This window comes from Danio rerio, chromosome 2 (genome assembly GCF_052040795.2).
Source record: "Danio rerio strain M-AB ecotype USA chromosome 2, GRCz13ab, whole genome shotgun sequence".
In the NCBI taxonomy this organism is placed as follows: Eukaryota; Metazoa; Chordata; class Actinopteri; order Cypriniformes; family Danionidae; genus Danio; species Danio rerio.
The window spans coordinates 17,206,716-17,490,850 of record NC_141022.1 but is presented as its reverse complement, the minus strand read 5'-3'; the positions used below and the strand labels follow the sequence as shown (position 1 = coordinate 17,490,850).

At 45.4% G+C, this 284,135-nt stretch overlaps 4 protein-coding genes, 9 long non-coding RNA genes, 15 other non-coding genes and 7 pseudogenes across 36 annotated transcripts; 7 read left to right on the top strand and 28 right to left on the bottom strand.

The window, feature by feature from the left end:
* Window positions 1–60,951: 60,951 nt before the first annotated feature.
* Window positions 60,952–73,538, top strand: LOC147846301 (uncharacterized). 6 transcript variants are annotated; one of them, XR_015478343.1, is made up of 3 exons: window positions 60,952–61,457; window positions 70,999–73,073; window positions 73,140–73,538. It is a non-coding gene; the product is annotated as an uncharacterized LOC147846301 (long non-coding RNA). The 6 variants fall into 6 exon arrangements; XR_015478339.1 differs by having other exon boundaries at window positions 60,967–61,167; window positions 70,708–72,338; XR_015478340.1 differs by having other exon boundaries at window positions 60,967–61,167; window positions 70,708–73,073.
* A 5,508-nt stretch (window positions 73,539–79,046) lies between these two features.
* LOC147846299 (uncharacterized) lies at window positions 79,047–107,151 on the bottom strand. 3 transcript variants are annotated; one of them, XM_087240592.1, is made up of 3 exons: window positions 105,791–107,151; window positions 105,579–105,730; window positions 82,259–83,928 (listed from the first exon to the last, which is right to left on the bottom strand). In XM_087240592.1, exon 3 carries the CDS (start codon window positions 83,717–83,719, stop codon window positions 82,427–82,429), a length of 1,293 nt encoding a protein of 430 aa, XP_087096718.1. In that variant the 5' UTR covers window positions 83,720–83,928; window positions 105,579–105,730; window positions 105,791–107,151; the 3' UTR covers window positions 82,259–82,426. The 3 variants fall into 3 exon arrangements, with proteins under 3 accessions (XP_087096717.1, XP_087096718.1, XP_087096719.1); XM_087240591.1 differs by lacking the exons at window positions 105,579–105,730; window positions 105,791–107,151 and adding an exon at window positions 79,047–80,500 and having other exon boundaries at window positions 82,431–84,558; XM_087240593.1 differs by lacking the exons at window positions 105,579–105,730; window positions 105,791–107,151 and having other exon boundaries at window positions 82,259–83,681; window positions 83,731–84,281.
* On the bottom strand, window positions 99,942–100,117 carry LOC147846300 (U2 spliceosomal RNA; annotated as a pseudogene).
* An 8,739-nt stretch (window positions 107,152–115,890) lies between the features above and the next one.
* LOC137488405 (U2 spliceosomal RNA) lies at window positions 115,891–116,041 on the bottom strand (annotated as a pseudogene).
* Window positions 116,042–135,083: 19,042 nt separating this feature from the next.
* On the bottom strand, window positions 135,084–147,831 carry LOC147846298 (uncharacterized). The gene is made up of 2 exons (XR_015478353.1): window positions 147,205–147,831; window positions 135,084–136,495 (listed from the first exon to the last, which is right to left on the bottom strand). It is a non-coding gene; the product is annotated as an uncharacterized LOC147846298 (long non-coding RNA).
* On the bottom strand, window positions 138,139–196,732 carry LOC147846296 (uncharacterized). 2 transcript variants are annotated; one of them, XM_087240595.1, is made up of 3 exons: window positions 152,536–153,101; window positions 150,596–152,412; window positions 138,139–140,827 (listed from the first exon to the last, which is right to left on the bottom strand). In XM_087240595.1, exon 3 carries the CDS (start codon window positions 140,617–140,619, stop codon window positions 139,309–139,311), a length of 1,311 nt encoding a protein of 436 aa, XP_087096721.1. In that variant the 5' UTR covers window positions 140,620–140,827; window positions 150,596–152,412; window positions 152,536–153,101; the 3' UTR covers window positions 138,139–139,308. The 2 variants fall into 2 exon arrangements, with proteins under 2 accessions (XP_087096721.1, XP_087096720.1); XM_087240594.1 differs by lacking the exons at window positions 150,596–152,412; window positions 152,536–153,101 and adding an exon at window positions 196,549–196,732 and having other exon boundaries at window positions 138,139–140,696.
* LOC137488406 (U2 spliceosomal RNA) lies at window positions 145,663–145,818 on the bottom strand (annotated as a pseudogene).
* LOC141379443 (U2 spliceosomal RNA) lies at window positions 174,965–175,141 on the bottom strand (annotated as a pseudogene).
* On the bottom strand, window positions 188,128–196,732 carry LOC147846297 (uncharacterized). Its single transcript, XM_087240596.1, has 2 exons — window positions 196,682–196,732; window positions 188,128–190,878 (listed from the first exon to the last, which is right to left on the bottom strand). Exon 2 carries the CDS (start codon window positions 190,668–190,670, stop codon window positions 189,378–189,380), a length of 1,293 nt encoding a protein of 430 aa, XP_087096722.1. The 5' UTR covers window positions 190,671–190,878; window positions 196,682–196,732; the 3' UTR covers window positions 188,128–189,377.
* Window positions 196,638–196,732, bottom strand: LOC141379449 (U2 spliceosomal RNA; annotated as a pseudogene).
* Window positions 196,733–200,434: 3,702 nt separating this feature from the next.
* LOC147846295 (U2 spliceosomal RNA) lies at window positions 200,435–200,611 on the bottom strand (annotated as a pseudogene).
* A 3,032-nt stretch (window positions 200,612–203,643) lies between these two features.
* LOC137488402 (U2 spliceosomal RNA) lies at window positions 203,644–206,423 on the bottom strand. The gene is made up of 2 exons (XM_087240604.1): window positions 206,373–206,423; window positions 203,644–206,269 (listed from the first exon to the last, which is right to left on the bottom strand). Exon 2 carries the CDS (start codon window positions 206,164–206,166, stop codon window positions 204,856–204,858), a length of 1,311 nt encoding a protein of 436 aa, XP_087096730.1. The 5' UTR covers window positions 206,167–206,269; window positions 206,373–206,423; the 3' UTR covers window positions 203,644–204,855.
* LOC147846294 (U2 spliceosomal RNA) lies at window positions 206,235–206,423 on the bottom strand. The gene has a single exon (XR_015479301.1). It is a non-coding gene; the product is annotated as a U2 spliceosomal RNA (small nuclear RNA).
* A 6,491-nt stretch (window positions 206,424–212,914) lies between these two features.
* On the bottom strand, window positions 212,915–213,105 carry LOC141379395 (U2 spliceosomal RNA). Its single transcript, XR_015479293.1, has one exon. It is a non-coding gene; the product is annotated as a U2 spliceosomal RNA (small nuclear RNA).
* Window positions 213,106–213,541: 436 nt separating this feature from the next.
* On the top strand, window positions 213,542–217,351 carry LOC147846293 (uncharacterized). Its single transcript, XR_015478361.1, has 2 exons — window positions 213,542–217,190; window positions 217,255–217,351. It is a non-coding gene; the product is annotated as an uncharacterized LOC147846293 (long non-coding RNA).
* Window positions 217,352–217,504: 153 nt separating this feature from the next.
* Window positions 217,505–217,695, bottom strand: LOC147846292 (U2 spliceosomal RNA). Its single transcript, XR_015479292.1, has one exon. It is a non-coding gene; the product is annotated as a U2 spliceosomal RNA (small nuclear RNA).
* Window positions 217,696–218,131: 436 nt separating this feature from the next.
* Window positions 218,132–221,941, top strand: LOC147846291 (uncharacterized). The gene is made up of 2 exons (XR_015478365.1): window positions 218,132–221,780; window positions 221,845–221,941. It is a non-coding gene; the product is annotated as an uncharacterized LOC147846291 (long non-coding RNA).
* Window positions 221,942–222,094: 153 nt separating this feature from the next.
* Window positions 222,095–222,285, bottom strand: LOC147846290 (U2 spliceosomal RNA). The gene has a single exon (XR_015479291.1). It is a non-coding gene; the product is annotated as a U2 spliceosomal RNA (small nuclear RNA).
* A 436-nt stretch (window positions 222,286–222,721) lies between these two features.
* Window positions 222,722–226,531, top strand: LOC147846289 (uncharacterized). The gene is made up of 2 exons (XR_015478360.1): window positions 222,722–226,370; window positions 226,435–226,531. It is a non-coding gene; the product is annotated as an uncharacterized LOC147846289 (long non-coding RNA).
* A 153-nt stretch (window positions 226,532–226,684) lies between these two features.
* LOC147846288 (U2 spliceosomal RNA) lies at window positions 226,685–226,875 on the bottom strand. The gene has a single exon (XR_015479290.1). It is a non-coding gene; the product is annotated as a U2 spliceosomal RNA (small nuclear RNA).
* A 436-nt stretch (window positions 226,876–227,311) lies between these two features.
* LOC147846287 (uncharacterized) lies at window positions 227,312–231,121 on the top strand. Its single transcript, XR_015478364.1, has 2 exons — window positions 227,312–230,960; window positions 231,025–231,121. It is a non-coding gene; the product is annotated as an uncharacterized LOC147846287 (long non-coding RNA).
* A 153-nt stretch (window positions 231,122–231,274) lies between these two features.
* LOC147846286 (U2 spliceosomal RNA) lies at window positions 231,275–231,465 on the bottom strand. Its single transcript, XR_015479289.1, has one exon. It is a non-coding gene; the product is annotated as a U2 spliceosomal RNA (small nuclear RNA).
* Window positions 231,466–231,901: 436 nt separating this feature from the next.
* Window positions 231,902–235,711, top strand: LOC147846285 (uncharacterized). The gene is made up of 2 exons (XR_015478355.1): window positions 231,902–235,550; window positions 235,615–235,711. It is a non-coding gene; the product is annotated as an uncharacterized LOC147846285 (long non-coding RNA).
* A 153-nt stretch (window positions 235,712–235,864) lies between these two features.
* Window positions 235,865–236,055, bottom strand: LOC141379431 (U2 spliceosomal RNA; annotated as a pseudogene).
* Window positions 236,056–239,821: 3,766 nt separating this feature from the next.
* Window positions 239,822–240,012, bottom strand: LOC147846284 (U2 spliceosomal RNA). The gene has a single exon (XR_015479288.1). It is a non-coding gene; the product is annotated as a U2 spliceosomal RNA (small nuclear RNA).
* A 3,766-nt stretch (window positions 240,013–243,778) lies between these two features.
* Window positions 243,779–243,969, bottom strand: LOC147846283 (U2 spliceosomal RNA). Its single transcript, XR_015479287.1, has one exon. It is a non-coding gene; the product is annotated as a U2 spliceosomal RNA (small nuclear RNA).
* Window positions 243,970–244,405: 436 nt separating this feature from the next.
* LOC147846282 (uncharacterized) lies at window positions 244,406–248,215 on the top strand. Its single transcript, XR_015478356.1, has 2 exons — window positions 244,406–248,054; window positions 248,119–248,215. It is a non-coding gene; the product is annotated as an uncharacterized LOC147846282 (long non-coding RNA).
* Window positions 248,216–248,368: 153 nt separating this feature from the next.
* On the bottom strand, window positions 248,369–248,559 carry LOC141379385 (U2 spliceosomal RNA). The gene has a single exon (XR_015479286.1). It is a non-coding gene; the product is annotated as a U2 spliceosomal RNA (small nuclear RNA).
* A 3,462-nt stretch (window positions 248,560–252,021) lies between these two features.
* On the bottom strand, window positions 252,022–262,902 carry LOC147846280 (U2 spliceosomal RNA). The gene is made up of 3 exons (XR_015478352.2): window positions 262,852–262,902; window positions 256,640–257,054; window positions 252,022–256,577 (listed from the first exon to the last, which is right to left on the bottom strand). It is a non-coding gene; the product is annotated as a U2 spliceosomal RNA (small nuclear RNA).
* On the bottom strand, window positions 252,326–252,516 carry LOC141379292 (U2 spliceosomal RNA). Its single transcript, XR_015479285.1, has one exon. It is a non-coding gene; the product is annotated as a U2 spliceosomal RNA (small nuclear RNA).
* Window positions 256,916–257,100, bottom strand: LOC147846281 (U2 spliceosomal RNA). Its single transcript, XR_015479296.1, has one exon. It is a non-coding gene; the product is annotated as a U2 spliceosomal RNA (small nuclear RNA).
* On the bottom strand, window positions 262,714–262,902 carry LOC137488404 (U2 spliceosomal RNA). Its single transcript, XR_015479307.1, has one exon. It is a non-coding gene; the product is annotated as a U2 spliceosomal RNA (small nuclear RNA).
* A 3,125-nt stretch (window positions 262,903–266,027) lies between these two features.
* Window positions 266,028–283,889, bottom strand: LOC147846278 (uncharacterized). The gene is made up of 2 exons (XR_015478347.1): window positions 283,839–283,889; window positions 266,028–266,398 (listed from the first exon to the last, which is right to left on the bottom strand). It is a non-coding gene; the product is annotated as an uncharacterized LOC147846278 (long non-coding RNA).
* Window positions 266,260–266,446, bottom strand: LOC141379423 (U2 spliceosomal RNA). Its single transcript, XR_015479295.1, has one exon. It is a non-coding gene; the product is annotated as a U2 spliceosomal RNA (small nuclear RNA).
* LOC147846279 (U2 spliceosomal RNA) lies at window positions 283,704–283,889 on the bottom strand. Its single transcript, XR_015479305.1, has one exon. It is a non-coding gene; the product is annotated as a U2 spliceosomal RNA (small nuclear RNA).
* Window positions 283,890–284,135: the final 246 nt, after the last annotated feature.

Sequence of the window (284,135 nt, the reverse complement as noted above, 5' to 3'; positions counted from 1 at the left end):
CAACGCTATATCAGCAATTCAAAGTGGCAAAAGTCCTGGGCCAAATGGTCTGCCAGCTGAATTTTTAAAGACTTTTTCTGGACAACTAGCTCCTCTTTTACTAAATATGTACAACAAATCATTTGATCTAACCTGTCTTCCTCAAACTTTGCGAGAAGCATCAATTTCTTTATTTTGAAAAAGGACAAAGACCCTCAGTTGTGCAGTTCATTTCGACCAATATCACTTTTAAATGCTGCTGTAAAAATCTTAGGAAAATTTTTTGCTCTACGATTAGAAACTCTTCTACCCAAAATAATTTCTTCTGACCAAACTGGCTTTGTTAAAACAGATTTTTATTCTTTAATGTCAGACGATTATTTAATATCATTTATCAAGTCTTGATTTTGCTTGATGCAGAGAAGGCTTTTGATAGAGTGGAGTGGGATTATTTAATTTATGCTCTTAAGAGTTTTGGCTTTGGAGCAAATTTTATATTACAACAGTATGATTCTTTATGCTAGTTGATCTACAAAGGGGCTCCCATGTTTTCTTGTTAGAAACACATGTGGGGCGCCACTCATAACTATCTCCCAAAGCATTTGTACAAAAAGCAAGTTTAGTACATGTAAAAGGCAAAGGTTTCAAGGATATAGTCACAGCGGAGGAGAACACTTCTTGGCAGACAACACATGACTCATTGGTTGTCTGTTGTGCAGTCCAGTTGGCATACTGCCAGAATAAGTTGTGTACTTCAGTGTGGGTCTGTGTCAGTCCCAGTAGGGTTATCAGTAGAAGTATTCTGCAAAACAAAACAAATAATATCATATCATAGACATTTACTTCAATGGTTTCACTCTGGTGCCATGGATCCACTGTGGAAAAAGATCAGTTAATACAGCAGTGCGTGTAACAGCAAAGAACCTCAGCTGGCCCTTCGTATTTGGGGTCAGTTAAATCTTTTTGGGGTTTTATATCTTTTATTAGCACCTTGTCCCCTATCTGGAAAGGGTGTGCAGCTTTAAGTGGAATTTCAGGGTGTTTCTTTGTTATCCTTTCCCAATACTGATTGAGTTTTCTGAATTAGGGCCGCTGAGAATTCCGACATGTGGTTAGAAAGCTCAATACCCACTCCCATAATCCCCCCTTGCCATGGGATAGGGAAAGGTCTCCCTTGAACACCTCATATGGTGATAAAAAATCTAAATTTGCTTGTGGTGTCATTCTCAAATCTGCTAGTACTTTTTGGTAAAAAATTTTACACAATCTTTATGACCATGTGGTCTTAAGGCCTTCTTTAACTTTCCTTTCAAGGTTCTGTTAGTTCGCTCCACAAATCCAGATGATTGTGGATGATAGGGTTTGTGGAAACGGCAATTTATATTTAATTCAGTTGCCAATTGTTGTCTTACCTTTGATGTAAAAGGTGTTCCTTTATCTGAATCGATGCTTTGTGGGATCCCATATCTAGGTATAATTTCAGAGATCAATTTCTGTGTTACCACTTGTGCATTTTCCCTTGAGCAGAGCAAAGCTTCTACCCATTTTGAAAATCTATCCACGCAAACCAGTAGATACTTAAACGGTCCCCTCTTGGGCATATGCGTGAAATCTACTTGCCATTCAGAAAAAGATGTGATTGGTCTTGGTAAATGTTGGTGCTGTGCCACAGGCTTTGATACATTATATTCAGCGCATATAAGGCATTTGTCAAGTATGTTATTAATGGGGGTTTCTAGTTTTGGGACACAAAACAAAGATCACATCGTTTCATGTACCCCTCTTCGTCCACGATGAGTGACACCATGAAATTTGTGGACGAGAAATGACAGTGCCACGTGTGGGAGACATAGGCGACCAGTGTTGTCGTGCCATAGACCCATCTTTTCATCAAACGTGGAAGAAAAGGCATCCCAGAAGGACTTATCCTTGTCAGTGGCTGATGCATGTAACATAGCCAAATCAATGTCAGGGAGCATCCCCGAAGCCGAGGTTGTAGACAACAAGGAAACATGCATAGAGTCCTCAGGCAAGAGCTGTTGTGCTGCTAATTTAGCATGTCGGTCAGCCAGAGCGTTTCTTTTGGCTTCATCAGTGTGTTCCTTCGAATGGCCTTGAGTTTTAACAATGGCCAGTTGCCAAATCAGTTATGAAATAAACAGTGGTTGTGGCTGCCTTTCAGGAAGATCAAATTCTCCAAGATGTATCCAGACGTTGGAAAAACGCTGAAGGAAGCTTACAGCTGGTCACGTGTGACAAGTCTCTGTGAGCACGAGTGTCCACAAGGTAAGCAGTAAGCTGTCGCTTCAGGATATCTATAGCACCCTTTTCATCCCGCCAGTAAAAGTACGGTACATCTTTTGTGTATTCTTGTTCCTCATAATCCTCTTCTTTAATTTTTACTCTACGCATAATTTGCTGGGGTTGTAGTTTAACCTCATCATTTTCAGAGTACAAGCAAGGAACAGCCTCAATGGGGGCCTTCTCATCATATTGAGACCCCATTTTGTTAGTTAATATGAATTTATAATCAGCTCCCGTAAGCTGTGCATTTCTAGAGACACGTATCATAGTTTCTACAAATTCTACTGGCCTGCTCATATCAGGAAGCAGTGAAATGACATCCTTGAGCAGTGTTGCGGAGGGAGGGGTTACTTCGGCATGTCCCCCTTTCTTTGAGACCCATAGAAAAGCCTGATTAACCTCTTGTTCTGGTTTCTCTGTGCGAAACATGTCTAATTCTTGTACAGGATACAGAGGTATCCTCTGCTGTGCCTTTCCTTACTCCTCATAAGGAGGGGGGGGGGAGAAGGTAGGAACAGTAACTAACTGAGGGAACAGTAACAACAGGGGCTGGAGGCACTTTGGGTGTCTCCTTTCTTTTTACCTCAATCTCTGATGCTGAGCCTTTAAGGGGCTTCTGATAAAATTTCTTTACCTCTTTTGGTAGGTCAATATTTTGTTTATCATTCCACACACTCATCATCCTCATCCAGATTTCATAACCCTTTCTCATATAATCATAATCCCATTCGGGATCTCCTTCACTTTCATAAATTAATTTGTGAGCCCGTTTTAGCACATGGGTGTCGAATGACCTGTCTCCATAAAGTTAACCTCCACTCCACAGCTGCCCTGTCCTGACCTATTCATGCATCTCAAAGGACCGAGCTGTCCCGGGAGAAGCTTGCTAATATACAGAATTGGACTCAAGGCCTTCTGGGCGTTCAAAGCATTTGCAGACCTGGACAGATTTGTCCAGCCCATCACCTCCTTGTGCTGCTAAAGGGATTAATTCTCCCTATGAGCTATCAACCAAGGCTGAACCTGGACGGGGGCGTCCCGCGAGTCACTTTTAACACACAAGGCAGGGATAGTTTGTCCCAATTGGAACGTAGCCTAGGCAGAACCTGGACGAGGGCATCCCACGTGACACTTTTAACACACAAGTTAGGGATAATCTGTCCCAATCGGAACGTAGCCAAGGCAGAACCTGGACGCAGCAGGCATACAGCTTTTTTTTTATAAGACAGGGCTCATTTTTGTCCCTACTGAATCTACTTTTACCACACAGATAATAAATAAAAGGAATAATGAAGACACTGAACACCATTTGACCGTTAAGTTGTACAATATTTATTCAGGACGATTCAGAGTCTTCTGTTTGTTCGAGTGGGCGAGCGCCCTGGCTTTTCCCCCTGGCAGGGCGCCATGGCAGCGTCCTCCTGCTGGTTCCCTCCTGGAAAAGAGACACATAAAGGGCAGTTAGCCAATGCCACACGTTCTGCTGTCCACGCCAAAGAGAATCTGATTTTTACCAGGGGAGAGACGGGAGTCTCTGTCCTTTTGCGCCCTTTCCGCGGGGGGCTTTCAGTGCCCGCTGCCTCCCCATCCTCCTCCTCCACCAGGGCCCTTTCAAACAGTCTGCGGCGCTCGCGTGCTTGGAGAGGTCCGAGGTGAAGTGCGTAGAACTTATCTGAGGTTGAAGTGTCATGGCACATGAATTGCGCCACCTTGCGGCGATCCTCTGAAGAGTGTGCATTCTTTGCCTGCGTCGGAGACAGAAGCTTGATTAGGATCGAAGCCGCCACTGGTAGTTACAGGGGCGTCACAATGCCTACTCACATGGGTCGCGATCGCAGTCCGTACGTCAGTAAAGGTGGGTTTGCCTGGAAGGCCCATACTGACCCAAGCAGACTGAAAGCACTTGTTCAGGGTCCAACAAGGACTGGCTCTGGAAGTGAAAAAGAAATAGGTAGCCTGGCTCCCTCCGGGGAGACCAGCCCGCAGCGCCAAAAACCTGCGGAACCAGCTGTATTCCTCCCTGTTCAGGGACAGCTGCGCTGCCCCAAAGGCTCTGTTTGTCTTGTGCGTGGTAATCTGCCGTCAGAGAACAAGCAGTGAGTGAGAGAGCATGCTACTGGTGACCCCCACCTTACTTGCGCCATACTCACGTTAATGACATAAGCAGACTCGTCGGGGCTTCTGGAGGCCTCTTCAACCTCCTGGATTGTGAGATTCTGGAAGACTCCACAGCGGTGCCCAGAGATGGAGGTTAGGTAGCCAGTCAGAAAGCCATAGGAGCGCCACTGTTGCCTAGTGCTTGGGTTGGACTCGAGGCTATCTGGTGAAGGACATTAGACAAATTAGACCACCGACGGTTCCATTTCCTCTCTGGGTCACCAACAGCTCTTGGCTGCTGGTGACCTGTTCTCTGGGGCGCCAGCAGCTCAACCAAGAGCTGCTAGTGGCCCGGAGAGGAAATATTCGTTTCTTCTTCAGGGGCACCAGCAGTTCTTGGTTCACCCAGCCACGTCTGTCTGCCCTTCTTCCCCCGCGAATGGGACTCATTCGGGGGGAAGGGGGGCAGACAGACGTGGCTGGATGAACCAAGAACTGCTGGTGACCCAGAGAGGAAATTAAACCTAGGCCACCAGCAGCCGTTGGTTCATCCAGCCACGTCTGTCTGCCCCCCTTCCCCCCGAATGAGTCCCATTCGCGGGGGAGAGGGGCAGACAGACGTGGCTGGATGAACCAAGAACTGCTGGTGACCCTGAAGAAGAAACGAACATTTCCTCTCCGGGCCACCAGCAGCTGTTGGTTCATCCAGCCACGTCTGTCTGCCCCCCTTCCCCCCGAATGAGTCCCATTCGCGGGGGAGAGGGGCAGACAGACGTGGCTGGATGAACCAAGAACTGCTGGTGACCCTGAAGAAGAAACGAACATTTCCTCTCCGGGCCACCAGCAGCTGTTGGTTCATCCAGCCACGTCTGTCTGCCCCCCTTCCCCCCGAATGAGTCCCATTCGCGGGGGAGAGGGGCAGACAGACGTGGCTGGATGAACCAAGAGCTGCTGGTGACCCAGAGAGGAAATTAAACCTAGGCCACCAGCAGCCGTTGGTTCACCCAGCCACGTCTGTCTGCCCCCCTTCCCCCCCGAATGAGTCCCATTCGCGGGGGAGAGGGGCAGACAGACGTGGCTGGATGAACCAAGAACTGCTGGTGACCCTGAAGAAGAAACGAACATTTCCTCTCCGGGCCACCAGCAGCTGTTGGTTCATCCAGCCACGTCTGTCTGCCCCCCTTCCCCCCGAATGAGTCCCATTCGCGGGGGAGAGGGGCAGACAGACGTGGCTGGATGAACCAAGAGCTGCTGGTGACCCAGAGAGGAAATTAAACCTAGGCCACCAGCAGCCGTTGGTTCACCCAGCTACGTCTGTCTGCCCCCCTTCCCCCCCGAATGAGTCCCATTCGCGGGGGAGAGGGGCAGACAGACGTGGCTGGATGAACCAAGAGCTGCTGGTGACCCAGAGAGGAAATTAAACCTAGGCCACCAGCAGCCGTTGGTTCACCCAGCCACGTCTGTCTGCCCCCCTTCCCCCCCGAATGAGTCCCATTCGCGGGGGAGAGGGGCAGACAGACGTGGGTGAACCAAGGGCTGTTGGTGCCCCGGAAGAACGAACAGGGGGAATCGCTGGAACGGCGGAAGGGCTTGCTTACCTAGCAGGGCGGGAATTTTCCCGAGCACAACCAAGAGTCAATTTCCCCGAAGACACACACCCATCACAGCGACAGTGACGTGCCTGAAATATACTCAACTCAGCGCGAGGACGTGGTCCGGGAACGGGTAGGCAGTGGGTTCCAAAGCCTCCGGAGGCTCGGGGGGCGTCGGACCTCCGGCCGTCCCTCGCCCGGGAGCCGGTGGTGCAGGAGGCGACCTGGTTCTCCTCGCCCTCTTCCTCCTCCTTCTCCCCCCTTCTCCCTTCCTTAGCTCCCGGTAGAGGCGTGTGATTTGGAGCAGGGTGGAACGCATCTTGGTAACCTGTTTCCCCAGGTCCGTGAGCTGAGCCTGTATGCGCTCGGTGGCGCGCCTGCAGCCGCGGTCGGCGCATGGGCGGCCGGCCTCTGGGCCCTCCGAGTCCCGCTCCCCCTCGGAGGACAAGGCTAGCTGGGAGACGACGGGGATTGCAGGCTGGGTGGACCGGAGCCACTGCAACTCCCGAGCTACTTTCCGGCGTTTCGCCCGCCCCATAGCCTCTTTCCGGCCCGAGGTCGAGAGCTCCGCGTGCTGCCTCAAGTGCCGATCTAGGCGGGCTGGCGTCCTGCGACAGCCCGGGACGGGACACGGCGTCTTCCGTGTGTCCACGCGGCCGGCGGCCAGCGCGAGCATCAGCAGCTTCTCGTCCGAGTTGGTGATCTTGTGAACGGCTGTCAGGTGAGGTGCAAGCCGGCTGTAGAATTTGAGGCATAGGGCACATTCAGCCATGACCGTGCTAGAGCCAACGCAGAGGGGGAAAGGGGCCCACACACCACGTGCGGCGGTTGATAAGCGGGCGGAGGCGGCGTCCACTTCTGCGTCATGACGTTGGTGGACCCTTGTTTCTTAAAGGGGAAGGACACCCCCCCGCACCAGGGGGTGTAAGCCGATGCCCTACGGGGATCCTACGGTTCAAGCCTTCTTTTGTTACGGCTCTCAAGTAAGGGGGAGAGGGGTGTCCACCTCACTCCCTCCCCCCCTTTTCAAAGGAACCAGAGGGGGGGTGTCCCGTTAAACAATGCACCCCCCGGCCCTTCATCGTTGCCCCGGGCAGCGGATCAACACCTCTCTCTCTCTCTCTCTCTTGTTACGACTCGAGTTGGGGAAGGGGTGTCCCACCTCACTCCCTCCCCCCTTTTATTGCTGTTCTGGCCTGCGGGAGCTTTTCTACAGGCTTTCTCGTTCACTTTTTCCACCCCAAGAAGGGGGGTTGTTTGAGCCCCATCGAACATGCGCTGTTTTGGGAGGAGGGCGGCAGCTCCACACGCGTCAGCCGCGGGAGCTTTTGTTTGGCTTTTACGACCTGCCACACAACCAACATCGATACGCGCACCAACCATCGAAAGGGGGGGTCCAGACAGCCCGTAACCCCTGCACCACTGACCCTGGCACGTTTCACCTCGCCGGAGTCCACTAGCTTCCCCCCCAACCAACCACCCTCACTCACCCCGGTAGCAGGGTAGGCGGGGTGGGGGTCAGCCGGGAGCCAGCAAGGATAAACCCAGGGGGTGGGCGGCGTTGCGGGCGGACGGAAGGGATGCAGACGCACACACTCGGGCGGGGGTAGAATGGAAGCCTACCCCAGCTCGTTCCCTACGCTGCCCCTGGGGGCTCGATTCACCACGCCGGGTGACTCGACCGAACCCACCGAACATCCCCCAGCCCTCCCTGATAGAGCGCCCAGGACGGGGAGGATCTGCCACACCCATAGAGGCTGACCCCATTGGTGCTTTGGGGGGCCTGGGTGGGGGCCTAGCCCCTGGGGCGCCACACTAGCTCCTATCGATCAGTCACCGTGGGTCTGGCGACTGGACTGTCAGAGACTAAGTCCGTAAATTGTCGCCTTCCCCGAAACCCTGATGGCAGGTCAGAGATTGTGGGTGTCGGGCAAAAACCTCCAGGCGCGGGACGTCCCGACAAGTAGGCCGGGAAGGGTGGTCTCCCGTCGGGCATGGTTTGGTGGGCTCAAGCCTGGGTCTAACCAACGCCCCGGTGAGCGCCAGGCATAACGTTTTCCTGTTGGACCTTAGCGCTAGATGCGTAAAGATGTGCCGCTGGTGAACCATTGATGGAGCCGCTGGTGAACCATTGATGGAGCCTCTGGCATCCAGCGCTGGGGGCCCTGTGCCCGGCGCGCAATGCCCCAGGTACACACACTCTCTGGGGATGGCAAGCCCAGCCCAGCTCCCCTCCCTGGCCCGGAGATTCTGGCATCCAGCGCTGGGGGCCGTGTGCCCGGCGCGCAATGCCCCAGGTACACACACTCTCCGGGGATGGCAAGCCCAGCCCAGCTCCCCTCCCTGGCCCGGAGACTCTGGCATCCAGCGCTGGGGGCCCTGTGCCCGGCGCGCAATGCCCCAGGTACACACACTCTCCGGGGATGGCAAGCCCAGCCCAGCTCCCCTCCCTGGCCCGGAGACTCTGGCATCCAGCGCTGGGGGCCCTGTGCCCGGCGCGCAATGCCCCAGGTACACACACTCTCCGGGGATGGCAAGCCCAGCCCAGCTCCCCTCCCTGGCCCGGAGACTCTGGCATCCAGCACTGGGGGCCCTGTGCCCGGTGCGCAATGCCCCAGGTACACACACTCTCCGGGGGCAAGCGCTGGTTCCAAAGGACCCTCCAGATTTGCACCTAATCACCAGCAGTGCCCGGGCACCCCACTATTAAGCCCAGGAACACTAACTCCTCTAAACCGCACGAGCAAGACAGACGTGCTGCTGGTGACCCAACTGGCCAAGACGTATCGCTGGTGGCCTAATCGGTCTTTAGGTTTGTGAATGGGGCACCACCGGCCTTTGACTCGTGGATGGGGCACCAGCGGCACGTAGTTCTAGCCTCCGTAACCGATGGAATCTCATGTTTGCTGCGGGGAGACGAGCGCTGGGAGGCCGGTTAGCAGCTCAGCCATGGACCCCTGGCTCCCATGGTGTTCAGCCCACTGGCCTTGCCCGGGTTCGATCGCTTGTCTTGGGGCAACGGGCCCCTTCTTTAGACCCCCCTGGTTCGTTCAACCGCTAAATCAGAAATTGCACTAAGTCCTCTTTTTCTGTCCGTTGTCAAAACCTCGACGGCAGGTCAGCGAATCCCAGGGTGGCGCTACCACCTCCAGGCGCGGGTCATGCCGGGGAGAGTGGTCTCTATCCGGGCATGGCTTTGTGGGCTCTCCCCTGGTCTAACCAACGCCCCCGGTGAGCGCACTAATGTTTCAGCTGATGCGTAAATTGGTACCGCTGGTGCACCAATGGCCTCCAGGGCTCCATGTCCCACGCTCTTTGCCCAATACACCCTCACTTATCCCGGGCAAGCACTGATCGCCAAAAACCCCCCCCCCTGGCTCTCTGACCCCCCTCGCTTACCATTGGTGACCCAAATAGGCCTTCGCGCGCGCTGGCCTGCGGGGGGATGAGCGCTGGGAGGCGGGTTGGCAGCTCAGCCATGGACCCCTGGCTCCCCGGGGCGCGCACGCGCTGGCCTGCGGGGGGATGAGCGCTGGGAGGCGGGTTGGCAGCTCAGCCATGGACCCCTGGCTCCCCGGGGCGCGCACGCGCTGGCCTGCGGGGGGATGAGCGCTGGGAGGCAGGTTAGCAGCTCAGCCATGGACCCCTGGCTCCCCGGGGCGCGCTCGCGCTGGCCTGCGGGGGGACGAGCGCTGGGAGGCGGGTTAGCAGCTCAGCCATGGACCCCTGGCTCCCCGGGGCGCGCTCGCGCTGGCCTGCGGGGGGACGAGCGCTGGGAGGCGGGTTAGCAGCTCAGCTGCATCCCCCTGTCTCCCCGGGGCGCGCACGCGCTGGCCTGCGGGGGGATGAGCGCTGGGAGGCGGGTTAGCAGCTCAGCCATGGACCCCTGGCTCCCCGGGGCGCGCTCACGCTGGCCTGCGGGGGGACGAGCGCTGGGAGGCGGGTTAGCAGCTCAGCCATGGACCCCTGGCTCCCCGTGGCGCGCTCGCGCTGGCCTGCGGGGGGACGAGCGCTGAGAGGCTGGTTAGCAGCTCAGCTGCATCCCCCTGTCTCCCCGGGGCGCGCACGCGCTGGCCTGCGGGGGGATGAGCGCTGGGAGGCGGGTTAGCAGCTCAGCCATGGACCCCTGGCTCCCCGGGGCGCGCTCGCGCTGGCCTGCGGGGGGACGAGCGCTGGAAGGCGGGTTAGCAGCTCAGCCACTGACCCCTGACTCCTATAGTGTTTAGCCCACCGGCCTTGCTTGGTTGCTTGGTTCGATCGCTTGTCTTGGGGCAACGGGCCCCTTCTTTAGACCCCCCTGGTTCGTTCAACCGCTAAATCAGAAATTGCACTAAGTGCTCTTTTTCTGTCCATTGTCAAAACCTCGACGGCAGGTCAGCGAATCCCAGGGTGGCGCTACCACCTCCAGGCACGGGTCATGCAGGGGAGAGTGGTCTCTATCCGGGCATGGCTTGGTGGGCTCTCCCCTGGTCTAACCAAGGCCCCCGGTGAGCGCATCCATTGCGTTTTCCAGCGGTCGTTCCAAAGACCACCCCTGCTAGAGACCCACCATCTTCCAATTGAGTGTTTGCGTTTCCCAGCGGTCGTTCCAAAGACCCCCCCCCCCCCACCCAACCCCCCACCCCCCCCCCCCCCCCCCCGCTAGAGTGCCACCATCCCCCAAATGAGTGTTAGTTGTTTCAAACAGCAAAAAAATGAAATTAATTTTTTTTTACTTTCTTAAGTTATGTTAATGCTGTTATCTTATCACATCTTATGTAGCTTTTGCATTAGAAACTATTTTTAATTGTAAGTTTACTTTGTTTTCAATACTACTTTGTTATTGACCCTTTACTTTTTGTTAACTTAGGGTTGGGTAAGTAGAGAGGGGGTGCCATTTTTCTTTTTGTAATTGTTTTCTCCCGTTTATGCTAGTAAAGAGTAAGGTTAGTAAGGAGTTTTTTGTTTGTTGTTTGGCTTGAACTCCCTCTTGAAGCTTTTTAGGAACAGTCCCTAATTATTGAAAAAAAACCTTTTTGTTAATCTTTATTCAAGTTGTATTTTTCTTTTGTTTAGTCCTTTTGGGAGGTTGTTCATGGGACCTCATTGCTGACACCCGCACACACAAACTCAAACTCCACTAACATTGTTGCAGACTTGTGTTCCCCTAGATGGAATTAAGGAAACAGGTCTTTGTCCTTAGATCCATTTTTCCCTTCCCAAGATGTGCCAGTGCCAAAATTTAAGATTGGGAGATTAATTGCCAATTTTCTAAGGCTGTTTTACTCCTTTTTTGTAAAAGTGTTACAATCCTTGTTCTAAAATTTAATAGAAGGTTTCCGATATTTTTTTTTTGTTTGTTTTTTAAATGCTTAAATGATTGAAGTTTCATGTACTAAATTTTTTCATAAAATTCTAAAGGAAGTCCATTCATGCCTATGGACTTACCGCTTTTAAAACTTTATAAAACATTCCGTTAATTCCAGTATATTACAATCTTCATTTCAAATTGTAGAATTTAAATATATATATTTTTTATTTTGTTAAATTAATATGTGCATTTCCCTATGTTCCAATTTCTTTTCCTTACTCCTTAAAATAACCCCTTTATTTATTTTTCTAAAACTAAATTTTATTCTTGATTGTAATGTCTAGTCCTGGCCCATCCCATGGATGGCTAGGTGGTATTCCATCTGGGCATCTCCCACTGGCAGCCACCGTTGGTATAGGGGGCTGGTTGCAGCCCACAGGTCCCTTGTGTCTGTTATGGAGAGCTGGGTGGGCCACGCTCCTCCAGGCATGTTTGGCCCCACCAAGTGTGAGGCCCGAGACTCGACTCACTGGCTCTCAATCCTGCACGAGAGAGAACTTTTTTTGTGGTTGGTAAAAACATTTCTTTTTCAAAAAAATTACTTTAAATATTTCTTTCAAGAGTTCACACTTAGCTCATGATTTATACATAGCTTGTTTGGCATGCTGTCCCGGGAGAGAGCCCTGAGCTCAAGGGATCCTCGAGCCCAGGGCTCCCCCCCTTTTGCAGGGTGAGTGGAGATTGAGCTCAGGTCTATCTCAAACTCCCCCGCTGCTGAGGCCAAGGCGAACTTCCTGAGAGTAAGACAATATAAAAAAGGTTTAGGCTTGTTTTATCTATAATATAGAGCACATTTGGATGGTGGGAGGAAACCGGGGAACCCGGGGGAAACCCACGCGGACACGGGGAGAACATGCAAACTCCACACAGAAATACCAGATGGCTCAGCGAGGACCCAACACCATTGGTATTCTTGCTGTGAGGCAACAGTGCTAGTCACTGGGCCACCGTGCCGCCCATTCAGGATAAAGGAGGAAGAAGGGGAGGAGGGGGGTTTCTTCCAGACGAAGATAGTTGTAGAAAGGAAATGAGGATATATATAGTGATTTGGGATCCTTCGATTGGAGGATCATAATTAGTTAATGTGGACCAGCTGGGTAAATCATGAGCACATGCTCCTCTCGAAATTAGTTTAAAACAAAACTTCACTTCAAGAGTTCACACTTAGCTCATGATTTATACATAGCTTGTTTGGCATGCTGTCCCGGGAGAGAGCCCTGAGCTCAAGGGATCCTCGAGCCCAGGGCTCCCCCCCTTTTGCAGGGCGAGTGGAGATTGAGCTCAGGTCTATCTCAAACTCCCCAAAAAGCCAATGATAAGCGCTCAGGACAGCAGCCGCGTGTTTACACAGGAACTCCCCAAAGTGCAAAGAAAAAGTGCTATATCCGGCTGCTGGATATATATGTGAAGAACTGATAAAAAGTGGGGGAAAAGCTTTCTAGGGAGTGTGTGAAGGGCAGGGTGGGTTTGGTGGCTAAGAAATAAAGTTAGGAAGTCTAAGGGAGTCTGAGTGGCTTAGAGGGTGGGTGGAGACTTGTGTGTTAATTGGGGCTTAAATGGGCCCTCTACGGGAGTCAGTGCTTAAGAGAAGGTTTGTGAGGAGATGTAATAAAGAAGGTTGTGGAGCTGGCTGTTTAAGAGGAGGGAAGAGATTTGGTAGCGGAAGCATAAAAAGCTGTTGGGGGTAAACAAAGGAGAGAAGCTGGAGGAAACAATGCTATATAAATTACTGTATGGAATATACAACTGCTATGCAGCAGAAGCACTCAATGCTGGCATGTTGCTAGAAACTGGCAGGGAGAAAGAGAGGGGAAGGAAGCTGGTATTAACACAGATTTAATATATTAACAATAAAATAAAAACATGAAACATTAGGGAAATACTATGCATAATAAAATGCAGTAAGCAGCAGAAGCACTTAGCGCTGGCAGAAGAAAAGAGCTGTAATTAACAAAAATATGCTATACAATTACTATGCATAATGTGCAAAATAATCAATAAGAAAGATACTAATGCAGCGGGAGCCCACAACGCTGGTAAGGGGAGAGAAAAAGGGGGGTGCTGTTGAAGTAACAAGGTTACTATGCAAAATACAGAACATGAAATGCTAATGAACTACTATGCAGAATAAACATGTTAATGCCGATACTGGTGAATAACTATAAAGAATAAATAAACTGATGCAGCGGAAGCACTCGACACTGGCAGGGGAAACTGGAAGGTGAAGGCGATAGGTGAGGCTCTTGCGAGAGCCAAAACTCCTATTGACTCCGGCGGGAGTCAGAGCTTGGGGTGATGTTAATGTGGAGGAAGGAGGTTGGATGAGAGTCAAACACAATGAGTTAAGGGCTGGTAGAAAACAGTAAGGCACTCAATTCTGGCAAGTGGAAAGGGGAGAGCTGCTGGGAGTAACGTGATTATTATCCAGAAATACACAATAAAATACATGAAATACAAATGGACTACTATGCAGAAAGAACACAATGTAGACATTTTATCAATAACTATATGGAAAACAAATAAACTGGTGCAGCGGAAGCACTCCACACTGGAATGGTAAAAGAAATGGGCAAGGTGGCTGAAGTAACAGATATACTATACAATTTTTATGCAAATGATACAATACAAGATATAACAGTAAACCATTATGCAGAATAAATTAATTGGAGCTGCAAAGGTGCTTGATGCTGCAGGGCAGGAAAAAGGGGGGAGAGCAGCTGTAAGAAACACAAATATCCAACAATTATTATACAGAATATACAAATTATGCAATAAGATACTAAAGCAGAGGGAGCATACAACGCTGACAGGGGGGAAAGAAAAAGGGGAGAGCTGTTGGAGGTAACGAGATTACTATGCAAAATACAGAATATGATAACATGTAATGCTAATGAACTACTATACAGATTAAACAAAATGTAGATACTGATGAATGACAATACAGAATAAATAAAATGATGCAGCATAAGCACTCATTTCTGGCAGTGGAAACAGGAAGGTGAGGGTGATAGGGGAGGCTCTTGCGAGAGCCGAAGCTCGTGTTGACCCCTGTGGGGGTCTGAGCTTAGGGTGATGCTAAGATGGAGCAAAGAGGTTAGTTGAGAGTCAAGGCAAGGAGTTAAGAGTTAAGAGGAAACAGCAGAAGCGCTTATCGCTGGCAGGGGATACAGAAAGGAGAGGTTGATAGGTGAGGTTCTTACGAGAGCCACAGCTTGCGTTGACCCCTGCTGGAGTCTGAGCTTAGGGTGATGCAGATAGAGCAAGGAGGTTATGGGAGGGCCAAAGGCAAGGAGTGAAGAGCAAGGAGGAAACAGCGGAAGTACTCAACGCTGGCAGGGATAACAGAAAAGAGAGGGTGAAAGGGAAGGCTCTTGGGAGAGCCGAAACTTGTGTTGACCCCTACAGGAGTCTGAGCTTGAAGCAGATTGAGCAAGGTGGTAACAAGAGAGCCAAAGGCGAGGGGTAAAGAGCTAGGAGGGAACAGTGGAAGCATTCAACACTGGCAGGAGGAACAGAAAGGAGAGGGTGAAAGGTGAGGCTCTTGCGAGAGCCGAAACTCGTGTTGACCCTTGCGAGAGTCTGAGCTTGGGTGATGCAGATGGAGCAAGGAGGTTACTAGAGAGCCAAAGGCAAGAGGTAAAGAGCTAGGAGGGAACAGCGGAATTACTCGACGCTGGCAGGGGGAACAGAAAGGAGAGGGTAATAGGGTAGGCTCTTGTCAGAGCCAAAGCTCATGTTGACCCCTGCGAAATCTGAGCTTAGGGTGATGCTGATGTAGCAAGGAGATTACATGAGTCAAAGGCAGGGAGTAAAGAACTAGGAGGAAACAGCAGAGGAACTCAATGCTGGCAGGGGGAACAGAAAGGAGAGGGTGATAGGGTAGGCTCTTGTCAGAGCCAAAGCTCATGTTGTCCCCTGCGAAATCTGGGTTTAGGGTAATGCTGATGTAGCAAGGAGATTACATGAGAGTCAAAGGCAGGGAGTAAAGAACTAGGAGGAAACAGCAGAGAAACTCAATGCTGGCAGGGGGAACAGAAAGAGGGTCATGTTAAGCTCTGCGAGAGCTGAGGCTCATATTTACTCCAGCGGGAGTCTGAGCCGTGAGGGGGTTTGCTAGGGATGGACAGATAGATGGCTTTGGCTTGAGAATAAAGGGGTGGCAAAGATTGGGCTGAGAGGTTTGAAAGAAACAACTTGGGTTCATTGAGATGAAAAGACTGAGGCGAATGTAGGATTTGAAAGGCTTCAGAGAACCAATGACCGAGGGTCTGGATCTGGTGCTGGGAAAGCCTTTTAATAATGCCAATTCTGAATGAATGGCTGGAGATTGGTTCGGGAGGAAATCCTGAGAGGTGGACAACTTTGAGGTGTTTCTGGAACCAGAGATGTGATACTGGACGATTAGCGTCATCAGTAAAAAGGGGGGCTAGGGGGTTTGTTTCTTAATCCTCGAGTGTAGGTATACTAGAGAGTTTGGACTGGGTGGGTGAGGGCAGGAATGTTGAAGATGTAAATAAAATGTTCTTGTCAATAGATCTATCTTACTTTGCAGGACGAGGAAACCCTTTCTTTCCTCATCACACAAAATTAGATCTGCTATGGTGGGTTGGAGTGAGGGTTGAGTTTGAATGTTTTATGCTATGATGTGTGACTGAAGGGTCTGAAGGCTACTACTTTAATGGTAAGTGATATGGAGTTTGGTGGAGGTTATAATGGGGGTGGCTTAAGGTAACGTCATTTGTGGAAAGGGATGGACAGGCGTTGAGTTGGGGTCCACTTCTGTAGCCAGTGACCAAAGTTTCTGGAAAGAAAATGAGAGAGAGTCAGTGATTTGGTTTAGCAACTTGGCACATATTATGCAGACATGATAAATTGACTAATGTCAAATAAGACATCTTAAAAGTAGCATTAAAGCTTAGAGAGTAGGAACGCCTTTGTCTATGCATTATATTGTTTCTTCCTCAACACAATGAATGAGAATCCTAGAGGTGGACCATTCGTCTCCCCATAGTATGGCGGCAGCGACTATTGGGTACAGTTTGAAGAAAGCTGATGAACAATGGTTTCTAGAGTGGAAATAGACTGAGGGGGTCATGTGGTGGCAACCAGTGGCCTCTGAGTACCCTTGGAACCCAACTGATGGGGTAGCACCAGTAAATAGACAAATATCTAATGGGGGTGCGAACAATCTCTGCAGAAGGAACAGCCGTTCCATAGCTTAAGGAAGCAATCCATAAGCGGAGTTCATTGTGGGTGGGTTTTGAGAGAGAAATTGTTCCTTTTAAATCGTGACTTGTGGTAGGGAGCTGGAGTAGGCAAGTTTGAGGTAAATTTGCACTGTGAATTTTAGGTGGCCGAGGATAGATAACAGTATGTGTTTAACTCAAGTCTCTTTCTTATAATACAAGAGAAAGAGAAATTATTCAGCCAATTTTCTCTTTAGGAAGAGAAGCTCGGAATTTGAGCAAATCGAAGTTGATGCCTAGAAATTCGATAAATGTATTGGGTCCAGCCTTCTGCGAGCAGAATACCTGGATTGGCGAAAACCTTTTGGTGATCTCTAGGTGTTTGGCTGGAGGCAATGTGGGGGGGTGATTAGAATATCATCTAAAGTTGGATAAGGTGGGGGATTCTGCGATTGTTAGAAAGAAGCCAGTGATGGAGAATTTGCTAGTTGCACTGCTTATGGGACAAATGCATGAAACCTTGAGTGGTGGGGCAGAGAATGGTCAAACATAAAGTGGTTGTCGATCTCTTTTTAAATAAGATGATCCACAATTTCTGGTTCAATCAGCAAAAGCTGACTGAATATTAGGATAGGAAGGGAGAGCTGAGGTGCCCGGGTGGAATCCATAGGTTAGACCTGAAATGAGAAAATCAGAAAAAATTAGTGGAGAGAACGCAGTTCTCTAGCGAGGTGAGGAATCGACAGACAGATAGTGTTTTGGTAGACGTTCATTCCCCCCCAGGATAGTGGAGGGCCAAGGATATTGAGCATGGCTTGGCTGGTGATCTTAAAAATACCTCTTTAAAGAGGAGTAGGTGAAGTGATAAGTTTAAATTCCTGTGACATATTACGATCGGACTTCTATGATCGATGTGATGCTTATTGTCATTAGGTGGGTAATTTTATTTTAGAAGTTAAATAGCTATTGGAAGTGGCAGGGTTTGTTTACTTATATGTATGTTTATTTATTTATTTATGTTAGTTATTTGTTTAATTTATTTATTTATTTAATTTCTAAAATGATGTTGTCATTTAATTTGCACTTGAACATACTTATTAAACTGTGTCAATTAAATGTTTACTATGGGCTTTACTTTAATCTGATTGATTAAATAACATTACATTTGGAATCTTAACATGAATGAATTCAGAAGCATAATTGGCCCAATTCATTCACAAAGTCTTTGCAACCAAGTCTGTTCATAACTATCGTAAGAGAGGGCGGGACCATCTCATGTTCTGACAGCTCTTGGATGGTGACACTTCTCTTTTCAGCTATTGGCTCAATGAAGTGTCAATCAAAAGGTCGGCAGCCATTTTGTTAGACTATAATACAAGTGTTTTTGTCTGAAAGATACTACTGTACTGAAAGCACTCCAGCAACAAGTTTGGATGACAGCAGTGTATCCATGTATGTTTATCAACATGTAAACATGTTGTGGACTAAAGTTTTTTGGATTGGATTGCTTTGATCCTTGCAGTGAAATCAGCCAGGCTGTTAAAATGTTATGGACCTGTGAACAGACAGCAAGCTTGAAAGGTGGGTTTATTTGGTGTGTTATAATCTCTGCTTGTTTACAGATTATAGGAGGACTTTAAGTCCATAGTGTTTGTGTCTTTAAAATGGTTTAAATTATTTTTTATTTATGAAAGTCTTGCTTTTCTAAAGACATAAGAAATGTTTAATCTTGTTGGAGAGTAGTTTCTCCTTAAAGAGAGAAGTTTCCCCTTAAAGCATACTACGTTACCACAGGTGGACCGCTAAGAGCGGTGAGAGTTTGGCTTCATTGCAGTGGCTGAAGTCTCAGGGAGAGCAGGGCTCTGGTTGCAGTTTTAGATATTGTTGGTTATTTCCATATTGATGGGCTAAAAAGTGCAATGCTGCTAAAGCTTTTTAGAAGTAGGAAGCTTTCTTCCAGACGAAGATAGTTGTAGAAAGGAAATGAGGATATATATAGTGATTTGGGATCCTTCGATTGGAGGATCATAATTAGTTAATGTGGACCAGCTGGGTAAATCATGAGCACATGCTCCTCTCGAAATTAGTTTAAAACTAAACTTCACTTATAAAATTGTATTCTCTATGGAGGTTAAAAGCTACTGGAGTTTACAAATCTGAAATTGTGATTTTTAAAAACCATAGGTATGACCCCATCCAGAATCTAGTCATGGATGCAGTTTTATTCTCTCTGGATGGGGTCATTGCATATTTAAAATGGAGGGCGGTAAAGCAGCTGGCTAAAAACAAGGAGTCCGGGAGGCCTTTTCCACTATTTTAGGTTATTTTTTTGACTACCTTCCTCTTTGTTCTTTCCTACTTAGACCCCCACAGAAAATAAAACACTGCCCTCTCCTACTCCTGCAGGAAACTCCGTGGTGGACTAAAAACATAACAAACAAGTGACATTAGTCATTACAGGTAAAATCACAGTTTTAAAATGTTTAATTTTCCCTTCTAATGTTAGTAGTCTCAGACCCCAAAACCTCAACCTTTGCCTATTTTCCCTATCATATCCTTCTAATTTCCCTGATCTCCATCCTCTCTGTCGAATTTAACGCCTTAAATTTTAAAATTATCATCTCGTCTAAAAAATCAAGTCTTGTCTCCCTCTGTCAATGTCACCCCATGGCCTCTTTTTAGTTTATGGCCTGAGGCCCGACCGTACCAGTCGGTCAAATCCATTGCTCTTCGGGCTGTTTAAAGATTAGCTGATAAATGAGTGACATCGTCCATGTATAAAATACATGTTGCTGTCTATCCCCCTTTCCCAGGAATGTTAAAACCTTTAATCCATTTATCCCTTCTCAAGATCAGTGCCAGTGGTTAGATACAAGCCACATACAAAAGGGGAGATAAAGGACATCCCTGACGGACACCGCTGAGTATATTTTCAGCTTTGGAAAATTGCCCATTTACTAAGGACTTACTGATCAATGAATCAGATAACAAGCCGTCAAATGCTTTTTCAGAGTCTAAATTTAGGACTATGAGCCAAAAATCTCTCGCATAACAGATGGTGTCTCCGATCAGCACCAAGCTGTCCATGCAGGGTAGAGGTCTGCATTCCTGTGGATGTACCAGATTTCTACGGCGCGGGTATAAATTTCTGAATAAATCACGGGAGCGGTCGGTAACGGGTTTAATTTGGGACGGGAGCGGGCTGTCTAGCAATATCGCTCCGGACTCCCGAGTGAGCACGCGTATGTATGTGTGTAAATGAAATAGTGCGATGCTGTGTTTAGCTTGTTTGTTGCAGTGTGTGTGTGTGTGTGTGTGTGTGTGTGTGTGTGTGTATGTAAGTATGTATGTATGTATGCGCACGCGCGAATGAGAGATGTGTGTTTGTGCGCGCACGAATGAGAGAGAGAGAGAGCTTTGCCTGTGTTTGTGCTTGGTGCTTATGAGTGTGTGTTAGAGGGCGCGCGCACAAATGAAAGAGAGAAAGCTTTGTCTGTGTGTGTGTGCTTGGTGCTGTGCGTGTGTGTGTTTATACAGACAGCTTGTTATAGGCTGTCTGGTCTGTATAACTGGGTGATTTTCGGTTTTGTTCTCCCCCGCTCTTTAGCGGGATCGGGCAAGGCGGATAGAAAACGGGGCGGGTCGGGCAGCAGGACATCAAGTGCTTAATATAAGTGGGAGCGGTTGGGTTCGGGCTAAAACCTGGCGGGTGCGGGCGGGAGCGGGATTCAAAATTTAGTCCCGCACAGATCTCTAATGCAGGGCACACCACATGCTTGATTCGGGTGCATTACGTCTTTTAAAACAGTTGACATACGTGATACTAAAATTTTACTAAAGTTTACAATCAAAATGTAAAAGTTTGATGGGTCTCCAGTTTTTTAAATCAGATTTGTCACCTTTTTTGTGTATCTTTTTTTTGTGCAGGTTCTTTAAAACTCATGTCGTTCATGTTTATTGTTAAAACCACACACATCAAGAACATTAAAATTCTGTTCTAAAAAAGACAAATGTGCTAAAAGTGCCCGCCTGTCCCTCACAACTGTGCTGCCCTTCACCAAGATATTTGGATTTTTTTATTAAAATAACAACACCATCATATTTTTTAAAATCGGACCCACTCCAAATGGACAGACCTGGGGCCTCATGTATCAACGCTGCGTACGCACAAAAACTTTGCGTATGTGATAACCTGATTGTATACATTTATAATATGCAAGCTATATTACATATATTCAGATTTTTATAAAACGTTTATTGTTATTTTTACAATATTGTTAAAATTTCTATTTGTTTATTAGCAATTTAAATGAGGAGAAATAAGTGTTATATGCGTTTTTCTAAAAAGAGTTATTTTTTGTCACCGCACCTGCGTCATGACGTCGCTGCGCGCTCCAGTGGCAGGCGCGCCCGTGATGCTCTTCATACATGCTGAGTGAACAGTAAATGAAGACATCACGAGAGCGCTTGTGTTCAGTGTTTTATTTCTTTATTCTTTATAACTTCATTTCAGGTACTTGCACACATACAAATGCACAAAGAACACTTTCGTTGAGAAAATAAACCGTTTAAAATGATAAAAAGTTATGTTAAGTAGTTAATTAATGAATGTATGCTATCAATTTGCATGTTAGAGCACATGTTTAGCATATAGCCTTGTGGTTAGCGCGTTAGCCCGCTATCAGATAATAGATCGGCAAATACCAATGTTAATTGAGTGTATTATTTAAAATACTTAGTGATTATTAAAGTACATGTACATTTATCTGTATAGATTTTCCCTCTTTGCTAGTAATGTGGACTGCAAGTGATGCACTTGGTTTATATTCATTTAATGTAATGTGGAGCATATTAAATGCAATGTTATAAGTAGTATATATATATATATATATATATATATATATATATATATATATATATATATATATATATATATATATTAATGTGTTATTTAGTATTCTTTGTCGCATCTTTAATTCATATGTTTATTTTCACCTGAGTAATGTGTTTAGGAAGAGTGCACAGGAGTATGTGTTAATATAAATGTGTTTTATTAATAGTGTGAATATGTTTAAGTATTATACTACTAAACTTTACAGATATAGTGTTAAGGCCAAGTGTGTGTAGTTCAAAGTGAGAATGTTAAATAAGTGATTCACTGAGTGATTAGTGTGATCATATTTCAGTGATCAAAAGGGTCAAGTTGTAGTTTTCTGGTTAATAATAATAATTGTGTGTTTCATTACATTTACTATAGGAAACCATTAGGTTATTCATGATGTAATGTATTTTGTATTGAGTAATCACTGATATATACATGCTGAGTGAACAGTAAATGAAGACATCACGAGAGCGCTTGTGTTCAGTGTTTTATTTCTTTATTCTTTATAACTTCATTTCAGAAGTACTACACGTACGCCAGGTTTCACGCTCAGAATCGCTCACGTTTGGATTTACTAACAATGAACTGAACGTGGGAATGTGCGCAGCTTCACGGCAGCTTTCTGGCGTACAAACATTTTTTGTGCGTGTCTGTTTTATTTCCATTGGCGACTCCTAGAGGCAGTTGTGTTAAATTCCTCTCTACAAAGTGTCTGAGCCTAGCAATGGCAGCTGTATGAGACGGGTTCATCTAGCAGGTATATAAGGTTTCCATACCATACAGTTGACCAGCTAAACATTAAAGCACAATTTGCAGCGGTCGCCTGTTTTCCCAATGTAATCTGATTGATCTACTGCACGCACATTGCTATAAAGACACTTTCTGAAGATGAATTTTCATGCGTGAATCAGAAACATTTCCATTCAATAAATGTGCAAATAAAATATCATGCACAAACTTATTGATGATTCCTACTTGTCTTTCTCGTGATAAATAGTAGGCAAAATCTGATATGTAGCGGGGGAAAAAAGAAGAAAGAGTTCATCAGACGCTGGATTAGAGTCGAGTTCATGCTCGAACGTGTCAAAACATGATCACATGCGTCTTACGAGCCGCGCCACTGAGACTGTAAAGGGTATTGCAACATTTTACAGATATAAACCACACTATTTCTTTTTTTTAATGCACTCAGTGCAATGTTCAGACCAACTGTGTTAACCGCATCAGCTAAACTCTCCCACTCTATTTTTTTCTTTTGTTGTTAATTCCGGAGAACAAACTTGCAAATAACACAGTTTTCCTCTAATCTACCTCCGAAAGCAGCACCTCCAATTCACGTTCTGTTCAAAGTTTCTCTTTTTGCTTGCTTTTTGCCTTTGCTTTTTCGTTGGGTTTTGCCATTAGCATAGTCATTAGCATATTCATACGGGGGAGGAGGCAGGGAGGGGTTTTGTGCTCGTGCATGTTGCGCTCAGTTTCACGTTCATTCGGATGTACAAAAGAATATGCGTGAGATTCGGCGTACGCAGTGTTTCATACATCTGAAATTTTTTTCTATGTTTTCAATGTTTTAGTAAGATTTCCACGCAAGTCTTCGTACATGAGGCCCCTGGTGTCCAAATCTTCTCCCATTTCCTATAACTGGTTAAAAAATGCAAAGAGCACTCTTGTAATAAAAAAACACATCTGAGTTTTTGTTAAAAGGATAAAATATAACATGAGCTTTTTAAAAGAGGACACTAAAAACACATTAAAATCACATTTTATCTTTCAGCACTTGCTTAATCTTATCCCCATGTGAACTGGGGTTAGGGTGGCAAGTGCTCAACACCTCATATGTGAAAGAGAAAAGCCCTCTTGTGGTTCTTTTGGTGCTGAGGATCTTAGCTTGAACTTCAGAAAAGATACTTTTATTTGGAGATTCTGAGAGCCACACTTGTTCCTTACAGTTTGTTGTGTTGTATTGAGTCATTGAATAACATGGGGGCGCTAGTAGATACTTTGGGTACTATAAAAGGGTAGAAGAAGATTGTGTAGGGAGAACCATGGCTGTTTCTCAATATGCGTTCTTCAGCGGTCTTGCGTCCTCGTGTTCTCGTGAAACGTTATCATCAGCTGCCTAAGTTCAGTTCCAATACTCAAGACCGCAAGTACGGAGGACGCGTGAAACTTCCCGGATGTGTTCTTGATATCGAGGACGCACCGATGCAGACTTGAGCACCGAACTTGCTCTGGAAGTCCCAGAAGTCATTGCTACTAAAGTTGGGAAGCGCTGCATTTTATCTAGATTTATTATTAAAGTTCATAGATATGAATTATTTACCTCAGGAGTTTCCCTAAATGAAATGGTGGAAGTAAACATTACCATGGACATCTCAATAAAGGAATAAACACATTAAGGGGGTTTGTTTGCTGAAATTCGTATTAAAAATCGGTTTTATTGATATTGTGCAACATATATTTATAAGGTTTTTTGCAAAGTATATATTTTGAAAAGGGGAAAAACAGTAAATCATTGTATGAATGTTGTAATGTTTAAATAATTTACCATTTAAAACACGTGACCGTCATGTGACCATCAGGAAGAACGCAGCATCTCAATTCTCAAAGGAGGAGGAAGCTAATAAATATTCTTGATCTCTAAATCTTCTTGACTCCTCATGCTTAAGCAAACATTACAAAATTGGCAACAAGGATGCTACATCTGTTGCAGTTGCTTCATTTTTTACACTGTTCCTGTCATGTCCTGGTGTGCCTTCAATACCTTTTGATGTTTGGCTGAAGATGTTCAAGAATTACTTACTGGTTGTGAATGCATCTGGAGATGAATCTGCTTGTTAAATGTGATGTCACGCGAAGCAGCTTCCGGGTCCAAGCGCTCTATTCAACTCAATGGGGAGACTCATGAAATGGTAATAATATACGTTTTCAAACAACTAAAGGCTTTCGAAAATTATGATCACAATATATGTCCATGCCTAATATCCATTGGCTAAAAAGGGATTATTTTATATATTTTATATATTGTTATATTTTTGGTATTTTTTTTTTATGCAGCAAGCCCAGAGATTGTTGTGTACACTATGATTCTATATAAAATTAACTTTAATGTGTGATAGGAAAAAAATCATGTGATCATAAACGAACGATTTCTCCACTCAAATGAGTGGTGGCTTGGACCTGGAAACAGTATTACATGCGTCACAAACACGTCACCACTTAACAAGCGGATGGCCTGCTGAAAGGAGGGAGCTTTATTCCTGCACTATCTGGGGACAGAAGGTCAGAGATTATTTTACAGCTATTGAGGCTGTAGAAGTTAAAATGTAATTGCAGAATAGCATGCTTTTCGAAAACAAACTCAAAAATCTGGTGAAACAGTTTTACAGTATGTAACTTTGCTCCGAGATTCAGCAACTACATGTGAGTTTGGATCCAATCTTGATGAAATTCTACGTGATCAATTAGTGGAAAATGTGGCCAGCAATCAAATTAGAGAGAAACTATTGATGGAGACTGAATTGACTCAGTAAAGCCATCACAATTGCTACTCAAATTGAAGAGGCTGGTGAACAAGTTAAAACCGTTTCAGACTAAAGTTTAGTGCCAGTTCAAGGGAAGTCTATAGCTGTTGCTTAGTATAAAACTAAATTCTCTGCCTCCCTCCCTTTTAGGTCTTAAAAACCATCTACAACTTCTAAAACTGCTAAGATGTCTTCATCAGTCCATGCATGTATCGCTGTGGATTCACAAAACATCTTGCAAGTTATCCTAGATGCCCAGCTATTGCAAAAAAAGTCCCATAGTTGTCAAAACATGGGACATTTTTCAAGAGTGTACTGCTCTCAACAAACACGTTCTGTTCATGAATTTGAGTTTGAAGTTTAGATTTTGTACATGCAAAAATGTGCTAACTGATAAAAAAAGGATTAATGCTACAGTTACGACTTATGCTTCAGTGCCTGTGGAGTTAATAGTGGATTCTGGGTCTGCTGTTTCCATCCTGCCAAAGTCTGTGTATGAGACACATTTTAAAAGACTCTTTGCTGCCTCCCTCTGTTAAATTGGTGACGTATTCCCGTTATCTAATACCAGTGCTTGGTTGTTTACCTGTTACTGTCCCCAAGATTGATGTTAACTGCAAAACATCAATTTTTATAGTTAAATTTGGCACTGCTCTTCTTGGAATGGATTTAATTAATGGCCTGCACCTTTATTTTGGAGGTACTTCTGTTTTGACAGAATCTGCTCAGTTTTCAGCACAAGTGATGGACCTTTCTGCTGTAGTGACTGTTTTTGATTTGACTGACCGACTGAACCAGTTGGTCAAATCCATGGCTCTTTGGGCCATTGACAAGTCTGTAGTTAAACATGTAATGTCATCCATGTATAAAAGACATGTTGCTTTTTCCTCCTGTCCGCAGCACTTTAAAACCTGAAGTCCCTTCTTATTTTCCCTTCTCAAGATCTGTGCCAGTGGCTCTATGCAAACCACATACAGGAGCGGAGATAAAGGACACCCTTAACGGACGACGCTGTGGATATTGACAGCTTTTGATAAATACCTATTTACAATGATTTAACTACTTCTTGTGTCTAGTAGTCCCACCAAGACTATAAATTTCCCTGGAAAACCCTTTTTTTCAGAACCTAGAAAAGAAACTAGTGCGAGATTCAGTCGAATGCTTTTTCAAAATGTACATTTTAGACTACTAGCCAAGTATTTCTGTTTCTTGCATAACAGATGGCGTCTCTCATCAGTATCGGGCTGTCTGTGATCTTTCTCCTGGCCACAGCGCAAGCTTGATCTGGGTGGATTACGTCTTCTAAACCATTGACATCCGTTTTGCTAAATTTTTACTAAAAAGTTTACAGTCACAGTTTAAAAGTATTATTAGACGGCAATTATTGAGGTCTGTTTTGTCGCCATTTTAAAAAAGTAAAACTGTCCCTACTCTAAGACTTTCTGAAAGTTTAATAAAATTTTGAAGTTCATTAAAAAAACAGTTAATAATTCTTGTGCTAAAATATCCCAAAATGTAAAACTCTGAGGAAAGCCCCTTTGATCCAGGGGATATCCCTCGTTTAAAATCTTAAAGAGCCTTAATTTCTAAAACGGTAAAATCTTGAGATAAAACAGCACAATTCTTATCAACTCTTGTCTAAAAATTCTAAAACTTCCCTTAAAATATCATTGTCAATTATTTTTTCTTCATATAGGTTTGAATAAAAGGTCCCTACTTCTCTCATTATACCCTTTGTGGTTTTTACTGCCATTGGCTGAACTGCTTTCTGTATTCTCCTGTTATTTCTTTATCCTCTAACAGAGAGCAGTTCAGCTTTTACAGTTACCTCAGCTTTTACAGTTACCTCACCCCCGTATTCGGTTAACATGCCCTCACTTCCAAGGACACTTGTCCTAATACCCGAGAAAATAAATCCCCTGTACCCAGGGAAGTTCCATCTCTTCCCTAAGTCTACGATACTCTCCCTTATGGTCTAAAATTAAAGCATTCTCCTAAACCCCTGAGGCTTCCTGATGACAAAAGCAGCAGCTCTGCGGTAGTGTTCTGGCCTGTCTGTAGACCATGGTCATGTACCTCTCCAATCACGTATAACCCTCAAGGGAAAAGCTAACCAGAATTGTGCAAATCAGAACTGTGTGTTTTTTTTCCCACCCGTGTCGCCAACTGTGCTTGCCAAGAATAAAAAAATAGCCTCCATTTTTCAGTGACATACAAAGTACACCTCTCCCACCAATACAAGCCAGGTAGTTCAAGCTGGGAAGAAGATACACCTTCACTACCACATATTTCCCCACAGGGACAGCCCCCTAGAACTCCATCTAGCAATCTTCCCTCTTCAGCCTAGCCTCCCAGTTCTCTTTTGCACATTTTACACTAAAAAAACCTTTAGCATTTTACTAAAAACGTTAACTCGAGCACCTGATTCCCCCACTGCCTTAAAGTCGTGCTCCGAAGATAAAAACACTGTTGTGTCATCCGTGTAAGCTGCAACTTTAGGCACAACTTTAGCATATATTCCTGGTAACTTTTGCACACCTCCTGGCAAATGAATGCCACCAAGTAAGGGGTTCCCTCTCAACATGCATAGCAGGGGTTTCAAAGACAACACATAAAGAAGTGGTGACAGCAGGCACCCCTGCAGAACACCTCTCTGCTTCATTTTCTGGGATAAATGGCCATTTACCCCTATACTGCTATACATCCTCCAATAAAGCAGACTCACCCATTCCCTGAACATTGGGGCCCAAAACCCATGCGTCTCATCACTGCCTGTAAGAAGGTGTGACTGACTCTATCGAATGCCTTTTCCTGGTCCAGGCTCAGGATGGCCAAAAGGAGGTTTTTCTGTTCTGCCCGAATGATAGCATCCCTCACCAGTGCTAAATTCATTACCACTGCTTTGCCTGGGATACCGCAGGTTTGATCAGGCTGGACAACCTTACCTATAACACTCCTGAGTCTCATCATCAAAACTCTTGCATAACAGATGGCATCTCTACACAATACCAGGCTGTCCGTGATCTTTCTCCCGGGCACAGCGCAAGCTTGATCCGGGTGAAGTACGACCTCTAAAACCATTGACATGCATGTCGCAAAAATTTTTGTAAAAAACTTTGTCAAAATTTAAAACTTAGTCAAAAATTTTAAAAAGATGTGATTGGTCTGCAATTTTTTAGGTCAGTCTTGTCGTTTTTATGTAAAAGTGAAACTATCCCTGTTCTAAAACTATCTGACAGTCTATTAGAAGTTTCCAATTCTTTAAAAACAGTTAAAAGCTCATGTCCTAAAATGTCCCAAAAGGTGACAAAATTCTAGGGGAAGTCCATCCATTACTGGGGACTTCCCATTTTTAAAACTTTTAAGAGCTTTAAAAATGTCTAGAATTGTAAAATCTTGGGCTAAAAAAAAGTTTTTACTGTTAACTTTTTTTTCTAAAAAATTTAAAACTTCTAATTAAATATGGTCATCTGTTTTTCTTTGTACAATTATTCATAAACATTTTCGATGCCATTTTACAATTTCTTTAGTTGTGTGCACTTCCCTACCGTTTATTTTTAAACTGTTTATTGTTCGTCCCCGTGTAATCTATTTAAAAAAATAAAATAAAATAAAAAAATAAATAAATAAATATATATATATATTTTGTGCACTTTTCCCCTTCCTCAACATTTTTTTCTTTACTTCTTAAAATAAACCTTTACTTTGAATTTCATTTTTTCTTTTATTTTGTCGTTAAAATCAAGACCTTTGTTAAAAAAATTAAAATAACGTTGTAATCTTTTTTGCAACCCCATCATATGTCATCATAGCCAAATCAATAAATTTTTAAAACCTTACCTTAAAAGACCTCATGAAACCGCTCAGCCGATGTACCTCCCAAAGGTTGTTTGATGACCGCTACAAAAGGAACCACCAAAAAAACCTTCAAGAGGCGATCGCAGTCTCAGCCGCGTGGCAAGCCCAAGTGTAAAACTGATAAGAATAGATTTTTTTTTCTTTCGAAAAAAATTTTTATTTACAGCTTTCTTTCGTTAAATTTTCATCATAAAAAAACACATCTTAAACTTTTACAGTTCACATATTTTTCCCTAAATATGAAACTTAAGGAGTAAATAAATAAATAAGGAAAATAGAGGATGAATTAAAAGGGTAAGTGCTTTGTGTGAGCTTAAAATACAATGCTTCTTCTTTTGTCATAGTGTTTGTATAAAAGGCATGTTTTTAAAACCAAAAAACATACAATGAAGTAAAATCAAGGCTGTTCAAAACATAACAATATCCCCATCCTCCACAAAAGGGTTGTACATGTGCACTGTCAGTGGTATATATTCCTGAGCAAACAAAGGCTGTAGCTGCAGGCCTTGCAAGAGTATGTGGTCACATTTCTCCCATGCATCAAAAATGCAGCACATTTGGTTAAGTTAAAAAAGGACAAGTCCATAAAACCAACCGCTGTGAAATCTTGCAGGCAAAATACCTTTTCTGTTGATATCTTAAAGAGACCTTTCAGCAAGTCCATGACCACAAACTCCCGTCGAAAGTTTCCTTTTACTGCTTGACTGGCATCCGCTTTCAGTTGAACTCTCACAGAATTCCTTAACCGCACCAAAGTGGCCGGCAACGAAGATCGCTGTCCCTCCATCACAGCCAACTTGCAACCATAGGGTCCAGCAGCAATGACACGTCACGCGAAGCAAACTGATAAGATCAGATTTTTTCTTTCGAAAAAATTTATTGACAACGATTCCATCATTTATAAACATCACACATATTTTAAGAACTTCTTTACATTATTTAACACTTTTCACTTCTTACTGAAACAATTATAAAACCACACAATAATCACAATACATTTCTTAAAAGCCAAAATAAAACAGCATGATACTAAAGAACCGCAATTTCACTCGTAAAAACAACAAAACATGTATATATTGATGCATGAATAAATAAATAATAAATGAATTTAAAAATTAAGAAAAATAAAATTAGTACATGCGTGCGTAAATATATACATAAATGCAGAGTAAAATTTGGTTGTTGTTGCTGTCTTTGTGTTATGTTTTGTTTTGTGATTTCTGTTGCAAAGTCCATGTTTGTGTAAAAGTTCATTAGAGTAGGTTTATGGGGTCAGTGTTTGTGTTAAAAGTCCATGTGTGTTTGTGATGAAAATTCCTTATTAAAACGAGAGCAAATGATGAAATAAAATGTCCACTAAAAGCACTAAAAGGCCAAAGTCCAAGGCTAAAAGAAATAGAAGCAAACCAATAAAAACCAGTTCTGAAACTAAAAACTGGCTCTTGTGCAGGATCGAGAGTGAGTCATAACAAGATAGTCCATTCAATCCAGCTCTCCAAAACAGCCACAGTCTTTATGTTTCTGGGGCATAGCGTAGATCCCCCTTCTCCGGCCCGCTGTTCCCGTAGAAATTTAAAATTTCTTTAGTTGTGTGCACTTCCCTCCCTTTTAATTTTAGGCCGTACTCACACTAGGTACAGTTGCCTCGAACCGGGCCAGAGCACGCTTGTCCCCCCTCCCGTCACCCCCGACGGCCCGCGCTCACACCATATCGGGCCTCGGCACGCTTACGTCATCGCTGCTACTCTGTTCAGTGAGAAGCGCTCTCTATGGCAAGCCTTTTTAGCATTTAAATATTTGTTCTGACTCCATAAATATATTTAGAGATATCTCTAATTATATTTTGACTAGTCATAATTATAATTCCACTACTCAGAATGACAATTAGAGATATCTGCAATTACAATTGTACTAGTACGAAATCAGACTGGAGATATCTGCAAATATATTATGACTAGTCATATTCCTCCTTTGAAAAATATTTGCAGATATCTCTAATTGAGTTTTGATTAGTCACAATTGTAATTAGAGATATCTCCAAATGAATTTTGACTAGTAACAACTGTAATTAGAGATATCTCTAACTGAGTTTTGACTAGTCATAATACATTTGGAGATGTCTTTAGTTCGTCATATTTAGAGATATTTACAAATTTATTTGAAGATATCTCTAATTAATTTACTAATAGTCAAATTACAGTTGTAGATATCTTGAATTGGATTTTTGACAAGTCAAAATTCATTTGGAGATATCTCTAATTACAATTGTGACTAGTCAAAACTTATTTAGAGATATCTGCAAATATTTTTCAATGGAAGTCAATGGAGGAATATGACTAGTCAGTCATAATATATTTGCAGATACCTCCAATCTGACTAGTCGAATTATAATTATGACAAGTCAAAATATGATTAGAGATATCTCTAAATATATTTATGGATAGTCAGTGAAACATGGTTTAAATGCTAAAACGGCTTGCCATACGCTCTCACCCAGCAGCACAGAGGAGATTTCTCTAGTTATATCCTTTCAACCGTTTGTTATGCATTGATATGCAGTCAAATATTTCGCCAAACAGTCCTCAGGGATGCGGTGACACGCAGTCAGATATTTTACCTGACAGATCCACCACTTTTGGCGCTCATAAACAATCAAAGCTCTCGTGCTGCAGGAATGAGGAGGTCTGCTGAAGGCGCGCAGCTGACGTGCAGTGAGGAGTTTGCGTCTTTAATAAACGACGGCAGTTTGCGTTCACTGAACAGTAAGAATGATTAATAAATCCAAATAAAACAGCCCCTTAAAAGTCACGTATCACTTTCAGTTTCGGGCTTTGGCGCGTTTTGCACTCACATACAAGCGTACCGCGCCAAAGCCCAAGTGATCCGCGCTCAGGCACACCTCTTCCAACCGGGCCAGGGCCGGCCAAGTGAACCGTGCTTGAGCCCGATTCAGCGCACTCACACTTCTCAAACGATCCGGGAAACGGGCCTGGGCACGGTACAGTTGGCATAGTGTGAGTAAGCCCTTAAACTGTTTATTGTTTGTCCCCGTGTGAATTTTTTTTTTTTTTTAATATCTTGTGCACTTTTCCCCTTCCTCAATATTTTTTTCTTTACTTCTTAAAATAAAACCTTTACTTTGAAATTCACTTAAAACTGACATTTCATTTTTTACCTCTTTTATTTCATCATTAAAATCAAGACCTTTGTTTAAAAGATTAAAATAACGTTGTAATCTTTTTTGCAACCCCATCATATGTCTTTTTTCCTTATTTTTCTTTTTCTTCCCTATATGTCTAAAAAAACCGTCTCGTCCAGTCTTTCACCTTTTTCCACCATTGTGCTTGTGAATTGTAAAAGTCCTGAAGGGTCTGCCATTGGCTGAACTGCTCTCTGTAATCTCTAACTACCTCCTCGTCTTTTAGCAGAGAGCAGTTCAGCTTCCACAGCCCTCCCCCTACCGTCACACATGTGGGGAGTGAAAGGGTGCCAAGACAGCATTGTGTGGTCAGTAAAAAAGAGAGGGGTTAGTCTAGCATCGATTGGCGGGCAGTCTCGTGTATAAATATAGTCGATTCGAGAGGCTCCGGTACCATCACCACAGAACCAAGTGAAGCCCTCCTCTCTTTGATGCATTGTTTTAAAACAGTCGTCTAATTTAAAATCTCTAATCATACCCTGCAATAAAAAGGATGTTTCATCCAATTTAAAACTCTCCTTTCTTCTTCTATCTTTGTTTGTTAAAATACAAATAAAATCTCCTGTTAAAATCAGGGGTGTCCTACCTAATATGTGGGGTTGCAAGTCAACTAAAAGCTTGTCTTTCATTCTTATTATTAAAACCATATACGTAAATAACCTTAAAAACCTTATCTAAAAAAGTCAGATTAGCTAAAAGTGCCCGTCTGTCTCTTAAAACCGTGTTGCCCTCCACCAAGATGTTGGGGTTATTGATTAAAATAGCGACCCCATCATTTTTATTAAAATTGGATCCACTCTAAATGGAGGGTCCAAAGCTCTTCCCATCTCCTATAGTTTTTTTTAAAAAAGGGCAGAGAACACTCTTGCAATAAAAACATGTCTGACTTAAAAGTTTTTAAAAAGGATAGGATGCTCTGTGCTCTTGTGTTGGACCTCACACTTCTAACATTATGGTTGAGATTGTGAGGGCCAAGAGCAGTATATGGGTAAAAGACATGAGCTGTTATTAAAAGAGACAATTAAAAGAGGTAAAACTCACCTGTGACGGTCGTCATTAGAATTTTCTTTATTATTATATGCGTGACGTCTGATTGGGTTACTGCCGTCAGCTGATGCAATGTTATTAAGAGCGCCTCGGATGGGTTTCTCGCTCTCTCATTCATTCCTTGTCACGCAGTCAGCATGCAGGTGATTCCTAGTCATGGAGGGGTCATGCTGACTGTGTTTGTAGAGAGCGCGCTGCGTACTTGTCTGCTTCGAGTCAGTTTTTTTCTGTTACTCAATATGTGTTTCCATGCTGTTTGGTCTTACTCTGAGAGAGTGGCAGCGTTCCTTGAAGTTAGGCGCGGTATCGAAAGTGCAAGTATGTTTTGATGCGGATGTTGAAGCGGCAATATTTATGAATGAAAGAGTTTATTTTGGCGGAGGTTTTGTTTATGATGCATGGTGAACGTATCATGCGTTCGGGTTTGTTTGTAGATTGAGGCACGTGTTTATTTTTATTTTGGCGCTCAAGTTGCCTATTTGTTTTGGGTTTTTTTCCTGTTTGTTTGAATGTTTGATCACTGCTGTGATCGGGATTTGTTTGTTGCAGTTTTCTGGGCCCGGTAGCATCAACGGATGATCGGGTAAGCAAATGTTTTCTATGTTTGATTATATTGTTATGCTAATTTGCAAATGTAAGTGTATGTCCAAAAGATTAATTGAGATGGTAGAGTAACCATTTGAAAGTTTGAAATTTGAAAATAATCAAATAAATAATAAAGAGGTAATTAATAAGCATTGTGCCTGGGCCTGGAAATTTAAGTTTGTTTGGTTTATGGATTTACTTAATGTGTTGAAATTAAAGCTTTGTTCTTTTTGTGTTCTAATTTATTAATATATTGATTTGTTGATTGAATATTTGATTTGGTTTACTTTATTAAACCATGCATCTTTTGAAGCTTATTTTTTTCATTTAATTGAATTATTTAAGAAACAGTAGTGGGTTTTTTTCAACCCCTGGCACCCAACCCACTTTATTAGCCAAATAACGCTACAGTTATGACACCCAACGTGGGGCCCTGAGATATGCTAAATATTTAGTGGTTTTTGTAATCTTTGCTTAATAATGGAAGCTGACAATATTCTAATTAATTTTCCTGATGCAGTAGAAGGTAGTTGTGAGGGCCCATCTCATAACAGTCCTATTACTCAACAGAATGACTGATTATTATTAGATGAGGATACTGGGATGGAACAGTCCTCTATTGGGGCTCAGATCCTCTCTTCTGAAAGTCGGACAGATGATTTAGCAGTTTTTTCCAAGGCAATTGATTCTCTTAAAAGTGTATTTGTAGATACAGTAGACTGGCAGAAAAAATCACTCCAGGACAGTACTGAACTTTGTATTCATGAGTTTCCTAAGAAAACATTAACTGTGGTTGAAAAGGCACATTCTGAATTTTTAGACATTCTTTCTGACCGTATAAAAGAGTTTACTAAACATACAATTGAAGCTATACAGTGAAACTCGCAACAGACACGCAATGAATTTAAGGCAATGTTTGATGAGGCTAACTTTTGAATGTTTTCTTCTTTTAAGAGAGCTTTGGAAGAATCTAGGGTTGGAGAAAAGACATTACAGGAAGAAGTATGCAGCTTGAAGAAGGAACTACTTGCCATGCAAACTTCGCTTGACTCTTTTATGCAGCAGAGGATCTCACTTGACACCAAAGTAGATGAGAAGGTTCCTGTTTCTGGTTCTCGGGTATGTTCAAATACATCTTCTTATGTAGACTCTAGTGAGTCCATTAGTCAACCTGCTCTTTCAAATTTAGCTTGTGGGTGTATTCTGCCTATTAAAATGGTATTTCCTACATTTGGAGGATTGTAAAGCAATCCCAGATGCCATCCTCATCTAGCACCTTAACTGGCTGTCCACGAACAGTGCAAAATCTTCCCAGCCATACACAAATGTCTTCCCCAGTCACGGTTTCATTAAACATTCTGTCAATCACAGTTTTTTCCACAGTAAACATGGAGAACTGGTCTTTCACAGAATCTAACCTTTGCCAAAAAACACTCAAGAGGGAGGCAGCTTTTAAAGCTAACATCAAAACCCTTGTTAAGGGGCAGAGTCACTATACAATTCAATTCATCTGGTCTAAAATTTAGAGTTTTTTGGATTAGCTTCCTGGAGAAGTCCAAGCGGGACAACTCCAGGACCTTTCTATTCACAGTTTTAAAGGTAAAACGCACGCTGTCGTGCCTCCGCATGCCGGCACGAGCAGCCGACATGGTGTAAGCACCGACAGCTCTTTAAAAAACACAATAAAAACAGCCAAATCAATAAATATTTAAAACCGTACCTTTAAAGACCTTACGAAACTGCTCAGCCGATGTACCTCCTAAAGTTTGTGTGGTGACGGCTACAAAAGCAACCACCAAAAAAACCACCAAGAGATGATCACTGTCTCAGCCGCGTGACAAGAGCAATTGTAACACTGATAAGAATAGATTGTTTTTTTTTTCTTTCGAAAAAATTTATTGACAGCGTTTAACATCCTTTTTTCAACATAACAATAATGTAAAACCTCTCAATGAGTTCACTTAAATTCAGTTCAGTACATAAAAAAATAAATAAATAAAAAGATAGACGTGTACTTCGTGTGAACATAAAATTTCATGTTTTTTTCTTTTCATTTGATTGTATAAAAGACATGTTTTAAAATTGCATACAGATGATGAAATAAAATCAATAAAAAAAGCACTGGACTTAAAATAATAAAATGAAATATAAAACATGCATTAAAACATTTCACCACCTTTTAAAAGACAAAATACATGGCAAAAACACCTTCTCTCTCCTTTAAAATCAGGGTCTGTTGAGGAATAAGTGTATGTGGTGCAAAAGTCTTTTGTGTGTGCATGTGTTGTTAAAGTCCCGCCGTATATGTTGGTAAAAGCGATAAAATCAGTGCAATAAAAGATGTGTGGAAAAAAGGGATAAAAAACGATTGAAAAATAAAATCTTTACTTTGTCCAGGATCGAGGGTGAGTCATAATAATAAAGTCCATTCACACTGGCTCTCCAGGACAGTCACAGTCCCTGTGTTTTAGGGGCATAGCGGAGAACCCCCCCTTGGCCTGCTGGCCCGCTGTTCCCGTACCCAGAGTGGTGAGGGTGCATCTATGGGCGGCCAGGTATGGTATTTAAAATGACGGGCGGTGAAACAACTTGCTTAAGACAGGTGGGGGTCTGGGAGGCCTTTTCTGCCATTTTCTGGTCTTTTTTTTTTTTTTGACGACGTCCCTCCTGATTCATTCTCATTTGGACCCCCACAGGAAGTAAAAGACCACCCTCTCCAACTCCATTAAAAATCCCCTTGGTGGGCTAAAAATAGAACACACAAGTAACATTAGAGGTAAAATCACAGCTTTAAAAATTTTCCCCTCTAGTGTCAATTGTCTTAGCCCCCAAAAACCCAACCTCTGCCTAACTTTCCCTATTATGTCTTTAAAGGGTCACGAAACACCAAAACACATTTTTTGAGCTGTTGACAGTCGTATATGTGTCCTACACTGCTAAAAACACCATTAGGACACCTGTATTTCACTAAAAAGTGTAAATTGGTTGTTTTTGCGTTATTACAAGCAAATTCGTACTTCCGGTTTGAAACGAATTTTTGAAGCTGCGTCACAGTCATAATAGCGTTGTATTCCAGCGTGCAGACTGGACGTCTGTGCCAGAGCGAGTCTTATTACGTCTTACAGTGTGATGCATTAATGCAAAAGTAAGGCTTGGTTCAAACCAATCAACGCTCTATTATGCAACTTCATTAATATTCATTAGTGTCACAGTGTTTTCATGACAGAGACGCCACGTTGTGTTGGAAAAACAAGCGTGAAGTGTTGCTTTTATAGTTTGCTGCAGTTAAGTTTTGTTTTCATTTTCTCTCTGTGAGAGCGCAGCTGGCGTCACGTGTGGATTAACAGTGTACGCGACGCTCGACAACAATAATTTATGTGTCTAAGGAGGATTATTGTTTACCTGAGAACTGTTCTCATCTCCAAACGCTGAGATCTGGATTCGATTGTAGTCTATTCTTCATAAAGACGCGGCTCTAGTTACTGGTGATTGTCCTGTCTCTACAGATTTGGTAAGTTAGCGACCAGTACTCTGTTTATTCAGTTTGCTCGTATCGAACTAAGTTAACTATTGCACAGAGTCACCGAGTGTAAACACGTTAGCATCACAACCAAATTTTAACCTCGTGTACGGTTTTTACCGCATTTAGTGACTGGAATAACACACGCAGCTTTCTGACGCTACCTGCTGTGTGCATCTAAGTTTCCGGGAAATGCGGAGGTTTTTTTTCTCTCATTCGCCATGCGGTATCAAACATTGCATGAAAAATACACGCTTAGAGCAGTTCCTCGAATCAAATATCTCGTTTGTCGCGAGGGGCATGAATGAATTCCCTGAATGAAAGAGCCAAACTGCAGTTAAAGTCCAACATTTAATAATTTGGCAAATAATTCGACTACAGATGTCCATGTAAGTTAAACACCATCACTTTCTCCTGTCTGTGTATTTTGACTCTGAAACTCGCGCGTGCCCAAATAGACACTCCCACACCATCCCACTTTAGTTCCTCCGACACTCCCCCCTAAACAGAGCTGGACACGCCCACTTTTCTGACTTTTTCCAAAGCAGAGGTGTGAAAACACCCTGCTGAAACGAGGGGGTTTCATGGCCCTTTAAAATTTTCCCAATCTCCTCCCTCTTTTTCAAATTTGACTCCTAAAACTTTAAAATGGTCGTCCCCTCTAAAAACCATGTCAAACCCCTCAGTTTGGATGGTGTCCCAAGGCCCGAAGAGCTGGGCCTCGGACTTGTTTCTGTTTAGCTTTGCGCCTGAGGCCCGACCGAACCAGTCGGTCAAATCCATGGCTCTTCGGGCCATTGACAAGTCTGTCGTTAACAGTGTTGCTTCATCCATATATAAAAGACATCTTACCTCTAACACACCCGTCCCCGGCACTTTAAAACCCGAAATCCATTTGTCCCTTCTCAAGATCTGTGCAAGTGGCTCTATGCAAGCCACGTACAGGAGCGGAGATAAAGGACACCCTTGACTGATAATGCTGTGGATTTTGACAGCTTTTGATAAATACCCATTTATGATTTTTACTACTCGTGTCTTTGTATAGTAGTCCCACCCAGGCTATAAATTTCCCAGGAAACCCCATTTTCTCCAGAACCTTAAAAAGGAACTGGTGTGAGATAAGGTTAAATGCTTTTTCAAAATCTAAATTTAGGACTAATAGCCGAATATTTCTGTCTCTCGCATAACAGAAGGCATCTCTAATCAATACCAGGCTGTTCGTGATCTTTCTCTCGGGCACAGCACAAGCTTGATCCGGGTGGATTACGTCTTCTAAAACCATTGACATGCGAGTCGCTAAAATTGTTTATTGTTGTTTATTTTGTTTACCTTTTTGTTTAAAATAACTTCTAGTTCTACCCTTAACCATTTCCCACCAAAGTGCTTGTGAATTAAAACAAACTTTTAGAGTTTGCCATTGACTGAACTGCTCTCTGTACTCCTTCACTATATTTTCGTCTTGTAGCAGAGAGCAGTTCAGTTTCCAAATTCCCCTCCCCATTGTCACGTTGGTGTTAGGTGCAAAAGTGCAAGTGAGCATGACGTGGTCTATGAAGTGTAGAGGTGTTAATGTAGCATCCGTCGTTGGACAGTCCCGTGGGAACATAAAATCTATATGAGAGGCTTTGGTGCCATCACCACTTACCCAGGTGTAGCCTGCCTCAGTCGGATGCTACCGTTTAAAACAGTCTATTTAAAATCATTAATTACATTTTTCAATAAAACTGACGTTTTGTCCACTCTAAAATCATCACCAGTCCCTTTTCTGTCATTTGAGGTTAAAACGCAATTAAAATCCCCTGCTAAAATGAGTGGGTTTGTGCCTAGCAGGTGGGGCTGTAATTCTTCTAAAAGCTCATGTCTGTCATTTTTTTTTTTTCTGTAAAACCATACCATGCTAAAATGAGTGGGTCTGTGCCTAGCAGGTGGGGCTGTAATTCTTCTAAAAGCTCATGTCTGTCATTTTTTTCTGTTAAACCATACACAATTAAAACAATAAAATCTTTGTCTAAAAACGTCAATTTTATTAAAAATGCACGTCCATCCCTTATCACCCTGCTGTCCTTCACCGTGATGTTATTGTTGTTACTAAAATGGCCACCCCATCATTTTTATTTTGATTTGACCCACTCCAAAATGAGTGCTCCGGGGTCCACAATTTTTTTCATTTTTCAATTGTTTTAAAAGGGCAAGCCGCATTCCTGTAAAAAGATATCGGATTTAGCAGTTTTTAGATAGGATAAAATAGTGTGCTCTAAATGGGACCTCACACTTCTCACATTGAGGGACAAGATTGTAAGGGCCATAAGCAGTGTAATTAAAAGATACATGAGCATTTAAAAGCAAATTCTTCAAAAGGATTCAAATCAATTAAAACCACCCATTGTAAGGTTTTCTCTTGTAGCACTTGCTTTACCTTATCCCCATGGAGACTGGGGTCAGGGTGTTAAGTGCTCAACACCTCCGGAGCCACAGAGGCAGACTCTTGTGGCTCTTTTGGTGATGATGATCTCAGCTTGAAATGTAGAAAAGAGACTTCATTGGGAGATTCTAAGTGCCGCACACACTCCAGATCTTCCCCTGAGGAACTATCTGTGCAACCCTCAGTTTTTTTTCTCCTCTGTTTCAAACAGAGGAGATCTCACAGTTCTTTTATGCACTTGAGCACAAGGAAGTGAACACTCGTTTTCACTCCTACTGGGGGAGACACTAACCTCGGAGACGGTAGCCATCGATGAGAGTCTGTCTCCCCCTCCTTTTCCTTATCCTTTCCATTTTCACTTTCCATTTCAGTGTCCTTACCATTATCTTTTGTAATTTTATCCTCCTGTTCAACAGGTAAAACTGACTATGCCCCTGTTGCTGCCCCACCTGGTTGGTTTAGAGCCCGAGGCTGGCTAGGAGATGTCAGCTCGCGCCAAAACCTTAGGCTCCGTCCCTTCTCTTTGCTCTGAATGCAGCATGGATGGTGGGGCGGCCATTTTCTGACTTTTTAACTTGTTAGCAAATCTTTTTTTGGCAATCCGTAGAGATGGGTTGTTTCACCGCAGAGGTTGCACCGCCTCCCACTGGTACACTCGTCAAAAGTGTGCCCAATTGCTTTACACTTCCCACACACAATTACTTGGCAAGATTCAGCTAAATACCCCATTCCTCCACACTTTCTAAAGAGCTTTGTCATACCCTGGTAGTGAATGTAGCCTCGGTTTTCTCCCAACACAATCATTGAGGGTATCTGACGAAGGCCCTGGAATCTGCTTGGAGAGTTCCCATCAAACAATGGGATGATCAAAGCGCAATTCCAAATGCCATCTTTGTCCAACACCTTGACCAGTTGGCTTCGAACCGTGCAAAATCTACTCAGCCATGTTGCTATATCTTCACTCAATGTTTCATTAAACATCCTGACCACCACTGTTTTAAGTGAGTTGTCAAAGTTTTTCCACAGAAAAAATAGAGAACTGGGTCTTATGACTTTCAAACTTTTGCCAAAAATCTTGGAGCAGGGAAGCAGATCAAAAACTAAGATCAAACCGTTTGTTCAGGGGTAGAGTCATTAAACCGTTCAGGTCGGTTGGCTTAAAATTTAGGGTTTTCTGGATCAGCTTCCTGGAGAAGTCCAGACAGGACATCCCCAGGAGCTTACCATCCACCTCTTTGAAATTAAAACGCACGCTGTGGTGCCTCCGCACGCCGGCATGAGCAGCCGACATGGTGGAGGCACCTACAGCTTAAAACACACTAAAACAACAGTAAATAGCCAATAAATACTAAAAGCCTTACCTTAAAATGTGCAAGTCGTGTACCTCTCAAGGTTCGGTAGCCCACAATACAAAGTCGATTGTGAGCCAGTAAACCCCCATGAGGCGATCGCTGTCACTGCCCGCGTGGCACGATCAAGTATAAAACTGATAAGAACAGACTCTTTCTAAAGTTTGACAACGTTTTACATCCTTTTTCCACATCACAATAATATAAAACATATCTTGATTTTTTTCCCGAGTTCACTTGGATTCAGTTCAGTGCTTAAGAAGGAATAAAAAAAGAATAAATACATAAATAGATACATAGAAAAGTACTTTGGGTGAACATAAAATTTCAAGTGTTTTTCTTTTCCTTTGTATAAAAGACATGTTTTAAAAAGGCAAACAGATGATAGAATAAAATCACAGTTGTTCAATAAAACTTAAACGGGTCTAAAAGGAATCAGTCTAGTCACCATTTTAACTACACACTGGACTTAAAATAACCTGAAACATACACGCATTAAAAAACAATTTAATACACTTTAAAAGACATTAAGCACATAACAAACACATTTTAAAAACAGGCTTTGTGGAGGAAATAAGACTATGTTGTGCGAAAGTCTTTTATGTGTGCGTGTGTTATGTAAAAAAAGTCCCGGCGTAGATGTTGATAAAAATGAAAAAACCAGTCCAATAAAAGCTGCTTTAAAAAGGGATAAACTATAAAAAAAATCCAAAACAATAAAATCATTTTTTTGTCCAGGATCGAGGGTAAGTCATAACAATAAAGTCCATTTACACCAGCTCCCCGCCGGCAGGTACTGATGATACAGGGGGCCGGTCCTGGCCCATACGTCCCGCGCACTGGGTTCTTAAGGTCCACTGGTAAAACTTTCAGGGTTCTCAAATAGGACCCCATCCAGAAGCGAGTAATGGCAGCCGTCTTGTTTTCTCTGGATGGGGTCAACGCGTAGCTAAAATGCAGGGCGGTGAAGCGGCTGCCTAAAAACAGGTGGGGATCCGGGAGGCCTTTTCCACCATGTTCTGGCTTTTTCTTTAATTCTGTTCTTCTTAGGCGCTCCCACTTGGATCCCCACAGGAAATAAAACACCGCCCTTTCCAACTTCCTGATAAAACGTCTTGGTGGACTAAAAACAGAAGAAACAAGTAAAATGAGTGGTAAAATTGCGGATTTAAAAATCTAAAGCTGCGTCCCAAATCGCATACTTATGGACTATGCTACGCCGTTTTGTAGTATAAATAGTGTAAGTAGTGTGTTCACACTGAAAACTCTTAAAATAATAAGTGCACTTTAATTACCCGGATGATGCACTCATTCAGCCGCTAAAATGATGTGTGTATTGATGGACACTTCACGTACTAAACGACCGCAGGTTTGCTTGCGTAGCGGAAGGGGCGGAGCTATCGGACGCACATGTTGGATAACTTTATTTATTTTGGATGGAGAAAGCAAAATTCTCCTACGAGAGTGATTATATCGCCTCCCGATGGTGAATGCGGCAATACTCACGATAGGTATTATTTGATCATTCGGTCGTTTATTTCACTAATTTGGCAACTGTCAAACGTCATCAGGGAAACGGTTTGAATTTCCGTTTAGTAAAAAAAACATTAGTGTGCCATTTGGGACAACACTACATGTACTATCCTGTTGAGTGTGTAAGTGCATAAGTACATAGTGCATGAGTGCATAGTGTATAGTGTGCCATTTGGGACGCAGCATAAATTTTACCCTCCATTGTTAATTTCCGTAAATCCCAGAATCCCAACTTTTGGTTTACCTTAGTTAATGTCATTCCAATTTTGCCCTCCCCCACCCTCTGTCAAATTTTACCCCTAAAATTTTAAAATCATTTTCCTTAAAAGTCAGCTCTAGTCCCTCGGTGACGACGTTACCCCGCGGCCCGAAGAGCTGGGCCTCGGACTTTTCGGTTTAATGTAGCGCCCGAGGACCGACCGTAAAAATCGGTCAAATTCATAGCTCTTCGGGGTGAGGTCTGTCGTTAAAAGGGTAACGTCGTCCATATATAAAACAAAAGACGCTGTTAAACCCCCTCGGAATCTTAACCTGTAATCCATTTATCCCTTCTCGAGAGCTGTGCCATTGGTTCAATACAGACCACATACAGGAGTGGAGATAACGGACACCCTTGTCGGACGCCACTGCAGATATTTACTGCTTTTGTTAAATGCCCATTTACAATAATTTTGCTGACAAGGTCATTGTACAGCAGTCCCACCCATGCTAAAAATCTTCCCTAGAACCCCATTTTTTTCAGTACTTGTAACAAGTACTGGTGCGAGACTCTGTCAAATGCTTTTTCAAAATCTAAATTTACCACGGCTAGACGAATGTTTGTCTCTCACGTAACAGATGGCGTCTCGGATCAGCAATAGGCTGTCCGTGATCTTCCTCCCGGGCACAGCACAGGCTTGATCCGGGTGGATTACATCTTCTAAAACGGTCGACATCCGTGTCGCTAAAATCTTTGTAAAAAATTTATAATCTGTGTTTAAAAGAGTAATTGGTCGCCAATTTTTAAAATTTGTCTTATCTTTTTTAAAAAAGCAGAGAAACTATTCCCAATCTAAAATCCGCAGGTAGTTTGTTAATTTTCGAATTCATTAAAAACGGTCAGTAAAACCCCAGCTAAAATGTCCCAGAAACATTGATAAAACTCCAGGGAAAGACTGTCCATTCCAGGAGACTTCCCCTTCTTAAAACTTTTAAGAGCTTTATCTAAATCTTGTTTTTTTTTTTTTTTTTTTAAATCTTGGGTTAAAACTGTATGTTTTTCCTTTTTGTATTTTTTTAAGTAAAACCTCATTTAGAGTAAAACCTCATTTTTCAGAGCGTCCTCGTGTACTATTTTTTTTTTTTGTTCGAATAAATTCCTGTAAAACTTTTCGACTTCTTTTAAAACCCCCTCTGTGGAATTTAAAATAGTCCCCTCATAGTTTTTAATCTTTGATATCCCCCCTCCCTTTGTGATTTATTTTCTTAAAATATCTCGTACACTTATCATCTTCAATTTTTTGCTCTTTTGCTCTTAAAATCACTCCCCTGCTATTGTCTTCTGCTAAAACCAACATCTCTTTTTTAACTTCTTTAATTTCGTTGTTAAAATTAAAGCCCATGTTTAAAAGATTAAAATATCTCTGTAGGCGTTTTTGCTGCCCCATCATGCGTCTCTTTTCCCTATTCTTTTTTTTCCCCTACCTATCCTTTTAATAAAACGTTTTGTGCGTCCTTTCACCATTTCCCACCACTGAGCTTGTGTATCATAAAAGTCTTGGAGGGTCTGCCATTGGCTGAACTGCTCTCTGTATTCCCTCACCACTTTCTCATCTTTTACAGAGAGCAGTTCAGCTTCCACAGCCCTCCACCTACCGTCACACCCAGGGGCAGTGAAAGCGTGCAAGATAGCATTAAGTGATCGGAAAAAAAGAGGGGGGTTAATTTTGCATCGGCTGGCGGGTAGTCACGTGTGAACATGTAATCGATTCGAGAGGCTCTGGTACCATCACCACTGAACCAGGTGAAGCCCTCCTCTCTCTGATGCATAGCTTTAAAACGGTCCACTAATTTAAAATCTCTAACTAAACCCTGCAATTAAAACCGATGTCTTGTCTACTTTAAAATCATCTGCCCTTCTTCTGTCTTTTTGTGTTAAAACAGTTAAAATCACCTGCTAAAATGAAGGGCACCCTACCTAGCATGTGGGGCTGTATGTCTTCTAAAAGCTCAAATCTTTTGTTTTTGTCTGTAAAACCATAATTTAGCACATTAAAATTCCTATCTAAAACAGTCAAATTAGCTAAAATAGCCCGCCCATCTCTCACCACCGTGCTCCCCTTCACCAAGATGTTTGGATTATTGATTAAAATGGCAACCCCGTCATTTTTATTAATTTGAGCCACTCCATATGGAGGGTCTGGGGGTCCATAAATCCTCCCACTTTTTATAGTTTTTTAAAAAGGGTAAAGCTCATTTTTGTAATAAAAATATGTCTGTTTTAAACGTTTTTAAAAGGGAAAATATGCTCTGTGCTCTTACTAGGGACTTCACACTTCTCACATTTATAGTGGAGAAGGTGATATCCATGAGCACTATATTTTAAAGACATGAGGTGAGGGGAGGGGAAGCTGTCGGCCCTTGGCCGCTCCGCCTTCTCCTTGGCCGGGCCCTGAAGCTGGCTGGAAACTTTCGTTTCCCACCAAAACTTCAGGGACCGCCTCCTCCCTTTGTTTGTCGGCCACCACGTTTTGTTGGGCGGCCATTTTGTTACCTTTCAGTTTGTTTCCAAAACTTTTAGGACAATCTCTGAAAAGATGATTATTGTCTCCGCAGATTATTGTCTCCGGATGTTGATAACAGCGATTAAAACCAGTCCGATAAAAGCTTCAAAAAATAAAATCATTTCTTTGTCCAGGATCGAGGGTGAGTCATAGCAATAAAGTCCATTCACACCAGCTCTCCAGGACGGTCACAGTCCCCGCGTTTTAGGGGCATAGCGGAGCTCCCCCACCTCTGGCCTGCTGTTCCCGTAGCCAGAGTGGTGAGTGTGCATCTACGGGAGGCCAGGTACGGTGGCGGCCGGGACCTCCCCCGTGTGACCCCGGCTCCTCAGTCCTCTTGTCTAGGTCCGGTACCCCTGAAGTGTATTTATCACCATTTCCTTCATCCGGTGGAGGGGTACCGTGACCTGCTTCCCCACCAGCAGGTTTCTTGTGACCCAGATGGCATCCTTAATGGCGGTCAGGGTGAGCCAGAGCGACGTCAAATCCTGTTTTGTCATGTCTTTCATGCCCTGGCCCACCCCATGGATGACAAGGTGGTAGTCCATCTGGGCCCCCCCGCCGACAGGTACTGGTTGTACAGGGGGCCGGTCGTGGCCCACAGGTCCCGTGCAGCGCCGCACTCCCAAAGCAGATGTCGCATGGTCTCGGGGCATAAGCACCCAGGCCATGGGCAGACGGAGTTTTTGGCCATGCCTCTGGAGTGCATAACCGCCATGACCGGGAGGATCTCATGTGCCACCATCCACGACAGATCCTTGTGTCCGTTCCGGAGAGCCGGGTGGGTCACGTTCCTCCAAACTTGTCTGACCTCACATGATGTGAGGCCCGGGACCCGACTCACCGTCTCTCGATCCTGCACAAGAGAAATGAGAGCCTTGTGGTTAGTTAAAATGGTGACATCGTTAGTCTCTAAAACATACTTCTTTAAAAATTTCTTTATAAAATCATATTCTTTAGGGAGGTTAAAAGCAACTGGAGTTTTCAAATCTGGAGTTAAAACCTTTAAAAAACGTAGGTATGACCCCATCCAGAATCTCGCCATTGCTGCTGTTATGTTTTCTCTGGATGGGGTCGTAGCGTATCTAAAATGGAGGGTGGTGAAGCAGCTGGCTAAAAACAGGTGGGGGTCTGGAAGGCCTTTTCCGCCATTTTCCGGTCTTTTTTTGACTACCTCCCTCCTGATTCGTTCCCATTTGGACCCCCACAGGAAGCAAAAGACCGCCCTCTCCAACTCCAGTAAAAATCCCCTTGGTGGGCTAAAAACAGAACACACAAGTAACATTAGAGGTAAGATCACAGCTTTAAAAATTTAAATTTTCCCCTCTAGTGTCAATTGTCGTAGCCCCCAAAAACCCAACCTCTGCCTGACTTTCCCTATTATATCTTTAAAATTTTCCCGACCTCCTCCCTCTTTATCAAATTTGACACCTAAAACTTTAAAATGATTGTCCCCTCTAAAAACCATGTCAAACCCCTCTGTTTGGATGTTGTCCCACGGCCCGAAGAGCTGGGCCTTGGACTTGTTTCTGTTGACAAGTCTGTAGTTAACAATGTTACATCATCCATATATAAAAGACATCTTGCCTCTAACCCACCCGTCCCCGGTACTTTAAAACCCGCAATCCATTCGTCCCTTCTCAAGATTTGTGCCGGTGGCTCTATGCAAGCCACATACAGGAGCGGAGAAAAGGGACACACTTGACGGACGCCGCTGTGGATTTTGACTGCTTTTGATAAATACCCATTCATGATCATTTTACTACTCAGGTCTTTGTATAGTAGTCCCACCCAGGCTATAAATTTCCTAGGAAACCCCATTTTTTTCCAGGACCTTGAAGAGGAATTGGTGCGAGATTCGGTCGAATGCTTTTTCAAAATCTAAATTTAGGACTACTAGCCGAGTATTTCTGTCTCTCGCGTAACAGATGGCCTCTCTGATCAGTATCAGACTGTCTGTGATCTTTCTCCCGGGCACAGCGCAAGCTTGATCCGTGTGGATTATGTCTTCTAAAACCATCAACATGCGTGTTGCTAAAATTTTACTAAAGTTTACAGTCAACGTTTAAAAGTGTTATTGGTCGCCAATTCTTGAGGTCGGTTCTGTCACCTTTTTTAAAAAGTAAAACTGTCCCTAATCTAAAACTATCTGGAAGTTTGTTACAATTTTGGAGTTAATTAAAAACCGTAAACAAATCTTGCGCTAGAATATGCCAAAAATTTGTGTAAAACTCTGAGGGAAGCCCGTCTGATCCAGGCGACTTCTCTCGTTTAAAATCTTTAAGAGCTTTAAAAATTTCTAAAACATTAAAATCTTGAGATAAAACAGCACAATTTTCATCAACTCTTTTGTCTAAAAACTCAAACTTACATTAAAATATCGTTGTCAATTGTTTTCTCATTTTATAAGTTAGAATAAAAGGACTCCCTCCTGAAATAAAAATACCCTCTGTGGTTTTTATTTCTTCCTCTTGATTTTTTTAAAACTGTCATTGCCCAACCCCCCCCCCCCCCCTCCCTTTAGAGATTATTTTCTTAAAGTAGCGTGTACATTTTTCCCCTTCCTCAATTTCTTTTTCTCTGCTTCTTAAAATGGCGCCTTTAGCTTGGTTTGTTGTTAAAATTAACATATCATTTTCACTTCTTTAATTTCCTCGTTAAAATCAAACCCCTCGTTTAAAAGGTTAAATATCTTTGTAGTCTTTTTTTGCAGCCCCTTCATGCATCTTTTTTCTTAGTTTTTCTTGTCCCTCCCTGCTTTTTTTAAACTGTGTAGTCCGTATCTTAACCATCTCCCACCATCGTGCTCGTGTTTCGTAGAAGTCCTGGAGGGTCTGCCATTGGCTGAACTGCTCCCTGTATTCTTCTGCTATTTCTTTATCTTCTAACAGAGAGCAGTTCAGCTTCCACAGCCCTCCGCCTACCGTCACACTAGGGGGCAGTGAAAGGGTGCACGACAGCATAAGGTGGTCTGAAAAGAAAAGGGGGGTTAATCTTGCATCGGTTGGTGGGCAGTTGCATGAAAACACATAGTCAATGCGAGAGGCTCTGGTACCATCACCACTAAACCAGGTGAAGCCCTTCTCTCTCTGATGCGTGGTTCTAAAACAGTACACTAATTTAAAATCCCTGACTAGTGCCTGCATTAAAACCAATATTTTATGTAATTTAAAATCCTCCCTTCTTCTCCTGTCTTTATGGGTTAAAACACAGTTAAAATCCCCTGCTAAGATAAAAGGAACCCTCCCCAGCATGTGGGGCTGCAAATCTTCAAAAAGCTCATATCTCTCGTTTTTATCATTAAAACCGTACACATTAAGAACATTATTATCCCTATCTAAAAAGCTCAGGTTGACTAAAATTGCCTGTCCGTCTCTTATCACTGTGCTCCCCTTCACCAAGATGTGTGGGTTGTTTATTATAACAGCTACCCCGTCGTTTTTATTAAAATTGGAGCCACTCCATATGGAGGGTCCTTGGGTCCACAGTTTTTCCCATTTGGTGTATTTTTTTTTTTTTTTTTTTAAAAAAGGGTAATGCACATTCTTGGAGTAAAAAGACGTCGGATTTAAAAGGGATAATATGCTCTGTGCTCTTACAATGGATTCCACGCTTCTCACATTAATGGTTGAAAAGGTGATATCCATGAGCACATGGTTTAAAAGAACATGAGCTTATTAAATAACAACGTTAAAACTACAAAGACGTCAGTTTAAAACTGTTAATTTTACTAAAATCATGTCTTTTCTTGTAACACACTCCCCTCCTTGCCAGGAATTATCCCTGATTTGTTGGGGCGTGTTTCTATCGCCTCTAAATCCACAGAGATATTCTCTTGTGTTTCTTTTGGCGACGATGATATTACTGTTACGGTCTGTGTCTTTTCTTTGTGTTCTTCTTTTTTTTTTATTAACCCTCCTTTGTTTTTCTTGGTTTTTGATACGAGTGTGCATGCGCACTCGTTCCAGCTCTCCGTTGGTGGACGCACCTGTTTCCCATGTCGGGATTAATTGGAGAGGGGATAAAGATGCCAACAAGGAGGCGAAAGGGAGACACAGCTTTAGTGGACCAGCCAGCATTTGATTTTGTGATTGTTTTCTTGTCTTTCTTTTTTTGTTTCTTTCTGGGGATTTATTATTTCATTCATTTGTTGTGGGGTAAGCATTTGTTATCGTTATTATTGGGTTTTCTGGTAAAATAAATTTATTTCAAAACGATTATGTTTAAGTTTCTCTTTTTATGTTGCTTTCTCTCTGTTTAAAACGAGCTATTATTTTTGAGAGAGGTTGTAACAAAGTGGGGGCTCGTCCCGATAATTGTATTTGGGGGATGAAACAAAAATGCTCCGGATAGTTAGAGTAACCCAGCTGGCCGTGCTTAGCGCCGGTTTTTCCAACGGGTTACTGTTTGTTGTTTTTTGTTTATTGTTTTAGTTTGTTATTTTTGGAGGCACTCCGGGGAGGAGATTTATATCTCTTAACTGGTAACCCTCTGAAGATTAGAAAGGTTGTAGTTAGTGTTGTGGATAGGAAGTTAGGGCCGGAGCGTGCTTGTTTCATTTCTCTTAATTTTGATATCAAATATGGCAACGTTTGATTTAAACAAATTTATAAGAGAACCTAGCGCAGAGAAATTGAATAATTGTTGAAAAGATGATTTATTCGTTATTGCTCAGCATTATGAGATTGGCGTTGTTAGAACTTGGTTAAAGAAGGATTTAACAATTAGTTTGCTGGCTGGTCTTGTTAAGAAAGGTATTTTAGCTGATGTTGAAATCCCTGAGCAGGTGCAATCATCAGTGATTGCTGTGGAAGCTGAAAGTCTCGCTACCCCTGAAAAGTTGGATGAGGTGAGGATATCACAGTCAATGCCAAAATTTGAACCTTTTTCTCTGTCCAGTGACTTTTCCCCGACGGCGCAAATAGAAGCCAGTTTAAAGGTGCGGTTAACCCGAATACAACTGGAGGCTCAGGATAAAGCTCAAGCGCGGAGAGATGAGTTGGAGCATCAATTAGAGAAATTTCGTATTGAAGCAGATACTAGGATTCGACTACAACAGTTGGAATTAGAGACCAGACAAGATGAGACTGCTGTAAATAAGTCGAGGGTAGACAATGCGAATAATTAATCTATCGCACCCGATCCTGCTGCTAGCCCAGTTGAAACGTCTGTAGTGACTGGCTCTTCGTCGGCAATTTTGTTTAATGTAGCTAAAAATATTGCGTTAGTACCACCTTTCAGAGAGAAGGAGGTTGAAGCATATTTTCAGGCTTTTGAGCGCATAGCGATGGCTTTAAAATGGCCAGTTGATGCCTGGTCTTTGATGCTACAGTGTAAACTGACGGGTAAGGCGCAGGAGGTGTGCGCTTCGCTGTCATTAGATGAGAGCGTTCAGTATGAAGCTGTTAAAAATGCTATTCTCCGTGCGTACGAGTTTGTGCCCGAGCATTACAGACAACGTTTTAGGGTAAGTAAAAAAATCTGCTTCTCAAACCTATGTTGAATTCGCTCGAGAGAATGGCGTTTTGTTTGATAGATGGGTTAAGGCAGGTAAAGTTACTGATTATAATTCCTTGCATGAGTTAATGCTAGTTGAGGAGTTCAAAAATTGTGTTTCAGAACGTACTGCTGCTTATCTATACGAACAAAAAGTGTCTACTGTACAACAAGCGGCCACTTTGGCAGATGAGTACGTGTTGATGCATAAAACAAGTTTTGTAAAAACCTCCGTTACCCGTCTCCGGTCTTTTGAAAGAAAGTGAAGAACACGGTCAGTCTGATTTTAAAGAAAAGTCCTTGGGGATAAATACTAGAAAAACCTGTAGTTATTGCCATAAAGATGGGCATTTTCTTTCTGAGTGTTATAATCTACAAAGAAAACAAAAACGACATAATACGGTGGGTCCGTCTCGGGGAGTGGTGCTGTTAAAAAACGTTTCCTCTCCAGTGTCACGTGAGTCGGACAATGATGCTGATGAATGTTTTAAACCTTTCGTATTTGATGGGATGGTGTCATTGACTGGTAAGGCTGAGGATCAGCGTTTAGTGAAAATTTTGCGAGATACAGGGGGATCGCAGTCTTTTATTCTAGCAGACGCATTACCTTTCTGCTCTGAGTTGGCTTGTGAAACAAGTGCTGTTGTTCAGGGTATTGAGATGGGTTTTGTACCCGTTTCTCTTCAAAGAGTTTGGTTAAATTCTGATTTAACATCAGGATGTTTTGATGTTGCAGTCCGTTCTTCGTTTCCTATTAAGGGCGTTAAGTTTATTATGGGAAATGACATTGCCGGTTGTACTGTTATGCCAGTACCGCATGTTGTTCAGTCACCACAGGTAATGTATCCTGATTCGCTTGCACAGAAATATCCTGATGTATTTGCAGTTAGTGCAGTGACCAGCCGAGCGCAGGTAAAAGCTGCGGGTCAGCAGGATGCGATTGAGCTGAATGATACTGTGTTAAGTGAAACCCTTAAAATGGGGAAGTTTCCTAGTGAAAAAATTAATGCAGAAAATACCAAATTTGCCCTCGAGTCCGTTGTAGCCCCTGAGATTGCAGTGTTTTTACCAGTGACGCACGAGGCACTTATTGAGCACCGATAGTACACTTGAAAAGTGTCGAGTTGGTGCAAGAAGTTCTATGCCTGTTTCAGGTAAGCATCAACATTATCTAGAGCATGGCGTTTTAATGCGTAAGTGGAATGCACGCTCGTTAACTGAGGCAGATGCCAATTGGGGCACGGTGAATTAAATTGTTGTTCCTTCTAAATTCCGTCCGCATGTTCTGACTGTGGCACACGATCATCTTTGGTCGGGGCATCTTGGTGTAACTAAAACGTATGACCGTATTCTTCAGCATTTTTTCTGGCCCGGTTTAAAAACTGCCGTTTCCAAATATTGCAAAACTTGTCATACTTGACTTGATTAGGCTTACCGGCTACCTGACGTGTCTCCAGCTCCTCTTTATCCTATTCCAGCGATAGGTGAACCGTTCGAAAGGGTTATCGTAGACTGTGTTGGACCACTTCCGCGTACAAAAACGGGGAATCAGTATCTTTTGACTTTAATGTGTTCAGCCACACGTTTCCCGGAGGCAATCCCGTTGCGTAAAATCACAGCAAATACAGTTACGAAAGCATTGTTAATTCTTTACTACATTTGGACTTCCGAAAATAATTCAGACTGACCAGGGTTGTAATTTTCTTTCTAAGGTTTTCCGAAAAACCTTACAAGCCTTGGGTATTTCGCATGTCACATCTAGTGCGTATCACCCAGAGTCTCAGGGGGCACTTGAAGGTTAGCATCAAACGCTGAAATCCATGTTACGAAAATGAAATTGAAACCGAGAATGATTGGGATGATGGTGTTCCATTTGTGCTCTTTGCACTTCGTGATGCGAAACAGGAATCTTTGGGGTTTAGACCCGTAGATCTGGTCTATTGCCATAGTGTACGGGGCCCTTTGAAGGTTTTAAAAGATCAGTTTCTTGTAGAAGATTGCGCACAAAAAACCAACGTGCTTGACTTTGTCATGAAGTGTCGTCAGCGGTTTCTTGAAGCTTGCGCTACGGCCAAAGAGGCACTTAGTCGCTCACAAGAGAAAATGAAGCGGCAGTATGATAAGAGGACAGTGCAGCGGACTTAGGCTGGGTGAAAAGGTTTTGGCATTATTGCCTGTACCAGGTTCCTCCTTAGCAGCGCGTTTTTTGGGGTTCTATGTAGTGAAAAGTAAGCTAAGCGAAACTAACTACATTATTTACACGCCAGAGCGTCGGAGGAAAACACGACTTTGTCATGTGAATATGCTAAAAACCTATTCTAAGAGATCTGATATACCTGTAGAAAAGGTTTCTGAGAAGGAAAAGCCGATTCCTGTTTTGTGTGCGTCTAACCTGCAGGAAAATGATGATGGGTTGGAGGTTTGTAGCGAGCTGTTTTAATGGAAGGTGTTTGAGAAACTCAGAATGTCTCAGTTCTTTGCAGGAGCAGTTGTCTTATCTTGACGCTAAACAAAAAAAAATGGTATCGAATTAATTAATAATTATTCGATTCTATTTAATGATATCTCTCCATCATGTTATAGACGTGGGCTCTGCGGTTCCCATCAAGCAACACTCTTATCGTTGTTCCGAAGCCTGACGGCTCGGTAAGATTTTGTACAGATTTTCGGAGGGTGAATGCGGTTACTGTGCTTGATTCTTTTCCTTTGCCGCACGTCGAGGATTGTATTGACAATCTTGGATCCGCCAAGTTCATTACCAAGTTAGATCTTTTGAAGGGTTATTGGCAAATTTCATTAAGTCCTCGTGCGTCTGATATTGCTGCTTTTGTTACACCAGATCATTTTGCCCAATACACACGTATGGCTTTCGGCCTGCGAAACGCGCCGGCGACGTTTCAGCGATTAATGATGCAGGTCCTGAAGGATGTTGAATGCTGTAATGTGTATTTGGATGATGTTGTGATTTAGTCCTCCACTTGGATTGAGCATATGGCGACATTGAACACTGTTTTTAGTCGTTTTCGTTTAGCTTCTCTCACGCTTAATCTTAAGAAATGTGAATTTGCAAAAGCTACAGTCACTTACCTAGGTAAGCGGGTTAGTCAGGGAGAAGTTCGGCCTGTAGATGCAAAAGTGTCCGCTATACTTGAATATCCAGTTCGCACAACGCGGAGGGAGCTTTGGCGATTTTTGGGCATGACTGGATATTATCGGTGCTTTTGTAGGAATTTTTCGTCGATTGTATCACCCTTGACTGCTTTATGTAGTCCGAAAGTTCCTTTTAAGTGGACTGAGGAATGTCAACATGCCTTTCTTTGTGCTAAGTCTATTCTTTGCAGTGCTCCAGTACTGTCGACACCAGATCTTACGAAGCCGTTTGCACTTAAAGTGGATGCGAGCGCGACAGGTGCAGGAGCTGTCCTTTTGCAGCGTGGTGCTGACAAACTTCTTTTTGGTATCCTTTGTCTCAATAAAAAAAAAAAGGGATATTGGTAAAGGTTGCTTGTTTAATGATTTTTTTTAAATGTATTTGATATAATTCTATTATTATTATAATTGTTTATTTTTCTTTTTGGTAGGGAAGTTTTACGGTCTGTGTCTTTTCTTTGTGTTCTTTTTTTTATTAACCCTCCTTTGTTTTTCTTGGTTTTTGATACGAGTGCGCATGCGTTCCAGCTCTCCGTTGGTGGACGCACCTGTTTCCCATGTCGGGATTAATTAGAGAGGGGATAAAGATGCCAACGAGGAGGCGAAAGGGAGACAATGCTTTAGTGGACCAGCCAGCATTGTATTTTGTGATTTTTTTCTTGTCTTTCTTTTTTTGTTTCTTTCTGAGGATTTATTATTTCATTCATTTGTTGTGGGGTAAGCATTTGTTATCGTTATTATTGGGTTTTCTGGTAAAATAAATTTATTTAAAAAATTATTATTATGTTTACTAAGTTTCTCTTTTTATGTTGCTTTCTCTGTTTAAAACGAGCTATTATTTTTGAGAGAGGTTGTAACAATTACCTTTACGTGCAAGAAAGACAACTCATTTGGGGATTCGAGAGGCCACACACGACTCGAAATAGTTACAGGAAAAACTATCCGAATCGTGATACTCTCACTTTCTTCTCTGTATCAAACAGAGGAGATCCCGCGGGTCTTTTCTGCACCTGAGCACTTGGGAGTGAAACATTGATTTCACTCCCCTCTGAAGCCTCCACTATCTCCGAGATGGTGAGGAGAGAGGAAACTGTGTCTTCCTCCTCTTTCCTCTCTAAACTCGCTTCTGATTCGACAGCTTCCCCTCTCCTCACCTCAACCGATTGTGACTCCGCCCCCTTGGCCGCCCCGCCTCCTCCTTCTTGGTCGGGCCCCGAAGCAGACGGAAAACTTTCGTTTCCCGCCAAAACTTCAGGGACCGCCTCCTCCCTTTGTTCGTCGGCCACCATGTTTTGCTTCCCATTGTTTGATGGGGATCCGCCAATTCCAAATGCCATCCTCATCAAGCACCTTAACTGGCTGTCCACGAACAGTGCAAAATCTGCCCAGCCAGACACAAATGTCTTGCCCTGTCTCCGTTTCATTGAACATTCGGACAATCACAGTTTTAAGTGTATTGTCCGAAGGTTTTTCCACGGTGAACATGGAGAACTGGTCTTCAACCGACTCCAAATTTTGCCAAAAAACAGTTAACAGGGAAGCAGCCTTAAAACTCGCATCAAATCCCTTATTCAGGGGCAGAGTCACAATGCAGTTCAGGTCTTCTGGTTTAAAATTTAGAGCTTTTTGGATAAGCTTCCTGGAGAAGTCCAATCTGGACATCTCCAGAAGCTTTCCAGTGACATGTTTGAAATTAAAACGCACGCTGTGGTGCCTCCATATGCCGGCACGAGCAGCCGACATGGTGGAGGCACTGACAGCTCTCTAAAAACACCAATAAATTTAAAATCAGCAGAATAAATATTAAGAGACCTTACCTTAAAAGACTTTGAATGAACAAAGCCGTTGTACCTCTCACTGGTCGTGGTGAGCACTACAGAAAGCGCCCACCAGGGTGAACCTCCAAGAGGCGATCGCAGTCTCAGCCGCGTGGCAAGCCCAAGTATAACACTGATAAGAACTGATTTTTTTTCTTTCGGAAAAATTTTTTATTGTCTGTTTTACATTACAAAACAACTTAAAACCAAAAAGCTAATCGAACATATGAAATATATGTAACAAGTATACATTTTTGTTTGTTTTTTTTGTTTTGTTTTCCCATAAGTTGTCTGTAAAAACAACATAAATAAATAAATAAATCAATAAATTACATTGCGTGTGATAAAACAGAGTAAATGAAGAAATAAAATCAGTGATGTACAGTCAACGATAAAAAGCAAATCAGGGATTATAATTTTTACAGCACAGAACAATACAATACATGAGGCCTTAAAATAAATACACAAATAGATAGATAAATAAAATAAAAAATACTCTTTTTGAGCTTGATTTTCTTTTTGAAGGGTTGTTTGCATGCTTGTATTTGTGTTTAGAGTCCGTGTGTTTGTGTTGTTTCAAGGTCCATGTGTGTATTGATATAAAAAGTCCATTTTGCAAAACCAATAGCGCATGCTGAGATGAAATCAATATGTCCTTAAAGGGTATTAAAAGTTCAATCCATAGTTTATAAGGGGTAAAAAACAAAGAGAATAAGACGAAAATAAAATCCCCCGAGCAAAGAGATACCATCTCTTGTTCAGGATCGAGAGTGAGTCTTAGCAAGAGTGTCCATTCACTCCAGCTCTCCAAAACAGCCTCAGTCTCTATGTTTCCGGAGCAAAGCGGAGAAAAAATAAAATCATTTCTTTGTCCAGGATCGAGGGTGAGTCATAGCAATAATGTCCATTCACACCAGCTCTCCAGGACGGTCACAGTCCCCGCGTTTTAGGGGCATAGCAAAGCTCCCCCGCCTCTGGTCTGCTGGCCCGCTGTTCCCGTAGCCAGATTGGTGAGGGTGCATCTGCGGGCGGCCAGGTACGGTGGCGGCCGGGACCCTCCTCGTATGACCCCGGCCACCTCGTCCTAAAGTTGGCGCCCGGTACCCCTCTAGCGTGGATGATACAATGTGCTTTGCCCTGTGGAGGGGCACCGTGACGCCCTTTGCTACTAGCAGGTTCCTGGTGACCCAGATGGCATCCTTGATGGCGTTTAGGGTGAGCCAGAGTGCGGTAAAATCCTCTTTCTCCATGTCCGTCGCACCCCGGCCCACCCCATGGATGGCTAGGTGGTAACTCATCTGGGCCCCTCCCGCTGGCAGATTCCGCTGGTATAGGGGGCCGGTTGCTGCCCACAGGTCCCGCGCAGCGCCGCACTCCCAGAGCAGATGCCGCATGGTCTCCGGGCTTGAGCATCCGGGCCGTGGGCAGATGGAGGTCTTGGCCATGCCTCTGGAGTGCATTACCGCCCTGACCGGGAGGATCTCGTGTGCCACCATCCACGCTAGGTCCTTATGTCTGTTCTGGAGAGCTGGGTGGGCCGCATTCCTCCAAGCCTGTTGGGCCTCACCGAGTGTGAGGCCCGGAACCCGACTCACTTGCTCTCGATCATGCACAAGAGAGACCAAATATTTGTGATTAGTTAAAACAGTGGCATCTTCCTGCTCTAAAAAATGTTTCTTTAAAAATTTCTTGATAAAAGCATATTCTTTTGGCAGGTTAAAAGCTACTTGGCACTTCAGATCTGCGGGTATGATCTTTAAATGGCGGAGGTAAGACCCCATGGGGTCACCGCATATCTGAAGTGCAGGGTGGTCAAACGACTTGCTAAAAACAGGTGGAGGTCGGGGAGGCCTTTTCCACCATTTTTCTTCCTTTTCTTAAAGACCTCCCTCTTCACTCTGTCCCATTTGGACCCCCACAGAAAGTAAAAGACCGCCCTCTCCAGATTTAAAAGGAAGAATCTAGGAAGACTAAAAACAGAACATGTCAGTAAAAGCAAGGGTAAAACAACAGCTTTAAAAATTAAAACTTTTCCCTCTAAAGTCTGTTGTCTTAACCCCCAAAAACCTAGTCTACTCTTAGCTTTCCCTAACAAGTCAGTCCAGTTCCCCCCTCCTCCACCCTCTTCATCAAATTTAATCCCTAAAATTTTAAGATCACTCTTTTTAAAAACCAAGTCTAGACCGCCTGTGTCCACCTTCCCCCACGGCCCGAAGAGCTGGGCCTCGGGCACCAGACTAAATCGAAATAAGTCCGAGGCCCAGCTCTTCGGGCCGTGGGGGAAGGTGGCCACAGGTGGTCTAGACTTGGTTTTTAAAAAGAGTGATCTTAAAATTTTACCATACCATTACAATCGACCTTCCTATTCTGTCAAGTCCATAGCTCTTCGGGCCGATGAGAGGTTGCTTATTAAAAGTGTGATGTCATCCATGTATAGGACACAGGTGGCCGTCAACCCCCCTGTGCCAGGCACGTTAAAACCATTGATCCATTTGTCCCTTCTCAAGATCTGTGCCAGTGGCTCAATGCAAGCCACATACAAGAGCGGGGGATAAAGGACACCCTTGACGGACGCCGCTGTGAATATTGACAGCTTTGGTTAGATGCCCATTAACCATAATTTTGCTAATCAGGCCTTTATATAGCAGTCTCACCCACTCTATGAACCTCCCTGGAAAGCCCATTTTCTCCAGAACCTTAAAAAGGAACTGGTGCGAGATTCGGTTTCGGTCGAATGCTTTTTTAAAATCTAAATATAGGACTATTAGCCGATTATCTCTGTCTCTCGCATAACAGATGGCATCTCTAATCAATACCAGGCTGTCCGTGATCTTTCTCCCGGGCACAGCACAAGCTTGATCCGGGTGGATTACGTCCTCTAAAACCATTGACATGCGAGTTGCTAATTTTCGTAAAAAGCTTAGTCAAAATTTAAAAGCGTGATTGGTCTCCAATTTTTTAAGTCAGTCTTGTCATCTTTTTTATGTAAAAGTGAAACTATCCCTGTTCTAAAACTATCTGGCAGTCGGTTAGAAGTCTCAAATTCTTTAAAAACAGTTAAAAGCTCTTGTCCTAAAATGTCCCAAAAGGTGACACAAAATTCTAGGGCAAGTCCATCCATTCCTGGGGACTTCCCATTTTAACTTTTAAGAGCTTTAAAAACTTCTAGAATTGTAAAATCTTGAGCTAAAAAAACTGTTTTCACTACTTTTTTTTTCTAAAAAATTTAAAACTTCTAATTGAATATCTTCATCTGTTTGTTTTTCTTTATACAAATCTTCATAAAAATTTTCGACGCCATTTAAAATTTCTTTAGTTGTGTGCGCTTCCCTCCCATTTAATTTTAAACTGTTTATTGTTTGTCCCCGTGTGATTTTTTTTTTTTTTTTTTTTTTTTTTTTTAAATATCTTGTGCACTTTTCCCCTTCCTCAATATTTTTTTCTTTAGATCTTAAAATAAAACCTTTACTTTGAATTTCACTTAAAACTGACATTTCATTTTTTACCTCTTTTATTTCATCATGAAAATCAAGACGTTCGTTTAAAAGATTAAAATAACGTTATCTTTTTTGCAACCCCATCATGTCTTTTTTTTTTTCTTTTCCTTCCCTATAAGTCTAAAAAACTGTCTCATCCAGTCTTTCATCTTTTCCCACCATTGTGCTCGTGAATCGTAAAAGTCCTGGAGGGTCTGCCATTGGTTGAACTGCTCTCTAGTCTCTAACTACCTCCTCGTATTTTAACAGAGAGCAGTTCAGCTTCCACAGCCCTCCCCCTACCGTCACACCTGTGGGGAGTGAAAGGGTGCAAGACAGCATTGTGTGGTCAGTAAAAAAGAGGGGGGTTAGTCTAGCATCGGTTGGCGGGCAGTCTCGTGTAAAAATATAGTCGATCCGCCTTTACATGGCCTTGGCCTCCACAACGCCTACAGTAGATGGGTTGCCCGGGATAGTGCAAAAACCCTCTGTTAGAGCCAATGTAGAAGGAGCCAGGTGGGTGAATTACGTTTCCTGGTGTTTCAGGATCCGCTTTTAGCTTTACCAAAAATCTTCGCTTCCCGGTCCATATGCCGAAGCGGTCTTTTAAACGCTCTCCACCTCTAACTGTCTCACAATACCTTGCCAGGAACGTGAGTACATCGCCATCCTCCACAAATGGGTTGTACAAATGAATTGTAAGTGGCAAAAAATCCTGAACAAAAGCAGTATGCAAATGTAATCCAACTAAAATTGGGTGCTGTTTCTTCTTTTCCCACATTTCGTGGAATTTTACACAGTCCCCTAATTGAAAAAAGGTCAAATCCATGAAACCACTCGTTGAAAAATCTTGCTAACAAAAAATCAGAGATGGAGACAAACCAAAAATTCCTCTCAGCACCTCAGAGACTACGAAATCTCTCCTGAACCATCTCTTCAACTTCATATCGGCATCTTCTTTAACTTGAAGTCTAACAGAATTCCGAAGCCGCACCAACATGGTCGGCAAGCGTTTGTCCTCGCTGGAGGTATCCATTGCCTTCTCTTTCTCCAAGTCTCAGCCGAGGCCGAGAAACTGATAAGAACAGGGTTTTTTTTCTTTAGAAAAAATTTTATGGACAGCTTTCACGTAGAATTTCCATCCCAAAAACACATCTTAATCTTTTGTAGTTCACATATTTTCCCTTAAATATAAAACTTAGAGTAAATAATAAATGAAGTAAAATATAGAATAAATTAAAGGGTAAGTGCTTTGTGTGAACTTAAAATTCAATAGTGTTTGTAAAAAAGACATGTTTTTAAAATCAAAAACATACAATGGAGTAAAATCAAGGCTGTTCAATAAAAGGCTAAAAAATAAAAACATAAACAATAAAACTGGCCTAAAACTTGTTGGCTAGTCACCATTTTAACTAAACACCGGACTTAAAAGAGCTAGAACAGAAAACACACGTTAAAACATTTTAGCACACTTTTAAAAGACAATAAAACACAGACAATAAACATAAATTTTTCCTTTAAAAACTTGTTTTTTTGGAAGAAATAAAAGTGTATGTTGTGCAAAAAGTCTTTTGTGTGTGCGTGTGTTATGTCAAAAAAGTCCAGAAGTATCGTTGATAAAGCATTAAAACAGTTCCAGTAAAAACGATGTAAACAAGTAGACGCAAATCAAAAGAAATAAAATTGTTTCTTTGTCCAGGATCGAGGGTGAGTCATACCAAAAAAAGTCCATTCACACCAACTCTCCAGGACGGTCACAGCCCCTGTGTTTCAGGGGCATAGCTGAGATCCCCCTCCTCTGGCCTGCTGGCCCGCTGTTCCCGTAGCCAGAGTGGTGAGGGTGCATCTACGGGCGACCAGGTACGGTGGCGGCCGGGACGTCCTCCGTGTGACCCCGGCCCCCTTTTCCTCTTGTCAAGGTCCGGTACCCCTGTAGCGTGGTTGTTACCATTGTTTTTGTCCCTTGGAGGTGTACCGTGACCTGCTTCCCCACCAGCAGGTTTCTTGTGACCCAGATGGCATCCTTAATGGCGGTCAGGGTGAGCCAGAGCGATGTAAAATCCTGTTTCATCATGTCTTTTACGCCCTGGCCCACCCCATGGATGGCAAAGTGGTAGTCCATCTGGGCCCTCCCCGCCGGCAGGTACTGATGATACAGGGGACCGGTCTTGGCCCACAGGTCCCGCGCAGCGCCGCACTCCCAGATCAGGTGCCGCACAGTCTCTGGGCATGCACACCCAGGCCGTGGGCAGATGGGGTTCCTGGCCATGCCTCTGGAGTGCATAACCGCCCTGACCGGGAGGATCTCATGTGCCACCATCCACAACAGGTCCTTGTGTCCGTTCTGGAGAGCTGGGTGGGCCACGTTTCTCCAAACTTGTTGGGCCTCGCATAATGTGAGGCCCGGGACCCGATTCACCGTCTCTGATCCTGCACAAGAGAAATGAGAGCCTTGTGGTTAGTTAAAATGGTGACATCGTTAGTCTCTAAAACATACTTCTTTAAAAATTTCTTTACAAAATCATATTCTTTGGGGAGGTTAAAAGCAACTGGAGTTTTCAAATCTGAAGTTAAAACCTTTAAAAACCGTAGGTATGACCCCATCCAGAATCTTGCCATTGCTGCTGTTTTGTTTTCTCTGGATGGGGTCGTAGTGTATCTAAAATGGAGGGTGGTGAAGCGGCTGGCTAAAAACAGGTAGGGGTCCGGGAGGCCTTTTCCGCCATTCTCTGTTTTTTTCTTTACGACCTCCCTTCTCAATCTTTCCCATTTGGACCCCCATATGAAGTAAAACACCGCCCTCTCCAACTCCAGCAGGAAGTGCCTTGGTTGGCTGAAAACAGAACAAACAAGAATTATTAAGGGTAAAATCACTGCTTTATAAATTAAAATTTTACCCTCTATGGTCAACTGTCTTAAAACCCAAAAGCCCAAATGCTGTCTAACTTTCCCTAAAATATCATTCCAGTTTTCCCGACCTCCTCCCTCTTTATCAAATTTCACACCTAAAACTTTAAAATGATCATCCCTTCTAAAAACCATGTCAAGCCCCTCTGTTTGGATGTTGTCCCACGGCCCCAAGAGCTGGGCCTCAGACTTATTTCTGTTTAAATTTGCGCCAGAGGCCCGACCGAACCAGTCGGTCAAATCCATGGTTCTTCGGGCCGTTGACAGGTCTGAAGTTAAAAGTGTGACATCATCCATATATAAAAGACATGTTACATCTAACCCACCCGTTCCCGGTACTTTAAAACCCGAAATCCATTTGTCCCTTCTCAAGATCTGTGCCAGTGGCTCTATGCAAGCCACATACAGGAGCGGAGATAAAGGACACCCTTGACGGACGCCACTGTGGATATTGACAGCTTTTGATAAATGCCCATTAACGATAATTTTACTATTTAAGTCCTTGTATAGTAGTCCCACCCAGGCTATAAATTTCCCTGGAAAACCCATTTTTTCCAGAACCTTAAAAAGGAACTGGTGTGAGATTCGGTCAAATGCTTTTTCAAAATCTAGATTTAGGACTACTAGTCGAATATTTCTGTCTCTCGCATAACAGATGGCATCTCTGATCAATAGCAGGCTGTCTGTGATCTTTCTCCCGGGCACAGCGCAAGCTTGATCCGGGTGGATTACGTCTTCTAAAACCATCGACATATGCGTTGCTAAAATTTTACTAAAAAGTTTACAATCACAGTTTAAAAGTGTAATCGGACGCCAATTCCTAAGGTCGGTTCTGTCACCTTTTTTAAAAAGTAAAACTGTCCCTATTCTAAAACTATCTGGAAGTTTGTTAATTTTGAAGTTCGTTAAAAACAGTTAATAAATCTTGTGCTAAAATATCCCACAATGTGGTGTAAAATCAGAGGGAAGCCCGTCTGATCCAGGGGACTTCCCACGTTTAAAATCTTTAAGAGCTTTAAAAATTTCTAAAACCGTAAAATCGTAAGATAAAACAGCACAATTCTTATCAACTCTTTCTTCTAAAAATTCTAAAACTTCCATTAAAATCTCATTGTCAATTGTTTTCTCGTTGTATAACTTTGAATAAGAGGACTCTACTTCTTTTATGATACCCTCTGTGGTTTTTATTTCTTCCCCTTGATTTTTTTTAAAAATTGTTATTGCCCCCCCTTTTGAAATTATTTTCTTAAAGTAGCGTGTACATTTTCCCCCTTCCTCTTTCTTTATTTCTTAAAATGTTGCCTTTAGCTTGTTTTGTTGTTAAAATTAAAATTTATTTTTTTACTTTTGATTTCCTCGTTAAAATCAAATCTCTCGTTTAAAAGGTTAAAATATCTTTGTAGTCTTTTTTGCAGCCCCTTCATGCATCTTTTTTCTTTGTTTTTTTTGTCCTTCCCTACTTTTTTAAAAAACTGTGTAGTCCGTGTCTTAACCATCTCCCACCATTGTGCTCGTGTTTCGTAAAAGTCCTGGAGGGTCTGCCATTGGCTGAACTGCTCTCTGTATTCTTCTGCTATTTCTTTCTCTTCTAACAGAGAGCAGTTCAGCTTCCACAGCCCTCTGCCTACCGTCACACCAGGGGGCAGTGAAAGGGTGCACGACAGCATAAGGTGGTCTGAAAAGAAAAGGGGGGTTAATCTTGCATCGGTTGGTGGGCAGTTGCATGAAAACACATAGTCAATGCGAGAGGCTCTGGTACCATCACCACTAAACCAGGTGAAGCCCTCCTCTCTCTGATGCGTGGTTCTAAAACAGTCCACTAATTTAAAATCCCTGACTAGTGCCTGCATTAAAACCGATATTTTATCTAATTTAAAATCCTCCCTTCTTCTCCTGTCTTTATGGGTTAAAACACAGTTAAAATCCCCTGCTAAGAAAAAAGGAACCCTCCCCAGCATGTGGGGCTGCAAATCTTCAAAAAGCTCATATCTCTCGTTTTTATCATTAAAAGCGTACACATTAAGAACATTAAAATCCCTATCTAAAAAGCTCAGGTTGACTAAAATTGCCCGTCCGTCTCTTATCACTGTGCTCCCCTTCACCAAGATGTGTGGGTTGTTTATTATAACAGCTACCCCGTCGTTTTTATTAAAATTGGAGCCACTCCATATGGAGGGTCCTTGGGTCCACAGTTTTTCCCATTTGGTGTATTTTTTTTTTTAAAAGGGTAATGCACATTCTTGGAGTAAAAAGACGTCGGATTTAAAAGTTTTTAAAAGGGATAATATGCTCTGTGCTCTTACAATGGATTCCACGCTTCTCACATTAATGGTTGAAAAGGTGATATCCATGAGCACATGGTTTAAAAGAACATGAGCTTATTAAATAACAACGTTAAAACTACAAAGACTTCAGTTTAAAACTGTTAATTTTACTAAAATCATGTATTTTCTTGTAACACACTCCCCTCCTTGCCAGGAATTATCCCTGATTTGTTGGGGCGTGTTTCTATCGCCTCTAAATCCACAGAGATATTCTCTTGTGTTTCTTTTGGCAACGATGATATTACTGTTACGGTCTGTGTCTTTTCTTTGTGTTCTTCTTTTTTTTTTTTTTTTATTAACCCTCCTTTGTTTTTCTTGGTTTTTGATATGAGTGTGCATGCGCACTTGTTCCAGCTCTCCGTTGGTGGACGCACCTGTTTCCCATGTCGGGATTAATTGGAGAGGGGATAAAGATGCCAACAAGGAGGCGAAAGGGAGACACAGCTTTAGTGGACCAGCCAGCATTTGATTTTGTGATTGTTTTCTTGTCTTTCTTTTTTTGTTTCTTTCTGGGGATTTATTATTTCATTCATTTGTTGTGGGGTAAGCATTTGTTATCGTTGTTATTATTGGGTTTTCTGGTAAAATAAATTTATTTCAAAACGATTATTATGTTTAAGTTTCTCTTTTTATGTTGCTTTCTCTCTGTTTAAAACGAGCTATTATTTTTGAGAGAGGTTGTAACAAAGTGGGGGCTCGTCCCGATAATTGTATTTGGGGGATGAAACAAAAATGCTCCGGATAGTTAGAGTAACCCAGCTGGCCGTGCTTAGCGCCGGTTTTTCCAACGGGTTACTGTTTGTTGTTTTTTGTTTATTGTTTTAGTTTGTTATTTTTGGAGGCACTCCGGGGAGGAGATTTATATCTCTTAACTGGTAACCCTCTGAAGATTAGAAAGGTTGTAGTTAGTGTTGTGGATAGGAAGTTAGGGCCGGAGCGTGCTTGTTTCATTTCTCTTAATTTTGATATCAAATATGGCAATGTTTGATTTAAACAAATTTATAAGAGAACCTAGCGCAGAGAAATTGAATAATTGTTGAAAAGATGATTTATTCATTATTGCTCAGCATTATGAGATTGGCGTTGTTAGAACTTGGTTAAAGAAGGATTTAACAATTAGTTTGCTGGCTGGTCTTGTTAAGAAAGGTATTTTAGCTGATGTTAAAATCCCTGAGCAGGTGGAATCATCAGTGATTGCTGTGGAAGCTGAAAGTCTCGCTACCCCTGAAAAGTTGGATGAGGTGAGGATATCACAGTCAATGCCAAAATTTGAACCTTTTTCTCTGTCCAGTGACTTTTCCCCGACGGCGCAAATAGAAGCCAGTTTAAAGGTGCGGTTAGCCCGAATACAACTGGAGGCTCAGGATAAAGCTCAAGCGCGGAGAGATGAGTTGGAGCATCAATTAGAGAAATTTCATATTGAAGCAGATACTAGGATTCTACTACAACAGTTGGAATTAGAGACAAGACAAGGTGAGACTGCTGTAAATAAGTCGAGGGTAGACAATGCGAATAATTCATCTATCGCACTCGATCCTGCTGCTAGCCCAGTTGAAACGAGATATTCTCTTATGTCTCTTTTGGCGATGATGATATTAGCTTAATGTGCAGGAAAGACACCTCATTTGGGCATTCGAGAGGCCACACACGACTCGAAATAGTTACAGGAGCACTATCCTAATCATGTGAGACTCTCACTTTCTTCTCTGTATCAAACAGAGGAGATCCCGCGGGTCTTCTTCTGCACCTGAGCACTGAAGCCTCCACTATCTCCGAGACGGTGAGGAGAGAGGAAGCTGTGTCTTCCTCCTCCTTCCTCTCTAAACTCACTTCTGATTCGACAGCTTCCCCTCACCTCATCCGATTGTGACTCCGCCCCCTTGGCCGCCACGCCTCCTCCTTCTTGGTGGGGCCCCGAAGCCGACGGCAAACTTTCGTTTCCCGCCAAAACTTCGGGGACCGCCTCCTCCCTTTGTTCAGTGGCCACCACGTTTTGCGGGGCGGCCATTTTGTTGCTTTTCACTCTGTTGGCAAAACTCTTAGGACAATCTCTGAAAAGATGATTAGTGTCTCCACACAGATTGCACCGTCTGCCATTGGTACACTGCTCAAAGCTGTGCCCAATTTCTCTACACTTCCCACAAACTGGCTCTTGGCATGCTTCAGCGAGATGCCCATTTTTCCCACACTTCCTGCACAGTTTGGGCATCCCCTGATAATGGATGTAGCCCCTGTTCTCCGCAAGCACAATCATAGAAGGCAGATGTCTCAGGCCCTGGAAGCCCTCGGCGTCTTCCCACTGTTTAATGGGAACATGCCAAGAGCAGTTCCAGATGCCGTCCTCATCTAAAATCTTGACTGGCTGGCCACGAACAGTGCAATATCCACCCAGCCACATGCAGATATCGTCACCAGTTACTGTTTCATTGAACATTCGGACAATTACTATTTTAAGAGTGTTGTCCGAAAGCTTTTCTACAGTAAACATGGAAAACTGGGCTTTAAACGAGTCAAATCTTTGCCAAAAAGCATTAAGCAGAGAAGCAGACTTAAAGCTCACGTCAAAACCCTTGTTCAGGGGCAGAGTCACAATGCAGTTTAACTCGTCTGGTTTAAAATTTAGTGTCTTTTGGATAAGCTTCCTGGAGAAGTCCAATCTGGATAGCCAGAGTGGTGAGGGTGCATCTACGGGCAGCCAAGTACGGTGGTGGCCGGGACCTTCCACGTGTGACCCCGGCCCCCAAATCCGATTGACGGGTGGGCAAGAGCGAGGTGAAATCCTTCGGCGTTACTCCCCTCGAGCTCCAGCCCACCCCAAGGATGGCGAGCTTGTAAGTCAACTGGACCCCACCTGCTGGCAGGCACGGGTAAGTCAGGGGGCCGGTCGCGGCCCACAGGTCCCGCGCAGCGCCGCACTCCCAGAGCAGATGTCTTGTTGTTTCCGGGGCATCACACCCCGGCATTGGGCACTTTGGATTGTTGGCCATGCCTCTGGAGTGCATAACCGCCCTGACCGGGAGGATCTCATGAGCCACCATCCAGACCAAATCTTTATGCCTGTTCTGGAGAGCTGGGTGGGCTGCGTTCCTCCAAACCTCTTTGGCCTCTTCTTTGGTGAGGCCAGGAATTTGGCTCACTGGCTCCCGATCCTGGACAAAGGAGACGATAGACCTATGATTAGTTAAAATTGTGACATCTAGTTTTTCTAGTTTAAACTTCTTTAAAAACATTTTAATAAAACTGTATTGTTTGGGGACATTGGGCATGTGAGATCCACAGGTAAATTCTTTAAAAATCTCAAGTAAGAACCCATCCAAAATCTGACCATTGCCGCTGTTTTGTTTTCTTTGGCTGTATTCACTGCATAAGACATATGTAAGGCTGTAAATCTACTAGTTAAAAACAAGTGGGGATCCGGGAGTCCTTTCCCTCCATTCGTCTTTCTTCTCTTCACCACCTCCCGTTTTAGGCGCTCCTACTTGGACCCCCAGAGGAAATAAAAGACAGCCCTTTCCACTGCTTGAATAAAATCCTTTGGTGGCCTAAAAGCAGAAGATAAAAGAATGAACAACGGTAAAATTACAGCTTTATAAATTAAAATTTTGCCCTCGAATGTTAACTTCCTCAGTCCCCAATAGCCAAGCTTCTGCTTTACTTTGTTTTATTTCGGTCCAATTATTTTTCCACTTCCTTGTTTATCAAATTTTACCCCTAAAATTTTTATGTCTTCCTGTTTAAAAGTCACCTCCACCCCCTCCTTTTTAAAATCACCCCACGGTCCAAACAATTGGGCTTCGGATTTGTCTCTATTTAAGCGGGCTCCTGAGGCTTGTCTATATTTGTCAGTCAAGTCGAGTGCTCTTTTTATTGATGGTCGGTCAGTTATTAAAAGTGTCACGTCATCCATATATAAAACGCATTTTAAAACCAGTCCCTTTGTGCCTGGTAATTGTAGGCCATTGATCCATTTGTCCCTTCTCAAGAGCTGTGCCAGTGGTTCAATACAAACCACATACAGGAGAGGAGATAACGGGCAACCCTGGCGAACGCCACTGCGAATATTTATCGCTTTTGTCAAATGCCCATTTATCAATATTTTGCTGGTTATGTCTTTATACAGCATTCCCACCCATGTTAAGAACCTCCCTGGTAGCCCAATTTTTTCCAAAACCTGCTCATTGTAAAAAGGAGGGTATGAACTTTAAAATGAGCCAATTTTATATATATATATATATATATATATATATTTTAAAAGGCTACTTTAAAATTACAAAGCACCCTGTGACGCTTGCTCTTCTCCTGTCCCCTTGGTAAAGAGGTCGAGAGAGCAATCGTCCGTCGCTTCCCCTGCCACAGAGACTAACTCTTGTGGCTTGTTCAGCGACGATGATCTTAGCTGTATTTGCAAAAAGGACACTTCATTTGGGGAATCTGGGGGCCACACTCGGTCTAAATCTTCCGCATTGGAACTATTTAGCCGGTTGGATACCCTAATTTTTTTTCTCCTCTGTTAAACACATTGGAGATCCCGCAGGCCTTTTTGGCATTGGTGCTAAAGGGGGTGATACCTGCATCTCCTTTCCCTTTGAGTTTTCACTCCCCTCTGACTCCACCTCCTCTCTATCCTCTGCTGCCGATACTGTGACTAGAGAGGAGGCCGTTGAGGAGTCATATTGTGGCTCATCCCTTTCCTTCATATCCTTTTCCTTGTCCTTCACTGCTGCTGACTCCGCCCCTATGGACGCCCTGCTCTCTTCCTCTTGGCCAGACCCTGAGGCCATTTTTGACCCTGAGGCCATTTTGTTAGCCTTTAGCTTGTTGGCAAACGACTTTGGGCAATCTCTGTAGAGGTGGTTTGAATCTCCACAGAGGTTGCACCTTCTGCCATTTAGGCATTCTTCAAAACTGTGCCCAATTTCTCTACACTTCCCACAGAAAACTTCCTGACATGCTTCAGCTAAGTGCCCAAAAAGGTTACATTTTTGGCACAGTTTCGGCATTCCCTGATAGTGTATGTATCCTCTGTTTTCACCCAGCACAATCATTGTAGGCAGATGTTTCAGGCCTCGGAAACCACTTGGATCTGCCCATTGTTGAATGGGCACTCTCCAAGTGCAGTTCCAAATGCCATCTTCATCTACAACCTTGACCGGCTGTCCCCTCAAAGAGCAATATCTAGCCAACCAAATAGATATATCCTCTCCACTCACTGTTTTATTGAACATCCGGACAATCACTACTTTGAGTGAATTATCAGTCAGTTTTTCCACAAAGAGCGAGAAATTGGCTTTAACTTGTTCATACCGATTCCAGAAAGTACTTAACAGGAAAGCTGTTTTGAAACATCAAAACCACGGTTTTGGGGCAAAGTCAGCAAGCAGTTAATGTCATTTACCGTAAAGCCCAGAGCCTGTTGGATGAGTTTCCTTAAAGTCCAAACGGGACATTTTCATTAGATTCCCATCTTCCTGTGTTTTAAAATTAAAACGCACGCTGTGGTGCCTCCTCATGCCAGCACGAGCAGCCGACATGATAGAGGCACCAACAGCCCGCTAAAACAGACTATACAATTAAAACCAGCAGAATAAATTAGTAATAAAAACCTTACCTTAAAAAAAACTTCACAAGAGAGTGCCGTCGATGTACCTCCTCGGGGTTGTGGCCAGCACTACAAAAGTGCTATCCAAAGATAACCTCCAGGAGGCGATCGCCGTCCGGCCGTGTGACAAGATCAAATATAACACGGATAAGAACAGATTTTTTTTTTTTTTTTTTTTTTTGTACACATTTTCCCTTAAATATAAAACTTACGGAGTAAATAAATAAATGAAGTAAAATACAGAATAAATTAAAAGGGTAAGTGCTTTGTGTGAACTTAAAATACATCAGTGTTTGTATAAAAGACATGTTTTTAAAATCCAAAACATACAATGGAGTAAAATCAAGGCTGTTCAATAAAAATAAAGGCTAAAAAATAAAAACATAAACAATAAAACTGGCCTAAAACTTGTTGGCTAGTCAACATTTTAACTAAACACCGAACTTAATGGAGCTAAAACAGAAAACACACGTTAAAACATTTTAGCATACTTTAAAAGACAATAAAACACAGACAATAAACATAAAATTTTCCTTTAAAAACTTGGTTTTTTGGAAGAAATAAGTGTATGTTGTGCAAAAAGTCTTTTGTGTGTGCGTGTGTTATGTCAAAAAAGTCCAGAAGTAGCGTTGATAAAGCATTAAAACAGTTCCAGTAAAAACGATGTATACGAGTAGACGCAAATCAAAAGAAATAAAATAATTTCTTTGTTCAGGATCGACCCAGATGGCATCCTTAATGGCGGTCAGGGTGAGCCAGAGCGATGTAAAATCCTGTTTCGTCATGTCTTTCACGCCCTGGCCCACCCCATGGATGGCAAGGTGGTAGTCCATCTGGGCCCTCCCCGCCGGCAGGTACTGATGATACACAGGACCGGTCCTGGCCCACAGGTAACGCGCAGCGCCGCACTCCCAGAGCAGGTGCTGCACGGTCTCTGGGCATGCACACCCAGGCCGTGGGCAGATGAGGTTCCTGGCCATGCCTCTGGAGTGCATAACCGCCCTGACCGGGAGGATCTCATGTGCCACCATCCACAACAGGTCCTTGTGTCGGTTCTGGAGAGCTGGGTGGGCCACGTTTCTCCAAACTTGTTGGGCCTTACATAATGTGAGGCCCGGGACTCGACTCACCGTCTCTCTATCCTACACAAGAGAAATGAGAGCCTTGTGGTTAGTTAAAATGGTGACATCGTTTGTCTCTAAAACATACTTCTTTAAAAATTTCTTTATAAAATCATATTCTTTTGGTAAATTAAAAGATACCGTTAAAACTTTCAGGCTTCTCAAATAGGACCCCATCCAGAATCGAGTCATGGCTGCCGTCTTGTTTTCCCTGGATGGGGTCAATGCATAGCTAAAATGCAGGGCGGTGAAGCGGCTGCCTAAAAACAGGTGGGGATCTGGGAGGCCTTTTCCACCATGTTCTGGCTTTTTCTTCAGTTCAGTCCTTTTTAGGCGCTCCCACTTGGATCCCCACAGGAAATAAAACACCGCCCTTTCCAGCTTCGTGATAAAACTTCTCGGTGGAATAAAAACAGAAGAAACAAATAAAATGAGGGGTAAAACCACAGATTTAAAAATCAAAATTTTGCCCTCCATGGTCAGCTTTCTCAAACCCCAGTATCCCAACTTTTTATTTACTTCATTTAAAATGTCATCCCAATTATGACCTCCTCCACCCTCTTTATCGAACTTCACCCCTAAAATCTTTAAAAAGTTGTCATTAAAAATAAGGTCCAGTCCCATCGTCTGTACGTCCACCCATGGCCCAAAGAGTTGGGCCATACCATACCATACCAGTCTGTTAAATCTAAAACTCTTTGTAGGATTAAGTCAGTGGCTAAAATTGTTATATCGTCCAGGTATAAGACGCACTTAGCGATCAGTCCCCCTGTCCCCGGTACCTTAAAACCATTGACCCATTTGTCCCTTCTCAAGATCTGTGCTAAAGGATCTGTGCTAAAGCCACGTAAAGGAGGGGGGATAACGGACACCCCTGATGGACGCCGCTGAAAATTTTAACTTCCTTTGATAGATGCCAATTTACTAGGATTTTGCTTGTCAACCCATTGTATAGCAATCCCACCTAGGCTATGAATTTCCCCGGGAAACCCATATTTTTCAGTACCTCTAGGAGGTACTGGTGCGAGACTCGATCAAAGGCTTTTTCAAAATCTAAATTTAGGACTGCTAACCGAATGTTTCTGTCTCTCGCATAATAGATGGCATCTCTGATCAGTATGAGGCTGCCCGTGATCTTCCTTCCAGGTACAGCACAGGCTTGATCCAGGTGGATCACGTCCTCAAACTGTGGTCATTTGTGAAGCTAAAATCTTGCTAAAAATCTTATAGTCAAAATTTAAAAGTGTAATAGGTCTCCAGTTCTGCTATTTATGTCTATCTCCTTTTTTATACAAAAGTGTTACAATCCCCATTTTAAAACTATCAGGAAGTCTATTTGTGTTCTCAAATTCATTAAAAACAGTCATTAAATCTTGCATTAAAATGTCCCCAAAGGTTAAATAAAATTCGAATGGGAGCCCGTCAAAGCCGGGGGCATTTACCTCGTTTAAAACCTTTGAGGGCTTTTTGAACATCTAAAATGCTAAAATTGAGTTAAAAGTGCATGGTTGCTGTTTTTAACTTTGTTGTCTAAAAAGGATAAAACTTCTTTTTGGACTTCCTGATTTACTTCTTTTCGTTAAAAAGTTGTGTATAAAAAAGTTCTATTGTTTCTAAAATGTCTTGTGTGGTACTTGCCTCACTCCCTTCTGTTTTTAGAGTGTTTATTGCCCTCCCACTTGTCATGATTTTCTTGAAGTACCTTGTGCATTTTTCCCCTTCTTCAATTTCTTTTTCTTTGCTTCTTACTATTACACCTTTACTTTGTATTTTTGACAATTCTAGCATTTCTTTTTTTAACTTCATTTACTTCTTGTTTAAAATCAAATCCATTGTTTAAAAGGTTAAAATATCTTTGTAAACGTTTTTGCAGCCCCAACATGCGTTTTTTCCTTTTGTTTTTTTTCAGTTTTCCTATTTTTTTAAAATATGTTCTTGTCCTCCCTTTAACCATTTCCTACCACTGTGCTCGTGTATCATAAAAGTCCTGGAGGGTCTGCCATTGGCTGAACTGCTCCCTATATCCTTTAACCACTTCCTCCTCTTCCAAAAGGGAGCAGTTCAGCTTCCACAGCCCTCTGCCTATCGTCACACCAGGGGGAAGTGAAAGAGTGCAGGATAGTATTGTGTGATCAGAAAAAAAGGTGGGGGTCAATGTAGCATCCACGGGCGGGAAATCTCTTGTAAAAATATAATCTATTCGAGAGGCACTGGTGCTGTCACTACTGAACCAAGTGAAGCCTTCCTCTCTTGGATGCACTTGTCTAAAACAGTCAACTAATTTAAAATCTTTAACTAAATGATAACTGATAAGAACAGATTTTTTTTTTCGAAAAAAATTTTATTGACAGCGTTTAACATTTTCACGTAAAATTTCCATCCCAAAAAAAAAAAAAAACACATCTTCATCTGTTGTACTTCACATATTTCCCTTAAAAAATAAAACTTACAGAGTAAGTAAAAAAATGAAATAAAATACAGGATAAATTAAAAGGGTGAACTTAAAATTCAAGTGTTTTTATAAAAGACATGTTTTTTTTTTTAAATCAAAAACATACAATAGGGTAAAATCCAGGCTGTTCAATAAAAATAAACATAAACGCTAAAAAGATAAAACATACGCAATAAAACTGGCCTAAAACTTGTTGGCTAGTCACCATTTTAACTAAGCACTGGACTTAATGGAGCTAAGACAGAAAACACACGTTAAAACATTTTAGTACACTTTAAAAGACAATAAAACACAGACAATGAACATAAACTTTTCCTTTTAAAACTTGTTTTTTGGAAGAAATAAAAGTGTATGTTGTGCAAAAAGTCTTTTGTGTGTGCGTTAGTTATGTCAAAAGCGAGACAGTCAAGGCGCAGCGTTGATAAAAGTGATAAAACCGGTCCAGTAAAAACAATGTAAAAGAGTAGACGCAAATCGAAAGAAATAAAATCATTTCTTTGTCCAGGATCGAGGGTGAGTCATACCAAAAAAGTCCATTCACACCAACTCTCCAGGACGGTCACAGCTCCTGTGTTTTAGGGGCATAGCGGAGATCCCCCTCCTCTGGCCTGCTGGCCCGCTGTTCCCGTAGCCAGAGTGGTGAGGGTGCATCTACGGGCGGCCAGGTACGGTGGCGGCCAGGACCTCCTCCGTGTGACCCCGGCCCCCTTGGCCTCTTGTCGAGGTCCGGTACCCCTGTAGCGTGGTTATCATTCTCTTTGTCCCTTGAAGGGGTACCGTGACCTGCTTCCCCACCAGCAGGTTTCTTGAGACCCAGATGGCATCCTTAATGGCGGTCAGGGTGAGCCAGAGCGATATAGAATCCTGTTTCGCCATGTCTTTCACGCCCTGGCCCACCCCATGGATGGCGAGGTGGTAGTCCATCTGGGCCCTCCCCGCCGGCAGGAACTGATGATACAGGGGGCCGGTCCTGGCCCACAGGTCCCGCGCAGCGCCGCACTCCCAGAGCAGGTGCCGCACGGTCTCTGGGCCTGCACACCCAGGCCGTGGGCAGACGGGGTTTCTGGCCATACCTCTGGAGTGCATAACCGCCCTGACCGGGAGGATCTCATGTGCCACCATCCACAACAGGTCCTTGTGTCCGTTCTGGAGAGCTGGGTGGGCCGCGTTCCTCCACACTTGTTGGGCCTCACATAATGTGAGGCCCGGGACCCGACTCACCGTCTCTCGATCCTGCACAAGAGAAATGAGAGCCTTGTGGTTAGTTAAAATGGTGACATCGTTAGTCTCCAAAACATAATTCCTTAAAGTCTTTATAAAATCATATTCTCTAGAGAGGTTAAAAGCAACTGGAGTTTTCAAGTCTGGAGTTAAAACCTTTAAAGACCGTAGGTATGACCCCATCCAGAATCTCGCCATTGCTGCTGTTTTGTTTTCTCTGGATGGGGTCGTAACGTATCTAAAATGGAGGGCGGTGAAGCGGCTGGCTAAAAACAGGTAGTGGTCCGGGAGGCCTTTTCCGCCATTCTCTGTTTTTTTCTTTACTACCTCCCTTCTCAATCTTTCCCATTTGGACCCCCATATGAAGTAAAACACCGCCCTCTCCAACTCCAGCAGGAAGTGCCTTGGTGGGCTAAAAACAGAACAGACAAGAAGCATTAAGGGTAAAATCACCGCTTTATAAATTAAAATTTTACCCTCTATGGTCAACTGTCTTAAAACCCAAAAGCCCAAACGCTGTCTAACTTTCCCTAAAATATCATTCCAGTTTTCCCGACCTCCTCCCTCTTTATCAAATTTCACCCCTAAAACTTTAAAATGATCATCCCTTCTAAAAACCATGTCAAGCTCCTCTGGTTGGATGTTGTCCCACGGCCTGAAGAGCTGGGCCTCGGACTTGTTTCTGTTCAGTTTTGCGCCCGAGGCCCGACCGAACCAGTCGGTCAAATCCATGGCTCTTCGGGCCGTTGACAGGTCTGAAGTTAAAAGTGTGACGTCATCCATATATAAAAGACATGTTACATCTAACCCACCCGTTCCCGGTACTTTAAAACCCGAAATCCATTTGTCCCTTCTCAAGATCTGTGCCAGTGGCTCTATGCAAGCCACATACAGGAGCGGAGATAAAGGACACCCTTGACGGACGCCGCTGTGGATTTTGACAGCTTTTGATAAATGCCCATTTATGATGATTTTATTACTCAGGTCTTTGTATAGTAGTCCCACCCAGGCTATGAATTTCCCAGGAAACTCCATTTTTTCCAGGACCTTGAAGAGGAACTGGTGCGAGATTCGGTCGAATGCTTTTTCAAAATCTAAATTTAGGACTAGTAGCCGAGTATTTCTGTCTCTCGCGTAACAGATGGCATCTCTGATCAATAGCAGGCTGTCTGTGATCTTTCTCCCGGGCACAGCGCAAGCTTGATCCGGGTGGATTATGTCTTCTAAAACCATCGACATGCGTGTTGCTAAAATTTTACTAAAAAGTTTACAGTCGACGTTTAAAAGTGTTATTGGTCGCCAATTCTTGAGGTCGGTTCTGTCACCTTTTTTAAAAAGAAGTAAAACTGTCCCTAATCTAAAACTATCTGGAAGTTTGTTAAAATTTTGAAGTTCGTTAAAAACAGTTAACAAATCTTGCGCTAGAATGTCCCAAAAATTTGTGTAAAACTCTGAGGGAAGCCCGTCTGATTCAGGCGACTTCCCTCGTTTAAAATCTTTAAGAGCTTTAAAAATTTCTAAAACAGTAAAATCTTGAGATAAAATAGCGCAATTTTCATCAACTCTTTTGTCTAAAAACTCTAAAACTTCCATTAAAATATCATTGTCAATCGTTTTCTTATTGTATAAGTTAGAATAAAAGGACTCTACTTCGTTTATAATACCCTCTGTGGTTTTTATTTCCTTCTCTTGATTTTTTAAAACTGTTATTGCCCCCCCTTTTGAGATTATTTTCTTAAAGTAACGTGTACATTTTTCCCCTTCCTCAATTTCTTTTTCTCTACTTCTTAAAATGGCGCCTTTAACTTGGTTTGTTGTTAAAATTGACATTTCTTTTTTCACTTCTTTAATTTCTTCGTTAAAATCAAATCCCTCGTTTAAAAGGTTAAAATATCTTTGTAGTCTTTTTTGCAGCCCCTTCATGCATCCTTTTTCTTTGTTTTTTTGTCCCTCCCTACTTTTTTAAAAAACTGTGTAGTCCGAGTCTTAACCATCTCCCACCATTGTGCTCGTGTTTCGTAAAAGTCCTGGAGGGTCTGCCATTGGCTGAACTGCTTTCTGTATTCTCCCGCTATTTCTTTCTCTTCTAACAGAGAGCAGTTCAGCTTTCACAGCCCTCCGCCTACCGTCACACCAGGGGGCAGTGAAAGGGTGCACGACAGCATGAGGTGGTCTGAAAAGAAAAGGGGGTTAATCTTGCATCGGTTGGTGGGCAGTTGCGTGAAAACACATAGTCAATGCGAGAGGCTCTGGTACCATCACCACTAAACCAGGTGAAGCCCTCCTCTCTCTGATGCGTGGTTCTAAAACAGTCCACTAATTTAAAATCCCTGACTAGTGCCTGCATTAAAACCAATGTTTTATCTAATTTAAAATCCTCCCTTCTTCTCCTGTCTTTATGGGTTAAAACACAGTTAAAATCCCCTGCTAAGATAAAAGGAACCCTCCCCAGCATGTGGGGCTGCAAATCTTCAAAAAGCTCATATCTCTCGATTTTATCATTAAAACCGTACACATTAAGAACATTAAAATCCCTATCTAAAAAGCTCAGGTTGACTAAAATTGCCCGTCCGTCTCTTATCACTGTGCTCCCCTTCACCAAGATGTGTGGGTTGTTTATTAAAACAGCTACCCCGTCATTTTTATTAAAATTGGAGCCCCTCCATATGGAGGGTCCTTGGGTCCACAGTTTTTCCCATTTGGTGTATTTTGTTAAAAAGGGTAGTGCACATTCTTGTATTAAAAGGACGTCGGATTTAAAAGTTTTTAAAAGGGATAATATGCTCTGTGCTCTTACAATGGATTTCACGCTTCTCACATTAATGGTTGAAAAGGTGATATCCATGAGCTTAAATAAATAACAATGTTAAAACTACAAAGATGTCAGTTTAAAACTGTTAAAATCTTACTAAAATCATGTCTTTTCTTGTAACACACTCCCCTCCTCGCCAGGAATTATCCTTGATTTGTTGGGGTGTGTGTCCATCGCCTCTAAATCCACAGAGATATTCTCTTGTGTTTCTTTTGGCGATGATGATATTAGCTTTATGTGCAAGAAAGACATCTCATTTGGGGATACGAGAGGCCACACACGATTCGAAATAGTTACGAGAGAACAAACCGAATCGGGTCATACTCTCACTTTCTTCTCTGTATCAAACAGAGGAGATCCCACTGGTCTTTTCTGCCCCTGAGCACTTGGGAGTGAAACATTGATTTCACTCCCCTCTGAAGCCTCCACTATGTCCGAGACGGTGAGGAGAGAGGAAGCTGTGTCTTCCTCCTCTTTCCTCTCTAAACTCACTTCTGATTCGACAGCTTCCCCTCTCCTCACCTCAACCGATTGTGACTCCGCCCCCTTGGCCGCCCCGCCTCCTCTTTCTTGGCCGGTCCCCGAAGCCAACGGCAAACTTTCGTTTCCCGCCAAAACTTCAGGGACCGCCTCCTCCCTTTGTTCCTCGGCCACCACGTTTTGCGGGGCGGTCATTTTGTTGCTTTTCACTCTGTTGGCAAAACTCTTAGGACAATCTCTGAAAAGATGGTTAGTGTCTCCACACAGATTGCACCGTCTGCCATTGGTACACTGCTCAAAGCTGTGCCCAATTTCTCTACACTTCCCACAAACTAGCTCTTGGCATGCTTCAGCGAGATGCCCATTTTTCCCACACTTCCTGCACAGTTTGGGCATCCCCTGATAATGGATGTAGCCCCTGTTCTCCCCAAGCACAATCATAGAAGGCAGATGTCTCAGGCCCTGGAAGCCCTCGGCGTCTTCCCACTGTTTAATGGGAACACGCCAAGAGCAGTTCCAGATGCCGTCCTCATCTAAAACCTTGACTGGCTGGCCACGAAGAGTGCAATATCTACCCAGCCACACGCAGATATCGTCACCAGTTACTGTTTCATTGAACATTCGGACAATCACTGTTTTAAGAGTGTTGTCAGAAAGCTTTTCCACAGTAAACATGGAAAACTGGGCTTTAACCGATTCAAATCTTTGCCAAAAAGCATTGAGCAGAGAAGCAGCCTTAAAACTCACGTCAAATCCTTTGTTCAGGGGCAGAGTCACAATACAGTTCAGTTCTTCTGGCTTGAAATCTAAAGCTTTTTGGATATGCTTCCTGGAGAAGTCCAATCTGGACATCTCCAGGAGCTTTCCATTTACACATTTGAAATTAAAACGCACGCTGTGGTGCCTCCGCATGCCGGCACGAGCAGCCGACATGGAGGCACCTACAGCTCTCTAAAAAACACCAATAAATTTAAAACCAGCAGAATAAATATTAAAAGAGACCTTACCTTAAAAGACTTTGTAAAACGCAGCCGATGTACCTCTCGCAGGTCTTGGTAAGCACTACAAAAAGTGCCCACCAGGGTGAACCTCCAAGAGGCGATCGCAGTCCCAGCCGCGTGACAAGATCAAATATAATACTGATAAGAACAGATTTTTTTTTCTTTCGAAAAAAATTTGACACAATTTCATCATAAAAATCACACATATTTTAAGAACTTTCTTTACATTATTTGACACTTTTCACTTCTCACTAAAACAATCATAAAACCACACAATAAATCACAATGCACTTCTTAAAAGTCAAAATAAAACAGCATAATACTAAAGGACTGCAATTTCACTCTTAAAAACCAACAAAAACATGTATATATTGATGCGTTAATAAATAAAATAAAATAAAATGAATGAATTTACAAATTAAGAGAAATAAAATCAATTCATGCGTACCTAAATATATACATAAAAGCAGAGTGAAATTCGGTTGTTGTTGCTGTCTTTGTGTTATGTTTTTTTGTTTTGTGATTTCTGTTTCAAAGTCCATGTTTGTGTAAAAGTTCGTGAGTGTAGGTTTAGGAGTCAGTGTTTGTGTTAAAAGTCCATGTATGTTTGTGGTGAAAATTTCTTGTTAAAACGAGAGCGAATGATGAAATAAAATGTCCACTAAAAGCACTAAAAGGCCAAAGCTAAAAGAAATAAAAGCAAACCAATAAAATCCAGTTCAGAAACTAAAAAATCTCGCTCTTGTGCAGGATCGAGAGTGAGTCTTAACAAGAAAGTCCATTCACTCCAGCTCTCCAAAACAACCACAGTCTCTATGTTTCCGGGGCATAGCGGAGATCCCCCTCCTCCGGCCCGCTGTTCCCGTAGCCAGATTGGTGAGGGTGCATCTACGGGCGGCCAGGTACGGTGGCGGCCGGGACCCTCCTCGTGTGACCCCGGCCCTCTCGTCCTAAAGTTGGCGCCCGGTACCCCTCTAGCGTAGATGATACGATGTGCTTTGCCCTGTGGAGGGGCACCGTGACGCCCTTTGCTACCAGCAGGTTCCTGGTGACCCAGATGGCATCCTTGATGGCGTTTAGGGTGAGCCAGAGTGCGGTAAAATCCTCTTTCTCCATGTCCGTCGCACCCCGGCCCACCCCATGGATGGCTAGATGGTAACTCATCTGGGCCCCTCCCGCTGGCAGATTCCGCTGGTATAGGGGGCCGGTTGCTGCCCACAGGTCCCGCGCAGCGCCGCACTCCCAGAGCAGATGCCGCACGGTCTCCGGGCTTGAGCATCCGGGCCGTGGGCAGATCGAGGTCTTGGCCATGCCTCTGGAGTGCATTACCGCCCTGACCGGGAGGATCTCGTGTGCCACCATCCACGCTAGGTCCTTATGTCTGTTCTGGAGAGCTGGGTGGGCCGCGTTCTTCCAGATCTTTATATAGCAGTCCCACCCACTCTATGAACCTCCCTGGAAAGCCCATTTTCTCCAGGACCTTAAAGGAACTGGTGCGAGATTCGGTCGAATGCTTTTTCAAAATCTAAATTTAGGACTATTAGCCGATTATCTCTGTCTCTCGCGTAACAGATGGCATCTCTAATCAATACCAGGCTGTCCGTGATCTTTCTCCCGGGCACAGCACAAGCTAGATCCGGGTGGATTACGTCTTCTAAAACCATTGACATGCGCGTCGCTAAAATTTTTGTAAAAAGCTTACAGTCAAAATTTAAAAGCGTGATTGGTCTCCAATTTTTTAAGTCAGTCTTGTCATCTTTTTTTATGTAAAAGTGAAACTATCCCTGTTCTAAAACTATCTGGCAGTCGGTTAGAAGTCTCAAATTCTTTAAAAACAGTTAAAAGCTCTTGTCCTAAAATGTCCCAAAAGGTGACATAAAATTCTAGGGGAAGTCCATCCATTCCTGGGGACTTCCCATTTTTAAAACTTTTAAGAGCTTTAAAAACTTCTAGAACTGTAAAATCTTGAGCTAAAAAACTGTTTTCCCTACTTTTTTTTCTAAAAATTTTAAGACTTCTAATTGAATACATTCATCTGTTTGTTTTTCTTTATACAATTCTTCATAAAAATTTTTCGACGCCATTTAAAATTTCTTTAGTTGTGTGCACTTCCCTCCCATTTAATTTTAAACTGTTTATTGTTTGTCCCCGAGTGATTATTTTAAAAAAAAAAATATCTTGTGCACTTTCCCCTTCCTCTATGTTTTTCTTTACTTCTTAAAATAAAACCTTTACTTTGAATTTCACTTAAAACTGACATTTCATTTTTTACCTCTTTTATTTCATCATTAAAATCAAGACCTTCGTTTAAAAGATTAAAATAGCGTTGTAATCTTTTTTGCAACCCCATCATATGTCTTTTTTCTTTATTTTTATTTTTCTTCCCTATATGTCTAAAAAAACCTCTCGTCCAGTCTTTCACCTTTTCCCACCATTGTGCTCGTGAATCGTAAAAGTCCTGGAGGGTCTGCCATTGGCTGAACTGCTCTCTGTAATCTCTAACTACCTCCTCGTCTTTTAGCAGAGAGCAGTTCAGCTTCCACAGCCCTCCCCCTACCGTCACACCTGTGGGGAGTGAAAGAATGCAAGATAGCATTGTGTGGTCAGTAAAAAAGAGGGGGGTTAGTTTAGCATCAGTTGGCGGGCAGTCTCGTGTAAAAATATAGTCGATTCGAGAGGCTCTGGTACCATCACCACTGAACCAGGTGAAGCCCTCTTCTCTTTGATGCATTGTTTTAAAACAGTCGACTAATTTAAAATCCCTAACCATACCCTGCAATAAAAAGGATGTTTTATCCAATTTAAAACCCTCTGTTTTTCTTCTGTCCTTGTTTGTTATAATACAATTAAAATCTCCTGCTAAAATAAGGGGTGCCCTACCTAATATGTGGGGTTGCAAGTCCACTAAAAGCTCATGTCTTTCATTTTTATCATTAAAACCATATACGTTAATAACATTAAAACCCTTATCTAAAAAAGTCAGATTAGCTAAAAGTGCCCATCCGTCTCTTAAAACCGTGCTGCCCTCCACCAAGATATTGGGGTTATTAATTAAAATAGCGACCCCATCATTTTTATTTAAATTGGATCCACTCCAAATGGAGGGTCCAGGGGTCCAAAGTTCTTCCCATCTTCTATAGTTTTTTAAAAAGGGCAGAGAACACTCTTGCAATAAAAACATGTCTGACTTAAAAGTTTTTAAAAGGGTTAGGATACTCTGTGCTCTTGTGTTGGACCTCACACTTCTAACATTTATGGTTGAGATTGTGAGGGCCATGAGCAGTATATGGATAAAAGACATGAACCGTTATAAAGACGACAATTAAAAGAGGTAAAACTCACCAATCAAGCAGATTAAAAGACAATAAAATCTTTTAAAACTCACGTGTGGTCCTGTAGCATTTCCTCGTCTTTTCCCCCATGGCAATCAGGGGAGGAATTAGAGGAAGTGCCTATCGCCTCAGAGCCCACAGAGACAAGCTCTTGTGGATCTTTAGGCGACGATGTTGTTAGCTTTATGTGCAAAAAAGAGACCTCATTTGGAGACTTGAGTGGCCATTCATGGCTCAGACTGTCCATTTCTGAACCATCTGAGCCACTGACCACTCTTTGTTTCTTCTCTGCATCACACAGAGGAGAGTCTGCAGGTCTTTTCTGCACCTGAGCATTTGGGAGTGAGCCATCACTTGATGCAACACTCACCTCAGAGACGGTGAGGAGAGAGGAAGTCGTTTCCTCTCCCTTTTCCATTGCTATTGGTTCGTTTACCTCCTCTCTCCCCACCTCTACCGACTGTGACTCCGCCCCCGGGGCCGCCCCACCTTCTCGGCATTGGTTGGGCTCTGAGGCTGGCTGGGAGATGTCGGCTCCCGCCAAAACCTCAGGCCCCGCCCCTTCTCTTTGTTCTAAAACCAGCGTGGTCGGTGGGGCGGCCATTTTTTGACTTTTCAGTTTGTTTGCAAAGCTTTTTGGGCAATCTCTATAGAGATGGTTTGAATCACCACAGAGATTGCACCGCCTGCCATTGGTACATTGTTCAAAACTATGTCCAATTTCTTTACACTTCCCGCATACTGTTTCTTGGCACGCTTCTGCTAAATGCCCAAACTTGTTGCACTTTCTACAAAGTTTGGGCATGCCTTGGTAATGAATGTAGCCTCTGTTCTCTCCCAGCACAATCATGGAGGGCAGATGTCTCAGGCCCTGGAATCCCCCGGCATCCTCCCATTGTTTGATGGGAATCCGCCAGGAGCAATTCCAGATGCCATCCTCATCTAGCACCTTAACTGGCTGTCCACGAACAGTGCAAAATCTTCCCAGCCATACACAAATGTCTTCACCAGTCACTGTTTCATTAAACATTCTGACAATCACAGTTTTAAGTGTGTTGTCTGAAAGTTTTTCCACAGTAAACATGGAGAACTGGTCTTTTACAGAGTCCAATCTTTGCCAAAAAACGTTTAAGTGGGAGGCAGTTTTAAAGCTAACATCAAATCCCTTGTTAAGGGGCAGAGTCACTATACAGTTCAGTTCATCGGGTTTAAAATTTAAGGCTTTTTGGATTAGCTTCCTGGAGAAGTCCAAGCGGGACAACTCCAGGAGCTTTCCATTAACAGTTTTAAAATTAAAATGCACGCTGTGGTGCCTCCGCATGCCGGCACGAGCAGCCGACATGGTGGAGGCACCAACAGCTCTCTATAAAAACCACACCAATAAAACAGCCAAATCAATAAATACTTAAAACCTTACCTTAAAAGACTTCACGAAAACGCTCAGCCGGTGTACCTCCCAAAGGTTGTGGTGGCCGCTACAAAAGCAGGCACCAGGGTGAACCTCCAAGAGGCGATCGCAGTCCCAGCCGTGTGACCAGATCAAATATAATACTGATAAGAACAGATTTTCTTCTTTCGAAAAAAAATTTATTGACAGCGTTTTTCATAAAATTTCCATCTCAAAAACATATCTTTATCTTTTTTAGTTCACATATTTCCCTTAAAATCTTACAGAATAAATGAATAGGAATAAAATAGAGGATAAATTAAAAGGGTAGGTGTTTTGTGCGAACTTAAAATACAATAATGTTTGTAAAACAGACATGTTTTTAAAAACAAAAACATACAATGGGGTAAAAACAAGGCTGTTCAATAAAAATAAAGGATAAAAAATAAAACCATAAACAATAAGACAATAAAACTGGCCTAAAAACTTGCTGGCTAGTCACCATTTTAACTAAGCCCTGGACTTAATAGAACTAAAGCAAACAAAACACACGATAAAACATTTTGGCACACTTTTAAAAGACAATAAAACACAGGCAATGAACATAAACTTTTCCTTTTTAAAACTTGTTTTTTGTAAGAAATAAAAGTGTATGTTGTGCAAAAAGTCTTTGTGTGTGCGTGTGTTATGTCAAAAGAGAGTCCAGGCGCAGCGTTGATAAAAGCGATAAAACCGGTCCAGTAAAAACGATGTAAAAGAGTAGACGCAATCCAAAGAAATAAAATCATTTCTTTGTCCAGGATCGAGGGTGAGTCATACCAATAAAGTCCATTCACACCAACTCTCCAGGCCGGTCACAGTCCCTGTGTTTTAGGGGCATAGCGGAGATCCCCCTCCTCTGGCCTGCTGGCCCGCTGTTCCCGTAGTCAGAGTGGTGAGGGTGCATCTACGGGCGGCCAGGTACGGTGGCGGCCGGGACCTCCTCCGTTTGACCCCGGCCCCCTTTGCCTCTTGTTAAGGTACGGTACCCCTGTAGCGTGGTTGCTATCATTCTCTTTGTCCCTTGAAGGGGTGCCGTGACCTGCTTCCCCACCAGCAGGTTTCTTGTGACCCAGATGGCATCCTTAATGGCGGTCAGGGTGAGCCACAGCGCTGTAAAATCCTGTTTTGTCATGTCTTTCACGCCCTGGCCCACCCCATGGATGACAAGGTGGTAGTCCATCTGGGCCCTCCCCGCCGGCAGGTACTGATGATACAGGGGGCCAGTCCTGGCCCACAGGTCCCGCGCAGCGCCGCACTCCCAGAGCAGGTGCCGCACGGTCTCTGGGCATCCACACCCAGGCCGTGGGCAGGTGGGGTTCTTGGCCATGCCTCTGGAGTGCATAACCGCCCTGACCGGGAGGATCTCATGTGCCACCATCCACAACAGGTCCTTGTGTCCGTTCTGGAGAGCTGGGTGGGCCACGTTTCTCCACACTTGTTGGGCCTCACATAATGTGAGGCCCGGCACCCGACTCACCGTCTCTCGATCCTGAACAAGAGAAATGAGAGCCTTGTGGTTAGTCAAAATGGTGACATCGTTGGTCTCTAAAACATACTTCTTTAAAAATTTCTTTATAAAATCATATTCTTTTGGGAGGTTAAAAGAAACTGGAGTTGTCAAGTCAGGGGTTAAAACTTTTAACGTGCGTAGATACGACCCCATCCAGAACCTTGCCATGGCTGCAGTTTTGTTCTCTCTGGATGGGGTCGTAGCATATTTAAAATGGAGGGCGGTGAAACGGCTCGCTAAGAACAGGTGGGGGTCCGGGAGGCCTTTTCCACCGTTTTCCAGTCTTTTCTTTACAACTTCTCTCTTGATACGTTCCCATTTGGACCCCCACAGGAAGTAAAAGACCACCCTCTCCAACTCCAGTAACAACAAGTGACATTAAGGGTAAAATCACAGCTTTAAAAATTAAGATTTTACCCTCAAGTGTCAACCCTCTCAAGCCCCAAAACCCCAGTCTTTGCCTGACTTTCCCTAATATCTCTTTCCAATTTCCCCGACCTCCCCCCTCTCTGTCAAAATTTACTCCTACAATTTTAAAATGATCGTCGCGTTTAAAAGCTATGTCCAGTTCCCCTGTATTAATGTCGCCCCACGGCCCGAAGAGCTGGGCTTCAGACTTGTTCCTATTTAGTTTTGCCCCTGAGGCCCGACCGAACCAGTCGGTCAGATCCATTGCTCTTCGGGCCGTTAAAAGGTCAGTCGTCCATATATAAAACACAGGTAGCTGTCAGTCCCCCAGTCCCTGGTAGGTTAAAACCTTTGACCCATTTGTCCCTTCTCAAGATCTGTGCCAGTGGCTCAATACAAGTCACATACAAAAGGGGAGATAAAGGACACCCCTGACGGACCCCGCTGAGTATATTAACAGCTTTGGATAAATGCCCATTTACTAGGATCTTACTGATCAATGAATCATATAATAAGCCCACCCAGGCTATAAACCTCCCTGGAAACCCCATTTTTTCCAGAACCTTTAGGAGGAACTGGTGCGAGATGCGGTCAAAAGCTTTTTCAAAGTCTAAATTTAGGACTATAAGCCGAATATCTCTGTCTCTCGCGTAACAGATGGTGTCTCTGATCAGTACCAAGCTGTCCGTGATCTTCCTTCCGGGCACAGCACAAGCTTGATCCGGGTGGATCACGTCTTCTAAAACGGTCGACATACGTGATGCTTAAATTTTACTAAAAAGTTTACAATCGAAATTTAAAAGCGTGATTGGTCTCCAGTTTTTTAAGTCAAATTTGTCCCCTTTTTTATGAATTAAACTAACTGTCCCTACACTAAAGCTTTCTGGGAGTTTGTCCAGTGTTTCAAATTCTTTAAAAACGGTCAACAATTCGTGTGCTAAAATATCCCAAAACTTTATATAAAACTCAAGGGGAAGCCCGTCCATACCGGGGGACTTCCCCTTTTTAAACCCTTTTAAAACTTTGTTCAGTTCTAAAAGTGTAAAATCCTGGGATAAAAGCACCTCGGGCGTTTTAACTTTTTTATCTAAAAAAGTTAAAACCTCCTTTAAAATGTCGCCATCTAAAACTTTTGGACTATATAGGTTACTATAAAATTGTTCGACTTCGGTTAAAATCCCTTTTGTTTCTTTAATTTCCCTCCCTCCTGAATCTTTCAAAGTAGTTATTGACCCTCCCTTTGTTATGATTTTTTTGAAAAAATATCTTGTGCACTTTTCCCCCTCTTCTATTTATTTTTCTTTACTTCTTAAAATCACCCCAATACTTTTATTTTTTGACAAATCCGACATTTCTTTTTTAATTTCTTTAATTTCTTCTGTAAAATCCCAACCACTGTTTAAAAGATTAAAATATCTTTGCAGTCTCTTCTGCAGCCCCATCATGCATCGCTTTTCTTTCCTACTTTTCTGTTTCCCTACTGTTTTAAAAAAATGTGCTGTCCGTTGTTTTATCTTTTCCCACCACTGTGCACGTGAATCATAAAAGTCTTGGAGGGTCTGCCATTGGCTAAACTGCTCCCTGTATTTGCTCACTGTCTCCTCATCCTCTAAACAGGGAGCAGTTTAGCTTCCACAGCCCTCCACCTACAGACACACCAGGTGGGAGTGAAAAGGTGCAGGAAAGCATGTGGTGATCTGAAAAGAAAACAGGGGTTAATCTAGCATCAGATGGTATGATATCTCTAGCAAAAATGTAATCTATTCGAGAGGCTCTGGTGCAATCACTACTAAACCAAGTGAAGCCCTCCTCTCTTTGATGCAGGGTTTTAAAACAATCAACCAATTTAAAATCTTTTGCTATACCCTGTAATAAAACCGACGTTTTCTCTACTCTAAAATCATCCATTTTTCCTTTTCGATCTTTGCTAGTTAAAACACAGTTAAAATCTCCTGCGAACACTAGGGGAGCCTTACCTAGCATGTGGGGCTGCAGGTCCTCTAAAAGCTCATGCCGTTCATGTTTGTTGTTAAAACCATACACATTAAGAACATTAAAATCCTGTTCTAAAAAAGCCAAATGTGCTAAAAGTGCCCGCCCATCCCTCACCACTGTGCTGCCCTTCACCAAGATATTTGGGTTTTGGATTAAAATAGCAACACCGTCATTTTTGATAAAATTGGACCCACTCCAAATTGACAAACCTGGGGTCCAAATCTCCTCCCACTTCCTATAATTAGTTAAAAAAGGCAAAGAGCACTCCTGTAATAAAAACACATCTGAGTTAAAACTTTTTAAAAAGGATAAAATGCTCTGTGCTCGCACAATGGCCCTCACACTTCTCACATTAATAGTCGTGATTGTGAGGGTCATGAGCAGTATGGTAAAATTAAACATGAGCTTTTAAAAGGAGGACATTAAAACCAATTAAAAGCACATTAAAAAATTATGTTTTGTCTTGTAGCACTTGCTTTGCCTTATCCCCATAGAGACTGGGGTCAGGGTGACAAGTGCTCACCACCCCAGAAGCCACAGAGGAGCCCTCTTGTGGCTCTTTTAGTGATGATGTTCTCAGCTTAAAATGTAGAAAAGAAACTTCATTAGGAGATTCTAAGGGCCACACATGCTCCAGATCTTCCCCTGAGGAACTATCTGTGCGCTGTGCAACCCTCAGCTTTTTCTCCTCTGTTTCAAACAGAGATCTCGCAGTTCTTTTCTGCATTTGAGCACAAGGGAGTGAACACTGTTGTTCACTCCCACTGGGGGAGACGCTAACCTCGGAGACGGTAGCCATCGATGATACAGAGTCTGTCTCCCCCTCCTTTTCCTTTTCCTTTCCATTTTTACTTTCCATTTTGGTATCTTTATCGTTATCTTTATCATTATCGTTATCATTATTTTTTTGGATTTTATCCTCCTGTTCGGCCGGTAAAACAGATAAAACTGACTCTGCCCCTGTTGCTGCCCCACCTTCCATTGGTTTAGAGCCCGAGGCTGGCTGGGAGATGTCAGCTCCCGCCAAAACCTCAGGCTCCGCCCCTTCTCTTTGTTCTGAATGCAGCATGGTTGGTGGGGTGGCCATTTTCTGACTTTTTAACTTGTTTGCAAAGCTTTTTGGGCAATCTCTGTAGAGATGGGATGTTTCACCGCAGAGATTGCACCGCCTGCCACTGGTACACTCCTCAAAAGTGTGCCCAATTGCTTTACACTTCCCACACACAATTACTTGGCAAGATTCAGCCAAATGCCCCATCCCGCCACATTTCCTGCAGAGCTTTGGCATTCCCTGGTAGTGAATGTAGCCTCGGTTTTCTCCCAACACAATCATTGAAGGTATTTGACGAAGGCCCTGGAATCCGCTTGGATCTTCCCATTGTTTAATGGGAACTCTCCAAGCGCAATTCCAAATGCCGTCCTCGTCCAACACCTTGACCGGTTGGCTTCGAACCGTGCAAAATCTACCCAGCCATGTTGCTATATCCTCTCCACTCACTGTTTCATTAAACATCCTGACAACCACTGTTTTAAGTGAATTGTCAGAAAGCTTTTCCACAGAAAAAATGGAGAACTGGGTCTTCTGACTTTCAAACTTCTGCCAAAAATCTTGTAGCAGGGAAGCAGATCTAAAACTCAGGTCAAACCCTTTGTTCAGGGGCAGAGTCATTAAGCAATTCAAATCGGATGGTTTAAAATTTAAGGCTTTCTGGATCAGCTTCCTGGAGAAGTCCAGGCGGGACATCCCCAGGAGCTTACCATCAACCTCTTTGAAGTTAAAACGCACGCTGTGGTGCCTCCGCATGCCGGCACGAGCAGCCGACATGGTGGAGGCACCTACAGCTTAAAAACACGCTAAAACACTAAAACCACAATAAATAGCCAATAAATAATTAAAACGCCTTACCTTAAATAATGCAAATCCTTTACCTCTCAAGGGTTGGAAGCCCACAACACAGGAGTAATTGTGAGCCAGGAAACCTCCAAGAGGCGATCGCTGTCACTGCCCGCGAGGTAAGCCCAAGTATAATACTGATAAGAACAGATTTTTTCTTACGAAAAAAAATTTATTGACAGCGTTTAACAGTTTTACATAAAATCTCCATCCCAAAAACACATCTTAATCTTTTGTCGTTCAAATATTTTTCTTTGAATTTAAAACTTACAGAATAAATAAATAAATGCAATAAAATACAGGATAAATTAAAAGAGTGAGTGCTTTGTGTGAACTTACAATTCAATGGTGTTTGAATAAAAGACGTGTTTTTAAAAACAAACAACATACAATGGAGTAAAATCAAGGCTGTTCAATAAAATAAAGGCTAAAAACTAAAAACATAGACAATAAAACTGGCCTAAAACTTGTTGGCTAATCACCATTTTAACTAAACACCGGACTTAAAGGGGCTAAAACAGAAAACACATGTTAAAACATTTTAGCACACTTTAAAAGACAATAAAACACAGTCAATAAGCATAACATTTTCCTTTAAAAACGTGGTTTTTTGGAAGAAATAAAAGTGTATGTTTTGCAAAAGTCTTTTGAGTGTGCGTGTGTTATGTCAATAAAAGAGAGAGTCCAGGCGCTGCGTTGATAAAAGCAATAAAACCGGTCCAGTAAAAACGATGTAAAAGAGTAGACTCAATCCAAAGAAATAAAATCATTTCTTTGTCCAGGATCGAGGGTGAGTCATACCAAAAGAGTCCATTCACACCAACTCTCCAGGACGGTCACAGCCCCTGTGTTTCAAGGGCATAGCGGAGATCCCCCTCCTCTGGCCTGCTGGCCCGCTGTTCCCGTAGCCAGAGTGGTGAGGGTGCATCTACGGGCGGCCAGGTACGGTGGCGGCCGGGACCTCCTCCGTGTGACCCCGGCCCCCTTGGCCTCTTGTCAAAGTCCGGTACCCCTGTAGCGTGGTTGTTATCAGTCTCTTTGTCCCTTGCAGGGGTACCGTGACCTGCTTCCCCACCAGCAGGTTTCTTGTGACCCAGATGGCATCCTTAATGGCGGTCAGGGTGAGCCAGAGCGCTGTAAAATCCTGTTTTGTCATGTCTTTCACGCCCTGGCCCACCCCATGGATGACAAGGTGGTAGTCCATCTGGGCCCTCCCCGCCGGCAGGTACTGATGATACAGGGGGCCGGTCCTGGCCCACAGGTCCCGCGCAGCGCCGCACTCCCAGAGCAGGTGCCGCACGGTCTCTGGGCATCCACACCCAGGCCGTGGGCAGACGGGGTTTCTGGCCATGCCTCTGGAGTGCATAACCGCCCTGACCGGGAGGATCTCATGTGCCACCATCCACAACAGGTCCTTGTGTCCGTTCTGGAGAGCTGGGTGGGCCGCGTTCCTCCACACTTGTTGGGCCTCACATCGTCTCTCGATCCTGCACAAGAGAAATGAGAGCCTTGTGGTTAGTTAAAATGGTGACATCGTTAGTCTCTAAAACATACTTCTTTAAAAATTTCTTTATAAAATCATACTCCCTATGTAAATTAAAAGACACTGAGTACTTAAGGTCCACTGCTAAAACTTTCAGGGTTCTCAGGTAGGACCCCATCCAGAAGCGAGTCATGGCAGCCGTCTTGTTTTCTCTGGATGGGGTCAACGCGTAACTAAAATGCAGGGCGGTGAAGCGGCTGCCTAAAAACAGGTGGGGATCCGGGAGGCCTCGGACTTTTTTCGGTTTAATCTGGCTCCTGAGGCCCAACCGTAGAAATCGGTCAAATCCATAGCTCTTCGGGCCGAGGTGAGGTCTGTCGTTAAAAGGGTAACGTCGTACATATATAAAACACAAGATGCTGTTAACCCCCCCGGAATTTTAAAACCTGTAATCCATTTATCCCTTCTCAAGAGCTGTGCCAGTGGTTCAATACAAACCACATACAGGAGTGGGGATAACGGAAACCCTTGACGGACGCCACTGCAGATATTTACTGCTTTTGTTAAATGCCCATTTACAATGATTTTGCTGACAAGGTCATTGTACAGCAGTCCCACCCATGCTAAAAATCTTCCCGGGAACCCCATTTTTTCCAGTACTTGTAACAAGTACTGGTGCGAGACTCTGTCAAATGCTTTTTCAAAATCTAAATTTACCACGGCTAGACGAATGTTTCTGTCTCTCGCGTAACAGATGGCATCTCGGATCAGCAATAGGCTGTCCGTGATCTTCCTCCCGGGCACAGCACAGGCTTGATCCGGGTGGATTACATCCTCTAAAACTGTCGACATCCGTGTCGCTAAAATCTTTGTAAAAAATTCATAATCTGTGTTTAAAAGAGTAATTGGTCGCCAATTTTTTTAAAATTGTCTTGTCATCTTTTTTAAAAAGCAGAGAAACTAATCCTAATCTAAAATCCGCAGGTAGTTTGTTAAAATTTTCGAATTCATTAAAAACAGTCAGTAAAACCCCAGCTAAAATGTCCCAGAAACATTGATAAAACTCCAGGGGAAGACCGTCCATTCTTGGAGACTTCCCTGTTACGATTGACCGGGTGGATGGAGGCAAAAAAGTGTCACAGAAGCCGCTGGTGAATGTGAAGAGTGATTTATTTACACAAAGTGAAAAAAAAAATCCAGCAAAACAGGTGAAAGTGACAAAATAACAATAAAGAAAAATAAACTATTCAATATTTACAATGTATATACAGGCTTGTTCAGCTAAATCAAGTAAATGACCTGAACAAAAAACTGTTACCAATACTGACAAAACACAACCTTCTCCTACAACTACCCACCCCAAGTGAATGTTTGGGGCCATTTTATTGTATTGGCCCCGCCCATGGGTTAAACCATTTTACTGGTAGTGGGTTACCATGTAGACAAAAAAATACATAAAAAGACATTCAACAGGAATATAAATTAATGCAGGTAAATGAATATGCATACAAAACTCAAAATACAACACAACAAATAACCAATACAAATTTAAACAATAAAACTGTGATTTTTATTTACTGACCAGGGGGTTGTGACCCTGATGATGTTATGAAAATGGCTGCTCCAATGTGAAGACGGGAAAAATCTGTATAAATGGCTTTGTTTGAAAGTTAAACAGGTTTGGTGCTGAGAAATGGAAACTGGTAAGTATTTGTAAACTCTATGTTTGGTTAATAAATGAAGTTTGAAAGAAAATGTGTCTGTGGTTATTTCAGTGTTGATATGGGCTATTGTTTGACATAAAAGTTAAATTTTTACATAAACACAATGCTAATCTGGACAGAAAAAAACAACATATACACATTACACAAACACACACATGCACAATACAAATAACACAAAAGTCCATGTTTAAAAGTGAGTGCAATGTGATGTGTGTTTGTTAGTCACAGTGTCTTTTAGTTTTACACTGTGACATTCCCCTTTTTAAAACTTTTAAGAGCTTTATCTAAATCTTCTTTCTTAAAATCTTGGGTTAAAACTGAATGTTTTTCTTTTTGTACTTTTTTGTCTAAAAAAATTAAAACATTGTTTAAAGCGTCCTCGTGTACTATTTTTTTTCCCCATATAAATTTTCGTAAAACTTTTCGACTTCTTTTAAACCCCCCTCTGTGGTATTTAAAATAGTCCCCTCATCATTTTTAATCTTTAATATCCCCCCTCCCTTTGTGATTATTTTTTAAAAAAAATATCTTGTACACTTTTCATTTTCTTCAATTTTTTTCTCTTTTGCTCTTAAAATCACTCCCCTGCTATTTTTCTCTGCTAAAACCAACATCTCTTTTTTAACTTCTTTAATTTCGTTGTTAAAATCAAAGCCCATGTTTAAAAGGTTAAAATATCTCTGTAGGCGTTTTTGCAGCCCCATCATGCGTCTCTTTTCCCCATTCTTTTTTTTCCCTACCTATCCTTTTAAAAAAACGTTTTGTGCGTCCTTTTACCATTTCCCACCACTGTGCTTGTGTATCATAAAAGTCTTGGAGGGTCTGCCATTGGCTGAACTGCTCTCTGTATTCCCTCACCACTTTCTCATCTTTTAACAGTGAGCAGTTCAGCTTCCACAGCCCTCCACCTACCGTCACACCCAGGGGCAGTGAAAGCGTGCAAGACAGCATTAAGTGATCGGAAAAAAAGAGGGGGGTTAATTTCGCATCGGTTGGCGGGTAGTCACGTGTGAACATGTAATCGATTCGAGAGGCTCTGGTACCAACACCACTGAACCAGGTGAAGCCCTCCTCTCTCTGATGCATAGCTTTAAAACAGTCCACTAATTTAAAATCTCTAACTAAACCCTGCAATAAAACCGATGTCTTATCTACTTTAAAATCATCTGCCCTTCTTCTGTCTTTTTGAGTTAAAACACAGTTAAAATCACCTGCTAAAATGAAGGGCACCCTACCTAGCATGTGGGGCTGTATGTCTTCTAAAAGCTCAAATCTTTTGTTTTTGTCCGTAAAACCATAAAAATTTAGAACATTAAAATCCCTATCTAAAACAGTCAAATTAGCTAAAATAGCCCGCCCATCTCTCACCACCGTGCTTCCCTTCACCAAGATGTTTGGATTATTGATTAAAATGGCCACCCTATCATTTTTATTAAAATTTGAGCCACTCCATATGGAGGGTCCGGGGGTCCATAAATCCTCCCACTTTTTATTATTTTTTAAAAAGTGTAACGCACATTCTTGTAACAGAAAAATGTCTGTTTTAAAAGTTTTTAAAAGGGAAAATATGTTCTGTGCTCTTACTAGGGACTTCACACTTCTCACATTTATAGTGGAGAAGGTGATATCCATGAGCTACTTAAAAGACCATTTTAAAACCTACAGAAAAGTCTTAAAACCGACATTAAAATCATGTCTTTTCTTGTATCACACTCCCCTCCTTTCCAGGAATTATCCCTGGATTGTTAGGGTGTGTGTCTATCGCCTCCAAATCCACAGAGATATTCTCTTGTGTCTCTTTAGGCGATGATGATATTAGCTTAACGTGCAAAAAGGACACCTCATTTGTGGATTCGAGAGGCCACACACGACTCGAAATAGTTACGGGTGAACTATCCGAATCGTGTGAGACTCTCACTTTCTTCTCTGTATCAAACAGAGGCGATCCCGCGGGTCTTTTCTGCACCTAGGCACTTGGGAGTGAAACATTGATTTCACTCCCCTCTGAAGCCTCCACTATCTCCGAGACGGTGAGGAGAGAGGAAGCTGTGTCTTCCTCCTCTTTCCTCTCTAAACTCACTTCTGATTCGACAGCTTCCCCTCTCCTCACCTCAACCGATTGTGACTCCACCCCCTTGGCCGCCTCCTCCTTCTTGGCCGGTCCCCGAAGCCGACGGCAAACTTTCGTTTCCCGCCAAAACTTCAGGGACCGCCTCCTCCCTTTGTTCCTCGGCCACCACGTTTTGCGGGGCGGCCATTTTGTTGCTTTTCACTCTGTTGGCAAAACTCTTAGGACAATCTCTGAAAAGATGGTTAGTGTCTCCACACAGATTGCACCGTCTGCCATTGGTACACTGCTCAAAGCTGTGCCCAATTTCTCTACACTTCCCACAAACTAGCTCTTGGCATGCTTCAGCGAGATGCCCATTTTTCCCACACTTCCTGCACAGTTTGGGCATCCCCTGATAATGGATGTAGCCCCTGTTCTCCCCAAGCACAATCATAGAAGGCAGATGTCTCAGGCCCTGGAAGCCCTCGGCGTCTTCCCACTGTTTAATGGGAACACGCCAACAGCAGTTCCAGATGCCGTCCTCATCTAAAACCTTGACTGGCTGGCCACGAACATTGCAATATCTACCCAGCCACACGCAGATATCGTCACCAGTTACTGTTTCATTGAACATTCGGACAATCACTGTTTTAAGAGTGTTGTCCGAAAGCTTTTCCACAGTAAACCTGAAAAACTGGACTTTAACCGATTCAAATCTTTGCCAAAAAGCATTGAGCAGAAAAGCAGCCTTAAAACTCACGTCAAATCCTTTGTTCAGGGGCAGAGTCACAATAGAGTTCAGTTCTTCTGGCTTGAAATCTAAAGCTTTTTGGATAAGCTTCCTGGAGAAGTCCAATCTGGACATCTCCAGGAGCTTTCCATTTACACATTTGAAATTAAAACGCACGCTGTGGTGCCTCCGCATGCCGGCGCGAGCAGCCGACATGGTGGAGGCACCTACAGCTCTCTAAAAAACACCAATAAATTTAAAACCAGCAGAATAAATATTAAAAGAGACCTTACCTTAAAAGACTTTGTAAAACGCAGCCGATGTACCTCTCGCAGGTCTTGGTAAGCACTACAAAAGCGCTCACCAGGGTGAACCTCCAAGAGGCGATCGCAGTCCCAGCCGCGTGACAAGATCAAATATAATACTGATAAGAACAGATTTTTTTCTTTCGAAACAAATTTATTGACACAATTTCATCATAAAAATCACACATATTTTAAGAACTTTCTTTACATTAGTTGACACTTTTCACTTCTCACTAAAACAATCATAAAACCACACAATAAATCACAATGCACTTCTTAAAAGTCAAAATAAAACAGCTTAATACTAAAGGACTACAATTTCACTCTTAAAAACCAACAAAAACATGTATATATTGATGCATTAATAAATAAAATAAAATAAATGAATTTACAAATTAAGAGAAATAAAATCAGTTCATGCGTACCTAAATATATACATAAAAGCAGAGTGAAATTCGGTTGTTGTTGCTGTCTTTGTGTTATGTCTTTTTGTTTTGTGATTTCTGTTTCAAAGTCCATGTTTGTGTAAAAGTTCGTGAGTGTAGGTTTAGGAGTCAGTGTTTGTGTTAAAAGTCCATGTATGTTTGTGGTGAAAATTCCTTGTTAAAACGAGATCGAATGATGAAATAAAATGTCCACTAAAAGCACTAAAAGGCCAAAGCTAAAAGAAATAAAAGCAAACCAATAAAAGCCAGTTCAGAAACAAAAAACTCGCTCTTGTGCAGGATCGAGAGTGAGTCTTAACAAGAAAGTCCATTCACTCCAGCTCTCCAAAACAACCACAGTCTCTATGTTTCCGGGGCATAGCGGAGATCCCCCTCCTCCGGCCCGCTGTTCCCGTAGCCAGATTGGTGAGGGTGCATCTACGGGCGGCCAGGTACGGTGGCGGCCGGGACCCTCCTCGTGTGACCCCGGCCCCCTCGTCCTAAAGTTGGCGCCCGGTACCCCTCTAGCGTAGATGATACGATGTGCTTTGCCCTGTGGAGGGGCACCGTGACGCCCTTTGCTACCAGCAGGTTCCTGGTGACCCAGATGGCATCCTTGATGGCGTTTAGGGTGAGCCAGAGTGCGGTAAAATCCTCTTTCTCCATATCCGTCGCACCCCGGCCCACCCCATGGATGGCTAGGTGGTAACTCATCTGGGCCCCTCCCGCTGGCAGATTCCGCCGGTATAGGGGGCCGGTTGCTGCCCACAGGTCCCGCGCAGCGCCACACTCCCAGAGCAGATGCCGCACGGTCTCCGGGCTTGAGCATCCGGGCCGTGGGCAGATGGAGGTCTTGACCATGCCTCTGGAGTGCATTACCGCCCTGACCGGGAGGATCTCGTGTGCCACCATCCACGCTAGGTCCTTATGTCTGTTCTGGAGAGCTGGGTGGGCCGCGTTCTTCTAGGCCTGTTGGGCCTCACCGAGTGTGAGGCCCGGAAGCCGACTCACTTGCTCTCGATCCTGCACAAGAGAGATCAAAGATTTATGGTTAGTTAAAACAGTGGCATCTTTCTGCTCTAAAAATGTTTCTTTAAAAATTTCTTGATAAAACCATATTCTTTTGGCAGGTTAAAAGCCACTGGGCACTTCAGATCTGCGGGTATGATTTTTAAATGGCGGAGGTAAGACCCCATCCAGAATCGCACCATTGCTGCCGTCTTGTTTTCTCTGGATGGGGTCACCGCATATCTGAAGTGCAGGGCGGTCAAACGACTTGCTAAAAACAGGTGGAGGTCAGGGAGGCCTTTTCCACCATTTTCCTTCCTTTTCTTAAAGACCTCCCTCTTCACTCTGTCCCATTTGGACCCCCACAGAAAGTAAAAGACCGCCCTCTCCAGATTTAAAAGGAAGAATCTAGGAGGACTAAAAACAGAACATGTCAGTAAAAGCAAGGGTAAAACAACAGCTTTAAAAATTAAAACTTTTCCCTCTAAAGTCAGTTGTCTTAACCCCCAAAAACCTAGTCTACTCTTAGCTTTCCCTAACAAGTCAGTCCAGTTCCCCCCCCTCCTCCACCCTCTTCGTCAAATTTAATCCCTAAAATTTTAAGATCACTCTTTTTAAAAACCAAGTCTAGACCAGCTGTGTCCACCTTCCCCCATGGCCCGAAGAGCTGGGCCTCGGACTTATTTCGATTTAGTCTGGCGCCCGAGGCCCGACCATACCATTCTGTCAAGTCCATAGCTCTTCGGGCCGATGCTAGGTTGGTCATTAAAAGTGTGATATCATCCATGTATAGGACACAGGTGGCCGTCAACCCCCCTGTGCCAGGCACGTTAAAACCATTAATCCATTTGTCCCTTCTCAAGATCTGTGCCAGTGGCTCAATGCAAGCCACATACAAGAGCGGGGATAAAGGACACCCTTGACGGACGCCGCTGTGAATATTGACAGCTTTGGTTAGATGCCCATTAACCATAATTTTGCTAATCAGACCTTTATATAGCAGTCCCACCCACTCTATGAACCTCCCTGGAAAGCCCATTTTTTCCAGGACCTTAAAAAGGAACTGGTGCGAGATTCGGCCGAATGCTTTTTCGAAATCTAAATTTAGGACTATTAGCCGATTATCTCTGTCTCTCGCGTAACAGATGGCATCTCTAATCAATACCAGGCTGTCCGTGATCTTTCTCCCGGGCACAGCACAAGCTTGATCCGGGTGGATTACGTCTTCTAAAACCATTGACATGCGCGTCGCTAAAATTTTTGTAAAAAGCTTACAGTCAAAATTTAAAAGCGTGATTGGTCTCCAATTTTTTAAGTCAGTCTTGTCATCTTTTTTATGTAAAAGTAAAACTATCCCTGTTCTAAAACTATCTGGCAGTCGGTTAGAAGTCTCAAATTCTTTAAAAACAGTTAAAAGTTCTTGTCCTAAAATGTCCCAAAAGGTGACATAAAATTCTAGGGGAAGTCCATCCATTCCTGGGGACTTCCCATTTTTAAAACTTTTAAGAGCTTTAAAAACTTCTAGAATTGTAAAATCTTGAGCTAAAAAACTGTTTTCCCTACTTACTTTTTTTTCTAAAAAATTTAAGACTTCTAATTGAATATATTCATCTGTTTGTTTTTCTTTATACAATTCTTCATAAAAATTTTCGACGCCATTTAAAATTTCTTTAGTTGTGTGCACTTCCCTCCCATTTAATTTTAAACTGTTTATTGTTTGTCCCCGAGTGATTATTTTTAAAAAAAACTTTCTTGTGCACTTTTTTCCCTTCCTCAATATGTTTTTCTTTACTTCTTAAGATAAAACCTTTACTTTGAATTTCACTTAAAACTGACATTTCATTTTTTACCTCTTTTATTTCATCATTAAAATCAAGACCTTCGTTTAAAAGATTAAAATAGCGTTGTAATCTTTTTTGCAACCCCATCATATGTCTTTTTTCTTTATTTTTATTTTTCTTCCCTATATGTCTAAAAAAAACCTCTCGTCCAGTCTTTCACCTTTTCCCACCATTGTGCTCGTGAATCGTAAAAGTCCTGGAGGGTCTGCCATAGGCTGAACTGCTCTCTGTAATCTCTAACTACCTCCTCGTCTTTTAGCAGAGAGCAGTTCAGCTTCCACAGCCCTCCCCCTACCGTCACACCTGTGGGGAGTGAAAGAGTGCAAGATAGCATTGTGTGGTCAGTAAAAAAGAAGGGGGTTAGTTTAGCATCAGTTGGCGGGCAGTCTCGTGTAAAAATATAGTCGATTCGAGAGGCTCTGGTACCATCACCACTGAACCGGGTGAAGCCCTCCTCTCTTTGATGCATTGTTTTAAAACAGTCGACTAATTTAAAATCCCTAACCATGCCCTGCAATAAAAAATTTACAACCCTCTGTTGTTCTTCTGTCCTTGTTTGTTAAAATACAATTAAAATCTCCTGCTAAAATAAGGGGTGCCCTACCTAATATGTGGGGTTGCAAGTCCACTAAAAGCTCATGTCTTTCATTTTTATCATTAAAACCATATACGTTAATAACCTTAAAACCCTTATCTAAAAAAGTCAGATTAGCTAAAAGTGCCCGTCCGTCTCTTAAAACCGTGCTGCCCTCCACCAAGATATTGGGGTTATTAATTAAAATAGCGACCCCATCATTTTTATTAAAATTGGATCCACTCCAAATGGAGGGTCCAGGGGTCCAAAGTTCTTTAATATATAGTGCCCGGGTAGGGCACGTATCAGATATTAAACTGATAAGAACAAATTTTCTTTCAAAAAAAAATTTATTGACAGCGTTTTTCATAAAATTTCCATCTCAAAAACATATCTTTATCTTTTTTAGTTTACATATTTCCCTTAAAATCTTACAGAATAAATGAATAGGAATAAAATAGAGGATAAATTAAAAGGGTAGGTGTTTTGTGCGAACTTAAAATACAATAATGTTTGTAAAACAGACATGTTTTTAAAAACAAAAACATACAATGGGGTAAAAACAAGGCTGTTCAATAAAAATAAAGGATAAAAAAAACCCATAAACAATAAGACAATAAAACTGGCCTAAAACTTGCTGGCTAGTCACCATTTTAACTAAGCACTGGACTTAATAGAACTAAAACAAACAAAACACACGATAAAACATTTTGGCACACTTTAAAAGACAATAAAACACAGGCAATGAACATAAACTTTTCCTTTTAAAACTTGTTTTTTGTAAGAAATAAAAGTGTATGTTGTGCAAAAAGTCTTTGTGTGTGCGTGTGTTATGTCAAAAGAGATAGAGTCCAGGCGCAGCGTTGCTAAAAGCGATAAAACCGGTCCAGTAAAAACGCTATAAACGAGTAGACGCAATCCAAAGAAATAAAATCATTTCTTTGTCCAGGATCGAGGGTGAGTCATACCAATAAAGTCCATTCACACCAACTCTCCAGGCCGGTCACAGTCCCTGTGTTTCAGGGGCATAGCGGAGATCCCCCTCCTCTGGCCTGCTGGCCCGCTGTTCCCGTAGCCAGAGTGGTGAGGGTGCATCTACGGGCGGCCAGGTACGGTGGCGGCCGGGACCTCCTCCGTTTGACCCCGGCCCCCTTGGCCTCTTGTTAAGGTACGGTACCCCTGTAGCGTGGTTGCTATCATTCTCTTTGTCCCTTGAAGGGGTACAGTGACCTGCTTCCCCACCACCAGGTTTCTTGTGACCCAGATGGCATCCTTAATGGCGGTCAGGGTGAGCCAGAGCGCTGTAAAATCCTGTTTTGTCATGTCTTTCACGCCCTGGCCCACCCCATGGATGACAAGGTGGTAGTCCATCTGGGCCCTCCCCGCCGGCAGGTACTGATGATACAGGGGGCCGGTCCTGGCCCACAGGTCCCGCGCAGCGCCGCACTCCCAGAGCAGGTGCCGCACGGTCTCTGGGCATCCACACCCAGGCCGTGGGCAGATGGGGTTTTTGGCCATGCCTCTGGAGTGCATAACCGCCCTGACCGGGAGGATCTCATGTGCCACCATCCACAACAGGTCCTTGTGTCCGTTCTGGAGAGCTGGGTGGGCCACGTTTCTCCACATAATGTGTGGCCCGGCACCCGACTCACCGTCTCTCGATCCTGAACAAGAGAAATGAGAGCCTTGTGGTTAGTCAAAATGGTGACATCGTTGGTCTCTAAAACATACTTCTTTAAAAATTTCTTTATAAAATCATATTCTTTTGGGAGGTTAAAAGAAACTGGAGTTGTCAAGTCAGGGGTTAAAACTTTTAACGTGCGTAGATACGACCCCATCCAGAACCTTGCCATGGCTACAGTTTTGTTCTCTCTGGATGGGGTCGTAGCATATTTAAAATGGAGGGCGGTGAAACGGCTCGCTAAGAACAGGTGGGGGTCCGGGAGGCCTTTTCCACCGTTTTCCGGTCTTTTCTTTACAACTTCTCTCTTGATACGTTCCCATTTGGACCCCCTCAGGAAGTAAAAGACCGCCCTCTCCAACTCCAGTAAGAACCGTCTCGGTGGGCTAAAAACAGAACAAACAAGTGACATTAAGGGTAAAATCACAGCTTTAAAAATTAAGATTTTGCCCTCAAGTGTCAACCCTCTCAAGCCCCAAAACCCCAGTCTTTGCCTGACTTTCCCTAATATCTCTTTCCAATTTCCCCGACCTCCCCCCTCTCTGTCAAAATTTACTCCTAAAATTTTACAATGATCGTCGCGTTTAAAAGCTATGTCCAGTTCCCCTGTTTTAATGTCGCCCCACGGCCCGAAGAGCTGGGCTTCAGACTTGTTCCTATTTAGTTTTGCACCTGAGGCCCGACCGAACCAGTCGGTCAGATCCATTGCTCTTCGGGCCGTTAAAAGGTCAGTCGTTAAAAGGGTGACGTCGTCCATATATAAAACACAGGTAGCTGTCAGTCCCCCAGTTCCTGGTAGGTTAAAACCTTTGACCCATTTGTCCCTTCTCAAGATCTGTGCCAGTGGCTCAATACAAGCCACATACAAAAGGGGAGATAAAGGACACCCCTGACGGACCCCGCTGAGTATATTAACAGCTTTGGATAAATGCCCATTTACTAGGATCTTACTGATCAATGAATCATATAATAAGCCCACCCAGGCTATAAACCTCCCTGGAAACCCCATTTTTTCCAGAACCTTTAGGAGGAACTGGTGCGAGATGCGGTCAAAAGCTTTTTCAAAGTCTAAATTTAGGACTATAAGCCGAATATCTCTGTCTCTCGCGTAACAGATGGTGTCTCTGATCAGTACCAAGCTGTCCGTGATCTTCCTTCCGGGCACAGCACAAGCTTGATCCGGGTGGATCACGTCTTCTAAAACGGTCGACATACGTGATGCTAAAATTTTACTAAAAAGTTTACAATCGAAATTTAAAAGCGTGATTGGTCTCCAGTTTTTTAAGTCAAATTTGTCCCCTTTTTTATGAATTAAACTAACTGTCCCTACACTAAAGCTTTCTGGGAGTTTGTCCAGTGTTTCAAATTCTTTAAAAACGGTCAACAATTCGTGTGCTAAAATATCCCAAAACTTTATATAAAACTCAAGGGGAAGCCCGTCCATACCGGGGGACTTCCCCTTTTTAAACCCTTTTAAAACTTTGTTCAGTTCTAAAAGTGTAAAATCCTGGGATAAAAGCACCTCGGGCGTTTTAACTTTTTTATCTAAAAAAGTTAAAACCTCCTTTAAAATGTCGCCATCTAAAACTTTTGGACTATATAGGTTACTATAAAATTGTTCGACTTCGGTTAAAATCCCTTTTGTTTCTTTAATTTCCCTCCCTCTTGAATCTTTCAAAGTATTTATTGACCCTCCCTTTGTTATGTTTTTTTTGAAAAAATATTTTGTGCACTTTTCCCCCTCTTCTATTTATTTTTCTTTACTTCTTAAAATCACCCCAATACTTTTATTTTTTGACAAATCCGACATTTCTTTTTTAACTTCTTTAATTTCTTCTGTAAAATCCCAACCACTGTTTAAAAGATTAAAATATCTTTGCAGTCTCTTCTGCAGCCCCATCATGCATCGCTTTTCTTTCCTACTTTTCTGTTTCCCTACTGTTTTAAAAAAATGTGCTGTCCGTTGTTTTATCATTTCCCACCACTGTGCACGTGAATCATAAAAGTCTTGGAGGGTCTGCCATTGGCTAAACTGCTCCCTGTATTTGCTCACTGTCTCCTCATCCTCTAAACAGGGAGCAGTTTAGCTTCCACAGCCCTCCACCTACAGACACACCAGGTGGGAGTGAAAAGGTGCAGGAAAGCATGTGGTGATCTGAAAAGAAAACAGGGGTTAATCTAGCATCAGATGGTATGATATCTCTAGCAAAAATGTAATCTATTCGAGAGGCCCTGGTGCAATCACTACTAAACCAAGTGAAGCCCTCCTCTCTTTGATGCAGGGTTTTAAAACAATCAACCAATTTAAAATCTTTTGCTATACCCTGTAATAAAACCGACGTTTTGTCTACTCTAAAATCATCCGTTTTTCCTTTTCGATCTTTGCTAGTTAAAACACAGTTAAAATCTCCTGCGAACACTAGGGGAGCCTTACCTAGCATGTGGGGCTGCAGGTCCTCTAAAAGCTCATGCCGTTCATGTTTGTTGTTAAAACCATACACATTAAGAACATTAAAATCCTGTTTTAAAAAAGCCAAATGTGCTAAAAGTGCCCGCCCATCTCTCACTTGTCTTGTAGCACTTGCTTTGCCTTATCCCCATAGAGTCTGGGGTCAGGGTGACAAGTGCTCACCACCTCAGAAGCCACAGAGGAGCCCTCTTGTGGCTCTTTTGGTGATGATGTTCTCAGCTTAAAATGTAGAAAAGAAACTTCATTAGGAGATTCTAAGGGCCACACATGCTCCAGATCTTCCCCTGAGGAACTATCTGTGCGCTGTGCAACCCTCAGCTTTTTCTCCTTTGTTTCAAACAGAGGATATCTCGCAGTTCTTTTCTGCACTTGAACACAAGGGAGTGAACACTGTTGTTCACTCCCACTGGGGGAGACGCTAACCTCGGAGACGGTAGCCATCGATGATACAGAGTCTGTCTCCCCCTCCTTTTCCTTTTCCTTTCCATTTTTACTTTCCATTTTGGTATCTTTATCGTTATCTTTATCATTATCGTTATCATTATTTTTTTGGATTTTATCCTCCTGTTCGACCGGCAAAACAGATAAAACTGACTCTGCCCCTGTTGCTGCCCCACCTTCCATTGGTTTAGAGCCCGAGGCTGGCTGGGAGATGTCAGCTCCCGCCAAAACCTCAGGCTCCGCCCCTTCTCTTTGTTCTGAATGCAGCATGGTTGGTGGGGCGGCCATTTTCTGACTTTTTAACTTGTTTGCAAAGCTTTTTGGGCAATCTCTGTAGAGATGGGATGTTTCACCGCAGAGATTGCACCGCCTGCCACTGGTACACTCCTCAAAAGTGTGCCCAATTGCTTTACACTTCCCACACACAATTACTTGGCAAGATTAAGCCAAATGCCCCATCCCGCCACATTTCCTGCAGAGCTTTGGCATTCCCTGGTAGTGAATGTAGCCTCGGTTTTCTCCCAACACAATCATTGAAGGTATTTGACGAAGGCCCTGGAATCCGCTTGGATCTTCCCATTGTTTAATGGGAACTCTCCAAGCGCAATTCCAAATGCCGTCCTCGTCCAACACCTTGACCGGTTGGCTTCGAACCGTGCAAAATCTACCCAGCCATGTTGCTATATCCTCTCCACTCACTGTTTCATTAAACATCCTGACAACCACTGTTTTAAGTGAATTGTCAGAAAGCTTTTCCACAGAAAAAATGGAGAACTGGGTCTTCTGACTTTCAAACTTCTGCCAAAAATCTTGTAGCAGGAAAGCAGATCTAAAACTCAGGTCAAACCCTTTGTTCAGGGGCAGAGTCATTAGGCAATTCAAATCGGATGGTTTAAAATTTAAGGCTTTCTGGATCAGCTTCCTGGAGAAGTCCAGGCGGGACATCCCCAGGAGCTTACCATCAACCTCTTTGAAGTTAAAACGCACGCTGTGGTGCCTCCGCATGCCGGCACGAGCAGCCGACATGGTGGAGGCACCTACAGCTTAAAAACACGCTAAAACACTAAAACCACAATAAATAGCCAATAAATATTTAAAACGCCTTACCTTAAAAAATGCAAATCCTTTACCTCTCAAGGGTTGGGAGCTCACAACACAGGAGTAATTGTGAGCCAGGAAACCTCCAAGAGGCGATCGCTGTCACTGCCCGCGAGGCAAGCCCAAGTATAATACTGATAAGAACAGATTTTTTTTACGAAAGAAGCAGGGTCCGTCAGGGGTGTCCTTTATCTCCCCTTTTGTATGTGGCTTGTATTGAGCCACTGGCACAGATCTTGACTGACAGCTACACTGTTAAAAATTGTGTGTTAAAAAACAGTAAAATACTGGCAGCTGCAGTTGCCAGCAATGTACTGTTATTTTACAGTATGTTGCTGTAAAAATACATGGACTACATTGATTTACACAATACTCAAGTGAACTCATTTTACTCACTGAAAGCAACTGCCTCAACTTGGTCAACTGCTGAATGAGTTTATGAAGTAATGTGCTATATATGCTTAGAAGCATACTTATAATGATAACTTATTTTAGTTAATTAGAAAAGTTTGGTTTAACTCTAATGTCTTATTTTTCACAACAGCACACATACATGTAAATCTGGAATCACCAGAGAGATTCTGACTGCATCAGCAACTAAACAGCCACTGTCATTAAATAAAGAAACATGCAGAATAACATCAGCAGTTCATTATTCATCTTTAACTCATACACTGGCTCTACTCTCCTCCACAACGGTGACATACAGAAGAAATTAGCTTCAGGTTTTACAGTAAAATACTGTTTTTTCCTTGATTTAACAGTAATCTACTGGCAGCTGTGGTTGCCAGCAATCTACAGTTTTTTTTACAGTCTATTTCCGTAGTGTAAATTAACAGTATATTACTGTTAAAATACATTTTTACACTGTGTTTTTACCTCTCACACCTTTAACCCTTTAAACCCCAGAGCATATACTTCAGTTTTTATTGAAGTGTCCACACTACTGAGTGTTCAAGAAACATGTAGCAAAGCTGAAGTAAATTCATTAATTAACTGACTAATTAAATGATAATTGAGGATTAACAATGAACAAATGAAGAAATACTGAAGGGAAAAAACAAGAACAGAACATACAAAACTTTAGTCACAGCTTTATAATGAAATAACCTGAAGAACAACAAATGATTAAATCATTTAAATGATCAGCGGATGATTAAACAACTCTACAAACATCATCACCAGCTACACTTATTACTTAATACATGTATTTTTGTATAACATCTACTAAAGTTCTTCTTGAGAAAAAGTTAAAGTTTTACGTCACAATCATGGAGAACAGAGTTTGCTTTAGTTGGGCTCTTAGCCCTGTCATTTTTAACATTTATATATCTTGGCTGCTGCAATTGTTAAGAACTTTGTTTAAAAAGCTCCTTTGTTGAGGCAAGCCAGCCAAAAACCTAATTAAGATCTGGTGATGTTCATGTTGCTATTAAATGGCAGAGTCTGCTCTCATTAGTATAACAAAATTTACTGCTCCTATTCAATGTTAAATCTATTGTTTTACATTATATGTCTTTATATGGCAATGATTTCTGGAAGTTTTTAAGAATATCTTGGACAATAACACTGCTCTATGGTGTCAATCGCACTCAAAGAGACATCTATAATCAGCATATGAACCTCAATAATGGTGACAACTAACAAAATTAACAGTTTAACTCACAAACAGGCAACTGAAAGTTGAAACATAAACAAAAGCAGAATCAAACACAAATAAATAAAACTGTTAGACCATTATACAACATTTATTTATACCGCAATGCATGCTGGGATATTTGTACCGTGCCACTACCAGCATGCATTGCAGCATGAAACATTTGAGATGTTACCATTGTTGAGATACAAGGTCAGATTCATTAGGTCTGAGTGTATGTGTCATAACTGAACTGTTTTTTGTATGTTATTTCTTAACTGTTAAGTAATTACGGAGGTATCTTTTCTGTTTCCACTTCTCAATTAAATTAATACCTGCAACTAAGCATAAAATCTATTGCATGAGCCCCTTCTTCCAGATTTATAACAAAACATTTATCAGAACTAATTTCAGACAAATAGGTTTCTCTATTTATTGACTTCCCAACTTTATTGTTATAGTTCAACCATTTTGTAAACTCTGTATTACAGCAGTTGGAAAGTTTTAATAAATGAGTTCAAGGGTGAAGAGCCCAACTAAATCAGCCCCTCACTCTATTACGGTGACACAAAAAACACCTTAATTTCTGTTGGATCTCAATGAGAATAGTATGGAAGTCAAATCAGTCAGTAATAAGTGTGTCTGCTGTTGTTTGTGGAGTTGTTTAATGATCCTCTGCTGAGACTGAAGCTGTTTTATTTTATTTTATGTTGTAACTCAAGTCACTGTTTGTGTTTCTTGTTTCTCTTTCCTTCAGTAATTGTGATTATTAACAGCAGGTGTTCATCAGTGTCTGAATTCACTCATTAGTGTTCATTAACTCTGTCAGGTGAACTATATTGGTGAACTAGTTGATGGAATAGTGAACAAGGGCACAAAGTGTGATTTTAAACACAGACTTCAAAACATCGAATCTGAGCTCTGTTAACTCACAGTTTTCTGCAGTTGGTTACTTTCTCGAAAACAAAAATGTTACCCAGAAAGCACTGTTTTTAACAGAATATTACTGTTTTAGTAAAAAAAAACATTATTTTACCGTAGAATCTGACCGTTTTTTAACAGCAATTTTTTACAGTGTACCTGTGTTTTATATATGGACGACGTCACCCTTTTAACGACTGACCTTTTAACGGCCCGAAGAGCAATGGACCTGACCGACTGGTTCGGTCGGGCCTCAGGGGCAAAACTAAATAGGAACAAGTCTGAAGCCCAGCTCTTCGGGCCGTGGGGCGACATTAATACAGGGGAACTGGATATAGCTTTTAAACACGACGATCATTTTAAAATTTTAGGAGTAAATTTTGACAGAGAGTGTGAAGGTCGGGGAAATTGGAAAGAGATATTAGGGAAAGTCAGGCAAAGACTGGGGTTTTGGGGCTTGAGAGGGTTGACACTTGAGGGCAAAATCTTAATTTTTAAAGCTGTGATTTTACCCTTAATGTCACTTGTTTGTTCTGTTTTTAGCCCACCGAGACGTTTCTTACTGGAGTTGGAGAGGGCGGTCTTTTACTTCCTGTGGGGGTCCAAATGGGAATGCATCAAGAGAGAAGTTGTAAAGAAATGACCGGAAAACGGTGGAAAAGGCCTCCCGGACCCCCACCTGTTCTTAGCGAGCCGTTTCACCGCCCTCCATTTTAAATATGCTACGACCCCATCCAGAGAGAACAAAACTGCAGCCATGGCAAGGTTCTGGATGGGGTCGTATCTACGCACGTTAAAAGTTTTAACCCCTGACTTGACAACTCCAGTTTCTTTTAACCTCCCCACAGAATATGATTTTATAAAGAAATTTTTAAAGAAGCATGTTTTAGAGACCAACGATGTCACCATTTTGACTAACCACAAGGCTCTCATTTCTCTTGTTCAGGATCGAGAGACTGTGAGTCGGGTGCCGGGCCTCACATTATGTGAGGCCCAACAAGTGTGGAGAAACGTGGCCCACCCAGCTCTCCAGAACGGACACAAGGACCTGTTGTGGATGGTGGCACATGAGATCCTCCCGGTCAGGGCGGTTATGCACTCCAGAGGCATAGGCAAGAACCCCACCTGCCCACGGCCTGGGTGTGGATGCCCAGAGACCGTGCGGCACCTGCTCTGGGAGTGCGGCGCTGCGCGGGACCTGTGGGCCAGGACCGGCCCCCAGTATCATCAGTACCTGCCGGTGGGGGGGTCCAGATGGACTACCACCTTGTCATCCATGGGGTGGGCCGGGGCGTGAAAGACATGACAAAACAGGATTTTACAGCGCTCTGGCTCACCCTGACCGCCATTAAGGATGCCATCTGGGTCACAAGAAACCTGCTGGTGGGGAAGCAGGTCACGGTACCCCTTCAAGGGACAAAGAGAATGATAGCAACCACGCTACAGGGGTACCGTACCTTAACAAGAGGCCAAGGGGGCCGGGGTCAAACGGAGGAGGTCCCGGCCGCCACCGTACCTGGCCGCCCGTAGATGCACCCTCACCACTCTGGCTACGGGAACAGCGGGCCAGCAGGCCAGAGGAGGGGGATCTCCGCTATGCCCCTGAAACACAGGGACTGTGACCGGCCTGGAGAGTTGGTGTGAATGGATTTTATTGTTAGGACTCACCCTCGATCTGGGACAAAGAAATGATTTTATTTCTTTGTATTGCGTCTACGCTTTTACATCGTTTTAACTGGACCGGTTTTATTCGCTTTTATCAACGTTGCGCCTGGACTCTCTCGCTTTTGACATAACACACGCACACACAAAAGACTTTTTGCACAACATACACTTTTATTTCTTCCAAAAATCAAGAGCTTTAAGGAAAAATTAATGTTTATTGTCTGTGTTTTATTGTCTTTTAAAGTGTGCCAAAATGTTTTATCGTGTGTTTTGTTTGCTTTAGTTCTTATTAAGTCCAGTGCTTAGTTAAAATGGTGACTAGCCAACAAGTTTTAGACCAGTCTTATTGTTTTATTGTTTATGGTTTTATTTTTTTATCCTTTAGTTTTATTGAACAGCCTTGTTTTTACCCCATTGTATGTTTTTGTTTTAAACATGTCTTTTCTACAAACATTATTGTATTTTAAGTTCGCACAAAACACCTACCCTTTTAATTTATCCTCTATATTACTCCTATTCATTTACTCTGTAAGATTTTAAGGGAAATATGTGAACAAAAAAGATGAAGATATGTTTTTGAGATGGAAATTTTATGAAAAACGCTGTCAATAAATTTTTTTTCGAAAGAAAAAAATCTGTTCTTATCAGTATTATACTTGGGCTTGCCACGCGGGCAGTGACAGCGATCGCCTCTTGGAGGTTTCCTGGCTCACAATTACTCCTGTGTTGTGGGCTTCCAACCCTTGAGAGGTAAAGGAATTGCACTTTTTAAGGTAAGACGTTTTAAGTATTTATTGGCTATTTATTGTGGTTTTTAGTGTTTTAGTGTGTTTTAAGCTGTTGGTGCCTCCACCATGTCGGCTGCTCGTGCCGGCGTGAGGAGGCACCACAGCGTACGCTTTTTATTAAAAGAAAAAAAAGGTAAGCTCCTGGAGATGTCCAGACTGGACTTCTCCAGGAAGCTGATACAAAAAACTTTAAATTTTAGACCTGAAGACTTGAATTGTATAGTGACTCTGCCTCTAGGAAAAGGATTTGATGTTAGTTTTAGAGCTGCTTCCCTATTAAATGACTTCTGGCAAAGGTTTGATGCGGTTAAGATCCAGTTTTCCATGTTTACTGTGGAAAAACTTTCTGACAACACACTTAAAACTGTGATTGTCAGATTGTTTAATGAAACAGTTACTGGAGATGACATTTGTGTGTGGCTGGGCAGATATTGCACTTTTCGAGGCCAGCCAGTCAAGGTGCTAGATGAGGATGGCATCTGGAATTGCTCCTGGCGAATTCCCATTAAACAATGGGAAGATGCCGGGGGCTACCAGGGCCTGAGACACCTGCCCTCAATGATTGTGCTTGGAGAGCACAAAGCAGATATTAAACTGATAAGAACAGATTTTTTTTTTTTTTTTTTATTATCAAAATTCACATTACAGACAGTACATGTACATTACTCATACACCAAAATTCACCTTATATCCCAGCAAGAAAACCTAATTTTAACACTATTTCATCTATCCCACTCCCACTCTTGGTAGACCTTCCCATGTTTTCTTAGTTTCCTCCTCCCCAAACAAGACCTTATGCCCTTTTACTATTGTGCCTATTCTACTCAGTAATTTTAACCACAAGGTCTCTGGTGCCAAATGGTGTATTTTCTTCCTTAAACATTTTGTTCTCCACTCCCACAGTACACATTTTCCTTCTGAGATTACCTCCCAGAATACTCTTGCTCTTTTTTTCTTTACACCTCCTAATCCTTCCCCATATATAACCAGATCTCTTGTTAGTATTGGCCCCTTCCATTCCTCCCACCAAGTCATCACCAATCTCCATAGCTTAGTTGCCCCTGGGCATCCCCAAAAGGCATGCTCCACCGTTTCCTCCCCACCACAGCCTACTGGGCATTTTGGCGACTTTCCAGAGCCATGTCTATATAGCCGTTCTCGCACTGGTAGCCGGCCCAAAGCCGCAAACCAATTTACATCCTTGCAGGTCCCGGTCAGGTACCCTGACTGCAACATTGTCCAATTTAGTTTCCGTGTGCCCACACTTGTCGCTGAGCCCTGCGTCATTCCATCACGCATTCTATTATACAGCTGTTTGTGTTGCAGAATCAGGGACTGATCTAAACACCACTGTTTTCCTACCACAAAATCTACCAACCGTTGATAATACGCTGGTCTGTAGGTCGACCATGGCACTGTTCCTCTCCAAGGACTGATTGATCTAAATGTGTAGGCTAACCAAAAGCGGGCCAAGAACCTAGCTTTATGCTCTACCTCCTGTGTAGCTAATCTGGCCGCAGTTGAAAAAAACAGTGCTTCTATCTTGAGGGGGATTCAAGGGACTCCCCTGCCTCCCTCCCCTATGCTGTTAAACATTTGCGCCCTTGCCACCATTTCCGTGCCCCCCATCCAAAGAAACGATAACACTTCTCTCTCTAATCTTCTCCCACACAAATGTGGGACAGGGAAAACATAAGCTAAATAATTTAGATTCGGAAGGAGGTCTGCTTTTACCACTTCCAACCTTCCCCACAAAGACAGCCTCCTCGACCCCCACCTGGCTATTTTGGCTTTGACTGCTTTTAATCTGGCTTCCCAGTTTTCCCGGTCACTATTCCTTCTGTAAAACCTGACTCCTAAGATCTTTAAACCATCTGCACAAAGATTGTAACCACCCGGCACATCTTCCCTTGCAGCCCACCGACCTGCAAACATTATCGAGGATTTATCCACATTGACACGTGCCCCTGAAACTTCACAAAACCCGTCGAGGATCCTGCCTGCCACATCGAAATCCCGGTCGGAAGTCAGGAACAGTGTCATGTCGTCTGCGTACGCTGCCACCTTGGCACACACCCCTTTACCCCCTGGCAGATGTATGCCATTCAGTAAAACTGCCTTTCTCAGAGCTGCCAGAAAGGGCTCCATGGACAGGACATAGAGTAAGGGGGACAAGGGACACCCCTGCCGCATTCCCCCCAATTGTTCTACCCTTCCTGAATACTGCCCATTTATTTTTATTCTACTAAACACCCTTGTATACAGTAGCTTTACCCATGACCTGAACACAGGACCGAACCCTGCTTGAGCCAGGGTGGCCATTAAAAAACCGTGACTCACCCTGTCAAAAGCCTTCTCCTGGTCCAGACTCAGGATTGCCAGAGGCAACTGACGCTGCTCCACCCAGCTTAGCACATCTCTGACTAAAGCCAGATTCAGACCACCTGACCTTCCTGGCACCCCGCATGTCTGGTCAGGCTGCACCACAACTCCAATTACCTTCTTAAGCCTTTCCGTAAGTACCTTGGCCAGCACCTTGTAATCTGTAGTTAACAAGGTTATTGGCCTCCAATTGGCTAGATCCTTCTTACACCCTTTTTGTGCACCAGTGTCACCAAACCTGTCCTCATTGTTACTGGCAACTCATTCCTTCCCAAACTCTCTTCATAGACATTTACTAGATCTATGCCTATCCACGGCAGAGCTAACTTATAAAATTCTTCTGGGAGACCATCACACCCTGGAGCTGTCCCGTTTTTTAGCGTTGCTATCGCAGAGCTCACCTCCTGAAAGGTCAAAGGACTTTCCAGTGTCTCTCTGTCCTCCTCCTTCAACACACCCTCCAGCTTATCCAAGTATCTACCAAAGGAGTCTTCCGTTCCTCCTTTTTTTCCAAACAATTCTCTATAAAAGCCTTCTGCAACGCCCAACATTCCTTGTATTGTAATTTCTTCTCCACCATCACTTTTCAACCCCTCTATTAGGCTGCGATGTTGTCTACTCTGTACGGATGTAAAGAAGTATTTTGTAGGCCTCTCATCAAAGAGACGCTTCTGCGTGCCCGACCACAAAAGGAAGGACTTGGCCCTACTCCAATACTGATCCTTTATGACACCTTGAAGGTATCTTGCCCTTGCCCACCCCTGAGCCGTCCCCAGTGCCCCATTACCCCATAGTAATTGCAGTTCTTCGGACCACCGTCTTCCCTCGGCCTGCTTGTTTTTAGCCTTTTCCCTACCCCAGCTATGACAAAAAAAGGCCACTCTCTCCTTAAACCCCTCCCACCAATCCCCATGGTTTTTATAGAAACCACGAAGATTCTTCCACCCAGCCACTAGATTATAAAGAGCAACACAAAAAGTCCTATCTTCTAGAAAAGAAGTGTTAAATCGCCACATGCCTCTCCCTCTCTCCATTCCTCCAACCTCCACTCGGACTCCAACTAAAACATGATCTGAACACCACATTGGCTGCTGAGTATATTGGCCTACTTTCACGCCAGCTTGAAAAATTAAATAGTCCAGCCTAGACCCCATTTGTCTACTATTTTGCCAAGTATTCCCTGGCTTATGGCCACCTGCTTCCCGAAAGGAGTCTTTTAAATTAAATTCAGCCATCAAAAAGGCCAACTCTTTACCTGAGTCATTGTCTAAGGACATATTGAAGTATCCCCCCAAAACTAAAAATCTGTTAGTAAATAAACATGGCTTCAAAACATTTAGAAACCCTTTCCTATCCCCGATCTTACTCGGAACATAAACATTAACAAAACGGAAAGCCACTCCCCTCCACCTAGCATCCACTACCAAGATTCTTCCAGGGATTAATACACTTATTATTTCCAATTGGAAGTCCCACGAATAAAACAAAATTCCCACTCCATCTGCTTTAACATTCCCCGCACTCCAGCAGGAAGGCCCAACCTCCCAACTAGCTGAGAAATGATTGCAGTCCTCTTTTCCCTGTAAGTGACATTCTTGCAGAAAACAAACATCAAAATTAGATATTTTCAGTGAAAGAAAAACTGAAGTCCTCCTCTGTAATCCCCTTAACCCCCTTGCATTCAAAGTAGCCATTCTTAGGCATGCCATAATGTTCCCCAAATAAAGATATAAAAACCCTTATTCAGTTTTCCCACTTTTCTTTCTCACACTTTTCCTTCTCCCACCCCTCCCCAAAGAATATTCCATATTTCCTCCATTCCCCCTTTCCCCCCTGCCCTCCTCCTGTCTATTTGAGCCCACCCCCTTACCCAAGCTTTCTTCAGTCTCCATTGTCGCTTCCCCTCCTGAAAGGTCCAAGTCCATGTCAAGTTGACTCAAATTCCCCTCCCAGCCCTCTTCAATCTCACCCTCCTGAGGCTGGAGTTTGGTACACTTTCGTTCACGTTCCTCAGGCTCTTTTTCGTTAGGCCTTCGCCTCCTCATTCCCAGCCCTGCATCTCCCGCCACAACTTCCTGCTGCTGGGCTGAGTCGCTGGATAGCTTCGCCTCCTCTGTCTCCTCCAACATCCCACGAAGGGCTTCGGTCACATCAAACTCTGACCACTCCTGCGATGGTGCCACCAGCGATGATTCTCCCAGGTCCTTTCCTTGCTCTTCACCACCACCATCACGCTTGCCTCCAGTCTGATCCTTTTCTGCTCTTACTGGCTTTTCACCTGAAGGGCCTGCCTCCTGGGACTCCAGCAAATGATCAAAGTCTGCCTGAAGGTCATGTCTTTCTTTGAATAAACTGGCGTAGGATTTCTGTCTTCTTGGGCATGTTCGAAACAAATGATCCTTTTTCCCACACAGGCTACAGGTCTTTGGTTCTGGACAGCCAGAGGCCTCATGCTCAGCCGATCCACAATGACGGCACCACTGGCCCACACAGTCCGCCTTTACGTGGCCCTGAGCGCCACACTTCCTGCAGTACACTGGCTGGCCTGGGTAATGCAAGTAGCCTCTATTGGACCCAATAAAAAAGGATCCAGGTGGGTGCACAATCCCTCCTGGCGATCCTGCATCCGCTCTCAACTTTACAAGGTATCGCCTTTTCCCATTCCAAATGCCAAACCGATCCTTCAATCGCTCTCCTCCCTTCACAGAATCACAGTACCTGGCCAAAAAGGTTAAAACATCGCCATCTTCCACAAAAGGATTGTACATGTGGACTGTGAGCGGCAAGAAATCTAGAGCGAATGCCGGAATGAGCTTCAAACCTGCCAGCTTTGGATGGCCACTTTTCCTTCCCCATGCTTCATTGAAAGCCACACAGTCACTCAGTTGGAAGAACGTCAGATCCATAAAACCAGCCGAGGCAAAATCTTGCAAGCAAAAAATCAGTGAGGCAGACATACCAAAAACTCCTCTTAGCACCTCCGTCACCAAGAAATCTCTTCCAAACTTCTTCTTAATCTCCGCTGAAGTCTCCTTTTCCACCAGAATACGAACAGTATTTTTCAGCCGCACCAGCATGGTCGGCCATTGCGTCTCTTCTCTCGCAGGATCCATTTATCCAGTTCAATCTATAGTGCCCGGGTAGGGCACGTATCAGATATTAAACTGATAAGAACAGATTTTTTTTTTCTTTCGAAAAAAATTTATTGACACAATTTCATTGTTTATAAAAATCACACATATTTTAAGAACTTTCTTTACATTAGTTGACACTTTTCACTTCTCACTAAAACAATCATAAAACCACACAATAAATCACAATGCACTTCTTAAAAGTCAAAATAAAACAGCATAATACTAAAGGACTACAATTTCACTCTTAAAAACCAACAAAAACATGTATATATTGATGCATTAATAAATAAAATAAAATAAAATAAAATGAATGAATTTACAAATTAAGAGAAATAAAATCAGTTCATGTGTACCTAAATATACACATAAAAGCAGAGTGAAATTCGGTTGTTGTTGCTGTCTTTGTGTTATGTTTTTTTTGTTTTGTGATTTCTGTTTCAAAGTCCATGTTTGTGTAAAAGTTCGTGAGGGTAGGTTTAGGAGTCAGTGTTTGTGTTAAAAGTCCATGTATGTTTGTGGTGAAAATTCCTTGTTAAAACGAGAGCGAATGATGAAATAAAATGTCCACTAAAAGCACTAAAAGGCCAAAGCTAAAAGAAATAAAAGCAAACCAATAAAAGCCAGTTCAGAAACTAAAAACTCGCTCTTGTGCAGGATCGAGAGTGAGTCTTAACAAGAAAGTCCATTCACTCCAGCTCTCCAAAACAACCACAGTCTCTATGTTTCAGGGGCATAGCGGAGATCCTCCTCCTCCGGCCCGCTGTTCCCGTAGCCAGATTGGTGAGGGTGCATCTATGGGCGGCCAGGTACGGTGGCGGCCGGGACCCTCCTCGTGTGACCCCGGCCCCCTCGTCCTAAAGTTGGCGCCCGGTACCCCTCTAGCGTAGATGATACGATGTGCTTTGCCCTGTGGAGGGGCACCGTGACGCCCTTTGCTACCAGCAGGTTCCTGGTGACCCAGATGGCATCCTTGATGGCGTTTAGGGTGAGCCAGAGTGCGGTAAAGTCCTCTTTCTCCATGTCCGTCGCACCCCGGCCCACCCCATGGATGGCTAGGTGGTAACTCATCTGGGCCCCTCCTGCTGGCAGATTCCGCTGGTATAGGGGGCCGGTTGCTGCCCACAGGTCCCGCGCAGCGCCACACTCCCAGAGCAGATGCCGCACGGTCTCCGGGCTTGAGCATCCGGGCCGTGGGCAGATGGAGGTCTTGGCCATGCCTCTGGAGTTCATTACCGCCCTGACCAGGAGGATCTCGTGTGCCACCATCCACGCTAGGTCCTTATGTCTGTTCTGGAGAGCTGGGTGGGCCGCGTTCTTCCAGGCCTGTTGGGCCTCACCGAGTGTGAGGCCCGGAACCCGACTCACTTGCTCTCGATCCTGCACAAGAGAGATCAAAGATTTATGATTAGTTAAAACAGTGGCATCTTCCTGCTCTAAAAAATGTTTCTTTAAAAATTTCTTGATAAAACCATATTCTTTTGGCAGGTTAAAAGCCACTGGGCACTTCAGATCTGCGGGTATGATTTTTAAATGGCGGAGGTAAGACCCCATCCAGAATCGCACCATTGCTGCCGTCTTGTTTTCTCTGGATGGGGTCACCGCATATCTGAAGTGCAGGGCGGTCAAACGACTTGCTAAAAACAGGTGGAGGTCAGGGAGGCCTTTTCCACCATTTTCCTTCCTTTTCTTAAAGACCTCCCTCTTCACTCTGTCCCATTTGGACCCCCACAGAAAGTAAAAGACCGCCCTCTCCAGATTTAAAAGGAAGAATCTAGGAGGACTAAAAACAGAACATGTCAGTAAAAGCAAGGGTAAAACAACAGCTTTAAAAATTAAAACTTTTCCCTCTAAAGTCAGTTGTCTTAACCCCCAAAAACCTAGTCTACTCTTAGCTTTCCCTAACAAGTCAGTCCAGTTCCCCCCTCCTCCACCCTCTTCGTCAAATTTAATCCCTAAAATTTTAAGATCACTCTTTTTAAAAACCAAGTCTAGACCACCTGTGTCCACCTTCCCCCACGGCCCGAAGAGCTGGGCCTCGGACTTATTTCGATTTAGTCTGGCGCCCGAGGCCCGACCATACCATTCTGTCAAGTCCATAGCTCTTCGGGCCGATGGGAGGTTGGTCATTAAAAGTGTGATATCGTCCATGTATAGGACACAGGTGGCCGTCAACCCCCCTGTGCCAGGCACGTTAAAACCATTAATCCATTTGTCCCTTCTCAAGATCTGTGCCAGTGGCTCAATGCAAGCCACATACAAGAGCGGGGATAAAGGACACCCTTGACGGACGCCGCTGTGAATGTTGACAGCTTTGGTTAGATGCCAATTAACCATAATTTTGCTAATCAGACATTTATATAGCAGTCCCACCCACTCTATGAACCTCCCTGGAAAGCCCATTTTCTCCAGGACCTTAAAAAGGAACTGGTGCGAGATTCGGTCGAATGCTTTTTCGAAATCTAAATTTAGGACTATTAGCCGATTATCTCTGTCTCTCGCGTAACAGATGGCATCTCTAATCAATACCAGGCTGTCCGTGATCTTTCTCCCGGGCACAGCACAACTTGATCCGGGTGGATTACGTCTTCTAAAACCATTGACATGCGCGTCGCTAAAATTTTTGTAAAAAGCTTACAGTCAAAATTTAAAAGCGTGATTGGTCTCCAATTTTTTAAGTCAGTCTTGTCATCTTTTTTATGTAAAAGTGAAACTATCCCTGTTCTAAAACTATCTGGCAGTCGGTTAGAAGTCTCAAATTCTTTAAAAACAGTTAAAAGCTCTTGTCCTAAAATGTCCTAAAAGGTGACATAAAATTCTAGGGGAAGTCCATCCATTCCTGGGGACTTCCCATTTTTAAAACTTTTAAGAGCTTTAAAAACTTCTAGAATTGTAAAATCTTGAGCTAAAAAACTGTTTTCCCTACTTACTTTTTTTTCTAAAAAATTTAAGACTTCTAATTGAATATATTCATCTGTTTGTTTTTCTTTATACAATTCGTCATAAAAATTTTCGACGCCATTTAAAATTTCTTTAGTTGTGTGCACTTCCCTCCCATTTAATTTTAAACTGTTTATTGTTTGTCCCCTAGTGATTATTTTTTTTTAAAATATCTTGTGCACTTTTCCCCTTCCTCAATATGTTTTTCTTTACTTCTTAAGATAAAACCTTTACTTTGAATTTCACTTAAAACTGACATTTCATTTTTTACCTCTTTTATTTCATCATTAAAATCAAGACCTTCATTTAAAAGATTAAAATAGCGTTGTTATCTTTTTTGCAACCCCATCATATGTCTTTTTTCTTTATTTTTATTTTTCTTCCCTATATGTCTAAAAAACCTCTCGTCCAGTCCTTTACCTTTTCCCACCATTGTGCTCGTGAATCGTAAAAGTCCTGGAGGGTCTGCCATTGGCTGAACTGCTCTCTGTAATCTCTAACTACCTCCTCGTCTTTTAGCAGAGAGCAGTTCAGCTTCCACAGCCCTCCCCCTACCGTCACACCTGTGGGGAGTGAAAGAGTGCAAGATAGCATTGTGTGGTCAGTAAAAAAGAGGGGGGTTAGTTTAGCATCATTTGGCGGGCAGTCTCGTGTAAAAATATAGTCGATTCGAGAGGCTCTGGTACCATCACCACTGAACCAGGTGAAGCCCTCCTCTCTTTGATGCATTGTTTTAAAACAGTCGACTAATTTAAAATCCCTAACCATACCCTGCAATAAAAAGGATGTTTTATCCAATTTAAAACCCTCTGTTTTTCTTCTGTCCTTGTTTGTTAAAATACAATTAAAATCTCCTGCTAAAATAAGGGGTGCCCTACCTAATATGTGGGGTTGCAAGTCCACTAAAAGCTCATGTCTTTCATTTTTATCATTAAAACCATATACGTTAATAACCTTAAAACCCTTATCTAAAAAAGTCAGATTAGCTAAAAGTGCCCGTCCGTCTCTTAAAACCGTGCTGCCCTCCACCAAGATATTGGGGTTATTAATTAAAATAGCGACCCCATCATTTTTATTAAAATTGGATCCACTCCAAATGGAGGGTCCAGGGGTCCTAAGTTCTTCCCATCTTCTATAGTTTTTTAAAAAGGGCAGAGAACACTCTTGCAATAAAAACATGTGTGACATAAAAGTTTTTAAAAAGGATAGGATACTCTGTGCTCTTGTGTTGGACCTCACACTTCTAACATTTATGGTTGAGATTGTGAGGGCCATGAGCAGTATATGGATAAAAGACATGAACCGTTATAAAGACGACAATTAAAAGAGGTAAAACTCACCAATCACGCAGATTAAAAGACAATAAAATCTTTTAAAACTCACGTGTGGTCCTGTAGCAATCCCTCGTCTTTTCCCCCATGGTAATCAGGTAAGGAATTAGAGGAAGTGCCTATCGCCTCAGAGACAAGCTCTTGTGGATATTTAGGCGACGATGTTGTTACCTTTATGTGCAAAAAGGAGACCTCATTTGGAGACTTGAGTGGCCATTCGTGGCTCAGACTGTCCATTTCTGAATCATCTGAGCCCCTGACCACTCTTTGTTTCTTCTCTGCATCACACAGAGGAGAGTCTGCAGGTCTTTTCTGCACCTGAGCATTTGGGAGTGAGGCATCACTTGATGCAACACTCACCTCAGAGACGGTGAGGAGAGAGGAGGTCGTTTCCTCTCCCTTTTCCATTCCTATTGGTTCGTTTACCTCCTCTCTCCCCACCTCTACCGACTGTGACTCCGCCCCCGGGGCCGCCCCACCTTCTCGGCATTGGTTGGGCTCTGAGGCTGGCTGGGAGATGTCGGCTCCCGCCAAAACCTCAGGCCACGCCCCTTCTCTTTGTTCTAAAACCAGCGTGGTCGGTGGGGCGGCCATTTTTTGACTTTTCAGTTTGTTTGCAAAGCTTTTTGGGCAATCTCTATAGAGATGGTTTGAATCACCACAGAGATTGCACCGCCTGCCATTGGTACATTGTTCAAAACTATGTCCAATTTCTTTACACTTCCCGCATACTGTTTCTTGGCACGCTTCTGCTAAATGCCCAAACTTGTTGCACTTTCTACAAAATTTGGGCATGCCTTGGTAATGAATGTAGCCTCTGTTCTCTCCCAGCACAATCATGGAGGGCAGATGTCTCAGGCCCTGGAATCCCCCGGCATCCTCCCATTGTTTGATGGGAATCCGCCAGGAGCAATTCCAGATGCCATCCTCATCTAGCACCTTAACTGGCTGTCCACGAACAGTGCAAAATCTTCCCAGCCATACACAAATGTCTTCACCAGTCACTGTTTCATTAAACATTCTGACAATCACAGTTTTAAGTGTGTTGTCTGAAAGTTTTTCCACAGTAAACATGGAGAACTGGTCTTTTACAGAGTCAAATCTTTGCCAAAAAACGTTTAAGTGGGAGGCAGCTTTAAAGCTAACATCAAATCCCTTGTTAATGGGCAGAGTCACTATACAGTTCAGTTCGTCGGGTTTAAAATTTAAGGCTTTTTGGATTAGCTTCCTGGAGAAGTCCAAGCGGGACAACTCCAGGAGCTTTCCATTAACAGTTTTAAAATTAAAACGCACGCTGTGGTGCCTCCGCATGCCGGCACGAGCAGCCGACATGGTGGAGGCACCAACAGCTCTCTATAAACCCACACCAATAAAAACAGCCAAATCAATAAATACTTAAAACCTTACCTTAAAAGACTTCACGAAAACGCTCAGCCGGTGTACCTCCCAAAGGTTGTGGTGGCCGCTACAAAAGCAGGCACCAGGGTGAACCTCTAAGAGGCGATCGCAGTCCCAGCCGCGTGACCAGATCAAATATAATACTGATAAGAACAGATTTTTTTTCTTTCGAAAAAAACTTATTGACAGCGTTTCCCATTTGTTTCTTACATCACAATAATATTTAAAAACATATCTCTTCACTTAGTTTCATTTGAGTACTTAACAGTAAATAAATAAAAAATGAATAAATATATACATAAATAAATAAATAAATAAATACATGCAAAAGTACTTTAAATGAACATAAAATGTCAAGTGTTTTTGTATAGAGGACATGTTTTTTTTAAAAAAAGGCAAACAAATGAAAGACTAAAAAACAAGCTGCTCAATAAAACTTAAAACGGGTCTAAAAAAGAATCACGGTCTAGTCACCATTTTAACAACGCAGGACTTAGTAAAAATGAATTGAAACATAAAACACACATTAAAAACATTTCAATACACATTAAAAGACATATGGCACTTAACAAAAACACTTTAAAATCAGGGTTTGTGGAGGAAATAAAAGTGTATGTTGTGCGAAAGTCTTTTGTGTGTGCGTGTGTTATGTAAAAAAAAAAAGTCCTCGGCGTAGATGTTGATAAAAAAAGTGATAAAAACCAGTCCGATAAAAAATGCATGAAAAGCGATAGTAACAATAAGAAGATAAAATCATTTCTTTGTCCAGGATCGAGGGTGAGTCATACCAAAAAAAAGTCCATTCACACCAACTCTCCAGGACGGTCACAGCCCCTGTGTTTCAAGGGCATAGCGGAGATCCCCCTCCTCTGGCCTGCTGGCCCGCTGTTCCCGTAGCCAGAGTGGTGAGGGTGCATCTACGGGCGGCCAGGTACGGTGGCGGCCGGGACCTCCTCCGTGCGACCCCGGCCCCCTTGGCCTCTTGTCAAGGTCCGGTACCCCTGTAGCATGGTTGTTATCAGTCCCTTTGTCCCTTGCAGGGGTACCGTGACCTGCTTCCCCACCAGCAGGTTTCTTGTGACCCAGATGGCATCCTTAATGGCGGTCAGGGTGAGCCAGAGCGATGTAAAGTCCTGTTTTGTCATGTCTTTCACGCCCTGGCCCACCCCATGGATGACAAGGTGGTAGTCCATCTGGGTCCTCCCCGCCGGCAGGTACTGATGATACAGGGGGCCGGTCCTGGCCCACAGGTCCCGCGCAGCGCCGCACTCCCAGAGCAGGTGCCGCACGGTCTCTGGGCATCCACACCCAGGCCGTGGGCAGACGGGGTTTCTGGCCATGCCTCAGGAGTGCATAACCGCCCTGACCGGAGGATCTCATGTGCCACCATCCACAACAGGTCCTTGTGTCCGTTCTGGAGAGCTGGGTGGGCCGCGTTCCTCCACACTTGTTGGGCCTCACATAATGTGAGGCCCGGGACCCGACTCACCGTCTCTCGATCCTGCACAAGAGAAATGAGAGCCTTGTGGTTAGTTAAAATGGTGACATCGTTAGTCTCTAAAACATACTTCTTTAAAAATTTCTTTATAAAATCATACTCCCTAGGTAAATTAAAAGACACTGGGTACTTAAGGTCCACTGCTAAAACTTTCAGGGTTCTCAGGTAGGACCCCATCCAGAAGCGAGTCATGGCAGCCGTCTTGTTTTCTCTGGATGGGGTCAACGCGTAACTAAAATGCAGGGCGGTGAAGCGGCTGCCTAAAAACAGGTGGGGATCCGGGAGGCCTTTTCCACCATGTTCGGGCTTTTTCTTTAACTCTGTTCTTCTTAGGCGCTCCCACTTGGATCCCCACAGGAAATAAAACACCGCCCTTTCCAACTTCCTGATAAAACGTCTTGGTGGACTAAAAACAGAAGAAACAAGTAAAATGAGTGGTAAAATTACGGATTTAAAAATCAAAATTTTACCCTCCATTGTTAATTTTCGTAACCCCTAGAATCCCAACTTTTGGTTTACCTTTGTTAAAATGTCGTTCCAATTTTGCCCTCCCCCACCCTCTTTGTCAAATTTTACCCCTAAGATTTTAAAATCATTTTCCTTAAAAGTCAGCTCTAGTCCCTCTGTGACGACGTTACCCCACGGCCCGAAGAGCTGGGCCTCGGACTTTTTTCGGTTTAATCTGGCTCCCGAGGCCCGACCGTAGAAATCGGTCAAATCCATAGCTCTTCGGGCCGAGGTGAGGTCTGTCGTTAAAAGGGTAACGTCGTCCATATATAAAACACAAGATGCTGTTAAACCCCCCGGAATTTTAAAACCTGTAATCCATTTATCCCTTCTCAAGAGCTCTGCCAGTGGTTCAATACAAACCACATACAGGAGTGGGGATAACGGACACCCTTGAAGGACGCCACTGCAGATATTTACTGCTTTTGTTAAATGCCCATTTACAATGATTTTGCTGACAAGGTCGTTGTACAGCAGTCCCACCCATGCTAAAAATCTTCCCGGGAACCCCATTTTTTCCAGTACTTGTAACAAGTACTGGTGCGAGACTCTGTCAAATGCTTTTTCAAAATCTAAATTTACCACGGCTAGACGAATGTTTCTATCTCTCGCGTAACAGATGGCATCTCGGATCAGCAATAGGCTGTCCGTGATCTTCCTCCCGGGCACAGCACAGGCTTGATCCGGGTGGATTACATCCTCTAAAACTGTCGACATCCGTGTCGCTAAAATCTTTGTAAAAAATTTATAATCTGTGTTTAAAAGAGTAATTGGTCGCCAATTTTTTAAAATTGTCTTGTCATCTTTTTTAAAAAGCAGAGAAACTATTCCTAATCTAAAATCCGCAGGTAGTTTGTTAAAATTTTCGAATTCATTAAAAACAGTCAGTAAAACCCCAGCTAAAATGTCCCAGAAACATTGATAAAACTCCAGGGGAAGACCGTCCATTCCTGGAGACTTCCCCTTTTTAAAACTTTTAAGAGCTTTATCTAAATCTTCTTTCTTAAAATCTTGGGTTAAAACTGAATGTTTTTCTTTTTGTACTTTTTTGTCTAAAAAATTTAAAACCTCGTTTAAAGCGTCCTCGTGTACTATTTTTTTTCCATATAAATTTTCGTAAAACTTTTCGACTTCTTTTAAAACCCCCTCTGTGGTATTTAAAATAGTCCCCTCATCATTTTTAATCTTTGATATCCCCCCTCCCTTTGTGATTATTTTTTTTTAAAAATATCTTGTACACTTTTCATTTTCTTAAATTTTTTTCTCTTTTGCTCTTAAAATCACTCCCCTGCTATTTTCCTCTGCTAAAACCAACATCTCTTTTTTAACTCGTTGTTAAAATCAAAGCCCATGTTTAAAAGGTTAAAATATCTCTGTAGGCGTTTTTGCAGCCCCATCATGCGTCTCTTTTCCCTATTCTTTTTTTCCCTACCTATCCTTTTAAAAAAAACGTTTTGTGCGTCCTTTTACCATTTCCCACCACTGTGCTTGTGTATCATAAAAGTCTTGGAGGGTCTGCCATTGGCTGAACTGCTCTCTGTATTCCCTCACCACTTTCTCATCTTTTAACAGAGAGCAGTTCAGCTTCCACAGCCCTCCACCTACCGTCACACCCAGGGGCAGTGAAAGCGTGCAAGACAGCATTAAGTGATCGGAAAAAAAGAGGGGGGTTAATTTCGCATCGGTTGGCGGGTAGTCACGTGTGAACATGTAATCGATTCGAGAGGCTCTGGTACCATCACCACTGAACCAGGTGAAGCCCTCCTCTCTCTGATGCATAGCTTTAAAACAGTCCACTAATTTAAAATCTCTAACTAAACCCTGCAATAAAACCGATGTCTTATCTACTTTAAAATCATCTGCCCTTCTTCTGTCTTTTTGAGTTAAAACACAGTTAAAATCACCTGCTAAAATGAAGGGCACCCTACCTAGCATGTGGGGCTGTATGTCTTCTAAAAGCTCAAATCTTTTGTTTTTGTCCGTAAAACCATAAAAATTTAGAACATTAAAATCCCTATCTAAAACAGTCAAATTAGCTAAAATAGCCCGCCCATCTCTCACCACTGTGGTATTTTTCAGTTTAAATAAAACTTTGACATGTTTTCTATGCATAAGAAGTCTTTAATGATTGACCCATAGGGTGTTGGTTACTATGAAATCGTCTGAAGGGTTAACAGCCATATTGTGAGCACGGTATAGACCAGTGTTGCAGACTGCTGAGACAAGCACATCCTGTTATTAAATATAGGTGCGAGTTCAAAGAATGACAGGATGTATGAGCCATGTGTGTGTTAAGAGGAGACATTTGCCTTAAAAGGTTAACTCTTAAGAGAAGATGCACGGAAGACAACTGTGGTATAAAAGGATGTGTCTCTGAAGGACAGTTCAGAGTTGAACCTCTCCTGCGCAGTGTATTGCTTTTGGTTTCTTTCCTGCTTGAGCAAATAAAACTTATAATTTTTGACAGATTGACTCCGAACCCATTTTTGAACATGCACTGGACCCTTTGAAGTCCAACAATTTTGGTGACCCACGACGTGATGGGAAAAGGAGGAATTTTGCTGAACAGAGGGATGAACTGAATTCAACACAAAGGCGCGCCTAAAAAATAAGGTAAGCAGAAACCTTTTAAATAAATTCTGCGATTGAATACTGCAAATTAAGTGTTGAATTCAGCATAATCCTGATGTAAGTAAAATACAGAGAAACCAAAAGTAATATTTTACTTTTTTTTTTACATTTTTTGAAGAGTATCAGGGTAAATTGTTAGAATTTAAAGGAAAGGCCTTGTCCCTGCAGGGTAATTTTAGGGTGAATTACTAGAATTCAAATAAAATCCTTGTCCCTACAAGGTATAAGGGCGAATTTTCGCGCAAGAGAATTCGAAGGAAATCCTCTTCCCTTAGGAGGTAAAAAATTAAAAGTGACCCTACTCTTGACGAAGGTAGAAAGCTTTTAATACCAGGGACAAAGACAGAAAGTCATGTCTTTGTAAGGAAGTCCCCCTCCCTGGGGAGGCATTTTTGAGAGTCACTCTTGTTCTGACGAGAACCAGATACTTTAAAAATAAAAATTGAGAAGAAAAAATAATTTCCTGAGAAAGACTGATTGCAGTATCAGGAACGGATAGAGTAGGGAACAAAAAAAAATAATAAAAAAAATAATAATAAAAAATAAATAAATAAATAAATAAATAAATAAATTCTGAAAAGACGTAGGGACAGCTTAGGTAGCCCCGGGCGTGGGTGACGCCGTATACTGAGGGTCAGAGTAGGGAACAGAGCTCAAAACATCTAACGCGCGAATACAGGAAAGACGTCGTGGAAGAAGAATACAAGAGGGAGTGTTAAAGGGAAAATAAATGAGAAAAAGTTAATATTGCAATTTGAGGAACATAAAGAAAATATGAGATATACTGTATATATATGAAATACTATAGAAAATATGAAATATACTGTAGAACAGGGACTAGAAGAAAAGGTTCTAGAGAACCAGGATTAGGACAGTGTAGGGAAAAGCACTGACCTGACGAGGTCATGTGTTGGTATGAATGAGATAAATGGTAAAGAAGTGTGAGGATGAGTGACACCACACCTTGAAAACAATGTTAATGTGAAGGTTAAAAGTATATGTGTAGTTGTGTCTTGAACAGGAACTAGCTGAGTCTCTCGGGTCCAAGAGAGGGAGGCAACCAGGAAGGAGACCACTGCAGAAGGAGGTGACACACTAACACATACACATATAGGAAAAGACCAAAAAGAAAATTTCCATTCACCACAAAGTAGTCTACAGGCTTTGCAATTGGTCCACAAAACTGGGGATTTATTTGCAGAAAGATATGGGGTTGACAAAGTAAAGGCAGACAGGCTTAGACAGACATGAAAAAAGGAAGATAACTGGAGCCATGCCTTTTCATGAGGAAAAAACAGTTAGGCTGAATATAGTAAAAGAAAATATAAAAAAATAAATATATATATTTGATCAAATACTGATAAATGTTGACATAATAATTAGAGATTTAGTATAAGTTACTAATTAAGCAGATCTATTATATTGCAGGATAAAAAGACAAGTGAAATAAAAAATAATGGGAGATATACTTAATATAGTTATAAAAGTTGAAATGGACCTTGAAGCTATATGAATAAATAAATAAAATAAATAAGTATAATAATAAATAATAAAGATAAATTAAAATACAACATAAAGACCAGCTACTAAAGAAACATTAGAAGAGATACATTGGAAGAAAATGAAGAACTGAAATAAGAGATAGAAAATAAGCTGTTAAACAGCAAAGAGATAAAATTGAGGAGTCTTCGGCCGATGGAGAGGAAAATTAGAAAAGAACATTTGACTGGTTGAAAATGGTTAACTGAAGTGATACTGGCCAAATAAATAAGGAAGATAATAATATAATAAAAAAAAAAGGAAAAATTAAAAGCTAAGAAAAAAAGACTCCAAATTATTGTTTAATAGAAAGAAATGTCAAAAAGATTATAGTTTAAAATATGTCTAAAATATATATATATATAAAAAAAAGAGAGATATTAAACAGATGAGATAGAAACTAGAAAAAGCTATAACTCTTTAAGGAAGTAACTAGTTGAGGAACTAAGACCTGATATTAGAGGATGAAATTGTGTTTAGGTGCAAAAAAAAAAAATAATAATAATTAAAGAAGATTATAATAATAATAAAAGTTTGTTGTTATTCTAAGATTACTAATGGAGAATTGTGACAATTTTAACAGGTAGCTAATACAAATGAATGTAAAACAGACATTCCTTTTGGCAAAGTAGCAACTGCGTGGGGCACAGTAATAAGGAGAAAATTTTCTGCACCACCTCGTGCTATACATAACATAAAGTCCACCCCTAAGGCAGATGAAACATCAGCAGCATATGTATTGAGATGTAAACTGGAGTGAGAAGCCCAGACTGGGACACATATTCAGGCTAACCAATTCATAAAGGAGTGGTTGAGGATACTTCAAGCTGTGTTAAATGACTAAAATAATAATAATAATAAAATAAAAAATACATAAATAATAACCCCTGACATACCAGTAAGTGCTTCGGCCACCTGGGAGAGACACTTGCTCCATCACATCAATAGAGCTAAAGATAAAGCTGATGAGAGTCAGTCTGAGATTGAGGAACTGAAAAACCAGTTAGTGAAATTACAAGTGAACAAAGCCAGACAAGAAGTCAATGATCAAATGAGAAAGATAAAGGCAAACAATTGGTGTAGTTGCCTGACCCTGAACAATCTTACATGGCACCTGTGTACAAACAGCCATCAAACCAAAAACCTAAACACCAACCTCAATTTAGAAGACAGAATAGGGGAGGCATTAGGGTCAAGGGGGTCCCGGGGGCTTACAGAGGGTGTGGATTTGGAGAGGGTTGTTTCAGGTGTGGCCGCCTATGTCAGCTACATCGCAACTGCCAGGCTAGTCAATGCTACACGTGCAATCAGCTAGGACGCATTTCGACAAGATATCACAACGGACAAAATCTGTATGCCGAGAGAGGGGGCGTGCAAGGAGGCAAAAGCTTTGTGGCACCACTTGGGCAAGCTCCAAACCCTGGAGGACAGAACCCAGGGCAGGGTGGAACACAATATCCACTCTGGGGAAGATGGGACTATTTCTGAGGAGGCCCACAGGAAGACTAAGGTGGAGCAACTGTTATCTATGAAGGGTCAACAAAGACTGTCTGGACTTTTTTGGTCAACACGGGTGCGACTTATTAAACATAGATTAACCCTGTCAATCAGGACTTGATTTCACAAAAAAAAAAAAAAAAAAACTGTGGAAGTAATGGGTTTCACTGAGGAATGTGAAAGACTGTCTTTAACTGAGCTAATACCAGTGTCTGTTGATGGACAACAACTGAAACATCACTTTCTGTTGTCAGACAGAGCCCACACGAACTTATGGGGCAGAGACTTGCTGATAAAGCTTGATGAATCATTCTATGGTATGCTGATGGTGTTATGGTGAGATTTCCTACAGGGACGACTAAGAACTGTTCACTGGGTACACCTCACCTGCGAGGACAATGGTTGCTGTCATCGATGCGAAAGCCTGTAGGAGCTGACATTTACTGGGGCAAACTGTAGCCAGAAACCATGCCGGGAGACGGCCTTCTCTCACTTTATGCTCAATGGAGACCTTGGGTAACTCTTATTGCACCATACATGCCTCCCACCAACCCACCTCACATGACTTTATTCTGTGACCAAAACTAAACTGAAAGAAAGAAAAAAAATTATAATTAGAAGGGTGTGGTTGGCAGATTAACTAAACATATATGGGTCACAAGGTGGCATGGAAGAGAAAGAACGGATAATGAGGTGACGGCACCAATGCTGTACAGTTTACCAAGCCAATTATGGTCTACAGGACCAGCAGATGTGGGTTTTTGCTCCTCACTCTCAGACATAAATTAAAGTTTAATAATTAAGTTAAATAATGAAAGGCCGATTTGGCAGCCACAGTATCCTCACAAACCACAAGCTGAAGCAGGTATTGCAGATACAATTAAAGAATTGTTGACTATAGTTGTGTTAGAGCCATCGACCTGACACCTAAACACTCCAATTTTACCTGTAGAAAAACAAAATACAGGAAAATACAGAATGGCTCATGATTTAAGTTAATGCGGTAGTGAAAACCGCCACAATGCCAGTTCCAAATTAATATACTGCATTACCAGCTTTACACCAAGAGAATAAGTGATTTTAATGTCTAGACTTAGCCAATGAATTTTTCTATTTAACACTGGCACCAAATTTGAAGGATGTGTTTTCATTTACCTTTAGGGGGCAGCAATATAGGTACACCAGAGTACCACAAGAATTAATATTGTCTGCAGGGTTGTTAAATTACGCCCTGCGAGGCCCGCTGAGTGATTGCCACTTGACAGAGGGGGTGTCACTATATATGATGGTGATATTTTACTAGCTGAAAAATAGTGGACACCTGATTGATTGGAAGTAAGCAGGTGTTATGACACTTATAGGGAACCAGATTTAAAGAAAGTAAATTGAAATTATAGTTGAGTAGATGACACGCCACAATATTGGGACGAGTGGTGTCTGGGATAGGTGGAGTGATTAAGTGTTTAATGAATAACAATCTACAAACAAATAGATGTTGTGGGAAAATTAGATTAGATAATGATAAACACTGGAATAACAAATATTTTAAATCAGTGGAGTGGGCACTGGGCCTGAAACATGATTTTAGAAATGGTGTAAAAAATAATAATTACAGGGAAATGTCAAGAGAATTAACAGAAATTTGAAAACAAAACTGGCAAAAAATCTGTGCACAGACCAAAAGGAAATGAAATAAAAATCATATTAAGGGATTTTAGTTAATTATGGAAAAAAAAATGGAATTAATGACTTTTAAATTGTTTAAAGGACTGCAGTTTCGGGTACCTGGTGCAGCTTTGATGTGCACTAAATCATTTATGTAGAGATTATATTATGACAGATTAACAAATTTTTTTTTTAAACAGGTTGCTGAAGGTGTAAGGCTGTCGGGACTAACTTGACAGTCAACACAGGGGTGTAAAAGCGGCCTGGAACTAGGTCCAGGCCGAAAGGGGGAGATTAATTAACAGATGACTAATTGGACTAATTGGTCCAATTGGTGTGTAAGCATGTATTGGTGTAGGAGATGAACATGCTGCAACACCAATGCATGAGGCCAACTGTATATTAGATACAGGCCAACACAAAAAGGGGAAACAAATACTATGTTAAATTTTAAAATAAAAAAATAAAAAGACTGACTTACTAACACATGACAATCTGACAGAAAGTGTGTGAGTGACAATTGTAAGGAAAATAACATCAAAAGCATCTTGATGCCAAAAATTGTAAAGAAAGAATGAGAAAAAAGGGATATGAATTGGACAGGGTGTCAATAAATTGGACAGAGATCCTCCAGACACTCCTGTTTCCCCCACAAGTCCAAAAACATGTGGTATAGGTGAATTGGATATGCTAAATTGGGCGTAGTGTATGTGTGTGATTGAGTGTGTATGGATGTTTCCCAGTGATAGGTTGCAGCTGGAAGGGCATCCGCTGTGTAAAAATATGCTGGATAAGTTCCACTGGGGCGACCCCAGATTAATAAAGGGACTAAGCCTTAAAGAAAATGAATAAATGAATTAGACAAATTAGATTGAAGAAAATTGAGAAAAAATAAAATAATGACTGGTCTATAACCAGGGCCCTAGAGGAATTGAAAATACTCTTAAAGACGATGGCAGAACACTTTGGTATAGATAACCTCTTTGATGAATGGATGACCCGTGTGTTTGGAAAATATAAAACTATGATAACTTCAGTTTTGATCTCAATTGCTACCTTTGTAGCTATAATGGTGACATGTGGATGTTGTTGTGTCCCATGCATCAGGTCATTGTGTAACAGGGTGATAGTAACAGCAATTGAAAAGAAAGATGGGCTACCACCCCCTTACACAATGCCATTATTAATATCTGCTGAGGAGGAGGAAGAGGAGGAAAGCCGTGTGTAAATGTCTCTCTACTAACTGTGCTTTTTCTGCAGATGCTGATTCATCATATATTTTGTGTTATAAGAAATGTTAAGTATATATTTTGAGTCTAAAAGGAATCTATCGAAAAGTTTAGCTTAGATATATTTTTTGTTGTTTTGTTTTGTTTTTTGTTTTGTGTGATTGACTCAGCTGACTTGTTGTGGTCGCCCACATGTCAATTAGGGGACCGACTGGGTGTCTTTCCCCACAGGGGTTTTCGGCCCAGTCCTGTCTGAGCACACTGGTTTAAAAGGCATTTATAGGGATTTTTATTTCTGAATTTTATGAGTGTACAATGTAGACTAGGGTGAAATGTTGATCTACAATAGCAGTCTGATATGATGCCTAAGATGAACGTGCTGGCTGCCCATACGTCGACTAAGGTTCATCTGGACATATTGGGCTGAAAAGATTTTTTTTCCCTTTATTTTTATTTTAACAAGTAGATTTAGTTATAGTAGTTTGAAGATTTATTGGATATAATAAAGTGTGGCCTCTTTCAGAGGCCAAGAGAGGGATTTGTGGTATTTTTCAGTTTAAATAAAACTTTGACATGTTTTCCATGCATAAGAAGTCTTTAATGATTGACCCATAGGGTGTTGGTTACTATGAAATCGTCTGAAGGGTTAACAGCCATATTGTGAGCACGGTATAGACCAGTGTTGCAGACTGCTGAGACAAGCACATCCTGTTATTAAATATAGGTGCGAGTTCTAAGAATGACAGGATGTATGAGCCTTGTGTGTGTTAAGAGGAGACATTTGCCTTAAAAGGTTAACTCTTAAGAGAAGATGCACGGAAGACAACTGTGGTATAAAAGGATGTGTCTCTGAAGGACAGTTCAGAGTTGAACCTCTCCTGCGCAGTGTATTGCTTTTGGTTTCTTTCCTGCTTGAGCAAATAAAACTTATAATTTTTGACAGATTGACTCCGAACCCATTTTTGAACATGCACTGGACCCTTTGAAGTCTAACACCACCGTGCTTCCCTTCACCAAGATGTTTGGATTATTGATTAAAATGGCCACCCCGTCATTTTTATTAAAATTTGAGCCACTCCATATGGAGGGTCCGGGGGTCCATAAATCCTCCCACTTTTTATAATTTTTAAAAAAGGGTAACGCACATTCTTGTAATAAAAAGACGTCTGTTTTAAAAGTTTTTAAAAGGGAAAATATGCTCTGTGCTCTTTCTAGGGACTTCACACTTCTCACATTTATAGTGGAGAAGGTGATATCCATGAGCACTATATTTTAAAGACATGAGCTTCTTATAAGACAATTTTAAAACCTACAGAAAAGTCTTAAAACCGACATTAAAATCATGTCTTTTTTTGTGGCACACTCCCCTCCTTTCCAGGAATTATCCCTGGATTGTTAGGGTGTGTGTCTATCGCCTCCAAATCCAGAGATATTTTCTTGTGTCTCTTTTGGCGATGATGATATTAGCTTAACGTGCAAAAAGGACACCTCATTTGGGGACACGAGAGGCCACACACGACTCGAAATAGTTACGGGTAAACTATCCGAATCGTGTGAGACTCTCAATTTCTTCTCTGTATCAAACAGAGGAGATCCCGCAGGTCTCTTGTGCACCTGAGCACTAGGGAGTGAAACATTAATTTCACTCCCATCTGAAGCCTCCACTATCTCTGAGACGGTGAGGAGAGAGGAAGCTGTGTCTTCCTCCTCTTTCCTCTCTACACTCACTTCTGATTCGACAGCTTCCCCTCTCCTCACCTCAACCGATTGTGACTCCGCCCCCTTGGCCGCCCCGCCTCCTCCTTCTTGGCCGGGCCCTGAAGCTGGCTGGAAACTCTCGTTTCCCGCCAAAACTTCAGGGACCGCCTCCTCCCTTTGTTTGTCGGCCACCACGTTTTGAGGGGCGGCCATTTTGTTACCTTTCAGTCTGTTGGCAAAACTTTTGGGACAATCTCTAAAAAGATGATTATTGTCTCCGCAGAGATTGCACCGCCTGCCATTGGTACACTGCTCAAAGCTGTGCCCAATTTCTTTGCACTTCCCACAAATCATTTCTTGGCATGCTTCAGCTAAATGCCCAAACTTGTTGCACTTTCTGCAGAGTTTGGGCATGCCCTGGTAGTGAATGTAGCCCCTGTTCTCACCCAGCACAATCATAGAGGGCAGATGTCTCAGGCCTTGGAAGCCCCCGGCATCTTCCCATTGTTTAATGGGGATCCGCCAGGAGCAATTCCAAATGCCATCCTCATCAAGCACCTTAACTGGCTGTCCACGAACCGTGCAAAATCTGCCCAGCCAGACACAAATGTCTTCCCCCGTCACCGTTTCATTGAACATTCGGACAATCACTGTTTTAAGAGTGTTGTCCGAAAGCTTTTCCACAGTAAACATGGAAAACTGGGCTTTAACCGAATCAAATCTTTGCCAAAAAGCATTTAGCAGAGAAGCAGCCTTAAAACTCACATCAAATCCTTTGTTCAGGGGCAGAGTCACAATACAGTTCAGTTCTTCTGGCTTGAAATTTAAAGATTTTTGGATAAGCTTCCTGGAGAAATCCAATCTGGACAACTCCAGGAGCTTCCCATTAACTGTTTTGAAATTAAAACGCACGCTGTGGTGCCTCCGCATGCCGGCACGAGCAGCCGACATGGTGGAGGCACCTACAGCTCCCTAAAAAACACCAATAAATTTAAAACCAGCAGAATAAATATTTAAAAGAGACCTTACCTTAAAAGACTTTGTAAAACGCAGCCGATGTACCTCTCGCAGGTCTTGGTAAGCACTACAAAAGCGCTCACCAGGGTGAACCTCCAAGAGGCGATCGCAGTCCCAACCGCGTGACCAGATCAAATATAATACTGATAAGAACAGATTTTCTTTCGAAAAAAATTTATTGACAGCGTTTTCCATAACATTTTCATCTCAAAAAACATATCTTTATCTTTTTTTGTTCACATATTTCCCTTAAAATCTTCCAGAGTAAATGAATAGGAGTAAAACAGAGGATAAATTAAAAGGGTAGGTGTTTTGTGCGAACTTAAAATACAATAATGTTTGTAAAAAGGACATGTTTTTAAAAACAAAAACATACAATGGGGTAAAAAACAAGGCTGTTCAATAAAAATAAAGGATAAAAAATACCATAAACAATAAACCAATAAAACTGGCCTAAAACTTGTTGGCTAGTCACCATTTTAACTAAGCACTGGACTTAATGGAACTAAAGCAAAACAAAACACACTATAAAACATTTTTGCACACTTTAAAAGACAATAAAACACAGACAATAAACATAAAATTTCCCTTTAAAAAAACTTGGTTCTTGGAAGAAATAAAAGTGTATGTTGTGCAAAAAGTCTTTGTGTGTGCGTGTGTTATGTTAAAAGAGAGAGAGTCCAGGCGCAGCGTTGATAAAAGCGAATAAAACCGGTCCAGTAAAAACAATGTAAAAGCGTAGACGCAATACAAAGAAATAAAATCATTTCTTTGTCCCGGATCGAGGGTGAGTCCTAACAATAAAATCCATTCACACCAACTCTCCAGGCCGGTCACAGTCCCTGTGTTTCAGGGGCATAGCGGAGATCCCCCTCCTCTGGCCTGCTGGCCCGCTGTTCCCGTAGCCAGAGTGGTGAGGGTGCATCTACGGGCGGCCAGGTACGGTGGTGGCCGGGACCTCCTCCGTTTGACCCCGGCCCCCTTGGCCTCTTGTTAAGGTACGGTACCCCTGTAGCGTGGTTGCTATCATTCTCTTTGTCCCTTGAAGGGGTACCGTGACCTGCTTCCCCACCAGCAGGTTTCTTGAGACCCAGATGGCATCCTTGATGGCGGTCAGGGTGAGCCAGAGCGCTGTAAAATCCTGTTTTGTCATGTCTTTCACGCCCTGGCCCACCCCATGGATGAAAAGGTGGTAGTCCATCTGGGCCCTCCCCGCCGGCAGGTACTGATGATACAGGGGGCCGGTTCTGGCCCACAGGTCCCGCGCAGCGCCGCACTCCCAGAGCAGGTGCCGCACGGTCTCTGGGCATCCACACCCAGGCCGTGGGCAGGTGGGGTTCTTGGCCATGCCTCTGGAGTGCATAACCGCCCTGACCGGGAGGATCTCATGTGCCACCATCCACAACAGGTCCTTGTGTCCGTTCTGGAGAGCTGGGTGGGCCACGTTTCTCCACACTTGTTGGGCCTCACATAATGTGAGGCCCGGCACCCGACTCACCGTCTCTCGATCCTGAACAAGAGAAATGAGAGCCTTGTGGTTAGTCAAAATGGTGACATCGTTGGTCTCTAAAACATACTTCTTTAAAAATTTCTTTATAAAATCATATTCTTTTGAGAGGTTAAAAGCAACTGGCGTTTTCAAGTCTGGAGTTAAAACCTTTAAAGACCGTAGGTATGACGTATCGTATCTAAAATGGAGGGCGGTGAAGCGGCTGGCTAAAAACAGGTAGGGGTCCGGGAGGCCTTTTCCGCCATTCTCTGTTTTTTTCTTTACCACCTCCCTTCTCAATCTTTCCCATTTGGACCCCCATATGAAGTAAAACACCGCCCTCTCCAACTCCAGCAGGAAGTGCCTTGGTGGGCTAAAAACAGAGCAGACAAGAAGCATTAAGGGTAAAATCACCGTTTTATAAATTAAAATTTTACCCTCTATAGTCAACTGTCTTAAAACCCAAAAGCCCAAACGCTGTCTAACTTTCCTTAAAATGTCATTCCAGTTTTCCTGACCTCCTCCCTCTTTATCAAATTTCACTCCTAAAACTTTAAAATGATCATCCCTTCTAAAAACCATGTCAAGCCCCTCTGGTTGGATGTTGTCCCACGGCCCGAAGAGCTGGGCCTCGGACTTGTTTCTGTTCAGTTTTGCGCCCGAGGCCCGACCGAACCAGTCGGTCAAATCCATGGCTCTTCGGGCCGTTGACAGGTCTGAAGTTAAAATTGTGACATCATCCATATATAAAAGACATGTTACATCTAACCCACCCGTTCCCGGTACTTTAAAACCCGAAATCCATTTGTCCCTTCTCAAGATCTGTGCCAGTGGCTCTATGCAAGCCACATACAGGAGCGGAGATAAAGGACACCCTTGACGGACGCCGCTGTGGATATTGACAGCTTTTGATAAATGCCCATTAACGATAATTTTACTATTTAAGTCCTTGTATAGTAGTCCCACCCAGGCTATAAATTTCCCTGGAAAACCCATTTTTTCCAGAACCTTAAAAAGGAACTGGTGCGAGATTCTGTCAAATGCTTTTTCGAAATCTAGATTTAGGACTACTAGTCGAATATTTCTGTCTCTCGCATAACAGATGGCATCTCTGATCAATAGCAGACTGTCTGTGATCTTCCTCCCGGGCACAGCGCAAGCTTGATCCGGGTGGATTACGTCTTCTAAAACCATCGACATACGCGTTGCTAAAATTTTGCTAAAAAGTTTACAATCACAGTTTAAAAGTGTAATCGGACGCCAATTCCTGAGGTCGGTTTTGTCACCTTTTTTAAAAAGAAGTAAAACTGTCCCTATTCTAAAACTATCTGGAAGTTTGTTAAAATTTTGAAGTTCGTTAAAAACAGTTAATAAATCTTGTGCTAAAATATCCCAAAATGTGGTGTAAAACTCTGAGGGAAGCCCGTCTGATCCAGGCGACTTCCCTCGTTTAAAATCTTTAAGAGCTTTAAAAATTTCTAAAACAGTAAAATCTTGAGATAAAACAGCACAATTCTTATCAACTTTTCCTTCTAAAAATTCTAAAACTTCCATTAAAATATCATTGTCAATTGTTTTCTCGTCGTATAACCTTGAATAGAAGGACTCTACTTCTTTTAAGATACCCTCTGTGGTTTTTATTTCATTCCCTTGATTTTTTAAAACTGTTATTGCCCCCCATTTTGAGATTATTTTCTTAAAAAAGTAACGTGTACATTTTTCCCCTTCCTCAATTTCTTTTTCTCTACTTCTTAAAATGGCGCCTTTAGCTTGGTTTGTTGTTAAAATTAACATTTCTTTTTTCACTTCTTTTATTTCTTCGTTAAAATCAAATCCCTCGTTTAAAAGGTTAAAATATCTTTGTAGTCTTTTTTGCAGCCCCTTCATGCATCTTTTTTCTTTGTTTTTTTTGTCCCTCCCTACTTTTTTAAAAAACTGTGTAGTCCGAGTCTTAACCATCTCCCACCATTGTGCTCGTGTTTCGTAAAAGTCCTGGAGGGTCTGCCATTGGCTGAACTGCTCTCTGTATTCTCTCGCTATTTCTTTCTCTTCTAACAGAGAGCAGTTCAGCTTCCACAGCCCTCCGCCTACCGTCACACCAGGGGGCAGTGAAAGGGTGCACGACAGCATGAGGTGGTCTGAAAAGAAAAGGGGGGTTAATCTTGCATCGGTTGGTGGGCAGTTGCGTGCAAACACATAGTCAATGCGAGAGGCTCTGGTACCATCACCACTAAACCAGGTGAAGCCCTCCTCTCTCTGATGCGTGGTTCTAAAACAGTCCACTAATTTAAAATCCCTGACTAGTGCCTGCATTAAAACCGATGTTTTATCTAATTTAAAATCCTCCCTTCTTCTCCTGTCTTTATGGGTTAAAACACAGTTAAAATCCCCTGCTAAGATAAAAGGAACCCTCCCCAGCATGTGGGGCTGCAAATCTTCAAAAAGCTCATATCTCTCGTTTTTATCATAAAAACCGTACACATTAAGAACATTGATATCCCTGTCTAAAAAGCTCAGGTTGACTAAAATTGCCCGTCCGTCTCTTATCACTGTGCTCCCCTTCACCAAGATGTGTGGGTTGTTTATTAAAACAGCTACCCCGTCATTTTTATTAAAATTGGAGCCACTCCATATGGAGGGTCCTTGGGTCCAAAGTTTTTCCCATTTGGTGTATTTTGTTAAAAATGGTAGTGCACATTCTTGTATTAAAAGGACGTCGGATTTAAACGTTTTTAAAAGGGATAATATGCTCTGTGCTCTTACAATGGATTTCACGCTTCTCACATTAATGGTTGATAAGGTGATATCCATGAGCACATGGTTTAAAAGAACATGAGCTTAAATAAATAACAATGTTAAAACTACAAAGATGTCAATTTAAAACTGTTAAAATCTTACTAAAGTCATGTCTTTTCTTGTAACACACTCCCCTCCTCGCCAGGAATTATCCCTGATTTGTTGGGGTGTGTGTCTATCGCCTCTAAATCCACAGAGATATTCTCTTGTGTTTCTTTTGGCGATGATGATATTAGCTTTACGTGCAAGAAAGACACCTCATTTGGGGATACGAGAGGCCACACACGATTCGAAATAGTTACGTGAGAACTATCCGAATCGTGTGATACTCTCACTTTCTTCTCTGTATCAAACAGAGGAGATCCCGCAGGTCTTTTCTGCACCTGAGCACTTGGGAGTGAAACATTGATTTCACTCCCCTCTGAAGCCTCCACTATCTCCGAGACGGTGAGGAGAGAGGAAGCTGTGTCTTCCTCCTCTTTCCTCTCTAAACTCACTTCTGATTCGACAGCTTCCCCTCTCCTCACCTCAACCGATTGTGACTCCGCCCCCTTGGCCGCCCCGCCTCCTCCTTCTTGGCCGGTCCCCGAAGCCGACGGCAAACTTTCGTTTCCCGCCAAAACTTCAGGGACCGCCTCCTCCCTTTGTTCCTCGGCCACCACGTTTTGCAGGGCGGCCATTTTGTTGCTTTTCACTCTGTTGGCAAAACTCTTAGGACAATCTCTGAAAAGATGGTTAGTGTCTCCACACAGATTGCACCGTCTGCCATTGGTACACTGCTCAAAGCTGTGCCCAATTTCTCTGCACTTCCCACAAACTAGCTCTTGGCATGCTTCAGCGAGATGCCCATTTTTCCCACACTTCCTGCACAGTTTGGGCATCCCCTGATAATGGATGTAGCCCCTGTTCTCCCCAAGCACAATCATAGAAGGCAGATGTCTCAGGCCCTGGAAGCCCTCGGCGTCTTCCCACTGTTTAATGGGAACACGCCAAGAGCAGTTCCAGATGCCGTCCTCATCTAAAACCTTGACTGGCTGGCCACGAACAGTGCAATATCTACCCAGCCACACGCAGATATCGTCACCAGTTACTGTTTCATTGAACATTCGGACAATCACTGTTTTAAGAGTGTTGTCCGAAAGCTTTTCCACAGTAAACATGGAAAACTGGGCTTTAACCGATTCAAATCTTTGCCAAAAAGCATTGAGCAGAGAAGCAGCCTTAAAACTCACGTCAAATCCTTTGTTCAGGGGCAGAGTCACAATACAGTTCAATTCTTCTGGTTTGAAATCTAAAGCTTTTTGGATAAGCTTCCTGGAGAAGTCCAATCTGGACAACTCCAGGAGCTTTCCATTTACAACTTTGAAATTAAAACGCACGCTGTGGTGCCTCCGCATGCCGGCACGAGCAGCCGACATGGTGGAGGCACAGACAGCTCTCTAAAAACAACAATAAACTTAAAACCAGCAGAATAAATATTTAAAAGAGACCTTACCTTAAAAGACTTTGTAAAACGCAGCCGATGTACCTCTCGCAGGTCTTGGTAAGCACTACAAAAGCGCTCACCAGGGTGAACCTCCAAGAGGCGATCGCAGTCCCAGCCGCGTGACCAGATCAAATATAATACTGATAAGAACAGATTTTTTTTTTTTTTTTATTATCAAAATTCACATTACAGACATTACATGTACATTACTCTTACACCAAAATTCACCTTATATCCCAGCAAGAAAAACCTAATTTTAACACTGTTTCATCTATCCCACTCCCACTCTTGGTAGACCTTTCCAAATTTTCTTAGTTTCCTCCTCCCCAAACAAGACCTTATGCCCTTTTACTATTGTCCCTATTCTACTCAGTAATTTTAACCACAAGGTCTCGGGTGCCAAATGGTGTATTTTCTTCCTTAAACATTCTGTTCTCCACTCCCACAGTACACATTTTCCTTCTGAGATTACCTCCCAGACTACTCTTGCTCTTTTTTTCTTTACCCCTCCTAATCCTTCCCCATATATGACCAGATCTCTTGTTAGTATTGGCCCCTTCCATTCCTCCCACCAAGACATCACCAATCTCCATAGCTTAGTTGCCCCTGGGCACCCCCAAAAGGCATGCTCCACCGTTTCCTCCCCACCACAGCCTACTGGGCATTTTGGCGACTTTCCAGAGCCATGTCTATATAGCCGTTCTCGCACTGGTAGCCGGCCCAAAGCCGCCAACCAATTTACATCCTTGCAGGTCCCGGTCAGGTACCCTGACTGCAACATTGCCCAATTTAGTTTCCGTGTGCCCACACTTGTCGCTGAGCCCTGCGTCATTTCATCACGCATTCTATTATATAGCTGTTTGTGTTGCAGAATCAGGGACTGATCTAAACACCACTGTTTTCCTACCACAAAATCTACCAACCGTTGATAATACGCTGGTCTGTAGGTCGACCATGGCACTGTTCCTCTCCAAGGACTGATTGATCTAAATGTGTAGGCTAACCAAAAGCGGGCCAAGAACCTAGCTTTATGCTCTACCTCCTGTGTAGCCAATCTGGCCGCAGTTGAAAAAACAGTGCTTCTATCTTAAGGGGGATACAAGGGACTCCCCTGCCTCCCTCCCCTATGCTGTTAAACATTTGCGTCCTTGCCACCATTTCCGTGCCCCCCATCCAAAGAAAGGAGAACACTTCTCTCTCTAATCTTCTCCCACACAAATGTGGGACAGGGAAAACATAAGCTAAATAATTTAGATTCGGAAGGAGGTCTGCTTTTACCACTTCCAACCTTCCCCACAAAGACAGCCTCCTCGACCCCCACCTGGCTATTTTGGCTTTGACTGCTTTTAATCTGGCTTCCCAGTTTTCCCGGTCACTATTCCTTCTGTAAAACCTGACTCCTAAGATCTTTAAACCATCTGCACAAAGATTGTAACCACCCGGCACATCTTCCCTTGCAGCCCACCGACCTGCAAACATTATCGAGGATTTATCCACATTGACACGTGCCCCTGAAACTTCACAAAACCCGTCGAGGATCCTGCCTGCCACATCAAAATCCCGGTCGGAAGTCAGGAACAGTGTCATGTCGTCTGCGTACGCTGCCACCTTGGCGCACACCCCTTTTCCCCCTGGCAGATGTATGCCATTTAGTAAAACTGCCTTTCTCAGAGCTGCCAAAAAGGGCTCCAAGGACAGGACATAGAGTAAGGGGGACAAGGGACACCCCTGCCGCACTCCCCCCAATTGTTCTACCCTTCCTGAATACTGCCCATTTATTTTTATTCTACTAAACACCCTTGTATACAGTAGCTTTACCCATGACCTGAACACAGGACCGAACCCTGCTTGAGCCAGGGTGGCCATTAAAAAACCGTGACTCACCCTGTCAAAAGCCTTCTCCTGGTCCAGACTCAGGATTGCCAGAGGCAACTGACGCTGCTCCACCCAGCTTAGCACATCTCTGACTAAAGCCAGATTCAGACCACCTGACCTTCCCGGCACCCCGCATGTCTGGTCAGGCTGCACCACAACTCCAATTACCTTCTTAAGCCTTTCCGTAAGTACCTTGGCCAGCACCTTGTAATCTGTAGTTAGCAAGGTTATTGGCCTCCAATTGGCTAGATCCTTCTTACACCCTTTTTTGTGCACCAGTGTCACCAAACCTGTCCTCATTGTTACTGGCAACTCATTCCTTTCCAAACTCTCTTCATAGACATTTACTAGATCTATGCCTATCCACGGCAGAGCTAACTTATAAAATTCTCCCGGGAGGCCATCACACCCTGGAGCTGTCCCCTTTTTTAGCGTTGCTATCGCAGAGCTCACCTCCTGAAAAGTCAAAGGACTTTCCAGTGTCTCTCTGTCCTCCTCCTTCAACACACCCTCCAGCTTATCCAAGTATCTACCAAAGGAATCTTCCGTTCCTCCTTTTTTTCCAAACAATTCTCTATAAAAGCCTTCTGCAATGCCCAACATTCCTTGTATTGTAATTTCTTCTCCACCATCACTCTTCAACCCCTCTATTAGGCTGCGATGTTGTCTACTCTGTACGGATGTAAAGAAGTATTTTGTAGGCCTCTCATCAAAGAGACGCTTCTGCGTGCCCGACCACAAAAGGAAGGACTTGGCCCTACTCCAATACTGATCCTTTATGACACCTTGAAGGTATCTTGCCCTTGCCCACCCCTGAGCCGTCCCCAGTGCCCCATTACCCCATAGTAATTGCAGTTCTTCTGACCACCGTCTTCTCTCGGCCTGCTTGTTTTTAGCCTTTTCCCTACCCCAGCTATGACAAAAAAAGGCCACTCTCTCCTTAAACCCCTCCCACCAATCCCCATGGTTTTTATAGAAACCACGAAGATTCTTCCACCCAGCCACTAGATTATAAAGAGCAACACAAAAAGTCCTATCTTCTAGGAAAGAAGTGTTAAATCGCCACATGCCTCTCCCTCTCTCCATTCCTCCAACCTCCACTCGTACTCCAACTTAAACATGATCTGAACACCACATTGGCTGCTGAGTATATTGGCCTACTTTCACGCCAGCTTGAAAAATTAAATAGTCCAGCCTAGACCCCATTTGTCTACTATTTTGCCAGGTATTCCCTGGCTTATGGCCTCCTGCTTCCCGAAAGGAGTCTTTTAAATTAAATTCAGCCATCAAAAAGGTCAACTCTTTACCTGAGTCATTGTCTAAGGACATATTGAAATCTCCCCCCAAAACAAAAATTCTGTTAGTAAATAAACATGGCTTCAAAACATTTAGAAACCCTTTCCTATCCCCGATCTTACTCGGAACATAAACATTAATAAAACGGAAAGCCACTCCCCTCCACCTAGCATCCACTACCAAGATTCTCCCAGGGATTAATACACTTATTATTTCCAATTGGAAGTCCCACGAATAAAACAAAATTCCCACTCCATCTGCTTTAACATTCCCCGCACTCCAGCAGGAAGGCCCAACCTCCCAACTAGCTGAGAAATGATCGCAGTCCTCTTTTCCCTGTAAGTGACATTCTTGCAGAAAACAAACATCAAAATTAGATATTTTCAGTGAAAGAAAAACTGAAGTCCTCCTCTGTAATCCCCTTAACCCCCTTGCATTCAAAGTAGCCATTCTTAGACATGCCATAATGTTCCCCAAATAAAGATATAAAAACCCTTATTCAGTTTGCCCACTTTTCTTTCTCACACTTTTCCTTCTCCCACCCCTCCCCAAAGAATATTCCATATTTCCTCCAATCCCCCTTTCCCCCCTGCCCTCCTCTTGCCTATTTGAGCCCACCCCCTTACCCAAGCTTTCTTCAGTCTCCATTGTCGCTTCCCCTCCTGAAAGGTCCAAGTCCATGTCAAGTTGACTCAACTTCCCCTCCCAGCCCTCTTCAATCTCACCCTCCTGAGGCTGGAGTTTGGTACACTTTTGTTCACGTTCCTCAGGCTCTTTTTCGTTAGGCCTCCGCCTCCTCATTCCCAGCCCTGCATCTCCCGCCACACCTTCCTGCTGCTGGGCTGAGTCGCTGGATAGCTTCGCCTCCTCTGTCTCCTCCAACATCCCACGAAGGGCTTCGGTCACATCAAACTCTGACCACTCCTGCGATGGTGCCACCAGCGATGATTCTCCCAGGTCCTTTCCTTGCTCTTCACCGCCACCATCACGCTTGGCCCCAGTCTGGTCCTTTTCTGCTCTTACTGGCTTTTCACCTGAAGGGCCTGCCTCCTGGGACTCCAGCAAATGATCAAAGTCTGCCTGAAGGTCATGTCTTTCTTTGAATAAACTGGCGTAGGATTTCTGTCTTCTTGGGCATGTTCGAAACAAATGATCCTTTTTCCCACACAGGCTACAGGTCTTTGGTTCTGGACAGCCAGAGGCCTCATGCTCAGCCGATCCACAATGACGGCACCACTGGCCCACACAGTCCGCCTTTACGTGGCCCTGAGCGCCACACTTCCTGCAGTACACTGGCTGGCCTGGGTAATGCAAGTAGCCTCTATTGGACCCAATAAAAAAGGATCCAGGTGGGTGCACAATCCCTCCTGGCGATCCTGCATCCGCTCTCAACTTTACAAGGTATCGCCTTTTCCCATTCCAAATGCCAAACCGATCCTTCAATCGCTCTCCTCCCTTCACAGAATCACAGTACCTGGCCAAAAAGGTTAAAACATCGCCATCTTCCACAAAAGGATTGTACATGTGGACAGTGAGCGGCAAGAAATCTTGAGCAAATGCCAGCAAATGCCTGCCAGCTTTGGATGGCCACTTTTCCTTCCCCATGCTTCATTGAAAGCCACACAGTCACTCAGTTGGAAGAACGTCAGATCCATAAAACCAGCCGAGGCAAAATCTTGCAAGCAAAAAATCAATGAAGCAGACATACCAAAAACTCCTCTTAGCACCTCCATCACCAAGAAATCTCTTCCAAACTTCTTCTTAATCTCCGCTAATGTTTCCTTTTCCACCAGAATACGAACGGTATTTTTCAGCCGCACCAGCATGGCCGGCCATTGCGTCTCTTCTCTCGCAGGATCCATTTATCCAGTTCAATCTATAGTGCCCGGGTAGGGCACGTATCAGATATTAAACTGATAAGAACAGATTTTTCTTTCGAAAAAAATTTATTGACAGCGTTTTTCATAAAATTTCCCTCTTAAAAACATATCTTTATCTTTTTTAGTTCACATATTTCCCTTAAAATCTTACAGAATAAATGAATAGAAATAAAATAGAGGATAAATTAAAAGGGTAGGTGTTTTGTGTGAACTTAAAATACAATAATGTTTGTAAAAAAGACATGTTTTTAAAACAAAAACATACAATGGGGTAAAAACAAGGCTGTTCAATAAAAATAAAGGATAAAAAATAAAACCATAAACAATAAGACAATAAAACTGGCCTAAAAATTGCTGGCTAGTCACCATTTTAACTAAGCACTGGACTTAATAGAACTAAAACAAACAAAACACACGATAAAACATTTTGGCACACTTTAAAAGACAATAAAACACAGGCGATGAACATAAACTTTTCCTTTTAAAACTTGTTTTTTGTAAGAAATAAAAGTGTATGTTGTGCAAAAAGTCTTTTGTGTGTGCGTGTGTTATGTCAAAAGCGAGAGAGTCCAGGCGCAGCGTTGATAAAAGCGAATAAAACCGGTCCAGTAAAAACGATGTAAAAGCGTAGACGCAATACAAAGAAATAAAATCATTTCTTTGTCCCGGATCGAGGGTGAGTCCTAACAATAAAATCCATTCACACCAACTCTCCAGGCCGGTCACAGTCCCTGTGTTTCAGGAGCATAGCGGAGATCCCCCTCCTCTGGCCTGCTGGCCCGCTGTTCCCGTAGCCAGAGTGGTGAGGGTGCATCTACGGGCGGCCAGGTACGGTGGCGGCCGGGACCTCCTCCGTGTGACCCCGGCCCCCTTGGCCTCTTGTTAAGGTACGGTACCCCTGTAGCGTGGTTGCTATCATTCTCTTTGTCCCTTGAAGGGGTACCGTGACCTGCTTCCCCACCAGCAGGTTTCTTAAGACCCAGATGGCATCCTTGATGGCAGTCAGGGTGAGCCAGAGCGCTATAAAATCCTGTTTCGCCATGTCTTTCACGCCCTGGCCCACCCCATGGATGACGAGGTGGTAGTCCATCTGGGCCCTCCCCGCCGGCAGGTACTGATGATACAGGGGGCCGGTCCTGGCCCACAGGTCCCGCGCAGCGCCGCACTCCCAGAGCAGGTGCCGCACGGTCTCTGGGCATCCACACCCAGGCCGTGGGCAGATGGGGTTTTTGGCCATGCCTCTGGAGTGCATAACCGCCCTGACCGGGAGGATCTCATGTGCCACCATCCACAACAGGTCCTTGTGTCCGTTCTGGAGAGCTGGGTGGGCCACGTTTCTCCACACTTGTTGGGCCTCACATAATGTGAGGCCCGGCACCCGACTCACCATCTCTCGATCCTGAACAAGAGAAATGAGAGCCTTGTGGTTAGTCAAAATGGTGACATCGTTGGTCTCTAAAACATACTTCTTTAAAAATTTCTTTATAAAATCATATTCTTTTGGGAGGTTAAAAGAAACTGGAGTTGTCAAGTCAGGGGTTAAAACTTTTAACGTGCGTAGATACGACCCCATCCAGAACCTTGCCATGGCTGCAGTTTTGTTCTCTCTGGATGGGGTCGTAGCATATTTAAAATGGAGGGCGGTGAATCGGCTTGCTAAGAACAGGTGGGGGTCCGGGAGGCCTTTTCCACCGTTTTCCGGTCTTTTCTTAACAACTTCTCTCTTGATACGTTCCCATTTGGACCCCCACAGGAAGTAAAAGACCGCCCTCTCCAACTCCAGTAAGAACCGTCTCGGTGGGCTAAAAACAGAACAAACAAGTGACATTAAGGGTAAAATCACAGCTTTAAAAATCAAGATTTTGCCCTCAAGTGTCAACCCTCTCAAGCCCCAAAACCCCAGTCTTTGCCTGACTTTCCCTAATATCTCTTTCCAATTTCCCCGACCTCCCCCTTCTCTGTCAAAATTTACTCCTAAAATTTTAAAATGATCGTCGCGTTTAAAAGCTATGTCCAGTTCCCCTGTATTAATGTCGCCCCACGGCCCGAAGAGCTGGGCTTCAGACTTGTTCCTATTTAGTTTTGCACCTGAGGCCCGACCGAACCAGTCGGTCAGATCCATTGCTCTTCGGGCCGTTAAAAGGTCAGTCGTTAAAAGGGTGACGTCGTCCATATATAAAACACAGGTAGCTGTCAGTCCCCCAGTCCCTGGTAGGTTAAAACCTTTGACCCATTTGTCCCTTCTCAAGATCTGTGCCAGTGGCTCAATACAAGCCACATACAAAAGGGGAGATAAAGGACACCCCTGACGGACTCCGCTGAGTATATTAACAGCTTTGGATAAATGCCCATTTACTAGGATCTTACTGATCAATGAATCATATAATAAGCCCACCCAGGCTATAAACCTCCCTGGAAACCCCATTTTTTCCAGAACCTTTAAGAGGAAATGGTGCGAGATGCGGTCAAAAGCTTTTTCAAAGTCTAAATTTAGGACTATAAGCTGAATATCTCTGTCTCTCGCGTAACAGATGGTGTCTCTGATCAGTACCAAGCTGTCCGTGATCTTCCTTCCGGGCACAGCACAAGCTTGATCCGGGTGGATCACGTCTTCTAAAACGGTCGACATACGCGATGCTAAAATTTTGCTAAAAAGTTTACAATCGAAATTTAAAAGCGTGATTGGTCTCCAGTTTTTTAAGTCAAATTTGTCCCCTTTTTTATGAATTAAACTAACTGTCCCTACTCTAAAGCTTTCTGGGAGTTTGTCCAGTGTTTCAAATTCTTTAAAAACGGTCAACAATTCGTGTGCTAAAATATCCCAAAACTTTATATAAAACTCAAGGGGAAGCCCGTCCATACCGGGGGACTTCCCCTTTTTAAACCCTTTTAAAACTTTGTTCAGTTCTAAAAGTGTAAAATCCTGGGATAAAAGCACCTCGGGCGTTTTAACTTTTTTATCTAAAAAAGTTAAAACCTCCTTTAAAATGTCGCCATCTAAAACTTTTGGACTATATAAGTTACTATAAAATTGTTCGACCTCGGTTAAAATCCCTTTTGTGTCTTTAATTTCCCTCCCTCTTGAATCTTTCAAAGTAGTTATTGACCCTCCCTTTGTTATGATTTTTTTGAAAAAATATCTTGTGCACTTTTCCCCCTCTTCTATTTCTTTTTCTTTACTTCTTAAAATCACCCCAATACTTTTATTTTTTGACAAATCTGACATTTCTTTTTTAACTTCTTTTTAAAACCAATTAAAAGCACATTAAAAAATTATGTTTCTTCTTGTAGCACTTGCTTTGCCTTATCCCCATAGAGACTGGGGTCAGGGTGACAAGTGCTCACCACCTCAGAAGCCACAGAGGAGCCCTCTTGTGGCTCTTTTGGTGATGATGTTCTTAGCTTAACATGCAGAAAAGAGACTTCATTAGGAGATTCTAAGGGCCACACATGCTCCAGATCTTCCCCTGAGGAACTATCTGTGCACTGTGCAACCCTCAGCTTTTTCTCCTCTGTTTCAAACGGAGGAGATCTCGCAGTTCTTTTCTGCACTTGAGCACAAGGGAGTGAACACTCTTGTTCACTCCCACTGGGGGAGACGCTAACCTCGGAGACGGTAGCCATCGATGATACAGAGTCTGTCTCCCCCTCCTTTTCCTTTTCCTTTCCATTTTTACTTTCCATTTTGGTGTCCTTATCGTTATCTTTATCATTATTGTTATCATTATCTTTTTGGATTTTATCCTCCTGTTCGACCGGTAAAACTGATAAAACTGACTCTGCCCCTGTTGCTGCCCCACCTTCCATTGGTTTAGAGCCCGAGGCTGGCTGGGAGATGTCAGCTCCCGCCAAAACCTCAGGCTCCGCCCCTTCTCTTTGTTCTGAATGCAGCATGGTTGGTGGGGCGGCCATTTTCTGACTTTTTAACTTGTTTGCAAAGCTTTTTGGGCAATCTCTGTAGAGATGGGATGTTTCACCGCAGAGATTGCACCGCCTGCCACTGGTACACTCCTCAAAAGTGTGCCCAATTGCTTTACACTTCCCACACACAATTACTTGGCAAGATTCAGCCAAATGCCCCATCCCGCCACATTTCCTGCAGAGCTTTGGCATTCCCTGGTAGTGAATGTAGCCTCGGTTTTCTCCCAACACAATCATTGAAGGTATTTGACGAAGGCCCTGGAATCCGCTTGGATCTTCCCATTGTTTAATGGGAACTCTCCAAGCGCAATTCCAAATGCCGTCCTCGTCCAACACCTTGACCGGTTGGCTTCGAACCGTGCAAAATCTACCCAGCCATGTTGCTATATCCTCTCCACTCACTGTTTCATTAAACATCCTGACAACCACTGTTTTAAGTGAATTGTCAGAAAGCTTTTCCACAGAAAAAATGGAGAACTGGGTCTTCTGACTTTCAAACTTCTGCCAAAAATCTTGTAGCAGGGAAGCAGATCTAAAACTCAGGTCAAACCCTTTGTTCAGGGGCAGAGTCATTAAGCAATTCAAATCGGATGGTTTAAAATTTAAGGCTTTCTGGATCAGCTTCCTGGAGAAGTCCAGGCGGGACATCCCCAGGAGCTTACCATCAACCTCTTTGAAGTTAAAACGCACACTGTGGTGCCTCCGCATGCCGGCACGAGCAGCCGACATGGTGGAGGCACCTACAGCTTAAAAACACGCTAAAACACTAAAACCACAATAAATAGCCAATAAATATTTAAAACGCCTTACCTTAAAAAATGCAAATCCTTTACCTCTCAAGGGTTGGGAGCTCACAACACAGGAGTAATTGTGAGCCAGGAAACCTCCAAGAGGCGATCGCTGTCACTGCCCGCGAGGTAAGCCCAAGTATAATACTGATAAGAACAGATTTTTTTTTTTCTTTCGAAAAAAATTTATTGACACAATTTCATCGTTTATCAAAAATCACACAAATTTTAAGAACTTTCTTTACATTAGTTGACACTTTTCACTTCTCACTAAAACAATCATAAAACCACACAATAAATCACAATGCACTTCTTAAAAGTCAAAATAAAACAGCATAATACTAAAGGACTACAATTTCACTCTTGAAAACCAACAAAAACATGTATATATAGATGCATTAATAAAATAAAATAAAATGAATGAATTTACAAATTAAGAGAAATAAAATCAGTTCATGTGTACCTAAATATATACATAAAAGCAGAGTGAAATTTTTGTTGTTGTTGCTGTCTTTGTGTTATGATTTTTTGTTTTGTGATTTCTGTTTCAAAGTCCATGTTTGTGTAAAAGTTCGTGAGTGTAGGTTTAGGAGTCAGTGTTTGTGTTAAAAGTCCATGTATGTTTGTGGTGAAAATTCCTTGTTAAAACGAGAGCGAATGATGAAATAAAATGTCCACTAAAAGCACTAAAAGGCCAAAGCTAAAAGAAATAAAAGCAAACCAATAAAAGCCAGTTCAGAAACTAAAAACTCGCTCTTGTGCAGGATCGAGAGTGAGTCTTAACAAGAAAGTCCATTCACTCCAGCTCTCCAAAACAACCACAGTCTCTATGTTTCCGGGGCATAGCGGAGATCCCCCTCCTCCGGCCCGCTGGCCCGCTGTTCCCGTAGCCAGATTGGTGAGGGTGCATCTACGGGCGGCCAGGTACGGTGGCGGCCGGGACCCTCCTCGTGTGACCCCGGCCCCCTCGTCCTAAAGTTGGCGCCCGGTACCCCTCTAGCGTAGATGATACGATGTGCTTTGCCCTGTGGAGGGGCACCGTGACGCCCTTTGCTACCAGCAGGTTCCTGGTGACCCAGATGGCATCCTTGATGGCGTTTAGGGTGAGCCAGAGTGCGGTAAAGTCCTCTTTCTCCATGTCCGTCGCACCCCGGCCCACCCCATGGATGGCTAGGTGGTAACTCATCTGGGCCCCTCCCGCTGGCAGATTCCGTTGGTATAGGGAGCCGGTTGCTGCCCACAGGTCCCGCGCAGCGCCGCACTCCCAGAGCAGATGCCGCACGGTCTCCGGGCTTGAGCATCCGGGCCGTGGGCAGATGGAGGTCTTGGCCATGCCTCTGGAGTGCATTACCGCCCTGACCGGGAGGATCTCGTGTGCCACCATCCACGCTAGGTCCTTATGTCTGTTCTGGAGAGCTGGGTGGGCCGCGTTCTTCCAGGCCTCTTGGGCCTCACCGAGTGTGAGGCCCGGAACCCGACTCACTTGCTCTCGATCCTGCACAAGAGAGATCAAAGATTTATGATTAGTTAAAACAGTGGCATCTTCCTGCTCTAAAAAATGTTTCTTTAAAAATTTCTTGATAAAACCATATTCTTTTGGCAGGTTAAAAGCCACTGGGCACTTCAGATCTGCGGGTATGATTTTTAGATGGCGGAGGTAAGACCCCATCCAGAATCGCACCATTGCTACCGTCTTGTTTTCTCTGGATGGGGTCACCGCATATCTGAAGTGCAGGGCGGTCAAACGGCTTCCTAAAAACAGGTGGAGGTCAGGGAGGCCTTTTCCACCATTTTCTTTCCTTTTCTTAAAGACCTCCCTCTTCACTCTGTCCCATTTGGACCCCCACAGAAAGTAAAAGACCGCCCTCTCCAGATTTAAAAGGAAGAATCTAGGAGGACTAAAAACAGAGCATGTCAGTAAAAGCAAGGGTAAAACAACAGCTTTAAAAATTAAAACTTTTCCCTCTAAAGTTAGTTGTCTTAACCCCCAAAAACCTAGTCTACTCTTAGCTTTCCCTAACAAGTCAGTCCAGCTCCCTCCTCCTCCACCCTCTTCATCAAATTTAATCCCTAAAATTTTAAGATCACTCTTTTTAAAAACCAAGTCTAGACCACCTGTGTCCACCTTCCCCCACGGCCCGAAGAGCTGGGCCTCGGACTTATTTCGATTTAGTCTGGCACCCGAGGCCCGACCATACCATTCTGTCAAGTCCATAGCTCTTCGGGCCGATGCGAGGTTGGTCATTAAAAGTGTTATGTCATCCATGTATAGGACACAGGTGGCCGTCAACCCCCCTGTGCCAGGCACGTTAAAACCATTAATCCATTTGTCCCTTCTCAAGATCTGTGCCAGTGGCTCAATACAAGCCACATACAAGAGCGGGGATAAAGGACACCCTTGACGGACGCCGCTGTGAATATTGACAGCTTTGGTTAGATGCCCATTAACCATAATTTTGCTAATCAGATCTTTATATAGCAGTCCCACCCACTCTATGAACCTCCCTGGAAAGCCCATTTTCTCCAGGACCTTAAAAAGGAACTGGTGCGAGATTCGGTCGAATGCTTTTTCAAAATCTAAATTTAGGACTATTAGCCGATTATCTCTGTCTCTCACGTAACAGATGGCATCTCTAATCAATACCAGGCTGTCCATGATCTTTCTCCCAGGCACAGCACAAGCTTGATCCGGGTGGATTACGTCTTCTAAAACCATTGACATGCGCGTCGCTAAAATTTTTGTAAAAAGCTTACAGTCAAAATTTAAAAGCGTGATTGGTCTCCAATTTTTTAAGTCAGTCTTGTCATCTTTTTTATGTAAAAGTGAAACTATCCCTGTTCTAAAACTATCTGGCAGTCGGTTAGAAGTCTCAAATTCTTTAAAAACAGTTAAAATCTCTTGTCCTAAAATGTCCCAAAAGGTGACATAAAATTCTAGGGGAAGTCCATCCATTCCTGGGGACTTCCCATTTTTAAAACTTTTAAGAGCTTTAAAAACTTCTAGAATTGTAAAATCTTGAGCTAAAAAACTGTTTTCCCTACTTACTTTTTTTTCTAAAAAATTTAAGACTTCTAGTTGAATATATTCATCTGTTTGTTTTTCTTTATACAATTCTTCATAAAAATTTTCGACGCCATTTAAAATTTCTTTAGTTGTGTGCACTTCCCTCCCATTTAATTTTAAACTGTTTATTGTTTGTCCCCGAGTGATTATTTTTTAAAAAAAAATATCTTGTGCACTTTTCCCCTTCCTCAATATGTTTTTCTTTACTTCTTAAAATAAAACCTTTACTTTGAATTTCACTTAAAACTGACATTTCATTTTTTTACCTCTTTTATTTCATCATTAAAATCAAGACCTTCGTTTAAAAGATTAAAATAGCGTTGTAATCTTTTTTGCAACCCCATCATATGTCTTTTTTCTTTATTTTTATTTTTCTTCCCTATATGTCTAAAAAAACCTCTCGTCCAGTCTTTCACCTTTTCCCACCATTGTGCTCGTGAATCGTAAAAGTCCTGGAGGGTCTGCCATTGGCTGAACTGCTCTCTGTAATCTCTAACTACCTCCTCGTCTTTTAGCAGAGAGCAGTTCAGCTTCCACAGCCCTCCCCCTACCGTCACACCTGTGGGGAGTGAAAGAGTGCAAGATAGCATTGTGTGGTCAGTAAAAAAGAGGGGGGTTAGTTTAGCATCAGTTGGCGGGCAGTCTCGTGTAAAAATATAGTCGATTCGAGAGGCTCTGGTACCATCACCACTGAACCAGGTGAAGCCCTCCTCTCTTTGATGCATTGTTTTAAAACAGTCGACTAATTTAAAATCCCTAACCATACCCTGCAATAAAACGGATGTTTTATCCAATTTAAAACCCTCTGTTTTTCTTCTGTCCTTGTTTGTTAAAATACAATTAAAATCTCCTGCTAAAATAAGGGGTGCCCTACCTAATATGTGGGGTTGCAAGTCCACTAAAAGCTCATGTCTTTCATTTTTATCATTAAAACCATATACGTTAATAACCTTAAAACCCTTATCTAAAAAAGTCAGATTAGCTAAAAGTGCCCGTCCGTCTCTTAAAACCGTGCTGCCCTCCACCAAGATATTGGGATTATTAATTAAAATAGCGACCCCATCATTTTTATTAAAATTGGATCCACTGCAAATGGAGGGTCCAGGGGTCCAAAGTTCTTCCCATCTTCTATAGTTTTTTAAAAAGGGCAGAGAACACTCTTGCAATAAAAACATGTCTGACTTAAAAGTTTTTAAAAAGGATAGGATGCTCTGTGCTCTTGTGGTGGACCTCACACTTCTAACATTTATGGTTGAGATTGTGAGGGCCATGAGCAGTATATGGATAAAAGACATGAACCGTTATAAAGACGACAATTAAAAGAGGTTAAACTCACCAATCACGCAGATTAAAAGACGATAAAATCTTTTAAAACTCACGTGTGGTCCTGTAGCATTTCCTCGTCTTTTCCCCCATGGCAATCAGGGGAGGAATTAGAGAAAGTGCCTATCGCCTCAGAGCCCACAGAGACAAGCTCTTGTGGATCTTTAGGCGACGATGTTGTTAGCTTTATGTGCAAAAAAGAGACCTCATTTGGAGACTTGAGTGGCCATTCATGGCTCAGACTGTCCATTTCTGAACCATCTGAGCCACTGACCACTCTTTGTTTCTTCTCTGCATCACACAGAGGAGAGTCTGCAGGTCTTTTCTGCACCTGAGCATTTGGGAGTGAGGCATCACTTGATGCAACACTCACCTCAGAGACGGTGAGGAGAGAGGAGGTCGTTTCCTCTCCCTTTTCCATTCCTATTGGTTCGTTTACCTCCTCTCTCCCCACCTCTACCGACTGTGACTCCGCCCCCGGCAAAACCTCAGGCCCCGCCCCTTCTCTTTGTTCTAAAACCAGCGTGGTCGGTGGGGCGGCCATTTTTTGACTTTTCAGTTTGTTTGCAAAGCTTTTTGGGCAATCTCTATAGAGATGGTCTGAATCACCACAGAGATTGCACCGCCTGCCATTGGTACATTGTTCAAAACTATGTCCAATTTCTTTACACTTCCCGCATACTGTTTCTTGGCACGCTTCTGCTAAATGCCCAAACTTGTTGCACTTTCTACAAAGTTTGGGCATGCCTTGGTAATGAATGTAGCCTCTGTTCTCTCCCAGCACAATCATGGAGGGCAGATGTCTCAGGCCCTGGAATCCTCCGGCATCCTCCCATTGTTTGATGGGAATCCGCCAGGAGCAATTCCAGATGCCATCCTCATCTAGCACCTTAACTGGCTGTCCACGAACAGTGCAAAATCTTCCCAGCCATACACAAATGTCTTCACCAGTCACTGTTTCATTAAACATTCTGACAATCACAGTTTTAAGTGTGTTGTCTGAAAGTTTTTCCACAGTAAACATGGAGAACTGGTCTTTTACAGAGTCAAATCTTTGCCAAAAAACGTTTAAGTGGGAGGCAGCTTTAAAGCTAACATCAAATCCCTTGTTAAGGGGCAGAGTCACTATACAGTTCAGTTCGTCGGGTTTAAATTTCAAGGCTTTTTGGATTAGCTTCCTGGAGAAGTCCAAGCGGGACAACTCCAGGAGCTTTCCATTAACAATTTTAAAATTAAAACGCACGCTGTGGTGCCTCCGCATGCCGGCACGAGCAGCCGACATGGTGGAGGCACCAACAGCTCTCTATAAAACCACACCAATAAAACAGCCAAATCAATAAATACTTAAAACCTTACCTTAAAAGACTTCACGAAAACGCTCAGCCGGTGTACCTCCCAAAGGTAGTGGTGGCCGCTACAAAAGCAGGCACCAGAGTAAACCTCCAAGAGGCGATCGCCGTCCCAGCCGCGTGACCAGACCAAATATAATACTGATAAGAACAGATTTTTTCTTACGAAAAAAAATTTATTGACAGCGTTTAACAATTTTACATAAAATCTCCATCCCAAAAACACATCTTCATCTTTTGTCGTTCACATATTTTCTTTTGAATATAAAACTCACAGAATAAATAAATAAATGCAATAAAATACAGTATAAATTTAAAAAGTGCTATTGTGTGAACTTACAATTCAATGGTGTTTGAATAAAAGACGTGTTTTTAAAAACAAACAACATACAATGGAGTAAAAACAAGGCTGTTCAATAAAATAAAGGCTAAAAACTAAAAACATAGACAATAAAACTGGCCTAAAACTTGTTAGCTAATCACCATTTTAACTAAGCACTGGACTTAAAGGGGCTAAAACAGAAAACACATGTTAAAACATTTTAGCACACTTTAAAAGACAATAAAACACAGACAATAAGCATAACATTTTCCTTTAAAAACATGGTTTTTTGGAAGAAATAAAAGTATATGTTTTGCAAAAGTCTTTTGTGTGTGCGTGTGTTATGTCAGAGATTGCACCGCCTGCCATTGGTACATTGTTCAAAACTATGTCCAATTTCTTTACACTTCCCGCATACTGTTTCTTGGCACGCTTCTGCTAAATGCCCAAACTTGTTGCACTTTCTACAAAGTTTGGGCATGCCTTGGTAATGAATGTAGCCTCTGTTCTCTCCCAGCACAATCATGGAGGGCAGATGTCTCAGGCCCTGGAATCCCCCGGCATCCTCCCATTGTTTGATGGGAATCCGCCAGGAGCAATTCCAGATGCCATCCTCATCTAGCACCTTAACTGGCTGTCCACGAACAGTGCAAAATCTTCCCAGCCATACACAAATGTCTTCACCAGTCACTGTTTCATTAAACATTCTGACAATCACAGTTTTAAGTGTGTTGTCTGAAAGTTTTTCCACAGTAAACATGGAGAACTGGTCTTTTACAGAGTCAAATCTTTGCCAAAAAACGTTTAAGTGGGAGGCAGCTTTAAAGCTAACATCAAATCCCTTGTTAAGGGGCAGAGTCACTATACAGTTCAATTCGTCGGGTTTAAAATTTAAGGCTTTTTGGATTAGCTTCCTGGAGAAGTCCAAGCGGGACAACTCCAGGAGCTTTCCATTAACAGTTTTTAAATTAAAACGCACGCTGTGGTGCCTCCGCATGCCGGCACGAGCAGCCGACATGGTGGAGGCACCTACAGCTTAAAAACATGCTAAAACACTAAAACCACAATAAATAGCCAATAAATAATTAAAACGCCTTACCTTAAATAAAGCAAATCCTTTACCTCTCAAGGGTTGGGAGCTCACAACACAGGAGTAATTGTGAGCCAGGAAACCTCCAAGAGGCGATCGCTGTCACTGCCCGCGAGGTAAGCCCAAGTATAATACTGATAAGAACAGATTTTTCTTTCGAAAAAAATTTATTGACAGCGTTTCCCATTTGTTTCTTACATCACAATAATATTTAAAAACATATCTTTTCACTTAGCTTCATTTGAGTACTTAACAGTAAACAAATAAAAAATGAATAAATATATACATAAATAAATAAATAAATAAATACATGCAAAAGTACTTTAAATGAACATAAAATGTCAAGTGTTTTTTGTATAGAGGACATGTTTTTTTTTTTTAAAAAGGCAAACAAATGAAATACTATAAAACACAAGCTGTTCAATAAAACTTAAAACGGGTCTAAAAAAAGAATCACGGTCTAGTCACCATTTTAACAACGCAGGACTTAGTAAAAATTAATTGAAACATAAAACACACATTTTAAAACATTTCAATACACATTAAAAGACATATGGCACTTAACAAAAACACTTTAAAATCAGGGTTTGTGGAGGAAATAAAATTGTATGTTGTGCGAAAGTCTTTTGTGTGTGCGTGTGTTATGTAAAAAAAAAAGTCCTCGGCGTATATGTTGATAAAAAAAGTGATAAAAACCAGTCCGATAAAAAATGCATGAAAAGCGATAGAATAGATAAAAAGATAAAATCATTTCTTTGTCCAGGATCGAGGGTGAGTCATACCAAAAAAAGTCCATTCACACCAACTCTCCAGGACGGTCACAGCCCCTGTGTTTCAAGGGCATAGCGGAGATCCCCCTCCTCTGGCCTGCTGGCCCGCTGTTCCCGTAGCCAGAGTGGTGAGGGTGCATCTACGGGCGGCCAGGTACGGTGGCGGCCGGGACCTCCTCCGTGCGACCCCGGCCCCCTTGGCCTCTTGTCAAGGTCCGGTACCCCTGTAGTGTGTTTGTTATCAGTCCCTTTGTCCCTTGCAGGGGTACCGTGACCTGCTTCCCCACCAGCAGGTTTCTTGTGACCCAGATGGCATCCTTAATGGCGGTCAGGGTGAGCCAGAGCGATGTAAAGTCCTGTTTTGTCATGTCTTTCACGCCCTGGCCCACCCCATGGATGACGAGGTGGTAGTCCATCTGGGCCCTCCCCGCCGGCAGGTACTGATGATACAGGGGGCCGGTCCTGGCCCACAGGTCCCGCGCAGCGCCGCACTCCCAGAGCAGGTGCCGCACGGTCTCTGGGCATCCACACCCAGGCCGTGGGCAGACGGGGTTTCTGGCCATGCCTCTGGAGTGCATAACCGCCCTGACCGGGAGGATCTCATGTGCCACCATCCACAACAGGTCCTTGTGTCCGTTCTGGAGAGCTGGGTGGGCCGCGTTCCTCCACACTTGTTGGGCCTCACATAATGTGAGGCCCGGGACCCGACTCACCGTCTCTCGATCCTGCACAAGAGAAATGAGAGCCTTGTGGTTAGTTAAAATGGTGACATCGTTAGTCTCTAAAACATACTTCTTTAAAAATTTCTTTATAAAATCATACTCCCTAGGTAAATTAAAAGACACTGGGTACTTAAGGTCCACTGCTAAAACTTTCAGGGTTCTCAGGTAGGACCCCATCCAGAAGCGAGTCATGGCAGCCGTCTTGTTTTCTCTGGATGGGGTCAATGCGTAACTAAAATGCAGGGCGGTGAAGCGGCTGCCTAAAAACAGGTGGGGATCCGGGAGGCCTTTTCCACCATGTTCGGGCTTTTTCTTTAACTCTGTTCTTCTTAGGCGCTCCCACTTGGATCCCCACAGGAAATAAAACACCGCCCTTTCCAACTTCCTGATAAAACGTCTTGGTGGACTAAAAACAGAAGAAACAAGTAAAATGAGTGGTAAAATTACGGATTTAAAAATCAAAATTTTACCCTCCATTGTTAATTTTCGTAACCCCCAGAATCCCAACTTTTGGTTTACCTTTGTTAAAATGTCGTTCCAATTTTGCCCTCCCCCACCCTCTTTGTCAAATTTTACCCCTAATATTTTAAAATCATTTTCCTTAAAAGTCAGCTCTAGTCCCTCTGTGACGACGTTACCCCACGGCCCGAAGAGCTGGGCCTCGGACTTTTTTCGGTTTAATCTGGCTCCCGAGGCCCGACCGTAGAAATCGGTCAAATCCATAGCTCTTCGGGCCGAGGTGAGGTCTGTCGTTAAAAGGGTAACGTCGTCCATATATAAAACACAAGATGCTGTTAAACCCCCCGGAATTTTAAAACCTGTAATCCATTTATCCCTTCTCAAGAGCTGTGCCAGTGGTTCAATACAAACCACATACAGGAGTGGGGATAACGGACACCCTTGACGGACGCCACTGCAGATATTTACTGCTTTTGTTAAATGCCCATTTATAATGATTTTGCTGACAAGGTCATTGTACAGCAGTCCCACCCATGCTAAAAATCTTCCCGGGAACCCCATTTTTTCCAGTACTTGTAACAAGTACTGGTGCGAGACTCTGTCAAATGCTTTTTCAAAATCTAAATTTACCACGGCTAGACGAATGTTTCTGTCTCTCGCGTAACAGATGGCATCTCGGATCAGCAATAGGCTGTCCGTGATCTTCCTCCCGGGCACAGCACAGGCTTGATCCGGGTGGATTACATCCTCTAAAACTGTCGACATCCTTGTCGCTAGAATCTTTGTAAAAAATTTATAATCAGTGTTTAAAAGAGTAATTGGTCGCCAATTTTTTAAAATTGTCTTGTCATCTTTTTTAAAAAGCAGAGAAACTATTCCTAATCTAAAATCCGCAGGTAGTTTGTTAAAATTTTCGAATTCATTAAAAACAGTCAGTAAAACCCCAGCTAAAATGTCCCAGAAACATTGATAAAACTCCAGGGGAAGACCGTCCATTCCTGGAGACTTCCCCTTTTTAAAACTTTTAAGAGCTTTATCTAAATCTTCTTTCTTAAAATCTTGGGTTAAAACTGAATGTTTTTCTTTTTGTACTTTTTTGTCTAAAAAATTTAAAACCTCATTTAAAGCGTCCTCGTGTACTATTTTTTTTCCATATAAATTTTCGTAAAACTTTTCGACTTCTTTTAAAACCCCCTCTGTGGTATTTAAAATAGTCCCCTCGTCGTTTTTTATTTTTGATATCCCCCCTCCCTTTGTGATTATTTTTTAAAAAAAATATCTTGTACACTTTTCATTTTCTTCAATTTTTTTCTCTTTTGCTCTTAAAATCACTCCCCTGCTATTTTCCTCTGCTAAAACCAACATCTCTTTTTTAACTTCTTTAATTTCGTTGTTAAAATCAAAGCCCATGTTTAAAAGGTTAAAATATCTCTGTAGGCGTTTTTGCAGCCCCATCATGCGTCTCTTTTCCCTATTCTTTTTTTCCCTACCTATCCTTTTAAAAAAACGTTTTGTGCGTCCTTTTACCATTTCCCACCACTGTGCTTGTGTATCATAAAAGTCCTGGAGGGTCTGCCATTGGCTGAACTGCTCTCTGTATTCCCTCACCACTTTCTCATCTTTTAACAGAGAGCAGTTCAGCTTCCACAGCCCTCCACCTAACGTCACACCCAGGGGCAGTGAAAGCGTGCAAGACAGCATTAAGTGATCAGAAAAGAAGAGGGGGGTTAATTTCGCATCGGTTGGCGGGTAGTCACGTGTGAACATGTAATCGATTCGAGAGGCTCTGGTACCATCACCACTGAACCAGGTGAAGCCCTCCTCTCTCTGATGCATAGCTTTAAAACAGTCCACTAATTTAAAATCTCTAACTAAACCCTGCAATAAAACCGATGTCTTGTCTACTTTAAAATCATCTGCCCTTCTTCTGTCTTTTTGAGTTAAAACACAGTTGAAATCACCTGCTAAAATGAAGGGCACCCTACCTAGCATGTGGGGCTGTATGTCTTCTAAAAGCTCAAATCTTTTGTTTTTGTCCGTAAAACCATAAAAATTTAGAACATTAAAATCCCTATCTAAAACAGTCAAATTAGCTAAAATAGCCCGCCCATCTCTCACCACCGTGCTTCCCTTCACCAGGATGTTTGGATTATTGATTAAAATGGCCACCCCGTCATTTTTATTAAAATTTGAGCCACTCCATATGGAGGATCCGGGGGTCCATAAATCCTCCCACTTTTTATAATTTTTTAAAAAGGGTAAAGCACATTCTTGTAATAAAAAGACGTCTGTTTTAAAAGTTTTTAAAAGGGAAAATATGCTCTGTGCTCTTAATAGGGACTTCACACTTCTCACATTTATAGTGGAGAAGGTGATATCCATGAGCACTATATTTTAAAGACATGAGCTTCTTAAAAGACAATTTTAAAACCTACAGAAAAGTCTTAAAACCGACATTAAAATCATGTCTTTTCTTGTTGCACACTCCCCTCCTTTCCAGGAATTATCCCTGGATTGTTAGGGTGTGTGTCTATCGCCTCCAAATCCACAGAGATATTCTCTTGTGTCTCTTTTGGCGATGATGATATTAGCTTAACGTGCAAAAAGGACACCTCATTTGGGGACTCAAGACGCCACACACGACTCGAAATAGTTACTGGTGAACTATCCGAATCGTGTGAGACTCTCAATTTCTTCTCTGTATCAAACAGAGGAGATCCCGCGGGTCTCTTTAGCACCTGAGCACTAGGGAGTGAAACATTAATTTCACTCCCCTCTGAAGCCTCCACTATCTCTGAGACGGTGAGGAGAGAGGAAGCTGTGTCTTCCTCCTCCTTTCTCTCTACACTCACTTCTGATTCGACAGCTTCCCCTCTCCTCACCTCAACCGATTGCGACTCCGCCCCCTTGGCCGCCCCGCCTCCTCCTTCTTGGCCGGTCCCCGAAGCCGACGGCAAACTTTCGTTTCCCGCCAAAACTTCAGGGACCGCCTCCTCCCTTTGTTCCTCGGCCACCACGTTTTGCGGGGCGGCCATTTTGTTGCTTTTCACTCTGTTGGCAAAACTCTTAGGACAATCTCTGAAAAGATGGTTAGTGTCTCCACACAGATTGCACCGTCTGCCATTGGTACACTGCTCAAAGCTGTGCCCAATTTCTCTGCACTTCCCACAAACTAGCTCTTGGCATGCTTCAGCGAGATGCCCATTTTTCCCACACTTCCTGCACAGTTTGGGCATCCCCTGATAATGGATGTAGCCCCTGTTCTCCCCAAGCACAATCATAGAAGGCAGATGTCTCAGGCCCTGGAAGCCCTCGGCGTCTTCCCACTGTTTAATGGGAACACGCCAAGAGCAGTTCCAGATGCCGTCCTCATCTAAAACCTTGACTGGCTGGCCACGAACAGTGCAATATCTACCCAGCCACACGCAGATATCGTCACCAGTTACTGTTTCATTGAACATTCGGACAATCACTGTTTTAAGAGTGTTGTCCGAAAGCTTTTCCACAGTAAACATGGAAAACTGGGCTTTAACCGATTCAAATCTTTGCCAAAAAGCATTGAGCAGAGAAGCAGTCTTAAAACTCAAATCAAATCCTTTGTTCAGGGGCAGAGTCACAATACAGTTCAGTTCTTCTGGTTTGAAATCTAAGGCTTTTTGGATAAGCTTCCTGGAGAAATCCAATCTGGACATCTCCAGGAGCTTTCCATTAACACATTTGAAATTAAAACGCACGCTGTGGTGCCTCCGCATGCCGGCACGAGCAGCCGACATGGTGGAGGCACCTACAGCTCTCTAAAAAACACCAATAAATTTAAAACCAGCAGAATAAATATTAAAAGAGACCTTACCTTAAAAGACTTTGTAAGAACGCAGCCGATGTACCTCTCGCAGGTCTTGGTAAGCACTACAAAAGCGCTCACCAGGGTGAACCTCCCAGAGGCGATCGCAGTCCCAGCCGCGTGACCAGACCAAATATAATACTGATAAGAACAGATTTTTCTTTCGAAAAAAAATTTATTGACAGCGTGTTTCATAACATTTTCATCTCAAAAAACATATCTTTATCTTTTTTTTTTGTTCACATATTTCCCTTAAAATCTTCCAGAGTAAATGAATAGGGGTAAAACAGAGGATAAATTAAAAGGGTTGGTGTTTTGTGCGAACTTAAAATACAATAATGTTTGTAAAAAGGACATGTTTTTTAAAAACAAAAACATACAATGGGGTAAAAAAACAAGGCTGTTCAATAAAAATAAAGGATAAAAAATAAAACCATAAACAATAAAACAATAAAACTGGCCTAAAACTTGTTGGCTAGTCACCATTTTAACTAAGCACTGGACTTAATGGAACTAAAGCAAAACAAAACACACGATAAAACATTTTTGCACACTTTAAAAGACAATAAAACACAGACAATAAACATAAAATTTCCCTTTAAAAACAAAAACTTGGTTCTTGGAAGAAATAAAAGTGTATGTTGTGCAAAAAGTCTTTGTGTGTGCGTGTGTTATGTTAAAAGCGAGAGAGTCCAGGCGCAGCGTTGATAAAAGCGAATAAAACCGGTCCAGTAAAAACAATGTAAAAGCGTAGACACAATACAAAGAAATAAAATCATTTCTTTGTCCCGGATCGAGGGTGAGTCCTAACAATAAAATCCATTCACACCAACTCTCCAGGACGGTCACAGTCCCTGTAGTTCAGGGGCATAGCGGAGATCCCCCTCCTCTGGCCTGCTGGCCCGCTGTTCCCGTAGCCAGAGTGGTGAGGGTGCATCTACGGGTGGCCAGGTACGGTGGCGGCCGGGACCTCCTCCGTTTGACCCCGGCCCCCTTGGCCTCTTGTTAAGGTACGGTACCCCTGTAGCGTGGTTGCTATCATTCTCTTTGTCCCTTGAAGGGGTACCGTGACCTGCTTCCCCACCAGCAGGTTTCTTGAGACCCAGATGGCATCCTTGATGGCGGTCAGGGTGAGCCAGAGCGCTGTAAAATCCTGTTTTGTCATGTCTTTTACGCCCTGGCCCACCCCATGGATGAAAAGGTGGTAGTCCATCTGGGCCCTCCCCGCCGGCAGGTACTGATGATACAGGGGGCCGGTCCTGGCCCACAGGTCCCGCGCAGCGCCGCACTCCCAGAGCAGGTGCCGCACGGTCTCTGGGCATCCACACCCAGGCCGTGGGCAGGTGGGGTTTTTGGCCATGCCTCTGGAGTGCATAACCACCCTGACCGGGAGGATCTCATGTGCCACCATCCACAACAGGTCCTTGTGTCCGTTCTGGAGAGCTGGGTGGGCCACGTTTCTCCACACTTGTTGGGCCTCACATAATGTGAGGCCCGGCACCCGACTCACCGTCTCTCGATCCTGAACAAGAGAAATGAGAGCCTTGTGGTTAGTCAAAATGGTGACATCGTTGGTCTCTAAAACATACTTCTTTAAAAATTTCTTTATAAAATCATATTCTTTTGGTAAATTAAAAGATACTGGGTTTTTAAGATCCACCGTTAAAACTTTCAGGCTTCTTAAGTAGGAGCCCATCCAGAATCGAGTCATGGCTGCCGTCTTGTTTTCCTTGGATGGGGTCAATGCGTAGCTAAAATGCAGGGCGGTGAAGCGGCTGCCTAAAAACAGGTGGGGATCTGGGAGGCCTTTTCCACCATGTTCTGGCTTTTTCTTCAGTTCAGTCCTTTTTAGGCGCTCCCACTTGGATCCCCACAGGAAATAAAACACCGCCCTTTCCAGCTTCCTGATAAAACTTCTCGGTGGACTAAAAACAGAGGAAACAAGTAAAATGAGGGGTAAAATCACAGATTTAAAAATCAAAATTTTGCCCTCCATAGTCAGCTTTCTCAAACCCCAGTATCCCAACTTTTTATTTACTTTATTTAAAATATCATCCCAGTTATGCCCTCCTCCACCCTCTTTATCGAACTTCACCCCTAAAATCTTTAAAAAGTTGTCATTAAAAATAAGGTCCAGCCCCGTCGTCTGTACGTCCCCCCCCCTCGGACTTGTTCCTGTTTAGTTTGGCGCCCGAGGCCCGACCATACCAGTCTGTTAAATCTAAAACTCTTTGTAGGGTTAAAAAGTCAGTGGCTAAAATCGTTATATCATCCATGTATAAGACGCACTTAGCGATCAGTCCCCCTGTCCCTGGTACCTTAAAACCATTGACCCATTTGTCCCTTCTCAAGATCTGTGCTAAAGGCTCTATACATGCCACGTACAGAAGGGGGGATAACGGACACCCCTGACGGACGCCGCTGGAAATTTTAACTTCCTTTGATAGATGCCCATTTACTAGGATTTTGCTTGTCAACCCATTGTATAGCAATCCCACCCAGGCTATGAATTTCCCCGGGAAACCCATATTTTTCAGTACCTCTAGGAGGTACTGGTGCGAGACTCGATCAAAGGCTTTTTCAAAATCTAAATTTAGGACTGCTAACCGAATGTTTCTGTCTCTCGCAAAACAGATGGCATCTCTGATCAGTATGAGGCTGTCCGTGATCTTCCTTCCAGGTACAGCACAGGCTTGATCCAGGTGGATCACGTCCTCTAAAACTGTGGTCATTCGTGAAGCTAAAATCTTGCTAAAAATCTTATAGTCAAAATTTAAAAGTGTAATAGGTCTCCAGTTCTGCAATTTCTGTCTATCTCCTTTTTTATACAAAAGTGTTACAATCCCCATTTTAAAACTATCAGGAAGTCTATTTGTGTTCTCAAATTCATTAAAAACAGTCATTAAATCTTGCACTAAAATGTCCCCGAAGGTTGAATAAAATTCGTATGGGAGCCCGTCAAAGCCTGGGGATTTACCTCGTTTAAAACCTTTGAGGGCTTTTTGAAAATCTAAAATGCTAAAATTTTGGGTTAAAAGTGCATGATTGCTGTTTTTAACTTTGTTGTCTAAAAAGGATAAAACTTCTTTTTGGACTTCCTGATTTACTTCTTTTTCGTTAAAAAGTTGTGTATAAAAAAGTTCTATTGTTTCTAAAATGTCTTGTGTGGTACTTGCCTCCCTCCCTTCTGTTTTTAGAGTGTTTATTGCCCTCCCACTTGTCATGATTTTCTTAAAAAAGTACCTTGTGCATTTTTCCCCTTCTTCAATTTCTTTTTCTTTGCTTCTTACTATTACACCTTTACTTAGTATTTTTGACAATTCTAGCATTTCTTTTTTAACTTCATTTACTTCTTGTTTAAAATCAAATCCATTGTTTAAAAGGTTAAAATATCTTTGTAAACGTTTTTGCAGCCCCAACATGCGTTTTTTCCCTTTGTTTTTTCTCTGTTTTCCTATTTTTTTAAAATATGTTCTTGTCCTCCCTTTAACCATTTCCCACCACTGTGCTCGTGTATCATAAAAGTCCTGGAGGGTCTGCCATTGGCTGAACTGCTCCCTATATCCTTTAACCACTTCCTCCTCTTCCAACAGGGAGCAGTTCAGCTTCCACAGCCCTCCGCCTATCGTCACACCAGGGGGAAGTGAAAGAGTGCAGGATAGTATTGTGTGATCAGAAAAAAAGGTGGGGGTCAATGTAGCATCCACGGGCGGGAAATCTCTTGTAAAAATATAATCTATTCGAGAGGCACTGGTGCTGTCACTACTGAACCAAGTGAAGCCTTCCTCTCTTGGATGCACTTGTCTAAAACAGTCAACTAATTTAAAATCTTTAACTAAATGGTTTAAAAGAGTTGATATTTTGTCCAATTTAAAATCTGCCTTTTTCCTGTCTTTCTGTGTTAGAATACAATTAAAATCCCCTGCCACCACTAGGGGAGGTTTACCATGTAACAACTACTTTTTTTTTTGAAGCTACATTAAAGAAATTGAGAGACCACAAAACAACTTTCAAAGATTCATGTGTATTTAGAATAAATGTATATGACAGCAGGTATGAATAATTATTGTTACACACTGGGGATATGAAATGATCAGCAGTCAACTCATTAATGATCACTATTAGACAGAAATAAGCATTCGATAAGTGTCTTTCTCATTGAATCCAGTATTTATAGCAATCCAAAAAAGATACCAACAGTCCTTAAGTGAATCACATGAAAGATCAAGTTCAGCAAACAGTTCATCAATGGCTGGCCACGGAATCAGTAGGAAAGTGGATGGAAAAAGTCTGTGGATATGAGGATGGATTGTCCAGGTCCTGTTTTGATGACTTAAAGTGGATACCAAAAAACCCTATCTGAGATATAAGAACAAAAATGTTCCTCAAATAAGGGCAACAAACAACAGCGCAGTGAAGAAGCCTTTCCATGTGCTAGGCACCATACTTCCTACCTACTGCTTCTTCTCTACCTCCTTTTAAGCAGATTGGAGACTTACTACCTAGATCGCCCTCTAATGGGTGAGATAGCTACTACAGGTAGAATTTTCAAATAGTAACAGGAAAACTGTTACACACCCCTTCCCCTAAAGAAAAGAGTTATACAGTTCCATAAAATTCCTTCAACTTTTCCACATGGTAAGTATCACATTGACTGGGTTTATCAAGCATTACCACTCTGTAGTTGACATTATTTACCTTTTTTACAATTTTGCCAGGACCTTGCCATTTCGGAGCTAATTTGGCCATAAAGGAATCTGCAGCTCGAGACAGAGGGTGTGTGAGGATCCAAACCAAATCTCCTTCCTCAAAGGACTTTGGTTTTCTACGTTGATTGTAGTATTTTCCTTGTCTCTCTTGTGCTTGGCTGGTCTTTGCAATCACTTGCTCAAGGAAAGCTTTCTGCCTTTCAAGGGTGTTATATGCTAGATGGTCTGGATTAGGTGGTCTCTGGATCAGCCTGTCTAGAGGACCCTTCAACTTACGTCCCAAAGCAACTTCAGCTGGAGTGAAACCCGTACTTTCCTGCCATGCTGAGTTAATGGCATACCTGAACTCAGGGATACATTTATCCCAGTCCCGGTGATTGTCATGGACATAAGAGGACAACATTGTTTTTAGGGTTCGGTTTATCCTCTCAGTTAAGTTGGTCTGCGGATGATAGGCAGTACTGAGCTTCTGAACTACTCCCCATCGCTTGCAGGTCTCATTGAGCAATTGGGCTGTAAATTGAGGGCCGCGGTCAGAGACGAGATATGCTGGAGTTCCCCATCGAGTGAACATCTCTTTTGTCAAGATGTTAGTTATGAGGTGAGTTTTTGCAGATCTTAAAGCAAAAAGTTCCACCCACTTGCTGCAATAATCCACAAAGACTAATAAGAATTCATTCGATCGATTACTTTTTGGGAAAGGACCCATTAGATCCACTCCCAGCATATAGCCAGGCTCTACTACGGGTGTTGACTGCAACAATCCAGACAGTTTCGAGATTCTCGGTTTATATATTTGACAAGTCTTACACTGGGTGCAAAAGCTCCAAACATCCTTACGGACTTCAGGCCAATAGACACTGTCAAGTAATCTCTTCAAGGTTTTCATCCTTCCTAAGTGTCCACTCAGTGGATTTGAATGGGCGAAGTGTAAAAACTGTTCTCTCAGTGATGCAGGGATGACTAGTTGGTAAACACACCCTTGATCTTTGTTAGGCACCCTGCGAAAGAGGTAGTCATTCTGTACACAATAAGCAATGCGGCTGGAATCTGTGGTGGCTTGCTTAGCTGCTTCCCATAGAGCTTGCAAAGAAGAATCAAGCTTCTGAGCTTTCCCAATTTCATCCCAGCTGACTGGCAAATTAGGATCAGTCTTGTTAGCCTGGCAGATGGCAATATGACCTACAACCTCTTGCCCTGGTATACCTCTGGATAGGGCATCAGGTACCACATTGCAGGACCCCTTACGGTACTTGACCAGGAAACTGAAACATTGTAGTCGTAATGCCCATCTGGTTAAGCGTGAAGATGGTTTAGGGTTATTGAAAACCCAAGTCAGCGCAGAATGATCCGTCAGTACTTCAAAGTTTCGTCCTTCCAAATACTGCCTCCACTTCTCTACAGCCCACACGACCGCAAGACATTCCTTCTCTGCAGTGGAGTATGATTTTTCTGCTCCATGTAAAAGACGTGAAGCATAGGCAATGACGTGTTCTGCACCATCAAAATCCTGTGTCAATACAGCTCCTAGTCCTATGTCACTGGCGTCAGTCTGCACTCTAAAGACTTTGGTGAAATCCGGGGGCATTAATACTGGTGCTCGTTGTAGTGCATATTTGAGATCATCAAAGGCATTTTGACATTCAACTGTCCAGTTCCAGATTGCATTCTTACCTTTCAGTGCATACAATGGAGCAGCTCGCTCTGAGAAGTGAGAAATGAACCGATGGTACCAACTAGCAAGACCTAAAAATCTCTGTACCTCTTTGAGATTTTTTGGGACAGGAAAATCCTGAACTGCTTTGATTTTAGTGTCTTCAGTCCGTACTCCTTCCTCAGAAACAACATGTCCTAGGTAAGTAATGGTCCTCTGCAACATAGAACATTTCTTGAGATTGAGTGTTAAACCAGAGTCTTGCAATTTTGCAAAGAGTAGCTTGAGATGTTGAAAGTGATCTTGGATGGTTTTTGAGTAAACCACAATGTCGTCAAGATAGACAAAGCAAAACTCTCCCATGTAGTCTCTCAGAACATTGTTCATGAGCCTCTGAAAGGTTGCAGCAGCATTTCGCAGGCCAAAAGGAAGACGAAGAAACTCATATTGGGCATTTTTGGTGACAAAAGCAGTCTTTTTGATGCTGTCTTTATCCATTTTTACCTGCCAGTAGCCAGATTTGAGGTCTAATGTGCTAAATATGGTTGCTCCATACAAGGACTCAAGGATATCCTGAATTTGAGGCATTGGAAACCCATCAAGAGGAGTCTTGGAGTTCAAAGCTCTATAATCAACACAAAAGCGGGTACTGCCATCTTTTTTAGGCACAAGTACAACTGGTGATGCCCATGGAGATACAGAAGGTCTTATAATGCCTTTGTCAAGCATTCTTGCTATTTCCTCATCTATAAACTTCTGTTTGTTGACTGGAACAGGATAGGCCTTCTTTCGCACAGGAATTTCATCAATTGTATGGATTTGATGATGAATCAAGTTGGTTTGACCTAAAGTGTCAGTGCATACAGTGGGCCAATCAAGCATCAGTCCTTCTAGTTGACGTCTATGGGCTTTAGAGACATCAGCTCGATCTACTAACTCCTTTATAATGGTTAGATCAGTAGAAGGTGTTGGTATTAGAGGTAGTGCAAGGTGCAGACTTACTATTGGTGAAGGGGAGGAAGAGGTGAAGGAGTGGATTACCCCATATTCTTCAGGTAAAGAATAGGAAGAATTTCTAAAATCGACTGTGATTCCAGACATCTTCAAAAATTCCAGGCCCAACAAAACAGGAAAAGCCAAGTCACAATCTTTCATTACATATGCTCTGATAGGATAGTCATGTCCGTGGATGGTAGCCTGCCAAGCTATCTTCCCCAAGGCTGATTGTACACATCCATTTGCAAGAGAAAAGGACTGTCCTCTACTCGATTGCAAAACTTCATGATTTGACTTTAGTCGTTTCCAGCAGGACTCTTGAATTAAAGAGTAAGTGCTCCCAGTATCCAGAATTGCTTGATATTGATGACCTTTAATAGTTAAGGGCAATGTTAATGTGACAGGAGATCCTTTACTGCTATCAGAACATACAGCTATGTGAGGGTTCGACTGTCGGCCCTTAAAAAATTTATTACCCTCAGGGGACTTTGCATTAGCTTCTTGGTGCCTCTGTCTCCAAAATGATCTTTCTTCATTGATATCTTTTTCTATAAGTGTTCCTACACGTACCAACTCATCTACAGTAGTTACAGTAACTCTTAAAATGCTTGCTATTCTTGGGTTACAGTTCCGTAGTGTCGCTTGGAGAATCTCACGCTCTGTCATGGAAGGTTTCAGTCTCAGACATAATGCTCTGTACTGGTAGGCAAATGTTCGAATACTTTCATCAACCCCTTGTTTCCTTTCTCTGATCCTTCTTTCCACTTCAACATCATGATCATCTGCTAAGAAAGATTGAAGAAAAACAGACTTGAATTGTGTCCATGTTCTTACCCTCTTCTTCTCGGCTACCCACCAGTCTTTAGCTGTGTGTGTGTCAATACAGAAGGAAGCATGGATATGATCTCAGAGTCATTTAAAGGTTGTACAGCCAGATATTCATCACATCGTTCCAGGTATGTAATAGGGTCTTCCCCATCTAAACTCCCAAATTTTGGAAACTCTAGCTTGATAGGAGTCTTAAAATGTACAGGACGACAAGATCCATGGTCTAATATGGTGTGGCTGAAGTGTGGAGTAGACGTTGCACCCCCAGAAGGCTGGATTAATGATTTCAATTGTCCATCTCTCCGTTTCAGGCAATCCATAATTGCTTGCCCCAACTCTTGAACCTTTGTTTCTAAAGTATCTTTCACTTGGGTACACTCCTTCTTTCACATGGTAGATAACGAATTCTCGAGCTGTTGTACATCTATGGGGTGATCTTGGTACTGTTTTAGCATGTGCTGGACCTGACTCTCAATGACAGCAATCCTATTACTTTGTTCATTCAGCTGATGCTGAATGTCTTTAAAACGAACATCAGAGGAATTTTCAAATGCTTCAACTCTACTTTCAACTTTATGCATTCTTGTGGCCATAATCATTGTTAACAAGCTATCATCATCTTCAATTGTAGGAGGTGGAGGAGGTAACAAAGAATCATCAAAATCCCCTTCTTCTTGTTCACCAATTTCAGGTTCATTTTCCAAGTACAAGCTAGCGAGAGAATGAATAAGGTCTTGAATAGGCTCTCGATGAGTAGTGAAAGGCTCTGAAAAATAATCAGTTAACAAAGAATCATCACCCTCTGTCTCTTTAGCCAAGGCAGCCATTTTGAAGCTACTAAAGCTCTTCAAATAATGTCAACTTTAGAATGATGAAATAGAGTGTAATGTTAGGACTTTTGAAATTATGGCCTCATAGACACATTAACAAAAACATGACTCAAAGAAAGCAGAATGTATCTCTCAAGAATTCAATCAAATTTTGTCTTTTGTTCGGGCGCCAAATATGTAACAACTACTTTTTTTTTTGAAGCTACATTAAAGAAATTGAGAGACCACAAAACAACTTTCAAAGATTCATGTGTATTTAGAATAAATGTATATGACAGCAGGTATGAATAATTATTGTTACACACTGGGGATATGAAATGATCAGCAGTCAACTCATTAATGATCACTATTAGACAGAAATAAGCATTCGATAAGTGTCTTTCTCATTGAATCCAGTATTTATAGCAATCCAAAAAAGATACCAACAGTCCTTAAGTGAATCACATGAAAGATCAAGTTCAGCAAACAGTTCATCAATGGCTGGCCACGGAATCAGTAGGAAAGTGGATGGAAAAAGTCTGTGGATATGAGGATGGATTGTCCAGGTCCTGTTTTGATGACTTAAAGTGGATACCAAAAAACCCTATCTGAGATATAAGAACAAAAATGTTCCTCAAATAAGGGCAACAAACAACAGCGCAGTGAAGAAGCCTTTCCATGTGCTAGGCACCATACTTCATACCTACTGCTTCTTCTCTACCTCCTTTTAAGCAGATTGGAGACTTACTACCTAGATCGCCCTCTAATGGGTGAGATAGCTACTACAGGTAGAATTTTCAAATAGTAACAGGAAAACTGTTACAACCAAGCATGTGGGGCTGCAAGTCTTCTAAAAGTTCATATCTCTCGTTTTTATCAGTGTGTCCGTATATATTTAAAACATTAAAATCTCTTCCTAAAAAAGTCAGTGTTACTAAAAAAGCCCGCCCATCTCTCACCACAGTGGTACCCTTCACCAGAATGTTGGGATTGTTTATTAAAATTGCGACCCCATCATTTTTGTTTTGGTTCGATCCGCTCCATAGGGAGGGACCTGGGGTCCACACGTCTTCCCACTTTCTGTAATTAGAGATAAAAGGTAAGGCACATTCTTGTAATAAAAACACATCAGACTTTAAGAGTTTTAAAAAAGATAAAACGCTTTGTGCTCGAATGGGGCTCCTCACACTTCTCACATTAATAGTGGAAATAGTAAGGGCCATGAGCAGATGAAAAAGGGATATGAACATTTAAAAGAGTTACAGTTAGTTTACAAAGATATCAATGGTTTTAAAAACAAGATAAAAATCAGGTTATGTCTTGTTGCATCTGCTCTTCACCTATCCCAACAGGTGTTGGGTCAGGGGAGGAGATGCTAACCACTTCAGAAGCCACAGAGAAGACCTCTTGTAGCTCCTTCGGTGATGATGATCTTAGCTTTACATGCAGAAATGAAACTCCATTTGGAGAACCTAAGGGCCATGAGCGGTCTAGATCTTCCGATTTGGAACTATCTAGCCGCTCTGAAGCCCTTAGTCTTTTCTCCTCCATTTCCAGAGGAGATCTCGCAGCCCGTTTCTGCATCTGAGCATAAGGAAGTGAACACTGAGTTTCACTTTGACTAGCGTCAACACTTGCCTCAGAGACGGTGAGGAGAGAGGAAGCCGTTTCCTCCTCCTCATTGGCTGTTACATTTTGTGTCACACTTTGTTGGGGAGGGGCTTCCTCCCTCTGTTCAAATAAAATGGGTGACTCCGCCCCTATGGCCGCCCCATTTCCTTCTTCCTGGCCGGTTCCTGTGGCTGGCAGGGAATTTCCCGCCAAAACCACAGGGACCGCCTCCTCCCTTTGTTCAACCATGCTTGCTTGTGGGGCGGCCATTTTGTTGTTTTTCAGCTTGTTGGCAAAGCTTTTTGGGCAATCTCTGAAGAGATGGTTTTCTTCTCCACACAGATTGCACCGCCTGCCATTGGTGCACTGCTCAAAACTGTGACCAACTTCTCTGCACTTCCCACAGATTAACTCCTGGCATGCTTCAGCGAGATGCCCATTCTTCCCACACTTTCTGCACAATTTGGGCATCCCCTGATAATGAATGTAGCCCCTGTTCTCTCCAAGCACAATCATTGAGGGCAGATGTCTCAGGCCCTGGTAGCCCCCGGCATCTTCCCATTGTTTAATGGGAATTCGCCAGGAGCAATTCCAGATGCCATCCTCATCTAGCACCTTGACTGGCTGGCCTCGAACAGTGCAATATCTGCCCAGCCACACACAAATGTCATCTCCAGTAACTGTTTCATTAAACATTCTGACAATCACAGTTTTAAGTGTGTTGTCAGAAAGTTTTTCCACAGTAAACATGGAAAACTGGATCTTAACCGCATCAAACCTTTGCCAGAAGTCATTTAATAGGGAAGCAGCTCTAAAACTATAATCAAATCCTTTTCCTAGAGGCAGAGTCACTATACAATTCAGGTCTTCAAGGCTAAAATTTAAGGTTTTTTGTATCAGCTTCCTGGAGAAGTCCAGTCTGGACATCTCCAGGAGCTTACCATTTTTTTCTTTTAATAAAAAGCGTACGCTGTGGTGCCTCCTCACGCCGGCACGAGCAGCCGACATGGTGGAGGCACCAACAGCTTAAAACACACTAAAACACTAAAACCACAATAAATAGCCAATAAATACTTAAAACGTCTTACCTTAAAAAGTGCAAGAATAGATACTACACTTGATCTTAGCCAAAAGGCCGAGAAGCGATACCCACAAACTGTCAGCAGTAGGAGCCGCAATCTACGCCACAAATAATACAATGTCGGCAAGCATAACAGGTACTATTTTTTAACCCTTAAACCTCCAGCACATTTGCTGACAGACAGACAGACAGACAGACAGACAGACAGACAGACATAACATTTTAGGCTTAACTAAGAGCCGTTGGTGACCAAAAACAAACTCCAAGCTTGAATACGGCAAAGAGACGTGACTATGGGCCGCTGGTGCCCAATGAGGGTACTTGAAAAGCCCCTGTTTGAGAGACTTTTCCGACCAAGTCAGTGTAGTTGCCATCCCCCCTTCAGAAGTCCAGACCAGGATTTTGTCTGGGCCGGCCTCGGAGATCAACCTGTCTTCCTTTACCTGCTTGAGCCTTGGGAAAAGACTTCCAGGGCGTTTCTTCCATGCCCGTATGAGCCACCACAATCAGCGGGAATCAGTGACTCTTTTTTGGGGCAGCTCCAGCTCTAAAGGAACCCCTGGAAAGGACTTGCATGGCATTTCTTCCATGCCCGCGTGAGCCACCACATCAGTCACTCCTTCTGGGGCAGCTTGAGCTCTTGAAGGAGCCCAAGAAAAGACCTCCAGGGCATTTCTTCCAATCCCAAACGAGCTGCCCCAACTAGCAGGAATCAGTCACTCTTTGTGGGGTAGCGTCAGCTACTTAAGGGACCATTGGGAAGGACCTCCAGGGTGATTCTTTCATGCCCACTTGAGCCACCACAATCAGCGGGAATCAGTCACTCTTTTTGGGGCAGCTTCAGCTCTAAAGGGAACCCTGGGAAAGACCTCTAGAGGGTTTCTTGCATGCCCGAACGAGCTGCCAGCAATTGGCAGGAACCAGCCACTCTTTCCGAGGGCAGCTTCAGCTCTAAAGGGAACCCTGGAAAAAGACTTCCAGGGGGCTTCTTGAACGCCCACGCGAGCAGCCAGCTCCTGGCAGGGATCAGTCACTCTTTCTGGGACAGCTTGAGCTCTTGAAGTAGCCCAAGAAAAGACCTCCAGGGTGTTTCTTCCATGCCCACTTGAGCCACCACAGTCGGCGGGGAATCAGTCACTCTTTCCGGGGGCGGCTTCAGCTCAAAAGGGACCCCTGGGAAAGACTTCCAGAGGGTTTCTTGAATGCCCTAACGAGCTGCCAGCAACTTGCAGGAATATGTCACTCTTTCCGGGGCAGCTTGATTTCTTGAAGGAGCCCAAGAGAATACCTCCAGGGCATTTCTTCCATGCCCAAACGAGCTGCCAGCAATTGGCAGGAATCAGTCGCTCTTTCCGGGGCAGCTTGAGCTCTTGAAGGACCCCAAGAAAAGACCTCCAGGGCATTTCTTCCATGCCCAAAGGAGCTGCCCCAACTAGCAGGAATCAGTCACTCTTTCCGGGGGCAGCCTCAGCTACTTAAGGGACCCCTGGGAAGGACCTCCAGGGTGATTCTTCCATGCCCACTTGAGCCACCACAGTCAGCGGGGAAGGAGTCACTCTGTCTGGGGCAGCTTCAGCTCTAAAGGGACCCCTGGGTAAGACTTGTGGAGGGTTTCTTGAATGCCAAAACGAGCTGCCAGCAACTGGCAGGAATCAGTCACTCTTTCTGGGGCAGCTTGAGCTCTTGAAGGACCCCAAGAACAAGACCTCCAGGGCGTTTCTTCCAAGCCCAAACGAGCTGCCACAATAGGCGGGAATCAGTCACTCTTTCTGGGGCAGCTAGACCTCTGGAAGGGCCCCAAGAACAGACCTCCAGGGCGTTTCTTCCATGCCCAAACGTGCTGCCCCAGCTAGCAGGAATCAGTCACCCTGTCTGGGGCAGCTTCAGCTGCCCAAGGGACCATTGGGAAGGACGTCCAGGGTGATTCTTCCATGCCCACTTGAGCCACCACAGTCAGCGGGGAAGGAGTCACTCTGTCTGGGGCAGCTTCAGCTCTAAAGGGACCCCTGGGTAAGACTTGTGGAGGGTTTCTTGAATGCCAAAACGAGCTGCCAGCAACTGGCAGGAATCAGTCACTCTTTCTGGGGCAGCTTGAGCTCTTGAAGGACCCCAAGAACAAGACCTCCAGGGCGTTTCTTCCATGCCCAATTGAGCTGCCACAATAAGCGGGAGTCAGTCACTCTTTCCGGGGCAGCTTGAGCTCTTGAAGGACCCCAAGAAAATACCTCCAGGGCATTTCTTCCATGCCCAAAGGAGCTGCCCCATCTAGCAGGAATCAGTCACTCTTTCTGGGGCAGCCTCAGCTACTTAAGGGACCCCTGGGAAGGACCTCCAGGGTGATTCTTCCATGCCCACTTGAGCCACCACAGTCAGCGGGGAAGGAGTCACTCTTTCTGGGGCAGCTTCAGCTCTAAAGGGACCCCTGGGTAAGACTTGTGGAGGGTTTCTTGAATGCCAAAACGAGCTGCCAGCAACTGGCAGGAATCAGTCACTCTTTCTGGGGCAGCTTGAGCTCTTGAAGGACCCCAAGAACAAGACCTCCAGGGCGTTTCTTCCAAGCCCAAACGAGCTGCCACAATAGGCGGGAATCAGTCACTCTTTCTGGGGCAGCTAGACCTCTGGAAGGGCCCCAAGAACAGACCTCCAGGGCGTTTCTTCCATGCCCAAACGTGCTGCCCCAACTAGCAGGAATCAGTCACCCTGTCTGGGGCAGCTTCAGCTGCCCAAGGGACCATTGGGAAGGACGTCCAGGGTGATTCTTCCATGCCCACTTGAGCCACCACAGTCAGCGGGGAAGGAGTCACTCTTTCTGGGGCAGCTTCAGCTCTAAAGGGACCCCTGGGTAAGACTTGTGGAGGGTTTCTTGAATGCCAAAACGAGCTGCCAGCAACTGGCAGGAATCAGTCACTCTTTCTGGGGCAGCTAGACCTCTGGAAGGGCCCCAAGAACAGACCTCCAGGGCGTTTCTTCCATGCCCAAACGTGCTGCCCCAACTAGCAGGAATCAGTCACCCTGTCTGGGGCAGCTTCAGCTGCCCAAGGGACCATTGGGAAGGACGTCCAGGGTGATTCTTCCATGCCCACTTGAGCCACCACAGTCAGCGGGGAAGGAGTCACTCTTTCTGGGGCAGCTTCAGCTCTAAAGGGACCCCTGGGTAAGACTTGTGGAGGGTTTCTTGAATGCCAAAACGAGCTGCCAGCAACTGGCAGGAATCAGTCACTCTTTCTGGGGCAGCTAGACCTCTGGAAGGGCCCCAAGAACAGACCTCCAGGGCGTTTCTTCCATGCCCAAACGTGCTGCCCCAACTAGCAGGAATCAGTCACCCTGTCTGGGGCAGCTTCAGCTGCCCAAGGGACCATTGGGAACGACGTCCAGGGTGATTCTTCCATGCCCACTTGAGCCACCACAGTCAGCGGGGAAGGAGTCACTCTTTCTGGGGCAGCTTCAGCTCTAAAGGGACCCCTGGGTAAGACTTGTGGAGGGTTTCTTGAATGCCAAAACGAGCTGCCAGCAACTGGCAGGAATCAGTCACTCTTTCTGGGGCAGCTAGACCTCTGGAAGGGCCCCAAGAACAGACCTCCAGGGCGTTTCTTCCATGCCCAAACGTGCTGCCCCAACTAGCAGGAATCAGTCACTCTGTCTGGGGCAGCTTCAGCTGCCCAAGGGACCATTGGGAAGGACGTCCAGGGTGATTCTTCCATGCCCACTTGAGCCACCACAGTCAGCGGGGAAGGAGTCACTCTTTCTGGGGCAGCTTCAGCTCTAAAGGGACCCCTGGGTAAGACTTGTGGAGGGTTTCTTGAATGCCAAAACGAGCTGCCAGCAACTGGCAGGAATCAGTCACTCTTTCTGGGGCAGCTTGAGCTCTTGAAGGACCCCAAGAACAAGACCTCCAGGGCGTTTCTTCCATGCCCAATTGAGCTGCCACAATAAGCGGGAGTCAGTCACCCTGTCTGGGGCAGCTTCAGCTCCAAAGGGACCCCTGGGTAAGACTTATGGAGGGTTTCTTGTCACGAGCAGCCGACATGGTGGAGGCACCAACAGCTTAAAACACACTAAAACCACAATAAATAGCCAATAAATACTTAAAACGTCTTACCTTAAAAAGTGCAATTCCTTTACCTCTCAAGGGTTGAGAGCTCACAACACAGGAGTAATTGTGAGCCAGGAAACCTCCAAGAGGCGATCGCTGTCACTGCCCGCGAGGTAAGCCCAAGTATAATACTGATAAGAACAGATTTTTTCTTTCGAAAAAAAATTTATTGACAGCGTTTCCCATTTGTTTCTTACATCACAATAATTATTAAACACATATCTCTTCACTTAGCCTCATTTGAGTACTTAACAGTAAATAAATAAAAATGAATAAATATATACATAAATAAATAAATAAATACATGCAAAAGTACTTTAAATGAACATAAAATTTCAAGTGTTTTTTGTATAGAGGACATGTTTTTTAAAAAGGCAAACAAATGAAAGACTAAAAAACACAAGCTGTTCAATAAAACTTAAAACGGGTCTAAAAAAGAATCACGGTCTAGTCACCATTTTAACAACGCAGGACTTAGTAAAATGAATTGAAACATAAAACACACATTAAAAAAACATTTCAATACACATTAAAAGACATTTGGCACTTAATAAAAACACTTTAAAATCAGGGTTTGTGGAGGAAATAAAAGTGTATGTTGTGCGAAAGTCTTTTGTGTGTGCGTGTGTTATGTAAAAAAAAGTCCTCGGCATAGATGTTGATAAAAAAAAAGTGATAAAAACCAGTCCGATAAAAAATGCATGAAAAGCGATAGAAACGATAAGAAGATAAAATCATTTCTTTGTCCAGGATCGAGGGTGAGTCATACCAAAAGAGTCCATTCACATCAACTCTCCAGGACGGTCACAGCCCCTGTGTTTCAAGGGCATAGCGGAGATCCCCCTCCTCTGGCCTGCTGGCCCGCTGTTGCCGTAGCCAGAGTGGTGAGGGTGCATCTACGGGCGGCCAGGTACGGTGGCGGCCGGGACCTCCTCCGTGCGACCCCGGCCCCCTTGGCCTCTTGTCAAGGTCCGGTACCCCTGTAGCGTGGTTGTAATCAGTCCCTTTGTCCCTTGCAGGGGTACCGTGACCTGCTTCCCCACCAGCAGGTTTCTTGTGACCCAGATGGCATCCTTGATGGCGGTCAGGGTGAGCCAGAGCGATGTAAAGTCCTGTTTTGTCATGTCTTTCACGCCCTGGCCCACCCCATGGATGATAAGGTGGTAGTCCATCTGGGCCCTCCCCGCCGGCAAGTACTGATGAAACAGGGGGCCGGTCCTGGCCCACAGGTCCCGCGCAGCGCCGCACTCCCAGAGCAGGTGCCGCACGGTCTCTGGGCATCCACACCCAGGCCGTGGGCAGACGGGGTTTCTGGCCATGCCTCTGGAGTGCATAACCGCCCTGACCGGGAGGATCTCATGTGCCACCATCCACAACAGGTCCTTGTGTCCGTTCTGGAGAGCTGGGTGGGCCGCGTTCCTCCACACTTGTTGGGCCTCACATAATGTGAGGCCCGGGACCCGACTCACCGTCTCTCGATCCTGCACAAGAGAAATGAGAGCCTTGTGGTTAGTTAAAATGGTGACATCGTTAGTCTCTAAAACATACTTCTTTAAAAATTTCTTTATAAAATCATACTCCCTAGGTAAATTAAAAGACACTGGGTACTTAAGGTCCACTGCTAAAACTTTCAGGGTTCTCAGGTAGGACCCCATCCAGAAGCGAGTCATGGCAGCCGTCTTGTTTTCTCTGGATGGGGTCAACGCTTAACTAAAATGCAGGGCGGTGAAGCGGCTGCCTAAAAACAGGTGGGGATCCGGGAGGCCTTTACCACCATGTTCGGGCTTTTTCTTTAACTCTGTTCTTCTTAGGCGCTCCCACTTGGATCCCCACAGGAAATAAAACACCGCCCTTTCCAACTTCCTGATAAAACGTCTTGGTGGACTAAAAACAGAAGAAACAAGTAAAATGAGTGGTAAAATTATGGATTTAAAAATCAAAATTTTACCCTCCATTGTTAATTTTCGTAACCCCCAGAATCCCAACTTTTGGTTTACCTTTGTTAAAATGTCGTTCCAATTTTGCCCTCCCCCACCCTCTTTGTCAAATTTTACCCCTAAAATTTTAAAATCATTTTCCTTAAAAGTCAGCTCTAGTCCCTCTGTGACGACGTTACCCCACGGCCCGAAGAGCTGGGCCTCGGACTTTTTTCGGTTTAATCTGGCTCCCGAGGCCCGACCGTAGAAATCGGTCAAATCCATAGCTCTTCGGGCCGAGGTGAGGTCTGTCGTTAAAAGGGTAACGTCGTCCATATATAAAACACAAGATGCTGTTAAACCCCCCGGAATTTTAAAACCTGTAATCCATTTATCCCTTCTCAAGAGCTGTGCCAGTGGTTCAATACAAACCACATACAGGAGTGGGGATAACGGACACCCTTGACGGACGCCACTGCAGATATTTACTGCTTTTGTTAAATGCCCATTTACAATGATTTTACTGACAAGGTTGTTGTACAGCAGTCCCACCCATGCTAAAAATCTTCCCGGGAACCCCATTTTTTCCAGTACTTGTAACAAGTACTGGTGCGAGACTCTGTCAAATGCTTTTTCAAAATCTAAATTTACCACGGCTAGACGAATGTTTCTGTCTCTCGCGTAACAGATGGCATCTCGGATCAGCAATAGGCTGTCCGTGATCTTCCTCCCGGGCACAGCACAGGCTTGATCCGGGTGGATTACATCCTCTAAAACTGTCGACATCCTTGTCGCTAAAATCTTTGTAAAAAATTTATAATCAGTGTTTAAAAGAGTAATTGGTCGCCAATTTTTTAAAATTGTCTTGTCATCTTTTTTAAAAAGCAGAGAAACTATTCCTAATCTAAAATCCGCAGGTAGTTTGTTAAAATTTTCGAATTCATTAAAAACAGTCAGTAAAACCCCAGCTAAAATGTCCCAGAAACATTGATAAAACTCCAGGGGAAGACAGTCCATTCCTGGAGACTTCCCCTTTTTAAAACTTTTAAGAGCTTTATCTAAATCTTCTTTCTTAAAATCTTGGGTTAAAACTGAATGTTTTTCTTTTTGTACTTTTTTGTCTAAAAAATTTAAAACCTCATTTAAAGCGTCCTCGTGTACTATTTTTTTCCCATATAAGTTTTCGTAAAACTTTTCGACTTCTTTTAAAACCCCCTCTGTGGTATTTAAAATAGTCCCCTCGTCGTTTTTTATCTTTGATATCCCCCCTCCCTTTGTGATTATTTTTTTTAAAAAATATCTTGTACACTTTTCATTTTCTTCAATTTTTTTCTCTTTTGCTCTTAAAATCACTCCCCTGCTATTTTCCTCTGCTAAAACCAACATCTCTTTTTTAACTTCTTTAATTTCGTTGTTAAAATCAAAGCCCATGTTTAAAAGGTTAAAATATCTCTGTAGGCGTTTTTGCAGCCCCATCATGCGTCTCTTTTCCCTATTCTTTTTTTCCCTACCTATCCTTTTAAAAAAAGGTTTTGTGCGTCCTTTTACCATTTCCCACCACTGTGCTTGTGTATCATAAAAGTCCTGGAGGGTCAGCCATTGGCTGAACTGCTCTCTGTATTCCCTCACCACTTTCTCATCTTTTAACAGAGAGCAGTTCAGCTTCCACAGCCCTCCACCTACCGTCACACCCAGGGGCAGTGAAAGCGTGCAAGACAGCATTAAGTGATCGGAAAAGAAGAGGGGGGTTAATTTCGCATCGGTTGGCGGGTAGTCACGTGTGAACATGTAATCGATTCGAGAGGCTCTGGTACCATCACCACTGAACCAGGTGAAGCCCTCCTCTCTCTGATGCATAGCTTTAAAACAGTCCACTAATTTAAAATCTTTAACTAAACCCTGCAATAAAACCGATGTCTTATCTACTTTAAAATCATCTGCCCTTCTTCTGTCTTTTTGAGTTAAAACACAGTTAAAATCACCTGCTAAAATGAAGGGCACCCTACCTAGCATGTGGGGCTGTATGTCTTCTAAAAGCTCAAATCTTTTGTTTTTGTCCGTAAAACCATAAAAATTTAGAACATTAAAATCCCTATCTAAAACAGTCAAATTAGCTAAAATAGCCCGCCCATCTCTCACCACCGTGCTTCCCTTCACCAAGATGTTTGGATTGTTGATTAAAATGGCCACCCCGTCATTTTTATTAAAATTTGAGCCACTCCATATGGAGGGTCCGGGGGTCCATAAATCCTTCCACTTTTTATAATTTTTTAAAAAGGGTAAAGCACATTCTTGTAATAAAAAGACGTCTGTTTTAAAAGTTTTTAAAAGGGAAAATATGCTCTGTGCTCTTACTAGGGACTTCACACTTCTCACATTTATAGTGGAGAAGGTGATATCCATGAGCACTATATTTTAAAGACATGAGCTTCTTAAAAGACAATTTTAAAACCTACAGAAAAGTCTTAAAACCGACATTAAAATCATGTCTTTTCTTGTTGCACACTCCCCTCCTTTCCAGGAATTATCCCTGGATTGTTAGGGTGTGTGTCTATCGCCTCCAAATCCACAGAGATATTCTCTTGTGTCTCTTTTGGTGATGATGATATTAGCTTAACGTGCAAAAAGGACACCTCATTTGGGGACTCAAGAGGCCACACACGACTCGAAATAGTTACTGGTGAACTATCCGAATCGTGTGAGACTCTCAATTTCTTCTCTGTATCAAACAGAGGAGATCCCGCGGGTCTCTTTTGCACCTGAACACTTGGGAGTGAAACATTGATTTCACTCCCCTCTGAAGCCTCCACTATCTCCGAGACGGTGAGGAGAGAGGAAGCTGTGTCTTCCTCCTCTTTCCTCTCTAAACTCACTTCTGATTCGACAGCTTCCCCTCTCCTAACCTCAACCGATTGTGACTCCGCCCCCTTGGCCGCCCCGCCTCCTCCTTCTTGGCCGGTCCCCGAAGCTGACGGCAAACTTTCGTTTCCCGTCAAAACTTCAGGGACCGCCTCCTCCCTTTGTTCCTCGGCCACCACGTTTTGCGGGGCGGCCATTTTGTTGCTTTTCACTCTGTTGGCAAAACTCTTAGGACAATCTCTGAAAAGATGGTTAGTGTCTCCACACAGATTGCACCGCCTGCCATTGGTACACTGCTCAAAGCTGTGCCCAATTTCTCTGCACTTCCCACAAACTAGCTCTTGGCATGCTTCAGCGAGATGCCCATTTTTTCCACACTTCCTGCACAGTTTGGGCATCCCCTGATAATGGATGTAGCCCCTGTTCTCCCCAAGCACAATCATAGAAGGCAGATGTCTCAGGCCCTGGAAGCCCTCGGCGTCTTCCCACTGTTTAATGGGAACACGCCAAGAGCAGTTCCAGATGCCGTCCTCATCTAAAACCTTGACTGGCTGGCCACGAACAGTGCAATATCTACCCAGCCACACGCAGATATCGTCACCAGTTACTGTTTCATTGAACATTCGGACAATCACTGTTTTAAGAGTGTTGTCCGAAAGCTTTTCCACAGTAAACATGGAAAACTGGGCTTTAACCGAATCAAATCTTTGCCAAAAAGCATTTAGCAGAGAAGCAGCCTTAAAACTCACATCAAATCCTTTGTTCAGGGGCAGAGTCACAATACAGTTTAGTTCTTCTGGCTTGAAATTTAAAGATTTTTGGATAAGCTTCCTGGAGAAGTCCAATCTGGACAACTCGAGGAGCTTCCCATTAACTGTTTTGAAATTAAAACGCACGCTGTGGTGCCTCCGCATGCCGGCACGAGCAGCCGACATGGTGGAGGCACCTACAGCTCCCTAAAAAACACCAATAAATTTAAAACCAGCAGAATAAATATTTAAAAGAGACCTTACCTTAAAAGACTTTGTAAAAACGCAGCCGATGTACCTCTCGCAGGTCTTGGTAAGCACTACAAAAGCACTCACCAGGGTGAACCTCCCAGAGGCCATCGCAGTCCCAGCCGCGTGACCAGATCAAATATAACACTGATAAGAACAGATTTTTTTTCTTTCGAAAAAATTTATTGACACAATTTCATCATAAAAATCACACATATTTTAAGAACTTTCTTTGCATTAGTTGACACTTTTCACTTCTCATTAAAACAATCATAAAACCACACAATAAATCACAATACACTTCTTAAAAGTCAAAATAAAACAGCGTAGTACTCAAGGACTACAATTTCACTCTTAAAAACCAACAAAAACATGTATATATTGATGCATTAACAAATAAAATAAAATAAAATGAATGAAATTACAAATTAAGAGAAATAAAATCAGTTCATGCGTACCTAAATATATACATAAAAACAGAGTGAAATTCAGTTGTTGTTGCTGTCTTTGTGTTATGTTTTTTTGTTTGTTTTGTGATTTCTGTTTCAAAGTCCATGTTTGTGTAAAAGTTCGTGAGTGTAGGTTTGGGAGTCAGTGTTTGTGTTAAAAGTCCATGTATGTTTGTGGTGAAAATTCCTTGTTAAAACGAGATCGAATGATGAAATAAAATGTCCACTAAAAGCACTAAAAGGCCAAAGCTAAAAGAAATAAAAGCAAACCAATAAAAGCCAGTTCAGAAACTAAAAACTCGCTCTTGTGCAGGATCGAGAGTGAGTCTTAACAAGAAAGTCCATTCACTCCAGCTCTCCAAAACAACCACAGTCTCTATGTTTCCGGGGCATAGCGGAGATCCCCCTCCTCCGGCCCGCTGGCCCGCTGTTCCCGTAGCCAGATTGGTGAGGGTGCATCTACGGGCGGCCAGGTACGGTGGCGGCCGGGACCCTCCTCGTGTGACCCCGGCCCCCTCGTCCTAAAGTTGGCGCCCGGTACCCCTCTAGCGTAGATGATACGATATGCTTTGCCCTGTGGAGGGGCACCGTGACGCCCTTTGCTACCAGCAGGTTCCTGGTGACCCAGATGGCATCCTTGATGGCGTTTAGGGTGGGCCAGAGTGCGGTAAAGTCCTCTTTCTCCATGTCCGTCGCACCCAGGCCCACCCCATGGATGGCTAGGTGGTAACTCATCTGGGCCCCTCCCGCTGGCAGATTCCGTTGGTATAGGGGGCCGGTTGCTGCCCACAGGTCCCGCGCAGCGCCACACTCCCAGAGCAGATGCCGCACGGTCTCCGGGCTTGAGCATCCGGGCCGTGGGCAGATGGAGGTCTTGGCCATGCCTCTGGAGTGCATTACCGCCCTGACCGGGAGGATCTCGTGTGCCACCATCCACGCTAGATCCTTATGTCTGTTCTGGAGAGCTGGGTGGGCCGCGTTCTTCCAGGCCTGTTGGGCCTCACCGAGTGTGAGGCCCGGAACCCGACTCACTTGCTCTCGATCCTGCACAAGAGAGATCAAAGATTTATGGTTAGTTAAAACAGTGGCATCTTCCTGCTCTAAAAAATGTTTCTTTAAAAATTTCTTGATAAAACCATATTCTTTTGGCAGGTTAAAAGCCACTGGGCACTTCAGATCTGCGGGTATGATTTTTAAATGGCGGAGGTAAGACCCCATCCAGAATCGCACCATTGCTGCCGTCTTGTTTTCTCTGGATGGGGTGACCGCATATCTGAAGTGCAGGGTGGTCAAACGACTTGCTAAAAACAGGTGGAGGTCAGGGAGGCCTTTTCCACCATTTTCCTTCCTTTTCTTAAAGACCTCCCTCTTCACTCTGTCCCATTTGGACCCCCACAGAAAGTAAAAGACCGCCCTCTCCAGATTTAAAAGGAAGAATCTAGGAGGACTAAAAACAGAACATGTCAGTAAAAGCAAGGGTAAAACAACAGCTTTAAAAATTAAAACTTTTCCTTCTAAAGTCAGTTGTCTTAAACCCCAAAAACCTAATCTACTCTTAGCTTTCCCTAACAAGTCAGTCCAGTTCCCCCCTCCTCCACCCTCTTCGTCAAATTTAATCCCTAAAATTTTAAGATCACTCTTTTTAAAAACCAAGTCTAGACCACCTGTGTCCACCTTCCCCCACGGCCCGAAGAGCTGGGCCTCGGACTTATTTCGATTTAGTCTGGCGCCCGAGGCCCGACCATACCATTCTGTCAAATCCATAGCTCTTCGGGCCGATGCGAGGTTGGTCATTAAAAGTGTTATGTCATCCATGTATAGGACACAGGTGGCCGTCAACCCCCCTGTGCCAGGCACGTTAAAACCATTAATCCATTTGTCCCTTCTCAAGATCTGTGCCAGTGGCTCAATACAAGCCACATACAAGAGCGGGGATAAAGGACACCCTTGACGGACGCCGCTGTGAATATTGACAGCTTTGGTTAGATGCCCATTAACCATAATTTTGCTAATCAGATCTTTATATAGCAGTCCCACCCACTCTATGAACCTCCCTGGAAAGCCCATTTTCTCCAGGACCTTAAAAAGGAACTGGTGCGAGATTCGGTCGAATGCTTTTTCAAAATCTAAATTTAGGACTATTAGCCGATTATCTCTGTCTCTCGCATAACAGATGGCATCTCTAATCAATACCAGGCTGTCCGTGATCTTTCTCCCGGGCACAGCACAAGCTTGATCCGGGTGGATTACGTCTTCTAAAACCCTTGACATGCGTGTCGCTAAAATCTTTGTAAAAAGCTTACAGTCAAAATTTAAAAGCGTGATTGGTCTCCAATTTTTTAAGTCAGTCTTGTCATCTTTTTTATGTAAAAGTGAAACTATCCCTGTTCTAAAACTATCTGGCAGTCGGTTGGAAGTCTCAAATTCTTTAAAAACAGTTAAAAGCTCTTGTCCTAAAATGTCCCAAAAGGTGACATAAAATTCTAGGGGAAGTCCATCCATTCCTGGGGACTTCCCATTTTTAAAACTTTTAAGAGCTTTAAAAACTTCCAGAATTGTAAAATCTTGGGCTAAAAAACTGTTTTCCCTACTTACTTTTTTTTCTAAAAAATTTAAGACTTCTAATTGAATATATTCATCTGTTTGTTTTTCTTTATACAATTCTTCATAAAAATTTTCGACGCCATTTAAAATTTCTTTAGTTGTGTGCACTTTCCTCCCATTTAATTTTAAACTGTTTATTGTTTGTCCCCGAGTGATTATTTTTTTAAAAAAATATCTTGTGCACTTTTCCCCTTCCTCAATATGTTTTTCTTTACTTCTTAAGATAAAACCTTTACTTTGAATTTCACTTAAAACTGACATTTCATTTTTTACCTCTTTTATTTCATCATTAAAATCAAGACCTTCGTTTAAAAGATTAAAATAGCGTTGTAATCTTTTTTGCAACCCCATCATATGTCTTTTTTCTTTATTTTTATTTTACTTCCCTATATGTCTAAAAAAACCTCTCGTCCAGTCTTTCACCTTTTCCCACCATTGTGCTCGTGAATCGTAAAAGTCCTGGAGGGTCTGCCATTGGCTGAACTGCTCTCTGTAATCTCTAACTACCTCCTCGTCTTTTAGCAGAGAGCAGTTCAGCTTCCACAGCCCTCCCCCTACCGTCACACCTGTGGGGAGTGAAAGAGTGCAAGATAGCATTGTGTGGTCAGTAAAAAAGAGGGGGGTTAGTTTAGCATCAGTTGGCGGGCAGTCTCGTGTAAAAATATAGTCGATTCGAGAGGCTCTGGTACCATCACCACTGAACCAGGTGAAGCCCTCCTCTCTTTGATGCATTGTTTTAAAACAGTCGACTAATTTAAAATCCCTAACCATACCCTGCAATAAAAAGGATGTTTTATCCAATTTAAAACCCTCTGTTTTTCTTCTGTCTTTGTTTGTTAAAATACAATTAAAATCTCCTGCTAAAATAAGGGGTGCCCTACCTAATATGTGGGGTTGCAAGTCCACTAAAAGCTCATGTCTTTCATTTTTATCATTAAAACCATATACGTTAATAACCTTAAAACCCTTATCTAAAAAAGTCAGATTAGCTAAAAGTGCCCGTCCGTCTCTTAAAACCGTGCTGCCCTCCACCAAGATATTGGGGTTATTAATTAAAATAGCGACCCCATCATTTTTATTAAAATTGGATCCACTCCAAATGGAGGGTCCAGGGGTCCAAAGTTCTTCCCATCTTCTATAGTTTTTTAAAAAGGGCAGAGAACACTCTTGCAATAAAAACATGTCTGACTTAAAAGTTTTTTAAAAAGGATAGGATGCTCTGTGCTCTTGTGGTGGACCTCACACTTCTAACATTTATGGTTGAGATTGTGAGGGCCATGAGCAGTATATGGATAAAAGACATGAACCGTTATAAAGACGACAATTAAAAGAGGTAAAACTCACCAATCACGCAGATTAAAAGACAATAAAATCTTTTAAAACTCACGTGTGGTCCTGTAGCATTTCCTCGTCTTTTCCCCCATGGCAATCAGGGGAGGAATTAGAGGAAGTGCCTATCGCCTCAGAGCCCACAGAGACAAGCTCTTGTGGATCTTTAGGCGACGATGTTGTTAGCTTTATGTGCAAAAAAGAGACCTCATTTGGAGACTTGAGTGGCCATTCATGGCTCAGACTGTCCATTTCTGAACCATCTGAGCCCCTGACCACTCTTTGTTTCTTCTCTGTATCGCACAGTGGAGAGTCTGCAGGTCTTTTCTGCACCTGAGCATTCGGGAGTGAGGCATCACTTGATGCAACACTCACCTCAGAGACGGTGAGGAGAGAGGAGGTCGTTTCCTCTCCCTTTTCCATTCCTATTGGTTCGTTTACCTCCTCTCTCCCCACCTCTACCGACTGTGACTCCGCCCCTGGGGCCGCCCCACCTTCTCGGCATTGGTTGGGCTCTGAGGCTGGCTGGGAGATGTCGGCTCCCGCCAAAACCTCAGGCCCCGCCCCTTCTCTTTGTTCTGAAACCAGCGTGGTCGGTGGGGCGGCCATTTTTTGACTTTTCAGTTTGTTTGCAAAGCTTTTTGGGCAATCTCTATAGAGATGGTTTGAATCACCACAGAGATTGCACCGCCTGCCATTGGTACATTGTTCAAAACTATGTCCAATTTCTTTACACTTCCCGCATACTGTTTCTTGGCACGCTTCTGCTAAATGCCCAAACTTGTTGCACTTTCTACAAAGTTTGGGCATGCCTTGGTAATGAATGTAGCCTCTGTTCTCTCCCAGCACAATCATGGAGGGCAGATGTCTCAGGCCCTGGAATCCTCCGGCATCCTCCCATTGTTTGATGGGAATCCGCCAGGAGCAATTCCAGATGCCATCCTCATCTAGCACCTTAACTGGCTGTCCACGAACAGTGCAAAATCTTCCCAGCCATACACAAATGTCTTCACCAGTCACTGTTTCATTAAACATTCTGACAATCACAGTTTTAAGTGTGTTGTCTGAAAGTTTTTCCACAGTAAACATGGAGAACTGGTCTTTTACAGAGTCAAATCTTTGCCAAAAAACGTTTAAGTGGGAGGCAGCTTTAAAGCTAACATCAAATCCCTTGTTAAGGGGCAGAGTCACTATACAGTTCAGTTCGTCGGGTTTAAATTTCAAGGCTTTTTGGATTAGCTTCCTGGAGAAGTCCAAGCGGGACAACTCCAGGAGCTTTCCATTAACAGTTTTAAAATTAAAACGCACGCTGTGGTGCCTCCGCATGCCGGCACGAGCAGCCGACATGGTGGAGGCACCAACAGCTCTCTATAAAACCACACCAATAAAACAGCCAAATCAATAAATACTTAAAACCTTACCTTAAAAGACTTCACGAAAACGCTCAGCCGGTGTACCTCCCAAAGGTTGTGGTGGCCGCTACAAAAGCAGGCACCAGGGTGAACCTCCAAGAGGCGATCGCCGTCCCAGCCGCGTGACCAGATCAAATATAATACTGATAAGAACAGATTTTTCTTTCGAAAAAAATTTATTGACAGCGTTTCCCATTTGTTTCTTACATCACAATAATTATTGAACACATATCTCTTCACTTAGCCTCATTTGAGTACTTAACAGTAAAATAAATAAAAATGAATAAATATATACATAAATAAATACATAAATAAATACATGCAAAAGTACTTTAAATGAACATAAAATGTCAAGTGTTTTTGTATAGAGGACATTTTTTTTTTTTTTCTTTTTTAAAAAGGCAAACAAATGAAAGACTAAAAAACACAAGCTGTTCAATAAAACTTAAAACGGGTCTAAAAAAGAATCACAGTCTAGTCACCATTTTAACAACGCAGGACTTAGTAAAAATGAATTGAAACATAAAACACACATTAAAAACATTTCAATACACATTAAAAGACATATGGCACTTAACAAAAACACTTTAAAATCAGGGTTTGTGGAGAAAATAAAAGTGTATGTTGTGCGAAAGTCTTTTGTGTGTGCGTGTGTTATGTAAAAAAAAGTCCTCGGCGTAGATGTTGATAAAAAAAAGTGATAAAAACCAGTCCGATAAAAAATGCATGAAAAGCGATAGAAACGATAAGAAGATAAAATCATTTCTTTGTCCAGGATCGAGGGTGAGTCATACCAAAAAAAGTCCATTCACACCAACTCTCCAGGACGGTCACAGCCCCTGTGTTTCAAGGGCATAGCGGAGATCCCCCTCCTCTGGCCTGCTGGCCCGCTGTTCCCGTAGCCAGAGTGGTGAGGGTGCATCTACGGGCGGCCAGGTACGGTGGCGGCCGGGACCTCCTCCGTGCGACCCCGGCCCCCTTGGCCTCTTGTCAAGGTCCGGTACCCCTGTAGCGTGGTTGTTATCAGTCCCTTTGTCCCTTGCAGGGGTACCGTGACCTGCTTCCCCACCAGCAGGTTTCTTGTGACCCAGATGGCATCCTTGATGGCGGTCAGGGTGAGCCAGAGCGATGTAAAATCCTGTTTTGTCATGTCTTTCACGCCCTGGCCCACCCCATGGATGATAAGGTGGTAGTCCATCTGGGCCCTCCCCGCCGGCAGGTACTGATGATACAGGGGGCCGGTCCTGGCCCACAGGTCCCGCGCAGCGCCGCACTCCCAGAGCAGGTGCCGCACGGTCTCTGGGCATCCACACCCAGGCCGTGGGCAGACGGGGTTTCTGGCCATGCCTCTGGAGTGCATGACCGCCCTGACCGGGAGGATCTCATGTGCCACCATCCACAACAGGTCCTTGTGTCCGTTCTGGAGAGCTGGGTGGGCCGCGTTCCTCCACACTTGTTGGGCCTCACATAATGTGAGGCCCGGGACCCGACTCACCGTCTCTCGATCCTGCACAAGAGAAATGAGAGCCTTGTGGTTAGTTAAAATGGTGACATCGTTAGTCTCTAAAACATACTTCTTTAAAAATTTCTTTATAAAATCATACTCCCTAGGTAAATTAAAAGACACTGGGTACTTAAGGTCCACTGCTAAAACTTTCAGGGTTCTCAGGTAGGACCCCATCCAGAAGCGAGTCATGGCAGCCGTCTTGTTTTCTCTGGATGGGGTCAACGCGTAACTAAAATGCAGGGCGGTGAAGCGGCTGCCTAAAAACAGGTGGGGATCCGGGAGGCCTTTTCCACCATGTTCGGGCTTTTTCTTTAACTCTGTTCTTCTTAGGCGCTCCCACTTGGATCCCCACAGGAAATAAAACACCGCCCTTTCCAACTTCCTGATAAAACGTCTTGGTGGACTAAAAACAGAAGAAACAAGTAAAATGAGTGGTAAAATTACGGATTTAAAAATCAAAATTTTACCCTCCATTGTTAATTTTCGTAACCCCCAGAATCCCAACTTTTGGTTTACCTTTGTTAAAATGTCGTTCCAATTTTGCCCTCCCCCACCCTCTTTGTCAAATTTTACCCCTAAAATTTTAAAATCATTTTCCTTAAAAGTCAGCTCTAGTCCCTCTGTGACGACGTTACCCCACGGCCCGAAGAGCTGGGCCTCGGACTTTTTTCGGTTTAATCTGGCTCCCGAGGCCCGACCGTAGAAATCGGTCAAATCCATAGCTCTTCGGGCCGAGGTGAGGTCTGTCGTTAAAAGGGTAACGTCGTCCATATATAAAACACAAGATGCTGTCAAACCCCCCGGAATTTTAAAACCTGTAATCCATTTATCCCTTCTCAAGAGCTGTGCCAGTGGTTCAATACAAACCACATACAGGAGTGGGGATAACGGACACCCTTGACGGACGCCACTGCAGATATTTACTGCTTTTGTTAAATGCCCATTTACAATGATTTTGCTGACAAGGTCGTTGTACAGCAGTCCCACCCATGCTAAAAATCTTCCCGGGAACCCCATTTTTTCCAGTACTTGTAACAAGTACTGGTGCGAGACTCTGTCAAATGCTTTTTCAAAATCTAAATTTACCACGGCTAGACGAATGTTTCTGTCTCTCGCGTAACAGATGGCATCTCGGATCAGCAATAGGCTGTCCGTGATCTTCCTCCCGGGCACAGCACAGGCTTGATCCGGGTGGATTACATCCTCTAAAACTGTCGACATCCTTGTCGCTAAAATCTTTGTAAAAAATTTATAATCAGTGTTTAAAAGAGTAATTGGTCGCCAATTTTTTAAAATTGTCTTGTCATCTTTTTTAAAAAGCAGAGAAACTATTCCTAATCTAAAATCCGCAGGTAGTTTGTTAAAATTTTCGAATTCATTAAAAACAGTCAGTAAAACCCCAGCTAAAATGTCCCAGAAACATTGATAAAACTCCAGGGGAAGACCGTCCATTCCTGGAGACTTCCCCTTTTTAAAACTTTTAAGAGCTTTATCTAAATCTTCTTTCTTAAAATCTTGGGTTAAAACTGAATGTTTTTCTTTTTGTACTTTTTTGTCTAAAAAATTTAAAACCTCATTTAAAGCGTCCTCGTGTACTATTTTTTTTCCATATAAATTTTCGTAAAACTTTTCGACTTCTTTTAAAACCCCCTCTGTGGTATTTAAAATAGTCCCCTCGTCGTTTTTTATCTTTGATATCCCCCCTCCCTTTGTGATTATTTTTTTAAAAAAATATCTTGTACACTTTTCATTTTCTTCAATTTTTTTCTCTTTTGCTCTTAAAATCACTCCCCTGCTATTTTCCTCTGCTAAAACCAACATCTCTTTTTTAACTTCTTTAATTTCGTTGTTAAAATCAAAGCCCATGTTTAAAAGGTTAAAATATCTCTGTAGGCGTTTTTGCAGCCCCATCATGCGTCTCTTTTCCCTATTCTTTTTTTCCCTACCTATCCTTTTAAAAAAACGTTTTGTGCGTCCTTTTACCATTTCCCACCACTGTGCTTGTGTATCATAAAAGTCCTGGAGGGTCTGCCATTGGCTGAACTGCTCTCTGTATTCCCTCACCACTTTCTCATCTTTTAACAGAGAGCAGTTCAGCTTCCACAGCCCTCCACCTATTGTCACACCCAGGGGCAGTGAAAGCGTGCAAGACAGCATTAAGTGATCGGAAAAGAAGAGGGGGGTTAATTTTGCATCGGTTGGCGGGTAGTCACGTGTGAACATGTAATCGATTCGAGAGGCTCTGGTACCATCACCACTGAACCAGGTGAAGCCCTCCTCTCTCTGATGCATAGCTTTAAAACAGTCCACTAATTTAAAATCTCTAACTAAACCCTGCAGTAAAACCGATGTCTTATCTACTTTAAAATCATCTGCCCTTCTTCTGTCTTTTTGAGTTAAAACACAGTTAAAATCACCTGCTAAAATGAAGGGCACCCTACCTAGCATGTGGGGCTGTATGTCTTCTAAAAGCTCAAATCTTTTGTTTTTGTCCGTAAAACCATAAAAATTTAGAACATTAAAATCCCTATCTAAAACAGTCAAATTAGCTAAAATAGCCCGCCCATCTCTCACCACCGTGCTTCCCTTCACCAAGATGTTTGGATTATTGATTAAAATGGCCACCCCGTCATTTTTATTAAAATTTGAGCCACTCCATATGGAGGGTCCGGGGGTCCATAAATCCTCCCATTTTTTATAATTTTTTAAAAAGGGTAAAGCACATTCTTGTAATAAAAAGACGTCTGTTTTAAAAGTTTTTAAGAGGGAAAATATGCTCTGTGCTCTTACTAGGGACTTCACACTTCTCACATTTATAGTGGAGAAGGTGATATCCATGAGCACTATATTTTAAAGACATGAGCTGCTTAAAAGACAATTTTAAAACCTACAGAAAAGTCTTAAAACCGACATTAAAATCATGTCTTTTCTTGTTGCACACTCCCCTCCTTTCCAGGAATTATCCCTGGATTGTTAGGTTGTGTGTCTATCGCCTCCAAATCCACAGAGATATTCTCTTGTGTCTCTTTTGGCGATGATGATATAAGCTTAACGTGCAAAAAGGACACCTCATTTGGGGACTCAAGAGGCCACACACGACTCGAAATAGTTACGGGTGAACTATCCGAATCGTGTGAGACTCTCAATTTCTTCTCTGTATCAAACAGAGGAGATCCCGCGGGTCTCTTTTGCACCTGAGCATTTGGGAGTGAAACATTGATTTCACTCCCCTCTGAAGCCTCCACTATCTCCGAGACGGTGAGGAGAGAGGAAGCTGTGTCTTCCTCCTCTTTCCTCTCTAAACTCACTTCTGATTCGACAGCTTCCCCTCTCCTCACCTCAACCGATTGTGACTCCGCCCCCTTGGCCGCCCCGCCTCCTCCTTCTTGGCCGGTCCCCGAAGCCGACGGCAAACTTTCGTTTCCCGCCAAAACTTCAGGGACCGCCTCCTCCCTTTGTTCCTCGGCCACCACGTTTTGCGGGGCGGCCATTTTGTTGCTTTTCACTCTGTTGGCAAAACTCTTAGGGCAATCTCTGAAAAGATGGTTAGTGTCTCCACACAGATTGCACCGCCTGCCATTGGTACACTGCTCAAAGCTGTGCCCAATTTCTCTGCACTTCCCACAAACTAGCTCTTGGCATGCTTCAGCGAGATGCCCATTTTTCCCACACTTCCTGCACAGTTTGGGCATCCCCTGATAATGGATGTAGCCCCTGTTCTCCCCAAGCACAATCATAGAAGGCAGATGTCTCAGGCCCTGGAAGCCCTCGGCGTCTTCCCACTGTTTAATGGGAACACGCCAAGAGCAGTTCCAGATGCCGTCCTCATCTAAAACCTTGACTGGCTGGCCACGAACAGTGCAATATCTACCCAGCCACACGCAGATATCGTCACCAGTTACTGTTTCATTGAACATTCGGACAATCACTGTTTTAAGAGTGTTGTCCGAAAGCTTTTCCACAGTAAACATGGAAAACTGGGCTTTAACCGAATCAAATCTTTGCCAAAAAGCATTAAGCAGAGAAGCAGCCTTAAAACTTACATCAAATCCTTTGTTCAGGGGCAGAGTCACAATACAGTTCAATTCTTCCGGTTTGAAATTTAAAGCTTTTTGGATAAGCTTCCTGGAGAAGTCCAATCTGGACAACTCCAGGAGCTTCCCATTAACAGTTTTAAAATTGAAACGCACGCTGTGGTGCCTCCGCATGCCGGCACGAGCAGCCGACATGGTGGAGGCACCTACAGCTCTCTAAAAACAACAATAAACTTAAAACCAGCAGAATAAATATTTAAAAGAGACCTTACCTTAAAAGACTTTGTAAAAACGCAGCCGATGTACCTCTCGCAGGTCTTGGTAAGCACTACAAAAGCGCTCACCAGGGTGAACCTCCCAGAGGCGATCGCAGTCCCAGCCGCGTGACCAGATCAAATATAATACTGATAAGAACAGATACTACACTTGATCTTAGCCAAAAGGCCGAGAAGCGATACCCACAAACTGTCAGCAGTAGGAGCCGCAATCTACGCCACAAATAATACAATGTCGGCAAGCATAACAGGTACTAATTTTTAACCCTTAAACCTCCAGCACATTTGCTGACAGACAGACAGACATAACATTTTAGGCTTAACTAAGAGCCGTTGGTGACCAAAAACAAACTCCAAGCTTGAATACGGCAAAGAGACGTGACTATGGGCCGCTGGTGCCCAATGAGGGTACTTGAAAAGCCCCTGTTTGAGAGACTTTTCCGACCAAGTCAGTGTAGTTGCCATCCCCCCTTCAGAAGTCCAGACCAGGATTTTGTCTGGGCCGGCCTCGGAGATCAACCTGTCTTCCTTTACCTGCTTGAGCCTTGGGAAAAGACTTCCATGCCCGTATGAGCCACCACAGTCAGCGGGAATCAGTGACTCTTTTTTGGGGCAGCTCCAGCTCTAAAGGAACCCCTGGAAAGGACTTGCATGGCATTTCTTCCATGCCCGCGTGAGCCACCACATCAGTCACTCCTTCTGGGGCAGCTTGAGCTCTTGAAGGAGCCCAAGAAAAGACCTCCAGGGCATTTCTTCCAATCCCAAACGAGCTGCCCCAACTAGCAGGAATCAGTCACTCTTTCTGGGGCAGCCTCAGCTACTTAAGGGACCCCTGGGAAGGACCTCCAGGGTGATTCTTCCATGCCCACTTGAGCCACCACAGTCAGCGGGGAAGGAGTCACTCTTTCTGGGGCAGCTTCAGCTCTAAAGGGACCCCTGGGTAAGACTTGCGGAGGGTTTCTTGAATGCCAAAACGAGCTGCCAGCAACTGGCAGGAATCAGTCACTCTTTCTGGGGCAGCTTGAGCTCTTGAAGGACCCCAAGAAAAGACCTCCAGGGCATTTCTTCCATGCCCAAAGGAGCTGCCCCAACTAGCAGGAATCAGTCACTCTTTGTGGGGTAGCTTCAGCTACTTAAGGGACCATTGGGAAGGACCTCCAGGGTGATTCTTTCATGCCCACTTGAGCCACCACAATCAGCGGGAATCAGTCACTCTTTTTGGGGCAGCTTCAGCTCTAAAGGGAACCCTGGGAAAGACCTCCAGAGAGTTTCTTGCGTGCCCGAACGAGCTGCCAGCAATTGGCAGGAACCAGCCACTCTTTCCGGGGGCAGCTTCAGCTCTGAAGGGAACCCTGGAAAAAGACTTCCAGGGGGCTTCTTGAACGCCCACGCGAGCTGCCAGCTCCTGGCAGGGATCAGTCACTCTTTCTGGGACAGCTTGAGCTCTTGAAGTAGCCCAAGAAAAGACCTCCAGGGTGTTTCTTCCATGCCCACTTGAGCCACCACAGTCGGCGGGGAATCAGTCACTCTTTCCGGGGGCGGCTTCAGCTCAAAATGGACCCCTGGGAAAGACTTCCAGAGGGTTTCTTGAATGCCCTAACGAGCTGCCAGCAACTGGCAGGAATATGTCACTCTTTCCGGGGCAGCTTGATCTCTTGAAGGAGCCCAAGAGAATACCTCCAGGGCATTTCTTCCATGCCCAAACGAGCTGCCAGCAATTGGCAGGAATCAGTCACTCTTTCCGGGGCAGCTTGAGCTCTTGAAGGACCCCAAGAAAAGACCTCCAGGGCATTTCTTCCATGCCCAAAGGAGCTGCCCCAACTGGCAGGAATCAGTCACTCTTTCTGGGGCAGCCTCAGCTACTTAAGGGACCCCTGGGAAGGACCTCCAGGGTGATTCTTCCATGCCCACTTGAGCCACCACAGTCAGCGGGGAAGGAGTCGCTCTTTCTGGGGCAGCTTCAGCTCTAAAGGGACCCCTGGGTAAGACTTGTGGAGGGTTTCTTGAATGCCAAAACGAGCTGCCAGCAACTGGCAGGAATCAGTCACTCTTTCTGGGGCAGCTTGAGCTCTTGAAGGACCCCAAGAACAAGACCTCCAGGGCGTTTCTTCCAAGCCCAAACGAGCTGCCACAATAGGCGGGAATCAGTCACTCTTTCTGGGGCAGCTAGACCTCTGGAAGGGCCCCAAGAACAGACCTCCAGGGCGTTTCTTCCATGCCCAAACGTGCTGCCCCAACTAGCAGGAATCAGTCACCCTGTCTGGGGCAGCTTCAGCTGCCCAAGGGACCATTGGGAAGGACGTCCAGGGTGATTCTTCCATGCCCACTTGAGCCACCACAGTCAGCGGGGAAGGAGTCACTCTTTCTGGGGCAGCTTCAGCTCTAAAGGGACCCCTGGGTAAGACTTGCGGAGGGTTTCTTGAATGCCAAAACGAGCTGCCAGCAACTGGCAGGAATCAGTCACTCTTTCTGGGGCAGCTTGAGCTCTTGAAGGGCCCCAAGAACAAGACCTCCAGGGCGTTTCTTCCATGCCCAATTGAGCTGCCACAATAAGCGGGAGTCAGTCACCCTGTCTGGGGCAGCTTCAGCTCCAAAGGGACCCCTGGGTAAGACTTATGGAGGGTTTCTTGAATGCCAAAACAAGCTGCCAGCAACTGCCACAATAGGCGGGAATCAGTCACTCTTTCTGGGGCAGCTAGACCTCTTGAAGGACCCCAAGAACAAGACCTCCAGGGCGTTTCTTCCAAGCCCAAACGAGCTGCCACAATAGGCGGGAATCAGTCACTCTTTCTGGGGCAGCTAGACCTCTGGAAGGGCCCCAAGAACAGACCTCCAGGGCGTTTCTTCCAAGCCCAAACGAGATGCCTCCATAAGCGGCAATCAGTCACCCTTTCTGGGGCAGCTTCGGCTACTCAAGGGACCAGTGGGAAGGACTTCCAGGGCGATTCTTCCATGCCCACTTGAGCCACCATAATCAGCAGGAATCGGTCACTCTTTCTGGGGTGTGTTTTAGCTCTCAAAAGCGCCCTGGAAGGACTTCCATGGCCACAATTAGCGGGGAACCATCACCTTTTTTAGGGTCAGACCCAGCTCTTAAGGGACCCTTCCATGGGAAGGACTTCCAGAGCCTTTCTTCCAATCCAGCTTGGCCGGAAATCAGTCACCCTTTCCCGGGGATACGCTTAAGCTCCTAAGGGCCCCCCTTTCCGGAGCGTTTTTCCTTGCCCGCACTGGCCTTGACTCTGGCTGGGTAATCTTCACCCTCTCTGGGGGCAAGCACCTGCCCTGTGGGGGACCCTGGAGGAACACCTGTTCTCCAGCAGTGCCCGGGTAGCCCAAACTTAAGCCCGGGAACATTGACTTGGTTAACCGCAGGTGCCAGCCTTGCGTGCCGCTGGTGCCCCAAAGGGGCATGTACCTCTAGGCGCGGGACGTCCCCACACGTAGGCTGGGAGTTGGGGCCCCGGCCCGGCGCTTTGGACCCTGGGTGAATGCGACAGGAGCGGGGGTTTCATGCTTTGCCATTTTTCAAATCCTCTGCACAGCTCTCTGGACCCACCATCCCCCAGGTCAGACTTAGGTCCTGATTGGGAATTATCCTCTCCACAGCTCTCTGGACCCACCATCCCCCAGGTCAGACTTAGGTCCTGATTGGGAATTTTGGATGGATTTTTTTTATTTATTTTTTTTTCCTCCCTGAGTTGCAATATGTGCATCGTGGCTCATGGACTAGAATAAGAGGATCCTGCCAAGAGGGTTGTTCATGCTCACTGTCTAAACGAGCGCATAAGACAGATACCTAATCGCAAAGAAGCGAAAGTCCCTACATTCAATCTAACGTTATGTTAAATTTCATGCAATCTAGTTCTGCTGTTCACCGCTTAATGAGTGCACCGTTCCCGGAGGTACTGCAATACCAGGTCGATGCGTGGAGTGGGTGGAGCAAGCCCCTAACCCATCTCCCAGCTGCAAAAATCAATTTAATATATAGTGCCCGGGTAGGGCACGTATCAGATATTAAACTGATAAGAACAGATTTTTTCTTACGAAAAAAATTTATTGACAGCGTTTCCCATTTGTTTCTTACATCACAATCATATTTAAAAACATATCTCTTCACTTAGTTTCATTTGAGTACTTAACAGTAAATAAATAAAAAATGAATAAATATATACATAAATAAATAAATAAATAAATAAATAAATACTTGCAAAAGTACTTTAAATGAACATAAAATGTCAAGTGTATAGAGGACATGTTTTTTTTTTAAAAAAAAAGGCAAACAAATGAAAGACTAAAAAAACAGGCTGTTCAATAAAAATTAAAACGGGTCTAAAAAAGAATCACGGTCTAGTCACCATTTTAACAACGCAGGACTTAGTAAAAATGAATTGAAACATAAAACACACATTTTAAAACATTTCAATACACATTAAAAGACATATGGCACTTAACAAAAACACTTTAAAATCAGGGTTTGTGGAGGAAATAAAAGTGTATGTTGTGCGAAAGTCTTTTGTGTGTGCGTGTGTTATGTAAAAAAAAGTCCTTGGCGTAGATGTTGATAAAAAAAGTGATAAAAACCAGTCCGTTAAAAAATGCATGAAAAGCAATAGTAACAATAAGAAGATAAAATCATTTCTTTGTCCAGGATCGAGGGTGAGTCATACCAAAAAAAAGTCCATTCACACCAACTCTCCAGGACGGTCACAGCCCCTGTGTTTCAAGGGCATAGCGGAGATCCCCCTCCTCTGGCCTGCTGGCCCGCTGTTCCCGTAGCCAGAGTGGTGAGGGTGCATCTACGGGCGGCCAGGTACGGTGGCGGCCGGGACCTCCTCCGTGCGACCCCGGCCCCCTTGGCCTCTTGTCAAGGTCCGGTACCCCTGTAGCGTGGTTGTTATCAGTCCCTTTGTCCCTTGCAGGGGTACCGTGACCTGCTTCCCCACCAGCAGGTTTCTTGTGACCCAGATGGCATCCTTGATGGCGGTCAGGGTGAGCCAGAGCGATGTAAAGTCCTGTTTTGTCATGTCTTTCACGCCCTGGCCCACCCCATGGATGATAAGGTGGTAGTCCATCTGGGCCCTCCCCGCCGGCAGGTACTGATGATACAGGGGGCCGGTCCTGGCCCACAGGTCCCGCGCAGCGCCGCACTCCCAGAGCAGGTGCCGCACGGTCTCTGGGCATCCACACCCAGGCCGTGGGCAGACGGGGTTTCTGGCCATGCCTCTGGAGTGCATGACCGCCCTGACCGGGAGGATCTCATGTGCCACCATCCACAACAGGTCCTTGTGTCCGTTCTGGAGAGCTGGGTGGGCCGCGTTCCTCCACACTTGTTGGGCCTCACATAATGTGAGGCCCGGGACCCGACTCACCGTCTCTCGATCCTGCACAAGAGAAATGAGAGCCTTGTGGTTAGTTAAAATGGTGACATCGTTAGTTTCTAAAACATACTTCTTTAAAAATTTCTTTATAAAATCATACTCCCTAGGTAAATTAAAAGACACTGGGTACTTAAGGTCCACTGCTAAAACTTTCAGGGTTCTCAGGTAGGACCCCATCCAGAAGCGAGTCATGGCAGCCGTCTTGTTTTCTCTGGATGGGGTCAACGCGTAACTAAAATGCAGGGCGGTGAAGCGGCTGCCTAAAAACAGGTGGGGATCCGGGAGGCCTTTTCCACCATGTTCGGGCTTTTTCTTTAACTCTGTTCTTCTTAGGCGCTCCCACTTGGATCCCCACAGGAAATAAAACACCGCCCTTTCCAACTTCCTGATAAAACGTCTTGGTGGACTAAAAACAGAAGAAACAAGTAAAATGAGTGGTAAAATTACGGATTTAAAAATCAAAATTTTACCCTCCATTGTTAATTTTCGTAACCCCCAGAATCCCAACTTTTGGTTTACCTTTGTTAAAATGTCGTTCCAATTTTGCCCTCCCCCACCCTCTTTGTCAAATTTTACCCCTAAAATTTTAAAATCATTTTCCTTAAAAGTCAGCTCTAGTCCCTCTGTGACGACGTTACCCCACGGCCCGAAGAGCTGGGCCTCGGACTTTTTTCGGTTTAATCTGGCTCCCGAGGCCCGACCGTAGAAATCGGTCAAATCCATAGCTCTTCGGGCCGAGGTGAGGTCTGTCGTTAAAAGGGTAACGTCGTCCATATATAAAACACAAGATGCTGTCAAACCCCCCGGAATTTTAAAACCTGTGATCCATTTATCCCTTCTCAAGAGCTGTGCCAGTGGTTCAATACAAACCACATACAGGAGTGGGGATAACGGACACCCTTGACGGACGCCACTGCAGATATTTACTGCTTTTGTTAAATGCCCATTTACAATGATTTTGCTGACAAGGTCGTTGTACAGCAGTCCCACCCATGCTAAAAATCTTCCCGGGAACCCCATTTTTTCCAGTACTTGTAACAAGTACTGGTGCGAGACTCTGTCAAATGCTTTTTCAAAATCTAAATTTACCACGGCTAGACGAATGTTTCTGTCTCTCGCGTAACAGATGGCATCTCGGATCAGCAATAGGCTGTCCGTGATCTTCCTCCCGGGCACAGCACAGGCTTGATCCGGGTGGATTACATCCTCTAAAACTGTCGACATCCTTGTCGCTAAAATCTTTGTAAAAAATTTATAATCAGTGTTTAAAAGAGTAATTGGTCGCCAATTTTTTAAAATTGTCTTGTCATCTTTTTTAAAAAGCAGAGAAACTATTCCTAATCTAAAATCCGCAGGTAGTTTGTTAAAATTTTCAAATTCATTAAAAACAGTCAGTAAAACCCCAGCTAAAATGTCCCAGAAACATTGATAAAACTCCAGGGGAAGACCGTCCATTCCTGGAGACTTCCCCTTTTTAAAACTTTTAAGAGCTTTATCTAAATCTTCTTTCTTAAAATCTTGGGTTAAAACTGAATGTTTTTCTTTTTGTACTTTTTTGTCTAAAAAATTTAAAACCTCATTTGAAGCGTCCTCGTGTACTATTTTTTTCCCATATAAGTTTTCGTAAAACTTTTCGACTTCTTTTAAAACCCCCTCTGTGGTATTTAAAATAGTCCCCTCGTCGTTTTTTATCTTTGATATCCCCCCTCCCTTTGTGATTATTTTTTTAAAAAAATATCTTGTACACTTTTCATTTTCTTCAATTTTTTTCTCTTTTGCTCTTAAAATCACTCCCCTGCTATTTTCCTCTGCTAAAACCAACATCTCTTTTTTAACTTCTTTAATTTCATTGTTAAAATCAAAGCCCATGTTTAAAAGGTTAAAATATCTTTGTAAACGTTTTTGCAGCCCCAACATGCGTTTTTTCCTTTTGTTTTTTCTCTGTTTTCCTATTTTTTTAAAATATGTTTTTGTCCTCCCTTTAACCATTTCCCACCACTGTGCTCGTGTATCATAAAAGTCCTGGAGGGTCTGCCATTGGCTGAACTGCTCCCTATATCCTTTAACCACTTCCTCCTCTTCCAACAGGGAGCAGTTCAGCTTCCACAGCCCTCCGCCTATCGTCACACCAGGGGGAAGTGAAAGAGTGCAGGATAGTATTGTGTGATCAGAAAAAAAGGTGGGGGTCAATGTAGCATCCACGGGCGGGAAATCTCTTGTAAAAATATAGTCTATTCGAGAGGCACTGGTGCTGTCACTACTGAACCAAGTGAAGCCTTCCTCTCTTGGATGCACTTGTCTAAAACAGTCAACTAATTTAAAATCTTTAACTAAATTGTTTAAAAGAGTTGATGTTTTGTCCAATTTAAAATCTGCCTTTTTCCTGTCTTTCTGTGTTAGAATACAATTAAAATCCCCTGCCACCACTAGGGGAGGTTTACCAAGCATGTGGGGCTGCAAGTCTTCTAAAAGTTCATATCTCTCGTTTTTATCAGTGTGTCCGTATATATTTAAAACATTAAAATCTCTTCCTAAAAAAGTCAGTGTTACTAAAAAGGCCCGCCCATCTCTCACCACAGTGGTACCCTTCACCAGAATGTTGGGATTGTTTATTAAAATTGCGACCCCATCATTTTTGTTTTGGTTCGATCCGCTCCATAGGGAGGGACCTGGGGTCCACACGTCTTCCCACTTTCTGTAATTAGAGATAAAAGGTAAGGCACATTCTTGTAATAAAAACACGTCAGACTTTAAGAGTTTTAAAAAAGATAAAACGCTTTGTGCTCGAATGGGGCTCCTCACACTTCTCACATTAATAGTGGAAATAGTAAGGGCCATGAGCAGATGAAAAGGGGATATGAACATTTAAAAGAGTTACAGTTAGTTTACAAAGATATCAATGGTTTTAAAAACAAGATAAAAATCAGGTTATGTCTTGTTGCATCTGCTCTTCACCTATCCCAACAGGTGTTGGGTCAGGGGAGGAGATGCTAACCACTTCAGAAGCCACAGAGAAGACCTCTTGTGGCTCCTTCGGTGATGATGCTCTTAGCTTTACATGCAGAAATGAAACTCCATTAGGAGAACCTAAGGGCCATGAGCGGTCTAGATCTTCCGATTTGGAACTATCTAGCCGCTCTGAAGCCCTTAGTCTTTTCTCCTCCATTTCTAGAGGAGATCTCGCAGCCCGTTTCTGCATCTGAGCATAAGGAAGTGAACACTGAGTTTCACTTTGACTAGCGTCAACACTTGCCTCAGAGACGGTGAGGAGAGAGGAAGCCGTTTCCTCCTCCTCATTGGCTGTTACATTTTGTGTCACACTTTGTTGGGGAGGGGCTTCCTCCCTCTGTTCAAATAAAATGGGTGACTCCGCCCCTATGGCCGCCCCATTTCCTTCTTCCTGGCCGGTTCCTGTGGCTGGCAGGGAATTTCCCGCCAAAACCACAGGGACCGCCTCCTCCCTTTGTTCAACCATGCTTGCTTGTGGGGCGGCCATTTTGTTGTTTTTCAGCTTGTTGGCAAAGCTTTTTGGGCAATCTCTGAAGAGATGGTTTTCTTCTCCACACAGATTGCACCGCCTGCCATTGGTGCACTGCTCAAAACTGTGACCAACTTCTCTGCACTTCCCACAGATTAACTCCTGGCATGCTTCAGCGAGATGCCCATTCTTCCCACACTTTCTGCACAATTTGGGCATCCCCTGATAATGAATGTAGCCCCTGTTCTCTCCAAGCACAATCATTGAGGGCAGATGTCTCAGGCCCTGGTAGCCCCCGGCATCTTCCCATTGTTTAATGGGAATTCGCCAGGAGCAATTCCAGATGCCATCCTCATCTAGCACCTTGACTGGCTGGCCTCGAACAGTGCAATATCTGCCCAGCCACACACAAATGTCATCTCCAGTAACTGTTTCATTAAACATTCTGACAATCACAGTTTTAAGTGTGTTGTCAGAAAGTTTTTCCACAGTAAACATGGAAAACTGGATCTTAACCGCATCAAACCTTTGCCAGAAGTCATTTAATAGGGAAGCAGCTCTAAAACTAACATCAAATCCTTTTCCTAGAGGCAGAGTCACTATACAATTCAGGTCTTCAGGTCTAAAATTTAAGGTTTTTTGTATCAGCTTCCTGGAGAAGTCCAGTCTGGACATCTCCAGGAGCTTACCATTTTTTTCTTTTAATAAAAAGCGTACGCTGTGGTGCCTCCTCACGCCGGCACGAGCAGCCGACATGGTGGAGGCACCAACAGCTTAAAACACACTAAAACACTAAAACCACAATAAATAGCCAATAAATACTTAAAACGTCTTACCTTAAAAAGTGCAATTCCTTTACCTCTCAAGGGTTGAGAGCTCACAACACAGGGGTAATTGTGAGCCAGGAAACCTCCAAGAGGCGATCGCTGTCACTGCCCGCGAGGTAAGCCCAAGTATTATACTGATAAGAACAGATACTACACTTGATCTTAGCCAAAAGGCCGAGAAGCGATACCCACAAACTGTCAGCAGTAGGAGCCGCAATCTACGCCACAAATAATACAATGTCGGCAAGCATAACAGGTACTAATTTTTAACCCTTAAACCTCCAGCACATTTGCTGACAGACAGACAGACATAACATTTTAGGCTTAACTAAGAGCCGTTGGTGACCAAAAACAAACTCCAAGCTTGAATACGGCAAAGAGACGTGACTATGGGCCGCTGGTGCCCAATGAGGGTACTTGAAAAGCCCCTGTTTGAGAGACTTTTCCGACCAAGTCAGTGTAGTTGCCATCCCCCCTTCAGAAGTCCAGACCAGGATTTTGTCTGGGCCGGCCTCGGAGATCAACCTGTCTTCCTTTACCTGCTTGAGCCTTGGGAAAAGACTTCCATGCCCGTATGAGCCACCACAGTCAGCGGGAATCAGTGACTCTTTTTTGGGGCAGCTCCAGCTCTAAAGGAACCCCTGGAAAGGACTTGCATGGCATTTCTTCCATGCCCGCGTGAGCCACCACATCAGTCACTCCTTCTGGGGCAGCTTGAGCTCTTGAAGGAGCCCAAGAAAAGACCTCCAGGGCATTTCTTCCAATCCCAAACGAGCTGCCCCAACTAGCAGGAATCAGTCACTCTTTCTGGGGCAGCCTCAGCTACTTAAGGGACCCCTGGGAAGGACCTCCAGGGTGATTCTTCCATGCCCACTTGAGCCACCACAGTCAGCGGGGAAGGAGTCACTCTTTCTGGGGCAGCTTCAGCTCTAAAGGGACCCCTGGGTAAGACTTGCGGAGGGTTTCTTGAATGCCAAAACGAGCTGCCAGCAACTGGCAGGAATCAGTCACTCTTTCTGGGGCAGCTTGAGCTCTTGAAGGACCCCAAGAAAAGACCTCCAGGGCATTTCTTCCATGCCCAAAGGAGCTGCCCCAACTAGCAGGAATCAGTCACTCTTTGTGGGGTAGCTTCAGCTACTTAAGGGACCATTGGGAAGGACCTCCAGGGTGATTCTTTCATGCCCACTTGAGCCACCACAATCAGCGGGAATCAGTCACTCTTTTTGGGGCAGCTTCAGCTCTAAAGGGAACCCTGGGAAAGACCTCCAGAGAGTTTCTTGCGTGCCCGAACGAGCTGCCAGCAATTGGCAGGAACCAGCCACTCTTTCCGGGGGCAGCTTCAGCTCTGAAGGGAACCCTGGAAAAAGACTTCCAGGGGGCTTCTTGAACGCCCACGCGAGCTGCCAGCTCCTGGCAGGGATCAGTCACTCTTTCTGGGACAGCTTGAGCTCGTGAAGTAGCCCAAGAAAAGACCTCCAGGGTGTTTCTTCCATGCCCACTTGAGCCACCACAGTCGGCGGGGAATCAGTCACTCTTTCCGGGGGCGGCTTCAGCTCAAAATGGACCCCTGGGAAAGACTTCCAGAGGGTTTCTTGAATGCCCTAACGAGCTGCCAGCAACTGGCAGGAATATGTCACTCTTTCCGGGGCAGCTTGATCTCTTGAAGGAGCCCAAGAGAATACCTCCAGGGCATTTCTTCCATGCCCAAACGAGCTGCCAGCAATTGGCAGGAATCAGTCACTCTTTCCGGGGCAGCTTGAGCTCTTGAAGGACCCCAAGAAAAGACCTCCAGGGCATTTCTTCCATGCCCAAAGGAGCTGCCCCAACTGGCAGGAATCAGTCACTCTTTCTGGGGCAGCCTCAGCTACTTAAGGGACCCCTGGGAAGGACCTCCAGGGTGATTCTTCCATGCCCACTTGAGCCACCACAGTCAGCGGGGAAGGAGTCACTCTTTCTGGGGCAGCTTCAGCTCTAAAGGGACCCCTGGGTAAGACTTGTGGAGGGTTTCTTGAATGCCAAAACGAGCTGCCAGCAACTGGCAGGAATCAGTCACTCTTTCTGGGGCAGCTTGAGCTCTTGAAGGACCCCAAGAACAAGACCTCCAGGGCGTTTCTTCCAAGCCCAAACGAGCTGCCACAATAGGCGGGAATCAGTCACTCTTTCTGGGGCAGCTAGACCTCTGGAAGGGCCCCAAGAACAGACCTCCAGGGCGTTTCTTCCATGCCCAAACGTGCTGCCCCAACTAGCAGGAATCAGTCACCCTGTCTGGGGCAGCTTCAGCTGCCCAAGGGACCATTGGGAAGGACGTCCAGGGTGATTCTTCCATGCCCACTTGAGCCACCACAGTCAGCGGGGAAGGAGTCACTCTTTCTGGGGCAGCTTCAGCTCTAAAGGGACCCCTGGGTAAGACTTGCGGAGGGTTTCTTGAATGCCAAAACGAGCTGCCAGCAACTGGCAGGAATCAGTCACTCTTTCTGGGGCAGCTTGAGCTCTTGAAGGGCCCCAAGAACAAGACCTCCAGGGCGTTTCTTCCATGCCCAATTGAGCTGCCACAATAAGCGGGAGTCAGTCACCCTGTCTGGGGCAGCTTCAGCTCCAAAGGGACCCCTGGGTAAGACTTATGGAGGGTTTCTTGAATGCCAAAACAAGCTGCCAGCAACTGCCACAATAGGCGGGAATCAGTCACTCTTTCTGGGGCAGCTAGACCTCTTGAAGGACCCCAAGAACAAGACCTCCAGGGCGTTTCTTCCAAGCCCAAACGAGCTGCCACAATAGGCGGGAATCAGTCACTCTTTCTGGGGCAGCTAGACCTCTGGAAGGGCCCCAAGAACAGACCTCCAGGGCGTTTCTTCCATGCCCAAACGTGCTGCCCCAACTAGCAGGAATCAGTCACCCTGTCTGGGGCAGCTTCAGCTGCCCAAGGGACCATTGGGAAGGACGTCCAGGGTGATTCTTCCATGCCCACTTGAGCCACCACAGTCAGCGGGGAAGGAGTCACTCTTTCTGGGGCAGCTTCAGCTCTAAAGGGACCCCTGGGTAAGACTTGCGGAGGGTTTCTTGAATGCCAAAACGAGCTGCCAGCAACTGGCAGGAATCAGTCACTCTTTCTGGGGCAGCTTGAGCTCTTGAAGGGCCCCAAGAACAAGACCTCCAGGGCGTTTCTTCCATGCCCAAAGGAGCTGCCCCAACTAGCAGGAATCAGTCACTCTTTGTGGGGTAGCTTCAGCTACTTAAGGGACCATTGGGAAGGACCTCCAGGGTGATTCTTTCATGCCCACTTGAGCCACCACAATCAGCGGGAATCAGTCACTCTTTTTGGGGCAGCTTCAGCTCTAAAGGGAACCCTGGGAAAGACCTCCAGAGAGTTTCTTGCGTGCCCGAACGAGCTGCCAGCAATTGGCAGGAACCAGCCACTCTTTCCGGGGGCAGCTTCAGCTCTGAAGGGAACCCTGGAAAAAGACTTCCAGGGGGCTTCTTGAACGCCCACGCGAGCTGCCAGCTCCTGGCAGGGATCAGTCACTCTTTCTGGGACAGCTTGAGCTCGTGAAGTAGCCCAAGAAAAGACCTCCAGGGTGTTTCTTCCATGCCCACTTGAGCCACCACAGTCGGCGGGGAATCAGTCACTCTTTCCGGGGGCGGCTTCAGCTCAAAATGGACCCCTGGGAAAGACTTCCAGAGGGTTTCTTGAATGCCCTAACGAGCTGCCAGCAACTGGCAGGAATATGTCACTCTTTCCGGGGCAGCTTGATCTCTTGAAGGAGCCCAAGAGAATACCTCCAGGGCATTTCTTCCATGCCCAAACGAGCTGCCAGCAATTGGCAGGAATCAGTCACTCTTTCCGGGGCAGCTTGAGCTCTTGAAGGACCCCAAGAAAAGACCTCCAGGGCATTTCTTCCATGCCCAAAGGAGCTGCCCCAACTGGCAGGAATCAGTCACTCTTTCTGGGGCAGCCTCAGCTACTTAAGGGACCCCTGGGAAGGACCTCCAGGGTGATTCTTCCATGCCCACTTGAGCCACCACAGTCAGCGGGGAAGGAGTCACTCTTTCTGGGGCAGCTTCAGCTCTAAAGGGACCCCTGGGTAAGACTTGTGGAGGGTTTCTTGAATGCCAAAACGAGCTGCCAGCAACTGGCAGGAATCAGTCACTCTTTCTGGGGCAGCTTGAGCTCTTGAAGGACCCCAAGAACAAGACCTCCAGGGCGTTTCTTCCAAGCCCAAACGAGCTGCCACAATAGGCGGGAATCAGTCACTCTTTCTGGGGCAGCTAGACCTCTGGAAGGGCCCCAAGAACAGACCTCCAGGGCGTTTCTTCCATGCCCAAACGTGCTGCCCCAACTAGCAGGAATCAGTCACCCTGTCTGGGGCAGCTTCAGCTGCCCAAGGGACCATTGGGAAGGACGTCCAGGGTGATTCTTCCATGCCCACTTGAGCCACCACAGTCAGCGGGGAAGGAGTCACTCTTTCTGGGGCAGCTTCAGCTCTAAAGGGACCCCTGGGTAAGACTTGCGGAGGGTTTCTTGAATGCCAAAACGAGCTGCCAGCAACTGGCAGGAATCAGTCACTCTTTCTGGGGCAGCTTGAGCTCTTGAAGGGCCCCAAGAACAAGACCTCCAGGGCGTTTCTTCCATGCCCAATTGAGCTGCCACAATAAGCGGGAGTCAGTCACCCTGTCTGGGGCAGCTTCAGCTCCAAAGGGACCCCTGGGTAAGACTTATGGAGGGTTTCTTGAATGCCAAAACAAGCTGCCAGCAACTGCCACAATAGGCGGGAATCAGTCACTCTTTCTGGGGCAGCTAGACCTCTTGAAGGACCCCAAGAACAAGACCTCCAGGGCGTTTCTTCCAAGCCCAAACGAGCTGCCACAATAGGCGGGAATCAGTCACTCTTTCTGGGGCAGCTAGACCTCTGGAAGGGCCCCAAGAACAGACCTCCAGGGCGTTTCTTCCATGCCCAAACGTGCTGCCCCAACTAGCAGGAATCAGTCACCCTGTCTGGGGCAGCTTCAGCTGCCCAAGGGACCATTGGGAAGGACGTCCAGGGTGATTCTTCCATGCCCACTTGAGCCACCACAGTCAGCGGGGAAGGAGTCACTCTTTCTGGGGCAGCTTCAGCTCTAAAGGGACCCCTGGGTAAGACTTGCGGAGGGTTTCTTGAATGCCAAAACGAGCTGCCAGCAACTGGCAGGAATCAGTCACTCTTTCTGGGGCAGCTTGAGCTCTTGAAGGGCCCCAAGAACAAGACCTCCAGGGCGTTTCTTCCATGCCCAATTGAGCTGCCACAATAAGCGGGAGTCAGTCACCCTGTCTGGGGCAGCTTCAGCTCCAAAGGGACCCCTGGGTAAGACTTATGGAGGGTTTCTTGAATGCCAAAACAAGCTGCCAGCAACTGCCACAATAGGCGGGAATCAGTCACTCTTTCTGGGGCAGCTAGACCTCTTGAAGGACCCCAAGAACAAGACCTCCAGGGCGTTTCTTCCAAGCCCAAACGAGCTGCCACAATAGGCGGGAATCAGTCACTCTTTCTGGGGCAGCTAGACCTCTGGAAGGGCCCCAAGAACAGACCTCCAGGGCGTTTCTTCCAAGCCCAAACGAGATGCCTCCACAAGCGGCAATCAGTCACCCTTTCTGGGGCAGCTTCGGCTACTCAAGGGACCAGTGGGAAGGACTTCCAGGGCGATTCTTCCATGCCCACTTGAGCCACCATAATCAGCAGGAATCGGTCACTCTTTCTGGGGTGTGTTTTAGCTCTCAAAAGCGCCCTGGAAGGACTTCCATGGCCACAATTAGCGGGAAACCATCACCTTTTTTAGGGTCAGACCCAGCTCTTAAGGGACCCTTCCATGGGAAGGACTTCCAGAGCCTTTCTTCCAATCCAGCTTGGCCGGAAATCAGTCACCCTTTCCCGGGGATACGCTTAAGCTCCTAAGGGCCCCCCTTTCCGGAGCGTTTTTCCTTGCCCGCACTGGCCTTGACTCTGGCTGGGTAATCTTCACCCTCTCTGGGGGCAAGCACCTGCCCTGTGGGGGACCCTGGAGGAACACCTGTTCTCCAGCAGTGCCCGGGTAGCCCAAACTTAAGCCCGGGAACATTGACTTGGTTAACCGCAGGTGCCAGCCTTGCGTGCCGCTGGTGCCCCAAAGGGGCATGTACCTCTAGGCGCGGGACGTCCCCACACGTAGGCTGGGAGTTGGGGCCCCGGCCCGGCGCTTTGGACCCTGGGTGAATGCGACAGGAGCGGGGGTTTCATGCTTTGCCATTTTTCAAATCCTCTGCACAGCTCTCTGGACCCACCATCCCCCAGGTCAGACTTAGGTCCTGATTGGGAATTATCCTCTCCACAGCTCTCTGGACCCACCATCCCCCAAGTCAGACTTGGGTCCTGATTGGGAATTATCCTCTCCACAGCTCTCTGGACCCACCATCCCCCAGGTCAGACTTAGGTCCTGATTGGGAATTTTGGATGGATTTTTTTTATTTATTTTTTTTTCCTCCCTGAGTTGCAATATGTGCATCGTGGCTCATGGACTAGAATAAGAGGATCCTGCCAAGAGGGTTGTTCATGCTCACTGTCTAAACGAGCGCATAAGACAGATACCTAATCGCAAAGAAGCGCAAGTCCCTACATTCAATCTAACGTTATGTTAAATTTCATGCAATCTAGTTCTGCTGTTCACCGCTTAATGAGTGCACCGTTCCCGGAGGTACTGCAATACCAGGTCGATGCGTGGAGTGGGTGGAGCAAGCCCCTAACCCATCTCCCAGCTGCAAAAATCAATTTAATATATAGTGCCCGGGTAGGGCACGTATCAGATATTAAACTGATAAGAACAGATACTACACTTGATCTTAGCCAAAAGGCCGAGAAGCGATACCCACAAACTGTCAGCAGTAGGAGCCGCAATCTACGCCACAAATAATACAATGTCGGCAAGCATAACAGGTACTAATTTTTAACCCTTAAACCTCCAGCACATTTGCTGACAGACAGACAGACATAACATTTTAGGCTTAACTAAGAGCCGTTGGTGACCAAAAACAAACTCCAAGCTTGAATACGGCAAAGAGACGTGACTATGGGCCGCTGGTGCCCAATGAGGGTACTTGAAAAGCCCCTGTTTGAGAGACTTTTCCGACCAAGTCAGTGTAGTTGCCATCCCCCCTTCAGAAGTCCAGACCAGGATTTTGTCTGGGCCGGCCTCGGAGATCAACCTGTCTTCCTTTACCTGCTTGAGCCTTGGGAAAAGACTTCCATGCCCGTATGAGCCACCACAGTCAGCGGGAATCAGTGACTCTTTTTTGGGGCAGCTCCAGCTCTAAAGGAACCCCTGGAAAGGACTTGCATGGCATTTCTTCCATGCCCGCGTGAGCCACCACATCAGTCACTCCTTCTGGGGCAGCTTGAGCTCTTGAAGGAGCCCAAGAAAAGACCTCCAGGGCATTTCTTCCAATCCCAAACGAGCTGCCCCAACTAGCAGGAATCAGTCACTCTTTCTGGGGCAGCCTCAGCTACTTAAGGGACCCCTGGGAAGGACCTCCAGGGTGATTCTTCCATGCCCACTTGAGCCACCACAGTCAGCGGGGAAGGAGTCACTCTTTCTGGGGCAGCTTCAGCTCTAAAGGGACCCCTGGGTAAGACTTGCGGAGGGTTTCTTGAATGCCAAAACGAGCTGCCAGCAACTGGCAGGAATCAGTCACTCTTTCTGGGGCAGCTTGAGCTCTTGAAGGACCCCAAGAAAAGACCTCCAGGGCATTTCTTCCATGCCCAAAGGAGCTGCCCCAACTAGCAGGAATCAGTCACTCTTTGTGGGGTAGCTTCAGCTACTTAAGGGACCATTGGGAAGGACCTCCAGGGTGATTCTTTCATGCCCACTTGAGCCACCACAATCAGCGGGAATCAGTCACTCTTTTTGGGGCAGCTTCAGCTCTAAAGGGAACCCTGGGAAAGACCTCCAGAGAGTTTCTTGCGTGCCCGAACGAGCTGCCAGCAATTGGCAGGAACCAGCCACTCTTTCCGGGGGCAGCTTCAGCTCTGAAGGGAACCCTGGAAAAAGACTTCCAGGGGGCTTCTTGAACGCCCACGCGAGCTGCCAGCTCCTGGCAGGGATCAGTCACTCTTTCTGGGACAGCTTGAGCTCGTGAAGTAGCCCAAGAAAAGACCTCCAGGGTGTTTCTTCCATGCCCACTTGAGCCACCACAGTCGGCGGGGAATCAGTCACTCTTTCCGGGGGCGGCTTCAGCTCAAAATGGACCCCTGGGAAAGACTTCCAGAGGGTTTCTTGAATGCCCTAACGAGCTGCCAGCAACTGGCAGGAATATGTCACTCTTTCCGGGGCAGCTTGATCTCTTGAAGGAGCCCAAGAGAATACCTCCAGGGCATTTCTTCCATGCCCAAACGAGCTGCCAGCAATTGGCAGGAATCAGTCACTCTTTCCGGGGCAGCTTGAGCTCTTGAAGGACCCCAAGAAAAGACCTCCAGGGCATTTCTTCCATGCCCAAAGGAGCTGCCCCAACTGGCAGGAATCAGTCACTCTTTCTGGGGCAGCCTCAGCTACTTAAGGGACCCCTGGGAAGGACCTCCAGGGTGATTCTTCCATGCCCACTTGAGCCACCACAGTCAGCGGGGAAGGAGTCACTCTTTCTGGGGCAGCTTCAGCTCTAAAGGGACCCCTGGGTAAGACTTGTGGAGGGTTTCTTGAATGCCAAAACGAGCTGCCAGCAACTGGCAGGAATCAGTCACTCTTTCTGGGGCAGCTTGAGCTCTTGAAGGACCCCAAGAACAAGACCTCCAGGGCGTTTCTTCCAAGCCCAAACGAGCTGCCACAATAGGCGGGAATCAGTCACTCTTTCTGGGGCAGCTAGACCTCTGGAAGGGCCCCAAGAACAGACCTCCAGGGCGTTTCTTCCATGCCCAAACGTGCTGCCCCAACTAGCAGGAATCAGTCACCCTGTCTGGGGCAGCTTCAGCTGCCCAAGGGACCATTGGGAAGGACGTCCAGGGTGATTCTTCCATGCCCACTTGAGCCACCACAGTCAGCGGGGAAGGAGTCACTCTTTCTGGGGCAGCTTCAGCTCTAAAGGGACCCCTGGGTAAGACTTGCGGAGGGTTTCTTGAATGCCAAAACGAGCTGCCAGCAACTGGCAGGAATCAGTCACTCTTTCTGGGGCAGCTTGAGCTCTTGAAGGGCCCCAAGAACAAGACCTCCAGGGCGTTTCTTCCATGCCCAATTGAGCTGCCACAATAAGCGGGAGTCAGTCACCCTGTCTGGGGCAGCTTCAGCTCCAAAGGGACCCCTGGGTAAGACTTATGGAGGGTTTCTTGAATGCCAAAACAAGCTGCCAGCAACTGCCACAATAGGCGGGAATCAGTCACTCTTTCTGGGGCAGCTAGACCTCTTGAAGGACCCCAAGAACAAGACCTCCAGGGCGTTTCTTCCAAGCCCAAACGAGCTGCCACAATAGGCGGGAATCAGTCACTCTTTCTGGGGCAGCTAGACCTCTGGAAGGGCCCCAAGAACAGACCTCCAGGGCGTTTCTTCCATGCCCAAACGTGCTGCCCCAACTAGCAGGAATCAGTCACCCTGTCTGGGGCAGCTTCAGCTGCCCAAGGGACCATTGGGAAGGACGTCCAGGGTGATTCTTCCATGCCCACTTGAGCCACCACAGTCAGCGGGGAAGGAGTCACTCTTTCTGGGGCAGCTTCAGCTCTAAAGGGACCCCTGGGTAAGACTTGCGGAGGGTTTCTTGAATGCCAAAACGAGCTGCCAGCAACTGGCAGGAATCAGTCACTCTTTCTGGGGCAGCTTGAGCTCTTGAAGGGCCCCAAGAACAAGACCTCCAGGGCGTTTCTTCCATGCCCAATTGAGCTGCCACAATAAGCGGGAGTCAGTCACCCTGTCTGGGGCAGCTTCAGCTCCAAAGGGACCCCTGGGTAAGACTTATGGAGGGTTTCTTGAATGCCAAAACAAGCTGCCAGCAACTGCCACAATAGGCGGGAATCAGTCACTCTTTCTGGGGCAGCTAGACCTCTTGAAGGACCCCAAGAACAAGACCTCCAGGGCGTTTCTTCCAAGCCCAAACGAGCTGCCACAATAGGCGGGAATCAGTCACTCTTTCTGGGGCAGCTAGACCTCTGGAAGGGCCCCAAGAACAGACCTCCAGGGCGTTTCTTCCAAGCCCAAACGAGATGCCTCCACAAGCGGCAATCAGTCACCCTTTCTGGGGCAGCTTCGGCTACTCAAGGGACCAGTGGGAAGGACTTCCAGGGCGATTCTTCCATGCCCACTTGAGCCACCATAATCAGCAGGAATCGGTCACTCTTTCTGGGGTGTGTTTTAGCTCTCAAAAGCGCCCTGGAAGGACTTCCATGGCCACAATTAGCGGGAAACCATCACCTTTTTTAGGGTCAGACCCAGCTCTTAAGGGACCCTTCCATGGGAAGGACTTCCAGAGCCTTTCTTCCAATCCAGCTTGGCCGGAAATCAGTCACCCTTTCCCGGGGATACGCTTAAGCTCCTAAGGGCCCCCCTTTCCGGAGCGTTTTTCCTTGCCCGCACTGGCCTTGACTCTGGCTGGGTAATCTTCACCCTCTCTGGGGGCAAGCACCTGCCCTGTGGGGGACCCTGGAGGAACACCTGTTCTCCAGCAGTGCCCGGGTAGCCCAAACTTAAGCCCGGGAACATTGACTTGGTTAACCGCAGGTGCCAGCCTTGCGTGCCGCTGGTGCCCCAAAGGGGCATGTACCTCTAGGCGCGGGACGTCCCCACACGTAGGCTGGGAGTTGGGGCCCCGGCCCGGCGCTTTGGACCCTGGGTGAATGCGACAGGAGCGGGGGTTTCATGCTTTGCCATTTTTCAAATCCTCTGCACAGCTCTCTGGACCCACCATCCCCCAGGTCAGACTTAGGTCCTGATTGGGAATTATCCTCTCCACAGCTCTCTGGACCCACCATCCCCCAAGTCAGACTTGGGTCCTGATTGGGAATTATCCTCTCCACAGCTCTCTGGACCCACCATCCCCCAGGTCAGACTTAGGTCCTGATTGGGAATTTTGGATGGATTTTTTTTATTTATTTTTTTTTCCTCCCTGAGTTGCAATATGTGCATCGTGGCTCATGGACTAGAATAAGAGGATCCTGCCAAGAGGGTTGTTCATGCTCACTGTCTAAACGAGCGCATAAGACAGATACCTAATCGCAAAGAAGCGCAAGTCCCTACATTCAATCTAACGTTATGTTAAATTTCATGCAATCTAGTTCTGCTGTTCACCGCTTAATGAGTGCACCGTTCCCGGAGGTACTGCAATACCAGGTCGATGCGTGGAGTGGGTGGAGCAAGCCCCTAACCCATCTCCCAGCTGCAAAAATCAATTTAATATATAGTGCCCGGGTAGGGCACGTATCAGATATTAAACTGATAAGAACAGATACTACACTTGATCTTAGCCAAAAGGCCGAGAAGCGATACCCACAAACTGTCAGCAGTAGGAGCCGCAATCTACGCCACAAATAATACAATGTCGGCAAGCATAACAGGTACTAATTTTTAACCCTTAAACCTCCAGCACATTTGCTGACAGACAGACAGACATAACATTTTAGGCTTAACTAAGAGCCGTTGGTGACCAAAAACAAACTCCAAGCTTGAATACGGCAAAGAGACGTGACTATGGGCCGCTGGTGCCCAATGAGGGTACTTGAAAAGCCCCTGTTTGAGAGACTTTTCCGACCAAGTCAGTGTAGTTGCCATCCCCCCTTCAGAAGTCCAGACCAGGATTTTGTCTGGGCCGGCCTCGGAGATCAACCTGTCTTCCTTTACCTGCTTGAGCCTTGGGAAAAGACTTCCATGCCCGTATGAGCCACCACAGTCAGCGGGAATCAGTGACTCTTTTTTGGGGCAGCTCCAGCTCTAAAGGAACCCCTGGAAAGGACTTGCATGGCATTTCTTCCATGCCCGCGTGAGCCACCACATCAGTCACTCCTTCTGGGGCAGCTTGAGCTCTTGAAGGAGCCCAAGAAAAGACCTCCAGGGCATTTCTTCCAATCCCAAACGAGCTGCCCCAACTAGCAGGAATCAGTCACTCTTTCTGGGGCAGCCTCAGCTACTTAAGGGACCCCTGGGAAGGACCTCCAGGGTGATTCTTCCATGCCCACTTGAGCCACCACAGTCAGCGGGGAAGGAGTCACTCTTTCTGGGGCAGCTTCAGCTCTAAAGGGACCCCTGGGTAAGACTTGCGGAGGGTTTCTTGAATGCCAAAACGAGCTGCCAGCAACTGGCAGGAATCAGTCACTCTTTCTGGGGCAGCTTGAGCTCTTGAAGGACCCCAAGAAAAGACCTCCAGGGCATTTCTTCCATGCCCAAAGGAGCTGCCCCAACTAGCAGGAATCAGTCACTCTTTGTGGGGTAGCTTCAGCTACTTAAGGGACCATTGGGAAGGACCTCCAGGGTGATTCTTTCATGCCCACTTGAGCCACCACAATCAGCGGGAATCAGTCACTCTTTTTGGGGCAGCTTCAGCTCTAAAGGGAACCCTGGGAAAGACCTCCAGAGAGTTTCTTGCGTGCCCGAACGAGCTGCCAGCAATTGGCAGGAACCAGCCACTCTTTCCGGGGGCAGCTTCAGCTCTGAAGGGAACCCTGGAAAAAGACTTCCAGGGGGCTTCTTGAACGCCCACGCGAGCTGCCAGCTCCTGGCAGGGATCAGTCACTCTTTCTGGGACAGCTTGAGCTCGTGAAGTAGCCCAAGAAAAGACCTCCAGGGTGTTTCTTCCATGCCCACTTGAGCCACCACAGTCGGCGGGGAATCAGTCACTCTTTCCGGGGGCGGCTTCAGCTCAAAATGGACCCCTGGGAAAGACTTCCAGAGGGTTTCTTGAATGCCCTAACGAGCTGCCAGCAACTGGCAGGAATATGTCACTCTTTCCGGGGCAGCTTGATCTCTTGAAGGAGCCCAAGAGAATACCTCCAGGGCATTTCTTCCATGCCCAAACGAGCTGCCAGCAATTGGCAGGAATCAGTCACTCTTTCCGGGGCAGCTTGAGCTCTTGAAGGACCCCAAGAAAAGACCTCCAGGGCATTTCTTCCATGCCCAAAGGAGCTGCCCCAACTGGCAGGAATCAGTCACTCTTTCTGGGGCAGCCTCAGCTACTTAAGGGACCCCTGGGAAGGACCTCCAGGGTGATTCTTCCATGCCCACTTGAGCCACCACAGTCAGCGGGGAAGGAGTCACTCTTTCTGGGGCAGCTTCAGCTCTAAAGGGACCCCTGGGTAAGACTTGTGGAGGGTTTCTTGAATGCCAAAACGAGCTGCCAGCAACTGGCAGGAATCAGTCACTCTTTCTGGGGCAGCTTGAGCTCTTGAAGGACCCCAAGAACAAGACCTCCAGGGCGTTTCTTCCAAGCCCAAACGAGCTGCCACAATAGGCGGGAATCAGTCACTCTTTCTGGGGCAGCTAGACCTCTGGAAGGGCCCCAAGAACAGACCTCCAGGGCGTTTCTTCCATGCCCAAACGTGCTGCCCCAACTAGCAGGAATCAGTCACCCTGTCTGGGGCAGCTTCAGCTGCCCAAGGGACCATTGGGAAGGACGTCCAGGGTGATTCTTCCATGCCCACTTGAGCCACCACAGTCAGCGGGGAAGGAGTCACTCTTTCTGGGGCAGCTTCAGCTCTAAAGGGACCCCTGGGTAAGACTTGCGGAGGGTTTCTTGAATGCCAAAACGAGCTGCCAGCAACTGGCAGGAATCAGTCACTCTTTCTGGGGCAGCTTGAGCTCTTGAAGGGCCCCAAGAACAAGACCTCCAGGGCGTTTCTTCCATGCCCAATTGAGCTGCCACAATAAGCGGGAGTCAGTCACCCTGTCTGGGGCAGCTTCAGCTCCAAAGGGACCCCTGGGTAAGACTTATGGAGGGTTTCTTGAATGCCAAAACAAGCTGCCAGCAACTGCCACAATAGGCGGGAATCAGTCACTCTTTCTGGGGCAGCTAGACCTCTTGAAGGACCCCAAGAACAAGACCTCCAGGGCGTTTCTTCCAAGCCCAAACGAGCTGCCACAATAGGCGGGAATCAGTCACTCTTTCTGGGGCAGCTAGACCTCTGGAAGGGCCCCAAGAACAGACCTCCAGGGCGTTTCTTCCATGCCCAAACGTGCTGCCCCAACTAGCAGGAATCAGTCACCCTGTCTGGGGCAGCTTCAGCTGCCCAAGGGACCATTGGGAAGGACGTCCAGGGTGATTCTTCCATGCCCACTTGAGCCACCACAGTCAGCGGGGAAGGAGTCACTCTTTCTGGGGCAGCTTCAGCTCTAAAGGGACCCCTGGGTAAGACTTGCGGAGGGTTTCTTGAATGCCAAAACGAGCTGCCAGCAACTGGCAGGAATCAGTCACTCTTTCTGGGGCAGCTTGAGCTCTTGAAGGGCCCCAAGAACAAGACCTCCAGGGCGTTTCTTCCATGCCCAATTGAGCTGCCACAATAAGCGGGAGTCAGTCACCCTGTCTGGGGCAGCTTCAGCTCCAAAGGGACCCCTGGGTAAGACTTATGGAGGGTTTCTTGAATGCCAAAACAAGCTGCCAGCAACTGCCACAATAGGCGGGAATCAGTCACTCTTTCTGGGGCAGCTAGACCTCTTGAAGGACCCCAAGAACAAGACCTCCAGGGCGTTTCTTCCAAGCCCAAACGAGCTGCCACAATAGGCGGGAATCAGTCACTCTTTCTGGGGCAGCTAGACCTCTGGAAGGGCCCCAAGAACAGACCTCCAGGGCGTTTCTTCCAAGCCCAAACGAGATGCCTCCACAAGCGGCAATCAGTCACCCTTTCTGGGGCAGCTTCGGCTACTCAAGGGACCAGTGGGAAGGACTTCCAGGGCGATTCTTCCATGCCCACTTGAGCCACCATAATCAGCAGGAATCGGTCACTCTTTCTGGGGTGTGTTTTAGCTCTCAAAAGCGCCCTGGAAGGACTTCCATGGCCACAATTAGCGGGAAACCATCACCTTTTTTAGGGTCAGACCCAGCTCTTAAGGGACCCTTCCATGGGAAGGACTTCCAGAGCCTTTCTTCCAATCCAGCTTGGCCGGAAATCAGTCACCCTTTCCCGGGGATACGCTTAAGCTCCTAAGGGCCCCCCTTTCCGGAGCGTTTTTCCTTGCCCGCACTGGCCTTGACTCTGGCTGGGTAATCTTCACCCTCTCTGGGGGCAAGCACCTGCCCTGTGGGGGACCCTGGAGGAACACCTGTTCTCCAGCAGTGCCCGGGTAGCCCAAACTTAAGCCCGGGAACATTGACTTGGTTAACCGCAGGTGCCAGCCTTGCGTGCCGCTGGTGCCCCAAAGGGGCATGTACCTCTAGGCGCGGGACGTCCCCACACGTAGGCTGGGAGTTGGGGCCCCGGCCCGGCGCTTTGGACCCTGGGTGAATGCGACAGGAGCGGGGGTTTCATGCTTTGCCATTTTTCAAATCCTCTGCACAGCTCTCTGGACCCACCATCCCCCAGGTCAGACTTAGGTCCTGATTGGGAATTATCCTCTCCACAGCTCTCTGGACCCACCATCCCCCAAGTCAGACTTGGGTCCTGATTGGGAATTATCCTCTCCACAGCTCTCTGGACCCACCATCCCCCAGGTCAGACTTAGGTCCTGATTGGGAATTTTGGATGGATTTTTTTTATTTATTTTTTTTTCCTCCCTGAGTTGCAATATGTGCATCGTGGCTCATGGACTAGAATAAGAGGATCCTGCCAAGAGGGTTGTTCATGCTCACTGTCTAAACGAGCGCATAAGACAGATACCTAATCGCAAAGAAGCGCAAGTCCCTACATTCAATCTAACGTTATGTTAAATTTCATGCAATCTAGTTCTGCTGTTCACCGCTTAATGAGTGCACCGTTCCCGGAGGTACTGCAATACCAGGTCGATGCGTGGAGTGGGTGGAGCAAGCCCCTAACCCATCTCCCAGCTGCAAAAATCAATTTAATATATAGTGCCCGGGTAGGGCACGTATCAGATATTAAACTGATAAGAACAGATACTACACTTGATCTTAGCCAAAAGGCCGAGAAGCGATACCCACAAACTGTCAGCAGTAGGAGCCGCAATCTACGCCACAAATAATACAATGTCGGCAAGCATAACAGGTACTAATTTTTAACCCTTAAACCTCCAGCACATTTGCTGACAGACAGACAGACATAACATTTTAGGCTTAACTAAGAGCCGTTGGTGACCAAAAACAAACTCCAAGCTTGAATACGGCAAAGAGACGTGACTATGGGCCGCTGGTGCCCAATGAGGGTACTTGAAAAGCCCCTGTTTGAGAGACTTTTCCGACCAAGTCAGTGTAGTTGCCATCCCCCCTTCAGAAGTCCAGACCAGGATTTTGTCTGGGCCGGCCTCGGAGATCAACCTGTCTTCCTTTACCTGCTTGAGCCTTGGGAAAAGACTTCCATGCCCGTATGAGCCACCACAGTCAGCGGGAATCAGTGACTCTTTTTTGGGGCAGCTCCAGCTCTAAAGGAACCCCTGGAAAGGACTTGCATGGCATTTCTTCCATGCCCGCGTGAGCCACCACATCAGTCACTCCTTCTGGGGCAGCTTGAGCTCTTGAAGGAGCCCAAGAAAAGACCTCCAGGGCATTTCTTCCAATCCCAAACGAGCTGCCCCAACTAGCAGGAATCAGTCACTCTTTCTGGGGCAGCCTCAGCTACTTAAGGGACCCCTGGGAAGGACCTCCAGGGTGATTCTTCCATGCCCACTTGAGCCACCACAGTCAGCGGGGAAGGAGTCACTCTTTCTGGGGCAGCTTCAGCTCTAAAGGGACCCCTGGGTAAGACTTGCGGAGGGTTTCTTGAATGCCAAAACGAGCTGCCAGCAACTGGCAGGAATCAGTCACTCTTTCTGGGGCAGCTTGAGCTCTTGAAGGACCCCAAGAAAAGACCTCCAGGGCATTTCTTCCATGCCCAAAGGAGCTGCCCCAACTAGCAGGAATCAGTCACTCTTTGTGGGGTAGCTTCAGCTACTTAAGGGACCATTGGGAAGGACCTCCAGGGTGATTCTTTCATGCCCACTTGAGCCACCACAATCAGCGGGAATCAGTCACTCTTTTTGGGGCAGCTTCAGCTCTAAAGGGAACCCTGGGAAAGACCTCCAGAGAGTTTCTTGCGTGCCCGAACGAGCTGCCAGCAATTGGCAGGAACCAGCCACTCTTTCCGGGGGCAGCTTCAGCTCTGAAGGGAACCCTGGAAAAAGACTTCCAGGGGGCTTCTTGAACGCCCACGCGAGCTGCCAGCTCCTGGCAGGGATCAGTCACTCTTTCTGGGACAGCTTGAGCTCGTGAAGTAGCCCAAGAAAAGACCTCCAGGGTGTTTCTTCCATGCCCACTTGAGCCACCACAGTCGGCGGGGAATCAGTCACTCTTTCCGGGGGCGGCTTCAGCTCAAAATGGACCCCTGGGAAAGACTTCCAGAGGGTTTCTTGAATGCCCTAACGAGCTGCCAGCAACTGGCAGGAATATGTCACTCTTTCCGGGGCAGCTTGATCTCTTGAAGGAGCCCAAGAGAATACCTCCAGGGCATTTCTTCCATGCCCAAACGAGCTGCCAGCAATTGGCAGGAATCAGTCACTCTTTCCGGGGCAGCTTGAGCTCTTGAAGGACCCCAAGAAAAGACCTCCAGGGCATTTCTTCCATGCCCAAAGGAGCTGCCCCAACTGGCAGGAATCAGTCACTCTTTCTGGGGCAGCCTCAGCTACTTAAGGGACCCCTGGGAAGGACCTCCAGGGTGATTCTTCCATGCCCACTTGAGCCACCACAGTCAGCGGGGAAGGAGTCACTCTTTCTGGGGCAGCTTCAGCTCTAAAGGGACCCCTGGGTAAGACTTGTGGAGGGTTTCTTGAATGCCAAAACGAGCTGCCAGCAACTGGCAGGAATCAGTCACTCTTTCTGGGGCAGCTTGAGCTCTTGAAGGACCCCAAGAACAAGACCTCCAGGGCGTTTCTTCCAAGCCCAAACGAGCTGCCACAATAGGCGGGAATCAGTCACTCTTTCTGGGGCAGCTAGACCTCTGGAAGGGCCCCAAGAACAGACCTCCAGGGCGTTTCTTCCATGCCCAAACGTGCTGCCCCAACTAGCAGGAATCAGTCACCCTGTCTGGGGCAGCTTCAGCTGCCCAAGGGACCATTGGGAAGGACGTCCAGGGTGATTCTTCCATGCCCACTTGAGCCACCACAGTCAGCGGGGAAGGAGTCACTCTTTCTGGGGCAGCTTCAGCTCTAAAGGGACCCCTGGGTAAGACTTGCGGAGGGTTTCTTGAATGCCAAAACGAGCTGCCAGCAACTGGCAGGAATCAGTCACTCTTTCTGGGGCAGCTTGAGCTCTTGAAGGGCCCCAAGAACAAGACCTCCAGGGCGTTTCTTCCATGCCCAATTGAGCTGCCACAATAAGCGGGAGTCAGTCACCCTGTCTGGGGCAGCTTCAGCTCCAAAGGGACCCCTGGGTAAGACTTATGGAGGGTTTCTTGAATGCCAAAACAAGCTGCCAGCAACTGCCACAATAGGCGGGAATCAGTCACTCTTTCTGGGGCAGCTAGACCTCTTGAAGGACCCCAAGAACAAGACCTCCAGGGCGTTTCTTCCAAGCCCAAACGAGCTGCCACAATAGGCGGGAATCAGTCACTCTTTCTGGGGCAGCTAGACCTCTGGAAGGGCCCCAAGAACAGACCTCCAGGGCGTTTCTTCCATGCCCAAACGTGCTGCCCCAACTAGCAGGAATCAGTCACCCTGTCTGGGGCAGCTTCAGCTGCCCAAGGGACCATTGGGAAGGACGTCCAGGGTGATTCTTCCATGCCCACTTGAGCCACCACAGTCAGCGGGGAAGGAGTCACTCTTTCTGGGGCAGCTTCAGCTCTAAAGGGACCCCTGGGTAAGACTTGCGGAGGGTTTCTTGAATGCCAAAACGAGCTGCCAGCAACTGGCAGGAATCAGTCACTCTTTCTGGGGCAGCTTGAGCTCTTGAAGGGCCCCAAGAACAAGACCTCCAGGGCGTTTCTTCCATGCCCAATTGAGCTGCCACAATAAGCGGGAGTCAGTCACCCTGTCTGGGGCAGCTTCAGCTCCAAAGGGACCCCTGGGTAAGACTTATGGAGGGTTTCTTGAATGCCAAAACAAGCTGCCAGCAACTGCCACAATAGGCGGGAATCAGTCACTCTTTCTGGGGCAGCTAGACCTCTTGAAGGACCCCAAGAACAAGACCTCCAGGGCGTTTCTTCCAAGCCCAAACGAGCTGCCACAATAGGCGGGAATCAGTCACTCTTTCTGGGGCAGCTAGACCTCTGGAAGGGCCCCAAGAACAGACCTCCAGGGCGTTTCTTCCAAGCCCAAACGAGATGCCTCCACAAGCGGCAATCAGTCACCCTTTCTGGGGCAGCTTCGGCTACTCAAGGGACCAGTGGGAAGGACTTCCAGGGCGATTCTTCCATGCCCACTTGAGCCACCATAATCAGCAGGAATCGGTCACTCTTTCTGGGGTGTGTTTTAGCTCTCAAAAGCGCCCTGGAAGGACTTCCATGGCCACAATTAGCGGGAAACCATCACCTTTTTTAGGGTCAGACCCAGCTCTTAAGGGACCCTTCCATGGGAAGGACTTCCAGAGCCTTTCTTCCAATCCAGCTTGGCCGGAAATCAGTCACCCTTTCCCGGGGATACGCTTAAGCTCCTAAGGGCCCCCCTTTCCGGAGCGTTTTTCCTTGCCCGCACTGGCCTTGACTCTGGCTGGGTAATCTTCACCCTCTCTGGGGGCAAGCACCTGCCCTGTGGGGGACCCTGGAGGAACACCTGTTCTCCAGCAGTGCCCGGGTAGCCCAAACTTAAGCCCGGGAACATTGACTTGGTTAACCGCAGGTGCCAGCCTTGCGTGCCGCTGGTGCCCCAAAGGGGCATGTACCTCTAGGCGCGGGACGTCCCCACACGTAGGCTGGGAGTTGGGGCCCCGGCCCGGCGCTTTGGACCCTGGGTGAATGCGACAGGAGCGGGGGTTTCATGCTTTGCCATTTTTCAAATCCTCTGCACAGCTCTCTGGACCCACCATCCCCCAGGTCAGACTTAGGTCCTGATTGGGAATTATCCTCTCCACAGCTCTCTGGACCCACCATCCCCCAAGTCAGACTTGGGTCCTGATTGGGAATTATCCTCTCCACAGCTCTCTGGACCCACCATCCCCCAGGTCAGACTTAGGTCCTGATTGGGAATTTTGGATGGATTTTTTTTATTTATTTTTTTTTCCTCCCTGAGTTGCAATATGTGCATCGTGGCTCATGGACTAGAATAAGAGGATCCTGCCAAGAGGGTTGTTCATGCTCACTGTCTAAACGAGCGCATAAGACAGATACCTAATCGCAAAGAAGCGCAAGTCCCTACATTCAATCTAACGTTATGTTAAATTTCATGCAATCTAGTTCTGCTGTTCACCGCTTAATGAGTGCACCGTTCCCGGAGGTACTGCAATACCAGGTCGATGCGTGGAGTGGGTGGAGCAAGCCCCTAACCCATCTCCCAGCTGCAAAAATCAATTTAATATATAGTGCCCGGGTAGGGCACGTATCAGATATTAAACTGATAAGAACAGATACTACACTTGATCTTAGCCAAAAGGCCGAGAAGCGATACCCACAAACTGTCAGCAGTAGGAGCCGCAATCTACGCCACAAATAATACAATGTCGGCAAGCATAACAGGTACTAATTTTTAACCCTTAAACCTCCAGCACATTTGCTGACAGACAGACAGACATAACATTTTAGGCTTAACTAAGAGCCGTTGGTGACCAAAAACAAACTCCAAGCTTGAATACGGCAAAGAGACGTGACTATGGGCCGCTGGTGCCCAATGAGGGTACTTGAAAAGCCCCTGTTTGAGAGACTTTTCCGACCAAGTCAGTGTAGTTGCCATCCCCCCTTCAGAAGTCCAGACCAGGATTTTGTCTGGGCCGGCCTCGGAGATCAACCTGTCTTCCTTTACCTGCTTGAGCCTTGGGAAAAGACTTCCATGCCCGTATGAGCCACCACAGTCAGCGGGAATCAGTGACTCTTTTTTGGGGCAGCTCCAGCTCTAAAGGAACCCCTGGAAAGGACTTGCATGGCATTTCTTCCATGCCCGCGTGAGCCACCACATCAGTCACTCCTTCTGGGGCAGCTTGAGCTCTTGAAGGAGCCCAAGAAAAGACCTCCAGGGCATTTCTTCCAATCCCAAACGAGCTGCCCCAACTAGCAGGAATCAGTCACTCTTTCTGGGGCAGCCTCAGCTACTTAAGGGACCCCTGGGAAGGACCTCCAGGGTGATTCTTCCATGCCCACTTGAGCCACCACAGTCAGCGGGGAAGGAGTCACTCTTTCTGGGGCAGCTTCAGCTCTAAAGGGACCCCTGGGTAAGACTTGCGGAGGGTTTCTTGAATGCCAAAACGAGCTGCCAGCAACTGGCAGGAATCAGTCACTCTTTCTGGGGCAGCTTGAGCTCTTGAAGGACCCCAAGAAAAGACCTCCAGGGCATTTCTTCCATGCCCAAAGGAGCTGCCCCAACTAGCAGGAATCAGTCACTCTTTGTGGGGTAGCTTCAGCTACTTAAGGGACCATTGGGAAGGACCTCCAGGGTGATTCTTTCATGCCCACTTGAGCCACCACAATCAGCGGGAATCAGTCACTCTTTTTGGGGCAGCTTCAGCTCTAAAGGGAACCCTGGGAAAGACCTCCAGAGAGTTTCTTGCGTGCCCGAACGAGCTGCCAGCAATTGGCAGGAACCAGCCACTCTTTCCGGGGGCAGCTTCAGCTCTGAAGGGAACCCTGGAAAAAGACTTCCAGGGGGCTTCTTGAACGCCCACGCGAGCTGCCAGCTCCTGGCAGGGATCAGTCACTCTTTCTGGGACAGCTTGAGCTCGTGAAGTAGCCCAAGAAAAGACCTCCAGGGTGTTTCTTCCATGCCCACTTGAGCCACCACAGTCGGCGGGGAATCAGTCACTCTTTCCGGGGGCGGCTTCAGCTCAAAATGGACCCCTGGGAAAGACTTCCAGAGGGTTTCTTGAATGCCCTAACGAGCTGCCAGCAACTGGCAGGAATATGTCACTCTTTCCGGGGCAGCTTGATCTCTTGAAGGAGCCCAAGAGAATACCTCCAGGGCATTTCTTCCATGCCCAAACGAGCTGCCAGCAATTGGCAGGAATCAGTCACTCTTTCCGGGGCAGCTTGAGCTCTTGAAGGACCCCAAGAAAAGACCTCCAGGGCATTTCTTCCATGCCCAAAGGAGCTGCCCCAACTGGCAGGAATCAGTCACTCTTTCTGGGGCAGCCTCAGCTACTTAAGGGACCCCTGGGAAGGACCTCCAGGGTGATTCTTCCATGCCCACTTGAGCCACCACAGTCAGCGGGGAAGGAGTCACTCTTTCTGGGGCAGCTTCAGCTCTAAAGGGACCCCTGGGTAAGACTTGTGGAGGGTTTCTTGAATGCCAAAACGAGCTGCCAGCAACTGGCAGGAATCAGTCACTCTTTCTGGGGCAGCTTGAGCTCTTGAAGGACCCCAAGAACAAGACCTCCAGGGCGTTTCTTCCAAGCCCAAACGAGCTGCCACAATAGGCGGGAATCAGTCACTCTTTCTGGGGCAGCTAGACCTCTGGAAGGGCCCCAAGAACAGACCTCCAGGGCGTTTCTTCCATGCCCAAACGTGCTGCCCCAACTAGCAGGAATCAGTCACCCTGTCTGGGGCAGCTTCAGCTGCCCAAGGGACCATTGGGAAGGACGTCCAGGGTGATTCTTCCATGCCCACTTGAGCCACCACAGTCAGCGGGGAAGGAGTCACTCTTTCTGGGGCAGCTTCAGCTCTAAAGGGACCCCTGGGTAAGACTTGCGGAGGGTTTCTTGAATGCCAAAACGAGCTGCCAGCAACTGGCAGGAATCAGTCACTCTTTCTGGGGCAGCTTGAGCTCTTGAAGGGCCCCAAGAACAAGACCTCCAGGGCGTTTCTTCCATGCCCAATTGAGCTGCCACAATAAGCGGGAGTCAGTCACCCTGTCTGGGGCAGCTTCAGCTCCAAAGGGACCCCTGGGTAAGACTTATGGAGGGTTTCTTGAATGCCAAAACAAGCTGCCAGCAACTGCCACAATAGGCGGGAATCAGTCACTCTTTCTGGGGCAGCTAGACCTCTTGAAGGACCCCAAGAACAAGACCTCCAGGGCGTTTCTTCCAAGCCCAAACGAGCTGCCACAATAGGCGGGAATCAGTCACTCTTTCTGGGGCAGCTAGACCTCTGGAAGGGCCCCAAGAACAGACCTCCAGGGCGTTTCTTCCATGCCCAAACGTGCTGCCCCAACTAGCAGGAATCAGTCACCCTGTCTGGGGCAGCTTCAGCTGCCCAAGGGACCATTGGGAAGGACGTCCAGGGTGATTCTTCCATGCCCACTTGAGCCACCACAGTCAGCGGGGAAGGAGTCACTCTTTCTGGGGCAGCTTCAGCTCTAAAGGGACCCCTGGGTAAGACTTGCGGAGGGTTTCTTGAATGCCAAAACGAGCTGCCAGCAACTGGCAGGAATCAGTCACTCTTTCTGGGGCAGCTTGAGCTCTTGAAGGGCCCCAAGAACAAGACCTCCAGGGCGTTTCTTCCATGCCCAATTGAGCTGCCACAATAAGCGGGAGTCAGTCACCCTGTCTGGGGCAGCTTCAGCTCCAAAGGGACCCCTGGGTAAGACTTATGGAGGGTTTCTTGAATGCCAAAACAAGCTGCCAGCAACTGCCACAATAGGCGGGAATCAGTCACTCTTTCTGGGGCAGCTAGACCTCTTGAAGGACCCCAAGAACAAGACCTCCAGGGCGTTTCTTCCAAGCCCAAACGAGCTGCCACAATAGGCGGGAATCAGTCACTCTTTCTGGGGCAGCTAGACCTCTGGAAGGGCCCCAAGAACAGACCTCCAGGGCGTTTCTTCCAAGCCCAAACGAGATGCCTCCACAAGCGGCAATCAGTCACCCTTTCTGGGGCAGCTTCGGCTACTCAAGGGACCAGTGGGAAGGACTTCCAGGGCGATTCTTCCATGCCCACTTGAGCCACCATAATCAGCAGGAATCGGTCACTCTTTCTGGGGTGTGTTTTAGCTCTCAAAAGCGCCCTGGAAGGACTTCCATGGCCACAATTAGCGGGAAACCATCACCTTTTTTAGGGTCAGACCCAGCTCTTAAGGGACCCTTCCATGGGAAGGACTTCCAGAGCCTTTCTTCCAATCCAGCTTGGCCGGAAATCAGTCACCCTTTCCCGGGGATACGCTTAAGCTCCTAAGGGCCCCCCTTTCCGGAGCGTTTTTCCTTGCCCGCACTGGCCTTGACTCTGGCTGGGTAATCTTCACCCTCTCTGGGGGCAAGCACCTGCCCTGTGGGGGACCCTGGAGGAACACCTGTTCTCCAGCAGTGCCCGGGTAGCCCAAACTTAAGCCCGGGAACATTGACTTGGTTAACCGCAGGTGCCAGCCTTGCGTGCCGCTGGTGCCCCAAAGGGGCATGTACCTCTAGGCGCGGGACGTCCCCACACGTAGGCTGGGAGTTGGGGCCCCGGCCCGGCGCTTTGGACCCTGGGTGAATGCGACAGGAGCGGGGGTTTCATGCTTTGCCATTTTTCAAATCCTCTGCACAGCTCTCTGGACCCACCATCCCCCAGGTCAGACTTAGGTCCTGATTGGGAATTATCCTCTCCACAGCTCTCTGGACCCACCATCCCCCAAGTCAGACTTGGGTCCTGATTGGGAATTATCCTCTCCACAGCTCTCTGGACCCACCATCCCCCAGGTCAGACTTAGGTCCTGATTGGGAATTTTGGATGGATTTTTTTTATTTATTTTTTTTTCCTCCCTGAGTTGCAATATGTGCATCGTGGCTCATGGACTAGAATAAGAGGATCCTGCCAAGAGGGTTGTTCATGCTCACTGTCTAAACGAGCGCATAAGACAGATACCTAATCGCAAAGAAGCGCAAGTCCCTACATTCAATCTAACGTTATGTTAAATTTCATGCAATCTAGTTCTGCTGTTCACCGCTTAATGAGTGCACCGTTCCCGGAGGTACTGCAATACCAGGTCGATGCGTGGAGTGGGTGGAGCAAGCCCCTAACCCATCTCCCAGCTGCAAAAATCAATTTAATATATAGTGCCCGGGTAGGGCACGTATCAGATATTAAACTGATAAGAACAGATACTACACTTGATCTTAGCCAAAAGGCCGAGAAGCGATACCCACAAACTGTCAGCAGTAGGAGCCGCAATCTACGCCACAAATAATACAATGTCGGCAAGCATAACAGGTACTAATTTTTAACCCTTAAACCTCCAGCACATTTGCTGACAGACAGACAGACATAACATTTTAGGCTTAACTAAGAGCCGTTGGTGACCAAAAACAAACTCCAAGCTTGAATACGGCAAAGAGACGTGACTATGGGCCGCTGGTGCCCAATGAGGGTACTTGAAAAGCCCCTGTTTGAGAGACTTTTCCGACCAAGTCAGTGTAGTTGCCATCCCCCCTTCAGAAGTCCAGACCAGGATTTTGTCTGGGCCGGCCTCGGAGATCAACCTGTCTTCCTTTACCTGCTTGAGCCTTGGGAAAAGACTTCCATGCCCGTATGAGCCACCACAGTCAGCGGGAATCAGTGACTCTTTTTTGGGGCAGCTCCAGCTCTAAAGGAACCCCTGGAAAGGACTTGCATGGCATTTCTTCCATGCCCGCGTGAGCCACCACATCAGTCACTCCTTCTGGGGCAGCTTGAGCTCTTGAAGGAGCCCAAGAAAAGACCTCCAGGGCATTTCTTCCAATCCCAAACGAGCTGCCCCAACTAGCAGGAATCAGTCACTCTTTCTGGGGCAGCCTCAGCTACTTAAGGGACCCCTGGGAAGGACCTCCAGGGTGATTCTTCCATGCCCACTTGAGCCACCACAGTCAGCGGGGAAGGAGTCACTCTTTCTGGGGCAGCTTCAGCTCTAAAGGGACCCCTGGGTAAGACTTGCGGAGGGTTTCTTGAATGCCAAAACGAGCTGCCAGCAACTGGCAGGAATCAGTCACTCTTTCTGGGGCAGCTTGAGCTCTTGAAGGACCCCAAGAAAAGACCTCCAGGGCATTTCTTCCATGCCCAAAGGAGCTGCCCCAACTAGCAGGAATCAGTCACTCTTTGTGGGGTAGCTTCAGCTACTTAAGGGACCATTGGGAAGGACCTCCAGGGTGATTCTTTCATGCCCACTTGAGCCACCACAATCAGCGGGAATCAGTCACTCTTTTTGGGGCAGCTTCAGCTCTAAAGGGAACCCTGGGAAAGACCTCCAGAGAGTTTCTTGCGTGCCCGAACGAGCTGCCAGCAATTGGCAGGAACCAGCCACTCTTTCCGGGGGCAGCTTCAGCTCTGAAGGGAACCCTGGAAAAAGACTTCCAGGGGGCTTCTTGAACGCCCACGCGAGCTGCCAGCTCCTGGCAGGGATCAGTCACTCTTTCTGGGACAGCTTGAGCTCGTGAAGTAGCCCAAGAAAAGACCTCCAGGGTGTTTCTTCCATGCCCACTTGAGCCACCACAGTCGGCGGGGAATCAGTCACTCTTTCCGGGGGCGGCTTCAGCTCAAAATGGACCCCTGGGAAAGACTTCCAGAGGGTTTCTTGAATGCCCTAACGAGCTGCCAGCAACTGGCAGGAATATGTCACTCTTTCCGGGGCAGCTTGATCTCTTGAAGGAGCCCAAGAGAATACCTCCAGGGCATTTCTTCCATGCCCAAACGAGCTGCCAGCAATTGGCAGGAATCAGTCACTCTTTCCGGGGCAGCTTGAGCTCTTGAAGGACCCCAAGAAAAGACCTCCAGGGCATTTCTTCCATGCCCAAAGGAGCTGCCCCAACTGGCAGGAATCAGTCACTCTTTCTGGGGCAGCCTCAGCTACTTAAGGGACCCCTGGGAAGGACCTCCAGGGTGATTCTTCCATGCCCACTTGAGCCACCACAGTCAGCGGGGAAGGAGTCACTCTTTCTGGGGCAGCTTCAGCTCTAAAGGGACCCCTGGGTAAGACTTGTGGAGGGTTTCTTGAATGCCAAAACGAGCTGCCAGCAACTGGCAGGAATCAGTCACTCTTTCTGGGGCAGCTTGAGCTCTTGAAGGACCCCAAGAACAAGACCTCCAGGGCGTTTCTTCCAAGCCCAAACGAGCTGCCACAATAGGCGGGAATCAGTCACTCTTTCTGGGGCAGCTAGACCTCTGGAAGGGCCCCAAGAACAGACCTCCAGGGCGTTTCTTCCATGCCCAAACGTGCTGCCCCAACTAGCAGGAATCAGTCACCCTGTCTGGGGCAGCTTCAGCTGCCCAAGGGACCATTGGGAAGGACGTCCAGGGTGATTCTTCCATGCCCACTTGAGCCACCACAGTCAGCGGGGAAGGAGTCACTCTTTCTGGGGCAGCTTCAGCTCTAAAGGGACCCCTGGGTAAGACTTGCGGAGGGTTTCTTGAATGCCAAAACGAGCTGCCAGCAACTGGCAGGAATCAGTCACTCTTTCTGGGGCAGCTTGAGCTCTTGAAGGGCCCCAAGAACAAGACCTCCAGGGCGTTTCTTCCATGCCCAATTGAGCTGCCACAATAAGCGGGAGTCAGTCACCCTGTCTGGGGCAGCTTCAGCTCCAAAGGGACCCCTGGGTAAGACTTATGGAGGGTTTCTTGAATGCCAAAACAAGCTGCCAGCAACTGCCACAATAGGCGGGAATCAGTCACTCTTTCTGGGGCAGCTAGACCTCTTGAAGGACCCCAAGAACAAGACCTCCAGGGCGTTTCTTCCAAGCCCAAACGAGCTGCCACAATAGGCGGGAATCAGTCACTCTTTCTGGGGCAGCTAGACCTCTGGAAGGGCCCCAAGAACAGACCTCCAGGGCGTTTCTTCCATGCCCAAACGTGCTGCCCCAACTAGCAGGAATCAGTCACCCTGTCTGGGGCAGCTTCAGCTGCCCAAGGGACCATTGGGAAGGACGTCCAGGGTGATTCTTCCATGCCCACTTGAGCCACCACAGTCAGCGGGGAAGGAGTCACTCTTTCTGGGGCAGCTTCAGCTCTAAAGGGACCCCTGGGTAAGACTTGCGGAGGGTTTCTTGAATGCCAAAACGAGCTGCCAGCAACTGGCAGGAATCAGTCACTCTTTCTGGGGCAGCTTGAGCTCTTGAAGGGCCCCAAGAACAAGACCTCCAGGGCGTTTCTTCCATGCCCAATTGAGCTGCCACAATAAGCGGGAGTCAGTCACCCTGTCTGGGGCAGCTTCAGCTCCAAAGGGACCCCTGGGTAAGACTTATGGAGGGTTTCTTGAATGCCAAAACAAGCTGCCAGCAACTGCCACAATAGGCGGGAATCAGTCACTCTTTCTGGGGCAGCTAGACCTCTTGAAGGACCCCAAGAACAAGACCTCCAGGGCGTTTCTTCCAAGCCCAAACGAGCTGCCACAATAGGCGGGAATCAGTCACTCTTTCTGGGGCAGCTAGACCTCTGGAAGGGCCCCAAGAACAGACCTCCAGGGCGTTTCTTCCAAGCCCAAACGAGATGCCTCCACAAGCGGCAATCAGTCACCCTTTCTGGGGCAGCTTCGGCTACTCAAGGGACCAGTGGGAAGGACTTCCAGGGCGATTCTTCCATGCCCACTTGAGCCACCATAATCAGCAGGAATCGGTCACTCTTTCTGGGGTGTGTTTTAGCTCTCAAAAGCGCCCTGGAAGGACTTCCATGGCCACAATTAGCGGGAAACCATCACCTTTTTTAGGGTCAGACCCAGCTCTTAAGGGACCCTTCCATGGGAAGGACTTCCAGAGCCTTTCTTCCAATCCAGCTTGGCCGGAAATCAGTCACCCTTTCCCGGGGATACGCTTAAGCTCCTAAGGGCCCCCCTTTCCGGAGCGTTTTTCCTTGCCCGCACTGGCCTTGACTCTGGCTGGGTAATCTTCACCCTCTCTGGGGGCAAGCACCTGCCCTGTGGGGGACCCTGGAGGAACACCTGTTCTCCAGCAGTGCCCGGGTAGCCCAAACTTAAGCCCGGGAACATTGACTTGGTTAACCGCAGGTGCCAGCCTTGCGTGCCGCTGGTGCCCCAAAGGGGCATGTACCTCTAGGCGCGGGACGTCCCCACACGTAGGCTGGGAGTTGGGGCCCCGGCCCGGCGCTTTGGACCCTGGGTGAATGCGACAGGAGCGGGGGTTTCATGCTTTGCCATTTTTCAAATCCTCTGCACAGCTCTCTGGACCCACCATCCCCCAGGTCAGACTTAGGTCCTGATTGGGAATTATCCTCTCCACAGCTCTCTGGACCCACCATCCCCCAAGTCAGACTTGGGTCCTGATTGGGAATTATCCTCTCCACAGCTCTCTGGACCCACCATCCCCCAGGTCAGACTTAGGTCCTGATTGGGAATTTTGGATGGATTTTTTTTATTTATTTTTTTTTCCTCCCTGAGTTGCAATATGTGCATCGTGGCTCATGGACTAGAATAAGAGGATCCTGCCAAGAGGGTTGTTCATGCTCACTGTCTAAACGAGCGCATAAGACAGATACCTAATCGCAAAGAAGCGCAAGTCCCTACATTCAATCTAACGTTATGTTAAATTTCATGCAATCTAGTTCTGCTGTTCACCGCTTAATGAGTGCACCGTTCCCGGAGGTACTGCAATACCAGGTCGATGCGTGGAGTGGGTGGAGCAAGCCCCTAACCCATCTCCCAGCTGCAAAAATCAATTTAATATATAGTGCCCGGGTAGGGCACGTATCAGATATTAAACTGATAAGAACAGATACTACACTTGATCTTAGCCAAAAGGCCGAGAAGCGATACCCACAAACTGTCAGCAGTAGGAGCCGCAATCTACGCCACAAATAATACAATGTCGGCAAGCATAACAGGTACTAATTTTTAACCCTTAAACCTCCAGCACATTTGCTGACAGACAGACAGACATAACATTTTAGGCTTAACTAAGAGCCGTTGGTGACCAAAAACAAACTCCAAGCTTGAATACGGCAAAGAGACGTGACTATGGGCCGCTGGTGCCCAATGAGGGTACTTGAAAAGCCCCTGTTTGAGAGACTTTTCCGACCAAGTCAGTGTAGTTGCCATCCCCCCTTCAGAAGTCCAGACCAGGATTTTGTCTGGGCCGGCCTCGGAGATCAACCTGTCTTCCTTTACCTGCTTGAGCCTTGGGAAAAGACTTCCATGCCCGTATGAGCCACCACAGTCAGCGGGAATCAGTGACTCTTTTTTGGGGCAGCTCCAGCTCTAAAGGAACCCCTGGAAAGGACTTGCATGGCATTTCTTCCATGCCCGCGTGAGCCACCACATCAGTCACTCCTTCTGGGGCAGCTTGAGCTCTTGAAGGAGCCCAAGAAAAGACCTCCAGGGCATTTCTTCCAATCCCAAACGAGCTGCCCCAACTAGCAGGAATCAGTCACTCTTTCTGGGGCAGCCTCAGCTACTTAAGGGACCCCTGGGAAGGACCTCCAGGGTGATTCTTCCATGCCCACTTGAGCCACCACAGTCAGCGGGGAAGGAGTCACTCTTTCTGGGGCAGCTTCAGCTCTAAAGGGACCCCTGGGTAAGACTTGCGGAGGGTTTCTTGAATGCCAAAACGAGCTGCCAGCAACTGGCAGGAATCAGTCACTCTTTCTGGGGCAGCTTGAGCTCTTGAAGGACCCCAAGAAAAGACCTCCAGGGCATTTCTTCCATGCCCAAAGGAGCTGCCCCAACTAGCAGGAATCAGTCACTCTTTGTGGGGTAGCTTCAGCTACTTAAGGGACCATTGGGAAGGACCTCCAGGGTGATTCTTTCATGCCCACTTGAGCCACCACAATCAGCGGGAATCAGTCACTCTTTTTGGGGCAGCTTCAGCTCTAAAGGGAACCCTGGGAAAGACCTCCAGAGAGTTTCTTGCGTGCCCGAACGAGCTGCCAGCAATTGGCAGGAACCAGCCACTCTTTCCGGGGGCAGCTTCAGCTCTGAAGGGAACCCTGGAAAAAGACTTCCAGGGGGCTTCTTGAACGCCCACGCGAGCTGCCAGCTCCTGGCAGGGATCAGTCACTCTTTCTGGGACAGCTTGAGCTCGTGAAGTAGCCCAAGAAAAGACCTCCAGGGTGTTTCTTCCATGCCCACTTGAGCCACCACAGTCGGCGGGGAATCAGTCACTCTTTCCGGGGGCGGCTTCAGCTCAAAATGGACCCCTGGGAAAGACTTCCAGAGGGTTTCTTGAATGCCCTAACGAGCTGCCAGCAACTGGCAGGAATATGTCACTCTTTCCGGGGCAGCTTGATCTCTTGAAGGAGCCCAAGAGAATACCTCCAGGGCATTTCTTCCATGCCCAAACGAGCTGCCAGCAATTGGCAGGAATCAGTCACTCTTTCCGGGGCAGCTTGAGCTCTTGAAGGACCCCAAGAAAAGACCTCCAGGGCATTTCTTCCATGCCCAAAGGAGCTGCCCCAACTGGCAGGAATCAGTCACTCTTTCTGGGGCAGCCTCAGCTACTTAAGGGACCCCTGGGAAGGACCTCCAGGGTGATTCTTCCATGCCCACTTGAGCCACCACAGTCAGCGGGGAAGGAGTCACTCTTTCTGGGGCAGCTTCAGCTCTAAAGGGACCCCTGGGTAAGACTTGTGGAGGGTTTCTTGAATGCCAAAACGAGCTGCCAGCAACTGGCAGGAATCAGTCACTCTTTCTGGGGCAGCTTGAGCTCTTGAAGGACCCCAAGAACAAGACCTCCAGGGCGTTTCTTCCAAGCCCAAACGAGCTGCCACAATAGGCGGGAATCAGTCACTCTTTCTGGGGCAGCTAGACCTCTGGAAGGGCCCCAAGAACAGACCTCCAGGGCGTTTCTTCCATGCCCAAACGTGCTGCCCCAACTAGCAGGAATCAGTCACCCTGTCTGGGGCAGCTTCAGCTGCCCAAGGGACCATTGGGAAGGACGTCCAGGGTGATTCTTCCATGCCCACTTGAGCCACCACAGTCAGCGGGGAAGGAGTCACTCTTTCTGGGGCAGCTTCAGCTCTAAAGGGACCCCTGGGTAAGACTTGCGGAGGGTTTCTTGAATGCCAAAACGAGCTGCCAGCAACTGGCAGGAATCAGTCACTCTTTCTGGGGCAGCTTGAGCTCTTGAAGGGCCCCAAGAACAAGACCTCCAGGGCGTTTCTTCCATGCCCAATTGAGCTGCCACAATAAGCGGGAGTCAGTCACCCTGTCTGGGGCAGCTTCAGCTCCAAAGGGACCCCTGGGTAAGACTTATGGAGGGTTTCTTGAATGCCAAAACAAGCTGCCAGCAACTGCCACAATAGGCGGGAATCAGTCACTCTTTCTGGGGCAGCTAGACCTCTTGAAGGACCCCAAGAACAAGACCTCCAGGGCGTTTCTTCCAAGCCCAAACGAGCTGCCACAATAGGCGGGAATCAGTCACTCTTTCTGGGGCAGCTAGACCTCTGGAAGGGCCCCAAGAACAGACCTCCAGGGCGTTTCTTCCAAGCCCAAACGAGATGCCTCCACAAGCGGCAATCAGTCACCCTTTCTGGGGCAGCTTCGGCTACTCAAGGGACCAGTGGGAAGGACTTCCAGGGCGATTCTTCCATGCCCACTTGAGCCACCATAATCAGCAGGAATCGGTCACTCTTTCTGGGGTGTGTTTTAGCTCTCAAAAGCGCCCTGGAAGGACTTCCATGGCCACAATTAGCGGGAAACCATCACCTTTTTTAGGGTCAGACCCAGCTCTTAAGGGACCCTTCCATGGGAAGGACTTCCAGAGCCTTTCTTCCAATCCAGCTTGGCCGGAAATCAGTCACCCTTTCCCGGGGATACGCTTAAGCTCCTAAGGGCCCCCCTTTCCGGAGCGTTTTTCCTTGCCCGCACTGGCCTTGACTCTGGCTGGGTAATCTTCACCCTCTCTGGGGGCAAGCACCTGCCCTGTGGGGGACCCTGGAGGAACACCTGTTCTCCAGCAGTGCCCGGGTAGCCCAAACTTAAGCCCGGGAACATTGACTTGGTTAACCGCAGGTGCCAGCCTTGCGTGCCGCTGGTGCCCCAAAGGGGCATGTACCTCTAGGCGCGGGACGTCCCCACACGTAGGCTGGGAGTTGGGGCCCCGGCCCGGCGCTTTGGACCCTGGGTGAATGCGACAGGAGCGGGGGTTTCATGCTTTGCCATTTTTCAAATCCTCTGCACAGCTCTCTGGACCCACCATCCCCCAGGTCAGACTTAGGTCCTGATTGGGAATTATCCTCTCCACAGCTCTCTGGACCCACCATCCCCCAAGTCAGACTTGGGTCCTGATTGGGAATTATCCTCTCCACAGCTCTCTGGACCCACCATCCCCCAGGTCAGACTTAGGTCCTGATTGGGAATTTTGGATGGATTTTTTTTATTTATTTTTTTTTCCTCCCTGAGTTGCAATATGTGCATCGTGGCTCATGGACTAGAATAAGAGGATCCTGCCAAGAGGGTTGTTCATGCTCACTGTCTAAACGAGCGCATAAGACAGATACCTAATCGCAAAGAAGCGCAAGTCCCTACATTCAATCTAACGTTATGTTAAATTTCATGCAATCTAGTTCTGCTGTTCACCGCTTAATGAGTGCACCGTTCCCGGAGGTACTGCAATACCAGGTCGATGCGTGGAGTGGGTGGAGCAAGCCCCTAACCCATCTCCCAGCTGCAAAAATCAATTTAATATATAGTGCCCGGGTAGGGCACGTATCAGATATTAAACTGATAAGAACAGATACTACACTTGATCTTAGCCAAAAGGCCGAGAAGCGATACCCACAAACTGTCAGCAGTAGGAGCCGCAATCTACGCCACAAATAATACAATGTCGGCAAGCATAACAGGTACTAATTTTTAACCCTTAAACCTCCAGCACATTTGCTGACAGACAGACAGACATAACATTTTAGGCTTAACTAAGAGCCGTTGGTGACCAAAAACAAACTCCAAGCTTGAATACGGCAAAGAGACGTGACTATGGGCCGCTGGTGCCCAATGAGGGTACTTGAAAAGCCCCTGTTTGAGAGACTTTTCCGACCAAGTCAGTGTAGTTGCCATCCCCCCTTCAGAAGTCCAGACCAGGATTTTGTCTGGGCCGGCCTCGGAGATCAACCTGTCTTCCTTTACCTGCTTGAGCCTTGGGAAAAGACTTCCATGCCCGTATGAGCCACCACAGTCAGCGGGAATCAGTGACTCTTTTTTGGGGCAGCTCCAGCTCTAAAGGAACCCCTGGAAAGGACTTGCATGGCATTTCTTCCATGCCCGCGTGAGCCACCACATCAGTCACTCCTTCTGGGGCAGCTTGAGCTCTTGAAGGAGCCCAAGAAAAGACCTCCAGGGCATTTCTTCCAATCCCAAACGAGCTGCCCCAACTAGCAGGAATCAGTCACTCTTTCTGGGGCAGCCTCAGCTACTTAAGGGACCCCTGGGAAGGACCTCCAGGGTGATTCTTCCATGCCCACTTGAGCCACCACAGTCAGCGGGGAAGGAGTCACTCTTTCTGGGGCAGCTTCAGCTCTAAAGGGACCCCTGGGTAAGACTTGCGGAGGGTTTCTTGAATGCCAAAACGAGCTGCCAGCAACTGGCAGGAATCAGTCACTCTTTCTGGGGCAGCTTGAGCTCTTGAAGGACCCCAAGAAAAGACCTCCAGGGCATTTCTTCCATGCCCAAAGGAGCTGCCCCAACTAGCAGGAATCAGTCACTCTTTGTGGGGTAGCTTCAGCTACTTAAGGGACCATTGGGAAGGACCTCCAGGGTGATTCTTTCATGCCCACTTGAGCCACCACAATCAGCGGGAATCAGTCACTCTTTTTGGGGCAGCTTCAGCTCTAAAGGGAACCCTGGGAAAGACCTCCAGAGAGTTTCTTGCGTGCCCGAACGAGCTGCCAGCAATTGGCAGGAACCAGCCACTCTTTCCGGGGGCAGCTTCAGCTCTGAAGGGAACCCTGGAAAAAGACTTCCAGGGGGCTTCTTGAACGCCCACGCGAGCTGCCAGCTCCTGGCAGGGATCAGTCACTCTTTCTGGGACAGCTTGAGCTCGTGAAGTAGCCCAAGAAAAGACCTCCAGGGTGTTTCTTCCATGCCCACTTGAGCCACCACAGTCGGCGGGGAATCAGTCACTCTTTCCGGGGGCGGCTTCAGCTCAAAATGGACCCCTGGGAAAGACTTCCAGAGGGTTTCTTGAATGCCCTAACGAGCTGCCAGCAACTGGCAGGAATATGTCACTCTTTCCGGGGCAGCTTGATCTCTTGAAGGAGCCCAAGAGAATACCTCCAGGGCATTTCTTCCATGCCCAAACGAGCTGCCAGCAATTGGCAGGAATCAGTCACTCTTTCCGGGGCAGCTTGAGCTCTTGAAGGACCCCAAGAAAAGACCTCCAGGGCATTTCTTCCATGCCCAAAGGAGCTGCCCCAACTGGCAGGAATCAGTCACTCTTTCTGGGGCAGCCTCAGCTACTTAAGGGACCCCTGGGAAGGACCTCCAGGGTGATTCTTCCATGCCCACTTGAGCCACCACAGTCAGCGGGGAAGGAGTCACTCTTTCTGGGGCAGCTTCAGCTCTAAAGGGACCCCTGGGTAAGACTTGTGGAGGGTTTCTTGAATGCCAAAACGAGCTGCCAGCAACTGGCAGGAATCAGTCACTCTTTCTGGGGCAGCTTGAGCTCTTGAAGGACCCCAAGAACAAGACCTCCAGGGCGTTTCTTCCAAGCCCAAACGAGCTGCCACAATAGGCGGGAATCAGTCACTCTTTCTGGGGCAGCTAGACCTCTGGAAGGGCCCCAAGAACAGACCTCCAGGGCGTTTCTTCCATGCCCAAACGTGCTGCCCCAACTAGCAGGAATCAGTCACCCTGTCTGGGGCAGCTTCAGCTGCCCAAGGGACCATTGGGAAGGACGTCCAGGGTGATTCTTCCATGCCCACTTGAGCCACCACAGTCAGCGGGGAAGGAGTCACTCTTTCTGGGGCAGCTTCAGCTCTAAAGGGACCCCTGGGTAAGACTTGCGGAGGGTTTCTTGAATGCCAAAACGAGCTGCCAGCAACTGGCAGGAATCAGTCACTCTTTCTGGGGCAGCTTGAGCTCTTGAAGGGCCCCAAGAACAAGACCTCCAGGGCGTTTCTTCCATGCCCAATTGAGCTGCCACAATAAGCGGGAGTCAGTCACCCTGTCTGGGGCAGCTTCAGCTCCAAAGGGACCCCTGGGTAAGACTTATGGAGGGTTTCTTGAATGCCAAAACAAGCTGCCAGCAACTGCCACAATAGGCGGGAATCAGTCACTCTTTCTGGGGCAGCTAGACCTCTTGAAGGACCCCAAGAACAAGACCTCCAGGGCGTTTCTTCCAAGCCCAAACGAGCTGCCACAATAGGCGGGAATCAGTCACTCTTTCTGGGGCAGCTAGACCTCTGGAAGGGCCCCAAGAACAGACCTCCAGGGCGTTTCTTCCAAGCCCAAACGAGATGCCTCCACAAGCGGCAATCAGTCACCCTTTCTGGGGCAGCTTCGGCTACTCAAGGGACCAGTGGGAAGGACTTCCAGGGCGATTCTTCCATGCCCACTTGAGCCACCATAATCAGCAGGAATCGGTCACTCTTTCTGGGGTGTGTTTTAGCTCTCAAAAGCGCCCTGGAAGGACTTCCATGGCCACAATTAGCGGGAAACCATCACCTTTTTTAGGGTCAGACCCAGCTCTTAAGGGACCCTTCCATGGGAAGGACTTCCAGAGCCTTTCTTCCAATCCAGCTTGGCCGGAAATCAGTCACCCTTTCCCGGGGATACGCTTAAGCTCCTAAGGGCCCCCCTTTCCGGAGCGTTTTTCCTTGCCCGCACTGGCCTTGACTCTGGCTGGGTAATCTTCACCCTCTCTGGGGGCAAGCACCTGCCCTGTGGGGGACCCTGGAGGAACACCTGTTCTCCAGCAGTGCCCGGGTAGCCCAAACTTAAGCCCGGGAACATTGACTTGGTTAACCGCAGGTGCCAGCCTTGCGTGCCGCTGGTGCCCCAAAGGGGCATGTACCTCTAGGCGCGGGACGTCCCCACACGTAGGCTGGGAGTTGGGGCCCCGGCCCGGCGCTTTGGACCCTGGGTGAATGCGACAGGAGCGGGGGTTTCATGCTTTGCCATTTTTCAAATCCTCTGCACAGCTCTCTGGACCCACCATCCCCCAGGTCAGACTTAGGTCCTGATTGGGAATTATCCTCTCCACAGCTCTCTGGACCCACCATCCCCCAAGTCAGACTTGGGTCCTGATTGGGAATTATCCTCTCCACAGCTCTCTGGACCCACCATCCCCCAGGTCAGACTTAGGTCCTGATTGGGAATTTTGGATGGATTTTTTTTATTTATTTTTTTTTCCTCCCTGAGTTGCAATATGTGCATCGTGGCTCATGGACTAGAATAAGAGGATCCTGCCAAGAGGGTTGTTCATGCTCACTGTCTAAACGAGCGCATAAGACAGATACCTAATCGCAAAGAAGCGCAAGTCCCTACATTCAATCTAACGTTATGTTAAATTTCATGCAATCTAGTTCTGCTGTTCACCGCTTAATGAGTGCACCGTTCCCGGAGGTACTGCAATACCAGGTCGATGCGTGGAGTGGGTGGAGCAAGCCCCTAACCCATCTCCCAGCTGCAAAAATCAATTTAATATATAGTGCCCGGGTAGGGCACGTATCAGATATTAAACTGATAAGAACAGATACTACACTTGATCTTAGCCAAAAGGCCGAGAAGCGATACCCACAAACTGTCAGCAGTAGGAGCCGCAATCTACGCCACAAATAATACAATGTCGGCAAGCATAACAGGTACTAATTTTTAACCCTTAAACCTCCAGCACATTTGCTGACAGACAGACAGACATAACATTTTAGGCTTAACTAAGAGCCGTTGGTGACCAAAAACAAACTCCAAGCTTGAATACGGCAAAGAGACGTGACTATGGGCCGCTGGTGCCCAATGAGGGTACTTGAAAAGCCCCTGTTTGAGAGACTTTTCCGACCAAGTCAGTGTAGTTGCCATCCCCCCTTCAGAAGTCCAGACCAGGATTTTGTCTGGGCCGGCCTCGGAGATCAACCTGTCTTCCTTTACCTGCTTGAGCCTTGGGAAAAGACTTCCATGCCCGTATGAGCCACCACAGTCAGCGGGAATCAGTGACTCTTTTTTGGGGCAGCTCCAGCTCTAAAGGAACCCCTGGAAAGGACTTGCATGGCATTTCTTCCATGCCCGCGTGAGCCACCACATCAGTCACTCCTTCTGGGGCAGCTTGAGCTCTTGAAGGAGCCCAAGAAAAGACCTCCAGGGCATTTCTTCCAATCCCAAACGAGCTGCCCCAACTAGCAGGAATCAGTCACTCTTTCTGGGGCAGCCTCAGCTACTTAAGGGACCCCTGGGAAGGACCTCCAGGGTGATTCTTCCATGCCCACTTGAGCCACCACAGTCAGCGGGGAAGGAGTCACTCTTTCTGGGGCAGCTTCAGCTCTAAAGGGACCCCTGGGTAAGACTTGCGGAGGGTTTCTTGAATGCCAAAACGAGCTGCCAGCAACTGGCAGGAATCAGTCACTCTTTCTGGGGCAGCTTGAGCTCTTGAAGGACCCCAAGAAAAGACCTCCAGGGCATTTCTTCCATGCCCAAAGGAGCTGCCCCAACTAGCAGGAATCAGTCACTCTTTGTGGGGTAGCTTCAGCTACTTAAGGGACCATTGGGAAGGACCTCCAGGGTGATTCTTTCATGCCCACTTGAGCCACCACAATCAGCGGGAATCAGTCACTCTTTTTGGGGCAGCTTCAGCTCTAAAGGGAACCCTGGGAAAGACCTCCAGAGAGTTTCTTGCGTGCCCGAACGAGCTGCCAGCAATTGGCAGGAACCAGCCACTCTTTCCGGGGGCAGCTTCAGCTCTGAAGGGAACCCTGGAAAAAGACTTCCAGGGGGCTTCTTGAACGCCCACGCGAGCTGCCAGCTCCTGGCAGGGATCAGTCACTCTTTCTGGGACAGCTTGAGCTCGTGAAGTAGCCCAAGAAAAGACCTCCAGGGTGTTTCTTCCATGCCCACTTGAGCCACCACAGTCGGCGGGGAATCAGTCACTCTTTCCGGGGGCGGCTTCAGCTCAAAATGGACCCCTGGGAAAGACTTCCAGAGGGTTTCTTGAATGCCCTAACGAGCTGCCAGCAACTGGCAGGAATATGTCACTCTTTCCGGGGCAGCTTGATCTCTTGAAGGAGCCCAAGAGAATACCTCCAGGGCATTTCTTCCATGCCCAAACGAGCTGCCAGCAATTGGCAGGAATCAGTCACTCTTTCCGGGGCAGCTTGAGCTCTTGAAGGACCCCAAGAAAAGACCTCCAGGGCATTTCTTCCATGCCCAAAGGAGCTGCCCCAACTGGCAGGAATCAGTCACTCTTTCTGGGGCAGCCTCAGCTACTTAAGGGACCCCTGGGAAGGACCTCCAGGGTGATTCTTCCATGCCCACTTGAGCCACCACAGTCAGCGGGGAAGGAGTCACTCTTTCTGGGGCAGCTTCAGCTCTAAAGGGACCCCTGGGTAAGACTTGTGGAGGGTTTCTTGAATGCCAAAACGAGCTGCCAGCAACTGGCAGGAATCAGTCACTCTTTCTGGGGCAGCTTGAGCTCTTGAAGGACCCCAAGAACAAGACCTCCAGGGCGTTTCTTCCAAGCCCAAACGAGCTGCCACAATAGGCGGGAATCAGTCACTCTTTCTGGGGCAGCTAGACCTCTGGAAGGGCCCCAAGAACAGACCTCCAGGGCGTTTCTTCCATGCCCAAACGTGCTGCCCCAACTAGCAGGAATCAGTCACCCTGTCTGGGGCAGCTTCAGCTGCCCAAGGGACCATTGGGAAGGACGTCCAGGGTGATTCTTCCATGCCCACTTGAGCCACCACAGTCAGCGGGGAAGGAGTCACTCTTTCTGGGGCAGCTTCAGCTCTAAAGGGACCCCTGGGTAAGACTTGCGGAGGGTTTCTTGAATGCCAAAACGAGCTGCCAGCAACTGGCAGGAATCAGTCACTCTTTCTGGGGCAGCTTGAGCTCTTGAAGGGCCCCAAGAACAAGACCTCCAGGGCGTTTCTTCCATGCCCAATTGAGCTGCCACAATAAGCGGGAGTCAGTCACCCTGTCTGGGGCAGCTTCAGCTCCAAAGGGACCCCTGGGTAAGACTTATGGAGGGTTTCTTGAATGCCAAAACAAGCTGCCAGCAACTGCCACAATAGGCGGGAATCAGTCACTCTTTCTGGGGCAGCTAGACCTCTTGAAGGACCCCAAGAACAAGACCTCCAGGGCGTTTCTTCCAAGCCCAAACGAGCTGCCACAATAGGCGGGAATCAGTCACTCTTTCTGGGGCAGCTAGACCTCTGGAAGGGCCCCAAGAACAGACCTCCAGGGCGTTTCTTCCATGCCCAAACGTGCTGCCCCAACTAGCAGGAATCAGTCACCCTGTCTGGGGCAGCTTCAGCTGCCCAAGGGACCATTGGGAAGGACGTCCAGGGTGATTCTTCCATGCCCACTTGAGCCACCACAGTCAGCGGGGAAGGAGTCACTCTTTCTGGGGCAGCTTCAGCTCTAAAGGGACCCCTGGGTAAGACTTGCGGAGGGTTTCTTGAATGCCAAAACGAGCTGCCAGCAACTGGCAGGAATCAGTCACTCTTTCTGGGGCAGCTTGAGCTCTTGAAGGGCCCCAAGAACAAGACCTCCAGGGCGTTTCTTCCATGCCCAATTGAGCTGCCACAATAAGCGGGAGTCAGTCACCCTGTCTGGGGCAGCTTCAGCTCCAAAGGGACCCCTGGGTAAGACTTATGGAGGGTTTCTTGAATGCCAAAACAAGCTGCCAGCAACTGCCACAATAGGCGGGAATCAGTCACTCTTTCTGGGGCAGCTAGACCTCTTGAAGGACCCCAAGAACAAGACCTCCAGGGCGTTTCTTCCAAGCCCAAACGAGCTGCCACAATAGGCGGGAATCAGTCACTCTTTCTGGGGCAGCTAGACCTCTGGAAGGGCCCCAAGAACAGACCTCCAGGGCGTTTCTTCCAAGCCCAAACGAGATGCCTCCACAAGCGGCAATCAGTCACCCTTTCTGGGGCAGCTTCGGCTACTCAAGGGACCAGTGGGAAGGACTTCCAGGGCGATTCTTCCATGCCCACTTGAGCCACCATAATCAGCAGGAATCGGTCACTCTTTCTGGGGTGTGTTTTAGCTCTCAAAAGCGCCCTGGAAGGACTTCCATGGCCACAATTAGCGGGAAACCATCACCTTTTTTAGGGTCAGACCCAGCTCTTAAGGGACCCTTCCATGGGAAGGACTTCCAGAGCCTTTCTTCCAATCCAGCTTGGCCGGAAATCAGTCACCCTTTCCCGGGGATACGCTTAAGCTCCTAAGGGCCCCCCTTTCCGGAGCGTTTTTCCTTGCCCGCACTGGCCTTGACTCTGGCTGGGTAATCTTCACCCTCTCTGGGGGCAAGCACCTGCCCTGTGGGGGACCCTGGAGGAACACCTGTTCTCCAGCAGTGCCCGGGTAGCCCAAACTTAAGCCCGGGAACATTGACTTGGTTAACCGCAGGTGCCAGCCTTGCGTGCCGCTGGTGCCCCAAAGGGGCATGTACCTCTAGGCGCGGGACGTCCCCACACGTAGGCTGGGAGTTGGGGCCCCGGCCCGGCGCTTTGGACCCTGGGTGAATGCGACAGGAGCGGGGGTTTCATGCTTTGCCATTTTTCAAATCCTCTGCACAGCTCTCTGGACCCACCATCCCCCAGGTCAGACTTAGGTCCTGATTGGGAATTATCCTCTCCACAGCTCTCTGGACCCACCATCCCCCAAGTCAGACTTGGGTCCTGATTGGGAATTATCCTCTCCACAGCTCTCTGGACCCACCATCCCCCAGGTCAGACTTAGGTCCTGATTGGGAATTTTGGATGGATTTTTTTTATTTATTTTTTTTTCCTCCCTGAGTTGCAATATGTGCATCGTGGCTCATGGACTAGAATAAGAGGATCCTGCCAAGAGGGTTGTTCATGCTCACTGTCTAAACGAGCGCATAAGACAGATACCTAATCGCAAAGAAGCGCAAGTCCCTACATTCAATCTAACGTTATGTTAAATTTCATGCAATCTAGTTCTGCTGTTCACCGCTTAATGAGTGCACCGTTCCCGGAGGTACTGCAATACCAGGTCGATGCGTGGAGTGGGTGGAGCAAGCCCCTAACCCATCTCCCAGCTGCAAAAATCAATTTAATATATAGTGCCCGGGTAGGGCACGTATCAGATATTAAACTGATAAGAACAGATACTACACTTGATCTTAGCCAAAAGGCCGAGAAGCGATACCCACAAACTGTCAGCAGTAGGAGCCGCAATCTACGCCACAAATAATACAATGTCGGCAAGCATAACAGGTACTAATTTTTAACCCTTAAACCTCCAGCACATTTGCTGACAGACAGACAGACATAACATTTTAGGCTTAACTAAGAGCCGTTGGTGACCAAAAACAAACTCCAAGCTTGAATACGGCAAAGAGACGTGACTATGGGCCGCTGGTGCCCAATGAGGGTACTTGAAAAGCCCCTGTTTGAGAGACTTTTCCGACCAAGTCAGTGTAGTTGCCATCCCCCCTTCAGAAGTCCAGACCAGGATTTTGTCTGGGCCGGCCTCGGAGATCAACCTGTCTTCCTTTACCTGCTTGAGCCTTGGGAAAAGACTTCCATGCCCGTATGAGCCACCACAGTCAGCGGGAATCAGTGACTCTTTTTTGGGGCAGCTCCAGCTCTAAAGGAACCCCTGGAAAGGACTTGCATGGCATTTCTTCCATGCCCGCGTGAGCCACCACATCAGTCACTCCTTCTGGGGCAGCTTGAGCTCTTGAAGGAGCCCAAGAAAAGACCTCCAGGGCATTTCTTCCAATCCCAAACGAGCTGCCCCAACTAGCAGGAATCAGTCACTCTTTCTGGGGCAGCCTCAGCTACTTAAGGGACCCCTGGGAAGGACCTCCAGGGTGATTCTTCCATGCCCACTTGAGCCACCACAGTCAGCGGGGAAGGAGTCACTCTTTCTGGGGCAGCTTCAGCTCTAAAGGGACCCCTGGGTAAGACTTGCGGAGGGTTTCTTGAATGCCAAAACGAGCTGCCAGCAACTGGCAGGAATCAGTCACTCTTTCTGGGGCAGCTTGAGCTCTTGAAGGACCCCAAGAAAAGACCTCCAGGGCATTTCTTCCATGCCCAAAGGAGCTGCCCCAACTAGCAGGAATCAGTCACTCTTTGTGGGGTAGCTTCAGCTACTTAAGGGACCATTGGGAAGGACCTCCAGGGTGATTCTTTCATGCCCACTTGAGCCACCACAATCAGCGGGAATCAGTCACTCTTTTTGGGGCAGCTTCAGCTCTAAAGGGAACCCTGGGAAAGACCTCCAGAGAGTTTCTTGCGTGCCCGAACGAGCTGCCAGCAATTGGCAGGAACCAGCCACTCTTTCCGGGGGCAGCTTCAGCTCTGAAGGGAACCCTGGAAAAAGACTTCCAGGGGGCTTCTTGAACGCCCACGCGAGCTGCCAGCTCCTGGCAGGGATCAGTCACTCTTTCTGGGACAGCTTGAGCTCGTGAAGTAGCCCAAGAAAAGACCTCCAGGGTGTTTCTTCCATGCCCACTTGAGCCACCACAGTCGGCGGGGAATCAGTCACTCTTTCCGGGGGCGGCTTCAGCTCAAAATGGACCCCTGGGAAAGACTTCCAGAGGGTTTCTTGAATGCCCTAACGAGCTGCCAGCAACTGGCAGGAATATGTCACTCTTTCCGGGGCAGCTTGATCTCTTGAAGGAGCCCAAGAGAATACCTCCAGGGCATTTCTTCCATGCCCAAACGAGCTGCCAGCAATTGGCAGGAATCAGTCACTCTTTCCGGGGCAGCTTGAGCTCTTGAAGGACCCCAAGAAAAGACCTCCAGGGCATTTCTTCCATGCCCAAAGGAGCTGCCCCAACTGGCAGGAATCAGTCACTCTTTCTGGGGCAGCCTCAGCTACTTAAGGGACCCCTGGGAAGGACCTCCAGGGTGATTCTTCCATGCCCACTTGAGCCACCACAGTCAGCGGGGAAGGAGTCACTCTTTCTGGGGCAGCTTCAGCTCTAAAGGGACCCCTGGGTAAGACTTGTGGAGGGTTTCTTGAATGCCAAAACGAGCTGCCAGCAACTGGCAGGAATCAGTCACTCTTTCTGGGGCAGCTTGAGCTCTTGAAGGACCCCAAGAACAAGACCTCCAGGGCGTTTCTTCCAAGCCCAAACGAGCTGCCACAATAGGCGGGAATCAGTCACTCTTTCTGGGGCAGCTAGACCTCTGGAAGGGCCCCAAGAACAGACCTCCAGGGCGTTTCTTCCATGCCCAAACGTGCTGCCCCAACTAGCAGGAATCAGTCACCCTGTCTGGGGCAGCTTCAGCTGCCCAAGGGACCATTGGGAAGGACGTCCAGGGTGATTCTTCCATGCCCACTTGAGCCACCACAGTCAGCGGGGAAGGAGTCACTCTTTCTGGGGCAGCTTCAGCTCTAAAGGGACCCCTGGGTAAGACTTGCGGAGGGTTTCTTGAATGCCAAAACGAGCTGCCAGCAACTGGCAGGAATCAGTCACTCTTTCTGGGGCAGCTTGAGCTCTTGAAGGGCCCCAAGAACAAGACCTCCAGGGCGTTTCTTCCATGCCCAATTGAGCTGCCACAATAAGCGGGAGTCAGTCACCCTGTCTGGGGCAGCTTCAGCTCCAAAGGGACCCCTGGGTAAGACTTATGGAGGGTTTCTTGAATGCCAAAACAAGCTGCCAGCAACTGCCACAATAGGCGGGAATCAGTCACTCTTTCTGGGGCAGCTAGACCTCTTGAAGGACCCCAAGAACAAGACCTCCAGGGCGTTTCTTCCAAGCCCAAACGAGCTGCCACAATAGGCGGGAATCAGTCACTCTTTCTGGGGCAGCTAGACCTCTGGAAGGGCCCCAAGAACAGACCTCCAGGGCGTTTCTTCCAAGCCCAAACGAGATGCCTCCACAAGCGGCAATCAGTCACCCTTTCTGGGGCAGCTTCGGCTACTCAAGGGACCAGTGGGAAGGACTTCCAGGGCGATTCTTCCATGCCCACTTGAGCCACCATAATCAGCAGGAATCGGTCACTCTTTCTGGGGTGTGTTTTAGCTCTCAAAAGCGCCCTGGAAGGACTTCCATGGCCACAATTAGCGGGAAACCATCACCTTTTTTAGGGTCAGACCCAGCTCTTAAGGGACCCTTCCATGGGAAGGACTTCCAGAGCCTTTCTTCCAATCCAGCTTGGCCGGAAATCAGTCACCCTTTCCCGGGGATACGCTTAAGCTCCTAAGGGCCCCCCTTTCCGGAGCGTTTTTCCTTGCCCGCACTGGCCTTGACTCTGGCTGGGTAATCTTCACCCTCTCTGGGGGCAAGCACCTGCCCTGTGGGGGACCCTGGAGGAACACCTGTTCTCCAGCAGTGCCCGGGTAGCCCAAACTTAAGCCCGGGAACATTGACTTGGTTAACCGCAGGTGCCAGCCTTGCGTGCCGCTGGTGCCCCAAAGGGGCATGTACCTCTAGGCGCGGGACGTCCCCACACGTAGGCTGGGAGTTGGGGCCCCGGCCCGGCGCTTTGGACCCTGGGTGAATGCGACAGGAGCGGGGGTTTCATGCTTTGCCATTTTTCAAATCCTCTGCACAGCTCTCTGGACCCACCATCCCCCAGGTCAGACTTAGGTCCTGATTGGGAATTATCCTCTCCACAGCTCTCTGGACCCACCATCCCCCAAGTCAGACTTGGGTCCTGATTGGGAATTATCCTCTCCACAGCTCTCTGGACCCACCATCCCCCAGGTCAGACTTAGGTCCTGATTGGGAATTTTGGATGGATTTTTTTTATTTATTTTTTTTTCCTCCCTGAGTTGCAATATGTGCATCGTGGCTCATGGACTAGAATAAGAGGATCCTGCCAAGAGGGTTGTTCATGCTCACTGTCTAAACGAGCGCATAAGACAGATACCTAATCGCAAAGAAGCGCAAGTCCCTACATTCAATCTAACGTTATGTTAAATTTCATGCAATCTAGTTCTGCTGTTCACCGCTTAATGAGTGCACCGTTCCCGGAGGTACTGCAATACCAGGTCGATGCGTGGAGTGGGTGGAGCAAGCCCCTAACCCATCTCCCAGCTGCAAAAATCAATTTAATATATAGTGCCCGGGTAGGGCACGTATCAGATATTAAACTGATAAGAACAGATACTACACTTGATCTTAGCCAAAAGGCCGAGAAGCGATACCCACAAACTGTCAGCAGTAGGAGCCGCAATCTACGCCACAAATAATACAATGTCGGCAAGCATAACAGGTACTAATTTTTAACCCTTAAACCTCCAGCACATTTGCTGACAGACAGACAGACATAACATTTTAGGCTTAACTAAGAGCCGTTGGTGACCAAAAACAAACTCCAAGCTTGAATACGGCAAAGAGACGTGACTATGGGCCGCTGGTGCCCAATGAGGGTACTTGAAAAGCCCCTGTTTGAGAGACTTTTCCGACCAAGTCAGTGTAGTTGCCATCCCCCCTTCAGAAGTCCAGACCAGGATTTTGTCTGGGCCGGCCTCGGAGATCAACCTGTCTTCCTTTACCTGCTTGAGCCTTGGGAAAAGACTTCCATGCCCGTATGAGCCACCACAGTCAGCGGGAATCAGTGACTCTTTTTTGGGGCAGCTCCAGCTCTAAAGGAACCCCTGGAAAGGACTTGCATGGCATTTCTTCCATGCCCGCGTGAGCCACCACATCAGTCACTCCTTCTGGGGCAGCTTGAGCTCTTGAAGGAGCCCAAGAAAAGACCTCCAGGGCATTTCTTCCAATCCCAAACGAGCTGCCCCAACTAGCAGGAATCAGTCACTCTTTCTGGGGCAGCCTCAGCTACTTAAGGGACCCCTGGGAAGGACCTCCAGGGTGATTCTTCCATGCCCACTTGAGCCACCACAGTCAGCGGGGAAGGAGTCACTCTTTCTGGGGCAGCTTCAGCTCTAAAGGGACCCCTGGGTAAGACTTGCGGAGGGTTTCTTGAATGCCAAAACGAGCTGCCAGCAACTGGCAGGAATCAGTCACTCTTTCTGGGGCAGCTTGAGCTCTTGAAGGACCCCAAGAAAAGACCTCCAGGGCATTTCTTCCATGCCCAAAGGAGCTGCCCCAACTAGCAGGAATCAGTCACTCTTTGTGGGGTAGCTTCAGCTACTTAAGGGACCATTGGGAAGGACCTCCAGGGTGATTCTTTCATGCCCACTTGAGCCACCACAATCAGCGGGAATCATTCACTCTTTTTGGGGCAGCTTCAGCTCTAAAGGGAACCCTGGGAAAGACCTCCAGAGAGTTTCTTGCGTGCCCGAACGAGCTGCCAGCAATTGGCAGGAACCAGCCACTCTTTCCGGGGGCAGCTTCAGCTCTGAAGGGAACCCTGGAAAAAGACTTCCAGGGGGCTTCTTGAACGCCCACGCGAGCTGCCAGCTCCTGGCAGGGATCAGTCACTCTTTCTGGGACAGCTTGAGCTCGTGAAGTAGCCCAAGAAAAGACCTCCAGGGTGTTTCTTCCATGCCCACTTGAGCCACCACAGTCGGCGGGGAATCAGTCACTCTTTCCGGGGGCGGCTTCAGCTCAAAATGGACCCCTGGGAAAGACTTCCAGAGGGTTTCTTGAATGCCCTAACGAGCTGCCAGCAACTGGCAGGAATATGTCACTCTTTCCGGGGCAGCTTGATCTCTTGAAGGAGCCCAAGAGAATACCTCCAGGGCATTTCTTCCATGCCCAAACGAGCTGCCAGCAATTGGCAGGAATCAGTCACTCTTTCCGGGGCAGCTTGAGCTCTTGAAGGACCCCAAGAAAAGACCTCCAGGGCATTTCTTCCATGCCCAAAGGAGCTGCCCCAACTGGCAGGAATCAGTCACTCTTTCTGGGGCAGCCTCAGCTACTTAAGGGACCCCTGGGAAGGACCTCCAGGGTGATTCTTCCATGCCCACTTGAGCCACCACAGTCAGCGGGGAAGGAGTCACTCTTTCTGGGGCAGCTTCAGCTCTAAAGGGACCCCTGGGTAAGACTTGTGGAGGGTTTCTTGAATGCCAAAACGAGCTGCCAGCAACTGGCAGGAATCAGTCACTCTTTCTGGGGCAGCTTGAGCTCTTGAAGGACCCCAAGAACAAGACCTCCAGGGCGTTTCTTCCAAGCCCAAACGAGCTGCCACAATAGGCGGGAATCAGTCACTCTTTCTGGGGCAGCTAGACCTCTGGAAGGGCCCCAAGAACAGACCTCCAGGGCGTTTCTTCCATGCCCAAACGTGCTGCCCCAACTAGCAGGAATCAGTCACCCTGTCTGGGGCAGCTTCAGCTGCCCAAGGGACCATTGGGAAGGACGTCCAGGGTGATTCTTCCATGCCCACTTGAGCCACCACAGTCAGCGGGGAAGGAGTCACTCTTTCTGGGGCAGCTTCAGCTCTAAAGGGACCCCTGGGTAAGACTTGCGGAGGGTTTCTTGAATGCCAAAACGAGCTGCCAGCAACTGGCAGGAATCAGTCACTCTTTCTGGGGCAGCTTGAGCTCTTGAAGGGCCCCAAGAACAAGACCTCCAGGGCGTTTCTTCCATGCCCAATTGAGCTGCCACAATAAGCGGGAGTCAGTCACCCTGTCTGGGGCAGCTTCAGCTCCAAAGGGACCCCTGGGTAAGACTTATGGAGGGTTTCTTGAATGCCAAAACAAGCTGCCAGCAACTGCCACAATAGGCGGGAATCAGTCACTCTTTCTGGGGCAGCTAGACCTCTTGAAGGACCCCAAGAACAAGACCTCCAGGGCGTTTCTTCCAAGCCCAAACGAGCTGCCACAATAGGCGGGAATCAGTCACTCTTTCTGGGGCAGCTAGACCTCTGGAAGGGCCCCAAGAACAGACCTCCAGGGCGTTTCTTCCATGCCCAAACGTGCTGCCCCAACTAGCAGGAATCAGTCACCCTGTCTGGGGCAGCTTCAGCTGCCCAAGGGACCATTGGGAAGGACGTCCAGGGTGATTCTTCCATGCCCACTTGAGCCACCACAGTCAGCGGGGAAGGAGTCACTCTTTCTGGGGCAGCTTCAGCTCTAAAGGGACCCCTGGGTAAGACTTGCGGAGGGTTTCTTGAATGCCAAAACGAGCTGCCAGCAACTGGCAGGAATCAGTCACTCTTTCTGGGGCAGCTTGAGCTCTTGAAGGGCCCCAAGAACAAGACCTCCAGGGCGTTTCTTCCATGCCCAATTGAGCTGCCACAATAAGCGGGAGTCAGTCACCCTGTCTGGGGCAGCTTCAGCTCCAAAGGGACCCCTGGGTAAGACTTATGGAGGGTTTCTTGAATGCCAAAACAAGCTGCCAGCAACTGCCACAATAGGCGGGAATCAGTCACTCTTTCTGGGGCAGCTAGACCTCTTGAAGGACCCCAAGAACAAGACCTCCAGGGCGTTTCTTCCAAGCCCAAACGAGCTGCCACAATAGGCGGGAATCAGTCACTCTTTCTGGGGCAGCTAGACCTCTGGAAGGGCCCCAAGAACAGACCTCCAGGGCGTTTCTTCCAAGCCCAAACGAGATGCCTCCACAAGCGGCAATCAGTCACCCTTTCTGGGGCAGCTTCGGCTACTCAAGGGACCAGTGGGAAGGACTTCCAGGGCGATTCTTCCATGCCCACTTGAGCCACCATAATCAGCAGGAATCGGTCACTCTTTCTGGGGTGTGTTTTAGCTCTCAAAAGCGCCCTGGAAGGACTTCCATGGCCACAATTAGCGGGAAACCATCACCTTTTTTAGGGTCAGACCCAGCTCTTAAGGGACCCTTCCATGGGAAGGACTTCCAGAGCCTTTCTTCCAATCCAGCTTGGCCGGAAATCAGTCACCCTTTCCCGGGGATACGCTTAAGCTCCTAAGGGCCCCCCTTTCCGGAGCGTTTTTCCTTGCCCGCACTGGCCTTGACTCTGGCTGGGTAATCTTCACCCTCTCTGGGGGCAAGCACCTGCCCTGTGGGGGACCCTGGAGGAACACCTGTTCTCCAGCAGTGCCCGGGTAGCCCAAACTTAAGCCCGGGAACATTGACTTGGTTAACCGCAGGTGCCAGCCTTGCGTGCCGCTGGTGCCCCAAAGGGGCATGTACCTCTAGGCGCGGGACGTCCCCACACGTAGGCTGGGAGTTGGGGCCCCGGCCCGGCGCTTTGGACCCTGGGTGAATGCGACAGGAGCGGGGGTTTCATGCTTTGCCATTTTTCAAATCCTCTGCACAGCTCTCTGGACCCACCATCCCCCAGGTCAGACTTAGGTCCTGATTGGGAATTATCCTCTCCACAGCTCTCTGGACCCACCATCCCCCAAGTCAGACTTGGGTCCTGATTGGGAATTATCCTCTCCACAGCTCTCTGGACCCACCATCCCCCAGGTCAGACTTAGGTCCTGATTGGGAATTTTGGATGGATTTTTTTTATTTATTTTTTTTTCCTCCCTGAGTTGCAATATGTGCATCGTGGCTCATGGACTAGAATAAGAGGATCCTGCCAAGAGGGTTGTTCATGCTCACTGTCTAAACGAGCGCATAAGACAGATACCTAATCGCAAAGAAGCGCAAGTCCCTACATTCAATCTAACGTTATGTTAAATTTCATGCAATCTAGTTCTGCTGTTCACCGCTTAATGAGTGCACCGTTCCCGGAGGTACTGCAATACCAGGTCGATGCGTGGAGTGGGTGGAGCAAGCCCCTAACCCATCTCCCAGCTGCAAAAATCAATTTAATATATAGTGCCCGGGTAGGGCACGTATCAGATATTAAACTGATAAGAACAGATTTTTCTTTCGAAAAAATTTATTGACAGCGTTTCCCATTTGTTTCTTACATCACAATCATATTTAAAAACATATCTCTTCACTTAGTTTCATTTGAGTACTTAACAGTAAATAAATAAAAATGAATAAATATATACATAAATAAATAAATAAATAAATAAATAAATAAATACTTGCAAAAGTACTTTAAATGAACATAAAATGTCAAGTGTATAGAGGACATGTTTTTTTAAAAAAAAAGGCAAACAAATGAAAGACTAAAAAACAAGCTGTTCAATAAAAATTAAAACGGGTCTAAAAAAGAATCACGGTCTAGTCACCATTTTAACAACGCAGGACTTAGTAAAAATGAATTGAAACATAAAACACACATTTTAAAACATTTCAATACACATTAAAAGACATATGGCACTTAACAAAAACACTTTAAAATCAGGGTTTGTGGAGGAAATAAAAGTGTATGTTGTGCGAAAGTCTTTTGTGTGTGCGTGTGTTATGTAAAAAAAAGTCCTTGGCGTAGATGTTGATAAAAAAAGTGATAAAAACCAGTCCGTTAAAAAATGCATGAAAAGCAATAGTAACAATAAGAAGATAAAATCATTTCTTTGTCCAGGATCGAGGGTGAGTCATACCAAAAAAAAAGTCCATTCACACCAACTCTCCAGGACGGTCACAGCCCCTGTGTTTCAAGGGCATAGCGGAGATCCCCCTCCTCTGGCCTGCTGGCCCGCTGTTCCCGTAGCCAGAGTGGTGAGGGTGCATCTACGGGCGGCCAGGTACGGTGGCGGCCGGGACCTCCTCCGTGCGACCCCGGCCCCCTTGGCCTCTTGTCAAGGTCCGGTACCCCTGTAGCGTGGTTGTTATCAGTCCCTTTGTCCCTTGCAGGGGTACCGTGACCTGCTTCCCCACCAGCAGGTTTCTTGTGACCCAGATGGCATCCTTGATGGCGGTCAGGGTGAGCCAGAGCGATGTAAAGTCCTGTTTTGTCATGTCTTTCACGCCCTGGCCCACCCCATGGATGATAAGGTGGTAGTCCATCTGGGCCCTCCCCGCCGGCAGGTACTGATGATACAGGGGGCCGGTCCTGGCCCACAGGTCCCGCGCAGCGCCGCACTCCCAGAGCAGGTGCCGCACGGTCTCTGGGCATCCACACCCAGGCCGTGGGCAGACGGGGTTTCTGGCCATGCCTCTGGAGTGCATGACCGCCCTGACCGGGAGGATCTCATGTGCCACCATCCACAACAGGTCCTTGTGTCCGTTCTGGAGAGCTGGGTGGGCCGCGTTCCTCCACACTTGTTGGGCCTCACATAATGTGAGGCCCGGGACCCGACTCACCGTCTCTCGATCCTGCACAAGAGAAATGAGAGCCTTGTGGTTAGTTAAAATGGTGACATCGTTAGTCTCTAAAACATACTTCTTTAAAAATTTCTTTATAAAATCATACTCCCTAGGTAAATTAAAAGACACTGGGTACTTAAGGTCCACTGCTAAAACTTTCAGGGTTCTCAGGTAGGACCCCATCCAGAAGCGAGTCATGGCAGCCGTCTTGTTTTCTCTGGATGGGGTCAACGCGTAACTAAAATGCAGGGCGGTGAAGCGGCTGCCTAAAAACAGGTGGGGATCCGGGAGGCCTTTTCCACCATGTTCGGGCTTTTTCTTTAACTCTGTTCTTCTTAGGCGCTCCCACTTGGATCCCCACAGGAAATAAAACACCGCCCTTTCCAACTTCCTGATAAAACGTCTTGGTGGACTAAAAACAGAAGAAACAAGTAAAATGAGTGGTAAAATTACGGATTTAAAAATCAAAATTTTACCCTCCATTGTTAATTTTCGTAACCCCCAGAATCCCAACTTTTGGTTTACCTTTGTTAAAATGTCGTTCCAATTTTGCCCTCCCCCACCCTCTTTGTCAAATTTTACCCCTAAAATTTTAAAATCATTTTCCTTAAAAGTCAGCTCTAGTCCCTCTGTGACGACGTTACCCCACGGCCCGAAGAGCTGGGCCTCGGACTTTTTTCGGTTTAATCTGGCTCCCGAGGCCCGACCGTAGAAATCGGTCAAATCCATAGCTCTTCGGGCCGAGGTGAGGTCTGTCGTTAAAAGGGTAACGTCGTCCATATATAAAACACAAGATGCTGTCAAACCCCCCGGAATTTTAAAACCTGTAATCCATTTATCCCTTCTCAAGAGCTGTGCCAGTGGTTCAATACAAACCACATACAGGAGTGGGGATAACGGACACCCTTGACGGACGCCACTGCAGATATTTACTGCTTTTGTTAAATGCCCATTTACAATGATTTTGCTGACAAGGTCGTTGTACAGCAGTCCCACCCATGCTAAAAATCTTCCCGGGAACCCCATTTTTTCCAGTACTTGTAACAAGTACTGGTGCGAGACTCTGTCAAATGCTTTTTCAAAATCTAAATTTACCACGGCTAGACGAATGTTTCTGTCTCTCGCGTAACAGATGGCATCTCGGATCAGCAATAGGCTGTCCGTGATCTTCCTCCCGGGCACAGCACAGGCTTGATCCGGGTGGATTACATCCTCTAAAACTGTCGACATCCTTGTCGCTAAAATCTTTGTAAAAAATTTATAATCAGTGTTTAAAAGAGTAATTGGTCGCCAATTTTTTAAAATTGTCTTGTCATCTTTTTTAAAAAGCAGAGAAACTATTCCTAATCTAAAATCCGCAGGTAGTTTGTTAAAATTTTCAAATTCATTAAAAACAGTCAGTAAAACCCCAGCTAAAATGTCCCAGAAACATTGATAAAACTCCAGGGGAAGACCGTCCATTCCTGGAGACTTCCCCTTTTTAAAACTTTTAAGAGCTTTATCTAAATCTTCTTTCTTAAAATCTTGGGTTAAAACTGAATGTTTTTCTTTTTGTACTTTTTTGTCTAAAAAATTTAAAACCTCATTTGAAGCGTCCTCGTGTACTATTTTTTTCCCATATAAGTTTTCGTAAAACTTTTCGACTTCTTTTAAAACCCCCTCTGTGGTATTTAAAATAGTCCCCTCGTCGTTTTTTATCTTTGATATCCCCCCTCCCTTTGTGATTATTTTTTTAAAAAAATATCTTGTACACTTTTCATTTTCTTCAATTTTTTTCTCTTTTGCTCTTAAAATCACTCCCCTGCTATTTTCCTCTGCTAAAACCAACATCTCTTTTTTAACTTCTTTAATTTCGTTGTTAAAATCAAAGCCCATGTTTAAAAGGTTAAAATATCTTTGTAAACGTTTTTGCAGCCCCAACATGCGTTTTTTCCTTTTGTTTTTTCTCTGTTTTCCTATTTTTTTAAAATATGTTTTTGTCCTCCCTTTAACCATTTCCCACCACTGTGCTCGTGTATCATAAAAGTCCTGGAGGGTCTGCCATTGGCTGAACTGCTCCCTATATCCTTTAACCACTTCCTCCTCTTCCAACAGGGAGCAGTTCAGCTTCCACAGCCCTCCGCCTATCGTCACACCAGGGGGAAGTGAAAGAGTGCAGGATAGTATTGTGTGATCAGAAAAAAAGGTGGGGGTCAATGTAGCATCCACGGGCGGGAAATCTCTTGTAAAAATATAGTCTATTCGAGAGGCACTGGTGCTGTCACTACTGAACCAAGTGAAGCCTTCCTCTCTTGGATGCACTTGTCTAAAACAGTCAACTAATTTAAAATCTTTAACTAAACTGTTTAAAAGAGTTGATGTTTTGTCCAATTTAAAATCTGCCTTTTTCCTGTCTTTCTGTGTTAGAATACAATTAAAATCCCCTGCCACCACTAGGGGAGGTTTACCAAGCATGTGGGGCTGCAAGTCTTCTAAAAGTTCATATCTCTCGTTTTTATCAGTGTGTCCGTATATATTTAAAACATTAAAATCTCTTCCTAAAAAAGTCAGTGTTACTAAAAAGGCCCGCCCATCTCTCACCACAGTGGTACCCTTCACCAGAATGTTGGGATTGTTTATTAAAATTGCGACCCCATCATTTTTGTTTTGGTTCGATCCGCTCCATAGGGAGGGACCTGGGGTCCACACGTCTTCCCACTTTCTGTAATTAGAGATAAAGGGTAAGGCACATTCTTGTAATAAAAACACGTCAGACTTTAAGAGTTTTAAAAAAGATAAAACGCTTTGTGCTCGAATGGGGCTCCTCACACTTCTCACATTAATAGTGGAAATAGTAAGGGCCATGAGCAGATGAAAAGGGGATATGAACATTTAAAAGAGTTACAGTTAGTTTACAAAGATATCAATGGTTTTAAAAACAAGATAAAAATCAGGTTATGTCTTGTTGCATCTGCTCTTCACCTATCCCAACAGGTGTTGGGTCAGGGGAGGAGATGCTAACCACTTCAGAAGCCACAGAGAAGACCTCTTGTGGCTCCTTCGGTGATGATGATCTTAGCTTTACATGCAGAAATGAAACTCCATTAGGAGAACCTAAGGGCCATGAACGGTCTAGATCTTCCGATTTGGAACTATCTAGCCGCTCTGAAGCCCTTAGTCTTTTCTCCTCCATTTCTAGAGGAGATCTCGCAGCCCGTTTCTGCATCTGAGCATAAGGAAGTGAACACTGAGTTTCACTTTGACTAGCGTCAACACTTGCCTCAGAGACGGTGAGGAGAGAGGAAGCCGTTTCCTCCTCCTCATTGGCTGTTACATTTTGTGTCACACTTTGTTGGGGAGGGGCTTCCTCCCTCTGTTCAAATAAAATGGGTGACTCCGCCCCTATGGCCGCCCCATTTCCTTCTTCCTGGCCGGTTCCTGTGGCTGGCAGGGAATTTCCCGCCAAAACCACAGGGACCGCCTCCTCCCTTTGTTCAACCATGCTTGCTTGTGGGGCGGCCATTTTGTTGTTTTTCAGCTTGTTGGCAAAGCTTTTTGGGCAATCTCTGAAGAGATGGTTTTCTTCTCCACACAGATTGCACCGCCTGCCATTGGTGCACTGCTCAAAACTGTGACCAACTTCTCTGCACTTCCCACAGATTAACTCCTGGCATGCTTCAGCGAGATGCCCATTCTTCCCACACTTTCTGCACAATTTGGGCATCCCCTGATAATGAATGTAGCCCCTGTTCTCTCCAAGCACAATCATTGAGGGCAGATGTCTCAGGCCCTGGTAGCCCCCGGCATCTTCCCATTGTTTAATGGGAATTCGCCAGGAGCAATTCCAGATGCCATCCTCATCTAGCACCTTGACTGGCTGGCCTCGAACAGTGCAATATCTGCCCAGCCACACACAAATGTCATCTCCAGTAACTGTTTCATTAAACATTCTGACAATCACAGTTTTAAGTGTGTTGTCAGAAAGTTTTTCCACAGTAAACATGGAAAACTGGATCTTAACCGCATCAAACCTTTGCCAGAAGTCATTTAATAGGGAAGCAGCTCTAAAACTAACATCAAATCCTTTTCCTAGAGGCAGAGTCACTATACAATTCAGGTCTTCAGGTCTAAAATTTAAGGTTTTTTGTATCAGCTTCCTGGAGAAGTCCAGTCTGGACATCTCCAGGAGCTTACCATTTTTTTCTTTTAATAAAAAGCGTACGCTGTGGTGCCTCCTCACGCCGGCACGAGCAGCCGACATGGTGGAGGCACCAACAGCTTAAAACACACTAAAACACTAAAACCACAATAAATAGCCAATAAATACTTAAAACGTCTTACCTTAAAAAGTGCAATTCCTTTACCTCTCAAGGGTTGAGAGCTCACAACACAGGGGTAATTGTGAGCCAGGAAACCTCCAAGAGGCGATCGCTGTCACTGCCCGCGAGGTAAGCCCAAGTATAATACTGATAAGAACAGATACTACACTTGATCTTAGCCAAAAGGCCGAGAAGCGATACCCACAAACTGTCAGCAGTAGGAGCCGCAATCTACGCCACAAATAATACAATGTCGGCAAGCATAACAGGTACTAATTTTTAACCCTTAAACCTCCAGCACATTTGCTGACAGACAGACAGACATAACATTTTAGGCTTAACTAAGAGCCGTTGGTGACCAAAAACAAACTCCAAGCTTGAATACGGCAAAGAGACGTGACTATGGGCCGCTGGTGCCCAATGAGGGTACTTGAAAAGCCCCTGTTTGAGAGACTTTTCCGACCAAGTCAGTGTAGTTGCCATCCCCCCTTCAGAAGTCCAGACCAGGATTTTGTCTGGGCCGGCCTCGGAGATCAACCTGTCTTCCTTTACCTGCTTGAGCCTTGGGAAAAGACTTCCATGCCCGTATGAGCCACCACAGTCAGCGGGAATCAGTGACTCTTTTTTGGGGCAGCTCCAGCTCTAAAGGAACCCCTGGAAAGGACTTGCATGGCATTTCTTCCATGCCCGCGTGAGCCACCACATCAGTCACTCCTTCTGGGGCAGCTTGAGCTCTTGAAGGAGCCCAAGAAAAGACCTCCAGGGCATTTCTTCCAATCCCAAACGAGCTGCCCCAACTAGCAGGAATCAGTCACTCTTTCTGGGGCAGCCTCAGCTACTTAAGGGACCCCTGGGAAGGACCTCCAGGGTGATTCTTCCATGCCCACTTGAGCCACCACAGTCAGCGGGGAAGGAGTCACTCTTTCTGGGGCAGCTTCAGCTCTAAAGGGACCCCTGGGTAAGACTTGTGGAGGGTTTCTTGAATGCCAAAACGAGCTGCCAGCAACTGGCAGGAATCAGTCACTCTTTCTGGGGCAGCTTGAGCTCTTGAAGGACCCCAAGAACAAGACCTCCAGGGCGTTTCTTCCAAGCCCAAACGAGCTGCCACAATAGGTGGGAATCAGTCACTCTTTCTGGGGCAGCTAGACCTCTGGAAGGGCCCCAAGAACAGACCTCCAGGGCGTTTCTTCCATGCCCAAACGTGCTGCCCCAACTAGCAGGAATCAGTCACCCTGTCTGGGGCAGCTTCAGCTGCCCAAGGGACCATTGGGAAGGACGTCCAGGGTGATTCTTCCATGCCCACTTGAGCCACCACAGTCAGCGGGGAAGGAGTCACTCTTTCTGGGGCAGCTTCAGCTCTAAAGGGACCCCTGGGTAAGACTTGCGGAGGGTTTCTTGAATGCCAAAACGAGCTGCCAGCAACTGGCAGGAATCAGTCACTCTTTCTGGGGCAGCTTGAGCTCTTGAAGGGCCCCAAGAACAAGACCTCCAGGGCGTTTCTTCCATGCCCAATTGAGCTGCCACAATAAGCGGGAGTCAGTCACCCTGTCTGGGGCAGCTTCAGCTCCAAAGGGACCCCTGGGTAAGACTTATGGAGGGTTTCTTGAATGCCAAAACAAGCTGCCAGCAACTGCCACAATAGGCGGGAATCAGTCACTCTTTCTGGGGCAGCTAGACCTCTTGAAGGACCCCAAGAACAAGACCTCCAGGGCGTTTCTTCCAAGCCCAAACGAGCTGCCACAATAGGCGGGAATCAGTCACTCTTTCTGGGGCAGCTAGACCTCTGGAAGGGCCCCAAGAACAGACCTCCAGGGCGTTTCTTCCATGCCCAAACGTGCTGCCCCAACTAGCAGGAATCAGTCACCCTGTCTGGGGCAGCTTCAGCTGCCCAAGGGACCATTGGGAAGGACGTCCAGGGTGATTCTTCCATGCCCACTTGAGCCACCACAGTCAGCGGGGAAGGAGTCACTCTTTCTGGGGCAGCTTCAGCTCTAAAGGGACCCCTGGGTAAGACTTGCGGAGGGTTTCTTGAATGCCAAAACGAGCTGCCAGCAACTGGCAGGAATCAGTCACTCTTTCTGGGGCAGCTTGAGCTCTTGAAGGGCCCCAAGAACAAGACCTCCAGGGCGTTTCTTCCATGCCCAATTGAGCTGCCACAATAAGCGGGAGTCAGTCACCCTGTCTGGGGCAGCTTCAGCTCCAAAGGGACCCCTGGGTAAGACTTATGGAGGGTTTCTTGAATGCCAAAACAAGCTGCCAGCAACTGCCACAATAGGCGGGAATCAGTCACTCTTTCTGGGGCAGCTAGACCTCTTGAAGGACCCCAAGAACAAGACCTCCAGGGCGTTTCTTCCAAGCCCAAACGAGCTGCCACAATAGGCGGGAATCAGTCACTCTTTCTGGGGCAGCTAGACCTCTGGAAGGGCCCCAAGAACAGACCTCCAGGGCGTTTCTTCCAAGCCCAAACGAGATGCCTCCACAAGCGGCAATCAGTCACCCTTTCTGGGGCAGCTTCGGCTACTCAAGGGACCAGTGGGAAGGACTTCCAGGGCGATTCTTCCATGCCCACTTGAGCCACCATAATCAGCAGGAATCGGTCACTCTTTCTGGGGTGTGTTTTAGCTCTCAAAAGCGCCCTGGAAGGACTTCCATGGCCACAATTAGCGGGGAACCATCACCTTTTTTAGGGTCAGACCCAGCTCTTAAGGGACCCTTCCATGGGAAGGACTTCCAGAGCCTTTCTTCCAATCCAGCTTGGCCGGAAATCAGTCACCCTTTCCCGGGGATACGCTTAAGCTCCTAAGGGCCCCCCTTTCCGGAGCGTTTTTCCTTGCCCGCACTGGCCTTGACTCTGGCTGGGTAATCTTCACCCTCTCTGGGGGCAAGCACCTGCCCTGTGGGGGACCCTGGAGGAACACCTGTTCTCCAGCAGTGCCCGGGTAGCCCAAACTTAAGCCCGGGAACATTGACTTGGTTAACCGCAGGTGCCAGCCTTGCGTGCCGCTGGTGCCCCAAAGGGGCATGTACCTCTAGGCGCGGGACGTCCCCACACGTAGGCTGGGAGTTGGGGCCCCGGCCCGGCGCTTTGGACCCTGGGTGAATGCGACAGGAGCGGGGGTTTCATGCTTTGCCATTTTTCAAATCCTCTGCACAGCTCTCTGGACCCACCATCCCCCAGGTCAGACTTAGGTCCTGATTGGGAATTATCCTCTCCACAGCTCTCTGGACCCACCATCCCCCAAGTCAGACTTGGGTCCTGATTGGGAATTATCCTCTCCACAGCTCTCTGGACCCACCATCCCCCAGGTCAGACTTAGGTCCTGATTGGGAATTTTGGATGGATTTTTTTTATTTATTTTTTTTTCCTCCCTGAGTTGCAATATGTGCATCGTGGCTCATGGACTAGAATAAGAGGATCCTGCCAAGAGGGTTGTTCATGCTCACTGTCTAAACGAGCGCATAAGACAGATACCTAATCGCAAAGAAGCGCAAGTCCCTACATTCAATCTAACGTTATGTTAAATTTCATGCAATCTAGTTCTGCTGTTCACCGCTTAATGAGTGCACCGTTCCCGGAGGTACTGCAATACCAGGTCGATGCGTGGAGTGGGTGGAGCAAGCCCCTAACCCATCTCCCAGCTGCAAAAATCAATTTAATATATAGTGCCCGGGTAGGGCACGTATCAGATATTAAACTGATAAGAACAGATTTTTCTTTCGAAAAAAAATTTATTGACAGCGTTTTCCATAACATTTTCATCTTCAAAAACATATCTTTATCTTTTTTGTTCACATATTTCCCTTAAAATCTTCCAGAGTAAATGAATAGGAGTAAAACAGAGGATAAATTAAAAGGGCAGGTGTTTTGTGTGAACTTAAAATACAATAATGTTTGTAAAAGGGACATGTTTTTAAAAACAAAAACATACAATAGGGTAAAAAACAAGGCTGTTCAATAAAAATAAAGGATAAAAAATAAAACCATAAACAATAAAACAATAAAACTGGCCTAAAAACTTGTTGGCTAGTCACCATTTTAACTAAGCACTGGACTTAATGGAACTAAAGCAAAACAAAACACACGATAAAACATTTTTGCACACTTTAAAAGACAATAAAACGCAGACAATAAACATAAAATTTCCCTTTAAAAAAAAAAACTTGGTTCTTGGAAGAAATAAAAGTGTATGTTGTGCAAAAAGTCTTTGTGTGTGCGTGTGTTATGTTAAAAGCGAGAGAGTCCAGGCGCAGCGTTGATAAAAGCGAATAAAACCGGTCCAGTAAAAACAATGTAAAAGCGTAGACGCAATACAAAGAAATAAAATCATTTCTTTGTCCCGGATCGAGGGTGAGTCCTAACAATAAAATCCATTCACACCAACTCTCCAGGCCGGTCACAGTCCCTGCGTTTCAGGGGCATAGCGGAGATCCCCCTCCTCTGGCCTGCTGGCCCGCTGTTCCCGTAGCCAGAGTGGTGAGGGTGCATCTACGGGCGGCCAGGTACGGTGGCGGCCGGGACCTCCTCCGTTTGACCCCGGCCCCCTTGGCCTCTTGTTAAGGTACGGTACCCCTGTAGCGTGGTTGCTATCATTCTCTTTGTCCCTTGAAGGGGTACCGTGACCTGCTTCCCCACCAGCAGGTTTCTTGAGACCCAGATGGCATCCTTGATGGCGGTCAGGGTGAGCCAGAGCGCTGTAAAATCCTGTTTTGTCATGTCTTTCACGCCCTGGCCCACCCCATGGATGAAAAGGTGGTAGTCCATCTGGGCCCTCCCCGCCGGCAGGTACTGATGATACAGGGGGCCGGTCCTGGCCCACAGGTCCCGCGCAGCGCTGCACTCCCAGAGCAGGTGCCGCACGGTCTCTGGGCATCCACACCCAGGCCGTGGGCAGGTGGGGTTTTTGGCCATGCCTCTGGAGTGCATAACCGCCCTGACCGGGAGGATCTCATGTGCCACCATCCACAACAGGTCCTTGTGTCCGTTCTGGAGAGCTGGGTGGGCCACGTTTCTCCACACTTGTTGGGCCTCACATAATGTGAGGCCCGGCACCCGACTCACCGTCTCTCGATCCTGGACAAGAGAAATGAGAGCCTTGTGGTTAGTCAAAATGGTGACATCGTTGGTCTCTAAAACATACTTCTTTAAAAATTTCTTTATAAAATCATATTCTTTTGGTAAATTAAAAGATACTGGGTTTTTAAGATCCACCGTTAAAACTTTCAGGCTTCTTAAGTAGGACCCCATCCAGAATCGAGTCATGGCTGCCGTCTTGTTTTCCTTGGATGGGGTCAATGCGTAGCTAAAATGCAGGGCGGTGAAGCGGCTGCCTAAAAACAGGTGGGGATCTGGGAGGCCTTTTCCACCATGTTCTGGCTTTTTCTTCAGTTCAGTCCTTTTTAGGCGCTCCCACTTGGATCCCCACAGGAAATAAAACACCGCCCTTTCCAGCTTCCTGATAAAACTTCTCGGTGGACTAAAAACAGAGGAAACAAGTAAAATGAGGGGTAAAATCACAGATTTAAAAATCAAAATTTTGCCCTCCATAGTCAGCTTTCTCAAACCCCAGTATCCCAACTTTTTATTTACTTTATTTAAAATATCATCCCAGTTATGCCCTCCTCCACCCTCTTTATCGAACTTCACCCCTAAAATCTTTAAAAAGTTGTCATTAAAAATAAGGTCCAGCCCCGTCGTCTGTACGTCCCCCCATGGCCCAAAGAGTTGGGCCTCGGACTTGTTCCTGTTTAGTTTGGCGCCCGAGGCCCGACCATACCAGTCTGTTAAATCTAAAACTCTTTGTAGGGTTAAAAAGTCAGTGGCTAAAATCGTTATATCATCCATGTATAAGACGCACTTAGCGATCAGTCCCCCTGTCCCTGGTACCTTAAAACCATTGACCCATTTGTCCCTTCTCAAGATCTGTGCTAAAGGCTCTATACATGCCACGTACAGAAGGGGGGATAACGGACACCCCTGACGGACGCCGCTGGAAATTTTAACTTCCTTTGATAGATGCCCATTTACTAGGATTTTGCTTGTCAACCCATTGTATAGCAATCCCACCCAGGCTATGAATTTCCCCGGGAAACCCATATTTTTCAGTACCTCTAGGAGGTACTGGTGCGAGACTCGATCAAAGGCTTTTTCAAAATCTAAATTTAGGACTGCTAACCGAATGTTTCTGTCTCTCGCAAAACAGATGGCATCTCTGATCAGTATGAGGCTGTCCGTGATCTTCCTTCCAGGTACAGCACAGGCTTGATCCAGGTGGATCACGTCCTCTAAAACTGTGGTCATTCGTGAAGCTAAAATCTTGCTAAAAATCTTGTAGTCAAAATTTAAAAGTGTAATAGGTCTCCAGTTCTGCAATTTCTGTCTATCTCCTTTTTTATACAAAAGTGTTACAATCCCCATTTTAAAACTATCAGGAAGTCTATTTGTGTTCTCAAATTCATTAAAAACAGTCATTAAATCTTGCACTAAAGTATCCCCGAAGGTTGAATAAAATTCGTATGGGAGCCCGTCAAAGCCTGGGGATTTACCTCGTTTAAAACCTTTGAGGGCTTTTTGAAAATCTAAAATGCTAAAATTTTGGGTTAAAAGTGCATGATTGCTGTTTTTAACTTTGTTGTCTAAAAAGGATAAAACTTCTTTTTGGACTTCCTGATTTACTTCTTTTTCGTTAAAAAGTTGTGTATAAAAAAGTTCTATTGTTTCTAAAATGTCTTGTGTGGTACTTGCCTCCCTCCCTTCTGTTTTTAGAGTGTTTATTGCCCTCCCACTTGTCATGATTTTCTTAAAAAAGTACCTTGTGCATTTTTCCCCTTCTTCAATTTCTTTTTCTTTGCTTCTTACTATTACACCTTTACTTTGTATTTTTGACAATTCTAGCATTTCTTTTTTAACTTCAATTACTTCTTGTTTAAAATCAAATCCATTGTTTAAAAGGTTAAAATATCTTTGTAAACGTTTTTGCAGCCCCAACATGCGTTTTTTCCCTTTGTTTTTTCTCTGTTTTCCTATTTTTTTAAAATATGTTCTTGTCCTCCCTTTAACCATTTCCCACCACTGTGCTCGTGTATCATAAAAGTCCTGGAGGGTCTGCCATTGGCTGAACTGCTCCCTATATCCTTTAACCACTTCCTCCTCTTCCAACAGGGAGCAGTTCAGCTTCCACAGCCCTCCGCCTATCGTCACACCAGGGGGGAGTGAAAGAGTGCAGGATAGTATTGTGTGATCAGAAAAAAAGGTGGGGGTCAATGTAGCATCCACGGGCGGGAAATCTCTTGTAAAAATATAATCTATTCGAGAGGCACTGGTGCTGTCACTACTGAACCAAGTGAAGCCTTCCTCTCTTGGATGCACTTGTCTAAAACAGTCAACTAATCTAAAATCTTTAACTAAATGGTTTAAAAGAGTTGATGTTTTGTCCAATTTAAAATCTGCCTTTTTCCTGTCTTTCTGTGTTAGAATACAATTAAAATCCCCTGCCACCACTAGGGGAGGTTTGCCAAGCATGTGGGGCTGCAAGTCTTCTAAAAGTTCATATCTCTCGTTTTTATCAGTGTGTCCGTATATATTTAAAACGTTAAAATCTCTTCCTAAAAAAGTCAGTGTTACTAAAAAGGCCCGCCCATCTCTCACCACAGTGGTACCCTTCACCAGAATGTTGGGATTGTTTATTAAAATTGCGACCCCATCATTTTTGTTTTGGTTCGATCCGCTCCATAGGGAGGGACCTGGGGTCCACACGTCTTCCCACTTTCTGTAATTAGAGATAAAAGGTAAGGCACATTCTTGTAATAAGAACACATCAGACTTTAAGAGTTTTAAAAAAGATAAAACGCTTTGTGCTCGAATGGGGCTCCTCACACTTCTCACATTAATAGTGGAAATAGTAAGGGCCATGAGCAGATGAAAAGGGGATATGAACATTTAAAAGAGTTACAGTTAGTTTACAAAGATATCAATGGTTTTAAAAACAAGATAAAAATCAGGTTATGTCTTGTTGCATCTGCTCTTCACCTATCCCAACAGGTGTTGGGTCAGGGGAGGAGATGCTAACCACTTCAGAAGCCACAGAGAAGACCTCTTGTAGCTCCTTCGGTGATGATGATCTTAGCTTTACATGCAGAAATGAAACTCCATTAGGAGAACCTAAGGGCCATGAGCGGTCTAGATCTTCCGATTTGGAACTATCTAGCCGCTCTGAAGCCCTTAGTCTTTTCTCCTCCATTTCTAGAGGAGATCTCGCAGCCCGTTTCTGCATCTGAGCATAAGGAAGTGAACACTGAGTTTCACTTTGACTAGCGTCAACACTTGCCTCAGAGACGGTGAGGAGAGAGGAAGCCGTTTCCTCCTCCTCATTGGCTGTTACACCTTGTGTCACACTTTGTTGGGGAGGGGCTTCCTCCCTCTGTTCAAATAAAATGGGTGACTCCGCCCCTACGGCCGCCCCACTTCCCTCTTCCTGGCCGGTTCCTGTGGCTGGCAGGGAATTTCCCGCCAAAACCACAGGGACCGCCTCCTCCCTTTGTTCAACCATGCTTGCTTGTGGGGCGGCCATTTTGTTGTTTTTCAGCTTGTTGGCAAAGCTTTTTGGGCAATCTCTGAAGAGATGGTTTTCTTCTCCACACAGATTGCACCGCCTGCCATTGGTGCACTGCTCAAAACTGTGACCAACTTCTCTGCACTTCCCACAGATTAACTCCTGGCATGCTTCAGCGAGATGCCCATTCTTCCCACACTTTCTGCACAATTTGGGCATCCCCTGATAATGAATGTAGCCCCTGTTCTCTCCAAGCACAATCATTGAGGGCAGATGTCTCAGGCCCTGGTAGCCCCCGGCATCTTCCCATTGTTTAATGGGAATTCGCCAGGAGCAATTCCAGATGCCATCCTCATCTAGCACCTTGACTGGCTGGCCTCGAACAGTGCAATATCTGCCCAGCCACACACAAATGTCATCTCCAGTAACTGTTTCATTAAACATTCTGACAATCACAGTTTTAAGTGTGTTGTCAGAAAGTTTTTCCACAGTAAACATGGAAAACTGGATCTTAACCGCATCAAACCTTTGCCAGAAGTCATTTAATAGGGAAGCAGCTCTAAAACTAACATCAAATCCTTTTCCTAGAGGCAGAGTCACGATACAATTCAGGTCTTCAGGTCTAAAATTTAAGGTTTTTTGTATCAGCTTCCTGGAGAAGTCCAGTCTGGACATCTCCAGGAGCTTACCATTTTTTTCTTTTAATAAAAAGCGTACGCTGTGGTGCCTCCTCACGCCGGCACGAGCAGCCGACATGGTGGAGGCACCAACAGCTTAAAACACACTAAAACACTAAAACCCAAATAAATAGCCAATAAATACTTAAAACGTCTTACCTTAAAAAGTGCAATTCCTTTACCTCTCAAGGGTTGAGAGCTCACAACACAGGGGTAATTGTGAGCCAGGAAACCTCCAAGAGGCGATCGCTGTCACTGCCCGCGAGGTAAGCCCAAGTATAATACTGATAAGAACAGATTTTTCTTTCGAAAAAAAAAAAAAATTTATTGACAGCGTTTTCCATAACATTTTCATCTCCAAAAACATATCTTTATCTTTTTTGTTCACATTTTTCCCTTAAAATCTTCCAGAGTAAATGAATAGGAGTAAAACAGAGGATAAATTAAAAGGGCAGGTGTTTTGTGTGAACTTAAAATACAATAATGTTTGTAAAAGGGACATGTTTTTAAAAACAAAAACATACAATAGGGTAAAAAACAAGGCTGTTCAATAAAAATAAAGGATAAAAAATAAAACCATAAACAATAAAACAATAAAACTGGCCTAAAAACTTGTTGGCTAGTCACCATTTTAACTAAGCACTGGACTTAATGGAACTAAAGCAAAACAAAACACACGATAAAACATTTTTGCACACTTTAAAAGACAATAAAACACAGACAATAAACATAAAATTTCCCTTTAAAAAAAAAAAAAAAAAAACTTGGTTCTTGGAAGAAATAAAAGTGTATGTTGTGCAAAAAGTCTTTGTGTGTGCGTGTGTTATGTTAAAAGCGAGAGAGTCCAGGCGCAGCGTTGATAAAAGCGAATAAAACTGGTCCAGTAAAAACAATGTAAAAGCGTAGACGCAATACAAAGAAATAAAATCATTTCTTTGTCCCGGATCGAGGGTGAGTCCTAACAATAAAATCCATTCACACCAACTCTCCAGGCCGGTCACAGTCCCTGCGTTTCAGGGGCATAGCGGAGATCCCCCTCCTCTGGCCTGCTGGCCCGCTGTTCCCGTAGCCAGAGTGGTGAGGGTGCATCTACGGGCAGCCAGGTACGGTGGCGGCCGGGACCTCCTCCGTTTGACCCCGGCCCCCTTGGCCTCTTGTTAAGGTACGGTACCCCTGTAGCGTGGTTGCTATCATTCTCTTTGTCCCTTGAAGGGGTACCGTGACCTGCTTCCCCACCAGCAGGTTTCTTGAGACCCAGATGGCATCCTTGATGGCGGTCAGGGTGAGCCAGAGCGCTGTAAAATCCTGTTTTGTCATGTCTTTCACGCCCTGGCCCACCCCATGGATGAAAAGGTGGTAGTCCATCTGGGCCCTCCCCGCCGGCAGGTACTGATGATACAGGGGGCCGGTCCTGGCCCACAGGTCCCGCGCAGCGCCGCACTCCCAGAGCAGGTGCCGCACGGTCTCTGGGCATCCACACCCAGGCCGTGGGCAGGTGGGGTTTTTGGCCATGCCTCTGGAGTGCATAACCGCCCTGACCGGGAGGATCTCATGTGCCACCATCCACAACAGGTCCTTGTGTCCGTTCTGGAGAGCTGGGTGGGCCACGTTTCTCCACACTTGTTGGGCCTCACATAATGTGAGGCCCGGCACCCGACTCACCGTCTCTCGATCCTGGACAAGAGAAATGAGAGCCTTGTGGTTAGTCAAAATGGTGACATCGTTGGTCTCTAAAACATACTTCTTTAAAAATTTCTTTATAAAATCATATTCTTTTGGTAAATTAAAAGATACTGGGTTTTTAAGATCCACCGTTAAAACTTTCAGGCTTCTTAAGTAGGACCCCATCCAGAATCGAGTCATGGCTGCCGTCTTGTTTTCCTTGGATGGGGTCAATGCGTAGCTAAAATGCAGGGCGGTGAAGCGGCTGCCTAAAAACAGGTGGGGATCTGGGAGGCCTTTTCCACCATGTTCTGGCTTTTTCTTCAGTTCAGTCCTTTTTAGGCGCTCCCACTTGGATCCCCACAGGAAATAAAACACCGCCCTTTCCAGCTTCCTGATAAAACTTCTCGGTGGACTAAAAACAGAGGAAACAAGTAAAATGAGGGGTAAAATCACAGATTTAAAAATCAAAATTTTGCCCTCCATAGTCAGCTTTCTCAAACCCCAGTATCCCAACTTTTTATTTACTTTATTTAAAATATCATCCCAGTTATGCCCTCCTCCACCCTCTTTATCGAACTTCACCCCTAAAATCTTTAAAAAGTTGTCATTAAAAATAAGGTCCAGCCCCGTCGTCTGTACGTCCCCCCATGGCCCAAAGAGTTGGGCCTCGGACTTGTTCCTGTTTAGTTTGGCGCCCGAGGCCCGACCATACCAGTCTGTTAAATCTAAAACTCTTTGTAGGGTTAAAAAGTCAGTGGCTAAAATCGTTATATCATCCATGTATAAGACGCACTTAGCGATCAGTCCCCCTGTCCCTGGTACCTTAAAACCATTGACCCATTTGTCCCTTCTCAAGATCTGTGCTAAAGGCTCTATACATGCCACGTACAGAAGGGGGGATAACGGACACCCCTGACGGACGCCGCTGGAAATTTTAACTTCCTTTGATAGATGCCCATTTACTAGGATTTTGCTTGTCAACCCATTGTATAGCAATCCCACCCAGGCTATGAATTTCCCCGGGAAACCCATATTTTTCAGTACCTCTAGGAGGTACTGGTGCGAGACTCGATCAAAGGCTTTTTCAAAATCTAAATTTAGGACTGCTAACCGAATGTTTCTGTCTCTCGCAAAACAGATGGCATCTCTGATCAGTATGAGGCTGTCCGTGATCTTCCTTCCAGGTACAGCACAGGCTTGATCCAGGTGGATCACGTCCTCTAAAACTGTGGTCATTCGTGAAGCTAAAATCTTGCTAAAAATCTTGTAGTCAAAATTTAAAAGTGTAATAGGTCTCCAGTTCTGCAATTTCTGTCTATCTCCTTTTTTATACAAAAGTGTTACAATCCCCATTTTAAAACTATCAGGAAGTCTATTTGTGTTCTCAAATTCATTAAAAACAGTCATTAAATCTTGCACTAAAATATCCCCGAAGGTTGAATAAAATTCGTATGGGAGCCCGTCAAAGCCTGGGGATTTACCTCGTTTAAAACCTTCGAGGGCTTTTTGAAAATCTAAAATGCTAAAATTTTGGGTTAAAAGTGCATGATTGCTGTTTTTAACTTTGTTGTCTAAAAAGGATAAAACTTCTTTTTGGACTTCCTGATTTACTTCTTTTTCGTTAAAAAGTTGTGTATAAAAAAGTTCTATTGTTTCTAAAATGTCTTGTGTGGTACTTGCCTCCCTCCCTTCTGTTTTTAGAGTGTTTATTGCCCTCCCACTTGTCATGATTTTCTTAAAAAAGTACCTTGTGCATTTTTCCCCTTCTTCAATTTCTTTTTCTTTGCTTCTTACTATTACACCTTTACTTTGTATTTTTGACAATTCTAGCATTTCTTTTTTAACTTCAATTACTTCTTGTTTAAAATCAAATCCATTGTTTAAAAGGTTAAAATATCTTTGTAAACGTTTTTGCAGCCCCAACATGCGTTTTTTCCTTTTGTTTTTTCTCTGTTTTCCTATTTTTTTAAAATATGTTTTTGTCCTCCCTTTAACCATTTCCCACCACTGTGCTCGTGTATCATAAAAGTCCTGGAGGGTCTGCCATTGGCTGAACTGCTCCCTATATCCTTTAACCACTTCCTCCTCTTCCAACAGGGAGCAGTTCAGCTTCCACAGCCCTCCGCCTATCGTCACACCAGGGGGAAGTGAAAGAGTGCAGGATAGTATTGTGTGATCAGAAAAAAAGGTGGGGGTCAATGTAGCATCCACGGGCGGGAAATCTCTTGTAAAAATATCGTCTATTCGAGAGGCACTGGTGCTGTCACTACTGAACCAAGTGAAGCCTTCCTCTCTTGGATGCACTTGTCTAAAACAGTCAACTAATTTAAAATCTTTAACTAAATTGTTTAAAAGAGTTGATGTTTTGTCCAATTTAAAATCTGCCTTTTTCCTGTCTTTCTGTGTTAGAATACAATTAAAATCCCCTGCCACCACTAGGGGAGGTTTACCAAGCATGTGGGGCTGCAAGTCTTCTAAAAGTTCATATCTCTCGTTTTTATCAGTGTGTCCGTATATATTTAAAACGTTAAAATCTCTTCCTAAAAAAGTCAGTGTTACTAAAAAGGCCCGCCCATCTCTCACCACAGTGGTACCCTTCACCAGAATGTTGGGATTGTTTATTAAAATTGCGACCCCATCATTTTTGTTTTGGTTCGATCCGCTCCATAGGGAGGGACCTGGGGTCCACACGTCTTCCCACTTTCTGTAATTAGAGATAAAAGGTAAGGCACATTCTTGTAATAAAAACACGTCAGACTTTAAGAGTTTTAAAAAAGATAAAACGCTTTGTGCTCGAATGGGGCTCCTCACACTTCTCACATTAATAGTGGAAATAGTAAGGGCCATGAGCAGATGAAAAGGGGATATGAACATTTAAAAGAGTTACAGTTAGTTTACAAAGATATCAATGGTTTTAAAAACAAGATAAAAATCAGGTTATGTCTTGTTGCATCTGCTCTTCACCTATCCCAACAGGTGTTGGGTCAGGGGAGGAGATGCTAACCACTTCAGAAGCCACAGAGAAGACCTCTTGTGGCTCCTTCGGTGATGATGATCTTAGCTTTACATGCAGAAATGAAACTCCATTAGGAGAACCTAAGGGCCATGAGCGGTCTAGATCTTCCGATTTGGAACTATCTAGCCGCTCTGAAGCCCTTAGTCTTTTCTCCTCCATTTCTAGAGGAGATCTCGCAGCCCGTTTCTGCATCTGAGCATAAGGAAGTGAACACTGAGTTTCACTTTGACTAGCGTCAACACTTGCCTCAGAGACGGTGAGGAGAGAGGAAGCCGTTTCCTCCTCCTCATTGGCTGTTACATTTTGTGTCACACTTTGTTGGGGAGGGGCTTCCTCCCTCTGTTCAAATAAAATGGGTGACTCCGCCCCTATGGCCGCCCCATTTCCTTCTTCCTGGCCGGTTCCTGTGGCTGGCAGGGAATTTCCCGCCAAAACCACAGGGACCGCCTCCTCCCTTTGTTCAACCATGCTTGCTTGTGGGGCGGCCATTTTGTTGTTTTTCAGCTTGTTGGCAAAGCTTTTTGGGCAATCTCTGAAGAGATGGTTTTCTTCTCCACACAGATTGCACCGCCTGCCATTGGTGCACTGCTCAAAACTGTGACCAACTTCTCTGCACTTCCCACAGATTAACTCCTGGCATGCTTCAGCGAGATGCCCATTCTTCCCACACTTTCTGCACAATTTGGGCATCCCCTGATAATGAATGTAGCCCCTGTTCTCTCCAAGCACAATCATTGAGGGCAGATGTCTCAGGCCCTGGTAGCCCCCGGCATCTTCCCATTGTTTAATGGGAATTCGCCAGGAGCAATTCCAGATGCCATCCTCATCTAGCACCTTGACTGGCTGGCCTCGAACAGTGCAATATCTGCCCAGCCACACACAAATGTCATCTCCAGTAACTGTTTCATTAAACATTCTGACAATCACAGTTTTAAGTGTGTTGTCAGAAAGTTTTTCCACAGTAAACATGGAAAACTGGATCTTAACCGCATCAAACCTTTGCCAGAAGTCATTTAATAGGGAAGCAGCTCTAAAACTAACATCAAATCCTTTTCCTAGAGGCAGAGTCACGATACAATTCAGGTCTTCAGGTCTAAAATTTAAGGTTTTTTGTATCAGCTTCCTGGAGAAGTCCAGTCTGGACATCTCCAGGAGCTTACCATTTTTTTCTTTTAATAAAAAGCGTACGCTGTGGTGCCTCCTCACGCCGGCACGAGCAGCCGACATGGTGGAGGCACCAACAGCTTAAAACACACTAAAACACTAAAACCCAAATAAATAGCCAATAAATACTTAAAACGTCTTACCTTAAAAAGTGCAATTCCTTTACCTCTCAAGGGTTGAGAGCTCACAACACAGAGGTAATTGTGAGCCAGGAAACCTCCAAGAGGCGATCGCTGTCACTGCCCGCGAGGTAAGCCCAAGTATAATACTGATAAGAACAGATTTTTTTTTTCTTACGAAAAAAATTTATTGACAGCGTTTCCCATTTGTTTCTTACATCACAATCATATTTAAAAACATATCTCTTCACTTAGTTTCATTTGAGTACTTAACAGTAAATAAATAAAAAATGAATAAATATATACATAAATAAATAAATAAATAAATAAATACTTGCAAAAGTACTTTAAATGAACATAAAATGTCAAGTGTATAGAGGACATGTTTTTTTTTAAAAAAAAAGGCAAACAAATGAAAGACTAAAAAACAAGCTGTTCAATAAAAATTAAAACGGGTCTAAAAAAGAATCACGGTCTAGTCACCATTTTAACAACGCAGGACTTAGTAAAAATGAATTGAAACATAAAACACACATTTTAAAACGTTTCAATACACATTAAAAGACATATGGCACTTAACAAAAACACTTTAAAATCAGGGTTTTTGGAGGAAATAAAAGTGTATGTTGTGCGAAAGTCTTTTGTGTGTGCGTGTGTTATGTAAAAAAAAGTCCTTGGCGTAGATGTTGATAAAAAAAGTGATAAAAACCAGTCCGTTAAAAAATGCATGAAAAGCAATAGTAACAATAAGAAGATAAAATCATTTCTTTGTCCAGGATCGAGGGTGAGTCATACCAAAAAAAGTCCATTCACACCAACTCTCCAGGACGGTCACAGCCCCTGTGTTTCAAGGGCATAGCGGAGATCCCCCTCCTCTGGCCTGCTGGCCCGCTGTTCCCGTAGCCAGAGTGGTGAGGGTGCATCTACGGGCGGCCAGGTACGGTGGCGGCCGGGACCTCCTCCGTGCGACCCCGGCCCCCTTGGCCTCTTGTCAAGGTCCGGTACCCCTGTAGCGTGGTTGTTATCAGTCCCTTTGTCCCTTGCAGGGGTACCGTGACCTGCTTCCCCACCAGCAGGTTTCTTGTGACCCAGATGGCATCCTTGATGGCGGTCAGGGTGAGCCAGAGCGATGTAAAGTCCTGTTTTGTCATGTCTTTCACGCCCTGGCCCACCCCATGGATGATAAGGTGGTAGTCCATCTGGGCCCTCCCCGCCGGCAGGTACTGATGATACAGGGGGCCGGTCCTGGCCCACAGGTCCCGCGCAGCGCCGCACTCCCAGAGCAGGTGCCGCACGGTCTCTGGGCATCCACACCCAGGCCGTGGGCAGACGGGGTTTCTGGCCATGCCTCTGGAGTGCATGACCGCCCTGACCGGGAGGATCTCATGTGCCACCATCCACAACAGGTCCTTGTGTCCGTTCTGGAGAGCTGGGTGGGCCGCGTTCCTCCACACTTGTTGGGCCTCACATAATGTGAGGCCCGGGACCCGACTCACCGTCTCTCGATCCTGCACAAGAGAAATGAGAGCCTTGTGGTTAGTTAAAATGGTGACATCGTTAGTCTCTAAAACATACTTCTTTAAAAATTTCTTTATAAAATCATACTCCCTAGGTAAATTAAAAGACACTGGGTACTTAAGGTCCACTGCTAAAACTTTCAGGGTTCTCAGGTAGGACCCCATCCAGAAGCGAGTCATGGCAGCCGTCTTGTTTTCTCTGGATGGGGTCAACGCGTAACTAAAATGCAGGGCGGTGAAGCGGCTGCCTAAAAACAGGTGGGGATCCGGGAGGCCTTTTCCACCATGTTCGGGCTTTTTCTTTAACTCTGTTCTTCTTAGGCGCTCCCACTTGGATCCCCACAGGAAATAAAACACCGCCCTTTCCAACTTCCTGATAAAACGTCTTGGTGGACTAAAAACAGAAGAAACAAGTAAAATGAGTGGTAAAATTACGGATTTAAAAATCAAAATTTTACCCTCCATTGTTAATTTTCGTAACCCCCAGAATCCCAACTTTTGGTTTACCTTTGTTAAAATGTCGTTCCAATTTTGCCCTCCCCCACCCTCTTTGTCAAATTTTACCCCTAAAATTTTAAAATCATTTTCCTTAAAAGTCAGCTCTAGTCCCTCTGTGACGACGTTACCCCACGGCCCGAAGAGCTGGGCCTCGGACTTTTTTCGGTTTAATCTGGCTCCCGAGGCCCGACCGTAGAAATCGGTCAAATCCATAGCTCTTCGGGCCGAGGTGAGGTCTGTCGTTAAAAGGGTAACGTCGTCCATATATAAAACACAAGATGCTGTCAAACCCCCCGGAATTTTAAAACCTGTAATCCATTTATCCCTTCTCAAGAGCTGTGCCAGTGGTTCAATACAAACCACATACAGGAGTGGGGATAACGGACACCCTTGACGGACGCCACTGCAGATATTTACTGCTTTTGTTAAATGCCCATTTACAATGATTTTGCTGACAAGGTCGTTGTACAGCAGTCCCACCCATGCTAAAAATCTTCCCGGGAACCCCATTTTTTCCAGTACTTGTAACAAGTACTGGTGCGAGACTCTGTCAAATGCTTTTTCAAAATCTAAATTTACCACGGCTAGACGAATGTTTCTGTCTCTCGCGTAACAGATGGCATCTCGGATCAGCAATAGGCTGTCCGTGATCTTCCTCCCGGGCACAGCACAGGCTTGATCCGGGTGGATTACATCCTCTAAAACTGTCGACATCCTTGTCGCTAAAATCTTTGTAAAAAATTTATAATCAGTGTTTAAAAGAGTAATTGGTCGCCAATTTTTTAAAATTGTCTTGTCATCTTTTTTAAAAAGCAGAGAAACTATTCCTAATCTAAAATCCGCAGGTAGTTTGTTAAAATTTTCAAATTCATTAAAAACAGTCAGTAAAACCCCAGCTAAAATGTCCCAGAAACATTGATAAAACTCCAGGGGAAGACCGTCCATTCCTGGAGACTTCCCCTTTTTAAAACTTTTAAGAGCTTTATCTAAATCTTCTTTCTTAAAATCTTGGGTTAAAACTGAATGTTTTTCTTTTTGTACTTTTTTGTCTAAAAAATTTAAAACCTCATTTGAAGCGTCCTCGTGTACTATTTTTTCCCCATATAAGTTTTCGTAAAACTTTTCGACTTCTTTTAAAACCCCCTCTGTGGTATTTAAAATAGTCCCCTCGTCGTTTTTTATCTTTGATATCCCCCCTCCCTTTGTGATTATTTTTTTAAAAAAATATCTTGTACACTTTTCATTTTCTTCAATTTTTTTCTCTTTTGCTCTTAAAATCACTCCCCTGCTATTTTCCTCTGCTAAAACCAACATCTCTTTTTTAACTTCTTTAATTTCGTTGTTAAAATCAAAGCCCATGTTTAAAAGGTTAAAATATCTTTGTAAACGTTTTTGCAGCCCCAACATGCGTTTTTTCCTTTTGTTTTTTCTCTGTTTTCCTATTTTTTTAAAATATGTTTTTGTCCTCCCTTTAACCATTTCCCACCACTGTGCTCGTGTATCATAAAAGTCCTGGAGGGTCTGCCATTGGCTGAACTGCTCCCTATATCCTTTAACCACTTCCTCCTCTTCCAACAGGGAGCAGTTCAGCTTCCACAGCCCTCCGCCTAACGTCACACCAGGGGGAAGTGAAAGAGTGCAGGATAGTATTGTGTGATCAGAAAAAAAGGTGGGGGTCAATGTAGCATCCACGGGCGGGAAATCTCTTGTAAAAATATAGTCTATTCGAGAGGCACTGGTGCTGTCACTACTGAACCAAGTGAAGCCTTCCTCTCTTGGATGCACTTGTCTAAAACAGTCAACTAATTTAAAATCTTTAACTAAATTGTTTAAAAGAGTTGATGTTTTGTCCAATTTAAAATCTGCCTTTTTCCTGTCTTTCTGTGTTAGAATACAATTAAAATCCCCTGCCACCACTAGGGGAGGTTTACCAAGCATGTGGGGCTGCAAGTCTTCTAAAAGTTCATATCTCTCGTTTTTATCAGTGTGTCCGTATATATTTAAAACATTAAAATCTCTTCCTAAAAAAGTCAGTGTTACTAAAAAGGCCCGCCCATCTCTCACCACAGTGGTACCCTTCACCAGAATGTTGGGATTGTTTATTAAAATTGCGACCCCATCATTTTTGTTTTGGTTCGATCCGCTCCATAGGGAGGGACCTGGGGTCCACACGTCTTCCCACTTTCTGTAATTAGAGATAAAAGGTAAGGCACATTCTTGTAATAAAAACACATCAGACTTTAAGAGTTTTAAAAAAGATAAAACGCTTTGTGCTCGAATGGGGCTCCTCACACTTCTCACATTAATAGTGGAAATAGTAAGGGCCATGAGCAGATGAAAAGGGGATATGAACATTTAAAAGAGTTACAGTTAGTTTACAAAGATATCAATAATTTTAAAAACAAGATAAAAATCAGGTTATGTCTTGTTGCATCTGCTCTTCACCTATCCCAACAGGTGTTGGGTCAGGGGAGGAGATGCTAACCACTTCAGAAGCCACAGAGAAGACCTCTTGTAGCTCCTTCGGTGATGATGATCTTAGCTTTACATGCAGAAATGAAACTCCATTAGGAGAACCTAAGGGCCATGAGCGGTCTAGATCTTCCGATTTGGAACTATCTAGCCGCTCTGAAGCCCTTAGTCTTTTCTCCTCCATTTCTAGAGGAGATCTCGCAGCCCGTTTCTGCATCTGAGCATAAGGAAGTGAACACTGAGTTTCACTTTGACTAGCGTCAACACTTGCCTCAGAGACGGTGAGGAGAGAGGAAGCCGTTTCCTCCTCCTCATTGGCTGTTACATTTTGTGTCACACTTTGTTGGGGAGGGGCTTCCTCCCTCTGTTCAAATAAAATGGGTGACTCCGCCCCTATGGCCGCCCCATTTCCTTCTTCCTGGCCGGTTCCTGTGGCTGGCAGGGAATTTCCCGCCAAAACCACAGGGACCGCCTCCTCCCTTTGTTCAACCATGCTTGCTTGTGGGGCGGCCATTTTGTTGTTTTTCAGCTTGTTGGCAAAGCTTTTTGGGCAATCTCTGAAGAGATGGTTTTCTTCTCCACACAGATTGCACCGCCTGCCATTGGTGCACTGCTCAAAACTGTGACCAACTTCTCTGCACTTCCCACAGATTAACTCCTGGCATGCTTCAGCGAGATGCCCATTCTTCCCACACTTTCTGCACAATTTGGGCATCCCCTGATAATGAATGTAGCCCCTGTTCTCTCCAAGCACAATCATTGAGGGCAGATGTCTCAGGCCCTGGTAGCCCCCGGCATCTTCCCATTGTTTAATGGGAATTCGCCAGGAGCAATTCCAGATGCCATCCTCATCTAGCACCTTGACTGGCTGGCCTCGAACAGTGCAATATCTGCCCAGCCACACACAAATGTCATCTCCAGTAACTGTTTCATTAAACATTCTGACAATAACAGTTTTAAGTGTGTTGTCAGAAAGTTTTTCCACAGTAAACATGGAAAACTGGATCTTAACCGCATCAAACCTTTGCCAGAAGTCATTTAATAGGGAAGCAGCTCTAAAACTAACATCAAATCCTTTTCCTAGAGGCAGAGTCACTATACAATTCAGGTCTTCAGGTCTAAAATTTAAGGTTTTTTGTATCAGCTTCCTGGAGAAGTCCAGTCTGGACATCTCCAGGAGCTTACCATTTTTTTCTTTTAATAAAAAGCGTACGCTGTGGTGCCTCCTCACGCCGGCACGAGCAGCCGACATGGTGGAGGCACCAACAGCTTAAAACACACTAAAACACTAAAACCACAATAAATAGCCAATAAATACTTAAAACGTCTTACCTTAAAAAGTGCAATTCCTTTACCTCTCAAGGGTTGAGGGCTCACAACACAGGAGTAATTGTGAGCCAGGAAACCTCCAAGAGGCGATCGCTGTCACTGCCCGCGAGGTAAGCCCAAGTATAATACTGATAAGAACAGATACTACACTTGATCTTAGCCAAAAGGCCGAGAAGCGATACCCACAAACTGTCAGCAGTAGGAGCCGCAATCTACGCCACAAATAATACAATGTCGGCAAGCATAACAGGTACTAATTTTTAACCCTTAAACCTCCAGCACATTTGCTGACAGACAGACAGACATAACATTTTAGGCTTAACTAAGAGCCGTTGGTGACCAAAAACAAACTCCAAGCTTGAATACGGCAAAGAGACGTGACTATGGGCCGCTGGTGCCCAATGAGGGTACTTGAAAAGCCCCTGT

Bases quoted from the DNA above. Each gene is read 5' to 3' on its own strand.
- LOC147846297 (XM_087240596.1), bottom strand. From the start codon at position 190,670: ATGTCGGCTGCTCGTGCCGGCATGCGGAGGCACCACAGCGTGCGTTTT.
- LOC147846296 (XM_087240594.1), bottom strand. From the start codon at position 140,619: ATGTCGGCTGCTCGTGCCGGCATGCGGAGGCACCACAGCGTGCGTTTT.
- LOC137488402 (XM_087240604.1), bottom strand. From the start codon at position 206,166: ATGTCGGCTGCTCGTGCCGGCGTGAGGAGGCACCACAGCGTACGCTTT.
- LOC147846299 (XM_087240591.1), bottom strand. From the start codon at position 83,719: ATGTCGGCTGCTCGTGCCGGCATGCGGAGGCACCACAGCGTGCATTTT. The intron at 80,501-82,430 runs GTGAGTTTTAAA...TGGGCTTTCCAG, and splicing joins GAAATGCTACAGGACCACAC to GGAGGTTCATAGAGTGGGTG.